General features: G+C 50.1%; 13 protein-coding genes and 2 long non-coding RNA genes across 27 annotated transcripts; 12 read left to right on the top strand and 3 right to left on the bottom strand.

Moving 5' to 3' along the window:
* The first annotated feature begins 5,437 nt into the window (after positions 1 to 5,437).
* On the top strand, positions 5,438 to 17,021 carry LOC307221387. The gene is made up of 7 exons (XR_013841353.1): positions 5,438 to 5,503; positions 7,806 to 7,886; positions 9,793 to 11,690; positions 13,934 to 13,987; positions 15,176 to 15,498; positions 15,645 to 16,217; positions 16,491 to 17,021. It is a non-coding gene; the product is annotated as an uncharacterized lncRNA (long non-coding RNA).
* A 3,519-nt stretch (positions 17,022 to 20,540) lies between these two features.
* LOC307221096 (uncharacterized protein) lies at positions 20,541 to 28,191 on the top strand. Its single transcript, XM_079985331.1, has 7 exons — positions 20,541 to 20,564; positions 21,639 to 22,120; positions 22,300 to 22,381; positions 22,637 to 22,719; positions 23,146 to 23,272; positions 24,302 to 26,373; positions 27,491 to 28,191. The coding sequence occupies exons 2-7, from the start codon at positions 21,707 to 21,709 to the stop codon at positions 27,584 to 27,586; spliced, it is 2,874 nt and encodes a 957-aa protein (XP_079841457.1). The 5' UTR covers positions 20,541 to 20,564; positions 21,639 to 21,706; the 3' UTR covers positions 27,587 to 28,191.
* Positions 28,192 to 35,824: 7,633 nt separating this feature from the next.
* Positions 35,825 to 42,198, top strand: LOC307221150 (uncharacterized protein). Its single transcript, XM_079985460.1, has 6 exons — positions 35,825 to 36,982; positions 37,754 to 38,396; positions 38,590 to 38,671; positions 38,923 to 39,005; positions 39,433 to 39,559; positions 40,482 to 42,198. The coding sequence occupies exons 2-6, from the start codon at positions 37,983 to 37,985 to the stop codon at positions 41,825 to 41,827; spliced, it is 2,052 nt and encodes a 683-aa protein (XP_079841586.1). The 5' UTR covers positions 35,825 to 36,982; positions 37,754 to 37,982; the 3' UTR covers positions 41,828 to 42,198.
* Positions 42,199 to 44,066: 1,868 nt separating this feature from the next.
* On the top strand, positions 44,067 to 50,609 carry LOC307221155 (uncharacterized protein). 2 transcript variants are annotated; one of them, XM_079985475.1, is made up of 6 exons: positions 44,067 to 44,186; positions 46,013 to 46,655; positions 46,849 to 46,930; positions 47,182 to 47,264; positions 47,692 to 47,818; positions 48,747 to 50,609. In XM_079985475.1, exons 2-6 carry the CDS (start codon positions 46,242 to 46,244, stop codon positions 50,063 to 50,065), a joined length of 2,025 nt encoding a protein of 674 aa, XP_079841601.1. In that variant the 5' UTR covers positions 44,067 to 44,186; positions 46,013 to 46,241; the 3' UTR covers positions 50,066 to 50,609. The 2 variants fall into 2 exon arrangements, with proteins under 2 accessions (XP_079841601.1, XP_079841600.1); XM_079985474.1 differs by having other exon boundaries at positions 44,068 to 44,186; positions 48,741 to 50,609.
* Positions 50,610 to 51,563: 954 nt separating this feature from the next.
* LOC307221098 (uncharacterized protein) lies at positions 51,564 to 58,924 on the top strand. Of its 5 annotated transcripts, none has more exons than XM_079985337.1 (6): positions 51,564 to 51,630; positions 53,671 to 54,175; positions 54,369 to 54,450; positions 54,702 to 54,784; positions 55,215 to 55,341; positions 56,269 to 58,924. In XM_079985337.1, the coding sequence occupies exons 2-6, from the start codon at positions 53,762 to 53,764 to the stop codon at positions 58,353 to 58,355; spliced, it is 2,793 nt and encodes a 930-aa protein (XP_079841463.1). In that variant the 5' UTR covers positions 51,564 to 51,630; positions 53,671 to 53,761; the 3' UTR covers positions 58,356 to 58,924. The 5 variants fall into 5 exon arrangements, with proteins under 5 accessions (XP_079841463.1, XP_079841459.1, XP_079841462.1 ...); XM_079985333.1 differs by having other exon boundaries at positions 51,584 to 51,630; positions 53,533 to 54,175; XM_079985336.1 differs by lacking the exon at positions 51,564 to 51,630 and adding an exon at positions 51,681 to 52,170.
* Positions 58,925 to 60,548: 1,624 nt separating this feature from the next.
* Positions 60,549 to 74,694, top strand: LOC307221194 (uncharacterized protein). Of its 6 annotated transcripts, none has more exons than XM_079985565.1 (6): positions 60,549 to 61,095; positions 62,695 to 63,125; positions 63,305 to 63,386; positions 69,614 to 69,696; positions 70,128 to 70,254; positions 70,548 to 74,694. In XM_079985565.1, exons 2-6 carry the CDS (start codon positions 62,712 to 62,714, stop codon positions 71,414 to 71,416), a joined length of 1,575 nt encoding a protein of 524 aa, XP_079841691.1. In that variant the 5' UTR covers positions 60,549 to 61,095; positions 62,695 to 62,711; the 3' UTR covers positions 71,417 to 74,694. The 6 variants fall into 6 exon arrangements, with proteins under 6 accessions (XP_079841691.1, XP_079841690.1, XP_079841692.1 ...); XM_079985564.1 differs by having other exon boundaries at positions 62,621 to 63,125; XM_079985566.1 differs by having other exon boundaries at positions 62,482 to 63,125; positions 69,617 to 69,696.
* Positions 74,695 to 77,470: 2,776 nt separating this feature from the next.
* On the bottom strand, positions 77,471 to 79,391 carry LOC307221402. Its single transcript, XR_013841371.1, has 2 exons — positions 78,484 to 79,391; positions 77,471 to 78,274 (listed from the first exon to the last, which is right to left on the bottom strand). It is a non-coding gene; the product is annotated as an uncharacterized lncRNA (long non-coding RNA).
* Positions 79,392 to 79,415: 24 nt separating this feature from the next.
* Positions 79,416 to 85,398, top strand: HIPK4 (homeodomain interacting protein kinase 4). The gene is made up of 2 exons (XM_079985522.1): positions 79,416 to 81,357; positions 84,824 to 85,398. Exons 1-2 carry the CDS (start codon positions 79,711 to 79,713, stop codon positions 85,004 to 85,006), a joined length of 1,830 nt encoding a protein of 609 aa, XP_079841648.1. The 5' UTR covers positions 79,416 to 79,710; the 3' UTR covers positions 85,007 to 85,398.
* A 3,655-nt stretch (positions 85,399 to 89,053) lies between these two features.
* Positions 89,054 to 121,545, top strand: PLD3 (phospholipase D family member 3). Its single transcript, XM_079985491.1, is given in 15 exon segments — positions 89,054 to 89,779; positions 89,782 to 89,809; positions 89,811 to 89,896; positions 89,899 to 90,139; positions 95,422 to 95,485; positions 97,682 to 97,747; positions 99,432 to 99,589; positions 101,805 to 101,988; positions 104,918 to 105,038; positions 106,661 to 106,788; positions 111,044 to 111,244; positions 113,287 to 113,426; positions 117,000 to 117,165; positions 118,097 to 118,196; positions 119,161 to 121,545. Coding segments are annotated over 15 exon segments (1,980 nt in total). The 5' UTR covers positions 89,054 to 89,682; the 3' UTR covers positions 119,361 to 121,545.
* A 2,444-nt stretch (positions 121,546 to 123,989) lies between these two features.
* On the top strand, positions 123,990 to 137,582 carry LOC307221245 (uncharacterized protein C19orf47). 2 transcript variants are annotated; one of them, XM_079985645.1, is made up of 10 exons: positions 123,990 to 124,079; positions 124,991 to 125,053; positions 125,535 to 125,622; positions 127,739 to 127,853; positions 129,341 to 129,422; positions 131,954 to 132,088; positions 132,331 to 132,480; positions 133,622 to 133,692; positions 135,136 to 135,555; positions 136,034 to 137,582. In XM_079985645.1, exons 2-10 carry the CDS (start codon positions 125,035 to 125,037, stop codon positions 136,049 to 136,051), a joined length of 1,098 nt encoding a protein of 365 aa, XP_079841771.1. In that variant the 5' UTR covers positions 123,990 to 124,079; positions 124,991 to 125,034; the 3' UTR covers positions 136,052 to 137,582. The 2 variants fall into 2 exon arrangements, with proteins under 2 accessions (XP_079841771.1, XP_079841770.1); XM_079985644.1 differs by having other exon boundaries at positions 135,136 to 137,582.
* Positions 137,583 to 147,927: 10,345 nt separating this feature from the next.
* AKT2 (AKT serine/threonine kinase 2) lies at positions 147,928 to 177,392 on the top strand. The gene is made up of 14 exons (XM_079985597.1): positions 147,928 to 148,080; positions 158,963 to 159,076; positions 163,517 to 163,645; positions 163,893 to 164,004; positions 164,258 to 164,411; positions 165,218 to 165,349; positions 166,174 to 166,239; positions 167,118 to 167,186; positions 167,836 to 167,958; positions 169,401 to 169,529; positions 170,991 to 171,205; positions 172,528 to 172,615; positions 172,810 to 172,912; positions 173,088 to 177,392. The coding sequence occupies exons 2-14, from the start codon at positions 159,031 to 159,033 to the stop codon at positions 173,165 to 173,167; spliced, it is 1,446 nt and encodes a 481-aa protein (XP_079841723.1). The 5' UTR covers positions 147,928 to 148,080; positions 158,963 to 159,030; the 3' UTR covers positions 173,168 to 177,392.
* Positions 177,393 to 182,210: 4,818 nt separating this feature from the next.
* Positions 182,211 to 191,029, top strand: CCNP (cyclin P; the record flags this gene model as incomplete). The annotated part of the gene is made up of 7 exons (XM_079989356.1): positions 182,211 to 182,361; positions 183,127 to 183,233; positions 185,227 to 185,325; positions 185,706 to 185,861; positions 187,394 to 187,552; positions 189,104 to 189,282; positions 190,849 to 191,029. 7 exons carry the CDS (start codon positions 182,211 to 182,213, stop codon positions 191,027 to 191,029), a joined length of 1,032 nt encoding a protein of 343 aa, XP_079845482.1.
* Positions 191,030 to 192,380: 1,351 nt separating this feature from the next.
* Positions 192,381 to 203,373, top strand: TTC9B (tetratricopeptide repeat domain 9B). Its single transcript, XM_079985758.1, has 3 exons — positions 192,381 to 193,003; positions 200,009 to 200,191; positions 202,997 to 203,373. The coding sequence occupies exons 1-3, from the start codon at positions 192,541 to 192,543 to the stop codon at positions 203,077 to 203,079; spliced, it is 729 nt and encodes a 242-aa protein (XP_079841884.1). The 5' UTR covers positions 192,381 to 192,540; the 3' UTR covers positions 203,080 to 203,373.
* A 10,498-nt stretch (positions 203,374 to 213,871) lies between these two features.
* MAP3K10 (mitogen-activated protein kinase kinase kinase 10) lies at positions 213,872 to 230,880 on the bottom strand. 2 transcript variants are annotated; one of them, XM_079985339.1, is made up of 11 exons: positions 230,794 to 230,880; positions 229,246 to 230,191; positions 227,280 to 227,460; positions 226,636 to 226,784; positions 224,747 to 224,922; positions 221,690 to 221,930; positions 219,921 to 220,043; positions 218,272 to 218,410; positions 216,652 to 216,764; positions 215,901 to 216,446; positions 213,872 to 214,612 (listed from the first exon to the last, which is right to left on the bottom strand). In XM_079985339.1, the coding sequence occupies exons 2-11, from the start codon at positions 230,000 to 230,002 to the stop codon at positions 214,251 to 214,253; spliced, it is 2,787 nt and encodes a 928-aa protein (XP_079841465.1). In that variant the 5' UTR covers positions 230,003 to 230,191; positions 230,794 to 230,880; the 3' UTR covers positions 213,872 to 214,250. The 2 variants fall into 2 exon arrangements, with proteins under 2 accessions (XP_079841465.1, XP_079841464.1); XM_079985338.1 differs by having other exon boundaries at positions 229,246 to 230,339; positions 230,794 to 230,851.
* A 12,426-nt stretch (positions 230,881 to 243,306) lies between these two features.
* WDR87 (WD repeat domain 87) lies at positions 243,307 to 272,357 on the bottom strand. Its single transcript, XM_079989338.1, has 8 exons — positions 271,877 to 272,357; positions 269,998 to 270,159; positions 268,681 to 268,848; positions 264,631 to 266,534; positions 261,353 to 262,175; positions 250,345 to 250,556; positions 248,976 to 249,325; positions 243,307 to 247,213 (listed from the first exon to the last, which is right to left on the bottom strand). Exons 2-8 carry the CDS (start codon positions 270,070 to 270,072, stop codon positions 243,507 to 243,509), a joined length of 7,239 nt encoding a protein of 2,412 aa, XP_079845464.1. The 5' UTR covers positions 270,073 to 270,159; positions 271,877 to 272,357; the 3' UTR covers positions 243,307 to 243,506.
* Positions 272,358 to 278,622: the final 6,265 nt, after the last annotated feature.

The following is a 278,622-nucleotide window of genomic DNA, read 5'->3' as shown; positions in this document are numbered from 1 at the left end:
GGAGTGCAGGGAGCTTTCACGTGACACACTGCAGCCAACACACTAATGTGTCTCAACACACAGTTTGGAAAGCTCTGGTCCGTGTGGCCTTTCGTAAGTTGTTGGCTAATGGACAACTCCCATCAGCATCAGCTGCAGTGTCAATTCTTGACCAAGGCCCAAGCCAGGATGATGGCTCTTCCAATGAAGGGCTCTCCTGTGCCACCTTTGAAAACCCACCTTTTCCCAAAACGTCTTGCTCATCGTTTCCCTCCATGGTTCCCTTGCATTGCTGGTTGTTCACTGTTCTCGCAGTCCGGTGCAGTAGGATCGCACGTCCTGCTCACTTGTTTCTTGGATGTAGAGTCATGTGGTTTAGTTTCATGCTGCCCACAGACCCTGTTATAGAATCATAGAATTGTAGAGTTGGAAGGGGCCCTGAGTGTCTGTCAGTTCAACTCCCTGCAATGCAGGAATCTCAGGTAAGCATCCATGGCAGATGGCCTTCCAACCTCACCTTTAAAACCCCCCAAGGATGGAGAGTTTGCAGCCTCCGGAGGGAGCCTGTCCCACTGTTGAACAGCTCTTACAGTGGTGCCTCGCAAGACGAAAAAAATCCGTTCCGCGAGTCTCTTCGTCTAGCGGTTTTTTCGTCTTGCGAAGCAAGCCCATTAGCAGCTTAGCGGCTTAGCGCTATTAGCGGCTGTCAGAGCTGCCCCTAGGTCCCAGCTCACAGAGGACCAACGCTAGGCTGTCGTTATGTACAAAAGTCTTTATTGAGGTTCAGTTTCCATTTCAAAGCTGCAGCGCGCAGCTCTACGTCTTAAAGCCTAGACCGGCGAAGTACCGTCTGAGTCTCCTCCCCTATGACACCAGTTTAAGATCCTAGCCCTGCTCCACCTTTTACGCTGCTCTCTCCTCCTCTGGGTCCTCCTACCCGCTGGGGCATCCCCCTTTCTGGACTCTTCTGACGCTGAGTCGCTTAGCTCCTCCCCCTCCCTCCGGCGGGCTTTAGGACCCGGTTCCCAATCCTCATTCTCTGCTGTCCCGCGCTCCTGTACATTTGAACTTGCCTCTCGCGCCAACCCAGTGACCTTCCTCCTGACCGTTACACTACTTCGGTCACTGCTTCCCTCTTCCGGGAGACTGGCCGGATCTGACCTCCCCTCCGTTGTCTGACTCTCCGATGGAGGTGTGGTCAGCCCTGCCTTATCTTCTCTCCCTGGTGGGGAATGCACTGGCCCCGATCCTTGGGACTCTTCCCCCCCACTCTGCTCTGGTGGGGAAGCTGGTCCTGATTTCCAACTACTGCTCTGGGAGTCCCTGCTGCCCCCTTGCTCCTGGGACGTTCCCCTTGGGAACCCCCTACCCCTGGCCACTGGCGCCCCCTTCTGTGAATCTTCCGATTCGCTGGAGAGGCTCATGGAATCCCTCGGTCCACTGTCCTCTTCTCCTACGCTCCCCTCGGATTCTTCCCCTTCGCTCTCCATCTCCTCTCTTCCCTGTGCCTCTGCTCCTGAACCCCTGACAGCGGCTTAGTGGCTTTTAGCGGCTTTTAGCGGCTTAGCGGATAAGCGGATAAGCGGCTTAGGAAAAGGGGGGGAAAGGGGGGAAAAGTCGGAAAAACTCGCAAGACATTTTCGTCTTGCGAAGCAAGCCCATAGGGAAATTTGTCTTGCGAAGCACCTCCAAAACGGAAAACCCTTTCGGTGAGGATTTGCTGAACAAACAATTTGAATTGGAATATAAGAAAGGGAGGTATGAGGAGGTCTGGAAAATAAGTCAAAAGAAAATAAGTAAGTGGAAACTCTATGTGTTTTTAAATTGCTTTTATTTTTGTATTTTTGTACTTTTGTATTTTTGTTTTTTCTTTTCTTTTTGTTTTACAATGTATTATTTTTGAAAACTTTAATAAATATTTTATAAAAAAACAAAAACAAAACAGAAAACCCTTTCGTCTAGTGGGTTTTTCGAATACATTTTTATTAAAGTTATACACAAAACAGACATATAAAATATATATATATATATATATATATATATATATACAGAAAAGATTACAAAAAAGGGGTCACTACAACAGAGATATACAAGCCAACTTTTTCCTTTTTCCAACTATACAAAGAAAATAATTTAGCTACATTGTGCAAAAAAAAAAAAGAAAGAAAGAAAAGAAAAGAAAAGAAAAGAAAAGAAAAGAAAAGAAAAGAAAAGAAAAACACCCTAGACTCCCTTCCACCCTTTTGGTAAGTATCGAATATCTACTTCCATTACGTATTTGATTTTTAATCTATAATCCTAAATTCACTCGCTGGTAGTATTGTTCTAACCCCGCCAGTTCACATTAGACATTTATTCCAATATAGTTCCAGTATTTACTCCAATTTTTCAGATATTTCTGTTCATCTTGATCTCTTATTTTACCTGTTAATTTATCAAGCTCAGCATAATTTACCATTTTAATCTGCCAGTCATTTATGCTGGGGATGGTTTCCACTTTCCAGTATTGTGCCAACATAATTCTCGCTGCTGTGGTGGCATAGAGGAATATCGTCTTGTCTTCCTTTTTGATTTCTTTGCCCGTCATTCCCAGCAAAAAGGCTTCAGGTCTTTTGGGAAAAGTGTACTTAAGTATTTTTTTAAGCTCATTATAAAGTGATTCCCAAAAGCCTTTCACCTTTTTACATGTCCACCATAAATGATATAGATCACCCTCCACCTCACCACACTTCCAGCATTTCTTATCCTTTAATCTATACATTTTGGCCAATTTCACAGGGGTGTGGTACCACCTATATAACATCTTCCAAACATTTTCTCTCAGTGCCATACATGCTGTAAACTTTATGTTACAATTCCACACTTCCGACCACCTTTCAAAATCGATGTTATAACCAAAGTCAATTCCCCATTTAATCATTGCCTCCTTCACCTCCTCGTCCTTTGTATACCACTCTAATAGTATATCATAAATTCTGGATAGGGTTTTGTTTTTGCCTTCTACTACTTCTATGTTAAATTTTGATTTTTTATCGTGAGGCAATTGATCCGAGTACAACTGAAGAACAGATGAGAAACGAACCTTTAATTATCATTGTCACCAGCATAGCCTTAATGAATACAAAGTAAAGCATTAATATGGACAGAGGGATAAGATGCCCCAAACTACTTGCTGGGTGTCCCCACCCTGAACTTTTTAGGCTGGCTACAGGGCAGCCAAGCAGGGCTTTTCTTACGTTGCAAGTCATAATCTGTGCAAGCCATGCACCAGTTCCAAGCATCTGCCCCAAACACACTTCGGTTTTCTGCTGTGATAGGAATTTTATGGACTTAGATATATGGCAATGTTCATAACCACACGTACATAGATCAGCACAGGAAGGCCAACCTGGAACCATTTTGATTCCTAAACTGAGCAAATGTTTTCTCTGCAAGGTCAAACTGGAAAAGCCTCCCCATTGTCGCTTTCCTCACAAATCCTGTCTTAAGGGTATGTCTGTGTTTGAATAGGGTGTGAGCCTGTGACATGGCCCAGGAACTAAGTATTTATCACTACAAAAGACTGGCCAGGCTACCCAGGAAACCCAATCCTGCCAGACAGGAGATAAACAACAAGAGAAAAACAACATTCAAATGTTCTGAGGGGTGGTCTTAGGTTACACCTGATACGGAAGGGGGGGGGCATGTCTTCTTCACCTTCTTCTTTGCTACAATATATCAATTTATTTCCAATTGTCAATGTCAAAAGGGACTAAAATCTATAAAATCCATAGACAATCAATGTGCCAATTTGCTCAATTTCTCTAGGACTCCATCACCCCTCCCCTGTCCTCCATAATCCCTCAAGTAAGGTGTCAAGACCCTAATCCTGTCAAATCACTCTGCCAAACCTTTCCTCCGGGCAATGCTAGGTGACAGACTATGCATACATGGACCATTGTCTTCCCATCACCGGCACTCAGGAAGCGCTTATCTGCGCATATCTCCAGCTCTGCATATTCCCCCCCCTCCTCCATATGTTAATCCGGTGTAACCCAACCTCTCCTTAATGTATTCATGATGTAATCTGTGTAACCCAACCTTTCCTTAATGTATTCATGATGTAACTGGGATGTATTTTGCACTGTATTCTGGGACATGGAGGGAGTTTCAAAAGTTCATGTCACCCCTTTCTCGCTGTTCAATCTCGCCTTGAACCTGTTGCGCAATAAACTTGGATCTTTTGCACCTTGCTCCTGCCCGGCTGAGCTCATTTTCCTCCGCAGGGACCCACGGACTTAGTCCGATGAGCTGGGTGGCAGGGCAGCCCCGCACCCAGATTTTGCCGTAACCCACCCCTTCTGTGATGTATGCATGATGTTGCTGGGGGTGGTCTTGATCTACAGGGTGGCAATTTCAAAAGTCTTTATAAGGCCTTGCATGCCATTGTTCTGGGTCATCCTCCTTTCCTGCGTGTGAGGGGAGCACCCTGTTGCAACAGATCAATAAAGATCAAGCTTACTAGCTGCTTTGCTTCTCAATATTCTCTGGTTGGCCTCTGTTATCTTCTCCTACCAATAGGGAACCTATGCAAGGACTCTATATGGGCTCTTGGATACCCCATAAGGGAAAAGGGCAGATTTTTTGTTTACAACACTGCCATGTTTATTATTACAAGCATGTGGTTTTGGTCAAATGTTTGTTTTTTAAGCTGATGTGAGAGGTGTTTTTTTTCAGTTGAATAGACTAAGTCATTTAAAATATGAAGGTGAAGCAAAAATACAAGTGAGACTTTCACAAGTCGTTGGGCACATACAAAATATATTTATTAAAATAAATAACCCGGGTTCCTCTTTCGGCCTCCGTTCCGCACGAGAGGCAATTCGCCATTTCACTCGGCAGAGGGCGCCCTTGTGGCCAGAACGGCGTTGGAGTCTCTTGTCTTAGAATCTCCTCCTCTTTCAACTCGGCGCCACCTTGAGTTCAACCAATCACTGCTCCTCTGTATCCTACCTCTCTCCCCATCGCTATTACGCATGCGCATAATATCCTAAAATACCCTAAAAGGTGCAGTCTTCATGAATCTGTAAAAAGTTCGGTTCCCATTGGCAATCGATGTTCTCCGCCATGTGCGGGGCAAAAGTGGTAGAAATAGCTATAGTGGAGTAAGGTTGAAGAGGTAGGGGAGAGAGAAATCAGGAGGCAGAAGTGCAGTGCTTTCAAATAATCACTATGCGCCGAGGACATTTTTTTTGCTGTTGTTCTTCGATTTAAAAATAAAATAAAATACTATTCCCCAGTCCCCCGCACGCTGAAAAAGCCGATTGAGAGCCGGAAGTGAGGGCCGCCCAAACAGAGGAAAGTCCACGACTTTCCTCTTCGACGGGAAACCTTTGCCGCATGCGCCGTACAGTCCGGCGGCTTGCTCTTTCCCGTCAGGCCCTGCGCGATATAAATGCCCACGTCCCGCTCGTCCAGAGTTCATTTCTAGGCGCGCAGGAGGAAGAGGAAGGTGGCGGGGTTGCTGCCTCCGCCTTAAAGAGCGGTAAGCGCGGGCGCTTAATCTCACCAGAAGCAGTAAGTTACGGAAGGTAATGATTATTAGTGATGATTTAAGCTGTTTTTATGATTGCACTGTTTTGATATCTCGATAAATGAAAGACGGATCGAGCCAAGTCAGAGGCTGGCTCTCCGATCCAGTGTTTTAAATATTTTCCCCGGCGCTCACCCTTGTGAAATGTTAAGAAAGCAAGGCGAGGCTGCGCTCCCTCTTGGGTTTTTATGAGATTTCTGACGGGCAGAAGAGCAACAGCGAAACATTCAGTGATGAGACTTTCCCTGTTGAATTTCCGCCTGTTTCTGGAATTTCAAAGTTGAAGGAGCACCGTTGTTGCAGCGAGGGCCCCAGAAAACTCTATAACGTAAGTTGCTGGGAGAGGGAGAGTCCCTGCGCCTAGAAAGTGTGTGGCGGCAGGCAGAAATTCAACAGGTGCAGCAAGTCAATGTGTTTTGGAGGACAGCAGCTGGCATGGGTGGCCATTTGTCTTTGAGGTCTGGGAAGAATTATGCCCTAAAGCAACCCTTCTCAGCTTGCAGTTCACTTCACTGGTTTCCATCTGGGATTCCTCTTCGCTTTTCTGCGCTTGGGAAGAAAGCTATGAGCAGCCTCATTCCTACCTGTTTGCATGGATGTCTTCTTTGTGAAGTTCTGTTAAACTTGCAAGGCAAATTGTAGCTTTTTTGTTTGTTTGTTTTGTTTATTCAAAGTTATAACAAAACATATCCAAAAACATATCCTTATCCCCCCCCCATTTCCCCCCCCACCCCACCCCGACTTCCCTCAGTTCCAGTCTTTGGTTTCTCCAATAATGCTATTTTCTGCATGTTACAAAGTTGTCCATGGAGTTTTACAAACATGAGTCTGACCAAACTGCGGGAGGCAGTGGAAGACAGGAGTGCCTGGCGTGCTCTGGTCCAGGGGGTCATGAAGAGTCAGACACGACTAAATGACTAAACAACAAAGTTGTATAGATCCGCAAACTGTTTAGGAGTCCAGTTCGTTTTGTTGCATCTTCAGATACTTTGTGAAAGGTTCCCATTCATCCTTAAAGTCACAGTTATCCTCGTCCCGTAGCTTATATGTCAATTTTGCCAGTTCTGCATAGTCCATCAATTTTTCTTGCCATGATTCTTTAAACAAATTGGAGCTTTCTTACCCCTCTAAAAAGTTCAGTGTTTAATTAGTTTCTCACCTTTCCTTAATGGAGCTCAAGGTTGTGAACGTGGTTCTCCCCTCTTCCCTTCCCATTTCATCCGCACTAGCATGATCCTAGGTTTGATTTTAAAAGCCTTTTTTCTGCTTGCTAGTGACCTCTTAACAGTGTACACATGAGCATATCGCTGTGCTGATGTGTGGGGAGAAAAATTTCAACTTTGATCATTTCAAGCAAGATTGTATTTAAAAGCTATATGAGGCTCTGAAGCATCAATATTCAATCTGCAAAAATACAGATTTTCCTAACAGTAGTTGCTCTAATCTAGCCGTCCCCAACCTGCGGCCCTCCAGATGTTTTGGCCTACAACTCCCATGATCCCTAGCTAACAGGACCAGTGGTTAGGGATCATGGGAATTGTAGTCCAAAACATCTGGAGGGCCGCAGGTTGGGGGTGCCTGCTCTAATCTTTTTGAGGCTTAATAATAATAATAATAATAATAATTTATTATTTATACCCCGCCCATCTGGCTGGGTCCCCCCAACCACTCTGGGCGGCTTGCAACAAAACACTAAAATACAATAACCTATTAAACATTAAAAGCTTCCCTAAACAGGGCTGCCTTTAGATGTCTTCTAAAAGTTTGGTAGTTATTTTTCCTCTATGACATCTGGTGGGAGGGCGTTCCACAGGGCGGGTGCCACTACTGAGAAGGCCCTCTGCCTGGTTCCCTGTGACTTGGCTTCTCGCAGCGAGGGAACCACCAGAAGGCCCCCAGCTCTGGACCTCAGTGTCTGGGCTGAAAGATGGGGGGGAGACGCTCCTTCAGGTCTATTGGGCCTTTGAGGCTGTTTAGGGCTTTCAAGGTCAGCACCAACACTTTGAATTGTGCTCGGAAACGTATTGGAAGCCAATGTAGGTCTTTCAAGACCGGCGTTATATGGTCTTGGCTTTCCTGAAACCAAACTTTCCTGAAACCAAGCATTTATAAACAAAGACAAGTTTGGTCATAAATGTTTATGCAGTGTATTCTTGGATGCTAGGCTGTACATGGCTTGGTGCCAATGGTACTGTATGAATCTGTGTTCCAGGCACTTGTAATACACTAATGCGCACTTTTGTTTTGTGGTCAGAAAGCCTTGAGAAACTCATTGGATGCTGCTGAAGAGTGCATTTGATCCACAGGTGGAACATGTCTGGTTTGGAAATGCAAGGTACTGGAGAATTTTTTTCTGTTTGATGTTAAGATTACTACCTAGACTAGCCTTCATCAACCTGGTACAATCCAGATGTTTTGAACTACAGCTCATATTGGTCCCAGTCAGCATGGCCAGTAGCTAAGAATGATTGGGAGTTGTAGTCCAGCAATAACTGAAAGGCACCTGGTTGGGAACACTTTCAAAGATAGGAATAATAATAATAAACAGTAATAAATTTTATTTATATCCCGCCCTCCCCAGCAGAAGCCGGGCTCAGGGCAGCTAACAACAATAAAATAGTACAACAGTATGATTTTATGCGAATGGAATATCTGCAGGTGTTACTCTTGGACTTTAGTTACCAGTGACCGCTAAGCTACAGTGCTACAGGAAAGCATTTGCTTCAAATGTACTTTAAAGTTATGTAAAGCAGATTTGAAGCACTTGCTTTCTTGTAGCAATGTAGTTTAGCGGTTACTGGTAGCTATGAGGGATAAACTACAGTGCCCATAATTCTTTGAGTGTGTGTCTGTGATTAGAATGTACTTGGAAGGTAAAGTGTTTACACCATGGGTAGGCAAACTAAGGCCCAGGGGCCAGATCCGGCCAATCGCCTTCTAAATCCGGCCTGTGGACGGTTCAGGAATCAGTGTGTTTTTACATGAGTACCGTATTTTTCGTCCCATAGGACGCACCTAGTTTTTTTGGGGGGAAATAAAGGATTATTTCCCCCCTTTATTTCTCCCCCAAAACCAGGTCGGGGAAACCGAACCAGGTCGAGGAACAGCAGGATGGCGGCGCTGTGCCTCCCTGCTGTCCCCCGAGCTTGTGGGGCTGGCCGATGTCTGCCCAGTGCGCCCTGCCCACCGGGCGGCAGGCTGCTATCCGCAGCGTGGGGAGCCCTGCGGGGAATTCCTGCAGGGCTCCCCACGCTGCGGATGTCTGCCCGGCGCGAGGGGCGCTCTGCTTCAGGGCGCCTTTCGCGCCGGGCGGCAGGCTGCTATCCGCAGCCTAGACAGCCCTGTGGGAACTCCTGCAGGGCTGCCTAGGCTGCGGATGTCTTCTTGAAGCCTGGAGAGCGAGAGGGGTCGGTACGCACCGACCCCTCTCGCTCTCCAAGCTTCAGTGAAAGCCTGCATTCGCCCCATAGGACGCACCCAGATTTCCCCTTCATTTTTGGAGGGGAAAAAGTGCATCCTATAGGGCGAAAAATACGGTAGAATGTGTCCTTTTATTTAAAATGCATCTCTGGGTTATTTGTGGGCAAAGGAATTCGTTCATCCCCCCCCCCAACCAAATATAGTCCGGCCCCCCACAAGGTCTGAGGGACAGTGGACCGCCCGCTGCTGAAAAAGTTTGCTGACCCCTGGTTTACACAGCCTCCCTCCCAGTTATGTCTAAGGGAGAAGGCTTTTCTTTAGTCTTTTGAAACCTTACTCTGTTATGGTAAGGTTACCAGATGTCCCTGTTTCCCAGGGACAGCCCGTAGATTTACAAATCAGTCACCTGACAAAATCCATCCCCAAAATGTCCATGGGTTTAATTTAATGTCCCTGAATTTATAGTTTAAGTGTTGTAGATTTATAAGATAACTGTAAATTACTCCTACATGGCATTCTCTTTGGAAGGAAACAACTCATTCTTGAGTTTCTCTTTGGAATTAGTAGGGAATGAATGTTGTGTGATTGGTTCAATGGCATAAGACACATCAATATGTATATCAAAGTGTGATTGGCTAGCTGCTATCGCATGGTTTTCTCTCAAAATGTGATTGGCTCCCTGCCAACTCGCACTTGTTTTCATATCTCACTTTTGTTTTCCTCTTCCTCTTTTATTCAGTTGCTTTTTCCAGTGTTGAGTGTTTGGTTTTGGCAGTATCAGCAGCCTTTTAACACATCCACGTGTACTTTTTGTATTGTAGTTATTGAAGCTAATAAGACGTCAAAGAAACGAAAATGTGTGGTTAATGATTTGATACTAAAAGATTTTCCATTTATCAGAAGAGGAGTGAAGGAACACTCTGCATTTTGTTCACTATGTGAAGTAACTTTTACCGTTGGAAGTGGCGGGCGAACCTCAGTCGTTGAACATGTTGCAACGAAAAGACATAAAAGCTCCTTGATTCGGGAAAGTAGCAACGCAAAGAACGTACCAGCATACTTTAAGACGATTGTGCCAGATCAAAGTGAAATAAACATTGCCCTTCAAGAAGGAACTTTCGCATTTCATACCGTGAGGCATTACCACAGTTTCAAGTCTATGGACTGTACTTCCAGCTTGATTAAGAAATTAACGTGTTCCAGAACAAAAGTCGAAGCCATTGTCAAACACGTGATTGCTCCCTGGGCGATTGCTGAAGCTGTAGAAGAAAGCAATAGAGCTTCTTTTGTAACTATACTTCTAGATGCTTCAAATAATTGTAATACAAAATTGCTACCAATTATTGTTCGCTACGTACATGTGAATGCCGAGAAAGCTGTATCCATCCGTAATAAGATTGTGGACTTTGTTCAAATTACAGGGGAAACAGCTGAAATAATATACATGGCTTCATTTCAAACAATCAAGCATCTTGGTTTGGAGCATAAAGTGGTAGCGGTTTCAGCAGACAATACGAACACTAACTTTGGTGGTCTGAAGAGGAAAGGTTCAAACAATGTCCTCGCCAAAATGAAGGAAGGTTTGGGAAAGAATATTCTCTGCTTGGGGTATAACGCTCAAATGATACATAACAGTGCACATTCTGCAATAAATTCAATCCCTGTTGATGTTGAAGGACTTGTGGTAAAGGTTTTTGGTTATTTCCACATATTTACAGTGAGAGTAGAACATCTAAAAGAGTTTTGCGAGTTTGTAGGACAGGAGCACAAGAATATTCTTAGCTATAGCAATGTCAGGTGGCTTTCGCTGCTGCCAGCCATCAGAAAGTTCTGTGAAAATTATGCTGCCTTGAAATCCTTCTTTCTGTCTGAGGAGAAATGCCCAGCCCTGCTGAAAAAGTGGTTCAGTGACCCTTGCACCTATTTGTGGATGAATTTTGTTGCCTCAACGCTGCCACTTTTCCAGGATTCCGTACTCCAAGCCGAAGGAGAGGAAGTAACAGCAGTGGAATCTTGCATGATTCTCAACGTTTTGATTCAGAAACTTCAGGCTAGGAGTGATGACAAGTTTATTCCCATCTCAGTGAGGAAACTTTTGCCATCTCTCGAAGAAGGTGGTTCCTGCACACAGGAAGAATTTCTCACTATATCAAAAGACTTCTACACTACTGCTGTTGAATACCTAACTGCTTTGAGCTCCCACTCTGAAGATATTAGGTGTATGGAGTGCATTTTGCTTCGGACTTCTCCGCAGAGAGAAAACTTTGAAGAGTGTCTCCAATATTTTTCATCAAGAGTAGGAGGAGTTGGTCTAAGTGAAGATCATTTATTTGATGAAATTTCTTCTTTGAAAGAATATGTATCAAAAGAAAAGATAACTAAATGGAATGAAGATGGCGCTGATGTGTGTTCAAGATGGAGTGACGTTTTCTCGTTCTTCTCTCAGAAGATGATCCCCTATCCACAGCTACAAAAGTTGGTTCAACTCTGCCTCTGTCTACCAGGAAGCAATGCTGCAGTGGAGAGAGTGTATTCTTCCATGAACGTGATGTGGACACCTCAGAGATCAAGGCTTGATATTGACACTATCAAAGCTATGTTAGCGGTCCAAAGTAATTTTTCTATGGATTGCCAGGAATTTGCAACAAAGCTGGAGTCAAGAAGAGGTCTTCTCTGCAAGGTGCGCTCCTCGGAACAATACAACTAGTTAGGAACACAGGTAACTCTTCAATTTCATTAATGTAGTTGTTTTAATGTACTATCTTAGTAATAAAAGCAGACTTCCTATCGAGCTGTCATTCCGACTGAAGTTGAAAAGTGTCCCCGGATTCATTGAAAAAAAATCTGGTAACCTTATGTTATGGAGCACATCAATTGTCTCCAGCCGCAAAAAAACACACATTCTGCTCCTTGAACTTTACCCTTGGAAGTTAGGGGCACCAGTATTTTGAGAGCACTTGTCCCTTGCTGCCCTAGAGACCAGAAATCTTCTAGAAATGGACGCACTTCATCATGCTGTCAACCCAACGGGGATCTCTGGAGAGGTTGCTCTTTCTCAGCTCTGTCCATGTGGCATATGGGAGCGTAGGCCTTTGGGCTCTGTGACGTATAGTCCCCTTCCACACTGTTGGAGAGCAGGCTCGGCCCTCTGAGGTCTGCAACCTGCATATTCCTACTTCTGCTCTGAGTCTTTGGACAGGGTAAAGGTAAAGGTACCCCTGCCCGTACGGGCCAGTCTTGACAGACTCTGGGGTTGTGCGCCCATCTCACTTAAGAGGCCAGGGGCCAGCGCTGTCCGGAGACACTTCCGGGTCACGTGGCCAGCGTGACATCGCTGCTCTGGCGAGCCAGAGCCGCACACGGAAACGCCGTTTACCTTCCCGCTGGTAAGCGGTCCCTATTTATCTACTTGCACCCGGAGGTGCTTTCGAACTGCTAGGTTGGCAGGCGCTGGGACCGAGCAGCGGGAGCGCACCCCGCTGCAGGGATTCAAACCGCCGACCTTTCGATCGGCAAGTCCTAGGCGCTGAGGCTTTAACCCACAGCGCCACCTGCGTCCCCTCTTTGGACAGTGACTGAGGAGATAAACCATGAAGGAGACATTGCTTCACTTGGGTAGTGTTTGCTTACTTTAACCGTTGCTTTGTGCTAGTGGCGTTGTTAAAAAGTTGTGTTCAATCCAGTGCTTCTTAAACCTTTGGGAGTGAGGTCCATAATTTACATAGGAACATAGGAAGCTACCTTATACTGAGTTAAGACCAGGAGTCGACAACTTAAGGCTTAACCGGCCCCTGAGCTGCCTCCTTGGTGAGTCCCTGCACGCTGTGCTAAAGCAGTTCGGTGCAGGGACTCTTCTGCAGCTCTGGAAATCACTTCTGCACATGCCCAGACGCCAGAAATCGCTTCTGCGCAAGCACAATTTTCGGCGACACAGACATGCGCAGGCACGATTTCTGGCAGCGCACTAGCCTGGCCCACGGAGGATCTCTGTGGGAGTGATCTGGCCCATGCCCAGTAACCCTTGCTGACCCCTGGTTAAGACTGTTGGTCCATCAACCTTAATGCTGTCTACACTGACTGGCAGTGGCTCCCCATGGATTCAGGCAGTGGTCATTACCAGCCCTACCTGGAGATGCCAAGGAGTGAACCTGGAACCTTCCTGCATGCAAAACAGTTAGTTTTGAGATACCATTGAGCTGAGCCCCTTCTATTATTATTGAACTCATAAGTATCCTGTTACAGGCTGCCTAGCAATATTTTTAAGAGCTTAAGTAAAAAAAAAGTTATTATATAAAGACATGCAATTCATAAAAATCAACATCTTTCCCCAATGTTGTTGTTCTTTAGTCGTTTAGTCGTGTCCGACTCTTCGTGACCCCCTGGACCAGAGCACGCCAGGCACTCCTGTCTTCCACTGCCTCCCACAGTTTGGTCAAACTCATGCTGGTAGCTTCGAGAACACTGTCCCACCATCTCGTCCTCTGTCGTCCCCTTCTCCTTGTGCCCTCCATCTTTCCCAACATCAGGGTCTTTTCCAGGGAGTCTTCTCTTTCCCCAATAACAGCAGCAAAAAGCTCTGGTGGCACAAGCAGCTAAGTTTTCTAGTCTATCTCCTCTCGCTGAAAAATAAAATAAAAGACTCTTGCGTTCAAATTTAACACTGGACAATTGCATATTATATATTCCACGTTTTAATTAGCGTGTTGGTATTACAGTATATATTGCTTATATAAATAGAATTTAATAGGCAGGGGGTCGGTAACCAAGTCGCTCCAAGAGGATCCACGGCAGAAGTGCTATGGGCTCATCATGAATTTTCTTTAAACTCCCTAGAAATTGGGGGCGGGGGGCGGGGATGACAGACACACACTCATTGTGTGACCAGCCCAGGAATACATTGGGAGTCCCAGTTTGAGAAGCAGCTGTCTTAACTCTTATACAATTTTGTTCTTCCCATTCTAGTACACTTGAAAGTTCATTGCATACTGTTGGAATGGCCACATAATCCTGAAGTGGGTATGTACAGCAGTTTTGACTCTCAAGGTATTCATGAGAATGATTAATTTTTCCTGTTTGCCTTTTGCAGGCCGGTTTATGTGTGTGTCATTAAGACCACTGTGGGCTGTTGTCTTTATAAACTCCACTGTGAAAATAATGCTGTACTCTTTTAGGTTTTGACTAAAAGTGCATTGAAATATAAAATGCTGTCTTGGGATAAGCAGTTCTGAAAGAACATCAGCCGTGTTGGACTACAGTGCCCATTATTCCAGGCCATTGGCCATGCTGGCCTAGAGATTAGACAGCTTTCTTCAAATGTGCTTGCTGTTCATCCTGCTGTCAACCCAATGGGGATACCTAGAGAGGTTGCGTAGGCCTTTGGGCTCTGTGATGTATAGTCCTCTTCCATGCCGTTGGAGAGCAAGCTGGGCTCTCGTGGTCTGCAACTGGCATGTTCCTGCTGCTTCTCTGAGTCTTCAGGTAGTGATTGAGGAGATAAACCATGAAGGAGACATGTGCCTGTTTACTGCTTCATTCATAAACCCTTATTAAATCTGGTAGGCTTCCTATTGGGGGATCTGATTGGCCACTTGGAGAACAGGATGCTGGATTGGACCGATCCAACAGGGCTCTTGTGTTCAGTTTTTACCTTGCTCTTTTTTGAGTTTTCGGTACTATGGCACAAGGGGTGTGAAAAATTGAGGCACTTAGTGGCCTTGTAAGAGGCATATGCACCAGAGTTTTATGTCATAATTGTGTTAATAAGCCTAAGCTTATGGTTCCCGGTTGGAAGAACCTATGGAAGCCGCAGATATTTTGAGTCTTACTGTTAATATTACGTTTTCATCCTTACCTATGCAAGTGTCATAAACAGCATACTTGGGCTTGTTCAAGTTGGTCCTTGCGTATTCTCATAAGTTCAATGTTTGTGCAGTGACTAGTTTGAAGTCTTTGCACAGGGGTCTGATTTTTTATTTATTTTTTACATTGGAATGATTGAGGTCCTGCTTTTTATTGGTGCATGCTTGATTGATTTACCTCCCTCAATTATTTTTTCATTGCTTTCTCCACAAAGTCTCAACTTACAAGGTCTGTACAATACAAAGAAGCCTTAAAATCTGTTAAAAATATTTATATGTTGATTTTATGTTCAGGAAGCAGAGAACCAAAAACAGCCTGTTGTATGTTTTTGTTTTTATTTATTAGGCCGTTGTAAATGGAAGAAGAATAACCTGGGAGGAAAGAGCTGGAGAAGATGCTGAGATTGTGGTCTTGTGAAAGCGTCAGCTATTTAAGTGTAGGTCAGAAGAGAACAGAACAGTCCTGGAGAAATGGCTACCTTTGGTCTCCAGTATGCCTTCGAGACTACAATTCCCATCACCCCTGGTTGCCGACCCTGCAGGCAGGATTTGGAAGGCCCCAACATCGACAGGGCTCTATGATGGCCTTCTCTGGCAGCAACATGGTGGAAGAAAAGCTGCAATGCTACGGATACTAATATGAGCAGGAATGATCTCCAAAGCTTTAATGTGAAGAATTATCATCTTGCTTTCGCCCCGATTAGCAGCTGCTGCTGCCGTAGTGGTAACAAACCAGCAAGATATGTGACCCACTGCTTGTGGGCTCTGAGCAAAGGTGGTTGAGAGAAATACTTGAATGGGGACAAAGATAACAGTCCAAAACCAAATTAACCGGTTGGGATCAAGCTGTTTTCTGCATTTGCAAAATTTGACAGCTGGCCATTGGTAGAACATTAAAGGTAAAGGGACCCCTGACCATTAGGTCCAGTCGTGGCCGACTGGGGTTGCGGCACTCATCTCGCTTTGTTGGCCGAGGGAGCCGGCGTACAGCTTCTGGGTCATGTGGCCAGCATGACTAACCCACTTCTGGCAAACCAGAGCAGCGCACGGAAACGCCGTTTACCTTCCCGCCAGAGTGGTACCTATTTATCTATTTGCACTTTGATGTGCTTTCGAACTGCTAGGTTGGCAGGAGCTGGGACCGAGCAACGGGAGCTCACCCCGTCGTGGGGATTCGAACCGCCGACCTTCTGATCGGCAAGTCCTAGGCTCTGGTTTAGCCCACAGCGCCAACCGCATCCCATTGGTAGAACATTGGGCGAGTTTTAATTCAGTTCTGTTTTAGATGCGAAACGTGTGTTTCGTCACACTTAACTCTGCTAGCATTGCAGTTACCATGTTTCCATTTCTGAAAAGTGTTGTTTAAAGATGTGTGTGTGTGTGTGTGTGTGTGTGTGTGTGTGTATATGGAAAAGTTACAGATAGGTAGCCGTGTTGGTCTGCCATAGTCAAAACAAAACAAAATCCTTCCAGTAGCACCTTAAAGACCAACTAAGTCAGTTCTTGGTATGAGCTTTCGTGTGCATTCAGATACTTCTTCAGATTCTTCGTATCTGAAGAAGTGTGCATGCACACGAAAGCTCATACCGAGAACTGACTTAGTTGGTCTTTAAGGTGCTACTGGAAGGAATTTTTTTTGTTTTTTTTATATATGTAAAAAGTAATTGTTTACATTGCTCTGTGTTTTGATGTTTCATTTGCCTTCAGAAGTATAGGTTACACCCGAGCAGAGCAGCTTGTAAAATTCTGAAGGCTTGGAAAGAATTGCCAAGGACCACATGAAAAAACTGCAAATTGAACAGGAAGGGGGGCTGGACTGGCAAACCATGATGTTGTTGGTACTTCCCCAACACTTTGAAGTGTTTCCGTTTAAATGAATTAGTAAACTAAACTAGAAATAAGCTTCTCAGCAGATGGAGCTCTATGACGTTTACAGGGAGGGGGGACCCTTTTGTTACTGAAATGACGAGGGGGGGGCACATAGTCCTGTCCTCAGGCTTGAAAACTAAATAAGTCAAGACACCCAGCAGAAGGGATGTCGAGGAAGAAAGTAGAGGAAGAATAACTTGTAACAATGCCCAAAGGCTTGAGATGTCGACAGGCAATCGTGTCTTGTATTTAGACAAAGCTGCAGCAACTGTCCCAACAGCCCTCCATCCCTCTGCTGATGGAAAGAGCAGACACAGCATGGTTGCCTTCAGCCCTGCAGTCCCAGAGCAAGTGGTGACTGGAACCTCTTTGTTTACTCTGGCACACATAATGAACTCGGTGGGAACAGCTGCTGTGGAGCAGAACTGCCCCCTCTCTCTGCTTTGTCATATTTGTGATGGGCTCGGGCTTGGAACCAGAGGAGACTCAGTCTGCACCGGATCCTTTGCCTCCGGCATCACCTGAACCAAGTCTGGGGCCTGATCCTGAAGAGTTCCAGTCGGCACAGGTTGCCCTGCAACAAACACCAGCTGGACCGAGTCGGGGGCCTGAGCCTGCCCTGGCTCCAGATGCAGGGATTCCCTCGTTGCCTTCAGCTGGGCCATCACTTACAGCTGCTCCACTACCGTTTGGTCAGGGGAGGCTGAGGCGGCCTCTGGGTCTAGTAACCCACTGATGTCTCCGGAGCTGCAGAAACTAAGGTCTGAGAGAAGGAGAGACCTGAGAGAGAAGGAGAGACCTGAGTACTCGCAGAAGGAGTGCTCGCCATTCTGAAAAATTGCTATTGCGCAAACACACTAATGATGGAGAGCCTGCAGTAACCCAGGCTTTGGGTTTATTATTAACTCCTTCCTTTGGCAATCTTCACAGAGCTCTAGCCAAATGGTTGCCATCAATTTGATTTGAATTAATTTTATAATGAAATTATTTTAGAATGTTGTATTATTTTGTTGTTAGCCTCCCTGAGCCCGGCTTCGGCTGGGGAGGGCAGGATATAAATAAAATTTATTATTTATTATTCCTTGCAACTGCCTGACCCCTACTCTGACAGGGGAGCATCAGGAAGTTGGCCATGTTGGCAAGGACTGCGTTGGCCAACTGCTCTTTGCGAGCTTCAACTAGGACATCTTCTAAGCGAGGGAGGAAGTTAGGGAAGAGCAGCTGGCTCCTCTGAGTAGCTGAGGACATGATGCTCCCTTGCGAGGAACAGGCAGTGCCTTCCGCCCCGGACCGAAAGGAGGGGAGAACTGGTCCGTCTCGATGGATCCCAGTCCTGCTCTGTTCCTTCAGAAGCACCTTGCTTGCACTCGAGTTGTAGTGATCGCAGGACACTATCTACCCCCCTCAACCAGTCCTCCCAGCAGAACCTGGCAGGGAGAGGGAGAGTTCGCTAGGTGTTCCAAGTCACAAGCCAAAAGCTGCCACACCTCCTTTTCTGGGTCACCCTCGAATGGGGTCTAATGAGGAGAACCCCCCTTCAATATTTACTGGGTTGCCCAGTCCTGTGTCACTGTACCGTGACGCAGACAGAAATTCAACAGGTAGGTGTCCAAATGGCCAGGCACCATTTATCTTCTCCGGGCAAACGGCACAGAAGACAAAAGGCAAAAAGTCCTTTTCTAACTTTATTGGAAAAGCCACTCAAAAAGTAAAGGCTTGTACATTTCTTGAAAGGTTACAAACAGAAAATAAAAACTGTTGTACAATATAACTAACTAAAAACCATACACAACGCAACAGTTCAAAGCACAGCGGGTAGTCAAAGTCCCTTTACTGGTTGAACGCCCTCGGGTGCAAACACCAGGGCAAGATGTTCTGCAATTTGCATCTGAATTCCCCAAACCTTTAGCCTTGAAGAAACCCACGTGGAGTACAGGTTTAGGGCCCAATCATTTCTTTAGGTTAATTACCAATTTACCAATTGCTGTATGATGAGACAATATCTCCTGATGGGCAGGAGAGCAGCACAGCTGAACTTTGTTTATACTCAGAGGCCTTGAGATCAAAAGACTCCCTCCTTGTTCCCAGACTTCTATGACACCAGAGGCTCTTGAGCTGTAAATTATTTGATAGCCTCCTGACCTTTTCACACCCAATCCGCATTCCAGCTGCCAGGATCTGTAAATCAGATAACATCTCATCCTGGCCAGAGCCAGGATGCAATTTGATTCACACTTCTAGAGACAGGGAGATTTATATTTTAAAAGACCAGACATCCATTCCCTAGAACGCCACAGTTTTAACTCTCCCACAATGCCTTACTCCTGCATGAACCAGCATTTAACATACCAAGGTTTCCCAACTTCACTACACCAGTTGTGGCTGGAGTTCAGTGCGCCTGCATGTCCACCCCAGCCCCTCTTCCCATCACCCTCCTCACGGCGCAGGCACCCTGCGATGGGTGAGGCTTTGGGCACAACAACGTTATGCTAGTGCCCCTTTACACCGCCCTTGAGCCAGTGTCACCAACTGGACTCATCCACTCAGCCCCGACTGGGCTAGGCGAGCTGGGTAGCACTTCCAGAGACCATCTTCTGCACAGGAACAGGTCAAAGTGTTGTGGACTCACAGCTTAGAGTTGTGAGCACCGGATTCACTTCCACAAGAAGACAGTCGTCGCACAGCAGAGTATAGCAGAGCATAAACGACTCGGAGAGCAGCTCTGTAGAATATCTTCTTTTATTCTAACCACAACTATAATACACAACTATATACAGAGCTAAATGAGGTCTAAACGAAAATGCTGAACTGCACTGAGTGTCTGCAGCTGCTCTTAGCAACAACCTTATCTAAACACACGATCTCTCTCTGATTCTTTGATGTGAGGCTGGAGCGGAATAAGTAGAGAGCAGAAACCGCCCCTCCTCTTTGGAGAATCAGCAGAGAACATCAGCAGATTCTTGGATATGGGAGGGGTGAAATCTCCTCAACAAGGCGTTGGCCGCTGCATGGAGGCAGCTGCAGCATGGTGGTGGACACTGAGGAGAGGGGAGAAAGGACCTGTTTAAAGAAACGGGTTTAGAGAACCAACAGCTTCTGGGTCTCTCTTGAGGACAGTGTGAAATGTCACCTAGTTTGTTCGCATCCAGAAGTGAACGCAATCCACGGGTTGCGATTTACCGCTTCCATGCATGTCCGTGACGTCATTTAATTAATTAAAAATTATTGGAAAACAAAACAAATGATACCAGAGAAATAAAGTTTCTACATAGGGTTAGAAAGAGTTATACACAAATTTATCTAGAGGTTCTACAAGTCACAATTAGCATTGTCTTTATTTTGGAAAGTAGCAAATACTAAAAGCAAAAGGCTCTATTAGGAAGAAAAAATAAGTAATGCTGAATGAAATGGGGCGGGGAAGAGCCTCACTCTGCTTTAAGACAGTGCTCGAGCTCAGAGTAAAGGCTGCATTGCCTTATTTCTTGCTTCAGGATCTTAGTCCTTTCAAGGTGCAGTTTACACCAAAGTAAAGCCAGGTTGGTGCCCGGAGAGCTTGTTGCACAGCCTCTCCCCCTCCGGGCCTTTCCTGCTCCTCCTGCTCCTGTTTCCGAGGGAGGGAGCAGCTCAGAGGCCAGTCCAGAGGGTCCCCCAAATAAGGCCCCCCTCCGGGTGCAGGCCATGCCCGGGGCTCCGGCTTCGCGGGGGGGGGGAGAGGGGGGGAGCTGGGGGCGCCTGGCTCGCCAAGGGTTAAAACGAGCTGAGCTGGATTCCTAGAGAGGACCGGAAATCAAGGGAGAAGGTTCTCCCCCATCCCTTCCTGCAAGGAGGAGGAGGAGGGCTGTTGTCTCAGCTCCTTCTGGGATCCGGTGAGTCTCCTTTCTCTTCTGCTTAGGTTGTCTTGGGGAGATGGGGGAGTCCCCAGGGGGCGGGGCAGCCAGGAGGGTCCCCCAAGAAGAGAGAGAAGGGGCCTGGGGGGGGCTCCGCTTTGCAAGGGTTCCAAGGAACAGCGCAGAAGGCCAGCCACGAGGGCCAGGGAGACATGCTTCCGAATGCCAGCTGCTGGGAAGTGCATGGGGGGAGAGTTATCTCTGGGCTCCAGCCCTGCTGGTGGGCTTCCCAGAAGAGGCCCCAGGTTGGCCTCAGTGAGAACAGGAGGCTGGACTGTCTTCACCCAAAAAGTTAGCACAGCCCAACCTGGTGATAACAGAATAAAGGATGCAAGGAGGGAGCTGCATGGACTGGGTGGGCAGAGAGGAATGGTGAGGGGAACCAGCTGGGGAACCCGCAAGGGAAGGCGGCTCTGGGCCAGGGGAGGGGTTTGGGGGCTATGAAGAGTGGTCAGAGGGAGGAGGAGGTGTCTGAAGAGGTAACGGGGCTTAGTGAGCGAGGGGAATCTGTGGCAGAGAGCAATCTAGATCCAGAGGCAGCAGATTAGGATGAGGGAGGCCAAGAGGTAGGGATGATTCCAGCCCTGCCCACAAGTTATTTGGCTCCACCCACTTGGGTTTCGGGGTTGACGAGGTGTAGCTCTGGTCCTCAGGTGGGTGGCCAGGTAAAGATCTGGCCCTCAGAATAAAGAAAGAGGGACCCACCCCAGGAGTCTTGAGAATGTGGGAGATTGCAAGTGCTGCAACATGAGGCAGAAGCAGGAAAGAAATGTGCCCTGACATTTGGGGGTGGGAGGGACCCCCACTATTGCCCTGGGTCCCAGTTACACTTAGTACAGAGGACTCACTCATCCATTCTTCATTCCTTCCTTCTTCTTCCTTCCTTTATTTTTTAAGGAAAGCTCAGTCTGAGTTGTGGTGCAGTCCAGCCCTGGTTCCCAGCAAGACTCATCCACGCTTGTCCAGGAAACATTTCTATTCACCTGAAAGTGTATCAGTTTTATATTGGAAAAATGTATTTGCTTTTTAGGATCTGCTAAAAGCTCTCATTAGGACAGGCAGAACGTGGCAGAAGACATAGGGACTTCTTTCGATTTCCTGGAAGTGTCCTGAGAACAGAGATGGATGAGCAAGACTCAGCTGGGCCTGAAGCAGGAGGAGGCCATTCCATCCAAACCCTTAGCCATAGAAGAATCTGGGGAAAGTCTGTCCAAAGGATCCTGGGTGAGGAGGGGACACTCCGCTCAGATGTGCAGAGCCAGCAGCTCGGGCGGCTTTGCTACCAGGAGGCCGAAGGACCCCGAGAGGTTTGCAACCGACTCTACCACCTTTGCCGTCAGTGGCTGAAACCAGAAACCCACACGAAAGCTGAGATGCTGGACCTGGTGATCTTGGAGCAGTTCCTGGCTGTCCTTCCAGCAGAGATGGAGAGCTGGGTGAGGGAATGTGGAGCGGAGTCCAGTTCCCAGGCGGTGGCCCTGGCCGAAGGTTTCCTCCTGAGTCAGGCAGAGGAGAGAAAGCAGGCAGAGCAGCAGGTGAGAGAGACTTTCCTCTGGATACTCCCAAGGGGCTCCAAACTTGAGAGTATCACCCAATTCTCTACTAATTTTTTTGGAAAGCATCCGAGGATTAATATCCGATACCCCTAAAATGTTTGTGTCCTTTGCCATTCCAGTTCTAATCTAATTCTTTTGAATGCTTGGTGCTCTTGCAGGGGAAGGATCAGTTTCCAGAAATGGGTCCGGATTCCTCTGAGGTAGAAAGAACTCCGTTGGACTCCAGAGTAAGGCCACTGGGTAAGGAGGAAAGACTTTTTTCTCCCCCATTTTATCACATTATGTTGTTTTTGAAACTAATCTGTGAATTATTCTCATCTTTTGGTGGAGGTCACAGGGGGCCAAGAGTCCAGCAAAAGGGAGATGTATTTGAGCACATCTAATATGTGAAATGGTTACTAATGTCCACATTTATGTGGCTACTCTTACTTTTTGGAAGGCCCACCTGTAGTTTTCCTTCTGAGTGAAGCATGCACTTACCTTTTTCTCCCGTAGGAGACCGAAGGATACCAGCAAGACCTGTTTGTCCATCTTTTCTTGGTGGCGAAGGGGAAGCTGCCCCTGTGGAAGCAGAGCAGGTAGGAGGAAGGAGCCATGTGGGGAAAGAGGATGTCATGGACGGGTTGGACACAGAGGAAAGGTGGGAGGAACGGCCAAGGAAAGAAGGGTTGAATGCTAAAATAGGCTTCTAGGCAGTTTACACACCACACCAAACAGTGGCCAGGATTCACCCCATCTCATCCCCCTGTCATTGCCCCCCCTGTGCACCTTGATGTTGTCTATAGGGCATCAGGAGGGTCCTCCCCACCCGGCAAGAACAGCACACAGGGAAAGAAGGAAGGGGATCCTTCCATGTGGCAAATGGGGATGTGTCTATAATGAAATGTGCAGAAGAAGAATCCCATTAAAACATAACATCAATTAAGAGACAAAAGACAACAGAGCAAAGTGTAACTGTTCACCTTGATGTTGTCTAAGAGGACAACCTTTTTCGTTTTTTTTAGGGTCCAGTTTGCTTTGAAGATGTAGCTGTCCATTTCACAGACGAGGAGTGGGCGTTACTGGATCCTGGACAGAGAGCTGTGCACAAGGAAGTCACAGAGGAGAATCGTGGGATCTTGGACTCTCTCGGTAAGGCTTCCTCTTGGATCATCCTATCTGCTTTGAAATTCAAGACATATCTCTATGGGAGGAACCTCTAGTTTTTCGATGGGGCTCAACAGCACCACCCACAGCCCCTGGGATTCTAACACCCCCACAGAAAACCTTGGATGGAAGACTATTATCATTATCATCATCATTATCATCATCCGTCAGATTTTTTGTTTCCGTTCTTGCTTCTTTCTGTCCTGGGTTGACTAAAGAGACACTCCCACAGAAAACCTTGGATGGAAGAGTATTGACTGTTTTCCCTGTGAATATTTTTCATCCAGTTCTGCCTTTTCAAAGCATGAAACACAGACGGATGGGCGGGTTATAAATAATAAAATTATTACAATTATCATCAACATCATCATCATGCCTAACCCCTCCAAGATGGCTCCCCTTTTGCTCTTGAAGGGCTGGCCTGTCTGCCGCCCCACAGTCTCCCATCAGGGCCCCTTCACCAGGGGCAGCAGCACAGGAAGGGCCTCAGGAAAACAGCCATGACTCCAGCCGGGCTGAGAACCATCTGGCCAGATGCAAAGGAGGAGGAGAACGAAGGCTGACTCCTCTCCTTCCCCTCATAGGGCCAGGGCCGCCAGAGGCGTAGGGTGCTGAGCAGGGGGAAAGGAGCTCAGCTGAAGAGCCTCTGGGGGAGATCAGATACCCCTCCGTATTTTTCCCAGGCTCCTCTAAACTTCTTAAATGTAGGCTTCTAAGGGATTCAGGAAGTTCAAGTAGCTTCTGTCAGATTTTTTGTTTCCATTCTTGCTTCTTTCTGTCCTTGGTTGACTAAAGAGATGAGTGACATTGGAGATGACAAAGATCCCATGATTGAGCCAAACAAAATCCATCCCAGAAAATAACCAGGCTTTTTGAATCTCAGGCAGTGAACCCTGCAGGAAGACCTCACATCTAAGTCCCTTCAGTTCTTCCTGGGTCACAAGCTTTAATTAGCACTGCTTCATAATTGGGGGTTCCATTGCTTCCTGAGGCTCCAATCTGTTTCTCTCTCAGTTGCAGGTGGTGATGAATTGGAGCTGAAGAACGAGGGAGACCACGAGAAAATCCACCCAGTAGGGATGTCCGATTCAGAGTGCAGCAAGAACTTCAGTCAGAGCTCCCATTCCACTTCAAATCAAATAAATCCCCTTCAGAAGAAACCCTATCAGTGCTTGGAATGTGGAAAGAGCTTTAGTCACAGAAACAAGTTCACTGTCCATCAGAGAATTCATACAGGGGAGAAACCCTTTCATTGCCAAGAGTGTGGAAAGAGCTTCAGTCAAAAGGGTAGTTTAACTACCCATCAGAGAATTCATACAGGGGAGAAACCTTATCACTGTTTGGAATGTGGAAAAAGCTTCAGTCAACAAGGTCAGCTTACTGTACATCAAAGAATTCATACAGGGGAGAAACCTTATCAGTGCTTGGAATGTGGAAAGAGCTTCACTTGGAAAATGAGTCTCGTTTCCCATCAAATAATTCATACTGGAGATAAACCCTATCACTGCTTGGAATGTGGAAAGAGATTCAGAATAAAAAGCCATCTCACTGTCCATCAGAGAAGTCATACAGGGGAGAAACCTTATCAGTGCTTGGAATGTGGAAAGAGATTCAGAATAAAAAGCCAGATCGCTGTCCATCAGAGAATTCATACAGGGGAGAAGCCTTATCAATGCCTGCAATGTGGCAAGAGCTTCAGTCAGAGGAGCCAGCTCACTTCCCATCACATAATTCATTCCGGGGGGAAACCATATCAGTGCTTGCACTGTGGCAAGAATTTCACTTGGAAAATAAGTTTCACTGCCCATCAAAGAAATCATACTGGAAATAAACCCAATGACTGTTTGGAATGTGGAAAAAGCTTCAGTCACAAAGGCCATCTTGCTGTACATCAAAGAATTCATACGGGGGAGAAACCTTATCACTGCTTGGAATGTGGAAAAAGCTTCAGTCAACAAGGCCAACTTACTTTACATCATAGAATCCATACAGGAGAGAAACCGTATCAGTGCTTGGAATGTGGAAAGAGCTTCAGTCAGAGCAGCCAACTCACTTCCCATCACAGAATTCATTCCGGGGTGAAACCATATCAGTGCTTAGATTGTGGAAAGAGCTTCACTTGGAAAATAAATTTCATTTCCCATCAAAGAATTCATACTGGAGATAAACCCTATCATTGCTTGGAATGTGGAAAAAGCTTCAGTCACCAAGGCCAGCTTATTGTACATCAAAGAATCCATACAGGGGAGAAACCCTATCAGTGCTTGGAATGTGGAAAAAGATTCAGAATAAAAAGCCAACTCACTGTCCATCAGAGAAGTCATACAGGGGAGAAACCCTATCAGTGCCAAGAGTGTGGCAAGAGATTCAGTAGCAGAAGCTACTTTACTGTCCATCAGAGAATTCATACAGGGGGGAAACCCTATCAGTGCTTGGAATGTGGAAAGAAATTCAGAATAAAAAGCCATCTCACTGTCCATCAGAGAAGTCATACTGGGGAGAAACCCTATCAGTGCTTGGAATGTGGCAAGAGCTTCGTTCGAAGTGGCCACCTCATGGACCATCAAACAATTCATACAGGAGAGACACCCCATCAGTGCAAAGAGTGTGGCAAGAGATTCAGTAGCAGAAGCCAGTTTACTGTCCATCAGAGAATTCATACAGGGGAAAAACCCCATCAATGCTTGGAATGCGGAAAGAGCTTTGTTCGAAAAGGCCACCTCATGGCCCATCAAACAATTCATACAGGAGAGACACCCCATCAGTGCTTGGAATGTGGCAAGGGCTTCAGAAGAAAGGGCAGCTTAACTTCCCATCAGAGAATTCACAAAGGGGAAAAACCTTATCAGTGCTGGGAATGTGGAAAGAGCTTCAGGGAGAGAAACAAGCTCACTGTCCATCAGAGAATTCATACAGGGGAGAAACCCTATCAGTGCCAAGAGTGTGGAAAGAGCTTCAGTCAAAAGGGCAGTTTAACTTCCCATCAGAGAATTCATACAGGGGAGAAACCTTATCACTGCTTGGAATGTGGAAAGAAATTCATTGTGAAGGCCAAACTCACGATCCATCAAAGAATTCACAGTGAGGTGAAACTATCAGAGAATTCATACAGGGGAGAAACCCTATCAGTGCCAAGAGTGTGGAAAGAGCTTCAGTCAAAAGGGCAGTTTAACTACCCATCAGAGAATTCATAAAGGGGAGAAACCTTATCACTGCTTGGAGTGTGGCAAGAGGTTCCTTCGAAGAAACCAGCTCACTGTCCATCAGAGAATTCATACCGGAGAGACACCCTATCAGTGCTTGGCATGTGGAAAGAGCTTCCGTCACCAAAGCCAGCTCACTGTCCATCAAAGAATTCATACAGGGGAGAAGCCATATCAGTGCTTAGAATGTGGAAAGAGCTTCAGAAAAAAGAACAATTTTACTTCCCATGAGAGAATTCATAAAGGGGAAAAACCCTACCAGTGCTTGGAATGTGGAAGGGGCTTCATTGACAGACGCCATTTCAATGTCCATCAGAGGAGTCATTTGGGGGAGAAACCCTATCAGTGCTTGGAATGTGGAAAGAGCTTCAGAAAAAAGAACAATTTTACTTCCCATGAGAGAATTCATAAAGGGGAAAAACCCTACCAGTGCTTGGAATGTGGAAGGGGCTTCATTGACAGACGCCATTTCAATGTCCATCAGAGGAGTCATTCGGGGGAGAAACCCTATCAGTGCTTGGAATGTGGAAAGAGCTTCAGAAAAAAGAACAATTTTACTTCCCATGAGAGAATTCATAAAGGGGAAAAACCCTACCAGTGCTTGGAATGTGGAAGGGGCTTCATTGACAGACGCCATTTCAATGTCCATCAGAGGAGTCATTCGGGGGAGAAACCCTATCAGTGCTTGGAATGTGGAAAGAGTTTTACTTGGAAAACAAGTTTCACTTCCCATCAGAGAAGTCTTACAGGGGAGAAGCCATATCAGTGTTTCGAATGTGGAAAGAGCTTCATTCTCAGAGCCCTTCTCCGTGTCCATCAAAGAATTCATACAGGGGAGAAGCCCTATCAGTGCTTGGAATGTGGAAAGCAATTCACCCAGAGTGCCCATCTCACAACCCATCACAAAATTCATACAGGGGAGAAACCCTATCAGTGCTTGGAATGTGGAAAGAGATTCATTGAGAAGGCCAAACTCACAAGCCATCAAAGAATTCACAAGAGAAAACCATTTCAGTGCCAAGAATGTGGGAAGAGCTTCAGTCACAGCGCCCGCCTCACTTCCCATCAAAGAACTCACATTGGGGGCAAATCATAGTAGTGGCTGTATACAGATTTAATTTCAGGAGACTTTAGTTCGTATGAGGTGAGGATTGCAGTTGGGTTCTTTGCCACATCTGGTGCCCCATAGCTATTTCTACTACCTATCCAGAACTGTGACTTGGCCAAGGTGTTTAATACCGTCTTCAGAGTTGAAGGTATTCCTTTCTCTTGGCAGATCAAGATGAGCAGGAGACAGCAAAGGTTGCAATTTGAATTGGGTTGCAACGCTGGGACAATTAGAATAAGATCCACTATTTGACTATTGACTCAAAACCCTACAGTGCATTTTATATAACAGACTTTTTATTTTATTTTTTTTAATAAAATTTTTATTAGTTTCCAAATTTTTAACAAACACAAAAACAACATAAAGACAAACATAAAAGGTCATACTTTCTTTACCTCATTTCCATAAGCCTCTTTTCCCGGACTTCCCCATACCTTCCCCTTTTTGCATCCTTTATTTTGAACAATTGTTCAGCAACCCTTCTTAGCCAATTAAAAATAAATTCATTCTCCTTTTCGATTTCACCCTTAGCTTAACACAATTTATCGCTGCAATTCTACGTCTTCCTCTCCCTCTGCATTTTAGCACTCCTCAATTTTATAGTAACTCTTAAGATATATTTTAAACTTCTTCCACAGACTTTTTATTTTTATTCTTTGTATATCGTATTGTTGCTCTATTGGTATGCCCGGGGGGTGACGCAAATAAAGATTTATTCATTCATTGAACATTTTCGTCGTGTCATGACTGGGGTGAGGGATAAGAGTGATTTGTAGATTTCTGCTGCTCCAGAGAAGCGGACACGGAGCAATGGTTCCAAACTACAAGAAAAAAGATTCCACCTAAACATTAGGAAGAACTTCCTGACAGTAAGAGCTGTTCGACAGTGGAATTTGCTGCCAAGGAGTGTAGTCTATCAGTTGCATCTGCCATTCTTCCAGTGTGGGTAGATCTTGTGTTTTCCAATGCTTGGCGACAAGTATCCTTGCTGCTGTTGTTGCGTACATAAAAAATGTTCGGTCCTTCTTTAGCACATTCTGGCCGACAATACCCAAAAGGAAGGCCTCTGGTTTCTTAGGGAAGGTATACTTAAATACCTTTTTCAACTCATTATATATCATTTCCCAGAAAGCCTTCACTCTAGGGCAAGTCCACCAGAGGTGAAAGAATGTTCCTTCATTTTCTTTACACTTCCAACATTTATTATCAGACAAGTGGTATATTTTTGCAAGTTTGACTGGGGTCATATACCATCTATATATCATTTTCATAACATTTTCTTTCAAAGCATTACATGCAGTAAACTTCAACCCAGTAGTCCACAACCTCTCCCAGTCCTCAAACATAATGTTGTATCCAATGTCCTGTGCCCACTTTATCATAGCCGATTTAACCATTTCATCTTGTGTATTCCACTTCAACAGCAAGTTATACATTTTTGAAAGTACCTTAGTCTTAGGCTCTAACAGTTCTGTTTCTAACTTCGATTTTTACACCTGGAATCCTAGCTTTTTATCAAGTTTAAAAACTTCTTTAATCTGAGCATAATGTAACCAATCTCGCACTTTGTCTTTCATTTTCTCCTGACTCTGCAATTTCCAATTATCTCCATCTTTTTCTAATATTTCCCAATACTTCGGCCATTTGGCCTCCATATTGAGTCTTTTCCGGGCCTTAGCTTCCAATGGTGAAAGCCACCTTGGAGTTTTATTTTCCAATAAGTCTTTGTATTTAATCCAGACATTAAACACTGCTTTTCTGACAATATGGTTCTTGAAAGTCTTATTGATCTTAACCTTGTCATACCATAAATATGCATGCCACCCAAAAGCATTATTAAAACCTTCCAAATCTAGTACGTCAGTGTCCTCGAGAAGTAGCCAATCTTTTAGCCAGCAGAAAGCTGCGGCCTCATAATACAACTTTAAGTCTGGCAGGGCAAAGCCCCCTCTTTCTTTCGCATCAGTTAATATCTTAAACTTAATTCTGGGCTTTTTGCCCTGCCAGACAAATTTAGAAATATCTCTCTGCCACTTCCGAAAGCACTCTGTTTTGTCCACAACTTGCAAAGTTTGAAACAAAAACAACATTTTTGGCAATACATTCATCTTAATAGCAGCAATTCGGCCTAACAAGGAAAGTTTCAATCTTGTCCAACTTTCTAGATCTCTCTTAATTTCTGACCAACATTTCTCATAATTGTCCTTAAATAAACTCAAATTTTTTGCTGTTATATTTACCCCTAGGTATTTTACTTTTTTAACCACATTTAACTCTGTCTCTTTCTGAAACCTTTCTGACTCTGTAACTGTCAATTTTTTTTCCAAAACCTTAGTTTTTTGCTTATTTAATTTAAATCCCGCCACCCGACCAAACTCTTGAATCAATTGTAATACTCTTTTCGTACTAGATTCTGGCTCCTGTAATGTCAAAACCAGGTCATCTGCAAAAGCTTTAAGTTTGTACTGTTTCGCTCCGACCCGTATTCCTTCAACCAACCGGTCTCCTCTAATCATGTTCAAGAGCACCTCCAGGACAGAAATAAATAACAAAGGGGAAATAGGGCAGCCTTGTCGTGTTCCTTTTTCAATTTTAAACTCTTCTGTCACCACATTGTTAACTATCAGTTTAGCCTTTTGTTCTGAATAGATTGCATCTATCCCATTTTCAAATCCCCGTCCCACTCCCATCCCTTCCAAATTTTTCTTCATGAATTTCCAAGAAATGTTGTCAAAGGCCTTCTCCGCATCTATAAAAATTAACACAGCTTTTGTATTAATATTTGTTTGCAGAAGTTCCAAGATGTCAATAATGTTCCTTGTATTAGCAAACAAATGTCTGCCTGGGAGAAAGCCTGCCTGGTCCTTATGAATTACTTCATTTAGGACTTTTTAAAATCTGCTTGCTAAAATGTCCGCAAAAATTTTGTAATCCACATTTAGAAGGGAGATGGGACGGTAGTTCTTAAGTTGTGTCTTCTCAGTTTCTGATTTAGGTATCAACGTGATGAAAGCCTCTTTCCACGTTTCCGGCACCCTTTTCCCTTCCAAAATTTCATTGCCTACCTCCATCAATGGTTGTATCAGATAGTCTTTCAATGTCTTATAATACTTGGAGGTAAGCCCATCAGGCCCTGGGGATTTGCCCAATTGCATATTCTGAATGGCTTGTTCAATCTCTTGTCTTGTTATTTTACAATTCAGGATTGATCTGTTGTCTTGTGATAATTTTGGTAGTCCATTCTTTATCAAAAATTGTTCTATCTCAACCTCATCTTGCGGCCCTTGAGTGTACAGTTGTTTGAAATATCTCTGGAAGCACTTTCTAATCTCCATAGGGTTCTGTATGTTTCTTCCTTCAATCTCTAAATTTGTAACTATATTCATTTTTTGTCTCTTCTTCAACTGCCATGCTAGCAGTTTCCCACATTTATTCGCCGATTCAAATGTTCTCTGTTTCATTAGTTTAACTTTCCACTCTATTTCCTGATTTATCAATTTAGAATATTGCGCTTGATAAAGTTTAATTTCTCTCAGGATCGGCTGTGACTTCGGTTTTGTCCTTAATTTCTTCTCACATTCTTTAATTTTCTCCAAAATTCTATCTTTTTTCTCATTTTGTATCCTTTTCTTAGCCGCATTCTGTTGTATCAAGAACCCCCTCATCACGGCCTTGCTTGCGTCCCAGATGATTCTTTTTTCCACCGTAGTGTTGAAATTTATCTCAAAGTAATCTTTCAAAGCTTTTTCGGCCTTCTTAACAATCTCCTGATCCCGAAACAAATTGTCATTCATCTTCCATCTGAAGGAGCCGGTTGGTAGTAGTCTCATGTCCATCTTTACTGCATTATGGTCGGAGCAGGTCTTTGGGCAGATTTCCACTTTTCTAATCTTAGGTGCCAGACCTCTAGATGTCCATATTTGGTCGATTCTTGTCCATGTCAGTTGGGCTTCAGAAAAGAATGTTCCTTCTCTTCCCAAGGGGTTCTTTGTCCTCCAAATATCAATCAAGTCCATATTGTCAGTTAGTTCAAAAAAAGTCTTTGGTAGTCTGCCATCCTTTGTTACATTTTGACTTTGTGACTTGTCCATGTTGGTTGATACGACCCCATTCATATCTCCCATCATAATGATGTTGTCATAGTCCAGATAATCCAGCATGCTCTCCTGCAACTTCTTATAAAATTCCGATTTCCCCTCATTTGGTGCGTAAATTCCTAATATTAAAAACTTCTCTCCTTGATGTTGTATCTCAATTGCCAAAATTCTTCCTTGTTCATCTTTAAATAAAAATTTTGGTGACAGACTCTCCTTTGCATATATGACCACTCCTCTTTTCTTGACTCGGTCCGAAGAGATAAATTCTTGGCCTAATCTTTTATTTATTAACACTTTTCTGTGGAGCCTAGTCACATGTGTTTCTTGCAAGCAAATAATGTCCAATTGTTCTTTTTTCAATATGTGAAATATTCTTCTCCTTTTTTCCGGGGAGTTGGCGCCATTAATATTCCAACTCAAAAGTTGCAGAGACATCCTGAATAAATCTGTTATTGTTCTGGTGGTGGTATCTTTTTCTCTGGATCTTCAGGTTCCGAAGGTGGAGTTACAACTAATGGTCCAGGCCTCGGAGGTATTTCAGTCCCTTTTTGAAGGTCTTCTCCGTAGGCAATCAAAAATTTGTCTCTATCATCCAATGATTTAATTTTGACCTTCTTCCCTCTGAAAGTAAAGGATAGCCCCTGAGGAAATTCCCACCTAAAAATAATTGAGTTGCTCCTCAACAGTTTAACCAGTTCAAGGTAGGTGGATCTAAGGTCCAACAGTTGTTTCGGGATATCTTTGTAAATTTCAGCTCTCTTATCCGAAATGTCCAGTGACTTTCCGTAGTGTAGGCCTAAAATTTTATCTCTTTCCTCCTTCGATCTCAGAGTTATCAAGCAATCTCTGGGCTTGCCTTTACTTGCAAACTTTCCAAGTCTGAAGGCCGACACAATTTTAAAGTCCTTTCCCTCTTCCAAGGGCCAAAATTTAGAGAATTCTTTAGTCAAAAACTCAATTAAGTTTCCTTGTTCAAGTTCTGGTATCGCCCTCAATCTCAAATTATTCTCCTGGTTCCGCAGTTCAATCATAGACAGGTACATCTGCTGCTCCCCAACTTGTTTAGACAGTGGCTTGACCTCTTGTTCTAAATCTTCAACTTTTTGGTTAGTTGCCTCAGCCAGTTTACGGTTTTCTGCAGTGGCGTCCGATAACTGCCCAATTGCTTGTACGTTCTGAGCCACTTGATCATTTATTTTGTTTAAACTGGCTGTGTTTTGGTTGATCTTAGCCGTTTGTTCATCAACTTTCTTATCCAAAGTTTCCAATTTTTCCAAAATTTTCTCTAAGGTTTGGCCTAATGCTCCTGCAGCCATATCTTCCTCTTGTAATTGCTCAGTTTCTTCTTCCCCTGCCACCGGCAGAGTAGGAACAGAAGATCTACGTGCCTGTGAGGCTAAAGCTAAAGTTGCTTGTCTGGTTCTACCTCTGGCCTCTTTTTTTCTTGCGCCACTCATGCCAATTTTATCTAACAATCAAGGTCAGACCAAGTTGTTCCCATGGGAAAACGGCAGCCCAGAGAGCAAACAGTCAAATAAAGGAAAGGAAAGAGAAAGTAAAATTAAGTCACATCTGTAAGTCCAAAATCCTCTAGAGGGAGCTCATAATATCTTAAGGGAAGAAGCAAATCAATAAGGTTCAATAAAATCCAATTTAGTTTCCAGAAGCCTTCAGTTAAATTGTATTTAGCAGAGCTGGTATAAAAAGTATTACTTTGTCTCTGACAAGTGCAACAGTGAAGTTTCAAAATAGCAAGTCCACAAGCACTCAAATTGTAGCAAGTCCCAATAACAAAATGTCAAAGTCTGCAGTCTGACAGTTCTATTTTTTAAAGGTAAAGGTAAAGGTAAAGGTACCCCTGCCCGTACGGGCCAGTCTTGACAGACTCTGGGGTTGTGCGCCCATCTCACTTAAGAGGCCAGGGTCCAGCGCTGTCCGGAGACACTTCCGGGTCACGTGGCCAGCGTGACATCGCTGCTCTGGCGAGCCAGAGCCGCACATGGAAACGCCGTTTACCTTCCCGCTGGTAAGCGGTCCCTATTTATCTACTTGCACCCGGAGGTGCTTTTGAACTGCTAGGTTGGCAGGCGCTGGGACCGAGCAGCGGGAGCGCACCCCGCCGCAGGGATTCGAACCGCCGACCTTTCGATCGGCAAGTCCTAGGCGCTGAGAGGCGGTCTCGTCACTCTGGGCTCTTAAACAAAAAACCCCCGAAAAACGGCCATCCGCATCCACACGGCTGGGGCTCTTTCCCTCAAGGGATTCCCCCCTTGAGCTTTCTGGGAGGGTGCAGTGCCTTTGCGACCCCCCCTGATTACTGCATTATTCGGAAAACTCCTCCCTTTCTGCTCGCGACGGAAACCGGAAGCCTGTATGCCTGCATTTTGTAATCCCCATGTAATCCCCATGCCACCCCCCTGCACTGTGTAAAGCTGTGATGTGTACATTGCCTACCGCTTCCAGACTTATCTAACCCTAGAAGGGCAGGTGATATTTGGAGAAAGAGGGAGGAGTTGAGCTAGCATCCGTGTGATAACTCACATATCTCCTCAAAGGTCTTTGACATCTTTTGGTACCAGGGAAGTCAGATATGGGATTGAAATGTCAACAGTCCCATGGAAGTCCTGGTTGCCATGGGCATGGTGTCAAAGTGAGACATAAGAGACCCAAATGACCTGGGCACTCAGGGACACAGCACAGATTGCTCTCATTCTCTTGGCTCTGAGTTTTTGTTTCAGGTATTCCCTCCATTGAGTCACGAACCGGTGATATAGAAGCAAATTCTGATCACACGGGCAATTCACATACTTTATATTTTCCTTTCTTCTGTGAGAAGCTTAAGTCAAGGATTCCCTTTCTGCTGTCCTCCGATCATTCACAATGGGCGTATGCCAAGAGGATAGAATTGTATCCAGGAGGAAGCAGAGTTCTTGGTTCATCTTACGCCAAAGGGAGTTGGGAGCAAGAGAAGGAGAAGTTTGTTTCCTTTATGGTCCTCCAGGGCATCCCTTCAAAGATGGAAGGAAGAAGATGAAGGGAAGAGCTAAGGGCAGAAATGAATCTCATTGCATTGTTCAATAAAATGTTGCATCCCAGGTACAAAGTTTCCATCCTCATTTCCGTAGCTGATTGTGAGGCGGGGGAAGAAAGGTAGTGACATCTAAAGGATACTAGACAAATAAAGCTTATTTAATATACAGCGGAACCTCAGTTTTTTAGCATCTTTGAACCTGAATGTTTCGGTTTTTGAATGCCGAAAACCTGGAAGTAATTGCTTCTGTTTTTGAACGCACCTTGGACGTTGAACAGCTTCCGCTGCGTGTTTTTCCATTTTTTCTTTTGCGCCTGAGTTTTCGAATGTCTAACGGATTTTAGTTCTACATAGTGATACAAATAGTTATACAGTGGTACCTCAGGTTACATACACTTCAGGTTACATACGCTTCAGGTTACAGACTCCGCTAACCCAGAAATAGTATCTCGGGTTAAGAACTTTGCTTCAGGAAGAGAACAGAAATCATGCTCCGGCGGCGTGGCATCAGCAGGAAGCCCCATTACATAAAGTGGTGCTTCAGGTTAAGAACGGACCTCCAGAACGAATTACGTACTTAACCCGAGGTACCACTGTACGTAAGTTTATCTAGAGCTTCCACATATCACAAGAAGGGTTTTCTTTATTTGGGAAAATAGGAAATATTAAAAGGAAAATGCTTTACAGTGGTGCCTTGGGTTACAAACACCTCAGGTTACAGACTCCGCTAACATGGAAGTAGTACCTCAGGTTAAGTAATTTACCTCAGGATGAGAAGAGAAATCGCAGGGCGGCAGCGGGAGGCCCCATTAGCTAAAGTGGCACCTCAGGTTAAGAAACCTCCAGAACGAATTAAGTTTTCGTGCTCCTCCTGCTCCTGTTTCCGAGGGAGGGAGCAGCTCAGGGTCCCCCAAATAAGGCCCCCCTCCGGGTGTAGGCCATGCCCGGGGCTCCGGCTTTGCAGAGGGAGAGAGGGGGGAGCTGGGTGCGCCCGGCTCGCCAAGGGTTAAAACGAGCAGAACTGGATTCCTAGAGAGGACCGGAAATAAAGGGAGAAGGTTCTCCCCCATCCCTTCCCGCAAGGAGGAGGAGGAGGGCTGTTGTCTCAGCTCCTTCTGGGATCCGGTGAGTCTCCTTTCTCTTCTGCTTAGGTTGTCTTGGGGAGATGGGGGAGTCCCCAGGGGGCGGGGCAGCCAGGAGGGTCCCCCAAGAAGAGAGAGAAGGGGGCCTGGGGGGGGGGCTCCGCTTTGCAAGGGTTCCAAGGAACAGCGCAGAAGGCCGCCAGCCACGGGGGCCAGGGAGTCATCCTGCTTAGGGACCCCCAGAGTCATCTAGCCGTACCCGCGGCAGCGCAGGAATCTCTTGCCCAACCAGGGGCTCGAACCCAAGACCCTGAGATCCAAGGGACTCATGTTCTACCAACTGAGCTCCCCTGCCTTATTCGGGTTTCTTTCTGCAATTCGCGTGGCTCCTCAGAGAGAGAAAATGTGAGCTTGGTTTGCTCCACCTTGCAAGGGTTGAAAGGAAATGAGCTGCATTCCTAGAGAGGGCAGGAAATAAAGGAGGGACGAGGTCCTCCCGAACAAAAGCCCCTCCCACTCCCTGCAAGAGGGAGAAGGTGGCTTTCGTCTCCTCTGCAGGAGCTGCCTCATGTTTCCTTCAGGGACCTGGTGAGTTTTCTCTCTTTTCTGCCTTAGGGTGCATTGGGGAGAAGTGGGGCGGGTCCATGGGGAGCCTGCTCAGCTCCTGCAGGGGGATCCCCAAGCCAGGGATAAGAGGTTCTGCCCCCCTTCCTCTCTGCAAAACCTGGGAGGCTGCAAGTAGCAGGAGGTCTGCAACTCTCGTCTCCCTTTGCATCAAGACCCCGCATGCTCCTTTGGGGAGGGGGAGTGACTGAGTCAGGAAGAAAAGGGCATGCAAAGGAACCCCGATGGGATTGAGGAAACAGTCGCGTTCATTAACGCAGGTGGCAGCTAGACGGACACATTTGGAGGTAGAAATAAATAAAGTCCTTCCATGTCGCAGTGTGCAGGTAGACCCAGGGAACTCCCATCCACAGGAGAAAGGGATGGTCACCAAGCCAGATGGCTTTAGAAGAGGATGAGGCCAATTCAGGCTCCTGGCCCCCACAGTTGGAGGCAGCCATGCAGGGGGAGAGAGTTATCCCTGGGCTCCAGCCCTGCTGGTGGGCTTCCCAGAAGAGGCCCCAGGTTGGCCTCAGTGAGAACAGGAGGCTGGACTGTCTTCACCCAAAAGGTTAGCACAGCCCAACCTGGAGATAACAGAATAAAGGATGCAAGGAGTCAGCTGCATGGACTGAATGGGCACAGAGGTATGGTGAGGGGAACCAGCTGGGGAACCCACAAGGGAAGGAGGCTCTAGGCCAGGGGAGGGGTTTAGGGGCTATGAAGAGTGGTCAGAGGGAGGAGGAGGTGTCTGAAGCTGAAGAGGTAACAGGGCTTAGTGAGCGAGGGGAATCTGTGGCAGAGAGCAATGTAGATCCAGAGGCAGGAGATTCAGATAATGGAGGCCAAGAGGTAGGGATGATTCTAGCTGGTCTCCGCTCCTCCTGTGACAAGTCCCCCCCCCCTCATCATCATAAACAATTACTTAATGTCCACCCAGAATTCCCAAGGCAGATTAAAAGAGTATATTACAATATTAAGAAGAGTATAAAGTTAATACCATCACATAAAAAAGGCAAATCCTGTATCTCTCTTTTTTAAACAATGTCCTTTGGCCCCCCACACAAGTTATATGGTCCCACCTACCTGCTCTTTGGCCAGGTGAAGCTCTGGTCCTCAGGTGGGTGGCCAGGTAAAGATCTGGCCCTCAGAATAAAGAAAGAGGGACCCACCCCAGGAGTCTTGAGAATGTGGGAGATTGCAAGTGCTGCAACATGAGGCAGAAGCAGGAAAGAAATGTGCCCTGACATTTGGGGGTCGGAGGGACCCCCACTATTGCCTTGGGTGCATATGACTCACTCATCCATTTTGACTTCTTCCTTCCTTCCTTTATTTTTTAAAGTAAGCTCAGTCTGAGTTGTGGTGCAGTCCAGCCCTGGTTCCCAGCAAGACTCATCCACGCTTGTCCAGGAAACATTTCTATTCACCTGAAAGTGTATCAGATTTACTGGTATATCAGAAAAATATATTTGCTTTGTAGGATTTGCTAAAACCTCTCATTAGGACAGACAGAACTTGGCAGAAGACATAGGGACTTTTTTCAATTTCTTGGAGGTGTCCTGAGAACAGTGATGGAAGAGCAAGACTCAGCTGGGCGTGGAGCACGAAGAGGCCATTCCATCCAAACTCTTAGCCATGGAGGAATCTGGGGAAAGTCTGTCCAAAGGATCCTGGGTGAGGAGGACACCCTCTGCTCAGATGTGCAGAGCCAGCAGCTCGGGCGGCTTTGCTACCAGGAGGCCGAAGGACCCCGAGAGGTTTGCAACCGACTTTACCACCTTTGCCGTCAGTGGCTGAAACCAGAAACCCACACGAAAGCTGAGATGCTGGACCTGGTGATCTTGGAGCAGTTCCTGGCTGTCCTTCCAGCAGAGATGGAGAGCTGGGTGAGGGAATGTGGAGCGGAGACCAGTTCCCAGGCAGTGGCCCTGGCCGAAGGTTTCCTCCTGAGTCAGGCAGAGGAGAGAAAGCAGGCAGAGCTGCAGGTGAGAGAGACTTTCCTCTGGATACTCCCAAGGGGCTCCAAACTTGAGGGAGAGTATCCCCCAATGCTCTACTAATTTGCCCATCGTTTTTTGGAAAGCATCCGAGGAATGATATTTGATACCCCTAAAGTGTTTGTGTCCTTTGCCATTCCAGTTGTAATCTAATTCTTTTGAATGCTTGTTGCTCTTGCAGGGGAAGGATCAGCTTCCAGAAATGGGTCTGGATTCCTCTGAGGTAGAGAGAACTTCATTGGACTCCAGAGTAAGGCCACTGGGTAAGGAGGAAGGAATTTTTCTCCCCCATTTTGTCACATAATGTTGTTTTTGAAACTAATCCGTGAATTATTCTCATCTTTTTTTGGGAAGACACGTGAAGCCAAGAGCCCAGAGAAAGGGTAATGTATTTCTGCACAATATGTGAAATGGTTACTAACGTCCACGTTTACATGGTTACTCTTACTTTTTGAAAGGCCCACCTGTAGTTTTCCTTCTGAGTGAAGCATGCACTTACCTTTTTCTCCCGTAGGAGACCGAACGATGCCAGCAAGACCTGTTTGTCCATCTTTTCTTGGTGGTGAAGGGGAAGCTGCCCCTGTGGAAGCAGAGCAGGTAGGAGGAAGGAGCCATGTGGGGAAAAAGGATGTCATGGACGGGTTTGACACAGAGGAAAGGTGGGAGGAACCGCCAAGGAAAGAATGCTAAAATAGGCTTCTAGGCAGTTTACACACCACACCAAACAGTGGCCAGGATTCACCCCATCATTCCAACAATGGGGCTTTCCCCCTGTCATTGCCCCCCTGTGCACCTTGATGTTGTCTATAGGGCATCAGGAGTGTCCTCCCCACCCGGCAAGAACAGCACACAGGAAAAGAAGGAAGGGGATCCTTCCATGTGGCAAATGGGGATGTGTCCATAATGATATGTGCAGAAGAAGAATCCCATTAAAACATAACATCTATTAAGAGGTAGAAGACAACAGAGGAAAGTGTAACAGTTCACCTTGATGTTGTCTAAGAGGACAACCTTTTTCTTTTAGGGTCCATTGTGCTTTGAAGATGTAGCTGTCCATTTCACATACGAGGAGTGGGCGTTGCTGGATCCTGACCTGAGAGCTCTGCACAAGGAAGTCATGGAGGAGAATCGTGGGATCTTGGACTCTCTCGGTAAGGCTTCCTCTTGGATCATTCTATCTGCTTTGAAATTCGAGATATATCTCTATGGGTGGAGCCTCTGAATTTTCGAGGGGCTCAACAGCACCACCCACAGCCCCTGGGATTATAACACTCCCACAGAAAACCTTGGATGGAAGACTATTGACTGCTTTCCCTGTGAATATTCTTCCTCCAGTTCTGCCTTTTCAAAGCATGAAACCCAGCCAGGTGGGCGGGTAATAAATAATAAAATTATTACTATCATCATCATCATGCCTACCCCCTCCAAGATGGCTCCCCTTTTGCTGTTGAAGGGCTGGCCTGTCTGCAGCCCCACAGCCTCCCATCAGGGCCCCTTCACCAGGGGCAGCAGCACAGGAAGGGCCTCAGCAAAGCAGCCATGACTCCAGCAGGGCTGGGAACCATCTGGCCAGATGTAGAGGAGGAGGAGGAGGAGGAGAAGGAAGGCTGACCCCTCTCCTTCCCCTCATAGGGCCAGGGCCACCAGAGGCGCAGGGTGCTGAGCAGGGGGAAAGGAGCTCAGCTGAAGAGCCTCTGGGGGAGATCAGATACCCCTCCATATTTGTTCCAGGCTCCTCTAAACGGCAAAAGGCCTTCTTAAATGTAGGGTTCTAAGGGATTCAGGAAGTTCAAGTAGCTTCTGTCAGATTTTTTGTTTCAGTTGTTGCTACTTTCTGTCCTTGGTTGACCAAAGAGACGAGGGACATTGGAGATGGCACGGATCCCATGATTAGGCCAAACAAAATCCATCCCAGAAAATAACCAGGCTTTTTGAATCTCAGGCAGTAAACCCTGTAGGAAGACCTCATATCTAAGTCCCTTCAGTTCTTCCTGGGCCACAAACATTAATTAGCACTACTCCATAATTGGTCGTTCCATTGCTTCCTGAGGCTCCAATGTATTTCTCTCTCAGTTGCAGGTGGTGATGAATTGGAGTGGAAGAACGAGGGAGACCACGAGAAAATCCACACAGTAGGAATGTCCAATTCAGAGTGCAGAGAGAGCTTCAGTCAGAGCTCCCATTCCACTTCAAATCAAAGAAATCCCCTTCAGAAGAAACCCTATCAGTGCTTGGAATGTGGAAAGAGCTTTAGTCACAGAAACAAGCTCACTGTCCACCAGAGAATTCATACAGGGGAGAAACCCTATCAGTGCCAAGAGTGTGGAAAGAGCTTCAGTCAAAAGGGCAGTTTAATTTCCCATCAGAGAATTCATACAGGGGAGAAACCTTATCACTGCTTGGAATGTGGAAGGGGCTTCATTGACAGACGCCAGCTCACTGTCCATCAGAGGATTCATTCGAGGGAGAAACCTTATCGATGCTTAGAATGTGGAAAGAGCTTCAGTCAGAGCTCCCATCTCGCAACCCATCACAGAATTCATACAGGGGAGAAACCCCATCAGTGCTTGGAATGTGGAAAGAGATTCATTGAGAAAGCCAAACTCACGATCCATCAAAGAATTCACAGCGAGGTGAAACTATTTCAGTGCCAAGAATGTGGAAAGAGCTTCAGACACAAAGGCCAGCTTAATGTACATCACAGAATTCATACAGGGGAGAAATGCTATCAGTGCCAAGAGTGTGGAAAGAGCTTCAGAAAAAAGAACAGTTTTACTTCCCATGAGAGAATTCATAAAGGGGAAAAACCTTATCAGTGCTTGGAATGTGGAAGGGGCTTCATTGACAGACGCCATTTCAATGTCCATCAGAGGAGTCATTCGGGGGAGAAGCCCTATCAGTGCTTGGAATGTGGAAAGGGCTTCGTTGACAGACGCCAGCTCACTGTCCATCAGAGGATTCATTCGGGGGAGAAACCCTATCAGTGCTTGGAATGTGGAAAGAGTTTTACTTGGAAAACAAGTTTCACTTCCCATCAAAGACGTCATACAGGGGAGAAGCCATATCAGTGTTTCGAATGTGGAAAGAGCTTCATTCTCAGAGCCCTTCTCCGTGTCCATCGGAGAATTCATACAGGGGAGAAGCCCTATCAGTGCTTGGAATGTGGAAAGAAATTCACCCAGAGTGCCCATCTCACAACCCATCACAAAATTCATACAGGGGAGAAACCCTATCAGTGCTTGGAATGTGGAAAGAGATTCATTGAGAAGGGCAAACTCACGAGCCATCAAAGAATTCACAAGAGAAAACCATTTCAGTGCCAAGAATGTGGGAAGAGGTTCCGTCACAGCGCCCGCCTCACTTCCCATCAAAGAACTCACATTGGGGGAAATTATAGTAGTGGCTGTATACAGATTTAATTTCAGGAGACATTAGTTCGTATGAAATGAGGATTGCAGTTGGGTTCTTTGCCACATCTGGTGCCCCATAGCTATTTCTACTACCTACCCAGAACTGTGATTTGACCAAGGTGTTTAATACCTTCTTCAGAGTTGAAGGTATTCCTTTCTCTTGGCAGATCAAAATGAGCAGGAGACAGCAAAGGTTGCAATTTGAATTGGTTTCCATCGCTGGGACAATTAGAATAAGATCCACTATTTGACTATTGACTCAAAACCCTAGAATGCATTTTATATAATGGACATTTAATTTTTATTCTTTGTATATCGTATTGTTGCTCTATTGGTATGCCCGGGGGGTGACGCAAATAAAGATTTATTCATTCATTGAACATTTTTGTCACGTAATACCTGGGGTGAGGGATAAGAGTGATTTGGTGACACTGATGTGATGGCTGTCCACACTGAACTTTCCTAGGAAGGACTTGGGGTAAAAATTGTGATAGTTGATTGAATATTAGATATTATAGATTTTGATTCCGTTTGAAGTGTCCTAGTACTTATTGCATTTAACCTTTTCGATAGAATGTATTAGGCATGATTTTTGTATGCCTGCATTTTGTAATCCCCATGCCACCTTCCTGCACTGTGTAAAGCTGTGATGTGTACATTGCCTACCTCTTCCAGCCTTATCTGACCCTAGAAGGGCAGGTGATGTTTAGAGAAAGAGGAAGGAGTTAAACTAGCATCTGTGTGATAACTCACATATCTCCTCAAAGGTCTTTGACATCTTTTGGTACCAGGGAAGTCAGATATGGGATTGAAATGTCAACAGTCCCATGGAAGTCCTGGTTGCCATGGGCATGGTGTCAAAGTGAGACATAAGAGACCCAAATGACCTGGGCACTCAGGGACACAGCACAGATTGCTCTCATTCTCTTGGCTCTGAGTTTTTGTTTCAGGTATTCCCTCCATTGAGTCACGAACCGGTGATATAGAAGCAAATTCTGATCACACGGGCAATTCACATACTTTATATTTTCCTTTCTTCTGTGAGAAGCTTAAGTCAAGGATTCCCTTTCTGCTGTCCTCCGATCATTCACAATGGGCGTATGCCAAGAGGATAGAATTGTATCCAGGAGGAAGCAGAGTTCTTGGTTCATCTTACGCCAAAGGGAGTTGGGAGCAAGAGAAGGAGAAGTTTGTTTCCTTTATGGTCCTCCAGGGCATCCCTTCAAAGATGGAAGGAAGAAGATGAAGGGAAGAGCTAAGGGCAGAAATGAATCTCATTGCATTGTTCAATAAAATGTTGCATCCCAGGTACAAAGTTTCCATCCTCATTTCCGTAGCTGATTGTTAGGCGGGAGAAGAAAGGTAGTGACATCTAAAGGATACTAGACAAATAAAGCTTATTTGATATACAGCGGAACCTCAGTTTTTTAGCTTCTTTGAACCTGAATGTTTCGGTTTTTGAATGCCGAAAACCTGGAAGTAATTGCTTCTGTTTTTGAACGCACCTTGGACGTTGAACAGCTTCCGCTGCGTGTTTTTCCATTTTTTCTTTTGCGCCTGAGTTTTCGAATGTCTAACGGATTTTAGTTCTACATAGTGATACAAATAGTTATACAGTGGTACCTCAGGTTACATACACTTCAGGTTACATACGCTTCAGGTTACAGACTCCGCTAACCCAGAAATAGTATCTCGGGTTAAGAACTTTGCTTCAGGATGAGAACAGAAATCATGCTCCGGCGGCGTGGCATCAGCAGGAAGCCCCATTACATAAAGTGGTGCTTCAGGTTAAGAACGGACCTCCAGAACGAATTACGTACTTAACCCGAGGTACCACTGTATGTAAGTTTATCTAGAGCTTCCACATATCAAAAGAAGGGTTTTCTTTATTTGGGAAAATAGGAAATATTAAAAGGAAAATGCTTTACAGTGGTGCCTTGGGTTACAAACACCTCAGGTTACAGACTCCGCTAACATGGAAGTAGTACCTCAGGTTAAGTAATTTACCTCAGGATGAGAAGAGAAATCGCAGGGCGGCAGCGGGAGGCCCCATTAGCTAAAGTTGCACCTCAGGTTAAGAAAGGTCCTCCAGAACGAATTGAGTTTTCGTGCTCCTCCTGCTCCTGTTTCCGAGGGAGGGAGCAGCTCAGGGTCCCCCAAATAAGGCCCCTCTCCGGGTTCAGGCCATGCCCAGGGCTCCGGCTTTGCAGAGGGAGAGAGGGGGGAGCTGGGTGCGCCCGGGTCGCCAAGGGTTAAAACGAGCAGAACTGGATTCCTAGAGAGGACCGGAAATAAAGGGATGAGGTTCTCCCCCATCCCTTCCCGCAAGGAGGAGGAGGGCTGTTGTCTCAGCTCCTTCTGGGATCCGGTGAGTCTCCTTCCTCTTCTGCTTAGGTTGTCTTGGGGAGATGGGGGAGTCCCCAGGGGGCGGGGCAGCCAGGAGGGTCCCCCAAGAAGAGAGAGAAGGGGCCTGGGGGGGGGGGCTCCGCTTTGCAAGGGTTCCAAGGAACAGCGCAGAAGGCCAGCCACGGGGGCCAGGGAGTCATCCTGCTTAGGGACCCCCAGAGTCATCTAGCCGAACCCGCGGCAGCGCAGGAATCTCTTGCCCAACCTGGGGCTCGAACCCAAGACCCTGAGATCCAAGGGACTCATGTTCTACCAACTGAGCTCCCCTGCCTTATTCGGGTTTCTTTCTGCAATTCGCGTGGCTCCTCAGAGAGAGAAAATGTGAGCTTGGTTTGCTCCACCTTGCAAGGGTTGAAAGGAAATGAGCTGCATTCCTAGAGAGGGCAGGAAATAAAGGAGGGACGAGGTCCTCCCGAACAAAAGCCCCTCCCGCTCCCTGCAAGAGGGAGAAGGTGGCTTTCGTCTCCTCTGCAGGAGCTGCCTCATGTTTCCTTCAGGGACCTGGTGAGTTTCCTCTCTTTTCTGCCTTAGGGTGCATTGGGGAGAAGTGGGGCGGGTCCATGGGGAGCCTGCTCAGCTCCCAGGGAACTCCCATCCACAGGAGAAAGGGATGGCCACCAAGCCAGATGGCTTTAGAAGAGGATGAGGCCAATTCAGGCTCCTGGCCCCCAAAGTTGGAGGCAGCCATGCAGGGGGAGAGAGTTATCCCTGGGCTCCAGCCCTGCTGGTGGGCTTCCCAGAAGAGGCCCCAGGTTGGCCTCAGTGAGAACAGGAGGCTGGACTTCTTCACCCAAAAGGTTAGCACAGCCCAACCTGGTGATAACAGAATAAAGGATGCAAGGAGGGAGCTGCATGGACTGGGTGGGCAGAGAGGAATGGTGAGGGGAACCAGCTGGGGAACCCACAAGGGAAGGAGGCTCTGGGCCAGGGGAGGGGTTTGGGGGCTATGAAGAGTGGTCAGAGGGAGGAGGAGGTGTCTGAAGAGGTAACGGGGCTTAGTGAGCGAGGGGAATCTGTGGCAGAGAGCAATCTAGATCCAGAGGCAGCAGATTAGGATGAGGGAGGCCAAGACGTAGGGATGATTCCAGCCCTGCCCACAAGTTAGGCAGGTGAGGGGAACCAGCTGGGGAACCCACAAGGGAAGGAGTCTCTGTGCCAGGGGAGGGGTTTGGGGGCTATGAAGAGTGGTCAGAGGGAGGAGGAGGTGTCTGAAGCTGAAGAGGTAACAGGGCTTAGTGAGCGAGGGGAATGTAGATCCAGAGGCAGGAGATTCAGATAACGGAGGCCAAGAGGTAGGGATGATTCTAGCTGGTCTCCCCTCCTCCTGTGACAAGTCCCCCCCCCCCCATCATCATAAACAATTACTTGATGTCCACCCATAATTCCCAAGGCAGATTAAAAGAGTATATTACAATATTAAGAAGAGTATAAAGTTAATACCATCGAGAAAAAAGGCAAATCCTGTATCTCCCTTTTTTAAACAATGTCCTTTGGCCCCCCACACAAGTTATATGGTCCCACCTACCTGCTCTTTGGCCAGGTGAAGCTCTGGTCCTCAGGTGGGTGGCCAGGTAAGGATCTGGCCCTCAGAATAAAGAAAGAGGGACCCACCCCAGGAGTCTTGAGAATGTGGGAGATTGCAAGTGCTGCAACATGAGGCAGAATCAAGAAATAAATGTGCCCTGACATTTGGGGGTGGGAGGGACCCCCACTATTACCTTGGGTCCAGATGACTCACTCATCCATTTTGACTTTTTCCTTCTTCCTTCTTTCCTTTATTTTTTAAAGTAAGCTCAGTCTGAGTTGTGGTGCAGTCCAGCCCTGGTTCCCAGCAAGACTCATCCACACTTGCCCGGGGAATATTTCTATTTACCTGACTGTGTATCAGATTTACCGGTATATCAGAAAAATATATTTGCTTTGTAGGATTTGCTAAAACCTCTCATTAGGACAGACAGAACTTGGCAGAAGACGTAGGGACTTCTTTCGATTTCTTGGAGGTGTCCTGAGAACAGAGATGGATGAGCAAGACTCAGCTGGGCCTGGAGCAGGAGGAGGCCATTCCATCCAAACTCTTAGCCATGGAGGAATCTGGAGAAAGTCTGTCCAAAGGATCCTGGGTGAGGAGGACACCCTCCGCTCAGATGTGCAGAGCCAGCAGCTCGGGCAGCTTTGCTACCAGGAGGCCGAAGGACCCCGAGAGGTTTGCAACCGACTCTACCACCTTTGCCGTCAGTGGCTGAAACCAGAAACCCACACGAAAGCTGAGATGCTGGACCTGGTGATCTTGGAGCAGTTCCTGGCTGTCCTTCCAGCAGAGATGGAGAGCTGGGTGAGGGAATGTGGAGCGGAGACCAGTTCCCAGGCAGTGGCCCTGGCCGAAGGTTTCCTCCTGAGTCAGGCAGAGGAGAGAAAGCAGGCAGAGCTGCAGGTGAGAGAGACTTTCCTCTGGATACTCCCAAGGGGCTCCAAACTTGAGGGAGAGTATCCCCCAATGCTCTACTAATTTGCCCATCGTTTTTTGGAAAGCATCCGAGGAATGATATTTGATACCCCTAAAGTGTTTGTGTCCTTTGCCATTCCAGTTGTAATCTAATTCTTTTGAATGCTTGTTGCTCTTGCAGGGGAAGGATCAGCTTCCAGAAATGGGTCTGGATTCCTCTGAAGTAGAGAGAACTTCATTGGACTCCAGAGTAAGGCCACTGGGTAAGGAGGAAGGAATTTTTCTCCCCCATTTTGTCACATAATGTTGTTTTTGAAACTAATCCGTGAATTATTCTCATCTTTTTTTGGGAAGACACGTGAAGCCAAGAGCCCAGAGAAAGGGTAATGTATTTTTGCACAATATGTGAAATGGTTACTAACGTCCACGTTTACATGGTTACTCTTACTTTTTGAAAGGCCCACCTGTAGTTTTCCTTCTGAGTGAAGCATGCACTTACCTTTTTCTCCTGTAGGAGACCGAACGATGCCCGCAAGACCTGTTTGTCCATCTTTTCTTGGTGGTGAAGGGGAAGCTGCCCCTGTGGAAGCAGAGCAGGTAGGAGGAAGGAGCCATGTGGGGAAAGAGGATGTCATGGACGGGTTGGACACAGAGGAAAGGTGGGAGGAACCGCCAAGGAAAGAATGCTAAAATAGGCTTCTAGGCAGTTTACACACCACACCAAACAGTGGCCAGGATTCACCCCATCATTCCAACAATGGGGCTTTCCCCCTGTCATTGCCCCCCTGTGCACCTTGATGTTGTCTGTAGGGCATCAGGAGTGTCCTCCCCACCCGGCAAGAACAGCACACAGGAAAAGAAGGAAGGGGATCCTTCCATGTGGCAAATGGGGATGTGTCCATAATGATATGTGCAGAAGAAGAATCCCATTAAAACATAACATCTATTAAGAGGTAGAAGACAACAGAGGAAAGTGTAACAGTTCACCTTGATGTTGTCTAAGAGGACAACCTTTTTCTTTTAGGGTCCATTGTGCTTTGAAGATGTAGCTGTCCATTTCACATACGAGGAGTGGGCGTTGCTGGATCCTGACCTGAGAGCTCTGCACAAGGAAGTCATGGAGGAGAATCGTGGGATCTTGGACTCTCTCGGTAAGGCTTCCTCTTGGATCATTCTATCTGCTTTGAAATTCGAGATATATCTCTATGGGTGGAGCCTCTGAATTTTCGAGGGGCTCAACAGCACCACCCACAGCCCCTGGGATTATAACACTCCCACAGAAAACCTTGGATGGAAGACTATTGACTGCTTTCCCTGTGAATATTCTTCCTCCAGTTCTGCCTTTTCAAAGCATGAAACCCAGCCAGGTGGGCGGGTAATAAATAATAAAATTATTACTATCATCATCATCATGCCTACCCCCTCCAAGATGGCTCCCCTTTTGCTGTTGAAGGGCTGGCCTGTCTGCAGCCCCACAGCCTCCCATCAGGGCCCCTTCACCAGGGGCAGCAGCACAGGAAGGGCCTCAGCAAAGCAGCCATGACTCCAGCAGGGCTGGGAACCATCTGGCCAGATGTAGAGGAGGAGGAGGAGGAGGAGAAGGAAGGCTGACCCCTCTCCTTCCCCTCATAGGGCCAGGGCCACCAGAGGCGCAGGGTGCTGAGCAGGGGGAAAGGAGCTCAGCTGAAGAGCCTCTGGGGGAGATCAGATACCCCTCCATATTTGTTCCAGGCTCCTCTAAACGGCAAAAGGCCTTCTTAAATGTAGGGTTCTAAGGGATTCAGGAAGTTCAAGTAGCTTCTGTCAGATTTTTTGTTTCAGTTCTTGCTACTTTCTGTCCTTGGTTGACCAAAGAGACGAGGGACATTGGAGATGGCACGGATCCCATGATTAGGCCAAACAAAATCCATACCAGAAAATAACCAGGCTTTTTGAATCTCAGGCAGTAAATCCTGTAGGAAGACCTCATATCTAAGTCCCTTCAGTTCTTCCTGGGCCACAAGCATTAATTAGCACTACTCCATAATTGGTCGTTCCATTGCTTCCTGAGGCTCCAATGTATTTCTCTCTCAGTTGCAGGTGGTGATGAATTGGAGTGGAAGAACGAGGGAGACCACGAGAAAATCCACACAGTAGGAATGTCCGATTCAGAGTGCAGAGAGAGCTTCAGTCAGAGCTCCCATTCCACTTCAAATCAAAGAAATCCCCTTCAGAAGAAACCCTATCAGTGCTTGGAATGTGGAAAGAGCTTTAGTCACAGAAACAAGCTCACTGTCCACCAGAGAATTCATACAGGGGAGAAACCCTATCAGTGCCAAGAGTGTGGAAAGAGCTTCAGTCAAAAGGGCAGTTTAATTTCCCATCAGAGAATTCATACAGGGGAGAAACCTTATCACTGCTTGGAATGTGGAAGGGGCTTCATTGACAGACGCCAGCTCACTGTCCATCAGAGGATTCATTCGAGGGAGAAACCTTATCAATGCTTAGAATGTGGAAAGAGCTTCAGTCAGAGCTCCCATCTCGCAACCCATCACAGAATTCATACAGGGGAGAAACCCCATCAGTGCTTGGAATGTGGAAAGAGATTCATTGAGAAAGCCAAACTCACGATCCATCAAAGAATTCACAGCGAGGTGAAACTATTTCAGTGCCAAGAATGTGGAAAGAGCTTCAGACACAAAGGCCAGCTTAATGTACATCACAGAATTCATACAGGGGAGAAATGCTATCAGTGCCAAGAGTGTGGAAAGAGCTTCAGAAAAAAGAACAGTTTTACTTCCCATGAGAGAATTCATAAAGGGGAAAAACCTTATCAGTGCTTGGAATGTGGAAGGGGCTTCATTGACAGACGCCATTTCAATGTCCATCAGAGGAGTCATTCGGGGGAGAAGCCCTATCAGTGCTTGGAATGTGGAAAGGGCTTCGTTGACAGACGCCAGCTCACTGTCCATCAGAGGATTCATTCGGGGGAGAAACCCTATCAGTGCTTGGAATGTGGAAAGAGTTTTACTTGGAAAACAAGTTTCACTTCCCATCAAAGACGTCATACAGGGGAGAAGCCATATCAGTGTTTCGAATGTGGAAAGAGCTTCATTCTCAGAGCCCTTCTCCGTGTCCATTGGAGAATTCATACAGGGGAGAAGCCCTATCAGTGCTTGGAATGTGGAAAGAAATTCACCCAGAGTGCCCATCTCACAACCCATCACAAAATTCATACAGGGGAGAAACCCTATCAGTGCTTGGAATGTGGAAAGAGATTCATTGAGAAGGGCAAACTCACGAGCCATCAAAGAATTCACAAGAGAAAACCATTTCAGTGCCAAGAATGTGGGAAGAGGTTCCGTCACAGCGCCCGCCTCACTTCCCATCAAAGAACTCACATTGGGGGCAAATTATAGTAGTGGCTGTATACAGATTTAATTTCAGGAGACTTTAGTTCGTATGAAATGAGGATTGCAGTTGGGTTCTTTGCCACATCTGGTGCCCCATAGCTATTTCTACTACCTACCCAGAACTGTGACTTGGCCAAGGTGTTTAATACCTTCTTCAGAGTTGAAGGTATTCCTTTCTCTTGGCAGATCAAAATGAGCAGGAGACAGCAAAGGTTGCAATTTGAATTGGTTTCCATCGCTGGGACAATTAGAATAAGATCCACTATTTGACTATTGACTCAAAACCCTAGAATGCATTTTATATAACGGACATTTAATTTTTATTCTTTGTATATCGTATTGTTGCTCTATTGGTATGCCCGGGGGGTGACGCAAATAAAGATTTATTCATTCATTGAACATTTTTGTCACGTAATACCTGGGGTGAGGGATAAGAGTGATTTGGTGACACTGATGTGATGGCTGTCCACACTGAACTTTCCTAGGAAGGACTTGGGGTAAAAATTGTGATAGTTGATTGAATATTAGATATTATAGATTTTGATTCCGTTTGAAGTGTCCTAGTACTTATTGCATTTAACCTTTTCGATAGAATGTATTAGGCATGATTTTTGTATGCCTGCATTTTGTAATCCCCATGCCACCCTCCTGCACTGTGTAAAGCTGTGATGTGTACATTGCCTACCTCTTCCAGCCTTATCTGACCCTAGAAGGGCAGGTGATGTTTAGAGAAAGAGGAAGGAGTTGAACTAGCATCTGTGTGAGAACTCACATATCTCCTCAAAGGTCTTTGACATCTTTTGGTACCAGGGAAGTCAGATATGGGATTGAAATGTCAACAGTCCCATGGAAGTCCTGGTTGCCAAGGGCATTGTGTCAAAGTGAGACATAAGAGACCCAAATGACCTGGGCACTCTGGGACACAGCAAGGTAATTTCAGAGGAGTTGATATCCGCATGAAGCCACACATCCCATGACCTGTAACCTTTCTTGATGCAAGTGGAAGAGTGTTGTGGCATTTCTACATGGTGATACAAATGTAAGTTTATCTAGAGCTTCCACATATCACAAGAAGGGTTTTCTTTATTTGGGAAAATAGGAAATATTAAAAGGAAAATTCTTTACAGTGGTGCCTTGGGTTACAAACACCTCAGGTTACAGACTCCGCTAACGTGGAAGTAGTACCTCAGGTTAAGTAATTTACCTCAGGATGAGAAGAGAAATCGCAGGGCGGCAGCGGGAGGCCCCATTAGCTAAAGTGGCACCTCAGGTTAAGAAAGGTCCTCCAGAACGAATTGAGTTTTCGTGCTCCTCCTGCCCCTGTTTCCGAGGGAGGGAGCAGCTCAGGGTCCCCCAAATAAGGCCCCCCTCCGGGTGCAGGCCATGCCCGGGGCTCCGGCTTTGCAGAGGGAGAGAGAGGGGAGCTGGGTGCGCCCAGTTCGCCAAGGGTTAAAAGGAGCTGAGCTGGATTCCTAGAGAGGACCGGAAATAAAGGGATGAGGTTCTCCCCCATCCCTTCCTGCAAGGAGGAGGAGGAGGAGGGCTGTTGTCTCAGCTCCTTCTGGGATCCGGTGAGTCTCCTTTCTCTTCTGCTTAGGTTGTCTTGGGGAGATGGGGGAGTCCCCAGGGGGCGGGGCAGCCAGGAGGGTCCCCCAAGAAGAGAGAGAAGGGGCCTGGGGGGGGGGGCTCCGCTTTGCAAGGGTTCCAAGGAACAGCGCAGAAGGCCAGCCACGGGGGCCAGGGAGTCATCCTGCTTAGGGACCCCCAGAGTCATCTAGCCGAACCCGCGGCAGCGCAGGAATCTTGCCCAACCTGGGGCTCGAACCCAAGACCCTGAGATCCAAGGGACTCATGTTCTACCAACTGAGCTCCCCTGCCTTATTCGGGTTTCTTTCTGCAATTCGCGTGGCTCCTCAGAGAGAGAAAATGTGAGCTTGGTTTGCTCCACCTTGCAAGGGTTGAAAGGAAATGAGCTGCATTCCTAGAGAGGGCAGGAAATAAAGGAGGGACGAGGTCCTCCCGAACAAAAGCCCCTCCCGCTCCCTGCAAGAGGGAGAAGGTGGCTTTCGTCTCCTCTGCAGGAGCTGCCTCATGTTTCCTTCAGGGACCTGGTGAGTTTCCTCTCTTTTCTTCCTTAGGGTGCATTGGGGAGAAGTGGGGCGGGTCCATGGGGAGCCTGCTCAGCTCCTGCAGGGGGATCCCCAAGCCAGGGATAAGAGGTTCTGCCCCCCTTCCTCTCTGCAAAACCTGGGAGGCTGCAAGTAGCAGGAGGTCTGCAACTCTCGTCTCCCTTTGCATCAAGACCCCGCATGCTCCTTTGGGGAGGGGGAGTGACTGAGTCAGGAAGAAAAGGGCATGCAAAGGAACCCCGATGGGATTGAGGAAACAGTCGCGTTCATTAACGCAGGTGGCAGCTAGACGGACACATTTGGAGGTAGAAATAAATAAAGTCCTTCCATGTCGCAGTGTGCAGGTAGACCCATGGAACTCCCATCCACAGGAGAAAGGGATGGTCACCAAGCCAGATGGCTTTAGAAGAGGATGAGGCCAATTCAGGCTCCTGGCCCCCACAGTTGGAGGCAGCCATGCAGGGGGAGAGAGTTATCCCTGGGCTCCAGCCCTGCTGGTGGGCTTCCCAGAAGAGGCCCCAGGTTGGCGTCAGTGAGAACAGGAGGCTGGACTGTCTTCACCCAAAAGGTTAGCACAGCCCAACCTGGAGATAACAGAATAAAGGATGCAAGGAGTCAGCTGCATGGACTGAATGGGCACAGAGGTATGGTGAAGGGAACCAGCTGGGGAACCCGCAAGGGAAGGCGGCTCTAGGCCAGGGGAGGGGTTTAGGGGCTATGAAGAGTGGTCAGAGGGAGGAGGAGGTGTCTGAAGCTGAAGAGGTAACAGGGCGTAGTGAGCGAGGGGAATCTGTGGCAGAGAGCAATGTAGATCCAGAGGCAGGAGATTCAGATAACGGAGGCCAAGAGGTAGGGATGATTCTAGCTGGTCTCCGCTCCTCCTGTGACAAGTCCCCCCCCCCATGATCATAAACAATTACTTGATGTCCACCCAGAATTCCCAAGGCAGATTAAAAGAGTATATTACAATATTAAGAAGAGTATAAAGTTAATACCATCACATAAAAAAGGCAAATCCTGTATCTCTCTTTTTTAAACAATGTCCTTCGGCCCCACACACAAGTTATATGGTCCCACCTACCTGCTCTTTGGCCAGGTGAAGCTCTGGTCCTCAGGTGGGTGGCCAGGTAAAGATCTGGCCCTCAGAATAAAGAAAGAGGGACCCACCCCAGGAGTCTTGAGAATGTGGGAGATTGCAAGTGCTGCAACATGAGGCAGAAGCAGGAAAGAAATGTGCCCTGACATTTGGGGGTCGGAGGGACCCCCACTATTGCCTTGGGTGCATATGACTCACTCATCCATTTTGACTTTTTCCTTCTTCCTTCTTTCCTTTATTTTTTAAAGTAAGCTCAGTCTGAGTTGTGGTGCAGTCCAGCCCTGGTTCCCAGCAAGACTCATCCACACTTGCCCGGGGAATATTTCTATTTACCTGACTGTGTATCAGATTTACCGGTATATCAGAAAAATATATTTGCTTTGTAGGATTTGCTAAAACCTCTCATTAGGACAGACAGAACTTGGCAGAAGACGTAGGGACTTCTTTCGATTTCTTGGAGGTGTCCTGAGAACAGAGATGGATGCGCAAGACTCAGCTGGGCCTGAAGCAGGAGGAGGCCATTCCATCCAAACTCTTAGCCATGGAGGAATCTGGAGAAAGTCTGTCCAAAGGATCCTGGGTGAGGAGGACACCCTCCGCTCAGATGTGCAGAGCCAGCAGCTCGGGCAGCTTTGCTACCAGGAGGCCGAAGGACCCCGAGAGGTTTGCAACCGACTCTACCACCTTTGCCGCCAGTGGCTGAAACCAGAAACCCACACGAAAGCTGAGATGCTGGACCTAGTGATCTTGGAGCAGTTCCTGGCTGTCCTTCCAGCAGAGATGGAGAGCTGGGTGAGGGAATGTGGAGCGGAGACCAGTTCCCAGGCAGTGGCCCTGGCCGAAGGTTTCCTCCTGAGTCAGGCAGAGGAGAGAAAGCAGGCAGAGCTGCAGGTGAGAGAGACTTTCCTCTGGATACTCCCAAGGGGCTCTAAACTTGAGGGAGAGTATCCCCCAATGCTCTACTAATTTGCCCATCCTTTTTTGGAAAGCATCCGAGGAATGATATTTGATACCCCTAAAGTGTTTGTGTCCTTTGCCATTCCAGTTGTAATCTAATTCTTTTGAATGCTTGTTGCTCTTGCAGGGGAAGGATCAGCTTCCAGAAATGGGTCTGGATTCCTCTGAAGTAGAGAGAACTTCATTGGACTCCAGAGTAAGGCCACTGGGTAAGGAGGAAGGAATTTTTCTCCCCCATTTTGTCACATAATGTTGTTTTTGAAACTAATCCGTGAACTATTCTCATCTTTTTTTGGGAAGACACGTGAAGCCAAGAGCCCAGAGAAAGGGTAATGTATTTTTGCACAATATGTGAAATGGTTACTAACGTCCACGTTTACATGGTTACTCTTACTTTTTGAAAGGCCCACCTGTAGTTTTCCTTCTGAGTGAAGCATGCACTTACCTTTTTCTCCTGTAGGAGACCGAACGATGCCCGCAAGACCTGTTTGTCCATCTTTTCTTGGTGGTGAAGGGGAAGCTGCCCCTGTGGAAGCAGAGCAGGTAGGAGGAAGGAGCCATGTGGGGAAAGAGGATGTCATGGACGGGTTGGACACAGAGGAAAGGTGGGAGGAACCGCCAAGGAAAGAATGCTAAAATAGGCTTCTAGGCAGTTTACACACCACACCAAACAGTGGCCAGGATTCACCTCATCATTCCAACAATGGGGCTTTCCCCCTGTCATTGCCCCCCTGTGCACCTTGATGTTGTCTATAGGGCATCAGGAGTGTCCTCCCCACCCAGCAAGAACAGCACACAGGAAAAGAAGGAAGGGGATCCTTCCATGTGGCAAATGGGGATGTGTCCATAATGAAATGTGAAGAAAAATCCCATTAAAACATAACATCAGTTAAGAGGCAGAAGACAACAGAGCAAAGTGTAACTGTTCACCTTGATGTTGTCTAAGAGGACAACCTTTTTCCTTTTCTTTTAGTGTCCAGTGTGCTTTGAAGATGTAGCTGTCCATTTCACAGACGAGGAGTGGGCGTTGCTGGATCCTGACCTGAGAGCTCTGCACAAGGAAGTCATGGAGGAGAATCGTGGGATCTTGGACTCTCTTGGTAAGGCTTCCTCTTGGATCATCCTATCTGCTTTGAAATTGGAGACATATCTCTATGGGTGGAGTCTCTGAATTTTCGATCGGGCTCAACAGCACCACCCACAGCCCCTGGGATTCTAACACTCCCACAGAAAAAATTGGATGGAAGACCATTGACTGCTTTCCCTGTAAATATTCTTCCTCCAGTTCTGCCTTTTCAAAGCATGAAACCCAGCCAGGTGGGTGGGATATAAACAATAAAATTATTACAATTATCACCAACATCATCATCATCATGCCTATCCCCCTCCAAGATGGCTCCCCTTTTGCTCTTGAAGGGCTGGCCTCTCTGCAGCCCCACAGCCTCCCATCAGGGCCCCTTCACCAGGGGCAGCAGCACAGGAAGGGCCTCAGGAAAGCAGCCATGACTCCAGCAGAGCTGAGAACCATCTGGCCAGATGCAGAGGAGAAGGAAGGCTGACCCTTCTCCTTCCCCTCATAGGGCCAGGGCCGCCAGAGGCGCAGGATGCTGAGCAGGGGGAAAGGAGCTCAGCTGAAGAGCCTCTGGGGGAGATAAGATAACCCTCCGTATTTTTCCCAGGCTCCTCTAAAATGCACACGGCCTTCTTAAATGTAGGCTTCTAAGGGATTCAGGATGTTCAAGTAGCTTCTGTCAGATTTTTTGTTTCTGTTCTTGCTTCTTTCTGTCATTAGTTGACTTAAGAGACGAGTGACGTTGGAGATGGCACAGATCCCATAATGGGGCCAAACAAAATCCATCCCAGAAAATAACCAGGCTTTTTGAATCTCAGGCAGTGAACCCTGCAGGAAGACCTCAAATCTAACTCCCCTCAGTTCTTCTTGGGTCACAAACATTAATTAGCACTGCTTCATAATTGGGGGCTCCATTGCTTCCTGAGGCTCTAATCTGTTTCTCTCTCGGTTGCAGGTGGTGATGAATTGGAGCTGAAGAACGAGGGAGACCACGAGAAAAGCCACAGAGTGGAGAAGTCGTATCCATATTCAGAGTGCAGAGAGAGCTTCAGTCAGAGCTCCCATTCCACTTCAAATCAAAGAAATCCCCTTGAGAAGAAAGCCTATCAGTGCTTGGAATGTGGAAAGAGATTCAGAATAAAAAGCCAGATTGCTGTCCATCAGAGAATTCATACAGGGGAGAAACCTTATCAGTGCCAAGAGTGTGGAAAGAGCTTCAGTCAAAAGGGCAGTTTAACTACCCATCAGAGAATTCATACAGGGGAGAAACCTTATCACTGCTTGGAATGTGGAAAGAGATTCATTGACAGACGCCAGCTCACTGTCCATCAGAGGATTCATTCGAGGGAGAAACCTTATCGATGCTTTGAATGTGGAAAGAGCTTCAGTCAGAGCACCCAGCTCACTTCCCATCACATACTTCATTCCGGGGGGAAACCATATATCTGCTTGCAATGTGGAAAGACTTTCACTTGGAAAATAAGTCTCACTTCCCATCAGAGAATTCATACAGGTGAGAAACCTTATCACTGCTTGGAATGTGGAAAGAGCTTCAGGGAGAGAAACAAGCTCACTGTCCATCAGATAATTCATACAGGGGAGAAACCCTATCAGTGCCAAGAGTGTGGAAAGAGCTTCACTCAAAAGGGCAGTTTAAATTCCCATCAGAGAATTCATACAGGGGAGAAACCCTATCAGTGCTTGGAGTGTGGAAAGAGCTTCTTTCGAAGAAGCCAGCTCACTGTCCATCAGAGAATACATATAGGGGGAGAACCCTATCAGTGTTTGGAATGTGGAAAGGGCTTCATGGAGAGAAACAATCTAACTGTCCATCAGAGAATTCATACAGGGGAGAAACCCTATCAGTGCCAAGAGTGTGGAAAGAGCTTCAGTCAAAAGGGCAGTTTAAATTCCCATCAGAGAATTCATAAAGGGGAGAAACCTTATCACTGCTTGGAGTGTGGGAAGAGGTTCTTTCGAAGAAGCCAGCTCACTGTCCATCAGAGAATTCATTCCGGAGAGACACCCTATCAGTGCTTGGCATGTGGAAAGAACTTCCGTTACCAAAGCCAGCTCACTGTCCATCAAAGAATTCATACAGGGGAGAAGCCATATCAGTGCTTGGAATGTGGAAAGAGCTTCTTTCGAAGAGGCCAACTCACTGTCCATCAGAGAATTCATTCCGGAGAGACACCCTATCAGTGCTTGGAATGTGGAAAGAGCTTCAGTCACCAAAGCCAGCTCAATGTCCATCAAAGAATTCATACAGGGGAGAAGCCATATCAGTGTTTGGAATGTGGAAAGAAATTCACCCAGAGCGCCCATCTCACAATCCATCACAGAATTCATACAGGGGAGAAACCCTATCAGTGCTTGGAATGTGGCAAAGGCTTCAGAAAAAAGCGCAGTTTAACTTCCCATCAGAGAAGTCATACAGGGGAGAAACCCTATCAGTGCCAAGAGTGTGGCAAGAGCTTCAGAAAAAAGAACAATTTTACTTCCCATGAGAGAATTCATAAAGGGGAAAAACCTTATCAGTGCCAAGATTGTGGCAGGGGCTTCATTGATAGACACTATTTCAGTGTCCATCAGAGGATTCATTCAGGGGAGAAACCCTACCAGTGCTTGGAATGTGGAAGGGGCTTCATTGACAGACGCCAGCTCACTGTCCATCAGAGGATTCATTCAGGAGAGAAACCCTACCAGTGCTTAGAATGTGGAAAGAGTTTCACTTGGAAAAGAAGTTTCACTTCCCATCAGAGAAGTCATACAGGGGAGAAGCCATATCAGTGTTTCGAATGTGGAAAGAGCTTCATTCAAAGAGGCCTTCTCAGTGTCCATCAAAGAATTCATACAGGGGAGAAGCCATATCAGTGCTTGGAATGTGGAAAGAAATTCACCCAGAGTGCCCATCTCACAACCCATCACAAAATTCATACAGGGGAGAAACCCTATCAGTGCTTGGAATGTGGAAAGAGATTCATTGAGAAGGCCAAACTCATGAGCCATCAAAGAATTCACAGCAAGAGAAAACTATTTTAGTGCCAAGAATGTGGGAAGAGCTTCAGTCACAGGGCCCGCCTCGCTTCCCATCAAAGAACTCACATTGGGGGCAAATTATAGTAGTGGCTGTATACAGATTTAATTTTAGGAGCCCTTAGTTTGTATGAGGTGAGAATTGCAGCTGGGTTCTTTGCCACATCTGGTGCCCCATAGCTATTTCTACAACTATTTATTGGCAGATCAAGATGAGCAGGAGACAGCAAAGCTTGCAATTTGAATTGGGTTGCAAACCTGGGACAATTAGAATAAGATCCACTATTTGACTATTGACTCAAAACCCTACAATGTATTTTATATAATGGACTTTTTATTTTTATTCTTTGTATATCGTATTGTTGCTCTATTGGTATGCCCGGGGGGTGACGCAAATAAAGATTTATTCATTCATTGAACATTTTTGTCACGTAATGCTTGGGGTGAGGGATAAGAGTGATTTGGTGACACTGATGAGATGGCTGTCCACGCTGAGCTTTCCTAGGAAGGACTTGGGGTAAAATTTGTGACAGTTGATTGAATATTAGATATTATAGATTTTGATTCTGTTCGAAGTGTCCTAGTACTTATTGTATTTAACCTTTTTGATAGAATGTATTAGGCATGATTTTTGTATGCCTCCATTTTGTAATCCCCATGCCACCCTCCTGCACTGTGTAAAGCTGTAATGTGTACATTGCCTACTGCTTCCAGACTTATCTGACCCTAGGCCTGGAAACGATGCCTTATGAAGAACGGCTAAGGGAGCTGGGCATGTTTAGCCTGGAGAAGAGGAGGTTAAGGGGTGATATGATAGCCATGTTCAAATATATAAAAGGATGTCACATAGAGGAGGGAGAAAGGTTGTTTTCTGCTGCTCCAGAGAAGCGGACACGGAGCAATGGCTCCAAACTACAAGAAAGAAGATTCCACCTAAACATTAGGAAGAATTTCCTGACAGTAAGAGCTGTTTGACAGTGGAATTTGCTGCCAAGGAGTGTGGTGGAGTCTCCTTCTTTGGAGGTCTTTAAGCAGAGGCTTGACAACCATATGTCAGGAGTGCTCTGATGGTGTTTCCTGCTTGGCAGGGGGTTGGACTCGATGGCCCTTGTGGTCTCTTCCAACTCTATGATTCTAGAAGGGCAGGTGATATTTAGAGAAAGAGGAAGGAGTTGAACTAGCATCCGTGTGAGAACTCGCATATCTCCTCAAAGGTCTTTGACGTCTTTAGTACCAGGGAAGTAAGATATGGGATTGAAATGTCAACAGTCCCATGGAAGTCCTGGTTGCCATCGGCATGGTGTCAAAGTGAGACATATGAGACCCAAATGACCTGGGCACTCTGGGACACAGCAAGGTAATTTCAGAGGAGTCGATATCCGCATGAAGCCACACATCCCATGACCTGTAACCTTTCTTGATGCAAGTGGAAGAGTGTTCTGGCATTTCTACATGGTGATACAAATGTAAGTTTATCTAGAGCTTCCACATATCACAAGAAGGGTTTTCATTATTTGGGAAAATAGGAAATATTAAAAGGAAAATGCTTTACAGTGGTGCCTTGGGTTACAAACACCTCAGGTTACAGACTCTGATAACGCGGAAGTAGTACCTCGGGTTAAGTACTTTACCTCAGGATGAGAACAGAAATCGCACGGTGGCAGTGGGAGGCCCCATTAGCTAAAGTGGCACCTCAGGTTAAGAAAGGTTTCAGGTTAAGAAAGGACCTTCAGAACAAATAAAGTTCTTAACCAGAGGTACCACTGTATTAGGAAGAGAAAATAAGAGAGTAACACCGAAGGAAATGGGGTTGGGAAGAGGCAGGTGCGGTTTTAAGGCCGTGTTTGGCCTCAGAGTTCAGGTCTCGGTCCTTTCAAGGTGCTGCTGGCATCAAAATGAGAGCCAGGCTGGGGGCGAGGAAAAGGCCCGCCAGGAGGATGTCCTTGCAGGACCTGCTCCTGTTTCCGAGGGAGGGAGCAGCTCAGGGTCCCCCAAATAAGGCCCCCCTCCGGGTGCAGGCCATGCCCGGGGCTCCGGCTTTGCAGAGGGAGAGAGGGGGGAGCTGGGTGCGCCCGGGTCGCCAAGGGTTAAAACGAGCAGAACTGGATTCCTAGAGAGGACCGGAAATCAAGGGAGAAGGTTCTCCCCCATCCCTTCCTGCAAGGAGGAGGAGCTCCTTCTGGGATCCGGTGAGTCTCCTTTCTCTTCTGCTTAGGTTGTCTTGGGGAGATGGGGGAGTCCCCAGGGGGCGGGGCAGCCAGGAGGGTCCCCCAAGAAGAGAGAGAAGGGGGCCTGGGGGGGGGCTCCGCTTTGCAAGGGTTCCAAGGAACAGCGCAGAAGGCCGCCAGCCACGGGGGCCAGGGAGTCATCCTGCTTAGGGACCCCCAGAGTCATCTAGCCGAACCCGCGGCAGCGCAGGAATCTTGCCCAACCTGGGGCTCGAACCCAAGACCCTGAGATCCAAGGGACTCATGTTCTACCAACTGAGCTCCCCTGCCTTATTCGGGTTTCTTTCTGCAATTCGCGTGGCTCCTCAGAGAGAGAAAATGTGAGCTTGGTTTGCTCCACCTTGCAAGGGTTGAAAGCAACTGAGAGTAATATTCCTAGAGAGGACAGGAAATAAAGGGGGGAGGAGGTCCTCCCGAACAAAAGCCCCTCCCACTTTCCCAGCTTCCTCCCTGCAAGAGGGGGAAGGTGGCTTTCGTCTCCTCTGCAGGAGCTGCCTCAGTTTCCCTTCTGGGACCTGGTGAGTTTTCTCCCTTTTCTGCCTTAGGGTGCATTGGGGAGAAGTGGGGCGGGTACATGGGGAGCCTGCTCAGCTCCTGCAGGGGGATCCCCAAGCCAGGGATAGGAGGTTCTGCCCCCCTTCCTCTCTGCAAAACCAGGGAGGCTGCAAGTAACAGGAGGTCTGCAACTCTCTTCTTCCTTTGCATCAAGATGCGGCTTGCTCCTTTTGGCGGGGGGGGGGGGCTTGAGTCAGGAAGAAAAGGGCATGCAAAGGAACCCCGATGGGATTGAGGAAACAGGCACGCGCATTAACCCAGGTGGCAGCCAGATGGACACATTTGGAGGTAGAAATAAATGAAGTCCTTCCATGTCACAGTGCGCAGTTAGACCCATGGAACTCCCATCCACAGGAGGAAGGGATGGCCACCAAGCCAGATGGCTTTAGAAGAGGATGAGGCCAATTCAGGCTCCTGGCCCCCACAGTTGGAAGCCGCCATGGTTCTGAATGCCAGCTGTGGGGAAGTGCAGGGGGAGAGAGTTGCCCTTGGGCTCCAGCCCTGCTGGTGGGCTTCCCAAAAGAGGCCCCAGGTTGGCCTCAGTGAGAACAGGAGGCTGAACTGTCTTCACCCAAAAGGTTAGCACAGCCCAACCTGGTGATAACAGAATAAAGGATGCGAGGAGGGAGCTGCATGGACTGAATGGGTACAGAGAAATGGTGAAGGGAACCAGCTGGGGAACCCGCAAGGGAAGACGGCTCTGGGCCAGGGGAGGGTTTTTGGGGCTATGAAGAGTGGTCAGAGGGAGAAGACTGGGGGGAGGAGGTGTCTGAAGCTGAAGAGGTAACAGGGCTTAGTGAGCGGGGGGAATCTGTGGCAGAGAGCAATGTAGATCCAGAGGCAGGAGATTCAGATGAGGGAGGCCAAGAGGTAGGGATGATTCTAGCTGGTCTCCCCTCCTCCTGTGACAAGTCCCACCCCCCATCATAATAATCAATTACTTGATGTTCACCCAAAATTCCCCTGGCCGATTAAAACAGTATATCACAATATTAAGAAGAGTATAAAATTGTTACTACCACAGAAATAAGGGAAATCCTATATCTCTCTCTATTTAAAACACCATCTTTTGGCCTCACCCACAAGTTATTTGGTCCCACCTACCTGTTCTTTGGCCAGGGGAAGCTCTGGTCCTCAGAATAAAGAAAGAGGGACCCACCCCAGGAGTCTTGAGAATGTGGGAGATTGCAAGTGCTGGAACATGAGGCAGAATCAGGAAAGAAATGTGCCCTGACATTTGGGGGTTGGAGGGACCCCCACTATTGCCTTGGGTCCTAGTTACACTTAGTACAGATGACTCACTCATCCATTCCTCCTTCCTTCCTTCCTTCTTTCCTTTATCTTTTAAGGAAAGCTCAGTCTGAGTTGTGGTGCAGTCCAGCCCTGGTTCCCAGCAAGATTCATCCACACTTGCCCAGGGAATATTTCTATTCACCTGACTGTGTATCAGATTTACTGGTATATCAGAAAAATATATTTGCTTTTTAGGATTTGCTAAAACCACTCATTAGGACAGACAGAACTTGGCAGAAGACGTAGGGACTTCTTTCGATTTCTTGGAGGTGTCCTGAGAACAGAGATGGATGAGCAAGACTCAGCTGGGCCTGAAGCAGGAACTGGCCATTCCATCCAAACTCTTAGCCATGGAGGAATCTGGAGAAAGTCTGTCCAAAGGATCCTGGGTGAGGAGGGGACACTCCGCTCAGATGTGCAGAGCCAGCAGCTCGGGCGGCTTTGCTACCAGGAGGCCAAAGGACCCCGAGAGGTTTGCAACCGACTCTACCACCTTTGCCGCCAGTGGCTGAAACCAGAAACCCACACGAAAGCTGAGATGCTGGACCTAGTGATCTTGGAGCAGTTCCTGGCTGTCCTTCCAGCAGAGATGGAGAGCTGGGTGAGGGAATGTGGAGCGGAGACCAGTTCCCAGGCAGTGGCCCTGGCCGAAGGTTTCCTCCTGAGTCAGGCAGAGGAGAGAAAGCAGGCAGAGCTGCAGGTGAGAGAGACTTTCCTCTGGATACTCCCAAGGGGCTCCGAACTTGAGAGTATCCCCCACTTCTCTACTAATTTTTTTGGAAAGCATCCGAGGAATGATATTTGATACCCCTAAAGTGTTTGTGTCCTTTGCCATTCCAGTTCTAATCTAATTCTTTTGAATGCTTGTTGCTCTTGCAGGGGAAGGATCAGCTTCCAGAAATGGGTCTGGATTCCTCTGAGGTAGAGAGAACTCCGTTGGACTCCAGAGTAAGGCCACTGGGTAAGGAGGAAGGAGTTTTTTCTCCCCCATTTTATCACATTATGTTGTTTTTGAAACTAATTTGTGAGTTCTCTACATCTTTTTTGGAGAAGACACGTGAAGCCAAGAGCCCAGAGAAAGGGTGATATATTTTTGCACAACTAATATGTGAAATGGTTACCAGCGCCCACGTTTACATGTTATTGTTGTTGTTTAGTCGTTTAGTTGTGTCCGACTCTTCGTGACCCCATGGACCAGAGCACGCCAGGCACTCCTGCCTTCCACTGCCTCCCGCAGTTTGGTCAGACTCATGTTTGTGGCTTCGAGAACACTGTCCAACCATCTCGTCCTCTGTCGTCCCCTTCTCCTTGTGCCCTACATCTTTCCCAACATCAGGGTCTTTTCCAGGGAGTCTTCTCTTCTCATGAGGTGGCCATAGTATTGGAGCCTCAGCTTCAGGATCTGTCCTTCCAGTGAGCACTCAGGGCTGATTTCCTTCGGAATGGAGAGGTTTGATCTTCTTGCAGTCCATGGGACTCTCAAGAGTCTCCTCCAGCACCATAATTCAAAAGCATCAATTCTTCGGCGATCAGCCTTCTTTATGGTCCAGCTCTCACTTCCCTACATCACTACAGAGAAAACCATGGCTTTAACCTTTGTTGGCAAGGTGATGTCTCTGCTTTTTAAGATGTTGCCTAGGTTTGCCATCGCTTTTCTCCCAAGGAGCAGGCATCTTTTAATTTTGTGACTGCTGTCACCATCTGCAGTGATCAAGAAAGTAAAATCTCTCACTGCCTCCATTTCTTCCCCTTCTATTTGCCAGGAGGTGATGGGCCCAGTGGCCATGATCTTCGTTTTTTTGATGTTGGGCTTCAGACCATATTTTGCGCTCTCCTCTTTCACCCTCATTAAAAGGTTCTTTAATTCCTCTTCACTTTCTGCCATCAAGGTTGTATCATCTGCATATCTGACGTTGTTGATATTTCTTCCGGCGATCTTAATTCCGGCTTGGGATTCATCCAGCCCAGCTTTTCGCATGATAAATTCTGCATATAAGTTAAATATGCAGGGAGACAATATACAGCCTTGTCGTACTCCTTTCCCAATTTTGAACCAATCAGTTGTTCCATATCCAGTTCTAACTGTAGCTTCTTGTCCCACATAAAGATTTCTCAAGAGACAGATGAGGTGATCAGGCACTCCCATTTCTTTAAGAACTTGCCATAGTTTGCTGTGGTCGACACAGTCAAAGTCTTTTGCATAGTCAATGAAGCAGAAGTAGATGTCTTTCTGGAACTCTCTAGCTTTCTCCATTATCCAGCACATGTTTGCAATTTGGTCTCTGTTTCCTCTGCCCCTTCGAAATCCAGCTTGCACTTCTGGGAGTTCTCGGTCCACATACTGCTTAAGCCTGCCTTGTAGAATTTTAAGCATAACCTTGCTAGCGTGTGAAATGAGTGCAATTGTGCGGTAGTTGGAACATTCTTTGGCACTGCCCTTCTTGGGGATTGGGATGTAGACTGATCTTCTCCAATCCTGTGGCCACTGCTGAGTTTTCCAAATTTGCTGGCATATTGAGTGTAGCACCTTAAAAACTCTATGATTCTATGGTCATCTTTTAAAATTTTAAGTCGTTCAGCTGGAATATCATCACTTCCACTGGCTTTGTTATTAGCAGTGCTTTCTAAGGCCCATTTGACTTCACTCTCCAGGATGTCTGGTTCAAGGTCAGCAACCACACTACCTGGGGTATACGAGACATCCATTTCTTTCTGGTATAGTTCCTCAGTGTATTCTTGCCACCTCTTCTTGATGTCTTCTGCTTAGAATCATAGAATCATAGAGTTGGAAGAGACCACAAGGAACACGCCATTGTGTCCACGATGAAAGCATTGCTTGACTGGGCCTGAGTCATTGACAATAATTTCCGCTAACATCCCACAATCCTCTGCATCTCTGCCCATCTTCTCTACTTCTCTACAAATCAATATGGCTAACCTAGAATAACAGAATCATACAGTTGGAAGAGACCGCAAGGGCCATTGAGTCCAACCCCCTGCCAAGCAGGAAACACCATCAGAGCACTCCTGACATATGGTTGTCAAGCCTCTGCTTAAAGACCTCCAAAGAAGGAGACTCCACCACACTCCTTGGCAGCAAATTCCACTGTCAAACAGCTCTTACTGTCAGGAAGTTCTTCCTGATGTTTAGGTGGAATCTTCTTTCTTGTAGTTTGGATCCATTGCTCCGTGTCCGCTTCTCTGGAGCAGCAGAAAACAACCTTTCTCCCTCCTCTATGTGACATCCTTTTATATATTTGAACATGGCTATCATATCACCCCTTAACCTCCTCTTCTCCAGGCTAAACATGCCCAGCTCCCTTAGCCGTTCCTCATAAGGCATCGTTTCCAGGCCTTTGACCATTTTGGTTGCCCTTCTCTGGACATGTTCCAGTTTGTCAGTGTCCAGAACTGGACACAGTACTCCAGGTGAGGTCTGACCAGAGCAGAATACAGTGGCACTATTACTTCCCTTGATCTAGATGCTATACTCCTATTGATGCAGCCCAGAATTGCATTGGCTTTTTTAGCTGCCACGTCACACTGTTGGCTCATGTCAAGTTTGTGGTCAACCAAGACTCCTAGATCCTTTTCACATATACTGCTCTCGAGCCAGGTGTCACTCATCTTGTATTTGTGCCTCTCTTTTTTTTTTTGCCCAAGTGCAATACTTTACATTTCTCCCTGTTAAAATTCATCTTGTTTGTTTTGGCCCAGTTCTCTAATCCGTCAAGGTCGTTTTGAAATGTGATCCTGTCCTCTGGGGTGTTAGCCACCCCTCCCAGTTTGGTGTCATCTGCAAATTTGATCAGGATGGCCTTGAGTCCATCATCCAAGTCGTTGATAATGATGTTGAATAAGACCGGGCCCAAGACAGAACCCTGTGGCACCCCACTAGTCACTCTTCTCCAGGATGAAGAGGAACCATTGATTAGCACCCTTTGGGTTCGGTCAGTCAGCCAGTTACAAATCCACTGAGTGGTAGCATAGTCAAGACCGCATTTTACCAGCTTCTTTACAAGAATATCATGGGGCACCTTGTCAAATGCCTTGCTGAAATCAAGGTAGGCTACATCCACTGCGTTCCCTTCATCTACCAGGCTTGTAATTCTGTCAAAAAACAAGATCAGGTTAGTCTGACATGACTTAATTTTTCAGAAATCCATGCTGACTATTGGTGATCACAGCATTCCTTTCTAGGTGCTCACAGACTGTTTGCTTAATGATCTGCTCCAGAATCTTCCCTGGTATTCATGTCAGACTGACTGGGCGGTAATTATTTGGGTCCTCTCTTTTCCCCTTTTTGAAAATAGGGACAACATTTGCCCTCCTCCAGTCTGCCGGGACTTTGCCTGTTCTCCAGGAATTCTCAAAGATGACTGCCAGTGGTTCTGAGATCACATCTGCCAGTTCTTTTAATACTATTGGATGCAGTTCATCTGGCCCTGGAGACTTGAATACATCTAAACTAGCCAAGTATTCTTGTACTATCTCCTTAGTTATTCTGGGCTGTGTTTCCTCTGCTGAATCATTTGCTCCAAATTCTTCAGGTCAGGCATTGTTTTCTTTAGACTGAGGCAAAGAAGGCATTGAGGAGTTCAGCCCTTTCTGTGTCCCCTGTTTGCATTTCACCTCTGAGTGACCCCACTGTTTCTTTGTTCTTCCTTTTGCTACGAACATACCCATAAAAGCCTTTTTTGTTGCTTTTAACCTCTCTAGCAAGCCTGAGTTCATTCTGTGCTTTAGCTTTTCTGACTTTGTGTCTACACGTGCTGGCTATTTGTTTGAATTCCTCTTTGGTGGTTTCCCCCCTTTTCCATTTTTTGTACACATCCTTTTTTAATCTTAACTCAGTTAAAAGTTCTTTAGATAGCCACCCTGGCTTCTTTAGGCACCTTTCATGTTTCCGTCTCATTGGTATTGCCTGAAGTTGTGCTTTTACTATCTCCCTCTTAACAAACTCCCAGCCATCATGAACTCCCTTTCCTTTTAGTATTACTGTCCATGGAATCTCACCCAGCACTTCCCTAAGTTTTATGAAGTGGGCTTTCTTAAAGTCAAGAAATTGAGTCCTCGTATGCTTGGCCGCTCCTTTCCGCTGTATAGTAAACTTCAGAAGAGCATGATCACTTGCGCCTAATGATCCTTCCACTTCTACCCCACTTCCACTTCTGCTTCTGTTAGGTCCTTTCCACTTTTGTCTTTTATTATGGTAATCTTTGTACGAAATGTTCCTTTCATATCTCCAATTTTCTTGAACAGATCTCTGGTTTTTCCCATTCTATTGTTTTCCTCTATTTCTTTGCATTGCTCGTTTAAGAAGGCCTTCTTGTCTCTCCTTGCTATTCTTTGGAAATCTGCATTCAATTTCCTGTATCTTTCACTATCTCCCTCGCATTTTGCTTGCCTTCTCTCCCCCGCTATTTGTAAGGCCTCGTTGGACAGCCACTTTGCTTTCTTGCATTTCCTTTTCGTTGGGATGGTTTTAGTTGCCGCCTCCTGTATAATGTTACGAGCCTCCATCCATAGTTCTTCAGGCACTCTGTCCACCAAATCTAAATCCTTAAACCTGTTCCTCACTTCCACTGTGTATTCATAAGGGATTTGATTTAGATTGTATCTTACCGGCCCAGTGGTTTTTCCTACTTTCTTCAGTTTAAGCTTGAATTTTGCTATAAGAAGCTGATGATCTGAGCCACAGTCAGCTCCAGGTCTTGTTTTTGCTGACTGTATAGAGCTTCTCCATCTTTGGCTGCAGAGAATATAATCAATCTGATTTCGATGCTGCCCATCTGGTGATGTCCATGTGTAGAGTCGTCTTTTGTGTTGTTGGAAAAGAGTGTTTGTGATGACCAGCTTGTTCTCTTGGCAGAACTCTATTAGCCTTTGCCCTGCTTCGTTTTGAATTCCAAGGCCAAACTTGCCAGTTGTTCCTTTTATCTCTTGACTCCCTACTTTAGCATTCCAATCCCCTATAATGAGAAGAACATCCTTCTTTGGTGTCATTTCTATAAGGTGTTGTAAGTCTAGGTAAAGGTAAAGGTACCCCTACCCGTACGGGCCAGTCTTGACAGACTCTGGGGTTGTGCGCCCATCTCACTCAAGAGGCCGGGGGCCAGCGCTGTCCGGAGACACTTCCGGGTCACGTGGCCAGCGTGACAAAGCTGCATCTGGCGAGCCAGCGCAGCACACGGAAACGCCGTTTACCTTCCCACCAGTAAGTGGTCCCTATTTATCTACTTGCACCCAGGGGTGCTTTCGAACTGCTAGGTTGGCAGGCGCTGGGACCGAGCAGCGGGAGCTCTAGGCACTGAGGCTTTTACCCACAGCGCCACCCGTGTCCCGAAGTCTTCATAGAATTGCTCAATTTCAGTTTCTTCAGCACCAGTGGTTGGTGCATAAACTTGAATTACTGTGATGTTAAAAGGTCTGCCTTGGATTCGTATTGAGATCATTCTATCATTTTTGAGATTGCATCCCAGTACAGCTTTCGCCACTCTTTTGTTGACTATGAGAGCCACTCCATTTCTTTTATGGGATTCTTGTCCACAGTAGTAGATATGATGGTCATCCGAACTGAATTCGCCCATTCCCGTCCATTTTAGTTCACTGATGCCCAGGTTGTCAACATTTATTCTTGCCATCTCATTTTTGACCACATCCAACTTACCCAGGTTCATGGTTCTTATATTCCAGGTTCATATGCAATATTTTTCTTTACAGCATTGGACTTTCCTTTCACTTCCAGGCATATCCGCAACTGAGCGTCCTTTTGGCTTTGGCCCAGCCGCTTCATCAGCTCTGAATCTACTTGTACTTGTCTTCCACTCTTCCTCAGTAGCATGTTGGACGCCTTCCAACCTGAGGGGCTCATCTTCCAGCATCATAACTTTCATATGCCTGTTGTCTTTGTCCATGGAGTTTTCTTGGCAGGGATACTGGAGTGGCTTGCCGGTTCCTGCTCCAGGTGGATCACGTTTGGTCAAAACTCTCCACTATGACCTGTCTATCTTGGGTGGCCCTGCACGGCATAGCTCATAGCTTCTCTGAGTTATTCAAGCCCCTTCGCCACGGCAAGGCAGCGATCCATGAAGGGGCCACGTCTACATGGCTAAACTTAATTTTTTGAAGGCCCGCCTATAGCTTTCTTTCTGAGTGAATCATGCACTTACCTTTTTTTTCTCATAGGAGACCGAACAATGCCAGCAAGACCTGTTTGTCCAACTTTTCTTGGTGGCGAAGGGGAAGCTGCCCCTGTGGAAGCAGAGCAGGTAGGAGGAAGGAGCCATGTGGGGAGAGAGGATGTCATGGACAGGTTGGACACAGAGGAAAGGTGGGAGGAACTGCCTAATAAAGAAGGGTTGAATGCTAAAATAGGCTTCTAATCAGTTTACACACCACACCAAACAGTGGCCAGGATTCACCCCATCAGTCACACAATGGGGCTTTCCCCCTCTCATCCCCCTGTCATTGCCCCCCTGTGCACCTTGATGTTGTCTGTAGGGCGTCAGGAGTGTCCTCCCCACCCGGCAAGAACAGCACACAGGGAAAGAAGGAAGGGGATCCTTCCATGTGGCAAATGGGGATGTGTCCATAATGAAATGTGCAGAAGAAGAATCCCATTAAAACATAACATCAGAGCAAAGTGTAACAGCTCACCTTGATGTTGTCTAAGAGGACAACCTTTTTCCTTTTCTTTTAGGGTCCATTGTGCTTTGAAGATGTAGCTGTCCATTTCACAGACGAGGAGTGGGCGTTGCTGGATCCTGACCTCAGAGCTCTGCACAAGGAAGTCACGGAGGAGAATCGTGGGATCTTGGACTCTCTCGGTAAGGCTTCCTCTTGGATCATCCTATTTGCTTTGAAATTCAAGACATATCTCTATGGGAGGAACCTCTGGTTTTTCAATGGGGCTCAACAGCACCACCCACAGCCCCTGGGATTCTAACACCCCCACAGAAAACCTTGGATGGAAGACTATTATCATTATCATCATCATTATCATCATCCGTCAGATTTTTTGTTTCCGTTCTTGCTTCTTTCTGTCCTGGGTTGACTAAAGAGACGAGTGACATTAGAGATGGCACAGATCCCATGAGGCTCCAATCTGTTTCTCTCTCAGCTGCAGGTCGTGATGAATTGGAGCTGACGAACAAGGGAGGCCACAACAAAATCCACAGAGTGGGGAAGTCATATCCATATTCAGAGTGCAGAGGGAGCTTCAGTCAGAGCTCCCATTCCACTTCAAATCAAAGAAATCCCCTTGAGAAGAAACCCTATAAGTGCTTGGAATGTGGAAAGAGCTTCAGTCACAGAAACAAGTTCACTATCCATCAGAGAATTCATACAGGGGAGAAACCCTATCAGTGCCAAGAGTGTGGAAAGAGCTTCAGTCAATCGGGCGCTTTAACTTCCCATTACAGAATTCATACAGGGGAGAAACCTTATCATTGCTTGGAATGTGGAAAAAGCTTCATTCAACAAGGCCAGCTTACTATACATCAAAGAATTCATACAGGGGAGAAACCTTATCAGTGCTTGGAATGTAGAAAGAGGTTCAGAATATCAAGCCAGCTCACTGTCCATCAGAGAAGTCATACAGGGGAGAAACCTTATCAGTGCTTGGAATGTGGAAAGAGCTTCAGTCAGAGCAGCCGGCTCATTGTCCATCACAGAATTCATTCTGGGGGGGAACCATATCAGTGCTTGCAATGTGGAAAGAGGTTTACTTGGAGAATAAGTTTCACTTCCCATCAAAGAATTCTTACTGGAAATAAAACCTATCACTGCTTGGAATGTGGAAAAAGCTTCAATCACCAAGGCCATCTTACTATACATCAAAGAATTCATAAAGGGGAGAAACCTTATCAGTGCTTGGAATGTGCAAAAAGCTTCAGTAAACAAGGCCAGCTACTGTACATCAAAGAATTCATACAGGGGAGAAACCAAACCAGGGCTTGGAATGTGGAGAGAGCTTCACTTGGTAAATAAATTTCATTTCCCATCAAAGAATTCATACTGGAGACAAACACTATCACTGCTTGGAATGTGGAAAAAGCTTCAGTCACCAAGGCCAGCTTGTTGTTGTTTAGTCGTGTCTGACTCTTCGTGACCCCATGGACCAGAGCATGCCAAGCACGCCTGTCTTCCACTGCCTCCCGCAATTTGGTCAAACTCATGCTGGTAGCTTCGAGAACACTGTCCAACCATCTCGTCCTCTGTCGTCCCCTTCTCCCTCCCCTTGTGCCCTCCATCTTTCCCAACATCAGGGTCTTTTCCAGGGAGTCTTCTCTTCTCATGAGTTGGCCAGATATTGGAGCCTCAGCTTCAGGATCTGTTCTTCCAGTGAGCGCTCAGGGCTGATTTCCTTCAGAATGGAGAGGTTTGATCTTCTTGCAGTCCATGGGACTCTCAAGAGTCTCCTCCAGCACTGCAATTCAAAAGCATCCATTCTTCAGCGATCAGCTTTCTTTACGGTCCATCTCTCACTTCCCTACATCACTACTGGGAAAACCATAGCTTTAACTATACAGACCTTTATTGGCAAGGTGATGTCTCTACTTTTTAAGATGCTGTCTAGGTTTGTCATTGCTTTTCTCCCAAGAAGCAGGCGTCTTTTAATTTCGTGACTGCTGTCACCATCTGCAGTGATCATGGAGCCCAAGAAAGTAAAGTCTCTCACTGCCTCCATTTCTTCCCCTTCTACAGTATTTGCCAGGAGGTGATTGGACCAGTGGCCATGATCTTTGCTTTTTTGATGTTGAGCCTCAGACCATATTTTGCGCTCTCCTCTTTCACCCTCATTAAAAGGTTCTTTAACTCCTCCTCACTTTCTGCCATCAAGGTTGTGTCATCTGCATATCTGAGGTTGTTGATATTTCTTCCGGTAATCTTAATTCTGGTTTGGGATTCATCCAGCCCAGCCTTTCGCATGATGAATTCTGCATATAAATTAAATATGCAGGGAGACAATATACAGCCTTGTCGTACTCCTTTCCCAATTTTGAACCAATCAGTTGTTCCATATCCAGTTCTAACTGTAGCTTCTTGTCCCACATAGAGATTTCTCAGGAGACAGATGAGGTGATCAGGCACTCCCATTTCTTTAAGAACTTGCTATAGTTTGCTGTGGTCGACACAGTCAAAGTCTTTTGCATAGTCAATGAAGCAGAAGTAGATGTCTTTCTGGAACTCTCTAGCTTTCTCCATTAATCCAGCACATGTTTGCAATTTGGTCTCTGGTTCCTCTGCCCCTTCGAAATCCAGCTTGCACTTCTGGGAGTTCTCAGTCCACATACTGCTTAAGCCTGCCTTGTAGAATTTTAAACATAACCTTGCTAGCATGTGAAATGAGTGCAATTATGCGGTAGTTCGAGCATTCTTTGACACTGCCCTTCTTGGGGATTGAGATGTAGACTGATTTTCTCCAATCCTGTGGCCACTGCTGAGTTTTCCAAATTTGCTGGCATATTGAGTGTAGCACCTTAACAACATCACCTTTTAAAATTTTAAATAGTTTAGCTGGAATACCATTACTTCCATTGGCCTTGTTATTTGCAGTGCTTTCTAAGGCCCATTTGACTTCACTCTCCAGGACGTCTGGCTCATTCTATCATTTTTGAGATTGCATCCCAGTACAGCTTTCACCACTCTTTTGTTGACTATGAGGGCCACTCCATTTCTTTTACGGGATTCTTGCCCACAGTAGTAGATATGATGGTCATCCGAACTGAATTCGCCCATTCCCGTCCATTTTAGTTCCCTGATGCCCAGGATGTCAATATTTATTCTTGCCATCTCATTTTTGACCACATCCAACTTACCCAGGTTCATGGTTCTTACATTCCAGGTTCCTATGCAATATTTTTCTTTACAGCATTGGACTTTCCTTTCGCTTCCAGGCATATCCGCAACTGAGCGACCTTTTGGCTTTGGCCCAGCCGCTTCATCAGCTCTGAATCTACTTGTACTTGTCCTCCGCTCTTCCTCAGTAGCATGTTGGATGCCTTCTGACTTGAGGGGCTCATCTTCCAGCATCATAACTTTCATATGCCTGTTGTCTTTGTCCATGGAGTTTTTTCTTGGCAGGGATACTGGAGTGGCTTGCCAGTTCCTGCTCCAGGTGGATCACGTTTTGTCAAAACTCTCCACTATGACCTGTCCATCTTGGGTGGCCTGCACGGCATAGCTCATAGCTTCTCTGAGTTATTCAAGCCCCTTCGCTACGGCAAGGCCGTGATCCATGAAGGGGAAGGCCAGCTTACTGTACATCAAAGAATTCATACGGGGGGGAAACCCTATCAGTAGTTGGAATGTGGAAAGAGATTCAGAATAAAAAGCCATCTTACTGTCTATCAGAGAAGTCATACAGAGGAGAAACCCTATCAGTACTTGGAATGTGCCAAGAGCTTTATTCGAAAAGGCCACCGCTTGCCCCATCAAACAATTCATACAGGAGAGACAACCCATCAGTGCTTGGAATGTGGCAAGGGCTTCAGAAGAAAGGCCAGTTTAACTTCCCATCAGAGAATTCCAAAAGGGGAAATACCTTATCAGTGCTCGGAATGTGGAAGGGGCTTCATTGACAGACGCCATTTCACTGTCCATCACAGAATTCATACAGGGGAGAAACCCTATCAGTGCTTGGAATGTGGAAAGAGATTCATTGAGAAGGCCAAACTCATGATCCATCAAAGAATTCACAGCGAGGTGAAACTATTTCAGTGCCAAGAATGTGGAAAGAGCTTCAGTCACAGGGCGCGTCTCGCTTCACATCAAAGAACTCACTTTGGGGGCAAATTATAGTAGTGGCTGTATACAGATTTATTTTTAGGATACTTTAGTTTGTATGAGGTGAGGATTGTAGCTGGGTTCTTTGCCACATCTGGTGCCCCATAGCTATTTTAACTACGTATCCAGAATTGTGACTTGCAAGTTCTTGGCCAAGGTGTTTAATACCTTCTTCACAGTTTCCTTTCTCTTGGCAGATCAGGATGAGCAGGTGAGAGCAAAGGTTGCACGGTTTTTAGCTGGGACAATCAGAATAAGCTCCACTATTTGACTATTGACTCAAAACCCTACGATGTATTCTATATAACGGACTTTTAATTTTTATTCTTTGTATATTGTATTGTTGTTTTATTGGTATGGAATCTTCACCCAGTCAGTATTATATTTAAACCACAATGGCAGCAAAATGCTCTTTCAGGCATGCTTGTGTATTTCAAACATTTGCCCTTGTCGTAACTAAAGTCTTTCTCCAAATCGAATCCTTCTCAGTGGCTGGTTAAATTAGCAACTTATTTTATCTCCTCTAGTTCAGAGCCTGCCTGTTAGTTAAGTCCAATTTTTTATCTTAAAAGACAGAGGAGTCCTCCACTCCTGGCGCTGGCTTTGGAGAGTTGCTGTGATGTGCGATGCATTGCACCCAGCATCCCCCTGCCCCCCGCATTCCTTCAGGACAGGCAGCAGGTATCAGACAATCTGCGGGTGGGCTGCTCCCCCCCCCAGCCCTGGGGGGGCGCGGTTGGGAGGATAATTACTCCCATATTATCCTCGTTATCCGCACGAAAGGGCTCCGCTGTTATGCTATTCGCCATGGCAGCCAAACAGGAGGTCCATCGTGTCTCCTCTCAGTCTCCTCTTCAGGCTAAACATACTCAGCTTGTTTTCCAGACCTTTTTGTGGCTGAACTGTATTCATAGAATACTGTCTCTTGCATTGCTTCATTTTTGAACGGCTAAAGATTGGATTTAAGCTCTGCTAGAGTGGCTCTGTGTGTGCTTGCCTTATCAACGACTTGGATGATGGACTCAAGGGCATCCTGATCAAATTTGCAGATGACACCAAACTGGGAGGGGTGGCTAACACCCCAGAGGACAGGATCACACTTCAAAACGACCTTGACAGATTAGAGAACTGGGCCAAAACAAACAAGATGAATTTTAACAGGGAGAAATGTAAAGTATTACACTTGGGCAAAAAAAATGAGAGGCACAAATACAAGATGGGTGACACCTGGCTTGAGAGTAGTACATGTGAAAAGGATCTAGAGTCTTGGTTGACCACAAACTTGACATGAGCCAACAGTGTGACGTGGCAGCTAAAAAAGCCAATGCAATTCTGGGCTGCATCAATAGGAGTATAGCATCTAGATCAAGGGAAGTAATAGTGCCACTGTATTCTGCTCTGGTCAGACCTCACCTGGAGTACTGTGTCCAGTTCTGGGCACCACAGTTCAAGAAGGACACTGACAAACTGGAACGTGTCCAGAGGAGGGCAACCAAAATGGTCAAAGGCCTGGAAACGATGCCTTATGAGGAACGGCTAAGGGAGCTGGGCATGTTTAGCCTGGAGAAGAGGAGGTTAAGGGGTGATATGATAGCCATGTTCAAATATATAAAAGGATGTCACATAGAGGAGGGAGAAAGGTTGTTTTCTGCTGCTCCAGAGAAGCGGACACGGAGCAACGGCTCCAAACTACAAGAAAGAAGATTCCAGCTAAACATTAGGAAGAACTTCCTGACAGTAAGAGCTGTTTGACAGTGGGATTTGCTGCCAAGGAGTGTGGTGGAGTCTCCTTCTTTGGAGGTCTTTAAGCAGATGTTTGACAACCATATGTCAGGAGTGCTCTGATGGTGTTTCCTGCTTGGCAGGGGGTTGGACTCGATGGCCCTTGTGGTCTCTTCCAACTCTAGGATTCTATGATCCTTTAAAACAGGAAATGGCTATCCAACACACGTGCTTCTGTAGAGGATTACATATACCTAATATGACTCTCTCTTCTAATAATTAAATGGCCATCAAAATAAACCTGGGAGGTCCAGCCCACAATAAAAGACCACATGACATACCTGACTTCCCCTTTTACTTCCCACAACCACTTTCCCACAGGTTGGCTTCTAGGGTTCCCTTGCAGCCAGATGGTTCCCTCATTCCACAACACTAAACAGGTTCCCACAGAAAGTAGGAAAATTGGCCCTTAAAAAGCTCAACAACTTTAGGGGTGTCCTGGTTTTTACATGGGAAATACAGGATAAACTAGGGGACTCCTGGGCCCCTGAGTTCATGGGGCCAGAAAGGGAGTCTCCAGCCTTGTCTTTCCCCTATTTCTGCAGGTAGACCCCTTCTGCTTGCGTTGACTCTTGGGGTGACGAAGCAAGATGGTCCAGGGGTCAAACTCCCCTGAGGGAACCCTCCACCTCTGAGGAGAAAAAAGCCCTTCTTATTATCCTCCTTCTTAGGCCTCAGACACAGAGAGGGGCTTTCCCTCCTTGCCTCCTTTGCCTGTTCTGGCCGCTTGCCTGGGATCTCCCAATGGAGAGGCCTCCATTGGGCCAACACGACAAGGAGAGAGGCTGCCCTGCAGAGGCAAAGCCATCATGGCAGGAAGGCAGCTAAGGACGCCCCATGAGCGCTGGCACCCAAAGGTGCCGCCCTCCTTCAGCTGGGAGGAGAGAGCATGAGAGCCACAAGGCCCACAAGGGAGCCATGGCATCTCAGGGAGTGGCTGGGGCCTCCGGAAGAAACAAAATGGCGTTCCTGCCTTTTTCGGAAAAAGGCGGGAAACACCATTTGGCCCTCCCACCTCCATGGGCTCCTCCTGGGCCTGCCTGGCCATGTGGGGGGTGGAATCCAGCTGCCCCCAAACTCTTCCCTGCCCCAGGCAATGGGGGGTGAATGAGAAGCTGGGAGGGGGAGCAGCCAAGAGGGAAACTTGGGGGGCAAACTCCCTCAGGAAACAGGACGAAGGAGAGGATGAGGCCAAGGGAAAATCCTCACAAAACCAGCAACCGTTTCTCTCAGAGACTTGAAGACCCTGCCTGTCTCCAGAAGGGGAGTCATCCCCATCTAGTAAAAGACTCTATGGAGGCGCTATATGTATTTTTCTTTTGGGGTGAGCTAGCCTGACCAAAAACCCCTCACAGCTATGGGCAAAGGCTGGCTGGGGGGCCTCCCAGCCTGACCCACTGGAGCGGCAGAAGGGGTTGGGTAGAAACCGAGGGCAGGCTCCCTCAGAAAATGGTGGCCTCTCCTTCCTCAGAGGTCTGTTTGTTTGTTTGTTTGTATTTTAAGAAATATTTTTATTTGTCCAAAGATATACAAAAGTTCACACCGAATACGAAGTTATCTTTTAATGATACAGCAGAATAAAAGTGCTTTTACAATCTAATCTTTTTAAAAAAGGAACAGTAGCAAAAAGAAGAAAGGGGGAAAGAAACAGAAGAGAGAGAGAAAAGAAAGAAAATGGAAGGGAAAAAAAGATTTAAAGACTTCTGGTTCTCTGTCCTGCAGCTAAATACAGTATCCACTCATTAACCTCCAACTATTTTATTATCTACAAGCCAGTGATTTTTTCAGTCTTCAAATCCAGATGTCACAAGTTCATTTTCTCTTTCATGCAAAAAATCCACAAGGAGATTCCAAACCTTCGTAAATGTCAATAATGATTTTTCTCTAATTAAACACATTAGCTTTGCCATTTCAGCTAAGTCCAATCATTTTCTCAACCATTCCTCTACAGTAGGTAGAGCTCCATCTTGCCATGTTTGTGCATATAACAGCCTCGCTGCTGTAATCATATGTTGGAATAATCTTCTACAGTCCTTTTCCAGTTGTGCTTCCTTGGAGGTTTTTAAGTAGATTTTGGATGGCCATCTGTCAGGGGTGCGATTCTTGCATTGCAGGGGGTTGGACTAGATGATCTTTGAAGTGCCTTCCAACTCTGCTGTTCTAGGAGACTATGAAAGCACAGAGCAGGGCTTAGCACTGCTGCAGGAAAAAGGCTTGGGCCACGAAAAGTTCACCTGTTACTGGAATTTTAAGGCATCATAAATAATACAAATGTTCCTAAGTGCATAAGGTAAACATACATGTGCACAAACCACATGTCTGAAAAGGTACATGAGAGCAAGACCAGGGTCATCTTTAGGCCCCAGTTATAAGACTCCCTCTAACGCAGGTAGAAGGAAGCTCTTGACAAAAACCTTTCCCAATAGGCGGAGTTCTGTTCACTTGCTAATCCCTCAAATCCACTAACAGACAAACTTCTCACCAACCTCAAAATTTAGTTCCAATTAGTTCCTGCCTCCACTCATACTTCTCTGGCAAATAATGAACCTAGGGGGATACTGGGTCCCTTGATGGGGAATTGGGCTGTACAAGCCAAGCCCAAAATTTTGTCTAATATCAGACTCGAGGAAGAAGCCACCCTCTTTAGCAGAGGCCTACCTTGCACCTGGGGAAAGGAGTTGGGATACTCAGGGGTAGAAGCGGGGGAGGCTTTGGCCTGCAATACTCACTCTTCTCCCCTGCAACAAAAGTGGAAGGTCGAAGTTACCTTGGGGCTTAGCCACACTTCCTCTTGGCACTGTTTCCCCTGGGGGAAACCGCTCTCTGTCAGCGCAAATGACAATTTGGGTTCCCCCCAGATAGCCATTTGTGCCGAATTATCACTAAAGAGCAGTTTTTCCCTAGGAAAGGGGAGGCACAAGCGGAAGTTTGGAGGAGCCTTAGGCCCCGCAGCCTACTATGAGATGTGCATCGATAGATAGGAAGCTGTCTCATAATGAGATCATTCATCCACCTAGCTCAATATTGTCTAAACGGACTGGCAGCCATAGTTCTACAGGGTTTCTGGCAGGAACCTCTCCCAGTCCCACCTGGTGACACCATTGGGGAACCTGAGACCACTGCATGCCAAGAAGACGCTCTACCTATGACCGTTTCCCTTTAATAGCAGGTGCCAGTTTGGAAAGACCCCACATATAAACTGTAGGGATGGCTAAGTCGGGGCTAGAGATCCTTTGCTTTTCAGTCACACAACACATGCTCTGAAGGCGGTGTGGGTGTGGAAATAAAGGAAGAACTCCCACCTCCTTACAGATGTTCACCTGAAGAACCAAAGTCTTGGCAAGATGTCGTCTTCATCCCCATCCATGGACACTGGAGCCTCCTAAAGTGAAGGCTGCCTGCAGTACAGAATGGTCATATCTCAGGGGTCCTTTGCTAGTGCCTCCCGCTCCCCGATTTCACATTGGCAGGAAAGCATTTGCTAGCACAGGAAAAAAAGTGCTGTTGGGGACCCCCTCCATGGAGTCGCCTCCCTCCTCCCACTTCCATAACAGAACCTTCTCAACTTGGCAACTTTGGAACCGAGTGACTGTTGCATCATCTCTCGTTCCGGAGTCAGGCCGGGGTTCTCTTGGCTCCAGGGCGCGGCTGAACCTCTCTTTGCAAGAAGCCACGTTGCACCCGTGTTCCTGAGCTTGGGCGAGCCCAGAACGATGGTCACAATCGAGTCGGAATCGGACTTCTACGACGTGTTTGAGATCCTGGGGAAGGGCACCTTCGGGGAAGTGGTGAAGAGCTGGAAGCGTAGCACAGGCGAGATGGTGGCCATCAAGATCCTGAAGAACGACTCCTACCGGAGCAGGATCATCAAGAACGAGCTGAAGCTTCTGCAAACCATGTCTGAGGTGGACTCGGAGGAGTCCCACATTGTCCAGTTCCACGAGTTCTTCCACGACGAGCTCAAGTTCTACCTGGTCTTCGAGCTGCTGGAGCAAAATCTCTTTGACTTCCAGAAGGAGCACAACTTTTCCCCGCTGCCCGTCCGGCACATCCGGACAGTGACCATACAGGTGTTGAGGGCCCTGGCCAAGCTGAAGGAGCTCTCCATCATCCACGCGGACCTGAAGCCCGAAAACATCATGCTGGTGGACCAAGTCAGGTACCCTTTCCGAGTCAAGGTGATCGACTTTGGCTCAGCCAGCATCTTCAACGAGGTGCGCTACGTCAAAGAGCCCTACATCCAGTCCCGCTTTTACCGGGCGCCCGAGATCCTGCTGGGCCTGCCCTTCTGCGAGAAGGTGGATGTCTGGTCCTTGGGCTGTGTGATGGCCGAGCTGCACCTGGGCTGGCCCCTCTACCCTGGCAACAACGAGTACGACCAGATCCGGTACATCTGCGAGACGCAGGGGATGCCTAGGCCCGCCTTGCTCAATGCAGCCAGGAAGGCTCACCTTTTCTTCAAGAGAAGCCAGCACCCTGAGGTGGTCAACTCCTGGCAGCTGAAGACCCCGGCGGAGTACCTGGCCGACACCAAGGTGAAGTCAGTGGAGAGGAGGAAGTATGTGCTCAAGTCCCTGGACCAGATGGAGACGGTCAACATCCACAGGATGATCTACCCGGACACGGAGGCCCTGGCCGAGTACTTTGACCTGCGCAGCATGGTGGAGCTCATCAAGCGCATGCTGACCTGGGACTCACACGAGCGCATCACGCCTAGCGCTGCCCTGAAGCACCCGTACGTCTCCACCCAGCCGCTGAAGCAGAACTATGACCTTACCCAGTACTACCAGTTCTGCCTGCGCAGCCTCCACGAGTCTCTGCCCAGCCACAGCAAGACAGAGGAGGAGGCGCAGCTCTACAGCGCCATGGAAGAAGAGCGTTTCTACTCGGTGCGCGACAGTTTCCAGGAGGAGAACAGTGCCCATGGCATCCAGAGGACCACCAGCCAGATGGATGACCTCAGCATCGCCGAGGCCGGCCAGGAAGCACCCCTGAAGGTGTGGGGAGAAGGGCCCAGCGGGGGGCTGTATGAGCCGACCCACCCCGGGCCCCCGGAGGCAGCATCCGGCCGGCGCAAGCCTGTCCTGCAGAGCCTACGCTTGCGCCAGGAGCAACCGCAGCAAGAGCCCATCCCGGCCTACTATCGGAACCGCCGCGGCAGCCCCCGGCACCGCAAGGCGTCCCACCATGCCAAGCCAGACCCCACCTTCGAGAACCTGATCCTGCTGGGGCAGTACTCCCCCGAGGAGCCCCCCACGTGGGAGAAGGAAAGCAACGCCAGCACAGCCTCCCTGCCAGAGTCCAACGCCAGGGAAGACCCCGGCTACCCCAGGGGCTTGATGCTTTCGCCCACCGCTCAGGTAACGAGGGCTGGGGAGAAGGGGCCACAGCAGGGCGGGGGGACTGACTTGCAGGGGGTCTCGGAGGAGGCTTGAGCCCAACAGTTGAGGCAATGGATGGGTCTCAGCTGATGATGGGTCTTGGGGAAGAGTCATGGCTCAGGGCAGTGCATCTGCATTGCAAGTTCAATCGCCGAAAGCATCTCTGGGTAGGGCTGGGAGAATCAAAGAACTGCAGAGTTGGAAGGGACCCTGAGGGTCATCTAGTCCAGCCTGCTGCAATGCAGGGATCTCATCCATGACAGATGGCCACCCAACCTCTGGTTAAAAGCCCTCAAGGAAGGAGAGTCCACCACCTCTCATGGGAGTCCGTTCCACTGTTGAGAGCCAACACTAGAGGGCTATTGCTGCTGGTCCGTGTGGACAATACTGATTAAGATGGGCCAAGATGGTCTGACTCGGTATACAGCTGTGTTCCTCTTCCTGTGTACCAAAGTAAGAGTCCAAGGTGTGTCCTCAAGTGTTGGAACAGGGCCACCACCAAGCCTCTGGAGCAACTTCTGCAGTGGGCTGAGTCAGGAGAGTGTGCACCTGTGAAGGAGGAATGAAGGGTCTCCAAGGATCCAGAAGGTGCTGGAAGGTCCCTTGGAAACTCTGGCAATACTTTAGTTGCCAGGGTTAGGCTCCCTTTCCCTCCACCCAGATAGAAAAATCAGGCTGCCCACCTGCTCTCAGACCAATGGTGACCCCTTTTGCCCCCTGTATTGCTTTGTTGCTTTCCACACGTGCCCCCTTGGTTCCACGAACTTGCCCCTAGTGCTCCCTACCCCACCTGATTAGAAGCATTATTCAGACTAGCGCTTGGTATGACCCCCATACAAATTATAAACATTCACAATTTATTCAAAAGCCACTTACAACTATTTAGCTGAATTAATTTAGCAAAACTGATTATCTTTTTTTTTTATAAATATTTATTAAGATTTTTTTAAAATACAAAATGCAAAAATAATAAACAATATAACATGAGTCATAACACATTTTTCAGAACTTCTTTGGACTCCCTCGCGTCTCCCACTCCCACTTACATCGTCATAAATTTTTCCCAGCAATTTATCATCTTTATTTATATTCTTAAATTTTGTTCAGTTAATTTGATCTATTCTCCACAAATTTTATGTTTCCCTCAATCTCACTTATCGTCAATTTCAAATCTAATTCAATGGTAGGCAATTATTTATGATCTAGCATCCTTCTTAATCTTCAACCAAATTACAATACTTTTGTAGATAAGTCTTGAATTTCTTCCAGTCTTCTTCAACCCTCTCTTCTCCCAGGTCTCGAATTCTGCCAGTCATCTCGGCCAGTTGCATATAGTCCATCAGCTGCATCTGCCAAAATTTATTCAAAAGCCACTTACAACTATTTAGCTGAATTAATTTAGCAAAACTGATTATCTTGGTCCAGAGATGCCTGGTTTTCAAAATCTGACAGTCCTTTGGCAAGAGTCTTGGGTACCACATTCAGCAAATTCAGTAAATTCCTAACACGATGGATGGATGATATCAGTGTCTGGTTTAAAGATCCTTAGCAGGAGCCGTAAATCACCACCTCCAGCACCTCTCTGCCACCCACTTGCCTTTTAGCACCCCCACTAGGAAATTCTACTGTCTCCCCAGAGGGTGGGACCACTCCCTTCCTCTGGGAACTGTTGGTCTAGATCAAGTGTTTCTCAACCTTGGGTCCCAAGATGTTTGTTGCACTACAACTCCCATCATCCCTGAGCTCTGGCCTTGCTAGCTAGGGATGATGGGAGTTGTAGTTCAACAACATCTGGGGACCCACAGGTTGAGAAAGGCTGGTCTAGATCTTTCCTGCCTTCCAGACAAGCTTGAGCCAGGAGGAACCTAACATTAAAAGGCCAGGGTGAAGGAAGAGCACCATCAAAGTCAGGGTGGTTTGAAGGTGCAGTGGTCCCCCTCCCTCAGGGTCTACTGCCTTACAGGGAATCCTTTCACGGCATGTGAAGAGCAAGGTAAGGGGGCAGGAGCTTTTCAGAGCTTGGTTGTCAAGAGTTGCTCCCCATAGAAACAACTTGCCAGCCGCCTGCAGGCCTCTGACCTCCCCCTCCCACCCCAAACGCAATGGGGCAAGGGGTATTCCCAGCCTGCCTCCCCTTTCTGCCTGGCACATGGTGATTGCAGCACAGGTATGCTCCTTGCCAACCTGCCAGGACCACGGCTTCACTCATCTTGCTGCAGTTTTGGCTTGGGGGCCAGTGCTACCTGACAGCAGCTGCTCGGAAGCCTGGAAGTGAGGGTTAGGTGGTGTTGTGGTTAGAGTGTTGGGCTAGGACTTGGGAGAAACCAGGGCTCAAATCCGGCCCCCCCACAACTCGGCCATGATGCTGATCTGGGGCCAGGCACTGTCCCTCTCAGCCTTGCAGAGTTGTTGAGGAGATTAAATGGAGGGGAGAACGATGAACATCACATTGAGCTGCCTGGAGGAAAGATGGGCTATTAAAATGAGTGAACGAGGCTTGGAGGTAAACGGCTGAGAAAATTATGTGAAGATGGAAATAAATGGGGGTGCGGTGGGGAGTGAAGCCTGACACCAGGCAGGGAAAAAGCAGAATTTCTCCATCCCTCAATGATGGTGAAAAGGATACAGATGTCCTATTATCACAAAATCCAGGTGAGATTCAGGTCACAGCGTCAGGTGTGGGGTGAAACCATCCCACCTACTCCAGTGAACCAGTGGGTCTTCTGGGGAGAGAATTATGTGCCAGCTTTGTGCTGCAGCAGCGAAAGAGGCAAAGCCCATCCTCTGGGAAGAGATGCAGAGCGAAACAAGTATCTCGCTGCTGTGAGCTGCGCATGGGCACATCAGGAAATGGGTTGTAGTTCCGACGGCCCCACTTCCCAGTGGGTATAGCAGAGCTGGTGAAAAGGGCCAACTGCCTTACTCCCCACCTCCAAAAACGGGACAGATAAACCAACAGGTGTGATAAGGTGGGGGAGTGTGTAATAGGGGATAATACGAGAAAAGGTTAGGGAGGAGGGAGGGCATATTATTATTATAGAAAGGTCGCAGTGCTTGGGACTTAAATTTAGAGAAAACGTAAGTGAAAGAAGCTTTTAAAACTATTCATGCTATGGGGAAAATTCATAATGCTCGATAGAGCTCCTGGGCCACTGGTCAGGGATTCTGTAGCTGTGATTCCAGCACTGCAGCGGGTTGGACTAGATGACCCCTGGAGGACCCCTTCTATATAGCTATTATCTCCAATCACCTAGAGCTACTGCTTCACAAGTGCCCTGAAACATATCCCTCTCCCTGCTGACCACCAGGGCTGCTTGCACCATGAGTGCAAAACAAAACACAGAACCACAGAGCTGGAAGGGACCCCCATAGCCACCTAGCCTGCAGGGAACCGGGGGCTGGCGTTGGGACGTGGGTAACGCAGTGCCGTCTTTCTCTTTGGCAGAGAGCGCAGCCAGAGGTGTACGAGCCAGCCGCCCAGCTGCCTGGGCCCACCAGCTGGCTGCCGAAGGAGAACTGGCTGGCAGAGCACGGCATGGAGCGGGGGGCCCTCAAGGCAGTGCTGCACACTTCCCGGAACCGCCACCAGCTGCAGCCGTACCTGCAACACATCACCAGCCACCACTGACCCCGCGGGCCCTCCCCACCCCCCCACCCCGGAAGAGGGCAGGCGCAGCAGAGAGATGGCCCCAGCCGGGAGCCTTCGAAACAGATTCCTTTGTAGCCACTAAATATATAGACTGTTCCTCGCTGCCCAAAGCTACTTGCTTTAATAAAAGCCACCTTACTCTTACCGAACTATGCGGAGCCCTGATGGCAGTGCGACAAGGTGCACCAGGCTGGATGGGGCGGAGGGGGGGGGGAAGTCCCCTCTATTCCAGAGCAAAAAAGGCCTGCCAGTCTGTCTTGGCAAACGGCAGCCTGCCCCCCCCCCCCACCGCCTCTATCCTCCCAGCAGCACCAGATGCACACAAACACACTTGACCACAGCAATAATAAACTCTTTATCCAATTGCAGAAGGCGTTGGCGGCACATTTGTCTAGCAACTGGTCCACGCCCCACCCAGACCAATGCATGGCTCCCCACCCAGGGCGATGGAAGGGTCTCAGTCCCACGGGGCAGCTTCTGCTTTTTAGGCCAGCCACTTCCTTGTGGGCCCCATCAGCCCATCTGCTAGCTGGGTGCTCACTCCCCCACCCTCACCCCATGGTGGTTCAGACCGGCACAGCTCCTTGTGGGGCTGCCTATGGGGTTTGTGACCAGAGGCTTTTCGCACCTGCTGCATTGTCCCACTTGCAACACAACAGCCTTGTGTTGTACACAAAAATCTGCCCTTTTTTCCCTTATGGGATATCCAAGAGCCCATATAGAGTCCTTACAAAGGTTCCCTATTGGTAGGAGAAAATAACAGAGGCCAACCAGAGAATATTGAGAAGCAAAGCCTGATCTTTATTGATCTGTTGCAACAGGGTCCTCACTCACCACACGCAGGAGGGAGGAGGAACCTTGAACCATGGCACGCAAGGCCTTATATAGACATTTGAAATTCCCTGCCCTGGAGCTCAAGACCACCCCTCCATACATCATGCACACATCACTGAAGGGGTGTAGTTCAAGACCCCCCAGATACATCATACCTACATCACAGAAAGGGCGGTCTACAGCAGAAATCTGAGTGCTATGTTTACCTCCTGTCTGCCAGGTTACCTGTTTAATGGTCACTTGATTGGATTGCCTGGGGAGCCTGGCCAGTCTTTTGTAATGATAGATATACTTAGTTCCTGAGCCAGGTCACAGGCTCACACCCTATTCATATCTTAAATGTGCCCTTAAGACAGGATTTGTGAAGGGAAAGACAATGGGGAGGCTTTTCCATTTTCCTTTGACCTTGCAGAGGAAACATTTGGGAATCAAAAAGGGTTTCAGGTACGTGCTTGGTTGGTACACTTATGACCTCAAAATTCCTATCACACCTGCAGGGCTACCAGGGGGCACCCAGTACTCCTCCGTTCAACCAACATCCCTGCGGTTTACTTAGGAGTGTAGAAGCAGCCCACACTCTCTCCCAGACCTCAGGAGGGTGTGATGGTCACTTACAACTGCAGTCCTGAATTCCCAGTAGCCTGAATGCCAGGTAATCCTAAAGCCCTGAGGGTGACCACTGCACACACGTTTCAGCCTCAAATTCAGGCACTTGCTCGGGAATAAAAGGAAATGGAAGGGGGAAGCAGGCAGAAGGGAAAGGCAGAATATGAAATAACCTGAGCACTGCCTCTGCAATGGAACAAATCCAAGCCGATCCACTACACTCCTTGTTCAAGTATCAGCAAGGTGGGTTGACCTCACAGTTTTTATTGTTTGACATTTTATTATGTTTTTATATTTTGCTGGAAGCCGCCCAGAGTAGCTGGGGAAACCCAGCCAGTTGGATGGGGTATAGATAATAAAATTATTATTAATAATATTATTATAGAAGACCCTGCCTTGGATCCCTGATGTTGGAAAAGGAAAAGGATCCCTTGATGTTGGGAGGGGCAGGAGCTGAAAGAAGCAGCCCAGCTTCGGAAAGACTCCTTGCTCCCTTTCTCTTGGGAGGAGGTGACTTTTGGCTCCCTGTGGTTAGGTTTCTCAATCCCTCAGGTACTCACTTTAAGTGCCCTCTTTGCATATGAAGAGGCTTGGCAGGAGATCCCTGACACACAGGAATTGTGGGCAGCTGCCCTTTCTTTGCAAGTGCGTTGGCAGGCAGCCACAGAATTATTAGAAGCATCGGTTGGAGGGGACCCCAAGGGTGATCTAATCCAACCCCCCGAAGTGCAGGAACCTCAATTAAAGGATCTATGGCAGAGGGCCATCGAAGAGTCCTGGCAGGGAGAGGGTGTGGCAGGCCTTGGAAATGGCCTCTCTGGGGCACACAGAGAGAAGGAAGTTGCCCTGAGAGGAAAGAGTCTCAAAGATGCGCATTCCCAGCATGTTTGCACTTCCATTGCAGTGATGTCTACGCTGGCTTGGTCCAGGCTGCAGAATGGAAGATAGCAGGATTCCCAAGGTGGGCTCTGTGGCAGCGGCGTAGCGTGGGTTGTCAGCACCCGGGGCAAGGCAAGTAATTTGCGCCCCCTAACCCGGGGCAAAGGGACGCAGGTGGCGCTGTGGGTTAAAGCCTCAGCGCCTAGGACTTGCCGATCGAAAGGTCGGCGGTTCGAATCCCTGCGGCGGGGTGCGCTCCCGCTGCTCGGTCCCAGCGCCTGCCAACCTAGCAGTTCGAAAGCACCTCCGGGTGCAAATAGATAAATAGGGACCGCTTACCAGCGGGAAGGTAAACGGCGTTTCCGTGTGCGGCTCTGGCTCGCCAGATGCAGCTTTGTCATGCTGGCCACGTGACCCAGAAGTGTCTCCGGACAGCGCTGGCCCCTGGCCTCTTGAGTGAGATGGGCGCGCAACCCCAGAGTCTGTCAAGACTGGCCCGTACGGGCAGGGGTACCTTTACCTTTACCTTTAACCCGGGGCAAGGCAAGTAATTCGCGCCCCCTAACCTCTAACCTGCCGCCGCTGCCAGCTTCTTCTTGCTGCTGCCTGGGCTGGGGTATTTACGGTAAGGTAGCCACGGCGGCGGGTCTGTGTCAGGTGATCTGAGGCGAGTTGCCGCTGGCACTGCCGCCCAAACGTCGCCGCTTGCCCGGAGGAGGAGGAGGGCAGAGAGGCGAGGAAAATGCAACATGGCCCCGCAGCTGCAGCAGCAGTGGCGGGGCTGTGAGGAGGGGCTGCCTGGTGCGCCTTCTGCGGCCCTGACGCGCGGGGACCGCGGCGAGTGCTGAGAGCCGCTGCCTGCCGGACACCTTCAGCCTGGACGCGCGCACAGCTCGTCGGTTCCGCGAGACATGGGGCTCTGCTACAGCCTGCGCCCGAGGCTCTTCGGCGACTCCGGAGGCGGCAAGCGCGCCCCCCCCCCCCGATGTTGCGCCCGGTGCGGCCGGCCCCCCCTCCACCCCCCACGCTACGCCACTGCTCTGTGGGGAGATGGCGTCAGGCACCAGGCTCACTGGCAGACCAAGTCTGCAATACAAAGATGTCTGAAAACATGACATGAAGGCTGCTGACATCCATCATGTGGGAATCCCTTGCAGAGAACCACAGGGCCTGGAGACAGGCAGGTTGTGTGGCCATAGCCATGACCAGAGGAGGAAAGGCCACTGGGAGGAGCACAGAGAGAAGAAACGCCCTGGTGCATCTGCAGCAGCACAACCGGACACTTTCCTCTGCCCCGGCTGCAAGAAAACATGTCTCTCCCGTATCGGTTTCTGCAGCCACAGCAGGTGCTGTGATTCTCCAACGGTTTGACTTCACCCCCGAAGGTGCACCCTCTCAAGACAGACGGATGCCAACCATATCTCATACTTTCCAGTTAATTTCCCCATCACATTTTTTGTGGGGGTGGAATTGGTTGCTCAAGAGCCCTAAACCTTAGTTGCAGAACCTGAATTTGCCAGTATGGGATTGAATCCCACCACGAAACAGCGACAATCTGGAAGCACCCCTACATGCTGGACAGGTTAAATTTTGGTATCTATTATTATTATTGGATTAGAGGGCAACTCTCGCTTCCTGCGGCTTCCAGCAACTGGTTTTCAGATATACTGTACTGCTACCTTCGACTGCGGAGGCAGATCAGTTTCCAAAATTGCACGGCCATTGCCATTTGCAAGTGACACAAAGAGAGCACTGCAGACGAGGGGGAGCCCAGTTTCGATCTGGGGTACAGGAAGGACCCAGAAGAGCCAGGCAAAAATCTCTGCAGGCAGAATCAAAGAAGAAACTAACGCAGCAGTTCTCCTCCCGTCCTCGTCGCGGCCACCTAAGAGTTAATAGAGCATGGGGAGGTACCATCAGACACCTTGGGGGGCGAACGGATGCAGAGCAGGGGATTCTGACCTCTTTTCCCAGGGCACAACAACAAAAACCTCCACTCGCTTTTTATCCCATTTTATTCCTTACTATTCAGGGCTACGGGGCCCAGTTCCTTCCCTTGCCGCTTCAGAGTGCCCCCCTTCACTGGCTATAATGGTTCGTCCTGAGCGGTCGCGCCTCCCTTTGTCTCGGCCGTCCTGGGAAGGAACCATTCTCACAGAGGGGGGGAAAAAGGAATAGAAGAATTCGTTTTCCAAGGGCGGCGGTCAAAATCAAGCTGCCCACCCCCCGTCCGCCACAGAATAATTTTAAGTCAGGGGCATAAACTGGGAGCAGCGCTGCTCGGCTTTTCCGCGCTGTGAAGAACACGCTTTCGCCGTCTCCTCTCCCGAGGACAGATGGTACGGTCCCAGGTGGTGCTTAGGAGTTCCATTCAGGGGGCGGAGCCGCTGCCTCTGCTTTTAACTCGTTCTTTGCCGGCGAAGAGCTCGCAACCCGGGGGAAAGGGGTCGGATGCTGTGAACCGCTGTGATTTTCAGGGCGAAGGGCGGCATATGTTGGTAAATAACCACAACAACAACAATAACCTGCTGGGCAGGGTCCGTCCCCCAACTCCGTCCTCCTACTCACAGTCTGGCTGCTGGGATCGCGTGGGCAGCAGGGAGGCGCTCTGCACGTGCTCAGAGGCGCAGCCACCACCCAGCAGGTTCCGGGGCGGAGAGGGCGGATCGTGAGCGGGAGCCCCGCCTGGGGGCCGGCTGGCCGGCTGCCGCGTCTCCGCCCCGCCCGGGGCTGCCGCTTGTCCCCGTCCGGAGGAAAGCGCCGCCACGACAGCTGTTGCTCCGCCGGCCCGAGGTAAACGGGGGTGCGTGGCGGTGGGGCCGGGCCGGGAGTCCCTGGTGGGGCGGAGCCGCTTTAGTGGGGCGCACAGATTTCCACCCCGACGAGACGCATTGAATTCCGATCGGGGCGCGTCTGGGGCTTTCCCTTGACCTGGCCTGGAAACCGGGTCCCCCCCTATTTCTTTCTCCCCACCCCAGCTTCCTATTCGGAAGCAATCGGGCCCCGCCTGCCTTGCACCTGCGGGCTCCCGCGTCACGTCGGAATGGCGCCCTGGACGCGCGGGGGGCACCCTGGGGTGCCCAAGGGCGTAGCACCCAGTCACCGAGCGGGCGCGCTTCTCTTCCCCCCAGCCGGAGTCCAGCAGAGGCCGCCTCCCTGGAGCAGGTGGAAAGGTCCGGGGTTGCCCGACTCTCGTCAGCCCCACACACGGCCAAAGGTCAGGCAGTTCGGCAGCATTGGAGGGCGCCACGTTGGCTACCGCTGCGAGGCTCTCCAAGCATCTCCCAGGTCTGAGAAGCCCCGAGCTGGAAGTGGGTTTGGGTCCCGCGACCCTCTGGGGGTCTCCTCCCAAACCGGATTACAGAAAGTGTCCTACGGCTGAGTTCAGATTCATAAAGCAAAGGCCACTGGCCAATCTAGGTTAGTATTGTCTGCACTGACTGGCAGGTGGGAGGACCATCCCAGTTGCCCCTGGAGATGCGTTTGAGGCTTCAACCAGAGAAGGGCCATAACTCAGCTGGAGGACACTTGCCTTGCATGCAGAAGGTCCCAAATTCAGGCTCCAGGCAGAGCTGGGAGAGTTCTGCTGCTGCCAATCAGTGTAGGCGATACTGGCCTAGATGGCCTCACTCTGTATATGGCCGCTTCCCAGGTTCCTGCATGCAGAGTGGATGCTGATAATGCTGAACTGCTTGGGGCTTCTTCCCCCAAAACCATGTGATTTGTTCCTGATAATTTTCGCTGTGTGTTGGCCTTCAAGAGAGCAGTGTCAGCATTTCAGGAGAGAAGTGTTAGCTCAGCCGCAGAGCCTGGCTTCGCGTGAAGAAAGTCCCAGGTTTGGATTCCAGCACTTCCAGTTTAAGGAAAAGGGCGGGGTTGGGAAGGCTCCCTTTCTCCTCTCTTAAGATAATTCTAGAGAGCTCAGCTGCTGCCAGCCAGAGCATGCAGTGCAAGGCTCAGTGGGGAAATATGCTTCATGAGTGAAGAAGATTTTTCAGCCTGAGAGCTGCATTCCCTTCAGGAATTAAATTTCTATACCGGCCTTCACTCCAAGACCACAGGGCTGTTTACAATATAAAAATACAAACCATAATACAACAACAAGAAGAAGAGTTTGGATTTGATATCCTGCTTTATCACTACCTGAAGGAGTCTCAAAGCGGCTAACATTCTCCTTTCCCTTCCTCCCCCACAACAAACACTCTGTGAGGTGAGTGGGGCTGAGAGACTTCAGAGAAGTGTGACTGGCCCAAGGTCACCCAGCAGCTGCATGTGGAGGAGCGGGGAAGCGAACCCGGTTCACCAGATCACGAGTCCACCGCTCTTAACCACTACACCACACTGGCTCACAAGAAAGAGACTCAAGAGATTGCCTTGCTAGCACCCTCAGGTACCTTGCAGCAACAAAGGTAAGAAGAAGAAGAAGAAGAAGAAGAAGAAGAAGAAGAAGAGGAGTAGGAGGAGGAGTAGTTTGGATTTGATATCACCTGTGTGCCATTGTTCTGGGTCTCCTCCTCTTTCCTGCTTGTGGTGAATGAGGACCCTGTTGCAACAGATCAATAAAAATCAGGCTTACCAGCTGCTTTGCTTCTCAATATTCTCTGGTTGGCCTCTGTTATTTTCTCCTACCGATAGGGAACCTACGTAAGGACTCTATATGGGCTCTTGGATACCCCATAAGGGAAAAAAGGGCAGATTTTTGTTTACAACAGTTTGCATCTTTTAAAAAAGAAGGAGAAGGAAAAGAAGGGAAAACAAAAAAAAAAATTGCAAATTATGGGCATGGTGAAATACGAGAAAAGAAATTGCATCAATATAGATTTTATGATACGGAGCGTATTTGTTTTCTGTGGTCTGCCTTGCCAACTGCCACTTCAACACAATTGGTCCTAAGAGGTTGCTTCTGGTCAGTACAGCATGAATTTTTAAAAATGTAATAATTATAGTTATTTATATATATTGGCCCTTTACTAACAATCCCAGCGTGGTTTGACATCCAACCCTACCCTGCTTTTTCAAGTGAAATATGGGTCTGTCTGAAATGCCAACATTGTGGCATGAAACCCCCGAGAACATGGGCAGGAAGGCTACTCTCTGGAGAAGACAGTGCACTCTGCACAAACTCAGAGACCCTCTCTTCCATGGCTATACTTAATGGGTCCCAGGGCTGAGCCCAGAGGTTGCAAACTGGGAGTAAGTCCTAATTTTGAGAGCCACTGGCACAGCTGACCCTTCCCTCCTTCATTCCTTATTTTTTAAATTGGGTCTCTCTGTGGGCAGCTGCTGAGTTGAAGTAGGTATGAACTGGGCAGCACCTTGGTCACCTCTTGTAATAAAGTGGTGCTTTCATTTTAAAAGATATATTAAGTTCCTCACACAACCTTGATGTCAGAAAGTGAGGAGGAATTAAAGAACCTTTTAAGGAGGGTGAAAGAGGAGAGCGCAAAATATGGTCTGAAGCTCAACATAAAAAAACCCCGAAGATCATGGCCACTGGGCCCATCACCTCCTGGCAAATAGAAGGGGAAGAAATGGAGGCAGTGAGAGATTTTACTTTCTTGGGCTCCAAGACGCCTGCTTCTTGGAAGAAAAGCAATGACAAACCTAGACAGCATCTTAAAAAGCAGAGACATCACCTTGCCGACAAAGGTCCGTATAGGTAAAGCTATGGTTTTCCCAGTAGCGATGTATGGAAGTGAGAGCTGGACCATAAAGAAGGCTGATCGCCGAAGAATGGATGCTTTTGAATTCTGGTGCTGGAGGAGACTCCTGAGAGTCCCATGGAGTGCAAGAAGATCAAACCTCTCCATTCTGAAGGAAATCAGCCCTGAGTGCTCACTGGAAGGACAGATCCTGAAGCTGAGGCTCCAAGACTTTGGCCACCTCATGAGAAGAGAAGACTCCCTGGAAAAGACCCTGATGTTGGGAAAGATGGAGGACACAAGGAGAAGGGGACGACAGAGGATGAGATGGTGGGACAGTGTTCTTGAAGCTACAAACATGAGTTTGACCAAACTGCGGGAGGCAGTGGAAGACAGGAGTGCCTGGCGTGCTCTGGTCCAGGGGGTCACGAAGAGCCAGACATGACTAAATGACTAAACAACAACAAGCTGACCTTGGTGACTGAAGCTTTTTCCACATTCCAAGCAGTGTTGCTCCCAGCCTTAACCCAGCACTTGTGACCCAGATTAGAGGAGGAAGTTACACTCCTTTAATCCAGCTGCTTATTTTGCATTTTGGAGGAGTTGTTGCTCTCCTCCATAATTGCCTGGGCTGACTCACAGTGCCTGCCTGCCTGCCTGCCTGCCTGCCCTACAAGCCCTTCCCACCCCCACTGTCATTGGGACCTGGCCAAGTTTTTGTCCGAACCATGTGGAGGGCTCCAAGTTGGAAAAGCCTGCTTTAAGGGCATGCAAAAAAAAAAAAAAGGGGGGGGATGTTTCTGTGCAGAATTTGAAGTAGCTCTCTTGGTCTACTTCACATTCTCCTCCTCCTCCTCTTGCTCCTTAGGCATCTGTTCGAAACCTCACCTGTGCTTTTGCTGCCTTCATGCTGCTGTTCTTGGCCAGGGGGCAGGGAATGAGAATGCTGGAAGTTTCAGTACAGATAAAATGAAGTATTTATTTGCGCAGCACATAGTTGTTGTTGTTTTTATTAGTTATATTTTTGTCTGTGTTTCGCTGGGTATTACATTAATTTCATTTTCATAATATGCTCTTTTTTATTTTTTTATGAAAGATTCTTGATTTACAAAAGTGTGTGCAATGTCTCTCTGTCTCGTATATTCCCCCCCCCCCGTAACATTTTTACAAATCAGTTTCATTTGTTGAGACATTGGGAGGAAAAGGGGAAAAGGAGGAAAAGGGGGGGGAGATGGGGGGTGGGGTCGGGTGGCAATGTTTCTATTTTGCTTAATGTATGTAGGGTTTGGTGTCAGCGTTGCTTGGGCAGGTTCTTTGCTGTTCACTTGTGTTCCTTTGGTGGTAAGGGAGGTTGGGTTTGGCCTAGGGTGTGGTTATTCATTTGTGGTTGGCTGTGTTGGTCTTTGTTTTCATGTGTGAGTGGGGTGGCTGGGTGTTTTGGATCAAGGGAAGTAATAGTGCCACTGTATTCTGCTCTGGTCAGACCTCACCTGGAGTACTGTGTCCAGTTCTGGGCACCACAGTTCAAGAAGGACACTGACAAACTGGAACGTGTCCAGAGGAGGGCAACCAAAATGGTCCAAGGCCTGGAAACGATGCCTTATGAGGAACGGCTAAGGGAGCTGGGCATGTTTAGCCTGGAGAAGAGGAGGTTAAGGGGGGATATGATAGCCATGTTCAAATATATAAAAGGATGTCACATAGAAGAGGGAGAAAGGTTGTTTTCTGCTGCTCCAGAGAAGCGGACACGGAGCAATGGCTCCAAACTACAAGAAAGAAGATTCCACCTAAACATTAGGAAGAACTTCCTGACAGTAAGAGCTGTTTGACAGTGGAATTTGCTGCCAAGGAGTGTGGTGGAGTCTCCTTCTTTGGAGGTCTTTAAGCAGAGGCTTGACAACCATATGTCAGGAGTGCTCTGATGGTGTTTCCTGCTTGGCAGGGGGTTGGACTCGATGGCCCTTGTGGTCTCTTCCAACTCTAGGATTCTATGATTCTATTATTCTAGGTTAGCCATATTGATTTGTAGAGAAGTAGAGAAGATGGGCAGAGATGCAGAGGATTGTGGGATGTTAGCGGAAATTATTGTCAATGACTCAAGCCCAGTCAAGCAATGCTTTCATCGTGGACACAATGGCGTGTTCCATTTTTCAAAATTCCTCATAGCAATCCCGCCTGACTGGAGGGTGCCTCCTTGGTTCTGGCCCTCCCCAATTCCCCCCACAGTCAAAATCCAGCACAGCTGCTGAGTCCCTTGCTGACCTTGCAGAGGATGCCAGGGCTCTGGGCTGCCCAGGTGTGATCCTGCGCTTGAGGCCGCATGAGGCAACTTGGCCAGATGTCGGTTTGCCTTTGGCTACCAGGGAGATCCGGCCGCAGAGTTCCTCTCTGACGCTGTAGATGCCTTCACTCTCCTCCTTGTCTCCTTCCCAGGCCTCTGGAGGTTTTTCCTGCCCGTTCCGCCTCGGCCATGAAGCCCCATGTCACCTACCACCAGGTAAATCCTTGCTTGCCTAAATCGGGTGTGTCCAAAGGGATGGATCAAACTAAACCGTTGCACCAGCAGGAGCCAGTGCAAAGCATTCCTCTGCTCCCCCAGAACAGTGCACAGGGGGCAGGAGGGAACCTCGTTCTGTTTGATACCCTCAAGAGCTGGCATAACTCAGCTGGGAGAATGTGAGCCAGTGTGGTGTAGTAGTTAAGAGCGGTAGTCTCGTAATCTGGGGAACCGGGTTCGCTTCCCTGCTCCTCCACATGCAGCTGCTGGGTGACCTTGGGCCAGTCACACTTCTCTGAAGTCTCTCTGCCCCACTCACCTCACAGAGTGTTTGTTGTGGGGGAGGAAGGGAAAGGAGATTGTTAGCTGCTTTGAGACTCCTGAAGGGGAGTGAAAGGCGGGATATCAAATCCAAACTCTTCTTCTTCTTCTTCTTAATCTCAAGAGTCGTGGGTTCGAGCCCCAAACTGGGTAAGAGATTCCTGCGTTTGAAGCGGGCTGGACTAGATGACCCCAGGGTCCCTTCCAACGCTACAATGCTATGATTCTAAGTGCTTGCATTGACAATCATAAAAGTGCGACACTGAACTCCTCCCAAACGCTGGACGTACGGCAAGTGTGTCCCCGCCCCCCAGCCTAATGAATGAATGAATTTTGTTATTTCGGTCGCAGACCAGTTCCAGCCCACATACAATATCAAGGAAGTCATAAAACAGGATAGGGATACATTTGAATTTGAAATTAGGTATAACAGGGACAAAACAGATATAGGAACAGTTAAAAAATATATACATTAAAACTTAGTCATTTACATATTACCTAAAATTATCATTTCAAACCTTAATCATGATGATAGCACAGCTTGTTCCCTAAGTTTTATGGCAATCGCACAGAATTTAGCTACCCTTAATCTCAGGCTCCTTGTCCCCTACCAGGGATTTTAGACAGGGATCCATTTGGAGATTTTTGCATAGCAGGGGTAATAAATACCGAGCGTATATCCCCATAGAAATGACAGCATAACAAGGCATGAGAGACAGCAGCCTAATGATTTGTTTATATATTTTGTAAAATATATGCACTGCTTTTTTGCAAAAGGGAAAAAGCCCTCGAAATTTGCAAAAAAAGTTAAAACCATAACATTATCATCATTCATCATTTTTAATTTGTATACCGCCTTTCTATCTTACAATACTCAAGGCGGTTTACGCGCTGAAGAAACAAAAAATATACATCTTATAACAGTCTAATGCAATACAAAAATGTGATAATAAAACAACTTTAAAATAGGCAACCTACATTAAAAAAGTAACATTCAATAATAATTAGAATATTATAAAATATAGAATATAGAATATTATAAAATAATATCAGCATATAAGAGTTAAACAGAAATCCACTCAACAGTGGAAACTATAATCAATAAAACAACGGCAAGCCACAGTACATAAAACAATACAATACACATTGAGAAGCAGAGGGTGGAGCAAGGCAGGTGGAAGGAGGCCTTGCCTGGTGGAGTCTCTCTCCTCACCGTAAGGGAAATTAACAGCAGTGATTTAAGGCTTTCAAAAAGGTAAAAGGACCAAGTAGGGTAAAAACGGACTAGAGCTCACATCTCAGGGTTGTGTGTTCAATCCCCATGTTGGGCAAGAGATTCGGGGTCCCTTCTAATTCTGCAATTCTATGATCACCCTTCTAAGCATTTGGACAGGCTTGTCTAAAGGAAGATGCTTTTAGCAGGTGCCGAAAAGAGCACAGAGAAGGCGCCCGCCTGATTTCAAGAGGCAGGGAGTTCCGAAGGTTGCAGTCTGCCACACTAAAAGGTCAAAGTTCTTACAAAGGCAGGACAGGGATCGTGTTGCATCTGTGACAGGGACAGTTCTGCCAGTCTCTCTCTCTCTCCCCCCCCCCACTTTTCCTCTGGCATCAGCTCCACTGTGATGAATGGGAGCTGGGGGAGCTATTTGCACGAGCCCTGTTCCCCTTGAGGAGGCAGACATCCCCCTCGTAAATGTGTGGGGAAAGGAGAAGCCAGCTGGGCTTCCTGCCTCCAGCTCCGACGTGGGGCTGGATGTCCCCAAAGGGGTCGCAGGTGAGTGCAGTTCACCTGCCTGTCTGCACACACAGTGGATCCTGAGATCCTGCTGCCTGGAGTTCCCAGGGTGTTTCATCTCTCCGCTTCCTTCCTTTCAGCTGAAGGTGCTGCACAACCCTGAGGAGCCCCCACTGACCCAGCAGCCCAGCTTGGCTCCAAAGAAGGTTAGTCTCCTCTTCCTCCTCCCCTTCCAGGTTCTGGTGAAGAGCCTGAGCTGGGATAAAGTCCCATCTCTCTCTCCCCCCCCCCCCAATAAAACACACCTCTCAAGCCATGGAAAGAGAGGCACAGTCCTATAAATGGATTAATAACTGGTTAAGGGACAGTTTGGCCCACGGAAGAATGCAGAAACTGGAGTCCCCCAAAGATTAACATTGTGACCTGTGCAGTGGGGACTCCCTCTTGAGACCTGGGTCTGGGTGCAATTATTATTATTATTATTATTATTATTATTATTATTATTATTATTATTTTATTTACCCTGCCGATCTGGGCAGCTTCCAATAGAATATTAATAATAAAATGGTAAAACGTCAAACCTTGAAAAATTCCCTAAACAGGAATTACAGTGGTACCTCGGCTTAAGTACTTAATTTGTTCCGGAAGTCCGTTCTTAACCTGAAACTGTTCTTAACCTGAAGTACCACTTTAGCTAATGGGGCCTCCCGTTGCTGCTGCGCCGCCGAGCACAATTTCTGTTCTCATGCTGAAGCAAAGTTCTTAACCTGAATTACTAATTCTGAGTTAGCGGAGTCTGTAACCTGAAGTGTATGTAACCCGAGGTACCACTGTATTATTATTACTATTGTTATTATTATTATTTACCCTGCCCATCTGGGCAGCTCCCAACAGAATATTGATAATAATATAGTGATAAAACATCAACATTAAAAACTTCCATGGAAAGGGAGGCGTCGAAGGTTACACCCAAGCTTTAATGATTTAATGTTGTAATGCCTGCATAGGAGGCGTTTGCTTTTCTGGGGCTTCCTCCTCACTCAGCTGAGGGGCTGGACCACATGGCAGGGAGCTGCCCCCCCCCCCCTTAGTCAACACAGCTCCACAATCCTGGGCTGCTGAGGTCCAGCTGCTGAATTGCCCTAGAAGTGCCGGACGCCCGGATTCCAGGACAAGACCTGCCAAGGAAAATAAAGAACTTATGGAAGAACGAGGAAATCCCAACGAAAGAACAGTGGCGAGAAAAATTGATGAGCTACACAGTGTTGGCTAAATTGACATACAAATTGCGGGACAAGGACAACTGTGACTTTAAGGAAGAATGGGAGCTTTTCACGAATTATCTAAAAAGACAACAAAAAGGAACTGGACTCCTTGGCAGGTTTTGAAAAAACATACAGTCATACCTTGGGATAAATACACTTCAAGATAAGTATTTTTGGGTTGCGCTCCACAGTGACCCGGAAGTAATGGAGCGTGTTACTTCTGGGTTTCGCCGCTCATACATGCGCAGATGCTCAAAATGACGTCACACGCATGCGCGGAAGCGGCGAAACGCCAGACGCGCAGTCGCGTCTTACCTTCTGTTCAGGATGTGAACGGGGCTCCGGAAGGGATCCCGTTCACATCCCGAGGTACCACTGTACACAAACTTATTGGTTGATAACATGGTAGACAGATAATGTAAGGGTATGTATAATTTTATAACATGCAGAGAATAATGTGCTGAGAAATCAGAGAGGAGCTGAGGGAAGTCTTAGGGGGTGGGGAAAAATGGGGAAAAAATAATATGATATGTTCTGATATTTTGTTTTGTTGAAATTGTTAATATAAACCGTTTTTTAAAAAAAGTGCTGAACACCCACTTCCGTCCCTCTTTCTCCTTCGCAGGACTTCCGCTGTATCCTCGTGGTGGCCATCCTCTCGACAATGCTGGCGACCGCCCTCCTTTTCCACATGTTCATTCTCCCCTTTCGTGGTCTGACATCGGCAGGGAAGGAGGCGGCTGCCGGGCCTTACCTGGGCAACAGGTGCAACGATCCCTGCAGGTGAGGGCTCTGCCTGCGGCGAGGTTGTTCTGGGCCTCTTCTTGGCACAGTTACTGCCCTTGGAGGGGGTAAAGGTAAAGGGACCCCTGACCATTAGGTCCAGTCGTGGCCAACTCTGGGGTTGCGGCGCTCATCTCGCTTTATTGGCTGAGGGAGCCAGCGTACAGCTTCCGGGTCATGTGGCCAGCATGACAACGCTGCTTCTGGCGAACCAGAGCAGCGCACGGAAACGCCGTTTACCTTCCCGCCGGAGTGGTAACTATTTATCTACTTGCACTTTGACGTGCTTTCGAACTGCTAGGTTGGCAGGAGCAGGGACCGAGCAACGGGAGCTCACCCTGTCGTGGGGATTCGAACCGCCAACCTTCCAATCGGCAAGTCCTAGGCTCTGTGGTTTAACCCACAGCGCCACCTGCATCCCTGGAGGGGGTTACGATGAATTAATTCAATTTGTATAATGCCCTATGCCCATTGATCTCAGGGCGGTTCACAACATAAAATGACAACATGAAAAACAGAAAATGCATAATAAAAAATTTAAACAAAGCATGAGCTGCTTCTCTGCTGAGGCTGTGATTTATGGAGTAAATGCTGTTCTTTTTTCTTTTCTTTTTTTCATAATATGTTTATTAAATTTTCAACAAAAATAACAAAAACAAAAAACACACACTAACAAATGCAATAATAGCAACAAAGAAGAATATACATATAAACAATATCAAATCCATTAAATGGTGTTTTCCAAATCTCATTACTTCCCTCCCCCACCCCACCCCTGGTTCCTCAAATTTTCTTTTCAGCTGCATATAATTCCTACTCCAAATTATTATTTTTTACCTCAGATTCCTAAAACTGCAAGTGTTTTAAAAATCCTGCCAATGTATTAACCTGTTTACAATACTTTTGCAAATACATAATAAACATTTCCCATTCTTTTTTAAATTCCTTGTCATCTTGATTTCTGAGCTTTCCGGTTAGTTTTGCCATTTCAGCGTAGTCCATTAACTTGGTTTGCCAGTGTTCTTTGGTCGGGACTGCTTCCACATTCCAGAGTAAACGCTGTTCAACTCTCTGAGATTTATAGCTTAGGGACAGGGCAGCGCATGGGGGCCACGTAGAAATCTCTGGACCCTGGGATGGCGATAAGCACAATTCATTTTCAGCTTGGCAACCTTGCAAAAAGAAAAAGGTGCCTAGACTAGGGTTACCAGACATCGCCTGTTCCTGGGGACAGTCCCCGGATTTGCCAATCTGTCCCCAAACTCCGTCCCCAGAATGTCCCCAGATTTGCAAATCTGTCCCTGGGAAATGTGGCAGTCTCAGCAGCCTGGAGCCAGCCTGGTAGCGCAGTTGGCTCTGGCTGGCTTCAGGCGCTGCTCGCTGCACTGGCGCCCGCCATTTTTCCTCGCCAGAAGTCCTGATATGATGTGTTACACACAAGACACATCATATGGAGATTTCCGGGGAGGAAAAATGGCGGGAGCCACGGCAGTGAGTAGCTCCTGAAGCCAGCTAGAGCCAAGTGCGCTACCAGGCTGGCTCCGGGCTGCTGACTGCTGCTGCTGCCGCCACTGCTAAGGGGGAACCAGGGACGTCTGGCAGTATAGATCTCCTGCCCCTTCCCCCTTTGTTTGGGGGAGGCTCGGGAGTTGTGGGCGGGCAGCCGTTGCCCAGTTTTTCAAAAACTCTGCGCATTTATGTTTCACAGGGTGCGAAAGAAGGGCTTTGCACCTTTATACAATGTGCATGTGTGCTTGGGCCCAGGGTCTTTTGTCTCACCATCCCCACTACTGACTCCTTGTTGCTACACAGCTTCAACAACAACAACAACAAAAGTGTCCCCGGATTCATTGAAAAAAATCTGGTAACCATCGCCTAGACATTGCATTGTGGCAACTGTAATCTGGGTTTTAAGGTGCCGTTTGGCGAATAGCTTACGTATCTGAGTTTCTAACCCTGCCTACAATAATAAAACATTGAGAAAGTTCAGATTGACACACACAGCGTTGTGAATCATAGCTGTCAACTTTTCCCTTTTCTTGCGAGGAATTCTATTCGGAATAAGGGGATTTCCCTTTAAAAAAGGGAAACGTTGACAGCTACGTTGTGAATCTTCCAAACCAACCAGCCTGCAGCCCAAGGAGACTTGCAAGGGGAGAGGATGTCTCCCCCCCCCCGCAAAAGCTGCCCTTCCTCTCCTCTTCTTCCTCCTCAGGAGCGTCCTGGTGGAGAGCATCCCCGAGGGGCTGACGTACGACGACAACAGCACCCTCAACCCTTCCATCTTCGACGCCTGGAAGACCCTTCTGGGAGACGCCACCAGCAGTGTGGACATCGCCTCTTTTTACTGGACCCTGAGCAACAAGGACACCGGCACCCAGGACCCCTCGGCCAGCCAGGTGGAGAGCTCTCTCCGGAAATGGCCTCGGTCAAGGGCCATCACGGCTCAGGGGTGGGAGGCATCTCCCCGGGGGCATCTCCAGGTGGGGCTGGGAGGGGCAGCCCATCTGACACCCTAGAGAGGCGCTGCTGCTGCTGCCAGCTGGTGCAGGCAGTCCTGAGCGAGGTGGAGCGCTCTGTGCCAGCTGCTTCCTTTGCTGCAGAATGGCTTTCCCAAGGGTTGCTCTGCCTTCGTCCAGCAAGCCTTCCCAGGGGTTGCAAATAGGAATATGGAGTCTTTTCAACACTGGCCTGGTGGAACGCTCTGTGTCATGAGACCAGGGCCCTGCTGGATCTGATTTCTTTCTGCAGGGCCTGTAAGACAGAGTTGTTCCGCCTGGCCTTTGGCTTGGAACCAACCTGATCCCCTCTTTCCTTTTCTTTCTGTGATGGAACCCCTATTTGGAGACTTCCCTGGCTTTTGTCTGGCCCACGTAGGACCAGTCTGGATAGTTGGCCTTGGTGAAGATTTGACGTTTTCTCCCCCCAAACAGTTTTTGATCTGGGCTTCCACCGAAATGAGGCTGCATTTGAAGTAGTATTTTAATTTTGTTTTTAAGTTGTATCTTAGGGATGTGGGTGGCGCTGTGGGTTAAACCACAGAGCCTAGGACTTGCCAATCAGAAGGTCGGCGGTTCAAATCCCCGCGACGGGGTGAGCTCCCGTTGCTTGGTCCCTGCTCCTGCCAACCTAGCAGTTCGAAAGCACGTCAAAGTGCAAGTAGATAAATAGGTACTGCTCCGGTGGGAAGGTAAACGGCGTTTCTGTGCGCTGCTTTGTTTAGCCAGAAGCGGCTTAGTCATGCTGGCCACATGACCCGGAAGCTGTACGCCAGCTCCCTTGGCCAATAAAGCGAGATGAACGCTGCAACCCCAGAGTCGTTCGCTGCGGTCAGGGGTCCCTTTACCTTTACTAAGTTGTATTTTAATCAATTGTTTTTATACCTGATATTAGCCGCCCTGAGCCCGGTCTTGGCCGGGGAGGGCGGGGTATAAATAAATTAAATAAATAAATAAATAAATAAATAAATAAATACCCAGCACATTCCCTATTTCAACACGAAAAGTACCCCTTGGTTGATCAATCTGGACAGCCCCCCCGGCTGCTGCAGCTGTTTTTTTGGTGGTGAAGTTAAACCATTCATTCTCATGTGTAAAACGAAGCCGAAATGGGATCTGTAGTATTTTACGTACTATATTTTTTGCTCTATAAGATGCACCAGACTACAAGACGCACCTAGTTTTTGGAGGAGGAAAACAAGAAAAAAAATACTCTGAATCTCAGAAGCCAGAGCAGCAAGAGGGATCGCTGCGCAGTGAAAGCAGCGATCCCTCTTGCTGTTCTGGCTTCTGGGATAGCTGCGCAGCCTGCATTCGCTCCATAAGACGCACACACATTTCCCCTTACTTTTCAGGAGGGAAAAAGTGAGTCTTCTAGAGCAAAAAATACAGTACTTATCGCATTTCTAGCCCACCTTTTTTCTCCAAGGAGCTGTCATGGTCCTCGTCCTCCTCTTCCTCATTTAATCTTCCCAGCGACCCTGTGAGGTAGACCAGGCTGAGGGTCAGCAACCGGCCCAAGGTCACCCAGTAAGATTCATGGCCGTGGGGGGCGGGATTTGAACCCTGGTCTCCCAGGTCCTTCTCCAACACTCTGATCCTCACAACAGCCTTGTGAGGTAGGCCAGGCTGAGAGGCAGGGACTGGCCCCCAAGGTCACGCAGGGAGTGGGGGGTTTGGACATGGTCTCTCCCAGGGCCTAGTCTGGCTCTCTAACCACTACACCACACTGCCTGCTGGTGTGTCTGAAAAGGTGGCTGCCTGCCTGTGCCAAAATATGCAGCAGCGAAGGCGCTCAGCACCCGGCAGACCCTGTCAAACCCGCTTGCAAACAGGCGTCTAATTGCCTGGGGTGGTGGCGCCTCCTTCAGCCTCTGTGCCCATCAAAGGGCCCTTTGAGGAAAGCAAAACATCCGTTTTTCGCATGTCGGTCACGGCCTGTGCCTGCGGGCGTGTTGGAGAGGCAGCCGCTTTTGTTAAGAGCAGAATACACGCCTGTCCTGGGCTGTCTGAGAAGCTCTAAATCCCAGAGCCTCCCAAGTTGCAGATGATCTGAAAAAGGCAGCTCCAAACAGAGACGCAGCGTTGCAAATTATTACATGGGGGGACAGCGGCAGTTCAGTGGTTAGAGCAACCTGCTTTGCGGGGCAGCCGGCGTAGTGCCGTGTTTAATAATAATAATAATAAATTTTATTTATACCCTGCCCTCCCCAGCCAAGACCAGGCTCAGGGCAGCTAACAACCAATAATAAAAACAAGTTGATTAAAATACAATTTAAAAAACAAGATTAAAATATAACATTAAAACATTAGGATGCAGCTTCTTCACAGGAGGAGAAAGGAAAAAGAAAGAGGGGGAGGGAATCAAACTTAGAGGGCTGGACTTGGACCCGAGAGAGACCAGGGTTCGAATTCTCGCCCCTGCCCGTGCAGCTCACTGGATGCTACCTTGGGGGCCAGTCACACCTCCCACCCTACCTTACAGGGTCGTTGTGAGGCGTCAATAAGAGGAGGGGAGCCATGGATGTTGCCTAGAGGTCTTAGGAGAAGAAGATGGAATGTAGAAGTAATAAACGTGGTGGATGACAGGTTCAGCTCCCTGGGGGCGACTGGGAAAGGCTCCCCAACCCTAAACCCTGGGGAGCTGCTGCCAGCCAGTGTGGAGCTAGATGGGCCAACGACATGTCGAAGGACTCATCCCAAACCATTTGAAAGGGTTAATCGGCCGGACGGATCCTGCACCTGGGAACGGGGATGGCCTGTCCAGGAAGGGCCCTGTTCACCTGGCCCGGATCGTGGCCACTGACGGACCCCCTCCCTTTTCCCACAGGGGGAGGAAATCCTGGCAGCGCTGAGGGAGGTGCCCAGCAGAGGCGTCACCCTGCGGATAGCCGTCAATCCTCCTTCCTCCCGGATGCCCTGCTCTGACCTGCAGCTGCTGGAGGAGAGCGGTGAGAGAGAGAGAGCACGCCTGGATTTCAGCATGGGGAGGGACAGGGCGGGGGGGGGGGTCTCGTCTCTGCACCCCCCCCAAAGAGACAGCCATAATAATAATAATAATAATAATAATAATAATAATAATAATATAGTCTTTACACCCTGCCCCTGGCTGGGTTTCCCCAGCCACTCTGGGCGGCTACCAACAAAATATTAAAAACACAATAAAACATCAGACATTAAAAACTTCCCTAAACAGGGCTGCCTTCAGATGTCTTCTAAAAGTCAGATACAGTGGACGCTTAGGTTGCGAACGTGATCCATGTGGGAGGCACGTTTACAACCCGCAGTGCTGTGTCTGCGCAGGCGCGGGTTGCGATTCGGCGCTTCTGCGCATGCACAAAGCGCGATTTAGTGTTTCTGCACATGCGCGAGTGCCGAAACCCAGAAGTAACCTGTTCCGGTACTTCCAGGTTCGGCGCAGCGCGCAACCCAAAAAAACGCAACCTGAAGTTTCTGTAACCTGAGGTATGACTGTAGTTATTTATTTCCTTGGTATTAATTTTAATGATAGTTTTTATGCAACTACAAAGCGGGCGGGGAGAATTCAGAAAGGAGGGACAGGAATTCAATAAGAAAAGGTGTAACAAAACAAAACAAAACAAGATATATGTTTGGAGTTATGAAATAATTAGAATCATAGAATCATAGAGTTGGAAGAGACTACAAGGGCCATTGAGTCCAACCCCCTGCCAAGCAGGAAACACCATCAGAGCACTCCTGACATATGGTTGTCAAGCCTCTGCTTAAAGACCTCCAAAGAAGGAGACTCCACCACACTCCTTGGCAGCAAATTCCACTGTCAAACAGCTCTTACTGTCAGGAAGTTCTTCCTAATGTTTAGGTGGAATCTTCTTTCTTGTAGTTTGGAGCCACTGCTCCGTGTCCGCTTCTCTGGAGCAGCAGAAAACAACCTTTCTCCCTCCTCTATGTGACATCCTTTTATATATTTGAACATGGCTATCATATCACCCCTTAACCTCCTCTTCTCCAGGCTAAACATGCCCAGCTCCCTTAGCCGTTCCTCATAAGGCATCGTTTCCAGGCCTTTGACCATTTTGGTTGCCCTCCTCTGGACACGTTCCAGTTTGTCAGTGTCCTTCTTGAACTGTGGTGCCCAGAACTGGACACAGTACTCCAGGTGAGGTCTGACCAGAGCAGAATACAGTGGCACTATTACTTCCCTTGATCTAGATGCAATACTCCTATTGATGCAGCCCAATTGGGAAGATTTAATAAAACCCAGAAGCAAAAGGCTTTGAATTCAGGGGCTGCTTAGCTTAGAAGATGACAGAGATGGGTAAAATTATGTAAGAGACTTCCCCCCCCTCCCTCGTAATACTAGAACGAGGAGCCCCCCCCCATAGAAGGTGCTTTCTCTTGCCAGAGATTCAGGCCAGACCTACTGAAAGGGCTCAATTACTGTTGGTCGCTTGCAGGATCAGAGAGGCAGGTCCTCGCCCCGAGGAGCCTACACTCTTAAAACCAAGTGTATGGGCAGGATTTGCGGGCGAGGCTGTAAAAGGTGCTGAGAACTAGCAGTGCCCTTCCTTGTCTTGTTCCCAAACTCCTCCAGGTGCTCAGATCCGCAAAGTCAACTTCCCGGAACTGACCGGGGGGGTCTTGCACACCAAATTCTGGATCGTGGACCAGCAACACATCTTCCTTGGCAGCGCGAACATGGACTGGCGCGCCCTCACCCAGGTGATGCCCGCGACCCTCCGGGAGGACCTTTGTGGGATGGGGGCCCCCCCGTCCTGGCCTGTGGGGCTGGGGCCAGGGTTATTCTCTTAACAGGAGGGTTGGGCCTGATAGTTTCTGTAGTCACCTGCTAGAGAAAGTCCACCTCTCACATCAGAAGTGGGGGCTCAGGAGTTCCCCTCGGCTGCAGCAGCACCCCACTTCCGGAATGGCTTCCCCAAGGAGGGAGGCAGGGAGGCCCACCTGAAGGCCAACATGTTGTTGTTGTTGTTTAGTCGTTTAGTCGTGTCCGACTCTTCATGACCCCATGGACCAGAGCATGCCAGGCACTCCTGTCTTCCACTGACTCCCACAGCTTGGTCAAACTCATGCTGGTAGCTTCGAGAACACTGTCCCACCATCTCGTCCTCTGTCGCCCCCTTCTCCCTCCCCTTGTGCCCTCCATCTTTCCCAACATCAGGGTCTTTTACAGGGAGTCTTCTCTTCTCATGAGGTGGTCAAAGTCTTGGAGCCTCAGCTTCAGGATCTGTCCTTCCAGTGAGCACTCAGGGCTGATTTCCTTCAGAATGGAGAGGTTTGATCTCCTTGCAGTCTATGGGACTCTCAAGAGTCTCCTCCAGCACCAGAATTCAAAAGCATCCATTCTTTGGCGATCAGCCTTCTTTATGGTCCAGCTCTCACTTCCATACATCACTACTGGGAAAACCATGGCTTTAACTATACGGACCTTTGTTGGCAAGGTGATGTCTCTGTTTTTTAAGATGCTCTCTAGGTTTGCCATTGCATTTCTCCCAAGAAGCAGGAGTCTTTTAATTTCATGACTGCTGTCACCATCTGCAGTGATCATGGAGCCCAAGAAAGTAAAACCTCTCACTGCCTCCACTTCTTCCCCTTCTATTTGCCAGGAGGTTATGGGCCCAGTGGGAGGCCAACATAATATATAATAATAATAATTTATTATTTATACCCCACCCATCTGGCTGGGTTTCCCCAGCCACTCTGGGCAGCTTCTAACCGAATATTAAAAACAATGCAGCATCAGACATTAAAAACTTCCCTAAACAGGGCCGCCTTCAGTTGTCTTTTAAAAGTAAAATAGTTGTTTATTGCCTTGACATCTGGTGGGAGGGCGTTCCACAGGGCGGGCGCCACCACCGAGAAGGCCCTCTGCCTGGTTCCCTGTAACCTCACTTCTCGCAATAAGGGAACCACCAGAAGGCCCTCGGCGCTGGACCTCAGTGTCTGGGCTGAACGATGGGGGTGGAGACGCTCCTTGAGCTATACAGGACTGAGGCCATTTAGGGCTTTAAAGGTGAGCACCAACACTTGGTTCGCCTCCAGGTGTGCAGGGGAAATTCTTTTTACTCACCCGGGCATTAGGCAATCATATGAGCAGCTGCTTTTAGTAAATAAAAATAAAACCAGCGTCTTATCTCCCGCTTTTAATCTGGGTGTCTTTTTCGACGTATTTGTGTTCATGCTGTTGTGAACCCGCCTCCTATCATATCCAGCAAGGTGAACGGTGGCATCTTGGCATTTTTAAGTCAGCCTTTGCCAACCGGGCACCCTCCATGTGTTGTTCGGCTGCAGCTGTCCTCCTCCCCAGCCAGGATCACTGTGCTCCTTCCAGACCATGGTGTCCTATGGCTTTGCTGCAGATAATAGCCCAAAAAGCAGCTCGGAATTAAACTGTGGAACTCCCCGCCACAGGAGGCAGCCATGGCCACCAACTTCTTGTTGTTTAGTCATTTAGTCGTGTCCGACTCTTCGTGACCCCCTGGACCAGAGCACGCCAGGCACTCCTGTCTTCCACTGCCTTCCGCAGTTTGGTCAAACTCATGCTGGTAGCTTTGAGAACACTGTCCAACCATTTCATCCTCTGTCGTCCCCTTCTCCTTGTGCCCTCCATCTTTCCCAACATCAGGGTCTTTTCCAGGGAGTCTTCTCTTCTCATGAGGTGGCCAAAGTCTTGGAGCCTCAGCTTCAGGATCTGTCCTTCCAGTGAGCACTCAGGGCTGATTTCCTTCAGAATGGAGAGATCTGATCTTCCTGCAGTCCATGGGACTCTCAAGAGTCTCCTCCAGCATCAGAATTCAAAAGCATCCATTCTTCGATGATCAGCCTTCTTTATGGTCCAGCTCTCACTTCCCTACATCACTACTAGGAAAACCACAGCTTTACCTATACGGACCTTTGTTGGCAAGGTGATGTCTCTGCTTTTTAAGATGCCACCAACTTAGATGGCTTTAAAAGAGGAATAGACCAATTCATGGAGGAGGAGCGGGCTCTCGAAGGCTCGTAGCCAGGATGGCTCTGCAGTTGCTTCTGATTGCCAGGTGCTGGAAACCACAGGAAGGGAGAGTTTCTCTTCTATTTTAATCCTGCTTGTGTGTTTCCCATTGGGGCATCTGGTTGGCCCTTGAGAGAACAGGGTGCTGGACTACATAACCCATTGGCCTGGTCCAGTAGGCCGTTCCTATGTTCTTATGGAACCTCCAGGCCCAGAGCATAGCTGTCAACTTACAGATTTGAAAATAAGGGACCAGCAGCCAAAATAAGGGATTTTCCAAGCACAGGTATGTTCAGCTTCTGAGCCCCTCCGAGCCAAAGGAAGAAAGCCCAGCCAGCAGCCAAACGAAGCCTCAAGCGGTGGTTCCCACAGCACAGCAACCCGGCAAAGGGGATGCAGCAAGGAAAACCACCGTCCCCTCTCCGCTGGGAAGCGCTGAGCAAAGGCGAGTCCCCAGGCAATGTGGCCGATTTGATCGGGACAAAGCATGCAAGCTCCACCCCCCAGTCGTTCTTAGACTCCTTATTGGGTGAGCAACACAGCCAAGCAACACAGTTGGAGCCTTCCTCCTCCCTGGCCGGCAGAGAGGGAGGGAGAGGAGCTGCTTCCTTGGAAACCCAGGAAATTTAAGGGACATCATCAATAAGGGACAGCAGCGGGACACGGCGCTGGGATAAGGGAGTTTCCCGCCAAATAAGGGACGGTTGACAGCTATGGCCCAGAGGCAGTCTATCTCAATTTCTTGGTTATTAGGGGCGTTTGGCCACTGGAAGGCCAGACTAGATGGGGGCTCTTTGGCCTGATGCAGCAGCTGGGCTCCTCTTATCTTCTTAGCAGGGCACCAGGTTGCCAAAGGCTGCTTGGGTCAAGATGGGACTACTACCCTCTGGGGCTGATTTCTTTTTTTATATATATGCATTATTATTATTTTTTTAACATATCGTTTCCAACAATCATATAACATTACTTCTTATCTTACACAATATTTTAGACTTCCGTCAACACCTCTGATGATTTCCCGTTCTTTACCACTTATTCTGCATTTCTTAATTTCTCTATTACTCTTAATTATCCTTAACTAATAATTCTCCTCGTAGTCTTTCTTGCAATATTTCTTTTTTTTTAATTCTTTTTTATTGATTTTAGTTAGACAAACCATAAACAAAAACAAACATAAATAAACAAAGTAAAATAATATAAATTTCCATTACAATTCTTCTTTAGTCACATCATCTTGTTGATATCACCTCTATATACACATATAGACCACCCTCCCTCCCGGTTGCGGGCTTCTTAATATATCTTCCTTTTTGCAGTTTCATTGTTAATAGTCTACACATCGTAAGATTTATTTTAATCCTACTGTGGTTCTTAAACTTCTAAATTTTCCTTCAATATATGTTATAAATTTACTCCAATCACTAATAAACTTTGTACCTTTTTGGTATCTAATTTTTTGTGTCATTTTTGCTAGTTCCACGTATTCAAATAATTTTATTTGCCAATCTTTAAGAGTTGGAATGTCTGGAGTCTTCCATTTTTGTGCTGTCAATACTCTGGCAGCCACTGTCACATATTGAAATAATGTCTGATATGTCTAATGTCTAATATGTCTAATATGTTTCTTGCAATATTTCAAATAGTCTTCCTTACAGAACTTCTTGCAGTCCTACTAGCGTAATCTGTTCATTACAATTGCTTTTCAAATAGTTCATGTATTTAGTCTTCTAAGAATCTCTGGTCCCGCAGCTTTCGAATCCTTCATGTTAATTTGTCCAATTCTGCGTAGTACATCAACTTCATCCACCATTCTTCTTTTGTCGGTAGTTCTCCTTGCTTCCATTTTTCCTCTGGGGCTGATTTCAGGTGTCCCTGGTGCTTCTCCCCTTAAATCCTGCAGCCTGCATCAACTGCACCTGGGCTCTATCCTGCGGCCTCCCGCTAACCTCTCCCTTTCTTGGCCTGCAGGTGAAGGAGCTGGGAATGGCTGTCTACAACTGCAGCTGCCTGGCCCAGGACTTGGGGAAGATGTTTGAGGCCTACTGGGCTCTGGGCCTGCCCAACGCCACCATCCCGTCGCCCTGGCCGGCCAATTACTCCACCTCCTATAACAAGGAGACGCCGCTGGAGCTGGAGCTGAATGGCACGGAGGCCGGGGTCTACTTCTCGGTGAGATGGGAGGGCAGGGGCCCTCTCTGCTCAAGATCCCCTGCTCCAGTCTCTGCTGGCATCCTTGGTGCTCAGATGCTGGGGGCCGACTCGGGGGGGGGGGGTTTCCTATACGATACCTTTATTGTCATTGTCCCATACAGAACAATGAAATTGAAAAATCTACATAAGACATTCAAAAACCCCTAAAAACTCTGAAACCCCATTTTTAAATACAATATACCACATTTTTTGCTCTATAGGACGCACTTTTCCCCCTCCAAAAATTAAGGAGAAATGTGTGTGTGTCCTATGGAGCGAATGCAGGCTCCTTGGCTTCAGCGATAGCAACGCGAAGCCTCCAAAGCGCGGAGGGATCTCGCGCTGCGCTCCGAAGGCTTCGGGTTCCTTTTGCTGAAGCTGGGAGAGCAAGAATCTCCTGGCTTCAGTGAAAGGAACCTGAAGCCTTTGGAGCGGAGCGCGAGGTCCTGCTGCACGACAAAGGCTTCAGGCGGCTATCCCTAAAGCCTTTGGAGTGCAGCGGGAACTTGTGCTGCGCTCCAAAGGCTTCGCAACCTTGCCTCCACTCCCGGACCTTTTCTGGGGGCTGGGGTCGGGGGAAGCTCGGGCTCCCCCTGCCCCAGCCCCGCGGCTAAGAACGAAGCTAAGACAGCGAGCGGGATCCATCCATAAGATTTTTTTTCTTGATTTCCCCCCAAAAAACTAGGTGCGCCTTATGGTCTGGTGCGCCTTATGGAGCGAAAAATACGGTACTCCTATAGAGACACCTTATACTGCGTTTAAAACCAGAATTGCATTTGGATAGAAACTGTTTCTCAGGCGGCTAGTCCTAGTCTTTATAACCCTGGACCTTCTTCCAGAAGGCAGAAGCTGAAAGAGATCATTTCCAGGGTGTGCACTTTCCTGCGCTATCTCTGCCGCTTTCTTATGGCACCTGGCAGCATAGATTTGATCCAAGGTGGGAAGAGTGCACCCAATTATTCTCTCCGCAGTCTTTACAACCCTGGACAGCATTGTTTTTCCCCTGGCCGTGCAGCTCCCAAACCACACACACAGACCATAAGTTAATACACTCTCAAATGTACAATGGTAAAATGCCATCAACAGGTCCTTTGAGAGATTGTTTTTCCAGAGGATTCTCAGAAAATATAACCTCTGCTGTGCTCTCTTCATCAGGTCTTTGCTGTTTTCTCCTTTAACTCTTTGGTTCCATAAAACAATTTCTTATTATTTCTGAGAAACTGACATATATCGGGTTGCAGCTAAACCTATGGATTCTGCCTCCATTTGCCGGCCATTTGTTCCTTACCCAACAGGAAAGTCACAGGGGTGGCAAGTCCCAATGAAATGTGGCTTTATTTGGCGTTCATAACATTTGGCTTGCGCTCTTTCTGTATCAGGTCGGTTTTTGCCATAGCAAATAATTCAGTCATTGGTCTCTAAAGAATGCACTTTATTTCACAAGGTAACGGCATTGACCCCTGGTTAGGTTTCTCCGTGCCTTCCTCCCGTTATTTCATATTTCCTCCGGGATTGTTACTTTAGCTCATGGGTAGGCAAACTAAGGCCCGGGGGCTGGATCCGGCCCAATCGCCTTCTAAATCCGGCCCGTGGACGGTCCGGGAATCAGCGTGTTTTTACACGAGTAGAATATGTGCTTGTATTTAAAATGCATCTCTAGGTTATTTGTGGGGCCTACCTGGTGTTTTTACATGAGTAGAATGTGTGCTTTTATTTAAAATGCATCTCTGGGTTATTTGTGGGGCATAGGAATTCGTTCATTTCCCCCCCCCCCCAAATATAGTCCAGCCCCCCACAAGGTCTAAGGGACAGTGGACGGCCCCCTGCTGCAAAAGTTTGCTGACCCCTGCATTTAACTCCATAGCAAAGTCCTGAAGATTCAATAAAATTTTTAAAAACCTCATTCTGAAAAAAACCCTGCCCAGGCAGCCCAGGATGTCAACCGTGTGCCTGACTTTTGGGTGCCCGTCCTCCTCCTCCTCCTCCTTTCCTGAGTCTTTTTTCCCTCTGCCTGCCTCCAGAGTGCCCCCCCTGCGCTGTGCGCCCCAGGGCGGACAGAAGACCTCCAGTCCCTGGTGAGCATCATTGATGACGCCGATGAGTTTGTTCACATTGAGGTGATGAGCTACCTGCCCACCATGGAGTTCTCGCACCCCAAGAGGTAAGTGTGCAGCTGATGGGGGGGGCAGCTCTTCTCCCTCCCCTCCCTTGGCTGTGGGAAGGATAAGCTTTACAAACCAAGCAGCACCGGCCAGGAAGCCATTGCAGAGCCTCCTGCTGATGCAACAGGGCTTCTCCTTCCGCCTGCCTCCCCCAAATCCACTCTGGGGAAGAGCCAGAATATGGGGAGGTCATTCCGCCTGGCAAGCAGAAATGAATCGTACAGTTGGGTGGCCAGAACTGGCCCCAAAGCCACCCAGATCCATCTGCCACCCCATGGATATTTCTCATATATATATATATATATATATATATATATATATATATATATATATTATTTTGAAGGTTACAGAAAAAAAAATAGGAATATATATATATGGGGACGCAGGTGGCGCTGTGGGTTAAAGCCTCAGCGCCTAGGACTTGCCGATCGAAAGGTCGGCGGTTCGAATCCCTGCGGCGGGGTGCGCTCCCGCTGCTCGGTCCCAGCGCCTGCCAACCTAGCAGTTCGAAAGCACCTCCGGGTGCAAGTAGATAAATAGGGACCGCTTACCAGCGGGAAGGTAAACGGTGTTTCCGTGTGCGGCTCTGGCTCGCCAGAGCAGCGATGTCACGCTGGCCACGTGACCCGGAAGTGTCTCCGGACAGCGCTGGCCCCTGGCCTCTTAAGTGAGATGGGCGCACAACCCCAGAGTCTGTCAAGACTGGCCCGTATGGGCAGGGGTACCTTTACCTTTACCTATATATATATATATATATATATATATATATATATACACACACACACACACACACACACACACACATATACATACAGTGGTGCCCCGCAAGACGAACGCCACGCAAGACGGAAAACCCGCTAGACGAAAGGGTTTTCCGTTTTGGAGGCGCTTCGCTAAACGCATTTCTCTATGGGGTTGCTTCGCAAGACGAAAAGATCTTGCGAGTTCCCGCGGTTTTTTTCCGCTTCCCCCCCTTTCCTAAGCCGCTAAGCCGCTTATCAGCTGTTCCGCTGATAAGCCGCCTCTCAGCTGATCGCTAAAAGCCGCCAGACCGCTAATAGCGCTAATCTGCTAAGCCGTCAATGGGCTTGCTTCGCAAGACGAAAAAACCGCTAGACGAAGAGAATCGCGGAACGGATTAATTTCGTCTTGCGAGGCACCACTGTATACATAACAATCAAAGAAGAAGAAAAAACCATACATATAGAAAAGCATCATCAAAAAACAGAAAAAAGAAAAAAGAAATAAAAAACAAGTCAAACCTTTAAATCATTTACTTACATTCACTTATTTCCCTGACCTCCTCACGCCTCCCATTTTTGTATTCTAATTCAATTAGATATTCCAGCAAATCCTTCCAACTTTGTTTTTATCCTAATAGTTTATCTTAATATACTATAATTTTACATTCTCTTTCACCAATTCATTTTTACTCAATCCTTTATATCTTTTCTGCTAAAACCACATAATTTCCCCCCCCAACATCTTTCTAACATTCCTTAATTTTGCAATATTTCTGAAGATAAACTTTAAATTTCTTCCACTCTTCTTCTGCCGACTCTTCTCCTTGGTCTCGGATTCTGCCAGTCATCTCAGCCAATTTCATATAGTCCATCACCTTCATCTGCCATTCTTCCCGAGTGGGTAGATCTTGTGTTTTCCAATACTTTGCGATGAGTATTCTTGCTCCTGTTGTAGCGTACATAAAAAAAGTTCTATCCTCCTTTCGCACCAAATGGCCAACCATCCCCAAGAGAAAGGCCTCTGGTTTCTTCTGGAAGGTATATTTAAGTACCTTTTTCATTTCATTATAGATCACATCCCAAAAGGTCTTAATCTTTGAGCATGTCCACCAAAGGTGAAAGAATGTACCTTCAATCTCTTTACATTTCCAACATTTATTATTGGGCAAATGATAAATTTTTGCAAGCTTGACTGGTGTCAAGTACCACCTGTAAATCATTTTCATTATATTCTCTCTTAAGGCATTACATGCCGTAAACTTCATACCTGTGGTCCATAACTTTTCCCAGTCAGCCATCATAATATTATGTCCAACATCTTGTGCCCATTTAATCATGACAGATTTAACCATTTCATCCTGTGTATTCTATTTCAACAGCAAGTTATACATTCTTGACAAATTCTTCTTTTTAGGATCTAACAATTCTGTTTTCAATTTTGATTTTTCCACCTGAAAGCCCATTTTCTTATCCAGATTATAAGCCTCCCTTATTTGATAATAATGAAGCCAATCTCGTACTTTGTTTTTTAGTTTGTCAAAACTCTGCAGTTTTAATCTATCTCCTCCTTGTTCCAAAATTTCCCAATATTTCGGCCAATTTGCCTCCATACTGGGGTTTTTCTGAAAACACCCCATGGATATTTCTGTCGCCATAGCATCTCTCTCTCTCTGTGTGTGTCTCTAAGTTTTTATTTATACTTTTCAAGTTTATACATTTCATTAGTTTTACAATCAATTTGATATTTCAAAGTTTGACTTCCTCCTCTTTTTGCGGTTCCTTAAATTTATTTTTTAATATCTCCTGCATATCCAAATTCATTTAATTTGCTCATTTAATTATCTACTTTAAATATATACTCTTATCAAACTGCAGGTTATTACAGTAATCCTGCTAATGTTTTTATGTGTTTGCAATTTATCTGTAAAGATTCCATTCTTTTATAAAACGTTTGTTACCTTGATTTCTTATTCTTCTGGTAAATTTCGCCATTTCTGCATATTCCATAAGTTTTTGCATCCATTCATATTTTGCGCTCTCTTCCTTCACCCTCATTAAGAGGTTCTTTAATTCCTCCTCACTTTCTGCCATCAAAGTTGTGTCATCTGCTTATCTGAGGTTGTTGATATTTCTTCCGGCAATCTTAATTCCATCTTGGGATTCATCCATGACGGAGTCTCAGACTATAACACGCTGTAAATTTTATATCCATATTCCACAATCGTTCCCGTGCTTCCGTATCTACATTATAACCAATATCTATTGCCCAGTGTATCACTGAATATTTTACTTGCTCAAGTTAAAAAACCCATGGAAATTTCTGGCACCATAAAGGGTAAAGGTAAAGGGACCCCTGACCATTAGGTCCAGTTGTGGCCGACTCTGGGGTTGCGGCGCTCATCTCGCTTTACTGGCCGAGGGAGCCGGCGTACAGCTTCCGGGTCATGTGGCCAGCATGACTAAGCCGCTTCTGGTGAACCAGAGAAGCGCATGGAAATGCCGTTTACCTTCCCGCTGGAGAGGTACCTATTTATCTACTTGCACTTTGACGTGCTTTCGAACTGCTAGGTTGGCAGGAGCAGGGACCGAGCAACGGGAGCTCACCCCGTCGTGGGGATTCAAACCGCTGACCTTCTGATCGGCAAGCCCTAGGTTCTGTGGTTTAACCCACAGCGCCACCCGCGTCCCTTCTGGCACCACAGCACCTTTCAATGTCCATCTTATGCTGTCCCCGTTTGAGGGGCACTAGAGCGGGTGGCGGGCTGCCCCATGTCAGAGGTTGCAATGCAGGATGTGGGCCCGACGCAATTGCTTCCTTCTTCTGCTCAGGTTCTGGCCAGTGATTGACGATCACTTGCGGAAGGTGGCTTACGAGAGGAGAGTCCGTGTGCGACTCCTGGTCGGATGCTGGAGGCATTCCAAGGCCAATATGTTCCCCTTCCTGCGCTCCCTGGCTGCCATGCACGACATCCGCACCCACTACAACATGGAAGTGGTAAGGACACCCCCGATGCCTGGGACGGGGCTCCCCAGCCCTGGAAGACTGGACTCCAGGGCCGTCTTAAGCATATCTGGTGCTGTGGTGCAAAAATCCCTCCAGCGCCCCCCCCCCCCGTTTCCCAGAGTTGTTGACCTTTTCCCAAGCCTCTGTGGGGATCGCTCTATTGGTAAAACCTATTGGTGTTTCACAACTTTCTGACCTTAGCCAGACTTAGCAGAGTAAACGCAGAATCCACGGAAGCAATTGGCGACTTGGCTGCGGACAGGATAGACGAAGCAGGAACCAGGAACTTGTAGTTAGGTGTTTATTATATACAGTGGACTATTTACAGGAACAGAACACGGATCTTTTGCTAGCTCTCTTTGACACGACTCACAACTCCTACACTAAACCACTGAACTCACGACTGCAATAGGTCTTACAGGAAAAAGCAAGGGGTAAGACCTATTGCAGTTGTTAAGAGTCGTCAACAGGCTCATCACAGCTATCTGCCCATCACCCAATCCCACCACCCTTCTGAGTAATACCCCTCCGCACCTTCTCACTATATAGAAGGGTCTGGTGACTTCTGTTTCAGTGTATCTGAAGAAGTGTGCATGCACACGAAAGCTCATACCAAGTACTAACCTAGTTGGTCTTTAAGGTGCTACTGGAAGGAATTTTTTTATTTTTTTATTTTGTTTTGACTATGGCAGACCAACACGGCTACCTATCTGTAACTGGATCTATATTTGTCATAATTCCTCATAGCAATCCCACCTGATCACTACATGCACCAGTAAGCCCAATGGGGAAGACGGCTCTGCCGGGCTCCCTGGAGAGCCATTTCCACTTGCCTCCCAGCTGCCTCCTCTGCATGCCAAGCACCCCCAGCTCTTCCACTCGCACCCCAGTTTTGTCTTTCTTCCCTTCTCCCCTCTGCCAGAGGCTCTTTGTGGTCCCAGCCAATGAGTCGCAGGCCAAGATCCCCTACGCCAGAGTCAACCACAGCAAGTTCATGGTGACGGACAAGGTGGCTTATATTGGTGAGTAGTTTGAGGGACGGGGCCAGTCATAAAGGGGAGGCCAGCTGAGGTAGAAAGCTGGCCGGGGACTAGCAGGGGTGCAAACTGGCCAGCAGTGGGAGAGGGAGAGAAGCAGCCGTAAGGGGGAGAACAGAAGAGACTAAGGGGAGTTTGTTGGAGGCCCATCCCGTCCAGATGCCTTTTGGGGAAACTCGGAAACAGGATCCGAGCCCAATAGCTCTCTCCCCTCTCATAGTTTCCAGTGACTGTTGTTCAGGAGCTCTGCTGCCTCCGACTGGCTAGAAGCCATTGATAACCCTCTCCACCTCCATGAATTTGTCCCCTCCTCTTTTAAAGCCATCCAAGTTGGTGGCCATCTCTGCCTCCTGTGGCAGGGAGTTCCACAGTTTCACTCCGTGCTGCTTGAAGGAGGACTTTTCTGTTATCAATGCTGAATCTCCCAACCTTCAGCTTCAGGGATTGTCCACAAGTTCTATTGTGAGGAAGAAAAAACGTCTCTCTCACCACTTCCTCCCTGCCACGCATATATTTTTTAATAAGCCTTTATCACGTCGCCACTTTCTCGCCTTTTCAGCAAAACTGAAAAGCTCCAAGCGCAGCACCCTTTCCTGCTTCAACCCTTCGATCATTCGGGCAACCCTTTCCTGAACCTTTCCCAACTCTGTAATATCCATTTTGAGACCAGGCGACCAGAACCGTAGATGAGTAGCAGTCGATAGGCTCCTTCTCCAGCACGAATTTGTCTAGCCCGCCTGGTGCAGCACCCTCTTCTCACAGTGGCGGAGCAATTGCTTGTGGGAAACCAGCACGCAGGATTCGAACACAGAGCTCTCCCCCCTTCCTGTGGCTTCCAGCAACTGGGATTCAGAAGCACGGCTGCCTCCCGCCGCGAATGCCATTGTCATCAAGCTTTGTTGCAGAGCGCAGGACTCTTAAGCGTTTATTTTCCCTTCCTTTCTGGCAGGAACATCCAACTGGTCCGGGGACTACTTCCTCCACACGGCGGGGTCCGCCCTGGTGGTGAACCAGAGCCACGTGGGGGCCGGAGAACAGCCCACAGTGCGCGATCAGCTGCAGGCGGTGTTTGAGCGGGACTGGAACTCCAGATACAGCCAGGAACTGAGCTTGCCGGGCCAGTGGGAGCAGCTCTGCGGCACCTACTAGCCAAAGGGACACCCCCCTGCCCGTCCCCAGTTGGAGAGGGGCTGCGAGCGCCAGCCCCCTGTTGGAGGCCGGTGGAGGGGCTTCCCCAGAGGCAGGGGGTCTCCCTGGGGAACCTTGCGGGACCCCTGCTCTCCAGCCGAGTGAGCCAGGAGGTACCCAAGGCCTCCTTGGGGGCAAATGTTTGGGGTAAGAGAAACTCCTGCAAGGGAACAATTCAGCCTGACCGAAGGATGGGGGTGGGTGGGGGGTTTGCCATGCGCAAACGACCAAGTGACGTGCAAAGGGAGCATTTGGCGCATGCAAATTGTGGGTATAAAGTCACTGTTCCGAACTGGGAAGCAAAAGGGTTTTGCGTGGGTGGGAGGATAGATGTAGAGAAGAGGGCGTTTAGCAGTTAGGGGGAAAGGGGACGTGGGTTTAAGGAGGAGAAAACGGAAAAGGCTTCCTGGCCAAAAAGATCCCTCGTGGCGGAATTTCCTCCTCGTATTAAGCAGTAGTGTGGAGAATCGCGAGAGAGGAGATGCCGCAGGCAATGTGCCGCTCAGAAGCTCCCAAGTCGGGTGGGACCTGTCTGAACCTGTGGAGAGCCTCTGCCAGTCAGTGTAGGCTGTGTTGAGCTAGATGGGCCAAGCAGTCCGACTTGGCACTTCCTGTTCTGCCTTGTTTCTCTGCCGTGAATGCCTTTCAGGGAGGCCCACACATACCCAAGCAACTAAACCAGCTTCTGTCGCTGCCGAAATTGCCACTGTCCTTCCTTGACCAGTGGCTCTTAGGCACTAAGCACTCAAAGAGCGCTGGCGATGAGAACCGTAGACTCATAGCGGTGGAAGGGATACCCAAAGGTCCTCTAGACCAACCCCCTGCTGCAGTACAGGGATCCCAACTAAAGGAACCCTGGCAGGTGACGATCCAGTCTCTGCTTAGAAACCTCCGAGGAAGAAGATTCTACCCCCTTCCGGGGGAGACCGCTCCACTGCCCACAACTCTTGCCGTCAGAAAGTTCCTCCTGGTGTTTAGTCATAATAATAATAATAATAACAACTTTTTATTTATATCCTGCCCTCCCCAGCCAAAGCCGGGCTCAGAGCGGCTAACAACAGTAAAAATAGCACAATTTACATAAAATCACAGTCAATTAATTGAAATACAGTCTAAAATCAGTTCAGAATCAAATTAATGGCAACCATTGGACTAGAGTTCTATGAAGATTACAGAAGGAGAGAGGGGGCCAGACTGTGCCTTGGCCAAATGCCTGGTGGAACAGCTCCGTCTTGCAGGCCCTGTGGAAAGATGTCACGTCCCGCAGGGCCCTAGTCTCTTGTGACAGAGCGTTCCACCAGATCGGGGCCACAGCCGAAAAAGCCCTGGCTCTGGTTGAGGCCAGCCTAACCTCCCTGTGGCCCGGGACCTCCAAGATGTTTTTATTTGAAGATCGTAAGGTCCTCCATGGGACATACCAGGAGAGGAGGTCCCATAGGTACGAGGGTCCTAGGCCGTATAGGGCTTTAAAGGTGAAAACCAGCACCTTGAACCTGATCCTGTACTCCACTGGGAGCCAGTGCAGCTGGTATAGCACCGGGTGCATGTGATCCCGCGGTGAGGAGCCTGTAAGGAGTCTCGCAGCGGCATTCTGCACCCGCTGGAGTTTCTGGGTCAATCTCCCTTCTTGTAACCTGAAGCCATGGGTTCGAGTTCTACCCTCCGGAGCAGGAAAAAACCAGCCTGCTTCATCTCCTGTGGCAGCCCACTTTAATCCATCGGGGTCAGCAAAGAGCAGTAAGAAGAGCAGCTACCTCTGTCCTCTTGAACAATGGATCAAGTGCCAAATGCTGAGGTAGGTCATAATCCAGGCTAGAAGCACTGGCAGTTTATAAAGAGAACCTTCCAGGCCCATAGATTCTGGTAGGGATGGACTGATACCATTTTCTCCCAGGTCAAACATTTATTGCCATCAATAAGAAGTGGGGAGTCCTAGAACTGTAGAATTAGAAGGGACCCCTCTAGTCCAACCCCAGACTCCCTGCGCATGATTTCAAGGGCATTATTCTCCCACTGACTCCATAGAGGGATCCATCCTGCACGGGGTCTTGCCATGCGGCTTAGGGACTGTCAACTGGGCAATGGGGCGGTAGCCTGGATTTTTGCTGTCTTCAGACCTTTGGTCAATTAAAGGATAATTTTCCAATTTGCTGTGGTCTCGTGATTGCTGTGTGACCGGCTGGAAGGCAGAGGGCACACACAACTCTGCTGCCGTTGTGCTCATGAAGAAGAAGATCTTTTGCGTGACTTGCTGCAAATGCTTCCTGCGGTAGTAATTTCCCCTACACGGTGGTGCCTCGGGTTAAGTACTTAATTCGTTCCGGAGGTCCGTTCTTAACCTGAAACGGTTCTTAACCTGAAGCACCACTTTAGCTAATGGGGCCTCCTGCTGCTGCCGCGCCGCCAGAGCATGATTTCTGTTCTCATCCTGAAGCAAAGTTCTTAACCCAAGGTACTATTTCTGGGTTAGCAGAGTCTGTAACCTGAAGCGTATGTAACCTGAAGCGTCTGTAACCCGAGGTACTACTGTACTGTATCGCATGGCCAGGGGGAGTTGAGAGAGGTGCTTTCTCCACCTCAACGCCATGCCCTCCTGCCCCTGTTGCAGATAATAATAATAATAGTAATAGTAGTAGTAGTAGTAGTAGTAATAATAATAATAATAATAATAATATATTATTTATACCCTGCCCATCTGGCTGGGCCTCCCCAGCCACTCTTGGCGGCTTCCAACAAAACATTAAAATACAGTGGTCTGTTAAACATTAAAAGCTTCCCTCAACAGGGCTGCCTTCAGATGTCTTCTAAAAGTCTGGTAGTAGTTGTTCTCTTTGACATTTGGTGGGAGGGCATTCCACAGGGCGGGTGCCACTACCAAGAAGGCCCTCTGCCTGGTTCCCTGTAACTTGTCTTCTGGCAGCGAGGGAACCGCCAGAAGGCCCTTGGCGCTGGACCTCAGCATCTGGGCTGAACAATGGGGGTGGAGATGCTCCTTCAGGTATACTGGGCCGAGGCCGTTTAGGGCTTTAAAGGTCAGCACCGACACTTTGAATTGTGCTTGGAAACATATTAGGATGGGAAACGTATTAGATTAGGATGGGGGGGGGGGCTTTAGCTGGTGGTGTACAGTAGTGGTTTGGGGGTCGGATCCTCCTCCTGCAGCCTCCAGTGCCCTAAATTGGAGCCACCGGGTGCTGCAAAGCAAAACTTTGAGGAGGCTCGCTGAAAAGGCAAAGGAACAGGGTGCAAGTCCTGTTCTCTGCAAAATGGAACTTCACGCTCAATGCATGCCTTAAGTCGCTCATCGAATCGCAGAGTCAGAAGGGGTTCCCGGGGGTCATCTAGTCCAACCCCCTGGCGGTGCTGACATTGGAGTGCTTCAAAATCAGCAGATCTAATGGGAAAGCAACACCTGGAGACCTGCACCCGTCGTTGCAGCGCGTGCCTCGTGATCTCTATTGTGCCATCGTAGGATTATTGCCCAACCTTAGAAGGGGCGAGAGGGGGGTTTCTGGAGGGCTGGACCAGGACCTGGCAGACCATGGTTCGAATCCCGGGTTCGAATCCCGGCCAATGACTGCCTTCTCTTGGCCTGAGCTACCCTGCAGGGTTGTTGTTGTGGAAGGGAGGAGGAGGAGGAAGAACCACGGAAGCCCAACTGGCTCTCCTTGGAGGAGGAGGATGCAGATATGCGAAGTCGCCCAGAAGCGGCACCCAAAATAATAATAATAATTAATAATAATGATAATAATAATAATAATACCACTGCTCTGGTGAAGAAGGCTCAGCAGAGAATTTATTTCCTCAGACTTTTAAAGAAGAACAATCTGAGTGAGAAACTGCTGGTGTCCTTCTACCGAGGCTCCATAGAGAGCATTCTCACATACTGTATTTGTGCTTGGTTCTCCAGTTGTACAGCTAGGGAGAAGAAGGTGCTCCAGAAGGTCATAACCACAGCCCAAAGGATTATTGGTCATCCTCTCCCATCTTTGGAAGAACTGTACGGTTCCCGTTGTCTTAGGAAAGCAAACAACATCCTGCAGGATGCATCTCACCCGGGATACAGTCTGTTTGCACTACTGCCTTCTGGCAGGAGATATAGAAACATCAAGTCAAGGACAAATAGACTGAAAAATAGTTTCTATCCAAGAGCTGTGGCCTTTTTGAATGCTGTAACTCGATAGTGTGACCTGGGAGTTTGATGGGTGTGAGTGTGGGTGTGGCTGGAATGTGGTTTGTTTGGTTGTTGTTGCTGTTTTGCTTTTGTTGTTTTTTTTTAAGGGATGACATCCAATTTCGTTGCACTGTGCAATGTTGCACTTGTGTAATGACAATAAAGAATCTATCTATCTATCTATCTATCTAATAATTTATTATTTATACCCCGCCCACCTGTCTGGGTTTCCCCAGCCACTCTGGGCGGCTACCAGCAAAACACTAAAACACAATAACCTATTAAACATTAAAACATTAAAAGCTTCCCTAAAGAAAAGCGAGCAGTGCTTCCCTCCGGCCGCCAGGGGCCGCTGGCGAGCCGCCTCGAGCCCCTCTAGGAGAGGCGGCCGGGCGAGGCTTCCGGTCTCTGTGGCCTCCCGGGCCGGAAGCGAGCGCGAGGAGGGCGGGAGGGAGAGAGACTTCCTCCGCCGGTCGCCCAGGAGCCGAGAGGAGCCTCCGAGGCCGGTGAGGGAGGGGAAGGAGGGAGGGGAGGGACCCCCCCACTCACGACCCCCCCCCACGGAGGGGCGCGAGGTGCGGAGACTTCTCCCCCCCCCCACTCCCCGAGAGTGAAGCTGCGCCCCTTGGAGTTCTCCCCGTCACGTGAGTGGGGGGGGGGGCCGAGTGGGGGAGGCCTCCCCCCCCCGGACCCTCCAGAAGCGCAGTCCGGCCGAGGAGCCAGAAATGGGGCGTCTTCCATGGGGGGCGGGGAGAAGAAGAAGAATCCTCTCGGTCCCCCCCCCCCACCGCGCTGTCTTGAAAGGGCCCTCGAGGAGAGCCCCGTGGGGCGGGGGGCTCCCCTGTCAAGCTGCCTCTTTCCCCGGCCCCTGACTCTCCTGCGCCCCCGTCTCCCCCTGCGACTCCCTGGGGCTGAGGTCCTTTCTCCCCCCCTCCCCCCATAAGATATTTGTTTAGGGGACTTTTTTAATGTTTGACTTTTTATTGTGCTTTTAATTATTTTCTGTTGGGAGCTGCCCAGAGTGGCTGGGGAAACCCAGACAGATGGGCGGGGCACAAATAAATGAATTAATATAAATACAGGCGTGCCTGCCTGGCATGCTCTGGTCCAGGGGGTCACAAAGAGTCGGACACGACTAAATGACTAAACAACTAAACAACAACAACTGTTATTATTTGAGGAGGGTGCCCTGCCCCAGTTGATGGGCATCCCATCAGTTGTGCAGGGAGGGGCTGACCTGTCCCTCCCCCAATATTTTCTTCACGTTGGCACCCCTGGCAGCAGGGCACCGGTGTGGGTTCAAGGCGGCTGTCCTGGTTGTGTGTTGCTGCTGCCTATTCTGGCTCCCTGAGTTGTGCCCTTGGAATGCCGCTGGGCGGCCTCAGTGGCTTAACTTGGGGTGTTGCCTTCCCTGCAGGTCTCCTCCGGCTGACCGGACGTCACTGCCCTTGGCTTGGCACCATGGTGTCTGTCATGATGGGTAAGTTGGCCTCACCCCCCCCTCCCCTTTAACCCCCGGTATGTCTTTGGAAGGGAGCCAGAGCAAAGCCAAACGAAAGAAGGGCTTGAGGGAGGGAGGGAGGGAGGGAAGGGGTAGCGGCAGAAACAGGGAAGCCAGATCCAAGGGCCTCTCCCTTTGTTCTGTGCAAGGCGCCTGGCTGAACCCCAGATGAGTGGCAGCAGCTGCAAATGTGGAGAATGCGAGTCTGAGGCCAGCTGGGAAGAGGCGCTGGAGTGAGGGCTTGGGGGCTGAGACAGAGACCAGGGAGATAAGGGCACAAGAATAGCCTGGTGTATCAGGACAGTGGCTCTTTGGTCCAGCGCTCTGTTTTCATAGCAGCCGACCAGATGCCCATTCTGGGAATCCTACAGGCAGGATCCACACACAAGAGCACTTTCTCCCCTCCTCTCGCTTTGCTCAGGTGCTGGTTGCTTCTGACATAATCTTCTCTGTCTTTCAGCAACGTCAGAGTGGATTCAGTTCTTCAAAGAAGCTGGGATCCCCCCGGGGCCTGCTGTCAACTACGCCGTCATGTTTGTGGATAATAGGTGAGGCTGTTGAGAGATGGAGCCCCTGTGGAACATCTCGCTGTTGTGTTTCCTGTGCTGCTGCTGCAGTCGGGGAGAGTGGGACTTCAGGAGCTCACGTGCAAGGGAATCTGTGATCCCTAGAAAGTGTCTCATCGATCCCACTCTAGGGGAGACCTGCCAGACCTGCCTTCTATATAATGTGGGGTGGGAGGTGGGGATCTGTGTTCAGTGGCAGATGCTAAAGCCACCAGCTGCTTTTTTAAACCTCCCAGCAGACGTGGTCCAAACAAAGGAGTTACATGGCTGAAAGGATCCGTTTGTGGGAGTGTCGTTTAGGTCAGGAACATTGCATCGGCCTGACATATTGGCTTGTTTAAATCTTAAAATACCAAATGGCATGCATTGTGTGGCCCAAGATTATTTTACTTTCTTTTCTTTTTTTTTAAGAATAATTTTTTATTAACCGACCAATCACATCAAATCAAACCAAATTACATAAATTCCAAATTACACAGCCAAATTTTAAATTTTTGTTGGGGGTACCCACATTTCAAGTTCCGAAGGGGATCCAATCAACTTCTTGCTTCTTGCTGCTGTTTTAATGTCCACAAATCTAACCTTATGATGTGCACAGTACTATCCAGTCCTTTCTTATTGTTTTTCCACATCTCTTGTTGTTATTTTCATATATTTTTCCTTTCTCTTTGTGACCTCTGATAGTCTCCAAAAGCTGGTTAGAACAGTTTGTAATCCTGCGTGGATATTATTATTTTTATCCAGTAGCCATATCCAGACGTTTTCCATATAACATCACTTCCATACATCAAAACAGTCTTAGCGTCATTAATCTTCACCAATCTGCCTCCTTTCTCAAAACCTCTGAGGAGATTCACTAGGAATGCAGTCTGAAAACCAAGTCCATTCTTCCTCCCGGCTATAAATCCTTTGGCAAGATGGCGACTCCGAATTAATTGCTGTGCCATTCCAAAAGCTCTTATTGCTTCTCGATCTCCATAAGCATACTTTTGGTTAAAGTTTATCTCCACACAGACCTTAATCATCCTGCTTGGGTCAGTTAAACCAACGATTCTAATGAGGAGGGGTTCTTGTAAATCACATAGAAGGAAAGTAAAAAAGGTCCCCCCCCCATTCAGTCCCGTTGTCAACATACCCAGCCTTTGGTGTATCTTCATCGTAAAATATTCCTGTTTCTCCATCCAGTCGTCTTCTTTCGCAGAGGTCACTTAAATTAGCAGACTTCACTCCCCTTCTTCACTTGAAATATGTGCATTTGCTTCTTTTGTAATTATTTATTCCAAACTGCTGCAGCTAGTGCGCGATCAGAGACAGCGTCCAGGAGAGCTGACGGGGGCATTCTGCCTAGGGCCCTCACCCCCTTCTTTCGAATTAGGGAGTGATTTATGGGCACAGCAGGCAAGGGCAGTGTTCCCCATTTCCTTGGGGCAACAAGGGAGGCTGCCTACTCCCATAACAGCCTCTTAATTACCCCGTGTGGGTCGGAGAGATGGTATTGTTGGCCATCTTCCAATGCGCCCCTAGTGGACCCCCCCAAGATTATTTTTCAAATGTTTCCCTCTCTGAGAAAAACAAAACAATATATCCTTTGTTTCTTGGAACAAAGGCCAAGTATTTTTTAATTCCACTTGTGGTACCACACCCTACAGAATACCACAGGGCATTGACCCTCATACAGGCTTTTCCTCCTATTGCCCTCAAGTTACGGAATGCCTTTCTGTCTCCCATATGTGAAGCAGCAACATCAGTTCCTTCAGGCTTCTTGTGAACATTTATCTTTTCCCCTCGGAATTCCCTTAAGATTGGGCCCTGCTTTCATTTCTTTAAATTCCCCGAATTTTATAAATCTATGTATGGGTGAATGGCGTTGGAGCAAATGGATATCTGAAATGTCATTATTTCTGAAGCCTTGTGAAAAAAAAAAGGCAGATGGCCAGCTCCCCATTGCAGTGGGGAGTTTTTCTGCCCATTCCTTCCAGTGGTGGCTGGAGGAGTTTTCTTGTGCCAGGCTGTTGCACACCCTGTTCGCAGAGTGCTTGTAGATTGCACAGGTGGGGTATGGCACGTGACTCACCACCACAGACCTTGTCCTCTGCAGGATCCAGAAGAACATGCTGATGGACCTCAACAAGGAGATCATGAACGAGCTGGGCATCACGGTCGTTGGAGATATCATTGCCATCCTGAAACATGCCAAAGTCGTGTACAGGCAGGTGGGTTCTCCCAGGAAGCGGCTAACAATTTCTCCCACATGCTTTGCATTAAGTGGCTGTGATATTGGCTTCTAACTGGCTGGTAACCCTCTGGCATTCTGGGTGGGATCTTTGGATATACAACAGTGTTTGGAATTCGCCAGGTGCCAGGCGCATTTTGCACCTAGCTATTGCCCACTTGCACCCAAGTGAAGATGCCCGGGCGCCAGGATGGTGCCTGGTGTCTCCACCACCTGGAGGTGCATGCCTGGGGATCCTTGGGTCTGGACTGTTTTCACACACTAGCACAGGGGTCGGCAAAGTTTTTGTGGCTTGGGCCGGTTCACGGTCCTGCAGACACTGCGGTGAGCCGTAGTGTATGTGCATGCATGCATGCGCAAACGCTGTTTCCGGTGCGGAGGAGGCATGCGCAGCTTCCCATTGGCTGCAGGAGCTTCCTACAGCCAATGGGAAACCGGCCAGTGTTGCGGAAGGCGGTCCCCACGCTGCTTTAGCGCAGTGCACGGGAGCAGACTGAGCGTGCGGTGAGGGTCCATGGGCCAGTTAAAAGACCCCCATAGGCCTCTTGTGGCCCATGGGCCTTAGGTTGCTGGCCCCTGCTCTAGCAGCACATCCTGTAGAATTCTATCCATTATATTTTATTTGCACAATCTAAACGAATTTTGGAAACCAAAAAGTCGTATGGAAAAATACGACTTTTGAGCCGCCTGGCCCCAAAATGGCAACTAGGCAGTCTGCTTTAGCAACTGTAGCCCTGGTTTAAGGAGCCATTTGGCACCTGGCTTGTGTATCTGAGTTTCTAACGTTGGTCTACAAGGTTTTTTTGGTGGAGTGGGATCCAGTAGTAAAACTTCAACCTAGAAGCTTTGGTTGCATGCTAGGGCATTGTCATGAGCAACCAGCGATTGTGTGGGCTACACGATAGCCTTTGCCCAGTGCAGGGGAGAATCCTAGAATTGTAGAGTTGGAAGGGACCCCTAACCCTAACCCTAACCCAGTCCAACCCCTTGCAGGGCAGGGATCACAACTCTAGTATCCCTGACAGGTGGACATCGTTCCACTGTCAAACGGCTCTTGCCATCAGGGGATGTGCAAGGATTTCAGTGCTCTTTGCTGATATCTCTCAGAAAGTGAAGCAAATGACCTGAGCTGCCCAGTGGAGCGTTCAGAGAATGGTAAAAGTCCTGCTTAAGGGTCTGGAAGCCCCATAACACCCTGCATGACTCCCAGGCCAGATCTGTAGGTGAAGACCTGCAATGCTCCACTCCTCTCCTGGCTCCAGCATCCAGGAGTTTAATCTTCTAGTGTGGTGCATATCTCAGACCAGGATAGCTTTCCTCTTCCTTCTACCTTCCTGCAAAGGGGTTCTTTTTTTTGCGGGGGGCATGCCTGAACCTGGTGCATTTGTGGGGAGACCACGCCTTTGCTAGGGGAACCATCTCCATCTGCCCCTCACTATTGCATTGTGGTGTTCCCTCTGTCTCTAGGAAATGTGCAAGGCTGCTACAGAATCGGTGGCTTCCAGCCAGCCCACCCTGCAGTCTGAACTCCGTCGGAATGCCAACAGCGGTGAGTAACACAAGTGGCTGGCTGCAGATGGAGGAGGCGGCCAGGCTCTCCATCTCTCCGCTCTCGGTCTCTGTCTGTCTCTCCCTCCTCCCTCTCCCTGCCAAGGCCCCTGCTCTTCTCACTGTGTGAAGTCGGCTGCTCCTTTCTGACCGCCCCAGGATGCTAATAATGTCTCTTCATATCAAGCAACATCAGCCCCACTGGTCCGGGCAGTGTAGTTCTCCTGGACCTTTCAGTTTGTTCATTGGGTCTTTTGGGTGATGTTGCTCAGACAGGGTAGGTCCTTCCTTGGGTGCCCCTTCCTCCATTCTGTGCGGCTGTGTATTTTGATCATGGCTGTAGCTGGAAGAAGCTCACTGGCTACCCAGGATCAGACCTTTTCGAGTCAGTGTGGTGTAGTGGTTAAGAGTGGTGGACTCGTAATCTGGGGAACCGGGTTCACTTCCCCTCTCCTCCACATGCAGCTGCTGGGTGACCTTGGGCCAGTCACACTTCTTTGAAGTCTCTCAGCCCCACTCACCTCACAGAGTGTTTGTTGTGGGGGAGGAAGGGAAAGGAGAATGTTAGCCGCTTTGAGACTCCTATGGGTAGTGATAAAGCGGGATATCAAATCCAAACTCCTCTTCTTCTTCATCATCTTCTTCTTCTTCTTTTGAGCTACGAAGTTTCCCCTCCCCTTACAGCCAAGCTGCTGTCCTTTCATGTCGAATAAAAACATTTTTGTTCTTTCGCATATTTTCAACAGTTAGCTCTTGCAAGTCCTGTTTTCAATTACATGTTGCTGTTTGCTTTAAATATACGTGCATTATGGAAAGGCATGATAATTTTAAAATAAATAAAAATAACAAATTAAATTAAAATTAAAAAAAATTAGATACCCCCTGCCTTTCCCACCCTCATGTGCCGCTTGCTTCTGCTTCACTGCCTCCTTTTCTTCAATATAATTTTTATTGATTTTCAACACAAATTATAAACAAGACAACATACACACATACACCAACAAAAACACGAGAAAAGGAAAAACAAAGAAAACAACAAAAACAAAAAAGAAAAAAGAAAACACAAACAAATGCATACACATGTTAAATTACCACATTACATTAAAGACTTCCCTCCATCACGGTTTGAGCTCTATCTTAACCTTATCTCCCTGCGGTTTCTTTTTACCATCTTTATCAATACCTCTCAGGCTTTATATTGTACCTACTGTAATTTTAATATTTCCTATATTTTTTTCTATATATGTAAAGAATTTATTCCAATCATTAATAAATTTAGCATTTTTCTGATGCCTGATCTTCTGTGTCATCCTTGCTATGTACTCAAATAGCTTGGATTGCCATTCTCTAATAGTTGGAATATTGGGGGTTTTCCAGTTTTGCGCTAAAAGTAACCTGGCCACAACCGTTGCGTATTGGAACATGGTTTGGTCTTCTCGTCTTATCTCCTCCCCGACCATTCCTAAGAGAAAAGCTTCACTGCCTCCTGATTGCAGCTGAACTGCTCCAGCTGATGGCCTGGCTGCCCTGCAGTGACGTCCCATAATATGTCTGGCTGTGGGCATGGGTCTCACTTTGCAGGAAAAGCTCAGGCAGTGGGAGAGGATTCCATGGCCACCCCTTCCAGGCTAAGCAGTTCCATGGAGGAGAAAGCCTTATCTGAGAGCTCCCCAAATCCTGTTGCAGGGTGTATCTTTTAAACCACCCCTCTGGCATTCCTGCTATTATTGGGCTCTCATTTGCCCCGTCTACATGGGCACTGGGCAAAAAACCTTTCATATGGTGTTGGCGAGGCAGAAACAGCGGCCAGTTTTAAACCCCTCCTAAAGACACGTCTATTTAAGCAGCCGTTCCATATAGCTAAAGCTATGGTTTTCCTAGTAGTGATGTATGGAAGTGAGAGCTGGACCATACAGAAGGCTGATCGCCGAAGAATGGATGCTTTTGAATTCTGGTGCTGGAGGAGACTCTTGAGAGTCCCATGGACTGCAAGAAGATCAAACCTCTCCATTCTTAAGGAAATCAGCCCTGAGTGCTCACTAGAAGGACAGATCCTGAAGCTGAGGCTCCAAGACTTTGGCCACCTCATGAGAAGAGAAGACTCCCTGGAAAAGACCCTGATGTTGGAAAAGATGGAGGGCAGAAGGAGAAGGGGGCGACAGAGGACGAGATAGTTGGACAGTGTTCTCAAAGCTACCAGCATGAGTTTGACCAAACTATGGGAGGCAGTGGAAGACAGGAGTGTCTGGCATGCTCTGGTTCATGGGGTCACGAAGAGTCGGACATAACTAAACGACTAAACAACAACAACCCGAGCTTATAAGATCCATCACACAGCTTCATTATTTCATTATTTATTGATATTTATCTGAATGTTTTGTTGAAGGCTTCTCTGCTTTTACTGATGTGTTTCTTTGTGTTTTTGGTTTTAAATGTTGTATATCCCCCCCCCCCCAACTATCTTTCTGTGTTATATGTAAAACCGCTGAAGGATTTTGGCACATAAAGTGGTGTGTAACTTTGTTCCTGCAGCTGCCACCCGGATGATTGCGAACAGCTTGAGCCGAGACTCCCCACCTTCCACCCCGGTCCGAAGACCTGACACCAGCACCTCCAAAATCTCCATCACGGTCTCCAATAAAATGGCAGCAAAGAATGCCAAAGCAGGTAGGTTTTTTGGAATCTGCAAAATTGAAGCCTTTGGGGAAAGGTAGAGAAAAATCTGTTTCAAAATTTTTCCAGCCCTAGTTCTGCCAGGCATGGCTCTCTGCTCCCCACTAGCGACCAGATTTCCCCCATTGGTATTGCTGTTGGCTCTGAATGCCCATCCTTGAGTTGCCAGCCAGAGGCCTCTGGACTCAAGGCAGGCGTGAGCTGGCCTTTCTCCCATCCTCTTCCTGCTGCCACAGCTCTCTGCAGTCCAGAGGCCGAGAACTCCACGCTCCCAGTGAAGCGCCGCCGCGTCACGGCAGAGATGGAAGGGAAGTACATTGTCCACATGCCCAAGGGAACCACCCCCAGGACCAAGAAGATCCTGGAGCAGCAGCAGGCAGCCAAAGGTACCTGAGCCACTTCCCCTGGGGAGCGGGGCTGAAGGCCGGCCAGCTTCCTTTAAAGCTGGCAAATGGGGGCAGGTCCGTGGCCACCTTAACTCATCCGGAGGAGTACTGTTAATTTTCCACTACGGTGCAAAGGCCCAGCTGGCCTCCACTGCGAGACTGGTGTTGAGTGTCACTGGTCCCATGCTGCGGAACACGCTTCTGGCAGAGATGCGGCAGGCACCCCCGCCTTGAACTTTCTGGAATCTCTTGTAGGCTTCTTTTTATAATGGCCAGCCGGCCTTTGCAGTTGCTTAACATTTCCTTGAATGGCCAGCCATTCACTTTAAGGTATGGCTCTGTGCGGCTTTCAAAGGGTTCTTGTTGTTACTGTACCTTGTGGCCCTGACATTTTGCAAGAGGACAATATTATCGGTACTTAGGCGAATGAAATCAAACCCTGCACTTAAAGAGCAAATTCAGAACCAAGGTGAAACGAATGTGCTGAGTTAAAGCACAGCCCATATAAAAGAGGCAAACTTAAGCAGGTTCAGCCAGCAGCCAAAATTCGTTTTGCTCTCCCAGCCGCCAGCCTGCTGCTGCTGCTACTGCTGCCCAGCCGGCGCTTGTTTTTCTTCTGGTGCTTATGCCTGGCTCTTCCTAATTTTGTTTTTAATTGTGACACTTTGCAAAGTCCAGCTTCCTTGTTCCACATGACTGACGTGCTCTGGCCAGAACTAACACCCCATCACACACACACAGGTGCAGCCGCTTGCGAGATTGCCACTTGGCAAAGGTTTTGCAGTCTTGGGGTGGGGGGTGGGGAAACGCAGGCCTCTGGGGTGCAAAATTGTTTCTTATGCACTGTGGGCAGTGTTTCCTAACCTGCAGGGGCAAGGACTTCTGGTATGGTGTGGCTTCCAGAGACTTGATGCCATCACGCTGGGGAAAGGAGTAGTTGGAAATAGTTTGGGTGCTGCACAGCAGCATTAAAAATATATTATTTAATCTTGTTCACTGCTTCAAAAGCTTTTTTTGGGCGAAACACATACTTATATGCACGCTATGAAATAATCATTTGGCCTCAGTTGCTCCTTTGAAAAGCCCTTCTCTTGTTTTAACTCTGTGTGGCTTCTTTCCACTTCTACCTTGCTATTGACAGGGTTACAGAGAACCTCCGTGTTTGACCGGCTGGGCGCAGAGACCAGCGTGGACACAACCACAGGAGGCAAGGTGAGAGCAAAAGGGTGGGACCTGCTTGCTCCGGGAACTCTTCTTTTGAACCTTCCCCCGCTCCCCTTGCCTCCGGACCCACAAAGGGGGGCCGGTTGGCAAGGCAGAGATTAAACATGTATGGTTGGGGGAGTAGAGGTGGACTTCCACTTCCTGGCCCAGCCAAGGCGTTCAGGGTGGCGCTAGAGCTCTTCTGATGTGGGAGGTGGCACTTTGGTCAGGCGGGGCTGTTGCCACAACCCACTAAGGGAGATAGGTAAAGGTAAAGGGACCCCTGACCATTAGGTCCAGTCGTGGCTGACTCTGGGGTTGTGGCACTCATCTCGCTTTATTGGCTGAGGGAGCCAGTGTACAGCTTCCGGGTCATGTGGCCAGCAGGACTAAGCCGCTTCTGGTGAACCAGAGTAGCGCACGGAAATGCCGTTTAACTTCCCGCCGGAGAGGTACCTATTTATCTACTTGCATGTTGACGTTCTTTCAAACTGCTAGGTTGGCAGGAGCAGGGACTGAGCGACGGGAGCTCACTCCGTTGTGGGGATTTGAACCACCAACCTTCTGATCGGCAAGTCCTAGGCTCTGTGGTTTAACCCACAGCAGCACCCGCATCCCACTAAGGGACTAAGGGAGATAATCACAATGAAATTGGAAAAGCAACAATTGCACATCTATTCGAATTCCATCTGAAACTATATAGTTGAATTAATTCAAAACAAAATGGATGAACTGGATGAGGATACCAGCTTTTCAAACTTTGGTAGTCATTTAGCACATTTAGTAACTGCTTCAACTGTTGAGTAATTTCCTCTTGTGATGGACGGCCTTGACAAAGTGATGCCAGTTTCTCAGGGTCTGGTTTAAAGCCACTTAGCAGGAGTCTTGGACGTGGGTGGCGCTGTGGGTTAAACTACAGAGCCTAGGACTTGTCGATCAGAAGGTCGGCGGTTCGAATCCCTGCAACGGGGTGAGCTCCCATTGCTCAGTCCCTGCTCCTGCCAACCTAGCAGTTCGAAAGCACGTAAAAGTGCAAGTAGATAAATAGGTACCACTCCGGTGGGAAGGTAAACGGCATTTCCGTGCGCTGCTCTGGTTCGCCAGAAGCAGCTTAGTCCTGCTAGCCACATGTCCCGGAAGCTGTACGCCGGCTCCCTCGGCCTATAGAGCGAGATGAGTGCCGCAACCCCAGAGTCGGTCACGACTGGACCTAAAGAGGGGTCCCTTTACCTTTAGCAGGAGTCTTAAATCACTGCCTCCAGAGCTCCTCTGCCCCCCCATGCCTCTTAGTGCCCCCCTGGACAATTCCCCCCTGGACCAGGGGGTGCACTGCCCATCTTGGGAGCCATTTGCAGCTCTTTTGCAGAGCCTAGCAAAGGCCCTGAGGGTGGGGCCCCCAGCCGCTCTGCCGTGCTTTCCACCCCTCATTGAGCCGCTCTGGTGTCTTTGCAGCCCACGGGAGTCTTCAGCCGCCTGGGGGACATGCAGGAGGCCGAGGAGGACAAAGCAGCGGAGAGCGACGATGACAGCTCCGTCTTGCAGTACGCCGGGGTGCTGAAGAAATTCTTCAAGCCCTCCAGGCCCAAGGAGAGCGCCAAGGCCGCCGGGGCGACGGTCAAAGCCAAAGCCACCAGCTCCGAGCCCCAGCTGAAGGCCACAGCCGCCCCTGCCCTCCAGCGGCTCGGGAGCAAGAGCCTGGCGGAAAAGAAGGAGAAGAAGGCCGAGCCGCCCCCGCTGCAAGGCGGCATGGCCAAGAGACTGGGCAAGCGCCCTCTGCCTGCCGAGGCCCAGGACAGCCAGGTCACCAGCTCCAGGAGCAAGCCGGAGTCCGAGTTCCGAGTCACCATCAAGAGAACTTTGGGCAGCGGGAAGGTAAGCAGCACCACAGAGGGCCCCAGCGCCCAGATGGACAACACGGGCACCGTCAGCGTCTTTAAGCGGTTGGGCAGGAAGGCGGTGTGAGCTGGGCCCCCCACCCACCCCGGCGTGCCCTTCACCTGCATGCGTGTGGGTGACCCTCTTTGGACAGCTTGAAGTCGGCCCCCCCTCTCCCCCGTCTGCAACACAAACGGGCTCTTGCGCGGCCTCCGGGCGGAGGACGGCTTCTGTGAAGCTTGGCGTCGGTTCTCCCAGCTGTTTCCACAGGTCTGTGGGGCAGGAGCGGAACTGGGAGGGGGTCTTGCGTGGCTGCATGGCCCACCTCAAGGCAGCGGCTTGCCAGTGCTGGAGGCGGCACCCACCCAACGGAGTATTGCTGGGGTCGGGGTGAGGGCTCCCAGTGGGCGCGAGAGGTCATGTTGCACTGAACCCTCCTTTCTCTGTCTCTGTCTCTGTTATTTCCCCTCTGCAGGTCCTTGCTCTCTCCTAGGAAGTAGGTGCCTTGAGGGCCCCGTAAAAGAGCTTGCAAGAGGCAGTAGATCCCTTTCCCCACCCCCACCCCACCCTTTCTTTTCCGTCTTTTCCAAGCGTTTACCTGCCACTTTCCTGCATCTTAGGAACGGCAACTGAACAGCTGGCCAGAAATTTCCTCTTGCTGGACACTGGGATTGCGCAGTCAGCCAGCGGGGTCCCAGTGCTGAGTTTTGCCTCCTGCCGGGAGGAGGAGGAAAATTCTGGCCGGCTCCTCTTTGGGTTCCATCTCTCCTCTGAGCAGGAGAGGAATTTCTCCTGGCCTGGCCTGGCTGTGGCATGTGTGACGAGGTTCTTGTGGGGGCAGGAGATGGTTTCATGTGTCAAGAGTCCCAAACTGGGCTGGCTCTCCTGCCCAAGCCTCCTGAAGCAGCACTGCTCAGCTGGGAAAGGGGAAGAGAGGGCTAGGTCTCCTTTCCAGAGTCAGGCCTCGTTGAGCCAAATCAGATGCACGATCTGGACCCTAGCTAAATCTGAAGTCAGACTCCGGTGAGAATTGCAGTGGACTTGGTTTTTCCATGCTCTGCTTCTCCATCAACCCCGATGGGCACCCGCATTGCTGTGTTGGATGGAGGGCAGCATCCAGGGCAGCCATATGCTGCCTCACCTGCCCTGCAGCTTCCTTGTGAGCCTGGTTCCCCCTTTCAGAGGCACCTGCCCTACAGCAGCAGGAGGGGCACTGATGCCAGGCCTGTTTCGCACAGAGAGATGGTGGTATGCAAGCCACCTGCCATCTCTCTCTCTCCTCTGGGTTCCTGCTGCTCTTGGTCTCTGCTAGAGCCCCACGCCTGAGTTTCATAGGATGCTGCCCACGCCAGCTGGCCTCCCCACTATATTTGGAAAATGAAAACAGGCCATTGGGATTTGGTACGCCCGAGAGTCTTGGGCAATGGCAGTAGAGATGGAAATGCTTGAGGGCCCTCCTGGGCGGAGGGTGACCTGCGAGGTAGCCCAGGCCACTCTTGCACTTGACCGAAAACTCTGTATCCCAGCATGCACTGCCAGTTGGAGTATCCCTTGTGTTGGCTTCTGATTGGCACGGAACCCAGAGACGCTTCCTGTGCTCTGAGGTGCCTTCTGTGTCCCCAGCTGCCCTAGAGAGAATTATGTGACCTGCACGATTTAGGGGATGTGGTGCTCCCCCATGCACCTGTTATCAGTTAAGGCAGCAGCTGTGTGGGATTTCTAATGGTTTAAATGAATTTTTATTGATTAAATTAGGGAGGGGGGAGCTAGAAGAGCTGTGGTGTAATGGTTGATAGTTTTGGTTTTTTAAAAAGAGACTTTTTTTTGTAAACACGAGTTAATGTGCAATTTGGATGTATCCTTGCATTTGGCTGTCAGTTGCCCAAAAGTGCAGGGGGGAGGGTGGCAAGGTTCTCAGTGCTGTTGTCAGAGCCTGCCAGGTGTGTTCCTGCACTCCCCACACCCCGCCGCCCAGGTAGGGGAATAAAGGAATGTTCTCTTGCAATAAAAAGAGTCTTTTCTTAGCTTGCTTCAGCTGCAGCATCTCTTTGGGAAGCCCCCTCTCAAAGGGGACACGTAGAGACACATAAGAAGAGCTTGCTGGATCAGCCCACAGGGCCAAACCTCATCCAGCATCCAATGGTTTTCCTGCTGGAAGTCTTGCCACTGGGGTGTTTGTGTGTGTACACACAGGTCTTGCAGGAGAGGCCTTTGGCCTGTAATTCCAGCTATCCACAGGGAATGCGGAGGAGGGGAAAGCCCTAATCAGTGGAGAGATATTGCTTGTTCTGATATTATCTTCATTTTTTTATTCATTTAATACAAATTAAATATTGCCTGATTGTTAAAAGAAAATAAAGAATTGTTAAAAGAAAGGAACCCTCAAAGCAGCTTACAAAAAGAATAAAACAATAAAATGGTAAGTAAAACTTCAGTAGGAGAGTAAGCAAGCACAAAGCATTGGGGTTGGGGGGGAATGACCCTGTCGGATACAACCTCCTTTCTTTTTTTAGGAGGACCTATCTTTCTTGCAGGGACGCGGGTGGCACTGTGGGTTAAACCACAGAGCCTAGGACTTGCCAATCAGAAGGTCAGCGGTTTGAATCCCCGCGATGGGGTGAGCTCCCGTTGCTCGGTCCCTGCTCCTGCCAACCTAGCAGTTCGAAAGCACGTCAAAGTGCAAGTAGATAAATAGGTCCCGCTCCGGAGGGAAGGTAAACGGCGTTTCCGTGCGCTGCTCTGGTTCGCCAGAAGCGACTTAGTCATGCTGGCTACATGACCCGGAAGCTGTACGCCGGCTCCCTCGGCCAATAAAGCGAGGTGAGCGCCGCAACCCCAGAGTTGGCCACGACTGGACCTAACGGTCGGGGTCCCTTTATCTTCATCTTTCTTGCAGAATCATTCCTCACCTGCTTCCTCCTCAGGCCCCAAGCACAAAAATGCCATGTAGAAAAGAAGGGAAGGTAATAAGACACACACACCCAGTGCCATTTAGAAGCAGCTGTGAGTCCATGGTTGTAGGGACACAGCAGCATTATGAAGAACAGGGGACGCCTGTCCTGTTTCGCCCCCTGAGATGACCAGGGAATGTGCAGCCTCCTGCCTGCCCCCTATCCAACATCCAGAACACCCCCATCTCCCTGAAATGGGTATTGTGGTGGAAGCAGTGAGGAGAGAAGCCCACTGCTGGTTACGTTGCCGTCTAAGGTGGCTGCTTCACCCCGCCAGCTGTGCTGGAGGGGCAGCCCCCTTGCTGAAGGGTCAGCCAGGCTTGGCATGGTCACCTACACAATGGGAATATAAGAGCTTAGGAAGAGCCTGCTGGATCAGGCCAAAGGACTCCCGTCTAGTCCAGCATCCTGTTCTCACAGTGGCCAACCAGATGCCTGTCATGGGAAGCTCACAGACAGGACCTGAGCACAAGAGCCCTCTCTTCTGTTGTGGCTTCCAGCAATTTGAACTCAGAATCAATTGAGGCCCTTCTCTAGGCGGCCCTGAGCTCCTGGGAAAGCAGCCGGGATAGGTACACAACACACCCCTTTTTCCTTTTTCCTTTTTTTTTTTTTTAATTAGAAAAGATCTTTATTGAACAGATTTTAAAAACCACATACAAAAATATAACAGGGCTAATAACAAGCATATAACAAGCATATAAAAAGAAACAAACACCAGTAAAAAAGGAAGAAAAAAGAAAAAAAAAAGAAAAAAGAAAAAAAAAAAGAGTAAGAAAAATACAAAAGACTTACAAACTTACAGACCTACAAACAATAAACCTCCGTCCATCTCGGTTTTGGGTTACCTTATCTTATACACTTTCTGCAGTTATTAATACCATCATACTAAAACATAGTAGGTATTAGATACCGTCTGCTGTTAAATTATTAATTCCAAAATTAACCTCCATATAACTTGTAAATTTGTTCCATTCATTTTTTAATTTTATACTATTATGATGCCTGATTCTTTGTGTCAATCTCGCTAGTTCTATATACTGATGCAGTCTCACTTGCCAATCTCTGATCGTAGGCATATTGGGGGATTTCCAATTTTGCGCTATTAAAATTCTAGCCGCCGCCATGGCATACTGAATAAAGGTTTGATCCACTTTCTTTATCTCCTCACCAATCATACCTAAGAGAAACGCCTCGGGAGTTTTAGGGAAATTATACTTCAATATTTTTTTCAATTCCTCATATATTTGTCCCCAGAATTTTTTCACCTCGTCGCAAGTCCACCAAATATGAAAAAAAGTCCCTACCTTTGCTTTGCACCTCCAGCATGCGATGTCTCCAGTTTTATACATCTTCCCCAGTTTTGCCGGGGTTAGGTACCAACGGTACATCATTTTTTCTAAATTTTCTCGGAGAGCAGCACATGCCGTGAACTTCATACCCCTCTTCCAAAGTGTCTGCCATTTATTATATTCCACACTGTGACCAAGGTCTCTATCCCATTTAACCATTACTCCTTTCACCTGTACGTCTTTGGTATCCCAGTCCAGTAATTGCTTGTACATTTTAGAAAGAATTTTATTATTACTTTCTAGTATTTCTACCTGATATTTTGACTTTTTTTTGCTCATACCTGATTTTTTATGTTCGCTCCAAAGGGCGTTAATTTGGTGAAGTTGTATCCATTCCTTAATCTTTTCCTTCATTTCATCATATGGCCTAAGTTTCCATCCCTCTTCTGTTTTGACTAGGAGGTCTTCATACGTCCACCTTTCACCAGTCATATTTACTTTTTTTATTTTAATAATATCAATCGGGGAGAGCCACCAGGGGGTGCCTGTTTCAATCAAATTTTTATTCCTATTCCACACTTCAAGTAGTGAGCCTCTAATGACATGATTAGAAAAGCCTCTGTGGACCTTACCTTTCCCCTGCCACATATAGGCGTGCCAGCCAAACCTGATGTTAAAACCCTCTAGGTCTAATAAATCTGTGTTCTTTAGGGTGGCCCAGTCCTTTATCCAGCACAGACACACTGCCTCATAGTAGAGCCTTATATTAGGGACTGCAAAGCCCCCTCTCTCTCTTGAGTCTGTAAGGAGTTTAAATTTGACTCTAGCCCTTTTTCCTTGCCATATGAAATTGGCGAGGGTTTTTTGCCAGTTCTTAAAACAAGTGGTACCTTTAATTACAGGAATATTCTGGAATAAGAATAACAGTCTCGGAAGGATACACATCTTTATCGCTGCCATCCTTCCTGTCCAAGTTAATTTCAACCTATTCCAGGTTTCCAGGTCTTTCTTAATTTCTTGCCACACCTTATTGTAATTATCTTCTACTAAATTTATATTTTTCGGGGTTATCCAAATTCCCAAGTATTTTACCTTATTCACAACCTTAATGCCTATTTTTTGCTCCAGCTGAGTTTTCTCGTGGTCATCCACATTTTTTATTAAAATTTTAGTTTTTTTTCTATTTAATTTAAATCCGGACAGGTTCCCAAATTCCTCTAAAAGAGCTATTACACTGCTGGTGCTATCCACTGGATTTTCTAAAGATAAGACCAGATCATCGGCATAAGCCTTTAATTTATACTCTTTTTCTCCGATTCTTATCCCCTTTACCTTAGATGTTTCCCTGATTTTATTTGCGATTACTTCCAACACCATGATAAATAACAAAGGTGACAAAGGACATCCCTGTCTTGTGCCTTTCATAATCATAAAGGATTTGGAAAGGCTGCTATTAATAATCAACCTGGCCCGTTGCCCTGAGTATATAGCCTTTATTCCTTCCATATAAGGGCCTTCTATTCCTGCCGTTTTCATACATTGTAATAAAAATTCCCACGAAACATTGTCGAAGGCTTTTTCAGCGTCAATGAAAATCAGGGCCGCCGGAATGTCTATCCTCATGTCTAAATATTCGATGACATTTAAAATGTGCCGGACGTTATCTTTCTGTTGCCTACCAGGGAGGAATCCCGCTTGGTCTTTATGGATATATTTCTTTAAATACTTCTTAAGTCTATTTGCCAGAATATCAGCGAAGATCTTATAATCGCAATTAAGCAAAGAGATTGGTCTATAATTTCTTATATCTGTTTTTTCAATTTCCGTTTTTGGTATTAAAGTAATGTATGCCTCTTTCCACGATTCAGGGATCTTCCCTCCTTGTAAAATATTATTTATAACGTCCGCAAGCACTGGGGCTAAGTATTCCCCTAATGTTTTGTAATATTTAGAGGGCAGACCGTCCGGTCCTGGCGCTTTCCCGGGCTTCATTCTCTTAATAGCCTCATTAATCTCCTCTACTGTAATCTTTTTATTTAATTGGGCACTATCCTCTTCTGTCAGGTATTTCCTTCCAGATTGATCCAGGTACTTCCCTATTTCCACACTATCCTCCTCTCCTTTTTCATACAGCTTCTCAAAAAATTGGACAAACCTTTTTTCTATTTCCTCTGGTTCTTCTATAATCTTATCCTCCAGTATCAATTTATTAATAACCTTTTGTTTATTCCTTTTTCTTAACTGCCACGCAAGTAGCTTCCCCGTTTTATTAGCCGACTCAAAATATTTTTGCTTCATAAACTTAATCCTCCATTCTACCTCTTGATTTAATATGGCTGAGTATTCTGACTGCAACACTTTGGAAGTTTGGTTGGTCCTTTCATCCCCCGGGTTTATGGTCAGTTTCTTCTCACAGTCTTTTAACTGGGTAAGGATGTCCTCTTTCTTTTGTTCCCTTAATTTCCTTCTATAACTATTTTGTTGTATCAAAAGACCCCTAAGGACTGCCTTACCGGCGTCCCATACTATATCGATGGGGGTGTCCCTATTCAAGTTTAAATCAAAGTAATTTTTCAGGGTACTTCTAGCCTTTTCCGTCACCTCTTCGGACTCAAATAAATATTCATTCATCCTCCACCTGTATTGTCCCTTTACTTCATTTTTTATTTCCAAAATTATAGGACAGTGGTCAGAAAGGGTCCTGGGTTGAATTTCACATCTCGCTACCCTAGGCACTAGTCTCCTTGACACCCAAATCTGATCAATTCTGCCCCAACTCTGGTGGGGTTCCGAGAAATGAGTGAACTGTTTTGTAAGAGGATTTTTATGCCTCCAAATATCAATTAAATCTAGATTTTCCTCGAGGTTATTAAATGATTTCGGTAATTTCCCCTGGTTAGATTTCCCCTTCTTTGTACTTCTATCCAAATCAGGTACTGGGACCCCATTCATGTCTCCAAGCAAAATTAGTTTATGATCTTCCAACTCTAGTAGGATTTGTTCTAATTTTTCAAAGAATTCAGCTCTATTTGCATTCGGGGCATATACCGTCACTACATTAATTTTTTCCCCCCGATAATTTAATTGAATTCCCAATATTCTTCCTTCTTTATCCTTACAAATTAACACAGGGTCCCATTTATCCTTAACATAAACCACTACTCCTTTTTTCTTATTTACCTCCGAATTAATAAATTCTACCCCCAATTTTTTATTTACTAAAATATGCTTATGTTTCTTCGCTATATGGGTTTCTTGAAAGCAAATCACATCATAGCTCTTACTTTTCAAGGCCTTCTCAATTTTATTCCTTTTAACTTTTTCATTCAGCCCATTCACATTCCAGGACAAAAATTTTAATGTGGAGGTTATTATTTAACTTTAACCGTTACTGTCTCTCTGTCCGCAATCACAGGCTATAAACCGGAGCCCTTGCTTCCTGGGAGTTCCTCCTCCTCTGCCGCCTCTTCTCCCACTACGGCTTCTTCTTCTTCGTCTCCTATGTCCTCCACCCTTTCATCCTTCCCTTGCCCACTCTCCCTCCCAATCCCTCTCTCCCCCTCCTCATTTTCCTCTCTGACTCTTATTCTACTTTCGGCCTTTCCAAGTTCTTTTTCATATCTTCTCATAAACTTTTCTGCCTCCTGTGTATCCATCAATTTAAATTTTTTGTCTTTATAGAAGAAGGTGATCCCTTCCGGGAACTCCCATCTAAATCGTATCCCGTTTCTCTTCAAAGCGGCTACCACTTGTCTGTATCCATCTCTTTTGCGTAACAATCTTACTGGTATTTCTTTGTATATAATAATAGGCCTACCATCAATTCTTAATTTGTTATGGTAGCTCGTTTTTAAGATTAGGTTTTTCATTTCCATTGAATTAAAAATCACTAAGCAGTCCCCCAGAAATTTATTAGCTTTTAAATGTTGTGGTCTCGTCATTCTAAATACATTTTCTATAGCCAGAGCCATTTCTTCTTCTTTTAGACCCAACCACTTAGAGAGTTCCTTGACCATTTTCCTTTTTATATCCTCATTCCTTTCTTCCCCTACTCCTCTAAATTTCAGGTGTAGCTGTTTTTGCCGCATTTCCGACATAGCTAAATTATCCCAGATCTTATCTTGTGATTTATTTAACTCCCTTAATTCCTCTTTCATCTTTACTGACTCTTTTTTCTGTTCTCTCATCTCTCTCTGCAATTTTTTGTTGGATTCCTCAATTATTTTAGATTTAGCAGATAAGTCCTGAATCTTAATGGAGAGTTCTCCAACTGCTCCCTCAATCTTTTTATCAATCATCTCCTGCACTTCTCCCAATTTACCCTCCATATATGATTCATTCTGCCTAAATTCTTCCTTTATTTTCGCCCATAAGTTATCTAAATCTTTAATTTCCTCTTGGAGGGATTGCTTCCTCTCCCCTGGGGTCCCACCTCCTCTTCTCCTCTCCTTCCCCAACATTATCAAATCTCTCCCTTAACGGGCTCACAATCTTCTTCCTCTTTTCCCCCTGTGGTCCCCAGTTATAAATAAAATATTTTCCAACTCAGTCCCTTCACGGCAGAACACAAACACGTTCTCAATATATCAGGGAGAACACAAACACGTTCTCAATATATCAGGGGGCAGTAATCCAAAATAGTCCCACGGAAGAGTGCCAGAAGGTTCCCCCCCCACTTCAGGCTCACTGCTTCTCTTTTTTAAGCCAGTCCTTAATGTGCAGAAGTAATGGAGATTGTTAAACCGCTGCAGAGTCTTAACGCTGCAGAGTCTGCAACACTTTGGAGTCTCAACGACGTGTAATCCAATTCGTCCCACGCCAGAGTCCTCCGTACAACCAAACAAAATCAAAGGCAGGGAAGAGTAAACTTGTCAGTCTATGCCGAATGGTAGTGGTTAATAAACTCCCCCCAGGGTCCGGCTCCAAACACAAATGCTAAAATGGAGGCACCTTTATTGACCTCCTTGTTAGAAAGTCCTGCAGGTAAGTCTTGGGTTTTTACAGCTTCTCTCCTAAAATCTTCTATATATTCAATCAGTTCCTCAACCCCTATTGCCCACGCTCACAGATGCGAAGAAAAAACCGAAAGACCAGGTGTTCAACACGTATTCGGTAGAGCTGTATTCAGCAGCGTGAGATAAAGTAATTAAAAAACTAAAGACTTATCATTTGGCATCCTTATTATTATTAATAAAGTCTTATAAGTCCGTGAAATTTCCCTCAGCAATATTGCCGTGAGTTCTCAGTTCGTACTCACTCAGACAGACTTGCTGAAACTTCCTCATTCCTACGACTTCATATCTGCCCCATTTTAACTCCGCCACCGGGAGGACTCCAAACCAAAATCCATAAACATCCAGGATCCTTCCAGCTTTAAATCCAAACTCTCACTTTGAAGAACACTAAAAAAACGCTGGGGGATCCTTTCTTATCCTTAAGGAAGCCCGTCGCACTTCTCAGCTGAAGCTAGAGGCATCACACTGTGGAGTCGGTGTCTCCCCGTTCGCGCTCCCAGCCCCGTCGTCCTCGCGTCTTTGTAACCCGAGGAAACGACGCGGCCGCTCCGACGCTGCTGGGGCCCTATCCCCCAAGGGTTCCCCCCTTGGGGTTTTTGGGGTGCGCAGAGCCTTTGCGTCTCCCCCAAGCCTCCACAATGTGCAGAAAGCCCGAGCGAGGCTCTCCGCGCTTCCTCTCTGTCCGCGACCGGAACCGGAAGTCCAACACACCCCTTTTTCCATGTGCCCCCAAATATTTATAGTGCTTATTGGGCTAGCTAGGCAGAGCCGTAGATGCCTGCTTCTTGGGAGGAAAGCAATGACAAACCTAGACAGCATCTTAAAAAGCAGAGACATCACCTTGCCAACAAAGGTCCGTATAGTTAAAGCTATGGCTTTCCCAGTAGTGATGTATGGAAGTGAGAGCTGAACCATAAAGAAGGCTGAATTGATGCTTTTGAATTATAGTGCTGGAGGAGACTCTTGAGAGTCCCATGGACTGCAAGAAGATCAAACCTCTCCATTCTGAAGGAAATCAGCCCTGAGTGCTCACTAGAAGGACAGATCCTGAAGCTGAGGCTCCAATACTTTGGCCACCTCATGAGAAGAGAAGACTCCCTGGAAAAGACCCTGATGTTGGGAAAGATGGAGGGCACAAGGAGAAGAGGACGACAGAGGACGAGATGGCTGGACAGTGTTCTTGAAGCTACCAGCATGAGTTTGACCAAACTGCGGGAGGCAGTGGAAGACAGAAGTGCCTGGCGTGCTCTGGTCCAGGGGGTCACGAAGAGTCGGACATGACTAAACGACTTAACAACAACAACAACAAAAAGGCAGAGGCGTAGCCCCGTTCTGCATGCAGAAACATCCCAGTTTCAGTTGCGGCACCTCTGGTTAAAACTAAGAGCAACGGAGAAAGGCCCTCAGTCCTTGGAAACCTAATTCCTGTCAGAGTGGATGGCACGGGTTAGGTGGGCGGGTGGTCTGACTGTCAAAGGCAGCTTCTTAAGTGGGTCTGCAGATTCCTCCCTTTCCATCTATTGCAACAAGCATGTGGAGTTGAACAGGTGGGCAAAAACGACTTCCCTGCAGTTTTGCTATGTCTTACCAAAACCCCTACGTAAAATGGGGCGAATGACCTGGCTGCCTTCTGAGCTTGGGACAGGTGATTGCTCTATATTTCCCTTGAGTCCCTCTGAAGCTGGGGGTTGGGGTGAAGGGGAGAGTGTGTGGTGGTGGGCACAGACTTTGGCCTGCCAAACCAGCTTGGCCCCCTGAGTTCTAAATTCCGTTAGGAAGTTATACTCCAGGCCCTCAAACCACCAGCCCTAATTCCTAGAGGTCCGTAGCTTGCATGGCATAATGGTCAGTGTTGGGCGAGACCAGGGTTCAAATCCCCACTCATTGGCCATGAAGCTCCAAGGGTGGCCTTGGGGGCCAGTCACTGCCTCTCCCAGCCTAACCTACCTCACAGGGTTGTTGTGAGGATAAAAGGGGCTGCTGAACATGAGTCACCTGGAACTCCTGGCAGGAAAAGGTGGTATATAAATGTAATAAATATGGATTCCAACTGGACGCGGGTGGCACTGTGGTCTAAACCACAGAGCCTAGGGCTTGCCGATCAGAAGGTCGGCGGTTCGAATCCCTGCAACGGGGTGAGCTCCCATTGCTCAGTCCCTGCTCCTGCCAACCTAGCAGTTCGAAAGCACGTAAAAGTGCAAGTAGATAAATAGGTACTGCTCCAGCAGGAAGGTAAACGGCGTTTCCGTGGCTGCTCTGGTTTGCCAGAAGCGGCTTAGTCATGCTGGCCACATGACCCGGAAGCTGTACGCCGGCTCTCTCTCTCGGCCAATAGAGCAAGATGAGTGTCGCAACCCCAGAGTCGGTCACGACTGGACCTAACGGTCAGGAGTCCCTTTACCTATAGATTCCAACGGAAACGTGCACATCCCTCCTTCTAAACTATCTAGCCAATACATGTATATTTTGTGTGTGTGTGTACCCCCCCGCATCGTAATTCCTCCACCACGTGGCTTTTGACCTTTGTCGTCCTTATTTACATCTACAAGCCACATTCATTTGCTGTTTATTAAATTTGCGAGTTGCTTTACCTTGTCCAGGGCAGCCCAAAGCAACTTACAGACAATAAACCCCACGCAAATACATTAAAAGCAAGAGGAATGAGAAAGGCATTGTCATTATCACTGCGAGAGCCGGTCATTTATTCCTTCTTACGGCTTAACGGCCCTCCCGCCGAAGAGACCTGCTATGCTCGGAAGCTTCCATCCGGCACTCTGCGCATGCTCCTGCTCGATCCTGCGGGGAGGTGGTGGCCGTGGCTCCTCCCCCTCCGCCTTCCTATTGGCCGCGCCAGCTGCGGACGTGGAGAAGCCGCCTCTCGCCCCGGCCCGGGCAACCGCGCATGCGCACCGAGCCCAGCCGGGCCTCCTCCTGCCGCGCAGGCGCCTTGACGGCTTCGCCGCGGCTCGGGAGCCGCCCGGGGCGCGCATGCGCACACGGCCGAAGGCGGCAACGGCGGCGCTGCTGCTCGTCCTCGGTCTCGCGGCCCTGCAGCCTCGTCTCGCCGGGCTCCGCCTCGCTCCGCGCTTGCGCGCACCGCCCCGGCCGCCTCCGCCCCTCCCCCTCCTTCCTGCATGCGTGGGCCCGGCGGGGGGCGGGGTTTCCGGGAGCGCGGGCGCCGTCGGGCCTGACGCGGCGGCGAGGATGAGGATGGCGGCCCTGAGGGGGCGCCGGTAGCGGCGGCGGCGGCGGCGGAGGAGCCAGGTAGGCCGCGCCCCCCCCCCCGCCCTCAGTGGTATCGCCCGGAGAGACGCAGGCGCGAACGCGGGGCACTGTGGGAGGCGAGGGAGGGGGGGAGCGCGGGGCAGAACCATCGGGCGCGGGGGGGGGGACGTGGGAGCGAACCATGGGCGCGGGGGGAGCGGAGGCGGCCGCGGGCGGGGCCTGCGCGGAAGGCCGACCGAGCGGGGCGGGGGGGCGCCTGCCTGGGGGGAGGAGGGGGAGGCAGGGCGCCCCTCCCCCAGCTCGCGGCCTCTCTGCCCGCGCTGCCCGCCCTCCGGCCCTGGGAGGCAGGCTGGCACGCGGAACCGCAGGGTGCGGCGGGACCCCCAGGGGTCATCTAGCTCAACCGCGCTCCTCGGCAGCCGTGCGTTCGTCACGACCGAAGCATCCCCGGCAGGCGGCCACTACGCCTAGAATCGCAGAATCGGAAGAGTAGAGCTGGGAGGGGTTGCCCAGGGGTCATCTAGTCGTACCCCTATGCTAGGCGGCCATCACAACCGAAGCATCCCATGCAGATGGCCCCTGCTCCCCTCTGGAATCGCAGAATCGGAAGAGTAGAGCTGGGAGGGCTCCCCAGGGGTCATCTAGTCGTACCCCCTATGCTAGGCGGCCATCACAACCGAAGCATCCCATGCAGATGGCCCCTGCGAGAAGGGTAGAGCTGGGAGGGGTTGCCCAGGGGTAGTCTAGCCCAACCCCCTGCAGTGCAGGAGTGACAGCTAAAGAATACCCAAGGGAGGCTTCCCGCTCCGCCCACCATGCTCAATTGGGTGCCCCCTCCAGAGAGAGTCTGTTCCACTGCCTCGCTGCCTCTCGGCTGAGTCTCCAGATGCCAGCTGAGGAGGCCCCTTTGCTGCCACCCCTCACCACCACCACCCCGGCTCACACAGCTGCTTATGGGATGGTATTGCAGCAGTTCTGGCCGGCTGGCACTGCCCTGCTTCAGGTGAGCCGCTCAAGACACAAATTGCACCGCAAGGGGGTTGGGCTGGATGACCCTTGGAGGTCCCCTCAACTCTAGGGCTCTGTGGAATTGCCTTCCTAAGGGTGCTGCTAGGAGCTGCTGCCACCTGAATGGCAACCTAGGGCCTGTTTGGTCTCAACTCCACGCACCAGACTGATTTTTTGGGTGGGGGGGGCAGTGCTGGGTAGGCTATCTTGACACCTTTGCTTGCTCCTTATGGGCAGTGCTACTGGCTTCCTACTATTCTTCCAAGTTGCTCATGCATATGTGGAGAAGGTATCCCATTTCTTCCTTCAGATGCTCCCTCATGGCCAGCTGATGATAAAAAGGGAGCCATAGGCTAGGCAGATGCTCCTGGTCACACCCAGCAAGGTATCAGCTCCAGTCAGTATTGCCTAGGGGTTAGAGCTGGGCTAGGAACTGTGTGTCCAGGGTTCAAGTCCCCATTTGGCCATAAAACTCACTGGGCGTGACCTTGGGCCAGTCTGTTAGCCTAACCTACCTCACAGGGTGGTTGTGGGGATAGAACAGGGAGGGAGAGCTGTTTGGCAGATGCAGCCCAGCCAAGCAGTTGGTGGAGGAGAAAGGGGATGAGGAAGGGTGTGGGTTTACGTACTGGTGGCGATCCCACCCAATGCTCTCTTAAGCACACCTGTATGATGCCCGGAGATGCCAAGAGCTGGTCCTCCTTGCCAGAAGCTGCATTTGGGTTGCCTTTGTGGCAAGGCCGCACCTCAGAGCTGCAATCTAGCACCAAGGTGCGAGGAGCTTGGGGTTTTGTTTTGAAGGGGCCTTGCTTTGGAAACCACCCCCTGTGTTTGGGGGAATCCACAGGGGCTGCTGTGGCTGGATGTCAGCTGACGTGCTAACCGCTGGGTCGCTGCTCTGCTCTGCGCCTTGTTTTGGGCTCTTCTCTTGACACATCACCCACATTCGCTGCCCTTTTCAGTCTGGTTTCTTTGGTCTGTTGGCCTTTGGATGTTGTTGATCTTGGGCCACAGCGCGCACGGTTATGACTCATGTTGGTTCCCTTCTGTTTCTTTGGTTGCATTTGAATGCACATGCAGAGGGAAAGTTGCCTTTCCCAGCATCTCGACACTAAGCTGCCCTTACCGGTGTGTTTGTAGGATAGTCCTGAGAATCTGGCACTCTTTGGCACTAGAGCAGCAGACCTCGGGGGTGGTTTTGGGGGGACTGAGGCATGCTAATCCTGCCAGTCCCAGGCTTTGGGTGCCTGCCAGCCTTCCCGGAGAGGTCTTGTCCCCTTAGCTGAAGACCACATTCCAGACTAGAGCACGCGGCGCACAGCACGCGGGAATGGTGCTAGGCTTTTGCCCGTTGGATAGGGGAGAGGGTTTGCCTGCCTCGTGGAGGTCGGGAGCAGATGAATCTACAGCTGGGGCCTTGGCTCTTTCAGACCACATTTTCTGCACTTGGGCAGGCAGCAGGCTTCCAGCACGGTTACCAGGCCCCCCTCGTCCTCTGCTACATGTTTCAGTCCACCTTGCAGTGACACCTGAGTGCTGGGCGTTTCAGGACGTATAACTCGTGTGTTCTGGCTACTGTGCATAGAAGCCCCCCCCGCCTTCTGCTCCTTGGGCCTCAATCCCTTCACCTGGATCTCTCAGTTGTGTGGGGTTTGCATGAAGGAGCAGGGTGTTCTTATGAGGGCCCCAGCAGGCCACTAAAAATAACTCAAGAGTCGCTGCTCGACATTTAGGAAATGTGCCGGCTGGCGGGCAGGCTTGTTGCTCCCGGACGGTGCGCTCACTTCCTCCTGCACGGCCTGCCCTTGGAATGTCTGCGCTGGGATGTAGCAATGGCCGGACTTGAAATTCCACTCTCGGGAAGAGAGATCTTGAAGAGGGGAGCATCTGCTTTAGATGCCTTCCTGGAAAAACGAATGGTGGGAGGACAGGGTCCTGGTGGAATGTGCGGTGGTTTTCCTTTCTGTAATAAAATATATATATTGTGAAGAAGCTGAATAAGTTTGATGGAGAGTAAATAAATTGCGTATTACACAGCCACAGGATTTAGGAAAAGGAGGAAGATTCCACAAGAGTGAAATGGGTCATTGGTGTGTAGGCTTTGCAGAGGAACAGCGTGTGTGGGGAGAGGGAGGGGTCAGCTGTTTCTGTCTCCCCCCCAGAGACAGCTTTGCCCCTTGGTGGTGTCGAGGTTCGGGGTATTGGGCCATGACTCTCTTGTTCCTCCAGCTCTTGCCCCCAGACCTCCTTTGGAGGCACTTGAACCCATTTTGTAAATTTGGGTAAGAAGGAAAGTTCTCGTGGCCTGAAAGTAGTAAATCTGCTCTGCTTTAAGCCTTGAGCCGGTCAGTGCACCAAAATTACAAAAGCTTTGAAAGAATGAAAAGCATTCAAATGCAAAAAGCTCAGATGCAAACTGTTGCCTTCACAGGTTTTGGGGCTCCTCCTAACTGTTCCCTGGGCCTGTTTGTCAAATGCTTTCCCCACCTGTTTGTTGTTAATCTTAGCAGCTCACAAGTTAATGTTGACTGTGAAAAGCGCAGTTTCCTTTCCTAAACATCTTCATGTCCCCTCAGCAGGTTAAGCAGTGTTTAACTTCTTAGAATAGAGGGGTGTCTGTCTGAAGGCTGGGTACTCTGCTTGCACCCAGAGAAGCTGCCCTGGCTTGGCTCTTAGCGCCTCCCCTCTGGATTTCTGTTATGGTCTTTGCATCCTTGTGAAAAGAACAAATTACTTGCATTGCGCAAAACCAAAAGGAGCCCTTCCTCTTCCTTCCATCACCTACCTTCCTGGTGGTTGCTCTAAAGGCCAGAGATCCTGAGGCAGTCCACACTCTGGAGAAGTCCCTCCACAGAACTTGCCTTCTCCCTTTCTCTCTCACCCTCTGGCTTTTCCCCACCCCTGAGGATCATCTCGTCCAACCCCCTACATGTAGGAATATGCAGCTGTACCATACGGAGATTGAACCTGCGTTAGTAATTTACTACCTACCTGCTTTCAAATCATATTTTTTGATGGTGACAGCAAGGAATTGACCATTATAATTGTTTGTTTGTTTTTTAATGTAGGACGATGGGCTGCATGAAATGCTATTCCTCCTCAGAGTAGACCCACTGTGATTAATGAACATGGTTAATGGAGGTTCATTAATTTCAAAGGGCCTACTCAGAGTAGGACAAGCATTGGCTGCCACCCTGCATGTTATAGATCGGGCATGTCCAACAGGTTGATTGATTTACCTGCCGATCGCGGGTGTGTCCCTGGTGAAAGTGATTGCCTGGGTGTTCCTTATCCATCCCCCAAAAAAGCTCAACAACTTTGGTCAACCATCTTCCTTAAAAAAAGGTAGATCACAGCCAATTTTTCTATACATACTGGGAGTAGATCGCAGTCTCTTGGGAGTTGGACGTACCTGTTGTAGATTGCACGACCCCTTATACAGCCTTAATCCCAGCTGTTACAAAGGTTTTACAACAGGGCTGGGGGGTGGGATGAGGGAGGCAAATGTTGGCTTTCCAGATATGGACTCCATCTCCCATTGGCTTAAGCCACCATGGCCAGTGGTCAGGAATGATGGGAGTTGTAGTCAACCAACACCTGTGTCCCTCTCAGACAGCTGCGTCCCCTCTTCCCTTAACTCCAATCAGTACCTCTCCCTTCCCTCTCTATCGCACTCAGTGTGTTTTTCCTCTTCCTGGGGACCAGCCCCCCTCTTCCTCCCCCCTCCTGTTCCACAGGGTCACATCCTGGAGTGCGTAAACAACTCTGGTGCTCGCAGTATCTGAGTCACACATGCTCTGCAAGTCAACAAGTCTCTCTCTCCCCCCCCCCCACTGCCTGCCCTCCCTCCCTCCCTGTGGGGTGAGCGTTGCTGCTCTTCTGTGTTCAACCAGGGAGAGGAATTGGGATTAGGTGCCCTTCCTCTCTCTGCAGCAGCAGCAACAACAGCAGCAGCAGCTGTGGCTTGGCGGCCTGGGATGGGGAAGCAGCCCAACAGCCTATGTGGTAGGGAACAGGTGTACAAAATGGGGGGGGGAGGAAAGAGACCAGACACCCTCTCTGAGGGGTGCGCTCATGTGTGTGCGCCTCTCCAGGGAATCGTAGAATCTTAGAGTTGGAAGGGACCCTGAGGGTCATCTAGTCCAACCCCCCGCAATGCAGGAATCTCTGCTAAAGCATCCCTGACAGGTGGCCACCCAACTTCTGCTTTAAAACCTCCAAGGAAGGAGAGTTCACCGCCTCTCATGGGAATATGTTCCACTGCTGAACAGCTCTTAGTGTCAGAAAGTTTCCCCCCGAATGTTTAGTCGGAATCTCCTTCCTTGCGACCTGAAGCCACGGGTTCGAGTCCTACCCTCCAGAGCAGGAGAAAACAAGCTTGCTCCATCTTCCATGTGACAGCCCTTAAGGTATTTGAAGGTGGCTCTCGTATCTCCTCTCAGTCTTCTCTTTTCCAGGCTAAACATACCCAGCTCCTTCAACCGTTCCTCATCAGGCTTGGCTTCCTGACCCTTGATCATCTTGGTTGCCCTCCTCTGCACACCTTCCAGCTTGCCAACATAAATTGAGTTACTCTTAATTGGACACAATATCCCAGGTGTGGTCTGACCAAGGCAGAAGAGAGTGGGACTATTACTTCCCTTGAGTTGGACACTAGACTTCTATTGATGCAGCCAAGAATAGCATTAGCATTTTTTGCTGCTGCATCTTAATGTTGACTCATGTTCAGCTTGTGGTCCACCAAGACCCCTAGATCCTTCCCACATGTACTGCTAGTAAGCCAGGTGTCCCCCATCCTTTATTTGTCCATCTGGTTCTTCCTGCTTAAGTGCAGAACCTTACATTTCTCCCTATTGAGAATCATTTTCTTAGCTTGTGTCCAGTTCACCAATCTGTTAAGGTCGTTTTGAATTCTGATTCTGTCTTCTGCAGAATTAGCTACCCCTCCCAATTTGGTGTCATCTGCAAATTTGATGAGCATCCCCTCAATTCCTTCATCCAAGTCATTTATAAAGATGTCAAACAACAGCGGGCCCAGGGCAGAACCCTGTGACACCCCACTTGTCACTTTTCCCCAGGTTGACAAGAAACCATTAATGCGAACTCTTTGGCTTCAATCATTCAACCAGCTACAAATCCACTTAACATTTACCTCGTTCAACCCACATTTTACCGGCTTCCTCACAAAAATATCATAGGGGACTTTGTCAAAAGCCTTACTGAAATCAAGATACACTATGTCCACAGCATTTCCCTTATCCACCAAGTTTGTAATTCCATCAGAAACGGAAATCAGATTGGTCTGATGTGACTTATTTTTGAGAAACCCATGCTGGGTCTTAGTGATCGCAGCATCCTTTTCTAAATGCTCACAGACCAACTGATGAACTATCTGTTCTAGGACCTCCCCTGGTATCGATGTCAAGCTGACCGGTCGGTAGTTACCTGGGTTTTCCTTCCCCCACTTTTTGAAGGTGGGGACAGCATTCGCCCACCTCCAGTCTGTAGGGACCTCACCTGTTCTCCAAGAATTCTCAAAAGATAACAGACAAAGGCTCTGAAATTACAGGTGTGGGGGTGGTTTTTAACCCCCCCACACCAACACTCATTGATCATTTTCTTGCAACCTTCGCTTGGGCAGGCAACCCTCTGGGAAACAGGAGGAGTTACAAGGTTGTTTTTGCTTTTTTATAGAACCCCTCTGACTGGGGGGATTCCAGAAGCAGCATTGGGTCCTGGGGTAGGCCTGGCAGTCCCTGGGTCCCTGACCTAGATCACTGCACTGCCCTCCTCCCTGCCATGGCCTCCTAGTGACATCAGGAGCTTCATGTCATGAGATCTTCCAGGCCACAGAGTCCCTCCTGCTTCCAGTTCTCCAGGCTGGAGCCTTGCAGGACCCCAAGTTCTCTGCCTTGTCCCTTCTGCTGGAGGAGCCGGGCGAAACAGGCCAGCAAGGACTCGTTCCTGGAGAGCTGGACTCGAGTTCTCTTACTCAGCTCTACCTCTCTTTTAAATCAGAACCAGTGAAGGCGGTGAAGGTCCTGTGTGAGTGTCTGGAGGCGGTTGGAGGATGGATGGCGGCTAAGAGATTGAGGTTGAATCCTGACAAGACAGAAGTACTGTTTTGGGGGGACAGGAGGCGGGCAGGTGTGGAGGATTCCCTGGTCCTGAATGGGGTAACTGTGCCCCTGAAGGACCAGGTGCGCAGCCTGGGAGTCATTTTGGACTCACAGCTGTCCATGGAGGCTCAGGTCAATTCTGTGTCCAGGGCAGCTGTCTGCCTGCGGACTGTCTCACCAGAGTGGTGCATGCTCTGGTTATCTCCCGCTTGGACTACTGCAATGCACTCTATGTGGGGCTACCTTTGAAGGTGACTCGGAAACTACAACTAATTCAGAATGCGGCAGCTAGACTGGTGACTGGGGGCGGCCGCCGAGACCATATAACACCGGTCTTGAAAGACCTACATTGGCTCCCAGTATGTTTCCGAGCAAATTCAAAGTGTTGGTGTTGAATTGAAAGCCCTCAATGGCTTCAAAGGCCCAGTAGACCTGAAGGAGCGTCTCCATCCCCATTGTTCAGCCTAGACACTGAGGTCCAGCTCTGAGGGCCTTCTGGCGGTTCCCTCATTGTGAGAAGCAAAGCTACAGGGAACCAGGCAGACGGCCTTCTCGGTAGTGGCGCCTGCCCTGTGGAACGCCCTTCCAGCAGATGTCAAAGCGATAAACAACTACCTGACATTCAGAAGACATCTTAAGGCAGCCCTGTTCAGGGAAGTTTTTAACGTGTGATATTTTACTGTATTTTTGGTTTCTATGGAGGCTGCCCAGAGTGGCTGGGGAGGCGCAGCCAGATGGGCGGGGTATAAATAATAAATTATTATTATTATTATTACTACTCAGAGAGAGGCAGAAGCAGGTGCAGCTCAGAACACCCACTTGGCTTTTACCCCTTCCACCCATTCCCAGAGGGGAGATTGTGTTTAAAAGTAGCAGCAACAAGCCCAGACCACTCTTTCTATTGTTTAAAACTTGCATTTCTTACTTTCACCAGCTGCCCTTTCCGCACAGAGGAGGGGTGTCTTCGCCACCCATTGCCCAGGTGGGTTTGGGGTTTACAGACCAGACTCTGCATCTTGCTGCCCGTCTCCCTTCTCAGCTAAAGGTCCCGGCCACTGGGCTCCGACAGCTGTGACTGTGACAGGTGCAGTCTCACCTTTGTTGCCTAAGCTGTAGCAACCTGCAGGCTGGACTACTGCAATGCTTTATATGTGGGGCTGCCTTTGAAGAAGGTTCAGGAAACTGCAGCTGATGCAGAATTTGGCAGCCGGACAGTCTGCACATACGATACCAACTCTGGCTTGACTGCTCCGCCTGCCAGTTAGTTTCCAGGCTCAATTTGAAGTGCTGGTTGTGACCTATAAAGTCCCTCAAGGACCGACCCAGACCCTGCAGTCATCACCTGAGGCATTTAGTTTCCTCACTTACTGGCGTGGGATCCCACCTTTTCCCTGCCAAGTTGTGTTCTGGCTTAATTGATCTTGCTTTGATTGCAAGGAGCTGTGGGCCACTTTCCGAGAAAAGTGTCTAGTCAGTGTGACAAACGCCATTGTCTTTTTCCTGTTAAAAGGTGTTTTGTGGGGCCAGGGAGTAGCCATGCAAAATAAAGGGCTTTTATTCAGGTGCTTTTGAGTGGCGTTCCTCAGTCAAAGACACAGGAGGTCTGCATGTCGCACCCCCCCCATCCCCATTTGCAGGCCTCTGCAATTTTCAAGAGTCTTCTGGGCTCTTTTCCTTCTCTCCCTTTTCCTCCTCCCTGGGCAATCCCTTTGCCACACAGTTCCACGCTGGGACCAGCAAAGGTGGTTTTCTGGCTCCTGTTGTGGCCCTTCGGAGGCCACCTTTGCTCCCCACCTGTCTCCTCCAGCTGCTTGGGGAGCAAAGCCAGCTGGGTGAAGGGGGGTGCAGCAAGAGGTCTGGCTCTCCCCGTTGAGCTCTTCAGGGCTCTGCCCTTTTGCCCAAATCTCTGTGCCTGCCTCCAGGAGTGGAGCCGCCGTGTCTGGATCTGGCTCCCTGCTGGGAGGGGGGGCATTTTCACTGTTACATAAATGACTCCCAAGGCCTGTCGCAATCCCACCGCCATTGCTGTCAGCCTCGGCCTCTGGAGCAACATAGAAGGCCGCCAGAGCTTTGCACAAGCCCCTTCCTGGCTGGGCAGGGGGCCCCTCACTCACTCGGTGTCAACACGCAAAAGCCAGGCTGGCGTCCTTTCGCCCAGTGGGCGACCTCCATGCTCTCGCCTGGCCTCAGCCGAGCTGCGTTTGGGCCGTGGGGCTAAGAGTGGGCCTGCTTCTGCCGAGTCTCATGAGCCCCACCCTGGGAATGAGGCTGGCCTCCCTCCAGGAGGTCCGGCAAGGCCAGAGCTACAGGGTCCTCCTCGCTGGTGGTCTCTGGCGGTTCCAGGAGGCTCACCCCTTTGCCAGGAGCGCAGGAAGCTCCCTGCTGGGTCAGGCTAAAGTCCAGTGCTGTGTCCTTTGCACGGCTGTGGGGAGGCAAGTGCCCCTGGCAGGACAGAGGGAGCTGACCTTGGGTGATCCCCAGCAGGTCTGGTGGGGGCCAAGGGGGTCCGTCCTGTCACACAACCCTGGAACCGGGACTCTGGGGGTGCTTGATTGCTCCCTGCCCATTGAAAACCCTGCCTGCACTGAGCTGGCTGGTGAATTGGGGGTGAGGGGGAGGCACAAAGCTAGCCTTCCCGGCGTACCAGGATTCTCAGTGTGGGGATTTTTGTGGCACCGAGTGAGGCTTTAAACAGGTGTTTCCACCTGTCCGTCCACACCCCCCCCCCGATTCTGAAACAGTAGAGGCCCAGGAGGACTGTGCTGGCTGGGGCAGTTCAACCCTCACCTGTTATCTGTGACCCGCCAAGGAGGGAGGGGATTCCTTGCCTCCTGCGTCGACAGTTGGGGTGGGTGGGTGGGTGGCAGGTGGACCGGGGGGGGGTTGTTATACAGCAAACCAGTCTGTTCACTTGGGCTCCCACCTTCAGAATGTCACCCAAGCATCAATGAACTGGCCCTTGGGAAAGAGGAGGGTAATGAAAGGCCCCCCCTCCACAATCCTAGCACCCCCCTGCACATTTGTTCAGTGCCCCACTCCCAAGTTGCATGGGGGGCAGCCCTTTCCCTGCTTCTCTGGCGGCATCTTTGGGCTAGTCTTTGAACCCCTCTCCCTCTTTAATCCCATCAGGTGCCTGGGATTAATCTTTCTCTAGCTGTTTGTTTTCCTGGCTGGCCAGGGCTGCTCTGGGGTCTGAGCATGTGCAGTCGTGGCAGCTCCCAAGGGCCTCTTATCTGCTGCTGGCAGTGCCTGTTATCAGGGGGCAGATAAGGCCAAGGGGAAGTTGCCAGCAGGTGTAAGCATCATGGCTGGGATGGGGAGACCCCCATTGCCCTTGGCTTCTAATACCTCCCTAACAGGGCTGGGGGGTCCCTCAGTCACCCCAGCCTTCCCCTTCCTCTGTGTCCCATGTTGAGAGCAGCTGCATAGGCTTTCCTGGGCCCTGGAAGTGACAGCGTCTGGCTTTGCAGAGCAGCTCAGTTTCCTCTACAAGACCCCCTCCATTGGGGAGACCCGCCTCGCCCTGGGCTGGGCCAGTGGCCTATCCCTGGAGATCTGGGCCTTCCCGAGGCTGGTGAGGCCCTCTGCTTCCACAGGGAGGCAGAATTAGCACCTGCTGTGACTCTTGAGGGATCCACCTTGTTTGGGGAAGAAGGTTTTTGTCTGTGGTGCTGGGGACACTAGCAGTGGGTGGGAGGGAGGCCCTATAACTCTGTGGGAGAGGGATTCTTCACCATCCCCAGAGGTTGATGAGCCTGGGACCCACACTGCCATTGTTCTCTTCTCTCCTGCAGGTCACCAGTCCACCCACGGCTCAGTGGGCAGCATCTAGTCCCTGTGAGCTCAACACGGCTACGTCAACATGAATGAGGTGTCGGTCGTCAAGGAGGGCTGGTTGCACAAGAGAGGTGAGCAATGTACACACACACACACACACACACACACACACACACAAGATTTAACAGAAAGAGGGGCCTGAGAGGTTCTTGCTTTCCTGGAAGTGGGGGCCGTGCCCTGGAGGTTGCTGCACCAGCCTCTGGGTGGGACAGAGCCCTGTTATGTCTGCAGGCTTCAGTAGGGAGCCCGTCTCATAAGGCACCTAAGTTGTTGGGTGTCTTTTGCACCTCTGAATGAAGTCTGTGTTGGCTTCCTTTTGCTGTTTGCTTCTAGACAGAGCTTAGCCTCCCTCTGTGTCCCTGAGGGGCCTGTTGCTGCTGCCGCTGCCCCTCCTCTATGTTATCTCTGCATTCTTTTTTTTTTATAATAATTTTTATTAATTTTCCAAACAAATAATAAAAACAGTATAGAACAGTATGACTTCAAGCTCATCAGTTCATACCCTTTTTTCTTTGACTCCCCCATACCTCCCCATCCCTGCATCCTTGTTTAATAATTCTTTAGCAACCCTTAGGTCCATTATCTTAATTCCCTTTCATAAAAATTTCTTAAGTTTTTTTGTTTACTGCTGCAATTCTTTACTTCTTACCCCCTGACATCTTAACATTCCTCAATTTTGCAATTGTTTTTAAGATATATTTTGAATTTCTTCCAGTCCTCTTCCACTGTCTCTTTCCCCTGGTCCCGGATTCTGCCCGTCATCTCGGCCAGTCCCATAAAGTCAATCACCTTTGCTTGCCATTCTTCCAGAGTAGGTAGTTCTTGCGTCTTCCAATACTTTGCCAGTAGAATTCTTGCTGCTGTAGTGGCATACATAAAGAAAATCCTATCCTTCCTTGGCACCACTTGGCCCACAATGCCCAAGAGGAAAGCCTCTGGTTTCTTAGGAAAAGTCCACTTAAGGACCTTCTTAATTTCATTATAGATCATTTCCCAGAAAGCTTTAACCTTTGGGCAGGTCCACCAAAGGTAGTAGAAAGTGCCTTCAGTCTCATTACATTTCCAACACTTATTATTAGGCAAATGATAAATTTTTGCAAGCTTGACTGGGGTCATGTACCACCGGTAGATCATTTTCATAATATTTTCTTTTAAAGCATTACATGCAGTAAATTTAATACCGGTGGTCCATAACTGTTCCCAGTCAGCAAACATAATATCATGACCGATATCTTGTGCCCATTTAATCATAGCTGATTTCACCGTTTCATCCTGTGTATTCCATTTTAACAGCAAGTTATACATTTTTGATAAGTTCTTAGTATTGGGTTCCAACAATTCTGTTTCTAGTTTTGACTTCTCTTTCTGAAATCCTATTTTCCTGTCCTGTTTAAACGTCTCATTTATCTGATGGTAATGCAACCAATCTCTGCATTCTTAGGTCTAAGTGCAGGTGTCCCCCTGACTGGCTCATGGAGAGAAGAGCGCTCCCCATGGCTGCCTCGCGGCTTGAGCTTCTGGGTTGGAGGAGCATCGGAGCCCAAGCTGCGCAGTGTGGGCCCCCTTGGAATCCTGTGCACAGTTGTAGTGCAAAAGAGGGGAAGCAGAATGGTCCTGGGGCTGGAGCAGCTTGCTTTGGGAGCTTTTTAGTTTAGGGGAAAGGGCGAGTGTTGGGGGGCGTGAGAGAGGTCTACAGAATTGCGTGTGGAGAAAGTGGGCAGAGAGGTTTTTCTCTCCTCATAATAATAATAATAATAATAATAATAATTTATTTATTTATACCCCGCCCATCTGGCTGGGTTTCCCCAGCCACTCTGGGCGGCTTCCTACCAAATATTAAAAACAATACAGCATTAGACATTAAAAACTTCCTAAAGAGGGCTGCCTTCAGTTGTCTTTTAAAAGTAAAATAGTTGTTAGTTACTTGACATCTGCTGGAAGGGCGTTCCACAGGGCAGGCGCCACTGCGGAGAAGGCCCTCTGCCTGGTTCCCTGTAACCTCACTTCTCACAGTGAGGGAACCGCCAGAAGGCCCTCGGCACTGAACCTCAGTGTCTGGGCTGAACAATGGGAGTGGAGACGCTCCTTCAGGTATACTGGGCCGAGGCCGTTTAGGGCTTTAAAGGTCAGCCCCAACACTTTGAATTGTGCTCGGAAACGTACTGGGAGCCAATGAAGATCTTTCAGGACCGGTGTTATATGGTCTTGGCGGCCACTCCCAGTCACCAGTCTAGCTGCCGCATTCTGGATTAATTGCTAGTTCAGGGCCCATCCAGTCAAGCAAATAGTTAAACTGTGGAGCTCCCTCCCAGAGGAGGCAGTGATGCCCACCAATGCAAATGGCTTTAAAAGAGGAAGAGACAGATTTGTGGAGGAGGATAAGGCTGTAGCAGCATCTGCTTGCCAAGGTGGCTGTGTGCCGCCTCCACACTTTGCAGGGCGCTTGCTCCAGTGGATGGGAATCTAGAGTGGGGAGAGTTCTGCTCACGGCTCCCCATTGGGGCAGCTGGCTGGCCACTGGAAGAAAAGAACACTGAACTAGATGGGCCATTGGCCTCATCCAGCCCGCTTGTCTTACGTTCTTTGGGGTGCAGGAGTGCCGACTCCTTTGCACACGGTTAGACATTGCCTGCCTGACCATTTCTGGCTGCAATTCTCTGGCTCTTTGGAGGGCAGCATGGAGGGGGCCAGCATGGGCTTGGCGAGGAGGCATCCGTGGGGCACACAAGAGCAGAAGCTCCCTCCTTGTCCCTAGATGCCCCGCTCCCCGCAGTCTGTGCACGAATGAATGAATTGATTTGTTTTGGTCACTGACCAGAATCCCGGTCTGTGCAGTTTTCTTCTGCTCTCCACACTTGGTGTTGTGCTTGGTGCCCTGGACTCCTTGGCTTTTGCTAGTGCTTGTGGAAGACAGACTGTGAAATCTGGGCTGAGCAATGGGGATGTTTATTGCCAGAGCCATGACTTTCGGCACAAGCCTCTTGCTCCTGAAACCCCTCTTTGTCCCCCCACTGCAAGTCCCCTCCTTCTCCCTGCTCCCTCCATGGCAGTCTCAGCTGTCCCCAGAGCTGCTTCCCACCCCGTAGGGCTGTGGCTCCAGCAAATTCCTCCTCCTGCTCCTGCAGACAAATATAGATAGCAGCTGGTGGCAGCAGCAGCCAGGTCTGCCCAGAGGCTATTTTGGTCCCTGGAGCCAGAGGAGCGGGTGGAGGGGGCTGCCTGGCCCTGCTGAGGGAAGCCCCCCTCTGCTGCCACTGGGCCCTGCTGAGGAGTGAAGCTGCCCTCGCAGCCTTGGCTTCTGCAGGCCAAAGGGGGAGCCTGGCCCTGGGAGAGGGCAAGGCTGAGCCACCTCTCAGAATGGCTCTTGCCAGAAGCCAAAAAGAGGTCTGGCTCTGGAGATGTGCTGGGAGGGGCAGCCCACCTCAACCCTGAGCACTGGAAATCCTCCCTGAACCCTCCAAAGCGGCCTCCAGGTGTTTTTCCAGGTGTGTCTTTAAGGAGTACAGAGTTGCCGTATTTTTCGCTCCATAAGACGCACCTGACCATACGTTGCACCTAGTTTTTAGAGGGGGAAAGCAAGAAAAAAAATATTCTGTGCAGAGCATGTAAATGGCTCTCGCTTTTCTTGTTTTAAACCCTTCCGTCCCTCCTCCCGCTTCGCTGAGAAGCCAGCAGAGCAAGAGTGATAGCTGCGCAGCGCCTCTTCTTCTGCTGGCTTCCCAGCAAAGCGGGATGAGAGACGAAAGGGAGCCCTTACAAGGGAGCGCTGAGCAGAGCCTGGCAGCGGCTCTTGCTGGCCTTTTCAGGAGGTGTGGGAAGGGATAGAGGGCAGCCCGTCAGTCCCTTCTCCCACCTTGTGGAAAAGCCCCCAAGAGCTGCACACACGCTCTGTGCGGCTCTTTAAAGGGGGTGCTGAGCAGAGCCTGTGTGCGGCTCTTGGGGGCTTTTCCCCGAGGAGGGAGAAGGGACTGACGGGCTGCCCTTCTCCCTCCACAGGGAAAAGCCAGCAAGAGCACGCTCTATGCGGCTCTTTAAAGGGAGCGCTGAACAGAGCCTCCCGCCTGCATTCACCCCATAAGACGCACACACATTTTCCCTTACTTTTTAGGAGGGAAAAGGTGCGAAAAATACGGTAATCTATGGAACTCGTTCCTGCAGGAGCTGGTAATGGCCGCCAACCTGGATTGGACAGATCCATGGAGAAAGAGAAGGCTTGAGAACAGGATGCTGGGCTTCATGGGGCTCCTTTGGCCTCATCCAGCAGGCTGCTCATGTCCTTATGACAGGGGTGCAGAGCCCGGCTCCAGGTGCCCTGAGGAAGCGGACGAGGGCTGGGCTTGGTCTTCTCAGCTTCCCTTGGCAGAGCAAGAGTCCCTTGCCAGCCTTGTAGGGGAATCTGCTGCCAGGGGCGTCAGCGCTGTTGGGCTGCAGGGCCTTTTCAAAGGCAGCCTCCTGGCAGGCACTCTGCACGTGCCTCTCGCCCCTTCATGCCTCACCCTTCTGCTTCCCAGGGGAATACATCAAAACGTGGAGGCCCAGGTACTTTCTCCTGAAAAGCGATGGGTCTTTCATTGGGTACAAGGAGAAGCCGGAGACGTCAGACCACAGCCTGCCCCCTTTGAATGACTTCTCTGTGGCAGGTACGTCCTCCCCACCCTCCTACTACCCCTGCCCTCCGTATTGGCAGGGACTGCGAGGCTCCCCTGGAGCTCCAGGCGGACTGCAGTTAGAACGCAGCAAAACGCCAACCCTCTCCCTTTCCTCCCACGATGCTGTGCTGGGGGCTGTACACGTGTTTTTGAGAGAGGGGGGCAAGTAGGTGAGACTGCCGCTCCTCTTCCTTGTCCTTGGAGAAAGCCCAGCAGCCCCCTCTTCCTCCTCTTCCAGAATGCCAGCTGATGAAAGTCGAGCGGCCCCGTCCCAACACCTTCATCATCCGCTGCTTGCAGTGGACAACCGTCATCGAAAGGACGTTCCACGTCGACTCCCCCGACGAGCGGTGCGTCTGGCTTTGGAGTGGGGCACCTGATCCCACCCCACCCTGCTCTCTGGGCCCCTGGGGCAGCTCCACTCGGCCACCCCGGTTCCACCAGGGGTGGGGGCCCTCGCTTGCACCCAGCCTCTGGCTGCTGGAAGGGCTTCGTCCCCGATCCCCGGGCACTGGGACTCTCCCAGCCAGGGACTGGCGCCCGCTGGCCGGCCTTCGTGCCTGGGTGTCTCGAGTGCCCTGACTTCCCCTGTGTTGCCCGCAGGGAGGAGTGGATCCGGGCCATACAGATGGTGGCCAACAGCTTGAAGAACCAGGAGCCGGAAGAGGACAGGATGGACTACAAGTGCGGCTCTCCCAGCGACAGCACAGGCGCCGAGGAGATGGAGGTGGCCGTGACCAAGACCCGGGCCAAGGCGGTAAGGAGGGGGCGGGGAGGGGGCTTCCTTCCACTTTGGCTCAGCGGAGTAGGAGGACAAAGAGGCGGTTTCCCCGCCAGCTTCGCCAGTCTTTGCCAAGCGGCGTTTAACCAGGGACATGGACTCAAAATGTTCAAGCTTTTCAAATGGTGAAGGTGTCTAGTTCCCCCCAGGCGGATGATAATGGCCAACAGCAGCCCTGTGTTTTTTCCTTTAAAAATAAATAATATTAAAAAATAAATAAATTCTAAACAATAAAGAACAAGAAGCATCCTCGTTCTGAAACGGAAGGTGTAAAACACAAAAACTGGAATTCATGTAGGAGCAGCACACGCGATAACCGATTTGGTGTAAAGCCAATATAACATATGGAACTATGAAAGAATGGGACAAAATAATCAAACTACGTATAATATATAGTATACCAAATCACGATACATGTAAAAACAAAATGAAACAAAATAGAAATACAGAGCGCTGTTTTAAACAGGATGCTTTGAGATGGACTGAAATAATAAAAGGAATTAAGGTTTAATTCTGAATATTGATATAACAATGGCACTATTGCTAGAAGAGATGCTGTTGTTTTTCCACAGGTGAGCCTAGTTCACCAAAGAGGTGGGTGTGGGGGTGATTATGTCAGCCATGCAATAAGAATTCTGTACTCATGAAATCTATGAAGTCAACTCAAGTGTAATGAAACTTACTCTCTTGATTAGTCCTCATGCAAGTCTCAAAATGTTCAGACCTTCTAAACTGTGAAGGTCCTATTTTCAACCCAGCCTTGTGTTTTTCCTTTTTAAAAGACCATGAATGACTTTGACTACCTGAAGCTCCTTGGGAAGGGCACTTTTGGGAAGGTCATCCTCGTGCGGGAAAAAGCCACGGGGCGCTACTACGCCATGAAGATCCTGCGCAAGGAAGTCATCATTGCCAAGGTACAGGGCCAAGCGGGGGAGGCAGGCTGCGGAGTGACTTTGACGTGGGGGGCAGAGACACGTCCCGGGTTGCGGGGAGGCGGGATTTGCATCCGGGCAAATAGCAGGCCACGAGTCCATCATCAGAAGTCCACATGGCATGAAATGCCGGTCAGATTCCCACCGGGGCTGCACAGAGCCGTAGTAGCCTGTGGGTGACTGAGCAAGGGGCAGAAGAAATGAGAGAGACAGAGAGAGAGGGAGGCAGAAATGAATAAATGGTCATGCTGGGAATCATTAGAGATACACCAACCCCCCCCCCAACACACTTCCAAAGAGGGAGGTCTCTGTGAAGCCCCACAAAGGGGAGCAGTGCTGGGTGAGTGTGTCGCTTTGGTTCCCGCTGGGAATAAAATAATAATAATAACAACTAATTAATTCATTTATTTATGCCCCGCCCATTTGGCTGAGTTTCCCCAGCTCCCAACAGAACACTAAAAACAGAATAAAACTTCAAACATTAAAAGCTTCCCTAAGCAGGGCTGCCTTCAGATGTCTTCTAAAAGTCAGATAGTTGTTTATTTCCTTGACATCTGATGGGATGGCGTTCCACAGGGCGGGTGCCCCCACCGAGAAGGCCCTCTGCCTGGTTCCCTGTAACTTGGCTTCTCACAGTGAGGGAACCACCAGAAGGCCCTCAGAGCTGGACCTCAGTGTCCGGGCAGAACAATGGGGGTGGAGACGCTCCTTCAGGTATACTGGGCTGAGCTGGTTAGGGCTATCACTTGTTCATGTCATAATGAGGCCGTTTCGGGTGACGATGCTTTCTTCCCTGTCTTTTGCAGGACGAGGTGGCCCACACTGTCACAGAGAGCAGAGTCCTGCAGAACACGAGGCATCCCTTTCTCACAGTACGTACACATTCGGGAACGTGTGGGACGGAATGGGCGCCAGGCATCCTCCGATGCCCTGCGAGATTCTCTGTCTCTGCGGGTGGCTGCTTGTGGGACCAGAGGGGAGAAAGAACAGAGACTTGGTTCCTCGTATGATAGACCGGCGAAGGGGCTGTGAACTGGAAGTGTCAGGCCAGGAGCCAGACTTTGGGGTTGTACCCCAGAGCTCAAGAGGCCGACCCAGTGCATGGTGGCTGTGAAAACGACAAATTCCATGCTAGGGATCTTTAGGAAAGGAATTGAAAATAATAGTGCCAGTGTCACAATGACATTGCTATACAGATCTATGGAAGCAGTGAGGGCACTAACCTAGATGGCTTGAAAAGAGTGGGAGACGGGCTTCCAGTTTGCTTGCAAAGGGAAAATGGCGACGTGGTGCGTGTCATCCGCTTAAGAGATGACCGTTACCGGGATTTCTGGGCGATTGGGGGTGAGTGCTAAGGTTAGACACCCCCCCAAAAAAACCTCACGGATAGTGAGATGTTGAGGGGACCAGCTGGGCTTGAAGAGCCTCGCTGCGATTGCCAGAGCCTCGCCGCTGCATCAGCAGTGAATTTAAAAGCTCTCTACCTTGCATGCATTTATCTTGAAGGATTTCAACAAGGTGGTTGTCACCTGCGTACAGTTAAAACTGCACAATATAGAAGTGCATAGGCTGTGATGGTCCCATATTCCTTTCCTTTGTCTTGGGAAGCACACAAACAAGACCTGTCAGCAGCAGCTGCCTGGGAAGGCTCAGTGAGAGGGGCTGGGTGCTTGCTGATGCTTCTTCTGCACCTAAAGTTTAATAATAATAATAATAGGAGGCTGCTAACTCTGTGAACTGCCTTTTCCAGGCGCTGAAGTACGCCTTCCAGACCAACGACCGCCTCTGCTTCGTCATGGAGTATGCCAACGGAGGGGAGGTTAGTGTCTGCTTTGGCGGGGGGGGGAGAGGGACACAGTCGCGCTCTGACAGGGGCTGCGTGGCTGAGCACAGTTGCACCCGTGGCCCTGGGGTCCCCAGAGAATTGCCGTTGTCGGCTGCCGTCCTTCGTTCTTCCTGCTGCTCACCTTCCAGATGTCCCTCTTCCCTCCCCGACAACAAGCTATGCTATCATAATGATTCAAAGGATAATTTTAGGTTATATGTTAGTGACTAAATTTTAATTTATATATTTTTTAACTGTTGCTATATCTGTCTTGTCCCTGTTATACCTAATTGCAAATTCAAATGTACAGTGGTGCCCCGCAAGATGAATGCCTCGCAAGACGAAAAATTCGCTAGACGAAAGGGTTTTCCGTTTTTCGAGGTGCTTCGCAAGACGTATTTCCCTTTTTCCCCTTTTTCGTCTTGTGAGTTTGCTTCCTTTTTCTTAAAGCCGTTAATACCCGGGGAATCCGCACTCCGCAAGACGAAAAAATCGCTAGACGAAAAAACTCGCGGAACGAATTAATTTCGTCTTGCGAGGCGCCACTGTATTCCTATTGTGCTTTATGACTTCCTTGATATTGTATGTGGGCTGGAACTGGTCTGTGGCCGAAATAATAAAATTCAATTCCCTCCCCATCCAGCTGTTTTTCCACCTTTCGAGGGAGCGAGTCTTCACTGAGGACCGTGCTCGTTTCTACGGGGCTGAAATTGTTTCCGCCTTGGAGTACCTGCACTCCCGGGACGTCGTCTATCGTGACATCAAGGTAATCCCACGCGGAACACCTGGTCTGGCCTCAGCAGAAGGCGCCCAAGTGAGAAGCAGGTCCTGCCTTCTTATGGAGAGAGGGGGGAGCTGCATAGGGCTCCTTTTTCCATAAGAGGTTTTGCCTTTGCCCACAGCATTGAGCTGGGTAGGGAGGGAAGGGTCTGTAGGAGAGCCAGTGTGGTGTAGTGGTTAGGAGCGGTAGTCTCGTAATCTGGGGAACCGGGTTCGCGTCTCCGCTCCTCCACCTGCAGCTGCTGGGTGACCTTGGGCCAGTCACACTTCTCTGACGTCTCTCAGCCCCACTCACCTCACAGAGTGTTTGTTGTGGGGGAGGAAGGGAAAGGAGAATGTTAGCCGCTTTGAGACTCCTGAAGGGGAGTGAAAGGGGAGATATCAAATCCAAACTCTTCTTCTTCTCTTCTAGGAGGAGGAGGTGGCACATGGTACTTTTAAAACTAAAATTCTCCTTCAAAGTTACCAGTTGCTGCTTTTTTGTCCCACCCAAGGGACTCGCAGTGAGCTTCATGGCCAGGCAGAAATTTGAACCCTGCTCTCCCCAATCCGAGTCCAGCATTCTTAACCACCAACGGAGTCTCAAATGCCCTCAAAGCAGAATGCAATGAAATAGTTAGAATGCCAGAAGAATGAATTTGAGCTAGAGCACCAGCAGGCTTGAAAGCAAAACCCTTCTCCTGGTGTGGGGATTGTAGAACTGTAGAGTTGGAAGGGATCCCGAAGGTCCTCTAGTCCAACCCCCTTCAATGCAGGAATCTCAACTAAAGCATCCATGGCAGATGGCCAACCAAGCTCTGCTTAAAAACCTCCAGGGAAGGACTGAGGTCTTTCCACCTTTCCACAGGGAAGAAGCCAGCAGGTGGGCTTTCTGAGCAAGGCAATCCCAGACTCAAGGCCACTGTAGCCCCTGGCCCCTCCACCAATGGGCAAGCAGGATCATGCCCACCTTGCAGACATCCTGGGCACTTCACCAAGTGGTGTACAGTGATAGAGCAGCCCTTTGAAGGCCTGGAGTCACGCTGGCAGCCAGGGCAGCACAAAGGCTCTGTCCACACAGCCTGGAGTCACGCCAGGAGTCCAAGTAGGATGTGACCAGTTGTGAGCTTGGCCACATCTGCTTTAGAATCATAGAGTGGGGCCACCCAGTCCAACCCAGTGCAGTTCAGGAATCTTCTGGCGTACGATTGCAGCAGCTCCAGACCCAGGTGGAGACGTTGGCTCCCCGGTTTCTGGGTCAGCCTACAGGGGTAAGGAATGAAATGCATGGTTTCTCCTGCTGGCTGCCCTTGAGGTCCAGCGTGTCTGCTGCTGCTGCTTCTGGCTGTTCCCAGCGCGTCATTCCCGCCGCCCACCTCTTCGGGTCTCATCTGAGCAGGATCTTTCCCACCCCGCCTCGCCCCTGACTCGCCTCTGCGCCTCTTGCAGCTGGAGAACCTCATGCTGGACAAGGATGGGCACATAAAGATCACGGACTTCGGGCTGTGCAAGGAGGGCATCAGCGACGGCGCCACCATGAAGACCTTCTGCGGGACGCCGGAGTACTTGGCCCCTGAGGTATCGGGGGGGGGGGGCTCTTGCCTGGGCAAGGCCAGCGGCCCAAACGGCCGGGGAAACCGAGGGCTGAGATGATTAGGGGGGGTGGCTGGCTGGCCTCTCTCCTGATTGCAGTAGTTGTTTCTGCCCCCTTCATGGCTGCCAGGGAAGGGCCACCTAGATGCAAGTCACAATTTATACCCACAAAGGAGGAATGGATCTGTAAACTAAATGAATATTTAATTGTGGCAAAATTAACTGCTATAATGGGACACAGGTGGCGCTGTGGGTTATACCACAGAGCCTAGGACTTGCCGATCAAAAGGTTGGCGTTTCGAATCCCCACAACAGGGTGAGCTCCCGTTGCTCGGTCTCTGCTCCTGCCAACCTAGCAGTTCGAAAGCACGTCAAAGTGCAAGTAGATAAATAGGTACTGCTCTGGCGGGAAGGTAAACGGCATTTCCGTGTGCTGCTCTGGTTCGCCAGAAGCGGCTTAGTCATGCTGGCCACATGACCCGGAAGCTGTACGCCGGCTCCCTCAGCCAGTAAAGCGAGATGAGCGCCGCAACCCCAGAGTCAGCCACGACTGGACCTAATGGTCAGGGGTCCCTTTACTTTTTAACTGCTATAATAAGAAATCAGTCGAATCAAAAAATTTAAAAAGGAGTGGAAATGTTTTGATGAATAAATGGCAAAATATTGCTCAAAAAAAAGATACAGTAACATTCCTAGATTAAAATGTGAAGCACTGGATGGAAGAAAAATTAGTAAGGAAAGATAATAAGAATATATAGATAATTTGAAACAAAATAAAAAAATTCCTTCCAGTAGCACCTTAAAGACCAACTAAGTTAGTTCTTGGTATGAGCTTTCGTGTGCATGCACACTTCTTCAGATACACTGAAACAGAAGTCACCAGACCCTTCTATATAGTGAGAAGGTGGGGAGGGGTATTACTCAGAAGGGTGGTGGGATTGGGTGATTGGCAGATAGCTGTGATGAGCCTGTTGACGACTCTTAACGACTGCAATAGGTCTTACAGGAAAAAGCAAGGGGTGAGAAGGTGAAAAATTGCTTTGTCGTGTATAATGAGATAATAATCCAATGTCTTTGTTCAGACCAGGTCTCTCCATGGTTTTAAGTTTGGTAATAAGTTGCAATTCAGCAGCTTCTCTTTCCAGTCTATTTCTGAAATTTGAGAAGATTGTAGAATGCAAAGATTAGTGTAAATTGTAAAATGTGGAGGAAATCGAGTGGGGGCGAAGTGGGAGGAGGGAGAAAAGAATAATATGATGGTTTGAGGAAATATAAATGTATGGGGGGATGGGAAAGAAATGGTGTTGGCTTTCCTACATCTGTATTGTAATGTAATATGAGAAAACCAATTGGAAGGAAGGAAGGGCCACCTAGATTGACCCGGCTGGCTCCCCTCCGCATCCTGGCTGAGCCGCCCCTGCTTTTCTCTCCTCCCTGCCCCCCCAGGTGCTGGAGGACAATGACTACGGGCGTGCCGTGGACTGGTGGGGGCTGGGCGTGGTCATGTACGAGATGATGTGTGGGCGCCTGCCCTTCTACAACCAAGACCATGAGCGCCTCTTTGAGCTCATCCTCATGGAGGAGATCCGCTTCCCTCGCACGCTCAGCCCTGAGGCCAAGGCCCTGCTGGCCGGGCTGCTCAAGAAGGACCCCAAGCAGAGGTGGGCTTTTCGTTGCCTCTGTGTGTGGAAGAGGCCGCCTGGCCGGGGGCGGGGGCAGCTGTCGTGCTGCCATGGAGTCAAAGTGGCAGAGCAGAATTTAGCACAGGGATAACTCAAATAGAGTTGGTTAGTTTCGTAGTTGGGATTACCGAAATGACCTCAGCATCTCCACCCCCATCGTTCAGCCCGGACACTGAGGTCCAGCTTCGAGGGTCTTCTGGCAGTTCCCTCAATGCAAGAAGCGAAGTTACGGGGCCTGGTTCGGTGGTGGCACCCGCCCTATGCAACACCCTGTCATATGTCAAGGAAATAAGCAACTGTTTGACTTTTAGACGACATCTGAAGGCAGCATTGTACACGGAAACTTTTTAAGGTTTAATGGTTTATTATGTTTATAGGGACGCAGGTGGCGCTGTGGGTTAAACCACTGAGCCTAGGGATTGCTGATCAGAAGGTCGGCAGTTCGAATCCCCGCAATGGGGTGAGCTCCCGTTGCTCGGTCCCTGCTCCTGCCAACCTAGCAGTTCGAAAGCACCTCAAAGTGCAAGTAGATAAATAGGTACCCCTCCTGTGGGAAGGTAAACGGCGTTTCCGTGCGCTACTCTGGTTCACCACATGCTGGCCACATGACCTGGAAGCTGTACGCCGGCTCCCTCGGCCAATAAAGCGAGATGAGTGCCGCAACCCCAGAGTCGGTCACGACTGGACCTAATGGTCAGGGGTCCCTTTACTTTTACGTTTACTATGTTTTTATATAAATACTTTGGAAGCCGCCCGGAGTGGCTTGGCTATTGTTATTGTTATCATCATGAAATTTTATTGTGGCCTCTTTGTAAGCTGCCCTGGAAGCCTTCCCCAGAAGGGATATGGAGAAGTGCAGTGAACCCCAAATTCCACTTCCCAGGCTTGTGGGGCACTGCGCATCAAGGGAAATAAACTCTGGTTTTGGCTGCATAGTTCTTTTGTGACAAGCGAGCAGGGTCTGACTGGGGTGGTGTTTGGGGGGGGGAGGCGCTATACTCCGGGAGAAAGGAGGCTTGGAAAGAGGGCAGGCCAACCTGCTTCTTAGCCGGTGCTTTGGACGACAAAGCCCACAAGTATCCTGTGGTCGTCTATCCAGGGGGCTGATGGGAGTTGCTGTCCAAAATATCCAGTGGGCGCTTGGCTGGCGCAGAATAATGCCAAGGCTGTGGGGCAGCGAGAGAAAGTTGTCCCCCCACTGCCCCTCATGCTGCCACCCAGGTACAGGGAGTCCCGCTGGAAATCTTGCGTGCCCCCCTCGCTGTTACTGTGGTTACAGGACCCCTTTGTTGTGCCCACAGGTTGGGGGGCGGCCCCAACGATGCCCGGGAGGTGATGGAGCACCGCTTCTTTGCCGCCATCAACTGGCAGGACGTGGTTCAGAAAATGGTAAGGAGAGAGGGGGGGTGGCACAGGGGGCGTCTGACGTGAAGACACAGTACTTATTCGCCTGACCCCCAGCCACTCAGGTTGTGTGGGGAGGGGAGCCTCCTCAGCTGCCCCTCAAGCTGCCTGGGGGAGTGAGGGGGGGTCAGGGTGGCACCAGGACCACAAAGCGAGCTTGGCCCCCTTTTTCTCCCCAGCTCATCCCACCCTTCAAGCCGCAGGTGACATCTGAGATCGACACCCGGTACTTTGACGACGAGTTCACAGCACAGTCCATCACCATCACCCCTCCTGACCGATGTGAGTGACAGAATCCTGGGCACCCCAGGGCTCATCTAGTCCAATGGGCTGAGGGTTCGATCCCCCCTTTTGCAGTGCTGGGAGTGGGTTGTTGCTTTGAATCCGCTTGCGCCCCAGGCAAAGAGCAGCTTTCCACCTCCTTTGACCTGACTCTCCCCTCCTTCTTCCCCCACAGACGACACCTTGGACTCGCTAGAGGCTGACCAGCGGACCCACTTCCCCCAGTTCTCCTACTCGGCCAGCATCCGGGAATAGGGGGGCAGCGGCACTCCCCCTACAGTGCCCCCGCCAAAGCGACGGCGGGGCTTGCAGGACGCCAGGACACTCTGCAGGGGGAGGGTGCCCCCCCATCTCACTGGCCCTGCAGCGCCCCAACTTGGGGGGCTGGGCAAACAGCATCCCCCACCAGGACAGCAACAGCACGGGGGGGGGGCCTGCTTCCCCACCAGGAATCCGCTTGGACCACAGGAGCCACCGCTGCCTCTCCCCCACCTGTTGTCAAGTTTTTAGCGCAGATGGACTTGGGGGAGGCTTTCCTCGACTTTCAAGGATCTGCACCCTGCCCTGACTGGGGGGGGGGCGCTGTTTTCGGATGTTTGCTTGGAAAGCTCCCTGGGCAGGAGAAAGTGCGTCTCCCCCCACCCCACCCTGCCAGGACGTTGGTGAAGCCAGGTGGGGGGGCGGGGAGTTACTGGAGGAAGAGAGACAGGAGAGCCTGGGGGAATCCCAGAGGGCAAACTGACACGGAGCGTGTGCTGCAGAGACAAGTTTTCTGGGGGGGGGGGAGCTGGACCCCCCCCCTTTGCCGGATGGCCAGGGACGCTGTGGGGGGAGGCGTGAATACTGGGCCTGTCAAGCCAGGCTTTGCGCAGTGGAGACAGACTGGGTCACCAATGGTTCCAACTAGTAGTGCGGGTTTTTTTTTGGGGGGGGAGATGGGGGGCACACCTTTCTGAGCGTTGGAAAGCAACTGTGCAGTTCCTGGGTGCTCTTCCGGGGCTTCTCGGGATGTTTGGAGGGGGTGCCACTGCTGCTTGGGCGGCCTTTAGAGGAGGGCAAGGTGGGCTCACACCGCTGGTGCCACTGTCCTCCCCTTCCACCCCAGCCTGGTCATCCTCTTGTGGGGCAGGGAGGGCTGCATGGTGCCCTCCATCACTGGAACGTGGCTGGGTGGGGGGCGGCCAAAGGAAGCCCAGGCTCCTCGGAGGGTCATGGAGTCTCCCGGGGTTTCCCTCCCTGCTTGGGGGAGCCTCCCTTGCTGCACCTCAACGCTGGCGGTGTGGCTTGAGCAGTTGCTGCTACCTCTTTGACTGCGGGCAAAGCGTTGGCCTGCCTGGAGCCCTGGAGAGTGAAGGAGGGATCGGGCCCTGGGCGATTCCTAGCTCCTCCAGCCCCCAGCAAGCCTCTCCCCCGTCCTTTTCATGGCTGGTCCAGGGGCAGCTTGGCCTTCTGCGCTTGTCCTGGCACAACTGTTAGTGCCCTCCCTCCCTCCCAACAGGCATGTGGGCTAAAGCAACCGAGGGCTGGCACTGCCGTTTGGGCATGAGAGCCTGCGCCCCTGGGTGTCTGCTTGTGCAGACGGATCTCTCACCCCCCTCCCCAGTGGCTTCGTTTGGGGTTACCTGGGCAAGATCTCTCAATCTCCCTCTCTTAAGTCTGCTGCCTTGTTCTCGGCAGGGCAGAGGTCCGGTGGCAGAGACATTTGCCTGCTGCGGCGGCAGTGCCCGTCTGGAGAGCAGAAGCAAGGCCCAGGCTCCTTTGCCAAGACCACCACCGCCTTGGCCAATGTGGGGATGCATGGAGTGACAGGGATGTTGCAAGCAGAACTCCTTTTCTTCCGGGCGAGGGTGGCTCCTGGGCAAAGGGCCTGTGGACTGGCCAGTGCCTGAGTCTCTGTGCATCGGGTTCTGCTTCTTCAAGTCTGCTTCTCCCTCGGCTGGGGAAAGGCTTTTCCGCATGCCCCCCACCCCAAAAGTACCGCAGAATATCCAGGGAGGGGAAGGTGGTCAGGGTGAAAGACTGGGTGTTCCCACCTCCCTCACTGACGCTAAGCCCACTGCACCCCTTTCTATAATGAGCTTTTTAGTGGGGATTCAAACCCCACCACCACCAAATGTGTTTTCGTTTTTGCAGGAGATGGGTGAGGCAGTTGCCCCTTAGGTGCTTTTGGTTCGCTTGGCTACCGTAAGGCGGGAATGTTGGGAACCCTTTGCTTACCCCTTTCTGGAAATGCAAGGAACAGAGCGGGGGCATCGCAGTGCCCGGGGGGGGGGTCGAGAAAGCAGCCCTCGTTCTCCACCAGCTCCTTTGAACCATATGGCATTGTGGGGGGAGAATCTGCAGAGAAGGGGGCTCAAAAAGAGGGCAGTGTTTCCAGGAGCCTGGCTGGGGCAGGGGCGGCTTGTGAGGGGGGCGGCATTGGGGGGCAGGAGCTGAGACCTCCCTCCAGAATGGTCCCTTGCCCCCCTCCCATGGCCTGACTTGACCTCCTTTGGTGCAGCATCTCTCAAAAGGGCTGGGTTTGGGGGGAGAATGAGGGCTCCCGTTGTGCTTTTGGGGCCATTGTAGACCAAGGCCAGTAGAGCAAGACTGGGGTTGGGGGGCTTGGCTGAGGGAGCCCGCCCAGACCGCCATTGCAAAGCCCCCTCATGACCTTGTGGCGACCTAGGCTCCATAGAGGTCAAGCTCTCCAGTGGCTGCACTTAGGCTTCCCCTGGCTGCCCCACGCCAGCTCAGCACCCTCCTGCCCAGGTGGGCAGCTGCGGAGTCCCAGCCCGGGCAGGGGGAGGTCTCCCGACCCAGGTGGGCTGAGCTGCTTTTGCTGTGCCAGGACAGGGGTCCGCAAGGAGCGTGCGGCCTGCCGGTTCATTGCCCACGGTGGTGGGGTGTGGGGCCGGCCCTCCGCCTTCCTCCACCACAGCAGAGGTGCCTTTCTGGGGTCAAGCCCCAGTTCTCCAAGCCTTAACCTCCTCTCCCCTCCTGTCCCCTGCTTCAACGGGAAACATTCCTGGGGGGCTTTTGGCCCAAGGTCCTGGCGATCTTGGCCGGGACCCCCGCCATTACCTCATGCCTGCCGTGGGGGCAATGCGCAGAGGGGAGAGGGCTGCCTTTCCATCGCTGGCGGGGGGGGTCCCAGCCTGCTCTCCCCCTCCTATTGCATACGGTTGAATGTAAACTCACCTGGCGCAAAAGGTGGGTGGCTCTGGGGGAGGGACACCCCCCATGGCACTTCTCATCCTTTCTCCCTGGGCTCAGGCCAGCCACGCCCTCCCCCAAAATGTGACTTTTGCTGCCTTTAGTTTCTGTGGGCCTGGAGCAGAGGGGAAGGCAGAACCTCAGCCCACAATGGGCTCAGTGGCCATCAGCCTCTCTGAAGAGCCTTGGGGGCCTGGCCCCTTCCCGCCGTGGCCCCCCCTTTCCATTCCTCACCTGCAGCGGGTGCGAATCTTCACCACCCAGCACCGGGAAGGGAACTGGGTCCCCCTGCTGGGTTGACAGGCAGCAGGCTGCCTGAGCTCACAACTGGGGGTGGGGGTAGGACGGCTGTGGGCCCCCGCAGTGACTCTCCAGGGTACCCCTGCCTCGCTGCTGTGCCACCCCTGCCTTGGCAAGCCCAGCTTGCTGACACCGCGTGGACACAGGCTAGAAGAGGCTCGGCCGCTCTGAATCGTTGGGCGGCGGGGGGGGGGGGAATGGCAATGGTGCTGCCTCCCCACAAGCATGGAGGGGGGGTTGGTGGGGGGCTGCTGAGCCCTTCTGCCCCCTTTGGCCTCCTCTGACCCCCCTCCACTCGGCCTTTCATTTCAATGCAGGCCTTTGACACTCGTCTGACTCCAAAGCGCCGGCAGCCTTAGAAACCTCCATTTAGGTGCTTAAAGGTTTTATAATATGACTTAAGAAGCTTTTCTCCCCTCAAGGAAACCATATTTGGATCACGACTATAACCTTACAGGACCTTTCCAATCCTGTGCGATGTATGTTCTACAGAATTCAGGGGGTGGTCCTGGATATAGAGGGAGGGGTGTTACACACAGACACACACACAATCTTTGACGAGGGGGGTTAATAAAGGGTTTTTTTCCACTTAGTTTCCGTAGTTTGTGATAGTTGAGGTTTATTAACTTAATACTGACCCTCTTCAGCGGCTTTAGTTGGGACCGCCTGCCTTCCGCTGCTGTGCTGTGTTTTTATCTGCGATTTCTCTCTCCAGCGCTGGAAGGCGACTGCGATGGCACTTCTCTTCGCCCGGAGGGGACGGGGGGGGGCAGGCTCTGGCTCCCCACCCACCCCGAGCTCACCCACTCAGTTTGTAAAATAAGTTCCGCTTGAGAGGCAAGTCCTCTGGAGCATCTTTTGTGGGGAGGCGTGCCAGGCGAGAGGGGCCTTCCTTGGGCGTCTCCACGGTGCCTCCCTCTTCTCCTTCCCTCTGCTGCCCTTGGATTTGTACGGTACGAGCAATAAAAGGTTTTGTTTTTCTTTCTAGGGTGTGTCCTGCTCTTCGTTTTGTGTCACACGCGCTGCTTTTCCTTAGAAATGCAAGTGCCAAGCCACACTTTCCAAAAAACCCACCCCCATTAAAAACCCTTATTAATTTTTGCATATATAAAATGAGTTGCGTCCCACAACAACTCCTGTTTCCACAGGAGAAGACAGGATTCAACATTTTGCGAAATGATGCCTAACCAAAAGGGTATTTCTGCTCTGCTTATACACCCAGCCCTCACTTTCCCCATTCCTTGGTTCTCCAGATGCCAGATCATAGGTAGGCAAACTAAGGCCCAGGGGCCGGATCCAACCCAATCACCTCAATCCGGCCTGTGGACGGTCTGGGAATCAGTGTGTTTTTACATGAGTAGAATGTGTCCTTTTATTTAAAATGCATCTCTGGGTTATTTGTGGGGCATAGGAATTTGTTCTCCCCCCCCCCAAAAAAAATAGTCCGGCCCCCCACAAGGTCTGAGGGACAGTGGACCGGCCCCCTGCTGAAAAAGTTTGCTGACCCCTGGTTTAGATGCTCCTGGGCCAAACCAGTAGTGATGTATGGAAGTGAGAGCTGGACCATCAAGAAGGCTGATCGCCAAAGAATGGATGCTTTTGAATCGTGGTGCTGGAGGAGACTCTTGAGAGTCCCATGGACTGCAAGAAGATCCAACCTCTCCATTCTGAAGGAAATCAGCCCTGAGTGCTCACTGGAAGGACAGATCCTGAAGCTGAGGCTCCAATACTTTGGCCACCTCAGGAGAAGAGAAGACTCCCTGGAAAAGACCCTGATGTTGGGAAAGATGGAGGGCACAAGGAGAAGGGGACGACAGAGGACGAGATGGTGGGACAGTGTTCTCGAAGCTACCAGCATGAGTTTGACCAAACTGCGGGAGGCAGTGGAAGACAGGAGTGCCTGGCGTGCTCTGGTCCAGGGGGTCACGAAGAGTCGGACACGACTAAACAACAGGGCCAACCTTACATCTGGTCCTTTGGGGGAAGTCTGAAGATATCCTCTTGCCCCCGGCCATGCAGGTAGCCAAAGTTGGCTGCTGGGTGAGGTGTTTGAGGAGAGATGTTACCTCTCTTGCAATTCCTGATCCTGCCTGCCTGTCATTTTCATTAAGCTGAGCTCCTCATCGTTTTAGGCCAGAGCAGTAAGAGAACCCAGAATGCCCCCATGTGCAGTGTTACACAAATTGTAGTTGAAAATTAATGGACTAAAATGGCATTCCTGTATGTCTGAGGCTAAACATTTTTTTTTTTAAGTTGATTAATTTCAGTATACATGCTTATAGTACCAGTAATCAGCAGGTGCTGGGCAACTCTTTAAGAGCCATTCCTTCAACCTTTGCTCCTGAAGAAGATGATGCCTCTTCTAATTGTGATATAGACATTAAGCAGCTTAAAAAAAAAAAAAAAATGCTTGCTGCCTTCAGAACTCTTATTTCCAAAATGCACAATACATGCAGACTGAACTGACCAGTCGGTTTAAAAGAATGCTTGAATCTGCTGCCCAATCCCAGAGCGGCTGGGGTACAAATAATAAAATGGGTATTATAAACATGCTGACTACAGGTAAGCTTCAGCCCAGTGGGACTTCTCTCCTAGTAAACATACTTAAGCATGCACCCCTTTCCTTTTTGTAAACAACATTATTATTTGATCCAGCTCCATGGTTCTAGGCTTCCATGAACAGCCTCCTCCATGGATAATTAATAATAATAATTTTTATTTATACCTCGCCCTCCCCAGCCAAGACCAGCCTCAGGGCAGCTGACACCAGGTATAAAAACGGTTGAAATACAACTTAAAAACAAGATTACAACATTTAAACATTAAAGTGTGTCTGTTTATGGCAGCAAAGGCACCTCTGGCCCTGCTGACCTCCCGTGACTGGGGAGGGCCGGCCCCTTTCAGGATGGGAGCCCGTGCTGCCTAAGACCTGCCCACTGGGTCTGTCTTTGCTAGTTTTTGCTAATTAAGCACAGCTGGAGTTGCAGCTCACTTGGGCCTGACACACCCCAGCAGAGCTGACCTTCCTTCCTAGCCCTTCCTCCTCCGGGGACCATGTGGGGTGTGCAGGCCAAGCCCACCGCCTTTCAAGACAGGAGATCCTGGCAGACTGCAAGTTTGTTGGTTTGCTCTTGTGGTGGGGGCTCCTGGGGGGGGCAGGAGGGTTTGGGGTGGGGTCCTTGGTCTCCCTGCATTTTCTCCCTTTCTACCCTCCCCAAAGAGATGTAGCTTTTGGAAAGGCCCCTGAGTGGATGTGGGGGTTGGTTTGTTTTTCGGGGGGAGCGCTGTTCTGTTTGGACCGGTGTCTGCAGAACCTGCCTCCCACAGCAGGCTAGCCCCTTGGGGGGTACTTAACAGAGACCCTCACTGGAAACTGCGTTCCCTGAGCTGAGAGGCCCTGCCACCCATTCCCAGATGTGGCGGGAGAAAGGCCTGCACTCTTCACATGTCCAGGAGCGCTCTCTATCAGAAGAGCATCCTCCTAGCATTGCAAAGGAGGCTTTCTCCACCATCCTGGCCTCTCTCTTTGCTCCCCTCGGTGGAGAAGTTGCTGCAGTGACCTGTCGGCTTCAAGCTGGGGTTTGAGAGGCCGAAGGTGGGGGTACATTTGCCACCCAAAAATCCCACCTCTGAAGCGGCTGAGTTTTAACTTCCCACATTTTGCTCGTGGTCACACCTGTGACCTTCACTTTGTCCGAGATGCTCCTTGGCAAAAGCCCATGTGGGGGCTGATGGGGGGGGCAGAAACCAAAGTGGGGGAGTTCTGCCCCTTTAACTCCTCCCTTAAATACGTTCCATTTTAGGCAGACGAGAAAAGGGAGCCTTTGAAAAGCAAGAACAACAAAGGACTGAGCAGTGAAAAAGGATCCAGGAAGGTGGGTCTTCCAGGGGGTGCTGGGGTGCATTGTTAGAAGACAGGAAACATTTGCAGAGTGGGGGGCAGAGGTGCAGCCTTGAAGCTGCCCCCCCCCCACTGGCTCACCTGGAAGCAATGATGTCATTACTTAGCTTTGAGCACCCATTTCCGGCTCCCTTTAATAGTGAACTTGGGTGCTGAGTGCCAGCAGGATTGAAGCCCCCAAGGTTCAAGGTTTTAGTAGGGGGCGCAGAGAAGCACAGCAGACCTTCAGACAAAAAAGCCTACGGGACAACAACACGCGCCTTGCAAGCAAAGAACTGGAGGAGGACTGAGGACGCCCAGTACCTTGGGGTGTGGGGTGTCAGTTGGGAAAGAAAACTGAGGTGGGACAGGTTGGAAGGGGGGGGGGGGAAGGATATCCCAGAGGGGAGAATATTTCTGACCGGCTGAAGCCCCAAATAGGATCAGCCCTCTTAGACTACGCTGCAAGATTTTGTTGCAGATTCTGCACTGACCTTCACTTGGAAGTCATTGCCGTGGGAGGGAGGGAGGTAAAGGCGCTTTGCATATGCTTTGCATATGCTCAAAAACAAACAGCCTCTACTTTCAGCTGGGTGTTGGCACTGCAGAGGTAAGTTCTGAGAAATGCAAAGTCCCAAAGATGGGAGGTGAGCAACGCAGACCTCTTGTCTCTTTCCCCTGCAACACCCTCGGAAGATAGGAGATCAGGGGCTGAACATTTGCCACGTGTATTGGGGCATCAAGTGACCACGTGAGCCAGCTAGAACACCTATTGTCCACTGCGTTTCTATCCCAGCCTTTTCTCCAAAGGGTTCCAGGTGGTTCCCTCCTCATCTAACCTAGGGTTACCAGATGTTCCTGGGGACAGTCCCCGGATTTGCAAATCTGTCCCCGGGAAACGTTGCAGCCTCAGCAGCCCAGAGCCAGCCTGGTAGCGCAGTTGGCTCTGGCTGGCTCCAGGCTGCTGACTGCCACTGCCACTGCCAAAAGGGAACCGGGGACATCCAGCGGTACAGATCTCCTGCCCCCTTCCCCCTTTGTTTTGACTGATGGGGGGGGCTCAGGAGTTCTGGGCAGGCGGCTGTTTTCCAGGAGGGGCACAAGGCACGCGGTTTCTCTGCCGGGCAGGGTGCACAGCCCTTCTTTCACATCCTATGAAACATAAATGTGCAGAGTTTTTTAAAAACTGGGCAACGGCGCACTGCCCACCCGTGACTCCCAAGCCTCCCCCAATCTCCTGTCCCCTTTGTTTTGACAGATCGGGGGAGCAGCCATTGCCCAGTTTTTTAAAAAACTCTGTGCATTTATGTTTCACAGGCGCAAAAGAAGGGCTTTGCACCTTTATGCAATATGCATGTGTGCTTGGGCCAAGGGTCTTTTGCCTCACCATCCCCACTACTGACTCCCTGTTGCTACTCAGCTTCGGGGGGAAAAGTGTCCCCGGATTCATTGAAAAAAATCTGGTAACCATAATCTAACCCCCACAACAACCCTGTGAGGTAGGTCAGGCTGAGAGAGGCAGCGACTGGAACCCAAGGTGAACGTCGTGGCTGAGCTGGAGATTTGAACCCTGGTCTCTCCCAGGTCCTGGTCCAGTGCTCTAACCACTACACCACACTGGCACATTGGTGGTGGCCCCAGTTGTGCCTCTGCTCACAATCCCAGGCTGCAAGGCTCTGAGGAGGCGTTTTAAAATGGAGGAGCTGGTTCACGGAGCCCTGCTCTGCTTCTGCGGGGGTCACAGGTCCAATCTAGTGCTCTTGCGGCCAAACTCTGGTGCTGTGGTTGAGAGTCTTGGCCCGGGACCTGGGAGAGACCAGGATTCGAATCCCCACTTGGCCTGGGTGACAGCCAGTGCCTCTCAGCCTAACCTGAAACATTACTCCGCCTTGAGCTCCTTGGAGGGAAAAAAGCGGGATAAAAATGCAATCATTCCATCAATTGGCCCCCACCCCACCGCACCCCAAATCTCTCTTACAGCGGAAGGTCCCCGGGAGTCATGAGAGGGATGTTGCTTCTGAGAAGCCAGGCGCTGTCTGCCCCAGGACCTCAGCAGAGCCGGCTTTGCAAAGAGGTAAGGGAGCTCCAGGCAAAATAGTTTGCAGGATGGGGTAAAAGTTGGGAGGCCTGATGGGGAGGGAACAAGAGTGGGCCTGGGGACACTTCCCATATTGCCTACTGCCTACTGCTTCCCCCTCTCCACAGGCTGTGAATTTTAAGTAGTCCTAATCCAAAAAGCCCATTAATTCTTACCAAAGTGTCTGGAAATGGTGAAGCCCTGAAGATAAGAGAAGAGAAAACTTTATTCTCTTTAGCCAATGGCCATAGCAACAGTAAAACATTACAGTATATGCAAAAAAGGGAATTTGATGCAAGAGCACAATTTAAAGTCCTGAATCAGCCATCAGTTAGTGGCCCTTATTCTGATTGCCCTTGCCAAAGTCTTCCAAGCTAAACCCCTAGCACAGCTACTATACGGGGCTCAGATTTGGACTGGTAACCACCTTAGCACTTTGGAAGCTCTTCAATCAAAGTTTCTAAGACAGATTTTTTCCGTACCGCCATGCGTCCCAAACACATCATTGAGACTGGAGGCAAGTCTCCCTTCAGTAGAAATATGGACTTGATGCCCCAATATGGCACTGCCCATCTCCCTGCTCCCCTTGTCCCACGACAGGGTCCTTCAGGCATGGGGGGGGGCGGGCCTTGCACCCAGTCTCATCTCAACCCATTGCATCTGGCACAGCAACATGTAGAAGCAGCCGGGTGCTTTGCAGAGAGCTCAGGTGAGCGAGCCAAACCGCAGCACAGCGGCTGTCTCTTTCCTCCCCCACCCCAGTTGCTCCCGCCTCTGAGGTCCTTGTGGAGGAGCTCTCGCAAGCCATGTTGCGGCTGGGCATGGGTCTGGAGAAGGAGTATGCCTATGACATCTTCAGCAACCTGATGGTAAGTTGGAGGGGGGGGGTGACTGTTGGAATACTGCCAGGGAGACGGGGGCATCAGGCGGGCCCCCAGCTGGCTCCGAACAATCACCGGTCTCCCGTGGAACAGCATCAGTAAATTAGCGACATGAGCTTCAGATACGTTCCAAGACCCGTGCACACCCTTTCAGCAGGGTGTATAAATCTTCCACAATGGAAGAAGCAGACAGAGAGAGCATATTTACAGCTTTATTCAGCTTAGTTCAGGAACAAAGGAAAACATGACCGCTTGCCTTCATATCCAGCAAAACAGCCGCATATCAAAAGCTACATGCAATGGAAGTTCCCAGCAAGAGCTGGAAGTAAACAGGCATGTGATACACAAACGTCATGCCTGTAGCCTTTTAAGGTGGAACGGAACCATATCCTAACAGTGACTTCCATCCTGAGGACCAGTGTTGGAATCCCCTCCTCCCAAGAGAGGCCCCTGTGGGATGACCTCTCTCAGAGGAATTTGGGTGGGGCTGTTGTCCTCTCTCCCTGCCATGGGGGCTTCCCAAAGGCCCCTTGCTTGGCCGGTAGGGACTCAGAATTTTAGAGTTGGATGAGACCTCCAAGGGTCCTATAGTCTGACCCCCTGCAGTGCAGGAATGTCACCCAAAGCACCCATGACAGATGGCCATCCAGCCTCCATTTACAAATGAAGGGGAGTCACCAGGGAAAAGAGTCGGCGGAAGAAGACTGGAAGAAATTTAAAGACTATTTGCAGAGGCATTGCAAAATTAATGGACATTAGAGGGATGTTGGACAGAAATTAAGTGGTTACCAGCTGTAATGTAAAGGTTGAGCAATAAGTTATAATAAGTTATAATAAGGATTTGCTGAGTTAAGAATTTGAACTGGAATACAAAAGGGGGAGGTGAGAGGAGGTCTGGGAAACAAGTTAATGGAAATAAGTAATGGAAATTATATTTGTTTTAACTGTTTTTTAATTTTGTATCTTTGTATTTTTGTTACTTTTTGTGTATTTTTTTTTCTTCTTCTTTTTTCTTTTTTTTCTTATTTGTATTAATTTGGAAACTCTAATAAATATTTATTAAAAAAAAAAATACAAATGAAGGGGAGTCCACCACCACCGCTCAGCTGTCAAACAGGTCTTACCACCAGGAAGGTGGGATTAACAGATCCACATTAATTGTCAAGTAGGATGGGACCTCCAAGGGTCCTCTAGACTGACCCTCTGCAGTGCAGGAATCTTGCTCAAACCTACGACCCTCAGATTAATAATAAATAATAATATTTTTTTATTTATACCCCACCCTTCCCGGTGCAGAAAACCGGGCTCAGGGTGGCTAACAAGCAATTTAAAACACTTAATTGTAAAAGCAGCGTAAAATACAGTATAAAAACATGAATAACAATAAAATTCAAAATTCAGAAATCAATTTGGGGAAAATCCATCCAATAAACATTGGATAGTCACCAGGGCTAGCTGGCTGAATTAGTCCTACTTGGGCCAGCGAGGAGACCAGGGGAGAATTAGCTGTGGGGTCTCAGAGCAGGTAATCTTCATAAAAAGGGGATGGAAGAGAAGGAAAATAAAAGATCAGGCTGAATTCAAATTAAAGGCCAGGCGGAATAGCTCTGTCTTAACAGGCCCGGCAGAAGGAGGTTAAATCCTGCAGGGCCCTGGTCTCATGGGACAGAGCATTCCACCAGGTCGGACGCATCACTGAAAAGGCCCTGGCCCTGGCAGAGGATAATCTGACTTCCTTAGGGCCCAGGACCTCTAAACTATGGTTATTCATGGACCTTAAAGTCCTCTGCAGGGCAGACCAGGAGAGGCGGTCCCGTAAATACGAGGGCCCTAAGAGCCCTAAGAGCCTCCTGTTCTACTGAGTGACAGCTGTCACAGCTCCCTTGCTTTGTCCTCTCCCAAAGGACGGGGGTTTATGAGAAGAAGGGAAGGGGGGCTGCAGCAACCTCAGGGCTCCTTTCTCCCCCTTTCCTCCCCACAGCAGAAGCAGCCTCATTATGCCTTCCGGGGGCTTGACATGCCCAGGTCTGTGACGGGGGAGATGCGCGGTCTCATCATCGACTGGCTGGTGCAAGTGCATGTAGGTACTAGCAGGAACCCTCCCCCCCAATGTCTTCTCCCCTGCAGCAGACTCAGGTGGGCAGGGAGGCATCCACGGCCGGCTCTGCAATGAGACAAGGTGAGGCAGGCACCTCAGGTGGCAGAATGGGAGGGGCGGCAGGTTTGGCTCCCTCCCCTTGCTGGAGAGGCAAACCTCTGCACCAAAGGGGGTTGCCAGGGGGTCCTCGGAGCAAGCAAGCGTTGGTGGCTTCGTGGAGCCTTTGTTGTGGGGCAGGATATCGGGGAATGGTGGCCCCAAAGTCATAGAATCACAGAGCTGAAGAGTTGGAAGGGACGAGGGGAAGGAGGAGCTCTGTGGCAGAAAGTTGTGTCTAATCCTGCTTCTGCCCACCCCCCCAGGAATACCTGGCCCTGGCGGACGAGACTCTCTTCCTGGCCGTCTACCTCTTGAACGCCTACTTGAAAGCGGGCCGAGTGCGAATCTCCACCCTGCAGCTCCTGGCTGCCACCTGCCTCTTCCTGGCCTGCAAGGTAGAGGAGAGCAGTTGCCCTCAGGTGAGCAGGAGGCCGCAGGTGGGAGGGGGAGGCTCTGGTGCCCGGTCCGGGGAGGGGGGCTGCCCTAGACTCCCACCTCTAGGAGAGGCAGTTGAAACTCTGTGCCTGGTCAAGGGGGCTGTTCACACTGAATATCTGTGGCTGGCCTGTGGCCTTGGTTGGGGGGCTTCCTTTAGTGGGCTGATCCTGCACAGCTCAGGGGGTCCAGGCTGTGGGGTCAGCCCCTCTCCTGCACAGCCCAGCGTTCTTGCAAATGAGCACCTTGTGGGGGGTGGGCAGGGAGGCCCAGGGCAGGAGGAGGAGGAGACTGAGACAGGCACCTCTCCCATTGCTTCCCAGCTTATTTTTTTTTTAGTTGCTATGTTGTTAATATTGCTTTGTCAAATATAAATGTCTTATTATCATATTGTCAACACACTGCTCTCATCACCATGAGGGCTGCAAGATCCCAGGGGTTGGGGGTGGGTGGGCCATACTTTCCATGGTCCACGTTCCCTTCTGGGACAAAAGGCACAGCAGAGACTGCGGTGTCTTTGTGAAATATGGTTTTATTCGCACATATATGTGACCTGCAAGGGACGTGGGTGGCGCTGTGGGTTAAACTGCAGAGCCTAGGACTTGCCGATCAGAAGGTTGGCGGATCAAATCCCCGCGACAGGGTGAGCTCCCGTTGCTCGGTCCCTGCTCCTGCCAACCTAGCAGTTCGAAAGCACGTCAAAGCGCAAGTAGATAAATAGGTACCACTCTGGCGGGAAGGTAAACGGCGTTTCCGTGCGCTGCTCTGGTTCGCCAGAAGCGGCTTAGTCCTGCTGGCCACATGACCCGGAAGCTGTCTGCGGACAAACACCAGCTCCCTCAGCCAGTAAAGCGAGATGAGCGCCGCAACCCCAGAGTCGGCCACGACTGGACCTAATGGTCAGGGGTCCCTTTACCTTTACCTATATCATTTTTAATAAGTCTCCCACTGTATTTCAAAGCATTTATCATCATAAACATTTTCTTTTGACATACAAAGTTACTTTTTGATTTCCCACCCCTCCTTTCGTAATGTTTGTTTTTTAGCTGTTTTATCACACACATATTTTGACTATCCAAACCCCGCTACCGTTAAATCTTTCATGAAACCGCTGCTTATATTTCACAGTTTGGCTTATTCTTTTTTAGTTGGTAGTTTGTTAAATATTGTTTCTTGGGTTTTACTTGTTTCGCCGACGATCATGGGATCTATGCTGTACTTGTGATGTCCTGTCACGTTGCTGTCACTTATTGTTTGTGAGCCCCTTTGGGATTCACTTGAATGGAAAGTAGCCAGGGAAATGCAATCACAGAGGCAAAGAATCGTAGAGTTGGTAGGGACCCCCAGAGGTCATTCAGTCCAGCCCCTTGCAATGCAGGAACCGCCGCTGAAGCACCCATTGGCAGGTGGCCACCCAACCGCTGCTTAAAAACAGCCTTGCGAGGGAGACTGCCCACCCACCCACCCACCCACCCCTTGCTGCCGTTGTCTCTCCTTCTCCTCTCCCTCCCTCCAGCCATCCCAGCTCTGCTTCATGATGGAGGACTCATTCAACCAGAAGGAGCTTCTGCGCATGGAGCGCAAGATCTTGGCCCGCCTGAAGTTCGAGCTGCACTATGCCAACCCTGTCCACCTGCTGCACCTGCTGGCAGAAGTGGGCCATTGTGCCAGGAAGGTGAGTGTCGGGCGGGCAGGCAGGGGTCTCCCAGGCCACAGCTGACCCCTCGCTCTCCCTCTTAAAGAGATTCTGGGGCTCAGGATGTAGCGTTCCCAAAGCAAGAAAGGATTGGACCCTGATTAATAAAATACACATGAGGCTTGACCAGCAAGACTCTGGGAGGAGTGCGTATAATAATAATTCCTGTCCACCCCTCGGCCCAGGTCGTTTTATTCACAAAAGAACTTTTTACACTGTGTTCGTAAGAACCAATCAGATTTCCTTTGAGCATTTCAAAAAAACCCACGTGGGACAAAGTTAAAGTTAAAACTACAAAGAAACTATTTCCTACTTGAGCATGTATAATAAAGGTAAAGGGACCCCTGACCATTAGGTCCAGTCGTGACCAACTCTAGGGTTGCGGCACTCATTTCGCTTTATTGGCCGAGGGAGCCGGCGTACAGCTTCTGGGTCATGTGGCCAGCATGACTAAGCCGCTTCTGGCAAACCAGAGCAGCACACGGCAACACCGTTTACCTTCCTGCTGGAGGTATTTATCTACTTGCACTTTGAGGTGCTTTTGAACTGCTGGGTTGGCAGGAGCAGGGACCGAGCAACGTCCTAGGCTCTGTGGTTTAACCCGCAGCGCCACCTGCGTCCCTTAGCATGCATAGTAAAGGTAAAGGTACCCCTACCCGTACGGGCCAGTCTTGACAGACTCTGGGGTTGTGCGCCCATCTCACTTAAGAGGCCAGGGGCCAGCGCTGTCCGGAGACACTTCCGGGTCACGTGGCCAGCGTGACATCGCTGCTCTGGCCAGAGCCAGAGCCGCACACGGAAACGCCGTTTACCTTCCCGCTGGTAAGCGGTCCCTATTTATCTACTTGCACCCGGAGGTGCTTTCGAACTGCTAGGTTGGCAGGCGCTGGGACCGAGCAGCGGGAGCGCACCCCGCCGCAGGGATTCGAACCGCCGACCTTTCGATCGGCAAGAGGAAGCAAGGAGGAATGCTTTTAGGAAACCCCGGAGGTCATAAATAGGAATAAACAGGAGAGGCAGGATGGCAGTGTTTACCATCTCCTTGTGAACTCTCTTCCTGGCCCTTAAGATCTATCTAAAGATTAAACTACGTCAAAGCAACCTACTATCTTTATGTACTGAGGATGCCTGATGAAGCAACTGGCCTGTGTTTCAGAATGTTTATACGTGCCTGTCAGGTGTAGAGAAATGGGCAGTAAAGGAAAAATGCCAGAGGTGCAGAGGCTTGTGGGATTTGATCAGAAATTATTGTCAATGAATGAAACCCAGTCAACGCGATGCATTCATTGCGGACACAATGGCTTGCTCCATGTTTCATAATTCCTCACAGTAATCCCATCTGATCGCTACATCAGAAGCCAGACCCTTTCCTCCCCGAGTGCAGCTTCTGCACATGCTCAGAGTCAAGGATGTTGCTGCTCCTCCGCTTGCCTCCTGCTCCTGGCCTGACCTGAGGGCAGGGGCTGCTGAGGGCAGGACTCCTGGGTCCCCCTTCCCCCTACTTGCTCTTCCTCCTGCCCCTCCCCCCAGGTGCTCCTCTTGGCCATGTACTTCCTGGAGCTTTCTCTGGCGGACTGCGACTGCCTGCGCTTTGAGCCCGCACAGCTCTCTCTGGCTGCCCTGGGCCTGGCACAGAGGGTGCTGCCAGAAGAGGGCGCCAGGCTCTGGGATGCTCTCCAGGAAGGTGCCCTGAACCTCCACTCGTACAGGTAGGAGCAGACCCCTGGACCCCCCGGGAGGGGGGAGGAGGCAGCACAGGAGGAGCCCACCTGCCGGCGTGTTTTCTGGGAGGCTGGCGATTCTCTGTGCCGGAATTCATGCCAACAGGACAAAGACTTTTCGGTTATGAATAGGTTTTGTAATTCTAGGATTCAGAAGCTGCTTCTCAGGCCTCCAAGCTTCCACTCTAGAGGCTTATGCCAAGTCACCAATATATTTCAGTCTTGGAAAGTGGCCTGATATGCCCTTTTTAGTTTATTGTTCTCGATTTAGCTGAAATTCCTGCATTTCAGGGGTTTGGACCAGATGACCCAACTCTACAGTGCTAAGATTCTAAGAACCTATGAAGAGCCTGGCTGCCCCATCCTTTCCCAGAGCCTAGTCTCTCAGCGGTCAGCCAGCCAGCGGTCATTTGGGGAACCCCACAAGCACCCCAGCACCTGCTACTCAGAAGCATCACTGACTCCTGTGGGAGGGGGTTCCGTAGGTGGTGCATGAAGGGTGACGATATTTTCTCTCTCAGGGTGGGCCGGGAAGCCCCCTGCTCAAATCTTGCCTCACTGCTGAGTGGGAGAGTGTGCTCTTGTGAGAATGTTCAGGGATGCAGGAGAGATTGTTTGATTATAGCCTTTCCAACTTGTATTAACAAGTTCACAATTTAGCAGAGTAACAGTCCCCTTTTTAAACTTGCAGCGGATGTGTTTGCTCAGGCTCGCTAAAGCCTCTATAATAACTGTTCTGGTATTTTCCCCTTATTTCCTCATAAAAGATAAGACACAACACAGTCCTCTATAAAAGTATAAAAAGAGTTTACTCACATTCTGTTCACAATCGGATCCCAGAAGGCAGACTTAGCTTAGAAAAGTAACATACACCTGGAAACTATCTCATAAGGAGACAGTCCCTTTGTCCTCTCTTGGCTGGAAGCATCTTTGGCTAAGCAGATGTTGCTTCTTTGATGCATGTAATCATAGAGAGAGAGATGGCTGCCCTGCCCTGTGCTTTTGTCATTACCTGCACAGGTGAGGCCACGCCCACCTCTAGTCACATGCAGAAGAAGCCTGTCCCAGCCCAGAAAGAAACAGGAAGTTTACCTGTTGGCTGGACAAACATTCCTCCCCATGTGTAAACATGTTTCACATCCCACAGCTCTGGCAAGCTGCCCCCTCTGCCTTAGCCCCTTATGGGGGTGATACTCTCTTGTGTCAGGGTTGCTGCAGGGACTTATGGGGTGATGATGCTTGGCTTTTACAGGGAGTTCTGCGCCTGGCCTGTGATTCTTGGCTCCTTTTTTGCTGCAGTGATGCTCTCTGGCTGGCTAGCCAGCTGTTCAGAGGTCATCGATTCATATAATTGTAGAGGACCCTGTGGGTCATCTAGTCCAACCCCCTGGTGGATGAGGCCAAGGGCCTATCTAGTCCACCATCCTGTTCTCACAGCAGCAGGAGAGTTGCCTGTGGGAAACGGGCAAGCAGGATTTGAATGCCAGAACAGCACTCTTCCCTCCTTCATTCAGAAGCATGGCTGCCTCCCTTTCTGCCTCTCTCTCATTGCAGTGAGTCTGAGCTGTCAGCAGTGCACCCTCCCATGGCCAAGGCTGCCCTGCGGGGGCCCAGCTCCACCCTCCGCGCCACTTTCCTGAAATACTCGCGGCCTCAAAAGCTCTGCACCAGCACCAGCCCCGCCATCACAGCCTCGGAGTACCTGAGCTGCTTCCTGGGAAGCCCCACTCCATGAAGAGGGGTCTGCTGTGGGTCTGCCTGTAGGGCCCATTGCACCCATTGCAGGGCGAGAGGACCTTTCCCAGGCCTGGTCCATGGAAGAAGCATGGGGTGGGGTGGACCAGAGCCTTCAGGTGGGGAGGGGAGGGGATGGAGCCAGGAGCCCAAGCAGAATCCTTGGGAGACAATTCAGGTGGGAGTGGTATTCTCTCTCTCTCTCTCTATCTATCTCTCTCTCTCTCTCTTTCTTCCTTCATCTCTTCACAGTGACCCCACCCTCCCTGGCACTTTCTGCCTCCCCCCAATCTTAACAGATTGGTTTTAAAAAAGAGTAGATAACTGTAAGAAAACAGGACTCTGGAAGTGTTTAATAAAGTGTGTTTTGTTCTCTCTTGCTCCTCCTATTATCTCTTCATGGCAAGGTCTGTCAGTTCCCTTGGAAGTGGAGCCGGAATCTCAGGCCCCTCTTGGCAGGGGTGGTGGGTGTGGGGGGAATCTCTCCCCACCCTTCTATTGTAGCCCAGTGGTGAAGCGTTTAAGCTATGTCCCAGGAAGGCCCCACTTCAAATCTTACCTCTATGATTTAAAATTGTTTTCATGGTAAAACGTTGCAAAATAAACAGAACATTGCAAATTTAAACGAAGGCATTAAATAGTCTGAAGGCTTGATGAGCCTTCTCTTCTGCCCCCCACCCCCCATTCACTGCTTCCTCCACTGTCAATACAGAGACCGTAACACTGATGGTCCACTAAGGGTGACTGCAAGCTGCCTGTCACAAGTGATGTTCTGCCATCTTTCTGGTCAAAATTCCTGCATTGCTCTTCAGACATCACTAGCAGGGGAGCTGGATAAATATTCTTCCCACTCAGAAGGAGCCAATTCCCTTGCAGATGTGGGCTGGTATTATAGAATCATAGAATGATAGAGCTGGGAGGAACCACGAGGGTCATCTAGCCCAACCCCCTGCAACGAAGGAATATTTTGCCCAGCGTGAGACTTGAACCCATGGCCCTGAGATTGAGTCTCCCAACTGAGCTACCCCACCTGTCTGCCTGCAGGTGGCTCCAGTTCCTGGCAGCCTCTCCAGGAACGGCTGGCACTCGCCCCCTGCCTTGGACCTCTAGGCAGCCATGGTCTGGCATGGTTACAGCAGGGGTTGGAATAGATGACTTCTGGGTGTCCCGTTACGAGACTGCAACTCTGGCTCTTCGCAGAAGGCAGCTTCCAGCGCTTCTCCATCAGAAACCCTCCGCCAGGAAACGGCGCTCCCGGCACAACCCCACCCGCACCCATACTCCGGAGGAGGCGGGGCTTGCCTGTGACCCCTCCCTTCCTTTGCGTCCCCCCCCCTCCCGCCCCCAGTCCCTGCAAGCGGAAGGGCGCCTGCCTGCCGCCGCCGCCTCCTCGCTGGGCGCCGAGACATCCGAGGTCAGCCCGGCCGGCGGTGCTGATGCGGAGGGAGTTTCCCACAATGCACCGCTAGCGCGCTGTCCCTGGTGCTGAAGCTCCGCTCCGGGGCGCCGTCGATGCACAGCGCGCTCTTCCAGCTGGTGCAGCGGAGACAGGCGCCCGAGCATGGGCCTGTGAGGGGGGCTATGGACGAGCGCAGCCCCTATAAGAGGAGCTGCCCGCAGGCCGGCGGCGGAGGGGGCAGCAGCGGCGGAGGGGCGGCCGTCGGGGGCGGCCGGGCCCACCTGCGCGGGGCCGCTGCCGCCGCCGCGGGCGCCGCCGAGCCCCAGCCGGACCTGGAGGCCAAGATCCGGCAGGCGGTGGAGTTCAAGGCCGAGGGCGGGCGCTGCTACAAGCAGAAGAAGTTCCGCGAGGCCATCGGGAAGTACCACCGGGCGCTGCTGCAGCTCAAGGGGCTGGAAGTCGAGGCCGAGGAGGGCAGCAGCCCGCTGCGGAGGGCCGGGTGGCAGCAGCGCCTCTCCGAGGAGCAGCGGGCGCTGGTCGAGGGCACCGAGATCGAGTGCTACAACAGCCTGACGGGTAAGGCTGGGGCGGATGCTCTTTTTTTGGGGGGGGGGTGAGGGGAGCTGTGTGCCAGGCCCAGAGGAAGAAGGTGGGGGGCCCTCGCCTGGCAACGGGACCCCCCCTCCCAGTTTGGAAGGTACTCCAAGCGTGCAGGAGAACCCCGGTGTCGTGACGAAGCTGTCCCGCCTTCAGACGTGTCTCTGACTCCCTCTCATGCGCCTCCCGTGTCCAGCCGGCAGGGGGAGCCCTTTCCAATCCTGCTTTCCTACTCCTAGGGGCCAGAATATTTGAGGGGGCTGCCCCTTCTAAGTTGACGGGCATTGCCATTCGAATAGCGTGTGATTATGCAGGGTAGGGCTTACCTGGGCCCCCACAATACAGTCATACCTTGGATTACAGATGCTTCAGGTTGTGTGATTTCGGGTGGCGCACTGCACCGAACCCGGAAGCACCGGAACAGATTAATCCCAGGTTTCAGCGCTTGCGCATGCACAGAAGCACTAAATCGTGCTTTGCGCATGCACAGAAGCGCCGAATCGCAACCCACACGTGCACATGTTGCAAATGCTATGGGTTGCGAATGTGCTTCCATCATGGATCATGTTCGCAACCCGAGCGTCCACTGTATTTTATTCAAGTTGGCACCCCTAATTGGGGCCAAGACCCAGCCTCTGATCCCTTCCTAGTCAAAAGCGCCCCCTCTGGGAAACGGGCAAGGACGTCCCTCGTTTAGGGGGGTCCCCTTTGCACCAGAGAATTTGCAGCTCTTTAGTGGGGGGTCTGTGGAGATCTGAACCCTGCAACCTGCAACGCCAGGGAAAGGCCTGGTGTTGCAGGTACGGGGTCCCCAGGGGACTGTTCAGGTTGCCAGGATAATACCAAGCAGAGAAGCCTCCAGCCCAAAGGGCCAAAGTCAGAGGCTCAGCCCCTGGGAAGTGGTGCCAGGAGGAATCAAGTTGGGGGGGGGGGCAGGGGGTGAGGCAGAAAATGCTGCCTTATGGTTAAGGTGTCCACCTGCCGTCTGAGAAAATGAATAGAAAATGAATAGAAGACCCAAGAGCCAGGGATGGTGAGGTGGCCAGTGATGTTGCTGGCCAGATGGCCACCCCTCCCTTAACAAAATATTCAAAATCTCACAAAGTCCAAGGGATGTTCTCCCCACCCACCCACTGGTCCATCTCCCAAGGTCCTCCTCTTCCAAGTGGAGAGGAGGAACATCGCAGCCAAGGCCAAGGGTTGAAGATTCCCTTGGGAATCCATCAGGTGTATGTGTTTAAGACTTTTGTATATTGGCGGTGGCCTCCCCTCCGGCAGTGACCCCCTCCTTGACCTTTGACCCTCCTTGCCCCTCCCTCACCTTCTCCTTTCTCTTTTTTTTGGGTACTTCCTGCTGGGGATGAAACAGAACCATGCGAATCTCATTCACCAACATTTACAATTTTGACATAACATTTTTGAATGCTAGCCCGCAGGACTGAAATCCATTTATTCCCCTCGAAATTCAGAAGTATTACATTTGATGTTTTATTGTATTTTTAATATTTGGTTAGAAGCCGCCCAGAGTGGCTAGGGAAACCCAGCCAGATGGGCGGGGTATTAATAATAATAATAATAATAATAATAATAATAATAATAATAATAATAATTTCCACCATTCCTCCAAGGAGCTCAAGTCAGTGGACAAGGCTCTGCCACTCCCAACTCCCCTTTTTAAGTCATACAAATCTGGACAATACCATTTATTCTGTAAACCGCCCTGAAATCTTTTGATGAAGGGTGGTATATAAATTTAATTTGACGACAACAACAACAACAACAACAACAACAACAACAACAACAACAACAACATGAAGAAAGGGAAGGGGTGTAAGTGCTTCTCAATTATAATCTCAAATATTCACATCTCTTGGAATTTGCTACAATCCTATGAAGTTTTAATACTATACAAATCCTTATTTATATGTGTATCTCCCAAAGGATAAGAAGGGGTAATAATACTGCCTATGGCAGCCAGCAGCCGACCCCTAAGTCAGGGAAACCCAATACTTAATATATTGGATTGTATGGTTCAGTTCCCTCTTTTCTTCTCTTCCTGTTTTAGAGACCGGGTGTAACATACTCATTAGTCCTCTAATTAGCTAATTCCTAATTAGTTCTTCTTGGTATCTAGCTTGGCTTCTATGTCTTAGCAAAGGGAATTTCTCGCATGTATCACAAGACGCAGCCTTTGTGTTTGATACGCTTTAATATTTACATTGCCTCTTGTGCAATATAATTGAGCCATTTCCTCAATAGTTGCTATGACCAACAGCTTCACCACATATTGAGGGGGGGGCATTTCTTCAAAAAATAAAATAAAATCAGGGAAGACCCAACATTTCCCACCCCCGTTCTGCCCTTACAGCAACACTGTGAGATGAATTTTGCATAAATTTAGTGACTGGCCTGGAGAGCTTAATGGCTGAGTGAAGAGATTTGAACCCAGGGCTCCCTGGCCAAGAGCCAGCACTCTATCCGTTGCACCACAGCGACGCTAGCTCTTGTTGGTGACACCTGACTGCTTTTTTTGGTTTGGCGACTTTTATGATTCACACAAAATGTCAACCCCTGACCATTAGGTCCCATCTTGGCCGACTCTGGGGTTGCGGCGCTCATCTCACTTTGCTGGCTGAGGGAGCCGGCGTACAGCTTCTGGGTCATGTGGCCAGCATGACGAAGCCGCTTCTGGCGAACCACAACCCCAGAGTCATCTGCAAGTGGACCTAATGGACAGGGGTCCCTTTACCTTTACTAGGCAAACTAAGGCCTGGGGGCTGGATGCGGCCCAATCGCCTTCTCAATCCGGCCTGCGGACAGCCCAGGAATCAGCGTGTTTTTACATTAGCAGAATGTGTCCTTTTATTTAAAATGCATCTCTGGGTTATTTGTGGGGCATAGGAATTCAATCCTACTTTTTTTCAAAATATAGTCTGGCCCCCCACATGGTCTGAGGGACAGTGGACTGGCCCATGGCTGAAAAAGGTTGCTGACCCTTGCTTTTGAGGAAGAATATTGAGATTCTCAGGAGGGAGGTTGAATCTGGCCCCTCATGCTGCGTTATGTGGGCTTCCTGCCCCCCTGCAGGGTGGCAGAGGGGGCAAAGCAGAGCAGCCACGGCCGGAGTCAAGCAGAAGGGAGGGGGGCAACCTTAAATGAACCTGCCTGTGTTTTGCCTCGTGAAAAACAGCCAGGAAGAGAATGATTTGGATGGCAGATGAGGAAAGGAGGAGGGAGGAGGGGCACATCAAGCCCAACCGGACAGATCTGCCAGGAACATTGTAAGCATCAAAGCTCTGCCATTGCAATGGCACCCCTAAAACAGGACTTTTAAATTTTATTTTATTTTATTTTATTTTATTTTATTTTATTTTATTTTATTTTATTTTATTTTATTATTAATGTTGCAATACATATATGAAATCTTTACATAATGATACATATACATTATACTGTGGTACCTCCAGTTTAGAACTTAATTCGTTCTGGAGGTCTGTTCTTAACCTGAAGCACCACTTTAGCTAATGGGGCCTCCTGCTGCCGCCACACTGCCAGAGGACAATTTCTGTTCTCATCCTGAGGCAAAGTTCTTAACCTGTGGTACTATTTCTGGGTTAGCAGAGTCTGTAACCTGAAGCGTATGTAACCCGAGGTACCGCTGTATTCGTAAATTCACATTTTCACGTTTCATTATGTACCAACATTTATCCATTTCTTATTTCTTGCCCTGTGTCTTCCCTCCACCTGTGCGTGACTTCCTTGTTATTATTTTATAACTTTATTATTGAGATTGTATTTTTTTGTATCTTAATTATTATACATTCAGTCTTATATATCAGCTTAGCTTAGCTTAACTTTGTGGAATCAGTCTATGCATAATCAATAAATTCCTGTTGGAGCATGTTTTGGCCATGTATTCTTCTACACATTTCCATTCCTGTTTGAGATTTTGATTAGATTGCATTCTAACTGTTGCCGTAATTTTTGCTAATTCAAGTATTCCAAAAAAATTATATTGCCGATCTTTCAATGTTGGTACTCCTTCTGATTTCCAGGACTTTTTTTTTCAGCACAGTTGAGGGGTGGGGGGACGAGTATCCCTTTGCGGGGGTCCTGGCCCAATCTCCTTCAGCACCTGCCTTGTGGCACAGCTGCCTTTCAACTCAAGAGACCCAACCAAGCTGGGCGGGAGGATGTCACCCCCTGCGCACGCCCCTCCCTGGTGACAATGCTGCAGCTTTTTTTTGTTTTTGTTTTTAAAGAGACCCCTGACCATTAGGTCCAGTCGTGGCCGACTCTGGGGTTGCGGCGCTCATCTCGCTTTACTGGCCGAGGGAGCTGGTGTACAGCTTCCGGGTCATGTGGCCAACCAGAGCAGCACACGGAAATGCCATTTACCTTCCTGCCAGAGCGGTACCTATTTATCTACTTGCACTTTGATGTGCTTTCGAACTGCTAGGTTGGCAGGAACAGGGACCGAGCAACGGAAGCTCACCCCGTCGCGGGGAATCTGATCGGCAAGTCCTAGGCTCTGTGGTTTAACCCACAGCGCCACCTGTGTCCCAATGATGCAGCTTGTTGAAAGGCCAGCCGGGTGGGGGCTGCATCCTGGCCTTCTGTCCTGTCCTGTGCTAGGCCTTGTTCTTTTCCCATGAAAGTGCAGTTTATAAATATTTAAAATATATTTTTTAATTTAAAAAAATCAATATCATTGATAGTGGTTGCATTCTTGGGCACATAGGGCTATTGCGCCAAGGCCAGGTGGAGCAGCATGCAGGTTTGCAGGATCAGGGTGGGCAAGGATTCAGAAGGAGCCACCTGGGAAAAGGCTGGAGGGGGTGTATGGTCTCCCTGGCTCCCTCATTAACTAACTCTCCTGTGGGATATTTAAAGTGTAGTCAAGCCAAGAATTCATGTTTGCTAGACAGGCACAGGATAGCAGCTGAAGCTCATAGAGATTTCCTGTAAACTTGCAAGAGAGAACTCTGCGAAAGACACCCCCACTGTGCATAGATAGAGGGGCAGGGGGAATAGCTGTTTATGCTCCTACCTGCTTTGGTGTGCTCTCTTTCTATCTTTTCCCCTACTCTGCCAGCAATGTGAGAACATCTGCTAAGTCTCAACTAGGGGCAGGGCCTTTTCAATACTGGCCCCGACTTGGTGGAACGCTCTGTCACAAGAGACCAGGGCCCTGCGGGACTTGACATCTTTCTGCAGGGCCTGCAAGAAAGAGCTGTTCTGCCTGGCCTTTGGTTTGGACTCAGTCTGACCCTTATGTTTCCCTCCCCTTATGGTTTTGATTTATGGGCTACTTTTAAAATGAGGCTGCATTTTATATTGCATTTTAACCTGTATTTTAAATTCGTGTTTTTTTTCTCTATTATGTTTTTATTGTAATTTTACTGGTGTTAACCGCCCTGAGCCCGGCTCTGGCCAGGGCGGGCGGGGTATAAATAAAATTTATTATTATTATTTTATGTCTCAAATCCTGCTCAGACTGCATTCTAAGCTAGACTTATGTACAGTGGTACCTCGGTTTAAGAACAGTCAGGTTTAAGAACAATTCGATTTACAAACTCTGCAAAACCGGAAATAGTGTCTTGGTTTGAGAACTTTACCTCGGTCTAAGAACAGAATCTGACCGGTGGAAGGGCACCAGCGGCGGGAGGCTTCATTAGGGAAAGTGCGCCTCGGTTTAAGAACGGTTTTGGTTTAAGAACGGACTTCTGGAACAGATTAAATTCGTAAACCACTGTATGTCTTTGTAATTGAATTACTGTGTTCAGTCTGCCTGAACAAAGCTGCTGCGTCTGTTACACTTCAGCAAGTATTATGAGAGAGCAAATGCTATTTTTTACCTTTTCTGCAAGGCTGTTTGTGTGATTGTTATTTTAAAGGGGAGGAAATACCAGGAGAATCCAGTCTGCCTTACTTAAAGCATCCTGGATTCCTTAAACTAATAGGCTAAAATTGGCCTATCTAAGCTTCCCTTTTAAGATGCAAATGGATGACACTCTGATGAACTCACAAACGTGAGGAAGGAAGGATAATAATTTATTTATTTATTTATTTATACATACATACATACATACATACATACATACATACATACCCTGCCTATCTGGCTGGGTTCCCCCAGCCACTCTAGTCGGCTCCCAACAGAATTAAAAGCACAATAAATCACCAAATGTTAAAAACTTTCCTAAACAGGGCTGCCTTCAGATGTCTTCTGAAGTCAGATAGTTGTTTATTTCCTTGACATCTGCTGGGAGGGCATTCCACAGTGCGGGCGCCACCACCGAGAAGGCCCTCTGCCTGGTTCCCTGTACCCCACTTCTCGCAGTGAGGGAACCACCAGAGGGCCCTCTCCTAGCATCTATTCCAGGGGTCAGCAACCTTTTTCAGCAGGGGGCCGGTCCACCGTCCCTCAGACCATGTGATGGGCCAGACTATATTTTTTTGGGGGAAATGAACTAATTCCTATGCCCCACAAATAACCCAGAGATGCATTTTAAATAAAAGGACACATTCAACTCATGTAAAAACACGCTGTTTCCTAGACCGTCCGCTGGCCGGATTGAGAAGGCGATTGGGCTGCATCCGGTCCCCAGGGCTTAGTTTGCCTAGGTAAAGGTAAAGGGACCCCTTACCATTAGGTCCAGTCGTGGCCGACTCTGGGGTTGCAGCGCTCATCTCGCTTTACTGGCCGAGGGAGCCGGCGTACAGCTTCCGGGTCATGTGGCCAACAGGACTAAGAAGCTTCTGGCGAACCAAAGCAGCGCACGGAAACGCCGTTTACCTTCCCGCCGGAGCAGTACCTATTTATCTACTTGCACAGGTGTGCTTTCAAACTGCTAGGTTGGCAGGAGCAGGGACCGAGCAACGGGAGCTCACCCCGTCGCGGGGATTCGAACCACCGACCTTCTAGTTTGCCTACCCCTGATCTATTCACACCCCAACCTCTCTCTCTCTCTCTCTCTCCAGCCTGCCTGTTGCAATCGGAGCTGGTGAACTATGAGAGGGTGCGGGACTACTGCCTCAAGGTTCTTGCCAAGGAGAAGAGGAACTTCAAAGCCATGTACCGGGCGGGCATCGCCTTCTACCACCTGGGCGACTACGACAACGCCCTGCTCTATTTGAAAGAGGCCAAGAGCCTCGAGCCTGCAGGTGGGTGGTTTGCTTGGCCCGTGGCAGGAGGGAGAGGTGGGGCAAGGGGGTGGGAGTGGAAGAGGCAGCTGCCAAGGCCTGAAACGGAGCGCAACTCAGAGGCAGAGCCCCTCCTTGGGGCTCAGGAGTCTGGGGCTCAACCCCTGGCAGCTCCTCCACTTTAAGAACATAAGAAAAGGCTGCTGGATCAGGCCATTTGAGGCCAGCATCCTGCTCTCACAGTAGCCGGTCAGATGCCCAAAAGGGAAACCCGCAAACAGGATTTGAACACTCTCCCCTCCTGTGCTTTCCAGCATTACTGTGTGATAGGAATTTTGAGGTCTTAGACATATGGTAATGTTCATAACCGCATGTACATAGATCAGCACAGGAAGACCGACCTGAAGCCATTTTGATTCCTAAACTGAGCAAATGTTTTCTCTGCAAGGTCAAAGTGGGAAACCTCCCCATTGTCTCCTTCCTCACAAATCCTGTCTTAAGGGCACATTTAAGATATGAATAGGGTGTGAGCCTGTGACCTGGCCCAGGAAATAAGTATTTATCATTACAAAAGACTGGCCAGGCTACCCAGGAAATCCAATCAAGTAACCTGCCAGACAGGAGATAAACAACGACAGGAGAAAAACAACATTCAAATTTCTGTTGTAGACCACCTTTTCTGTGATGTAGGTATGATGTATCTGGGGGGTGGTCTTACGTTACACCCCTTCTGTGATGTATGTGTGATGTTTCTGGGGGTGGTCTTGATCTACAGAGTGGCAATTTCAAAAGTCTTTATAAGGCCTTGCACACCATTGTTCTGGGTTTCTCCTCCCTCCTGAGTGTGGTGAAGGGAGCACCCTGTTGCAACAGATCAATAAAGATCAAGCTTCCTAGCTGCTTTGCTTCTCAATATTCTCTGGTTGGCCTCTATTATTCTCTCCTACCAATAAGGAACCTACGTAAGGACTCTATATGGGCTCTTGGATACCCCATAAGGGAAAAGGGCAATTTTTCGTTTACAACAGCTGCCTCTGACAGTGGAGGCAGAGAACAATAATCCTGGCTAGTAGCCATCCAAAGCCCTCTCCTCCTCCATGAATTACTCTAATCTTATTTTATAGCCACCTCTGTCTCCTGTGGAAGGGAGTTCCATAGGTAAAAGGAGGGTTTTCTTTTACCTACCCAGACTCTTCCAATATTCAGCTTCCCCACGACTTTGAGTATTTCTCTGTTGGCTTTCTCAAGGCCATGCCTAATTTTATAAACTCCTTATCAACGTCGTCTCTCACCTGCCTTTCCTCTGAGCTAAAAAGCCCCAAACACTGCAAGCTTTCTTCATAAGAAGGTGGGTGCCTTGTGTAATAAACAAAAATCTGCCCTTATTCCCTTATGGGGGACACAAGAGCCCTTATAGAGTCCTTTGTAGGTTCTCCATCGGTCGGAGAAAATAGCAGAGGCCAACCAGAGAATATTGAGAAGCAAAGCAGCTCGTAAGCTTGATCTTTATTGACTGTTGCAATAGGGTGCTCCCCTCACATGCAGGAGAAGGAGGAGGACCCAGAACCCATGTGTGCCCGCCCTTATATCGACATTTTAAATTGCCTGCCCTTGATTCCAAGAAACATCATACCTACATCACAGAAGAGGCGGTCTACAACAGAAATCTGAGTGCGTTGTTTTACCTCCTGTTAATGCTTACTTGATTGGATACCCTGGGGAGCCTGGCCAGTCTTTTGTAATGATAAATATCTGAGCCAGGTCACACACTCACCCTATTCATACACAGACATACCCTTAAGGCAGGATTTGTGAAGGAAAAGACAATGGGGAGGCTTTTCCATTTTCCTTCGACCTTGCAGAGAAATATTTGAGGTCAATTTGGGAGGGACAAAATGGTTTCAGGACTTTTTCTGTGGGGTTTCAGGTGTGCGGTTTATATATGCAGTTATGAATATTTATTATATATATATAAGACCTTAACTTTTTTTATTTCACTTGCTTGTGCCTTGCTGGGAGGGAGAAGCAGGGGACCTGCTTGGCTATGGAAAGGGAAGGTGGCAAGACCTGAAATCACAGCTCGGTGGCACAGCGCACCTTTGGGGTGCAAAGGATTTGGGTTCAACCCCTGGCGGCACCTATAGCTTAAAAGGACTGTGACTAGGAGGGCTGGCTGGGAAGGACCCCTCCCTGAATGGGACCTGGCTGAACCAGCAGGGGACATAGCTGTCAAGCGTCCCTTTTTTGGTGGGACAGTCCCTTATCCCAATGCCGGGTCCTGCTACTGTCCCTTCTTGATGATGTCCCTTAAATTTCCCGGGTTTCAAAGGAAGCAGCTCCTCTCCCTACCTCCCTCTCTGCCAGCCAGGGAGGAGGGAGGCTCCAACTGTGTTGCTTGGCTGCGTTGCTCACCCAATAAGGAGTCTAAGAACGACTGGGGGGGTGGAGCTTGCATGCCTTGTGCCGATCAAATTGGCTGTGTTGCCTGGGGACTCGCCTTTGCTCAGTGCTTCCCAGCGGAGAGGTGACGGTGGTTTTCCTTGCTGCATCCCCTTTGCCGGGTTGCTGCGCTGTGGGAACCCCCGCTTGAGGCTTCGTTTGGCTGGTGGTTGACTAAAATCCCTTATTTTGGCTGCTGGTCCCTTATTTTCCAGGCTGCTGGTCCCTTATTTTCAAATCTGTAAGTTGACAGCTATGGCTGGGGAGGGTTAACCCTGGGCAGGAGGACTTGTCTTGGGTTTGCAGGATGCGGCCAGGGAAGGGAGAGCTGCCGTGGCTCCTCTTCCTCCTCCTCCTCACAGGCTCTGCCTCTCCCTTTCCTTGCAGACACCAATGTCTTACGCTACATCCAGCTGACAGAGATTAAGATCAGCCGCTGCAGCCAGCGAGAGAAGGAGATGATTGCGTAGCTGCCCCATCGGAGACAGACAGAGGCTTCTGCACGTGGTGCCAGCCGTGCCCTGAACCCACCACCCGCTGCACTCCAGGACCCAGGAAGATGCCGCCAGGTGCCCAGCGAGCCCCTGGTGGGTGCCACGGTGGCCAGAGAAGCCCCAGCTCAGAGCTATGCCACCCACGAAGGACAGATTGGGACTTGACCATGTAGCATTTTGCCAAAACACTGTTGGGGGCTGCTTCTTTGTGCTTTGCCTTTTTCTATATAAAAACAAAAACCTAAACCAAACCAAAAAAACAAAACAAAACCCCGAGAGAATTTGCAAGATGTGCCTCTGTCCGATTGGCTATGGGGCACTGGGAGCAGAGAGGGGCACCCCAGAAGGAGCAGATCAGGGTGCCATTGGGGAGAGTTGAAGTCAGCCCTTAGAGCACATGCCCCTCCCCAAACTTAGCAGAAGGTGGTGGGGGCTGAGAACAAGTGCCCTGTTATGAATCTGGGGTCAGGGTGTCCTTTCCTCACCTGGAAAACATTCCCTCCCCCTCTTCTTACATCTCTTCTCCCTTCCTGAGCACCCTCATGGCACCCTGTTCACCTCCAGAAAGGATGGCTTCCCCTCTGAGCTCCCAGACACCCCCCAGGTGTGAAGAGGCAGCCCCTAGCACTCTGCTTCAGTAGCTCAGTTGGTTAGAGCATGGTGCTGATAAAGCCAAGGTTGCAGGTTCGATACCCATACGGGTCAGCTGCGTTTTCCTGCGTTGGAAGGGGTTTGGCTGGATGGTGCTTAGGGACCCTTCCGACTCTGCAATTCTATGATTCTACGAAATGTTGTGGGGCTAAGGGCCAAAGGGGAGCCCTGCTGGATCTGGCCATTGTCCCTCCCCAGCAGGGAGCAGGGGGAGAGGACAGCAGTCTCCCCCACCCCGCTTTCCTGAAACAAGAAATCCACGAGGTTCTTGGACCTGGTATGCAGAGCAAGCATCCGGCTTGTGAATCTGGTTAGGAGAGAGGGATTGCCTTTGTAAAATAGCAAAGGCCTTTATTTTAGGAAAGATAATTTTGGGTAGGAGAGGGTTTCCTGGTTCTAAGCTAAGCAGCTCAACCAGAGTCCCAAGGAGCCATGATTGCTCCCTTGTTCTCAGAGGATGCGATCCAAGATGTCGAAAGGAGGGAGGGAAGGGCCATAGCTCAGTGAGAGGTCACCTGCCTTGCATGCAGAAGGCCCCAGGGTCAATCCCTGCTGGCAGCATCTCCAGGAAAGACTGGGAGACATTCCCAGACCCAAACACTGGGGAGCCTCATTCAGGCCATGTTGAAAATACTGAGCCAGTTGGACCAGGGCTCAGAATGTTCCCAAGAAGGGAGCTGCAACCCAGGGGTACGATTGCACTTCAGAGGGTTGGCTCAGATCAAAGGAGAGAGACAGTCTAGATTCATGATGGTCTCCTGGTCTGTCTGTCTTCTCCCGGAAGATGTGTGTCGAGTTAACGCACAGCTTGGAGGTTGACCTGAGCCTTGCCATCCCTGCTTTTCAGAGGACCGCACTTTACCACTGGTTAGAACCACACTGAGTTTAAGAAAATAAGAAAGCTAAGTTTATTAAAGGAAAGAAAATGCTTGACTGGGAAGATCCGAATTCTGTCTCACTAAGGGGGGGGGGATACAAAAAACCACCTGCCTGCCCTTTGTCCTCATCAGAAGAGACGCACAGAGATGTCTCCTCTTCCACAGGGAGGTAAAGGTAAAGGGACCCCTGACCTTTAGGTCCAGTTGCGGATGACTCTGGGGTTGCGGCGCTCATCTCGCTCTATAGGCTGAGGGAGCCGGCGTTTGTCCACAGACAGCTTCTGGGTCATGGGGCCAGCATGACTAAGCCGCTTCTGGCGAACCAGAGCAGCGCATGGAAACGCTGTTTATCTTCCCGCCTGAGCAGTACCTATTTATCTACTTGCACTTTGACGTGCTTTTGAACTGCTAGGTTGGCAGGAGCTGGGACCGACCAAAAATTGGAGCTCACCCCGTCATGGGGATTTGAACCGCCGACCTTCTCATCGGCAAGTCCTAGGCCCTGTGGTTTAGACCACAGTGCCACCCGTGTCCCTTCCACAGGGAGGAGGGAGGAGCAAAGGCAGGAAGCGACCCCAGAGTCTCCCTTGTACCTCTGGGAAAGTCAGCACAGGCTGAAGAACAGTCTGGCTGGTCCTCCATTCCTCCCTCTCTCTTTCTCCTCTGCAGACCACCTTCAATACAATCTGAGTTGCATTCCAAGGCTTCCAACAGAAATCACCCCCCCCTGCTTAATATTGGTGGCATTGGGGGGCGGGGCGGGGGGGAGGCTCCAATTTGGCAGGGTCACATCCAGACACCCAATGAAGATGTTCAGAGGCCTGAGCCGTAGGAACAGAGCACTGCCGTCCTCCCAGTGACCCACCTCCCTTCATCTGAGTGACATATTTGACAAGCTGGGTTTGGGGGCAGAGGTCTCCTGCAAAGTGGGGCTTGTGGGGCTATTCCTGAGCCCATGACCCCGGCCCATGGCAGCCTCTGAGCACTGTTCCTGGATGGAGCTAACTTGGCAGAGCAGAACTTTTAGCACCCTTGAAGTCCTCTTTTCCTGAGTGAGGGGTTTTTGCAGGGAGGGCAGAGCATGACCCCCAGCACTGCGCTGGTATCTGGAGTGCTACTCACACCAGCCTTGGGAGGTTGTGGGGGGGGGCATATCTGTCAATGTTTCCCCTTTTTAAAGGGAAATTCCCTTATTCCGAATAGGATTCCTCACAAGAAAAGGGAAAAGTTGACAGCTATGGGGGGGGGGGGGGGGGAGAAAGATGAGAGGGAGGGTCACTGTTGTTCAGCGGTGGAGCATCAGCTGAGGTCTTCAATCCCTGCTGGCGTCTTCAGGTGGGGCTAGGTAGAGAGACTCCCTGCCTCAAGCCCTGGAGAGGAGCCACTGCCAGCCAGTGTAGGCAACAATGGTCCAGGTGGACCCCATGGCCTGACTCTGGTACTCAGCTTTCCGATGTCCCTATAGGACAGATTGCAGAATGGCTGGGACACAGGGTGGGGCCGCCCAAAAGCTCCCCTGGGCCAGATGAGATGCACCAGCCTCTTGTACCACCCCCACCCAGCTGTCAGGAGTTCAGCCTACACTTGAGTAGGACCCTGGCAGAGACACATGCCCGACTGACATGTTCCCTCTCTCCTGGTTGATCTGGAGCTTCATAAGCTTTCTTCTGCCCGAACATCACAGCGACCATTGCCAACTGACACTGGCACACTTAGGGATCCGCAGAGTTTGCGCATCATGCGCGTGACAGACCTCAGAAACTCAGCATCCAGACGACTGCTGCTGTTTCAGCGCGCGCGCTGTTGGGTTTCAGAACTTACTGGGTTAATTTTTGTTCTGAGTGTGCCTCCCATTCTGACGTGGAAAAGGAGGGAGGAGCTTGTTGTTCTCTCTGTGTCTCTGAGAGAGACGGACGGAAGCCATGAATGCTAGCAGTCCAGGAGATTTTGGGAAATGCTGAGCTGTAAATATTTGCTACAATAAAGAACTGTTGAATTTGGACATACACAGTGCTTGGTGTATTTGGATCTGAAGCAGACTGCGACAGTTTTGATCCGCTGTGTTTTTACTCTGCTAGACGAAACCGGAGAAGCAAAGGTCTGCGCAGCTTGGCTGGGAGCGTGCCGGACCACTGGGGCTAATTGAGGCCATAAAGCAATTAGATGGCCAGTGCAATTAAGATCTTATCAAGATCGTTTCACAGGTTATGGGAGGACCTAATTACCGCTAATAAAACTGTTGCTAAGAGTCTGCCGGTGAGCTTTGAAGTCTTGAAGTCAGCTTTGAATAGCTGGGAGATGCTACTGAAGCGGCAGAGGTCTACGTTCTGTGTTTTGCCTGCTGCAGAGAGGCAAGAGTTGCTGAGGCAGAGAGCTGAGAAAGCAGCTGAGGAATCGGGTGCCGGAGGGCTGACTGGTGAAACGTGAGTACAGCTGGGCCCCGGGAAAGAGGAGAGAATGGCAGACAGCCTGGTCTTTGAAGACGTTCCGCTTGAAAAGCTCACTTTAAGAAGTTGGGCAACCTGGTCCAGAAGAGTAAGGGGTTGGTTTCTGGTTACTGGGCTTTGGAATGTAAGCCAGAGAGAACCACTTCCCTTGGGTCCTGAAGGGACAGACATTACAGGCTTTGAGGCTGCGTTGCCTGAAGAAAGCCAGCAGAGAATGCAAAGAGAGCTTGCTATGCTAAAAGCATGCGTACATGCATCACTTTTGCCCAGTTTGGAGGGCGTAAAGTCAGCAAGGGCTGCCTGGGAGGTGCTGAGAAGTTTGTGTGAAACTTCAGCAGGATGCCAGAGCCCTGGAGGAGTCACGAAGAGCCTAGAAATGGCTGTAGCCCCAGTCCCTGAAGTGCAAGTCGGGGGGGCTGAGAATTCCAAAGGCAAGTTTCAAAAGTTTTCCACTGTGAGTGCTGAAGTGAAACGCAGTTTCAGCGAGGGCAGGGCTGGCACAGAGTGCTCTTCCGGAAGAAGGGGGGCCAGGCCAGCTGAAAGGAGCCCTGGGCAGTATTTTTCCACTGGGGATCGTCGTCATGCAAAGTCTGGGAAGCTGAGGAGAGCTAGACGCTTCAAGGTCGGCCACCTGGACAAAGTGAAGATAAGGCCTAAAGAGTCGCGTGAGAACGCAGAGGCCAGGCCGGTCTCCAAGGCAACGGAGGAGGCTACTTCTACGGAAGCTGCCAAGGTCCTGAGCAAGGGGGAGTTGGTTGCCAAGACAACCAGACAGAACTGCTGCAGAAGCCCAAAGACAGGGGGCAGCGGGACGTTTGTTGCCAGTATGGTTTTGTTTGAGGACAGCTCTGAGAGACACACTAATTTTCGCTTTTTAATCGACTCAGCAGCTAACTGCCACCTGATCCCAGAGACCCCTGCAGTCGAGATGTGGAATTGCAAGGCAATTCCGGCTGGAAAAACTGTTCAGTTTGCAAATGGGACAAAGAAAAATGTGACTAATGTTGCAAATGTATTGTTTTCTGTTTTGCAGGAGCAGATGGAAGTTTGCATTGTGCCAGGAGTGCAACACTGTATTTTATCTGTGCCTTATTTGTTGAAAAAGGGGTTTAAGGTTTGCTTTGAACACGATGTTTGTACAATCTCCAAAGGAGGGAAGCAACTGGTCAGAGTTGCAAAGGGGCAGAATGATCTCTTCATTCTTAAAACGTCTCTGGAGGGTGAGGGGAAGGTTGAGAAAGCACAAGCCCTGCGTGCTACAGTTCCCACTCATGTTTCATGTTCGTGTGTGTGGCATAGGAAGACAGCTCATGCTTGTCTTGAAGAACTACAGGTGCTACCTGAGGTTTCCAAAGGCTGTAGAATTGCAGAATGTGCAAGAGTCCTAGATTGTCAGGCTTGCAGACAGGCAAAGGTAAGAGGGTGCAGTTACCCCAGGGTGGAGAGGGTAACCACAAAACCTTTTGATCTTGTACACATAGATCTGTTGGGTCCCATGAAGGAACCAAGTTTGGGAGGGGCCAGGTTTCTGCTGACACTGCAGGATGATTTTTCGCAGAACACCTGGACACATGGTCTCAAATCCAAGGAAGATGCAGCACAGCTGATTAGGTGTTGGATTGAGGAGGTGGAACTAAGGTTCTCCACCAGAGTCAGGGAAATTGCTAGTGACAGAGGTTCACAGTTTACTGGGTCTGCTTTGCAGGAGTTCTTTCACAAGAAAGGGATAAGTCACACAGTGACTTCTCCTCAACAGAGGGGGGTGGCAGAGCTCAGAAGTGAGGCTCTGGTTAAGGCTGCACAGGTGATGCTGTCAGATTCTGGGTTATCTCCGAAGTTTTGGATGGAGGCAGTTAAATATGTGAGCTTCACCTGGAATCGGTCCTACAATTCAGTGGTAGGAGACACACCGTTTTTCATGCTTCACGGGAGGAAACCGCAGGTTCACTTCCTCCGTGAGTTCGGATCAACGGCCTTGCTGCCGGTGCCTGAAGCTTTGCGAGGGCCGGATGAACCCAAGTTCCAGAAAATGATCTTCTGTGGGTATGAGCCAACGGCTCGTGCATGGAGGTTTGCGTATCCGTCAGGTGATCAGAGTAAGCTACTGATCAGTAAACACGCTGAGTTCTGTAAGCAGGAGGAAAGGTCAAAGACCCCTGCCAGACGCGATATTCTTTCAGAATGTCTTTCCGATTCAGAGCAGGAAGGTTCTGATGAGGAGGAAGGAGAGCCAGGGGCTGAGTCTGCTGATGACGATCAGCTCACTGACCAAAGTCAGGAGCAGGATGGGGCATCTCCGCAAGTTGTAAAAAGGGAGCCCAAGAGTGAGCCTAGTTCTCCTGTGAGGGTAATTCCAAGGGTTCGAAGACGCGTTAAGTCAGAGGGGGAATCCCAGGATGCAAAGGACACACCTGCTGACCACAGTGAGTCAGAGGAAGTGCCTGAGTTTGTGCCCAGGAGGTCCAGTCGCACAACGAAGGGAATTCCACCTGAGAGGTATCAGGCCACAGGTGCGTGGGTAAGTTTCGCACAGTGCGAATCTGAGAGTTGTGAGGATGTTCCACAGATGCCTGACAGGAACGCCAGGAGAGGGCGCAAGGCATTGGGGAAGGGATTGATCTCACAGAGGTCTGCAAAGGTACATCCACAGGTCTTGTCAGGAATGGAGGCAAGAGGGGGTGTTGGGTTTCAGAACTTACTGGGTTAATTTTTGTTCTGAGTGTGCCTCCCATTCTGACGTGGAAAAGGAGGGAGGAGCTTGTTGTTCTCTCTGTGTCTCTGAGAGAGACGGACGGAAGCCATGAATGCTAGCAGTCCAGGAGATTTTGGGAAATGCTGAGCTGTAAATATTTGCTACAATAAAGAACTGTTGAATTTGGACATACACAGTGCTTGGTGTATTTGGATCTGAAGCAGACTGCGACAGTTTTGATCCGCTGTGTTTTTACTCTGCTAGACGAAACCGGAGAAGCAAAGGTCTGCGCAGCTTGGCTGGGAGCGTGCCGGACCACTGGGGCTAATTGAGGCCATAAAGCAATTAGATGGCCAGTGCAATTAAGATCTTATCAAGATCGTTTCACACGCGCACCCCCCCAACTGTGGTGCTGTCCCAGGTAGGAACAGAAGTGACAGCAGGTGCATTTGGGGTTTTCTTCCAAGCAAAGCACTTCCTGTGGAGCCTGGCGAGGGAGGCTGCGCAGTTCTTTCCCTGGGGGTGGAGGGGGCTTCCTAGGGCCGCCTGGTGGCTGCCTGGCTGCTGAGTGAGGAGCGAACCAGTTTCCTTGCCCACAGCAGAGGGTCTTAGCCACCGCAGTTCCTCAGGAACGGATACCGTATTTTTCGCCCTATAGGACGCACCGTCCCATAAGGCACACCTAGTTTTTTTTGGGGGGGGGGAATAAAGGGGAAAAAATTATTTCCCCCCCAGGTGCGGGGCTGAGCTCAGCGCGCGCAGGCTTCAGCGTGCAAGCAACTCTCTGCAAGCAGCGGGAGCCAGCGCTGGGCTCCCACTGCTTGCTGAGAGGTGCGCGAAGCCTGTAGAGCGAGAGGGGTCGGTGCGCACCGACCCCTCTCGCTCTCCAGGCTTCAGCGAAAGCCTGCATTCGCCCCATAGGACGCACACACATTTCCCCTTCATTTTGGAGGGGGAAAAGTGTGTCCTATAGGGCGAAAAATACGGTACTTGTGAAATTCAATCAGCGCTCGAGTCAGAAATCGCCACATCCACCCCAATGGAATGGGTGGGTGCAACCCATCCTGCCACCCACTCCCAAAAAGCAAGCGAAAGGCAGAGAGGGCAGAGGGGGGAGGGAGCCGCTTCCAGCCCAGGAAAGATCCTGCACTGCAGGGGGTTGGACTAGATGACCCTCGAGGTCCCTGCCGATGCTACAATTCTAGGATTCTAGGACTGGCAGAGACTGAGGGGCAGCTTTGCAAGAACTGGGCTCTCTCTGTGTGTGTGTGTGTTTCAGCATCGTAGAGTTTTGCCCATCTCCTTGTGGGATTTTCAGGAGATGGGGAGTTAGGGTGGGTGGGCAGGAGAGACCCTTAAGTGGGTCAGAACAGATTAAACAGCTCCCAGCCACCCAGGGAGCTCCAGCCGGACCTCCGACACTGGCAGAGAGATTGCTAAAGAGAGACAGAAACACCCATTTTCAATGCTGCCTCGGTATGGATGGATTCTCAAGACTGCATAACCCAGATATTTTACCCTGAGACACATTTATCCCTCACCTGCTGCCCTAACCAGAAGTAGCTGCAGTGCTTTTGGGGATCCCTTTTAAGTCCACTGTCCTAGGCCTTGTTTGTGGTGCTTATGGGGCCAGGCTGGAGCGGTCGACCCCAGATTAAACCCAAGACGGAGGTGATGTGTGTGTGTGTGTGTGTGTGTGATGCATGAGAGAGAACTGGAGGAGGCCCTGCACTACGGGAGAGTTTAACGCCGCCGTCCATGTCTGTGAGGATATTCCTGCAGCCACGGTGCCTGCTCACCTCTGCCTCCATCCCCAGAATTGCTGCTACAGCTGCCTGCCTTTGGTACCCGCTGTTGCTATGGTGACTGGGATCGCTAAGGAAGAAGGGCGAGAGAGATGCTCAGTCCACGCACAGGTTCGGCTGCCGAGACTGCTGTTTGGGATGAAGCGATGGGGTGGGGTGGGGGGGGTGGAGCCCTGGGAACAGAACCCAGGAGTCCTGGTCTCCTTGATGTTAGCACCTGTTAGCCAATCGAAGGTGGGGGGGCAGCAGAGACATCGGTCTCACCCCGAAGCAACAAGCTTAATTTCCAAAAGGAGATGTCTTAAGTTGTACAGCTTCTCTGGTTGAAAGAATGGTCGTAAATACAGTGGTACCTCAGGTTACATATGCTTCAGGTTACAGACTCTTCTAACCCAGAAATAGTGCTTCAGGTTAAGTACTTTGCTTCAGGATGAGAACAGAAATCATGCGGCAGCAGCGGGAGGCCCCATTAGCTAACGTGGTGCTTCAGGTTAAGTACAGTTTCAGGTTAAGTACGGACCTCCGGGACGAATTAAGTACTTAACCTGAGGTACCACTGTAACAGCAAATAAAGATTTTAGGAAAAGAGCCCTGTTGCTGGATCAGGCCCAATGGCCCCTCGAGTCCAGCATCCTCTTCTCACAGTGGGAAGTCCGGAAGCAGGAGCTGAGTGCGAGAACTGCTCCACAGGGAGTTCCACAGTTTAACTAGGCACTGCATAAAAAAGTGCTTCTTTTTATCCGTCCCCAATCTTCCAAAATTCATTGGATGACCACAAGTTCCACATGAGAGGAAAACCTTTCTCCATCCGCTGTCTCCCTGCCATTTTACAGCGTTCTACCCTTTCTCTTCTCATTCACCTTTTTCTCTTAACGAAAAACCAAAGTTTCATCTTATGGCATTCTTTGTGCTGCCTCTCGAAAACAGGCCCTGCATTAGATGAAGCCCTTTCTTGCCCTCGAACCCAGGCCCAAGGGCAATTAGAAGAGGGGGGTGGGGGAGCCATGGAGGTATCTGAGGAAGTGACTTTGGGTGGGGGGGGGACTTGCTGTTTTTTCACAACAGCAAAGAAATCCTTCCCTCATTGCGAGAAGCAAAGCTACAGGGAACCAGGCAGAGGGCCTTCTCAGTAGTGGCCCCTGCCCTGTGGAACGCCCTCCCACCAGATGTCAAAGAGAAAAACAATTAGCTGACATTCAGAAGACATCTTAAGGCAGCGCTGCTCAGGGAAGTTTTTAATGTGTGATTTTAGTGTATTTTTTGTTTCTATGGAAGCCACCCAGAGTGGCTGGGGAAACCCAGCCAGATGGGCGGGGTACAAATAATAAATTTATTATTATTATTATTATTATTATTATTATTATTATTATTATTAAAAACAGCGTCCTACGCTGTGTCAAGGGAATGGAGTGGAGGAGATGTTCAGCATCGCTATTGTCCCTGGTGTGTGTGTTTGTATAACCCCTACAGCTCTAACAAAGTACGGAGCAGTGTGGTTGAGTGGTTGGAGGCCTAGGAAAACTCAAATTCCCATCTCTGTGCAGATCGCTGGATGGCTAACCTATTTAACAGGGTTGCCAGGAGGTTAAAATGTTTGTGTGCATGTGTGTGTAGGGGAGAAAGCCATGTATGTTTGCCGCCCTGAGCTCCTGTTTCAATGACCAAGATGACCAAAGGTCTGGAGACCCGGCCTTATCAGGAGCAGCTGAAGGAGTTGGGTCCATTTAGCCTGGAGAAGAGGAGATATTATTGCCATCTTCAAATATCTCAAGGGCTGTCCCGTGGGAGATGGAGCAAGCTTCTCTTCCCCTGCTCTGGAGGGCAGGACTCGAACCCATGGCATACAAGAGAGGAGATTTCCGACTGAACATCAGAACAGCGGAAAGGACTCCCTTGGAAGAAGGCAGCAGACTCTCCTTCATTGGAGGTTTCTAAGCAGAAGTTGGGTGGCTGCCCTCCAAGGATTCTTTCAACGTGATTCCTTCATGGCAGGGGGTTGGACTAGATGGCCTTTGGGGGACCCCTTCAAACTCCAGAATTCTAGGATACTCTAAGGAAAGGCAGGATGGAGATGTAAGGAACACAAACCAACCAACCAGGACCACAGCTGTCAACTTTTCCCTTTTCTTGCGAGGAATCCTATTTGGAATAAGGGAATTTCCCTTAAAAAAAGGGAAACGTTGACAGCTATGACCGGGACACTGGGAATGGGCTTGAACCCTTAAGGCCCCTCCTAAAGGATGCAGGATCCTGGCGGAATTCTGCCGAGCGGCAAAGAAAAGGCAGGCAGACATCTTCTCTGACACACACCCTTTTTTATATAAAAAAGCAATGTAATGAGTGGAATCACAAGAGGTGCGTGAATCGGATGCGACTCCGGAGAGGCTGAAGATCAACCTGGCTCTCTCACGCTCTCTCTCTCTCACGCACACAGACACACACCCGTGGGGCAGAACGTCAGCCCAGCACCCCCCCAACTGGCTGGGCTGTTGCATTGTTTGGAAAAGAGCTGTCCTTTTGGCTCATCACTTAAGTGCCTGGGAATCCCCAGAATCAATAAATACAGCGCCCCGCATGGTCCACCTGTCTCCACGACCCAGAGAGACGCAGTCCCCCCCCCCCCCGGAGCTCCCAGCCAGTGTGGGGTGGGCCCAGTCCATAGAGGGATGCTGCATCAGTGGGAGATGTCTCCTTCCAGCCCGCCGCAGCAGGGGGCCTGACCCCCACATAGGGGGACGGTGCTGTCCCGGGTCTGCCCCTCCATGTCCATGTCGAGAAGGGTCTGCCGGGCCCCCTTGGCGGGCTCACCCGGCGAGGAAGAGGAGGGCCCCCCCTGCGTCCGGACAAAGGAGACCAGCTTCCAGGGGTCGATGCGGTGGCGCCCTGGTGCCGGGCGAGGCCGGGGGGCAAAGGCCAGGGTCCGGGGACGCTCCGCAGGCGACAGGGAGGCGTTGGGGTGCTCTGTGGCCTTGCGGTGGGCTGGGACGAGCGAGGGGGGGTCCGGCAGGCGAGGGAAGGGCGGCGCTTCTTGCGAGCCTGGGGAGGGGAAAGGAGAATCAGCATGGCGGGCAGGTGAGGGAGTTGCGTGTGTCCTGGGATCCTGCCACCCGTCCCCCCAAGAAATATACAAAATGTTGGGGAAACTTTTGCTGCAGGTATTTATCTTTTCCCACCCTAAGTGGCTAACCTTTTTTATATATATAAATATTTTTTATTAATTTTCCAACATACATTTATAATATCCAATCTAACTTTATCACATATTTTCTCTTTTGGACTCCCTTCAGCCTCTCTAACAATTATCCATTATTCAATTTTTTAATTACACATTTCCTAATTTTTATATTGCAATTTATATACCTTCACCCCCTTCTACACAATATTCCTCAAACGTTCACAGAGCTTCTTGAAATCCCACTAGCGTTGTTTGCTCGTCACATATACATTTCAAATTATCTGAAAATTTTCCCCAATCTTCGATGAACTTTTGATCTTTTGATCTCGTAGATATCTGATCTAAGTGGCTAACCTTTGACCATACTGCACCTTCCCTGATATTTTTAAACACGAGGTCAGGTGTTTTTGAATTCCCTCCCAAGTCTGTATTTCTATGATTCTATGATAGCTTAATAATAATAATAATATTTTTTATTATATATCCCACCCTCCCCAGCTAAAGCTGGGCTCAGAGCGGCTAAGAACAATAAAAGTAACACAGCATTCTAAAATCAATTCATTTTAAAATCAATTCAAAATCAAATTAATGGCAACCATTGGGCTAGAGTTCTCTGAGGATTACCAAAGGAGGGGGTCAGGCTGTGCCTTGGCCAAAGGCCTGGTGGAACAGCTCCGTCTTGCAGGCCCTGCGGAAAGATGTCAAGTCCTGCAGGGCCCTAGTCTCCTGTGACAGAGCGTTCCACCAGATTGGGGCCACAGCCGAAAAAGCCCTGGCTCTGATTGAGGCCAGCCTAACCTCCCTGTGGCCCGGGACCTACAAGATGTTTTTATTTGAAGACCGTAAGGTCCTCCATGGGACATACCAGGAGAGGCAGTCCCGGTCCTGGGCCGTACAGGTCTCCCCCAAAAAACAAAATACTAATTTTGCAGAAGGAGGCGAAACAGGCTCTCCCCACCCGCAGCCTAGCCATGTCTGGCGCTCAGGACCATTTCCAGAGCCCCTTCCACCTCGGGTCTTCTCCTGGCCTGCACCCATTCACTCCCCCAGGAAGATTGACTGGTGCTCAGCACATCCCTTGGCGTTTCCAGGGCCCAGGAGAGAAGCCCCCCTCCCCATTCCAATCAAGCCGTCCGCCCCAGCACTCACCCCGGCAGTCGGGCCCCGGTGGCCCCTGACGGATGGCCCCGTCCGAGGGCGTCCGGCGGTGCCCGCGGCTGACGGCCCTGGTGGCGCTGACGTGGGTGGGGGTAAGTGACTGGCGGGGGTCCTTCTTGAAGCTCTCCACCGTGACGTCCACTAGAGGGTTGTGGCGGGGGGCCCTGGGCGGTGGGCTCTCGGGGGCCCCGCAGGCAGGGGCCTCGTCGCTGTCCGAGGGCAGCAGGGACTTGGTGGAGTTGCAGTCGGAGAGCGAGGAGAGGGACAGGAGCGTGGTGGAGCTAGGGTGTCCCGACAGGCCACCCCCGGACACCCCGTCCCCCGCCAGCTCAGCCAGGTCACCCCCCAGAGCGATGGAGGCCAAGATGGAGGCGCAGCCCAGTAGGACCAGTTCACTGCGGCGGTGGCAGGGGGGCGCCCGCCTCTTGGGACCCTCCGGCGGCAGGCTGGTGGTGCCTTCGGCCCCGGGGGGCGGTGAGAGGGGCAGGTAGGGGGAGCAGGGACTGCTGCTGCCCCCTTCCTGCTCTGCGTATTCCTCTGTAGGGGGAGAAAGGCAGGTCAGGTTAGAGGAGGGGGAAGACATCAAGGCCCCTTCCCCAATTTTGCCCTCCTGCTGCTTCCCACCCGACTGGCCCCCGCAAAGGAAGATGCTCAAGGGCTTGTCCCCTCCAGCGAAAGGTGGCCGACCCCAGGGCAGCCCCCAACCCCTCTGCTTCTTCCCTGAAGTGGAGAACCTACTTACCCATCTCTGTGAGGCTGGCGAAACCCACCACCAGAGGGGCGTGCTTGGGGGACTTGCCCAGGTTGGGGGCACTGGACGACCACTGCTTGCTCCCCTCCGCCAGGGACTTCAACCTGTGAATCAGCAGATGGTGATGATGATGATGGAGAGGCAGGGTCAACTCCCTGCCTTCTGCCCCACCCTCCAGCCGCTTCAGGTGGGCAGCTGCCTGGTTGGCCCCCCACCCCACTTCAAATATCAGAAGTCTCCTCTTTCGCAGGAAACAAATGAAATGCCGTGAAAATCCCTGAAATGAGAAGTACCGTATTTTTCGCTCCATAAGACACACTTTTTTCCTCCTAAAAAGTAAGGGGAAATGTCTGTACGTCTTATGGAGCGAATGCGTTGTCCCTGGAGCCGAATTGCCAAGGGGCAAAAAGCAAATCATGCTTTATTTTTTAGAAAGAGGGAAGGGGGTGTTGAAACAAATCAGCTGAGCAGCTGATCAGCAAGGGATCGGGAGGGAGATAAGGGACTCTAGAGATAAAGGAGGCTGCCTGGGAGGGAGGAGGTAAAAGCACATGGATTCTCAGGATTTTTGCATTGGGTCACCCCAAATTCAGCATCAGATCACATAGCATGTCCATGGCTATAGCCTGCACCAAAAAATCACGCATCCATTGTTTAATGGGGCTGCAATGGCACAAAAACATGGTTACAAAGCACAGATCCACATGGATTCTCAGGATTTTTGCATTGGACTACCCCAAACTCACCGTCAAATCACATGTCTGTGGCCACAGCATGAACCACAAAAATCATACATCCACTGTTTCGTTCATAATATATTTTTTTTTCTTGTTTTCCTCCTCTAAAAACTAGGTGTGTCTTATGGTCAGGTGTGTCTTATGGAGCGAAAAATACGGCAATCAGATATAGAGTGAAACCAAATAACAAAAATCAAAAAGTCAAGGGGGAAAATTAACCTTTAAACAAAGACTTAACGAGATGCCGGCTACAAAACTCGTTTCACTGAACTAATCCGTTTCCTCAGAAGGGAATAAAGAAATTATAAACCCTAAATGATTTTAAACAAACTCAAGAGCAGGTCTGAAACGCTTCACTGAGTTTAACAAAAAAGGTATGAAAACCTCAATGACAAGTTTTTAAGGTTTATAATTTCTTTATTTCCTTCTGAGGAAACGGATTAGTTCAGTGAAACGAGTTTTGTAGCCGGCATCTCGTTAAGTCTTTGTTTCATTCTAGGTTAATTTTCCCCCTTGACTTTTTGATTTTTGTTATTTAGCTTAACTCTATATCCGATTACTTCTCGTTCCAGGGATTTTCACGGCATTTCATTTGTTCTGTATAATTTCTGGGTTCCGTCCTGTCTTTTTCCCACTACCTCCTTCGCGAACCTGCGGGACTCAACAATTCTGCGATTCTTTAGCTGCAATTCCTGCCTTGCTGGGGGGTTGGGCTAGATGACCACAGGGGGTCCCTTCCAACACTACCACCCTGCGCTTTCCTCCTCCCTCGCAAGGCCCTCTTTCACTCATCCTATGAGGGAGCTAGAACCCCCTCCCCCCTTAACCCTTCCCTTCCCACAGCCATGCCCCCCCCCCCCCCCGCTTTCCTTACCTCTCCTCCCCTCCCAGCCTCTCCTTATGGAGTGTGGAGCTGGGTCCCCACGTTCTGCCTTTCTTCTTGCTCCCCACCAGCTCCTCCTTCTTCACCAAGCTGCTGCGCCCCCACGTCCGGGTCCCGTCCAGGGGGGTCACTGCAACACCAGAGAGGAGGGGGGAGAGAGCAGGAAGGGGAGATCAGGCGCTCCTTCCTCTGGTTTCAACAGGCCCCCCCCCCACTGTCCTTGTCCCAGGTTAGAGGCGGCCAATTTTACAGACTGGCCCTTTGTACCTCACCATTGCTCTTACGAGGGAAACCCTATCAGATTGGGCCTGTCTGGGCAGCCTGGAGGAAACAGGGGGGAAACTACCCTGTGGATCTCAAACGCTTGAATTTGGGCTTTTTGCTGGGGCCAAAACCACAGTGAGTCCTGTGGTTGTTATGATGGTGCTAGTTATCTCTCACTTGGACTACTGCCATGCGCTCTACGTGGGGCTACCTTTGAAGGTGACCCGGAAACTACAACTAATCCAGAATGCAGCAGCTAGACTGGTGACTGGGAGCGGCCACTGAGACCACATAACACCGGTCCTGAAAGACCTACATTGGCTCCCACTACGTTTCCAAGCACAATTCAAAGTGTTGGTGCTGACCTTGAAAGCCCTAAACGGCCTCAAAGGCCCAGTATACCTGAAGGAGCGTCTCCACCCCCATTGTTCTGCCTGGACACAGAGGTCCAGCGCCGGGGGCCTTCTGGCGGTTCCCTCACTGCGAGAAGCCAAGTTGCAGGGAACCAGGCAGAGGGCCTTCTCAGTGGTGGCACCCGCCCTGTGGAACGCCCTCCCACCAGATGTCAAAGAGAACAACAACTACCAGACTTTTAGAAGACATCTGAAGGCAGCCCTGTTTAGGGATGCTTTTAATGTTTAATAGGTAATTGTATTTTGGTGTTTGGTGGAAGCCGCCCAGAGTGGCTGGGGAAACCCAGCCAGATGGGCGGGGTATAAATAATAAATGATTATTATTAAACGTTAGGGTGACGTTTTCCACGATTTTATGGTGTGAGTTGCCCTTGGCAGGGTGGAGTGCAGTTCATAAAAATAGATATCTGCAGCCACAAGGCCACAAAACATATTTTAAAAATCTTGGGTGCTCAGAATATCCAGGAAGGGGGAGCAGAAGAAGCCTCAGCCTGTGAGCCAAGAGATGCATGCCTTGCAAGACTGGCGGGGGGGGGGGCGCACATGCGTCTCTGGGCCTCCGAAAAACATCAGCCTCCAACCAACCAACCTTGGGGGGAGCTCAAGACGCTTGGCCAGGAAAAGAGGGGACCAGGAGGAGATACGGTGGCCACCTTCAAATATCTCAAGGGCTGTCCCACAGAAGGTGGGGCAAGTTTGCTCTGGAGGGTAGGACTCGAACTCATGGCTTCAGAAGATTCCGACTAAAGACAGGAATAACTTTCTGACAGTAAGAGCTGTTCAGCCGTGGGATGGAAGGTGGGGGACTGTCTTTCTTAGCAGTTTCTAAGCAGAGGCTGGGGGGGGGGCACCTGTCATGGATGATCTAATTGGGATTCCTGCATTGCAAGGGGGTTGGACTAGATGGCCCTTGGGGACCCCTTCTGACTCTACAGTTTTGTACTTCTGCGCGCAGACACTCACGGCGGATTGCCCGCAGCCGTGGAATGCTGATGGGGCTTGCGGGGGGACTGGCACCGTTGGCCCCCAGGCCTTTCCGACGGTCAAGGGTGGGAGAGGCCTGCACTGTGATCTTGTGCTCGAAGCCTAGATGGGGAGGAAGGAGACAGAGGAGGAGTCAGTCCCTGGCCTGTCCCTCCACCCGCCCTCAAGGCCGGATCATGGCCCTCTTGCTTCTCACCATGTGTTCTAAATTCTACAAACCTCCGAATCTAGGAGACCAAGGGATAGGATGGGCAAAGATGAAGAGAGCTTTGGAGACTCCCCAGAGCTGTTTTTGGGACTGAATTTATGAATTGCCATTTACAGTAGTCCCAAGGCGATTTTACAAACATGCTGTTAAAAACAGCTAAGGCAACTGGATGGAAAAGACAGGTTTAAAAATAATACGAAAGGAACATCTAAGGCAGAGGCTCTTTCACCCAGTTAGAAAAGCTTGTCAAAAGAAAAACAACTTTAATTGTTTCCTGGAAGTGCAGGTAGTACATTATAAACGTAAAGGGACCCCTGACCATTAGGTCCAGTCGTGGCCGACTCTGAGGTTGCGGCGCTCATCTTGCTTTACTGGCCGAGGGAGCCAGCGTACAGCTTGCGGGTCATGTGACCAGCATGACTAAGCCGTTTCTGGCGAACCAGAGCAGCGCACGGAAACGCCGTTTACCTTCCCACCGGAGCGGTACCTATTTATCTACTTGCACTTTGACGTGCTTTCAAACTGCTAGGTTGGCAGGAGCTGGGACCGAGCAACGGAAGCTCACCCCATTGCGGGTACTCGAACTGCCAAACTTCTGTTCAGCAAGTCCTAGGCTCTGTGGTTTAACCCACAGCGGCACCCATGTACCTAAGGCGATTTTACAAACGCGCTATTAAAAGGTAAAGGTAAAGGTACCCCTGCCCGTACGGGCCAGTCTTGACAGACTCTGGGGTTGTGCGCCCATCTCACTTAAGAGGCCAGGGGCCAGCGCTGTCAGGAGACACTTCCGGGTCACGTGGCCAGCGTGACATCGCTGCTCTGGCGAGCCAGAGCCGCACACGGAAACGCCGTTTACCTTCCCGCTGGTAAGCGGTCCCTATTTATCTACTTGCACCCGGAGGTGCTTTCGAACTGCTAGGTTGGCAGGCGCTGGGACCGAGCGGCGGGAGCACACCCCGCTGCAGGGATTCGAACCGCCGACCTTTCGATCGGCAAGTCCTAGGCGCTGAGGCTTTAACCCACAGCGCCACCTGCGTCCCAAAAACGCGCTATTAAAAACAGCTAAAAACGGCTTTGGCAACTGGACGGAAAAGACAGGTTTAAAAATAATACAAAAGGAACATCTAAGGCAGAGGCTCTTTCACCTAGTTGGAAAAGCTTGTCAAAAGAAAAACGACTTTAATTGTTTCCTGTAAATACATTATAAGATGAAATAAATAAGCACTTTACCAAAACAAAACAAAAAAACAAAACAAACCACCACCCACTTTCACTTGGAAAGTGAAAATAGCAATAGACACAATGCAAATTAGAACTCGATTCAGCTTCTTAAAACACCTGACCTGGCTTGTCTGAACAAAAATGATTTCAGCAGCCGAAATGAGTCCAGAGAAGGAGCCTGCCTAAATATCAATCGGCAGGGAGTTCCACAGTTGTGATGCTGCAAGCGACCCTTTTGGACTGGCGGCCCGCCCTCCACCCTCCAGGCTCTTTGGCCGGCCAAGCCAGCGCTCTGCTCCCGGCTGCTGCCGGCCCGTACCTGAAGGGAGGCTGATGCGGTTCCCGTCTCGCAGCTTGAGGCGGGAGCATCGGAAATGGCCCTTCCTCTTCTTGACGCGGGGCTTCTCCTGGCCCATCTGCATCATGATGAGGTTCAGCTCCCGCTCCACGATGTCGATCTCCCGCTCGGCCAGCTCCTGCTCCCGCCGGCGCAGCTCGGCTTCCTGAGTCTTCTGCTCCTCAGCCGCCCGAAGCAGCTCCTCCTCTCGGCTACACAGCTCCTGGGGCAAAGGAGACGGAGGACGATGGGATCCCAACGCCCCCCGAGGGATCACCTGCCCACCCGCCACGGCTCAGCCCCAGGACCTGCTCACGAGGGCAAGGCGGGCTGAACCAAGAGGAGTCCCTCTGAGCATGTGCAAAGTAAGCATACGTCTGCCAGCGTTGAATGGCAGCCTAAGACTTCCCTGGCTTTTTTCTGGCCCATGTAGGACCAGTCTGGAAAGTTAGCCTTGGTGAAGACTTGATGTTTTTATCCCCCCAAAAGTTTTTGATTTGAGTTTCCATTGAAATGAGGCTGTGTTTTAATTTTAATGTTTTAATGTTGTATTTTAATCTTGTTTTTTAGTTGTGTTTCAATCAATTTGTTTTTATATCGGGTGTTAGCCGCCCTCAGCCCGGTCTTGGCTGGGGAGGGTGGGGTATAAATAAAATTTATTATTATTATTATTATTATTATTATTATTAAGAACATAAGCAGAGCAGGCTGGGTCAGCTGCCAAAGAGTCCAGCCATCTGGTCCAGCCATCTGTTCTCACAATGGTCAAATGCCCCAAAGAACCCAAGAATCTAGATAGACTGTCTCAGGACCTGGAGGCTCCATACGAACAGCCTGAGTGCTGGATTAGCCCAATGGCCCAATAACAATAACAATAATCATTTATTTATACCCTGTCCATCTGGCTGGGTTTCCCCAGTCACTCTGGGTGGCTCCCAGCAAAATATAAAAATACAATAATTCATCAAATATTAAAAGCTTCCCTAAACAGGGCTGCCCTCAGATGTCTGAAGTCAGATAGTTGTTTATTTCCTTGACATCTGGTGGGAGGGCGTTCCACGGGGCAGGTGCCACTACTGAGAAGGCCCTCTGCCTGGTTCCCTGTAGCTTCGCTTTTTGCAGTGAGGGAACCGTCAGAAGGCCCTCAGCGCTGGACCTCAGTGTCCGGGCTGAACGATGGGGGTGGAGATGCTCCTTCAGGTATACTGTGTCTTTGAGGCCATTTAGGGCTTTCAAGGTCAGCACCAACACTTTGAATTGTGCCCAGAAACATACTGGGAACCAATGGAGGTCCCGGCGGCCACATTCTGGATTAGTTGTAGTTTCCGGGTCCCCTTCAAAGGTAGCCCCACGTAGAGCCCATTGCAGTAGTCCAAGCAGGAGATAACCAGAGTATGAACCACTCTGGCAAGACAGTCCGCGGGCAGGTAGGGTCTCAGCCGGCATACTAGATGGAGCTGGCGGACAGCTGCCCTGGACACAGAATGGACCTGCGCCTCCATGGACAGCTGTGAGTCCAGAATGACTCCCAGGCTGCGCACCTGGTCCTTCAGGGGCACAGTTACCCCATTCAGGACCAGGGAGTCCTCCATACCCAACCACCCCATGACCCCATGTCTCCTCAAAATTTGGCCACTGTTTCCCCAGTGGCCAAATGCCTCTAAGAAGCTAGGAATTAGGATAGACTGCCTCTGGATCTGGAGGTTCCATGGAAAACAAGAAGAGGCTGTTGGATCAGGCCAGCATCCTCTTCTCACAGTGGCCAGCCAGCTGCCCCAAAGCAAAACCCACAAGCAGGGTCTAAGCACAAGAGTCCTCTCCCTTCTTGCGGTTTTCAGAAGCATGAATCTGTCGTCTTCTAAGCCCATCTAGGTAGGTGCCCATCGCTGCCAGCAGGACTGTGCTTTTCTTGGCCAGGGGGCAAGGCTGCTGTCACACACCCTTTGCATTTGTTAATTCATATGCACAGATGCAAATTTCATCCAACACACCACAGCTCTTGCTCTCGGTGCAAACTCTGAGGGCTTGTCCCCACTTAACTGCTGCCTCGCTCTTCCCAGGCATTTTAAAGCTCCATGTCAAAGCAGCCTTTCCTTCGCTCTTTAAAACAGAAGCACTTCAAACAGCAACTGGGGTTTCCTGCCTACTGACGTTGGCTCCGATTCAGCAGTAAAGAGCGGGGCTGGATCTACACCGACCTGTTTAACGCTATAAGAATGGTATTAGATCTGCCGTTCCAAGGCGTCACAGGGCATTCTTGGGTAGGAAAGCTTTTTTTACCTTGGTTCTTTTTATCAAAACTCCGTCTTCCTACTGCCGGTTGCTCAGAAGCACCACATTTTAATAGCGCCTTAAAGTAGGACGACAGGTGTCCATTTACGTTATCAAAACCCTTCCTTAGCGTTAAAAACCACAAGTGTAGATCTGCCCTGGATTTCCATAGAGAAAGCTCTGGGGCAGAAAAGGAATAAATAAAAGGAACAAAGCAACAAAGGTTCCGTATAGTTAAAGCTCTGGTTTTCCCAGTAGTGATGTATGGAAGTGAGAGCTGGACCACAAAGAAGGCTGATCGCAAAAGAATTGATACTTTTGAATTATGGTGCTAGAGGAGACTCTTGAGAGTCCCATGGACTGCAAGGAGATCAAACCTCTCCATTCTGAAGGAAATCAGCCCTGAGTGCTCACTGGAAGGACAGATCCTGAAGCTGAGGCTCCAATACTTTGGCCACCTCAGGAGAAGAGAAGACTCCCTGGAAAAGACCCTGATGTTGGGAAAGATGGAGGGCACAAGGAGAAGGGGACGACAGAGGACGAGATGGTGGGACAGTGTTCTCGAAGCTGCCAGCATGAGTTTGACCAAACTGCGGGAGGCAGTGGAAGACAGGAGTGCCTGGCGTGCTCTGGTCCAGGGGGGTCACGAAGAGCTGGACACGACTAAACAACAACAAAAGGAACTTGGACCTGGAGCTCTAAAGCAGAGAGGAAAGGCAAGTTGGGGCTGAGCCCCGAGAGAAGCAAAGCCAGGAGAAGCCGACTCACTTTCTCCTTGGCGCGCAGGTCGTAGAACATGTCAGCAATCTCCACCTTCCAGTCCTGTTGCAGGGAGTGGAAGGAATCCAGGGGCATCTGGAACATGGCTGACTGCTCGATGGCCACCAGCTGCTGCAGGATGGAGCCGAAGTCCGGCCGGGCATGGGGGTCCGGGCTCCAGCACTCTGTGGGGTGGAGAATGAAGGCCAGAGGAGAAGGCCAAACAAACCCAGCATTAAGAAGAGCCTGGCGGAACAGGCCAAGGGCCCAACCAGCCCAGGTTCCTGTTCTGATGGTGGAGACAGGGCATAGTCTTCTCCTCCATGAATCTCTTCTATTGGGGTTTTAATATTTTGTTGGGAGATGCCCAGAGTGACTGGGACAACCCAGTCAGATGATAATGATAATGATAATGATAATGAAATGATAATGATAATGATAATAATTTATTTATACCCCACCCATCTAGCTGAGTCTCCCCAGCCACTCTGGGCTGCTTCCAATCAAGTGTTAAAAACAATACAGCATCAAATATTAAAAACTTCCCTGAACAGGGCTGCCTTCAGATGTCTTTTAAAGAGAAGATAGCTGCTTATTTCCTTTACATCTGAAGGGAGGGCGTTTCACAGGGCAAGCGCCACCACTGAGAAGGCCCTCTGTCTGGTTCCCTGTAACCTCACTTCTCGCAGTGAGGGAACCACCAGAAGGCCCTCAGAGCTGGATCTCAGTGTCCGGGCAGAACGATGGAGGTGGAGACGCTCCTTCAGGTATACGGGACCGAGGCCGTTTAGGGCTTTAAAGGTCAACACCAACACTTTGAATTGTGCTCGGAAACGTACTGGGAGCCAATGCAGATCTCTCAGGACCGGTGTTATGTGGTCTCGGCAGCCACTCCCAGTCACCAGTCTAGCTGCCGCATTCTGGATTAATTGCAGTTTCCGGGTCACCTTCAAAGGTAGCCCCACGTAGAGCGCATTGCAGTAGTCCAAGCGGGTGATAACCAGAGCATGCACCACTCTGGCAAGACGGTCTGCAGGCAGGGAGGGTCTCAGCCTGCGTACCAGATAGAGCTGGTAGACAGCTGCCCTGGACACAGAATTAACCTGCATCTCCATGGACAGCTGTGAGTCCAAGATGGGTGGCATATACTGTAATAAATAATCATCATCATCATAGTCTATTAAAGCTAACTGAGCTGGTGGCCCTCACGGCCTCCTGGGGTCTTCCATCGTTCATTTTCATTGGATGCCCTCCACCCCTAATTTTATGCCAACTAAGCCCCTCAATCTCTTGCCACAGTGCAGGGCAAGCCATGGCAGGCTCAGGCTCAGCACTGAGACCTGGGCTGCATGCCCTGAAATCAGGAAGAGAGTGCTTCTGAGCATGTGCAGCTTGCTTCTGCCTTTGGACCGGGTTCTCCCAGGCGGCCTCCCCAAAGCACCTCTCTCCCAACCCTGCGGGGAGACTGAGGAAACCCTTGGCTGGGCTCCAAGGCGAGGGAGAGCCCCCCAGGGGACACAAGTGGAATGGGGCTGGGGGTGCCATCTTGTCCTTTGCCCACTGCCAGCAAAACGTTCAGATATTTGGGGAATCTTTGGGGTGAGGAAGCAAGGGGAGAAGAGTGTCCTACAAGGGGGTGGGGGAGAGGCGCTTTTATTTGATAATAAAATAAGGGGTCTTGACCTCTTTCTGAGCCTTGGGTTGCAACTGGTGGGGGCCATAAGGCTGAAGGTGCCCCTCCTCAATCCCCACTTGTGCCCCTCTGCTCTTCCCCAGGCCTATAGCTGTGGGAGAGACCACACACCTGTGCCAGAAGACCCCTGCCACTCTGGCTTGCCCCCCGCACCCTCGAAGCACTGAGCACTCTCAGACCCTCAGCAACAGCAGCCCCCACTCACCCTCCAGCAGGCGGGCAAAGGGCTCAGGGCAGGTGGAGGGGATGGGCAGGGTCAGCTTGTTCATGGCCACCCCGTAGGCCACCGCCAGGGCATCGATCTCCCGGTACGGGACCTCGCCAGTCAGCAGCTCCCACAGCAGCACCCCAAAGCTGGGAAGGGGAGACGGGAAGAGAGAGGCAAGGAGTGAGTCCGTGGGGGGAGGCCCCAGACCCACAAGCAGTTGCAGAGGGAAGGCGCTCCATCTCCCTGCCCCAGAACCGTTATAAAAACAAGCATGGTGTCTGCGATTCTGGGGGCTTCGATTCCAGGGGTTGGACTACATGGCCTTTGGGTGTCCCTTCCAACTCCACAATTCTGGGTCAAAAAGGGCCCACCCTCCCAAGCGGCTGATCTCTCTGTCTGCACCCTCTAAGCGGTGGTGGGTGGGGGTTCTGTTTCCCCCAGGGGGTGCTCCTGTGTCCTTTATCAGCTGTGCAGCAGGCTGAAGTTCAACAGGTGAAGCTTCCTGCATGACAAGGAGAGCCATTTGCATTTCTGTTTGGCTCTTGGTGACTGGAGAGAAGAAGGGTAAGGGAACTTCCTTCCTTCCTTCCTTCCTTCCTTCCTTCCTTCCTCCCACCCCCTCCACTGCAACCCTCAATTACCTCCACACATCGCTGCTCTTGGAGAAGAGAGAGAGCTTGATGACTTCGGGGGCCATCCAGGCGTAAGTCCCTGCAGCGCTCATCTTGGTGGTCTTGTGCCACTCGCGTGCCAGGCCAAAGTCCGTGATCTTGAGGGTCCGGCCACCCAAGTCATCGTTCTCGATGTGCTCCAGGATTAGGACTGAGGAAGGAACCGGGAAGAAGGAAATGGGCAGGTATCATCGAGCAGAGGGCACCGCTTGCTGGCTCCATTGGTTGGTTTGGCGGGTATTGTTTTGAGCATGCGGTTTTGAGCTTCGTGGCTCCATCTGGATGGCTGTTGGCGTCCCCACCCCCTTCCTGAGCAGGCCTCACTTTCCCTGCTACCAATACCGCCCAGGAGGACGGTGGCCAAGGATGGAGATGTCCTCACTGCAGCTGCCCACCTTTGAACAAGCCCCTTCCGCTGCTCTCCTTGGCCAATATCTGGCCAGGGAGCCAGTGGAGCAGTTGTGGGGGCGGTGGGAGGTCCAAGGTGGGCACCCACAAGAGAAAGGTCTGCCATCACACCCTCCCTATGCATCTCCAGTTCTGCTGGGACTCAGTGGCGTAGCGTGGGTTGTCAGCACCCAGGGCAAGGCAAGTAATTTGCGCGCCCTAACCTGTGGATTTGCACCCCCTAACCCGTGGATTTGCACCCCCTAACCCGTGGATTTGCGCCCCCTAACCCTAACCCCCAGATGTTGCGCCCGGCCCCTCCTGCACGCCACTGCTGGGACTGGGGACTCACAGAGGGTGGGGTGGCAATTGGCAGAGCCTCTTCCAATCAGGAAAAGACCAGGACCCACATCCTGCAAGGGACATGACAGTATTTGGGGCCGGCACTGCAAGGTTCACCCCCAGCTCTTGTCCTCTTCCCCTTCCAGATCGCTGACCACTGGTGTTAGGGTCACCTCTGCTCAGACCTGGAAGTTAGGGGTCTCCTTGGAAGAGCAGAACAGGCCTCCTCACCACCAGTGACCCAGAGGAACCGTCCAGCCCAGACACCCCCAACCCCAGTCACCAAACCAGCTATCCAGGTTACCCTGGCCAGCCAGTCTCGGGCCCCTTCTCGTTACCCCCAGGAGCAGAGGATATTGTGACTTTAGCTGCGATTTCTGCAATGCAGGGGGTTGGATTAGATTACCCTCGGGACCCTTCCCCAAATCTACACCGACTCAGGGAGCAGCTTCTCCTGCTCCAGAGAGTAGGACTCGAACCAATGGATTCAAGATACAGAAAAGGAGATTCCAACTAAACATTAGGGAGAGCTACGAACAACCTCGAAAGTGGTGGGCTCTCCTTCCTTGTAGGTTTTTTAGCAGAGCTTGGATGGGATTCCATAGCTGTGATTCCTGCATTGCAGGGAGCTAAATTAGGTGCTCCCGAGGTAAAAAGGTAAAGGTAAAGGGACCCCTGACCATTAGGTCCAGTCGTGGCCAACTCTGGGGTTGCGGCGCTCATCTCGCTTTATTGGCTGAGGGAGCCGGCGTACAGCTTCCGGGTCATGTGGCCAGCATGACTAAGCTGCTTCTGGCGAACCAGAGCAGCGCACGGAAACGCCGTTTACCTTCCCGCCAGAGTGGTACCTATTTATCTACTTGCACTTTGACGTGCTTTCGAACTGCTAGGTTGGCAGGAGCAGGGACCGAGCAACGGGAGCTCACCCCATCGCAGGGATTCGAACCGCCGACCTTCTGATCGGCAAGTCCAAGGCTCTGTGGTTTAACCCACGGCGCCACCCGCGTCCCAGGTGATCCCAAGGAGACCCTCTCATCTCTACCAGTCCATAACTCTATCCTTCAGGGTTAGTGGTAAGCAAGTGAGGTTACACAAGAGGAGGAGGGAAGCCCCCTGCCAGAATCAGGGCGTGGCTGAGCACGCAGGACTAGGCAGAGCCTCCGCCTCTGAGCCCCTTCACTGCTGAAGCAACATCTCCCAGGCTTACCATTGATGGACTTTAGGTCCCGGTGGATGATGGGGACCACGGCCTCATTGTGCAGATAGTTCATGCCCCTGGCGATCTGGACAGCCCAGTTGACCAGCACGTGGGGGGGCACCTTCCTGCCCACCAGGGCGCGGTTGAGCGCCCCTCCCCGGGCATACTCCATCACCAGGCACAGGTTGGGGGGGCTGAGGCAGACAGCCCTCAGGGCGATGATGTTGGGGTGCCTCAGCATGGCGAAGAGGCGGGCCTCCTGCCGCACGTTCTCCGCCGTCACCGCCATGTCCTCCTCGGGGTCCTGGCGGATGGCCTTCACGGCCACCTCCTCCCCCCGCCACAGCCCCTTGTAGACCTTCCCGAAGCCCCCCACGCCCACAATCTCCTCCAGCTCCAGCTCCTCAAAGGAGATCTCCAGCGGAGGCGGGCAGACCAGCGAGTCCTGCAGGCGGCTGTACTTGGCGTCACTGGCCACGTAGTTGCTGGGGAAGACCCCCACCTTCTCCTGGACTTTCCCGGCCCACCAGCCCTCGTCCCCGGAGACGGTGGAATCTTTGGAGAGGACCTCCACCAGGTCCCCCCTGCGCAGGGTCAGCTCCTCCTCCGCCGAGGCCTCGTAGTCAAAGATGGCGGTCCAGAAGGGGCTGGGGGCAGGCGGGCAGGCGGCCCAGAGACCCCCGCTGCCCGCCCCCTCCTTGCAGGCCTGCTCCATGTGGCTGGTGTCCACCGTGGGGGCCCTGCTCCCCTGGTCTGGGCCTTGCATGGCTCAGGGGCCAGCTGCAGCTGAGGTCCGCGTGCCAAGTCCTCCAGCGTCCAGAGCTCTGGACTCAGGGGCATCCATCCTCACCGCCATCACCAGTCGTCCTGGCTGCTGGGCCTCCACCAGCGGTCGTCCCAGGAAGCCTCCTCAACTCTCAAGGAGTCAAATGTGCGCCGAGGGAGGGGAGACGCGCTGCAGGAGGAAGAAAGGGCTCTTCTTTAGCATGGTGGAGAGGGGAGGCTGTGTCTTTAAGGCAAAACAATCATGCCAGGCTGGGTGCCCCCCTTCCCAGCGGCTCAGCTGAAGAGCCTCCTCCTCCTGGAGTGACAGCCGCCGTCCCCTGGCAGAGAAGAAAGAGGCTATTATCCTCCCCCCCCCCACCCTCCGAAACACCACCCTGTGATGACAGAGAAATGGAGGGAGAAATCGGGGCCATTTGCCCGCAAGGCCCCCATGCCATGCTCAGAGGGCTGGCGCGCATCCTGCGCTGGAATCCTCACCTGGAGGAGGTGGCAGACGCGCCCCCCCCAGCCCCCTTTGCTGCCGCAGGTGTGCCAGCTCGGCCCGCCCACTCCTTCCCAACCCACAAAGACCAGGGCCACCAGCTGGCACGCCAGAGATGAGCTTTGCGAAACCTTATGTAAGCTGCCTGCGGGGCGGGTGTGGCGGGTTGGGGCTGGGGGGGCTGCCTTGCCTTGCTCCAGCCCCCCTGCAGGGTCGGCCGGCAGGGGGGGTCAGGATCGGGCTTGCGCTCTGCCCTTGATCGCGGGTGGGTGCGTGGGGGACGGACTCACCTGGATGGCTCTCCTGCACCTGGCGCCCCCCCGGCGGCCGGGCTGCTTCCTGGGCGCCCCTGCTCCATGCACCTGCCCGGGCGGCGGGCGGGGGCGCAGTCGGCAGCCCTGCGGATCCCTCCGGGCGTCGCTCAGCGCAGGGGCCAGCGGCCCCCTCCCCGCCTCGGCGGCGCCCCCATCGCCTGCGCGCCGCTGCAGATGGCCTGGCGGAGAAAGGGGGGGGGGTCCCTGCTTGGCTGCGCGCCCCGCCCCCGGCACAACCTTGCGATCACCTCGCCCCCTGCAGGCGCATCCTGCACCACCGAGCGGAGGGTGCGGGGTTCCCTGCCGATCTCTTTCCAGCAGCAGCCCCCCCCCCTTGTCAACGCTGCTGCCCCTCCCCCTCCTCCTCTGGTCCCCCCTCCCCCTTTCCCGCGGACCGGGCTCTCTGGCTTATTCTAATAGTGCCCCTCCATCCCCTGTGCAGCCGCCGGAGCTGTCAGCTGGTGCCAGGCTGGTTTCCCCCCCCGGGCCCAGTGCATCATGGGACTCGTAGTCCTCCTCCTCCTCCCCGTCGTCGTCCTGGAAACGCCGCTGCAGCCAATTCGGCCGGCTGCGGGAGAGAGTGCCTCCGAGCACGTGCAGAGCGCTGCGCTCCGTTCCCCGCCCCGGCCAAGGCATTGGTTGTCGGGGGCCGCTTGGGAGGGTCCTGATGCGCCAGGGAATGGCGGAGGCTGGCGGTGGCTCCGCCCGCCTTGGGAACTGGGCTTGGAGCCTTTGCTGGGGGGCGCAAGGTAAGGCTGCAGTTTTAGACGACGCCTCCCTCGCGCTTTCAGCTTCCACTGAACCAATTTGTTCCACCAAACGAATTGATTTACGCTATTTCTTTCGAATGTTTGTCTACCTGTTGCATGATTTGCATCCCACCTTATTCTCCCAGGAGTTCCAGGGGGCCAGTGATGTTCCCTCCACCCCACTCCTCATTTAAACATCGCAACCCTGTAAGGTAGGCTAGGCTGAGAGGCAGGGACTGTCTCCAGATCACCCTGGTGAACTTCAGGGAGGAGTGGGGATTCGAACCCACTCTAGATCAAGGGAAGTAATAGTGCCACTGTATTCTGCTCTGGTCAGACCTCACCTGGAGTACTGTGTCCAGTTCTGGGCACCACAGTTCAAGAAGGACACTGACAAACTGGAACGTGTCCAGAGGAGGGCAACCAAAATGGTCAAAGGCCTGGAAACGATGCCTTATGAGGAAGGGCTAAGGGAGCTGGGCATGTTTAGCCTGGAGAAGAGGAGGTTAAGGGGGGATATGATAGCCATGTTCAAATATATAAAAGGATGTCACATAGAGGAGGGAGAAAGGTTGTTTTCTGCTGCTTCAGAGAAGCGGACATGGAGCAATGGTTCCAAACTACAAGAAAGAAGATTCCACCTAAACATTAGGAAGAACTTCCTGACAGTAAGAGCTGTTTGACAGTGGAATTTGCTGCCAAGGAGTGTGGTGGAGTCTCCTTCTTTGGAGGTCTTTAAGCAGAGGCTTGACAACCATATGTCAGGAGTGCTCTGATGGTGTTTCCTGCTTGGCAGGGGGTTGGACTCGATGGCCCTTGTGGTCTCTTCCAACTCTAGGATTCTATGAACCCACATCTCTCCCAGGTCCTAGTCCTGCACTTTCACCACACCACACCACACTGGCTCCCAGATATGTGGATATTGGTCTTCCCTTCAAATATCCAAAACAGTTTACAATTCAAAATGTATCACAAAACAGTTTTTTATGTTAAAAAAATTCCCGTAAAAGATTTAAGCAGCAGGAAGAAAGTGAAGGGGCCTGGCTGGAAGGAGCAGCCTCCCTGCCTGTCCACCCACCAGACATTTTGCCCCACTGCCTCCTATTGGGGACACCAGCAGAAAGCTTTCAGAGTGGACAACACCTGCTTGCAGGGTCTTGCTTTGCCCTGGTGTAATAGTTGCCAGCGACCCCTGAGCTCCTTAAACCTCCACAGGTACACTGGGAGCCCATCACCACCATCAAAGATGCAGTGAGGATCATCTAAAAGGCCTTGGAAGCCACAGCTGACTGAGTGAAAAGCAGGATATAAATCTGCCATATGTTTTGGAAAACTGTTAGTCCATTTGTCTGTTCTCCATGAGTCTGGGCACCTCTTGAGATACCATAATCAGTTTTTGCGTGGTGGTTCCTGAGATCCAAGAGCAGATTTTCATCTGTATTGGCACACAGTTAGACACCACCCTAAATCAAGATGGCGGACTGAAAACTGCAAAACCGTGTCAGCTGTTTTTGAATGCTGGAGCAACACAGCGCATGGCTCTGCTCAGGTAAACAACAAACTCTCACAGAGTTTTCTCTGCTGGTGGATGAGTGTGACCACATTCAGTTTGGGATTAAGCCCCGCTGGGATCCAGGTCTTCAATTCGGATCTGGCCGTGTGCTGGGTGTGGAGAGTTTGTCCAGGGGAGCTTCTGTTCTGCTTCCGTCAGAGCGGTTTATCCAGAGGCAGCCTGTAGATTAAATGGCTTTTTATTCAAAGTCTACAGTAGCTCTGGTGGCAAAGGCTGTCTGGATCTGGTTTTACTTGGTAACCTATCCCTGTCCGTAATGGCAAGGCTCGTTTTCTTAACGTCTCCCCTTTCAAACAAATGACTTCCAGCCACAGTTTGCAGTCAAGAAAAACTAGGACTAGGTTACAGCACAAAGCAGAGGAGTCAAGAACTGGTAGTTCTGCGGGAACACTGCTCACCTGCATGCTGCCCATGGATCCTGCAGAGTGAACTCATCTACAGGAGCCAGTGTGGTGTAGTGGTTAAGAGCGGTAGATTCGTAATCTGGTGAACTGGGTTCGATTCCCCACTCCTCCACATGCAGCTGCTGGGTGACCTTGGGCCAGTCACACTTCTCTGAAGTCTCTCAGCCCCACTCACCTCACAGAGTGCTTGTTGTGTGGGAAGAAGGGAAAGGAGAATGTTAGCCGCTTTGAGATTCCTTCTGGTAGTGATAAAGCGGGATATCAAATCCAAACTCTTCTTCTTCTGGAATACAGTGGTACCTCAGATGTCAAACAGAATCCATTCCGGAAGTCCGTTCCACTTCCCAAACATCCGGAAACCAAGGCGCGACTTCCAGTCGGAAGCTGTGGAAGCCCCGTCAGACATTCAGCTTCTGGAGAACTTTTGCAAACTGGAACACTCACGTTTGCGACTTTCGGGAACCAAAATGGACAAGTACCAAAGTGTTCGAGAACCAGGGTACGGCTGCCTGTGGAAGATACCTTCTGTTGCACCTCAAAGTTGTGTCACGTGGTCAGGAGAGCAGGAGAAACCTCTTCAGTGGCATATGCTGTCTCTCCCTGGCATGTGCCATCTGTGAACAGAAGAACCTAAGATCATACCAAAGTCCATTTAGTCCAGCTTCCTGTTCTCACAGTAGCCTGCCAGATGTTTTGGTGGGAAGCCCAGGAGCAGACCTCAAGCACAGCAGCATCCTCCGTAAGTTGTACTCTGGCATCTAGAGGCTTGGCACATCTGGGTGCAGGCACACTTTGCCATTAGGGTTTAGCAGTTGCAATAGTTGTGACACTGTCATAGGATAGGTAAAGGGTAAAGGGATCCCTGACCATTAGGTCCAGTCGCAGATGACTCTGGGGTTGTGGCGCTCATCTCGCTTATTGGCCGAGGGAGCCGGCGTACAGCTTCCGGGTCATGTGGCCAGCAGGACTAAGCCGCTTCTGGCGAACCAGAGCAGCACACGGAAACACCATTTACCTTCCCGCCGGAGTGGTACCTATTTATCTACTTGCACTTTGATGTGCTTTCGAACTGCTAGGTTGGCAGGAGCAGGGACCGAGCAACGGGAGCTCACCCTGTCGTGGGGATTCGAACCGCCAACCTTCTGATCGGCAAGTCCTAGGCTCTGTGGTTTAACCCACAGCGCCAGCTGTGCTGCCATAGGATGGATGCTGCTTATTTTGCATCAGAATCAATTCCCTCCAAGCCATCTCTATGAAGCCTGGAAGTCAAGTTCTCTGAGGAAGGATGACTTTCCATTCACCAAAGGAAACACTCTGAACTTCTGTGTGGCATGACAGAGATTTGTCCCTGGATCCAAGGTTTTCTCTATCAGCCTTTGGACCCATTCTGGCCCCATTTTATAACACCGCCTTCGATTTCAGATGGATGTGACGTGGCCCTGGTTTTATTTCCCCCTTGAGTTTGTGTCTTGCAGACGTGAACACACACGGTATGCCATGCCTTGGAAGGATGAGAGTTTGAGCATATGGCAGTGCTTTGCAACGGCAGCCCCTCTCCTGCTTCTCATGTGATCCCAGCTGGAGTCCTGTGCCCAGTTCCGGGCACCCCAATTTAAGAAGGGTGTTAGCAAGCTGGGACATGTGCAGACGAGGGTGACCAGGATGACTGAAGGTCTGGGAAGCAAGCCTCACGAGGAACAGATGAGGGAGTTGGGCATGTTTAGCCAGGAGAAGAGGAAACTGAGAGGAGATAAGAGAGCCACTTTCAAATATCGCAAGGGCTATCCCAAGTAGGACGGAGCAAGCTTATTTCCTGCTGCTCTCTGGGGGACGGAACCTGAACCAATGGATTCAAGTTACAAGAAAGGAGATTCTGTCTAAACATCAGGAAGAACTTTGCGGTGATAAGAGCTGTTTGGCTGTGGAACGGACTCCCTCAGAAGGTGGCAGACTCTCCTTCATTGGATGTTTTTAAGTAGAGGCTGGATAGTGTGATAGGAATTTTGAGGTCTTAGATGTATGTTAAATGTTCATAAGTGTACCAACCAAGCACGTACATAGATCAGCACAGGAAGACCGACCTGAAACCATTTTGATTCCCAAACTGACCAAATGTTTTCTCTGCAAGGTCAAAGGAAAATGGAAAAGCCTCCCCATTGTCTTTTCCTTCACAAATCCTGTCTTAAGGGCACATTTGGCTCAGGAACTAAGTATTTATCATTACAAAAGACTGGGCAGGCTCCCCAGGCAATCCAATCAAGTGACCATTCAACAGGTAACCTGGCAGACAGGAGGTAAACAAAGCACTCAGATTTCTGCTGTAGACCGCCCTTTCTGTGATGTAGGTATGATGTATCTGGGGTGGTGGTGGTCTTCAGCTACACCGTGTGATGGCCTGGGATTCTGATTCAGAGGCTGAACCAGAGGAATCCCAGCCTGCACAGGAGTCCCCGCCTCCAGGGCCGGCTGAATTGGGGCAGGGCCTGGATTCTGAAGCGCCTGCACCTGTGTTGGATCCTCAGGAGCAGGCACCAGGTGATCCCACTCTGGCTCCAGAGGTGGTTGAGGACTCAGTGCCTGCAGGTGAGTCTCCCCCTGGGCCCAGTAACCCTTCAGCCTCTCCTGAACTGCAGAGGTGAAGGGCAGAGAGGCGAAGGGAACTGGTTGCTCCCAGGAGGAGTGCTCGCCTTAAGGCCAAGAGAGGCGGGTCTCCTGGGGGCCGGGACCGCCCCTAGCCTCAGAACAGATAAAGGCCAGTCGGCCCGGTCCCAGGTTGTGGGAGCAACGTCGTTGTTGAGTTCCTGTTCCTGCCCGGACCCAGACCTGACTCTTCAGTACTCCTGTCCCCGCCCGGCTTCCTGTTTCGAACCTCGCCCCGCTCCTTGTGGACTGATTCCAGGCTAGTGACCCAGGACCGGACTTTGACTACGCCTACGGTAACCTTCCCCCCGGGACCAGCACACACCGCTTCTGTGATGTATGTATGATGTTTCTGGGGGTGGTCTTGGACTCCAGGGAGGGAATTTAAAATTTCTATAAAAGTGCTTGCACAACATTGTTCTGGGTTCCTCCTCCCTCCTGCATGTGGTGAATGAGGACCCTGTTGCAACAGATCAATAAAGATCAGGCTTACTAGCTGCTTTGCTTCTCAATATTCTCTGGTTGGCCTCTGTTATTTTCTCCTACCAATAGGGAACCTACGTAAGGACTGTATATGGGCTCTTGGATATCCCATAAGAGAAAAAGGGCAGATTTATTTTTGTTTACAACAATAGCCACCCGCCAGGGAGTCTTTAGCTTTGACTCCAGGATTGCAGGGGCTGGACTACATGAGCCTCGCCATACCTCCCAACACTACAATTCTGTGATTCTATGGCTGTTGCTGGCCAGGCATACAAAGAAAGACTGGTGGAGCCATATCCTCCTGGTGGATGCAGCAGATGTGGGGGGCCTCAGTGCCAGAGTACAGACCCCCTTCCTTCTGCTCCCAAAGCTATCTCCCTTACAATATTAACGGGGAACTCTCTGTGCATGTTCTGATGCATACTTTGATTGCAATGTATGTTCTAGATCTGAGCCCTGGAGTGGATGCCTGTAGCACTCACTCATGGTTCTTGCCTCCCACTGGCTGCTACTAATTACAAGATTGATTGATTATTTAATTTCTACACTGCTTAATATATTGAAAATATCTCTAAACTGTGAACAAAAAATAAGCAACAGCCAAACAAAATATCGCACGTTATATTAATGCAAAGTTATTAATAGGTATAAATCAATAAATCTAGTGATACCTCAGGTTACATACGCTTCTGGTTACATATGCTTCAGGTTACAGACTCCACTAACCCAGAAATAGTACCTCTGGTTAAGAACTTTGCTTCAGGATGAGAACAGAAATCGTGCTCCAGTGGCACGGTGCCATTGGGAGGCCCCATTAGCTTCAGGTTAAGAACAGTTCCAGGTTAAGAACGGACCTCCGGAACGAATTAAGTACTTAACCCGAGGTACCACTGTATCCGTTTTCCTTCTGACACCCCCCCCAGCCTCACCCAGGGTCCACACAGATGCTAGAGCATCTGGCCTGGGAGGGAGACTGGGGGGGGGGGGGCCGGGCACCCCCAGGGCCTGCAAGCCGGGATCATCTGGCAAAGCCCCGGTCAGGTGCAAAGGGAATGGAGTTAGGCAAGGCCTTGACACAGAAATGGCCGCGGATTACAGGCTTCTCTCTCTCTGCAGACAGCAGGGATTAGGAAGCACGTGGCGGCGGCAGGGGGCTTTGCAGCCATGGGGACGGGGGTGCTGGCGTCTGGGAGGCCCTGGTGGCTCAAGGCTGCCACACCCAACGCCAGTCATCACTGTCGTGACAGCAAGCCCAAGGGCAAGGAGATGGTTGTATTCTGCTTCGGTTGTGCTGCTGTTAGTGGCTACTTCTATGATAAAGGCGTCATAAATAAAATGCACTCCACGAGTACATAAACCACAGGTCTGAAATGGTACATGGAGCAGGGTGGTCTTACACATGTGGCCCTCAAAGCCTTTTGGGTGGCCCTCAGCAAGTTGATGCCCCTCCATAGCCCTTGCGCTGCCTTCCCAAAGCTGGGTAAAGGTAAAAGTAAAGGTAAAGGTAAAGGGACCCCTGACCATTAGGTCCAGTTGTGGCCGACTCTGTGGTTGCGGTGCTCATCTCACTTTACTGGCCGAGGGAGCCAGTGTACAGCTTCTGGGTCATGTGGCCAGCAGGACTAAGCCGCTTCTGGCGAACCAGAGCAGTGCATGGAAACTCCGTTTACCTTCCTGCCAGAGCGGTACCTATTTATCTACTTGCACTTTGAGGTGCTTTCGAACTGCTAGGTTGGCAGGAGCAGGGACCAAGCAATGGGAGCTCACCCCGTCGTGGGGATTTGAACTGCCAACCTTCTGACTGGCAAGTCCTAGGCTCTGTGGTTTAACCCACAGCGCCACCTGTGTCCCTGGGTACGTGTGTCCAATTTTAGCCTTGTTCCACTGCCCCCTCCAGCCCAAGTGCACCAAGGCAGTGTGTGCCCCACAGGTTCTGTGTTGAAGTCCAGGCGGTGACCATTTGGTGCGGCAGTTCTGTTCCTGGCCCCTGCATGCAACTATGGAACATGCATCAGCCAACTGCAAGCCCCCTGTCCTGCCCTCTAGCAGGTCCAAAAAGAGCTGCACATTGGCAGTCATGCATCAATTGGACATGAGCGAAATGGTCTCTGCCTGTGCTCTGGTGACCCACTTGGTATGAAAAGTTGGGCCGCTCTGACCTAGAACAATAGAGACCCCTTGAACAACATAAAGATGAAGGGACCCCTGACTAGTTGAGGACAACTCTAGGATTGCAGCACTCATCTCGCTTTACTGGTCAAGGGAGCCGGCGTACAGCTTCCAGGTCATGTGGCCAGCATGACTAAGCCGCTCCTGGCAAACCAGAGCAGCACATGGAAACGCCGTTTACCTTCCCGCCGGAGCGGTACCTATTTATCTACTTGCACTTTGAGGTGCTTTCGAATTGCTAGGTTGGCAGCAGCAGGGACTGAGCAACGGGAGCTCACCCCATCGCGGGGATTCAAACCGTCGACCTTCTGATCGCAAGCCCTAGGCTCTGTGGTTTAGACAACAGTGCCACCCACGTCCCTTCTTGAACCACATAGCTGGAAGTTATTGCTAAATCTCCCCCACCCCATGAACCTGTTTGACAAGTATCTGTTAAAATTGCCAAGCTGTGAGTGGAAGCAGGTCCCAGTCAACAGACTCTGGTGCCAGGGTTCTTACCATTTCAAAAGGATGCCTCAGACTAGGCTGGAAAGGCCATCAGCAGGTATTGTCAGGTATCTTGATTGACAGGTGACAAGTCATGTCCCAAATTTCTTTTGTAGGCCCTCCTATTTTGTGAGTCTCTGTTACAATTTTGGGGTGGCACTTGGCAAAGGAGCTGGGCAATTTCTAAAGTCTTTAAAAGTTGTCTCCCAATCCTGCCCTGGGCCCTTCACCTGCGGGTGGGATGGGGAGAGAGAGATTCTGCTTGCCTTGGTTTTTGTTTTTTTTTGCTATCTCTGACCTGTGATGACAGACACAAGGGGTCTCTTTTTCCTTGATGGGGGTGGGTGAACACAAAAAGCCAGCCCCCTATTTTCCCATAACCCTGCCAGGCTTGTCCTGTTCCTAAAGCAGACAGGCACCTGGGTGGGTACCTCTGCCGGGGCACCTTCCACCACCAGAGAAGCCAGGAGGGCAGCTGCCATGGCTTCAGGGTTCTGGAAGGAGCTTGCAAGGGCCTTGTGAAATCACGTGGAGGCCCCTGGATCTGGAGGAAGAACTGGGCGGCTGGGTTGGGCCAAAGCCCACCATGTCCAGCCGCCTCTTTTCACAGAGGACAACCAGGTGCCCCAAAGGTAAACCCTCAAACAGAACACAAGTGCAAATGTATTCTCCAGTTTTCCCCCATGATATAAGAAAAAAACCTGCTCCTTTTCCCTTATGGGGTACCCAAGAGCCCATATATAGTCCTTCTGTAGGTTCTCTATCAGTAACAGAGACCAACCAGAGAATATTGAGAAGCAAAGCAGCTAGTAAGCCTGATTTTTATTAACTGTTGCAACAGGGTGCTGCCCCACACGCAGGAATGAGGAGGAGGACCCAGAGCCATGTGTGCCTGCCCTTATATAGACATTTTAAATTGCCCACCCTGGAGTCCAAGACCACCCCCAGAAACATCATACATACAACACAGAAGGAATGTAGTCCAAGACCACCACCCCCCAGATACATCATACCTACATCAGAGAAAAGGCGGTCTACAACAGAAATCTGAGTGCGTTGTTTATCTCCTGTCTGGCAAGTTACCTGATTGCATTATCTGGGTTTTGGCCACTCTTTTGTTGTTATAACTACAGTGGTACCTCGGGTTAAGTACTTAATTCGTTCCGGAGGTCCGTTCTTAACCTGAAACTGTTCTTAGCCTGAAGCACCACTTTAGCTAATGGGGCCTCCCGCTGCTGCCGCACCACCGGAGCATGATTTCTGGTCTCATCCTGAAGCAAAGTTCTTAACCTGAGGTAATATTTCTGGGTTAGCGGAGTCTGTAACCTGAAGCGTCTGTTACCCGAGATACCACTGTACTTAATTCCTGAATCTAGGTCACATGTCACAGGCTCACACCCTGTTCATATCTTGTATCTGAAGAAGTGTGCATGCACACGAAAGCTCATACCAATAACAAACTTAGTTGGTCTCTAAGGTGCTACTGGAAGGAATTTTTTTATTTTATATCTTGAATGTGCCCTTAAGACAGGATTTGTGAGGAAAGAGACAATGGGGAGGTTTCCCACTTTGACCTTGCAGATAAATATTTGAGGTCAGTTTGTTCAGGACCTAATCTGTAGGGTTTCGGACATGTGGTTTATATATACAGTTATGAACATTTTATATATATATATGACCTTAAAATTCTTATAACACCCATTATCTGGTATTCAGAGGTAGACTGTTCCTGGGCATGTAGGTTCTGCTATCACGATAAGCCTCCGTAAGAAGAGCCTGGCAGCTGGATCAGGCCAAAGGGAGCCCATCTGGTCCAGCATCCTGTGCTCTCAAGGCGAAATCTGTAAGCGGGATCCAAGCTTACTCTCCTGTGGTATTCCGAAGCATTGCTCTCTCTGACTGTGAAGGGCAGAGCAGAGCCATCCTGGTTAGTAGCCACCAGGCATTCCTCTTCGCTCTCTGGCTAATTGTTGTTGTTAAGTTGTTTAGTCGTGTCCGACTCTTCGTGACCCCCTGGACCAGAGCACGCCAGGCACTCCTGTCTTCCACTGCCTCCCGCAATTTGGTCAAACTCATGCTGGTAGCGTCGAGAACACTGTCCAGCCATCTTGTCCTCTGTCTTCCCCTTCTCCTTGTGCCCTCCATCTTTCCCAACTTCAGGGTCTTTTCCAGGGAGTCTTCTCTTCTCATGAGGTGGCCAAAATCTTGGAGCCTCAGCTTCAGGATCTGTCCTTCCAGTGAGCACTCAGGGCTGATTTCCTTCAGAATGGATCGGTTTGATCTTCTTGCAGTCCATGGGACTCTCAAGAGTCTCCTTCAGCACCAGAATTCAAAAGCATCCATTTTTGTTGATCAGCCTTCTTTATGGTTCAGCTCTCACTTCCATACATCACTACTGGGAAAACCATAGCTTTAACTATACGGGCCTTTGTTGGCAAGGTGATGTCTCTGCTTTTTAAGATGCTGTCTAGGTTTGTCATTGCTTTTCTCCCAAGAAGCAGGCGTCTTTTAATTAAAGCATCTTTTAAACTGTGGGCGGGAGGGGGGAGTGTTACTGTGGTATGCATTTTTGTGTTGTTATAAACTGCCCTGTGATCATCGGATGAAGGGCGGTATAATGATGATGGTGATGATGATGATGATGATGATGTGGCAAGTGATGATTCTATTTTTTAGCTAGTTCAACTTTTTAAAGATCCCCCGAACATGTCATTTCCAATGCAAATAGAGTCCATTGTCCCAAAGATTTTTTTTTTTTGGGGGGGTGTTGCTCAAAGAGAGTGGATTTCCAGGGGGAGGGGCATCCTGCACGTTTGTCTGTCTATCATCTATCTATCTATCTATCTATCTATCTATCTATCTATCTATCTATCTATCTATCTATCCATCTATCCCCTCTCAGGTTGCAGCAAAAGCCAAGTCTCCTCCAGTTGCTCCTTCAGACACCCTCCGAGCCCAAGACTCAGTGGGATGCAGAAGCTTCTGTTCCAGTGACTTCCTGCAGACAGCTGGCACTTTTAAATGCCAAGGACTAAAAAAAAAATTGCGTTCCTCCACACGCACACAGAAAGATACGTCATAAGACATGAGTTAGCAAGAGCAGGAATGCAGGGCTTTGCTGCTGCCTGTTGCCCTCTCTGAGCTAACCTAGAGTGCTTGATTTTTCCTTGTCTTCTGTGGGCATCTCTTGCTTCTGTCCTGGCTGGCAGGGTAGGGGCTGCCTAGAGATTTTTATTCTTGCTGTGGGTTTGTGGGGTCAACCTGGATGATGCCCAGAGCCCCTTCCAGTTCTTGGGATCCTGTACTCTGTGCGGATTGGACTCTAACAGAAGATTCTATTGTTGCACAGATCAGGGAAGGCTCTATGTAAGGCAGTGACTTTAGCTGGCAACTTGAGTGTCCTCATCTGCATCCCAAAAGAAGGAACCAGGTTGCAAGGGCAACAGCTAACTGAGGGGGCCCAAGAATAATAGAATCACAGAGCTGGAAAGAAGGGTCATCTAGTCCAACCCCCCCACAATGCAGGAACCTCAACTAAAGCCATCCAGGTAAGGGACCCCTGACCATTAGGTCTAGTCGTGGCCAACTCTGGGGTTGCGGTGCTCATCTCGCTTTATTGGCCGAGGGAGCCGGCGTACAGCTTCCGGGTCATGTGGCCAGCATGACTAAGCCACTTCTGGCAAACCAGAGCAGCGCACGGAAACGCCATTTACCTTCCCGCCAGAGTGGTACCTATTTATCTACTTGCACTTCTGGTTCGCTAGAAGCGGCTTAGTCATGCTGGCCACATGACCCGGAAGCTGTACACTGGCTCCCTTGGCTAATAAAGCGAGATGAGCGCCGCAACCCCAGAGTCGTCTGCGACTGGACCTAATGGTCAGGGGTCCCTTTACCTTTACTTAGGTTGGTGACCATCACTGCTTCCTGCTCCACAGTTTAACTAGGCGCCTTCTCTAAAGTAAAAACTCAAAATAGCAACTGCAGATGGCATCTATGTCATGTTTATTCCGCTGGGCACTTCAAGGATCATTCCCTGCCCTGGAAACACCTTGCAACTCCCTTTCAATGCAGCTCGCTGAGGGATGTCTGATGCGACTCTCGAAAAGATTCAGTAGAAAAGAATATCACATACATACAAATCTATATATTTCTCTCTGGGTTAAAAAACAAAACAAGAAAGGGGGGCTATTTGCTCTGGGAGCCTGAGTGGACGTATAAGCGTAGCTTGGAGGCTTTTCCCCTGGCAACGGTGGTCTTCCACTTGAGGGACAGGGTGCCATAGCGTGTGATGCCCCGGGCCTTGAAGGTGTGCACGTTGTTCTGATAGCTGAGCGGGATGATGCCATGCCAGGCGGGAAGCCTGGGGGGGAGCCGAACCGAGTGATGGATCATCTCGTAGAGTATCCTCACCCCCAAACCAGCTTGCGCCTTCTGCATCTTCAGGGCGCTGCCCTTGACGTATGTGCGCTCTCTGCGGTCGCCCAGCAGCAGCTGCTGCGTCATGGCATGGATGAGTGGGTTGGTCAAGCCGTAGAGGTCTAGCAGCTTGGTGGTCTGCTCCTGCCACGCCGACGACTCGATGCCCCCCTTCTGCTCCTTCAGGACCATGAGGGACTGGTAGAGCTTCATGAAGCTCTCCCAGTCAACCCCTTTGTCTTCATACAGGCGGAAGGCATGCTTAAGGGGACCCCTGGTGAGGCTCCGCCGACGGAATCGCGCTTTTGGCTGGCCACGTCTGTACAGAGAGTCCTTTGGAAGCCGGTACTTCTTTGGCCTGATAATGGCGGTGGCCATGGGCAGCCCCTCCGTCTGCATGATGGCCTTCCAGGCCTTCTCCTCCCCCGCCAGGGACCATGTTATCTTGCTGGAGCTCCTTCCAAGCTCTCCTCTCTTCTGCTTCTGCTTCTCCTCCTCATCCGCCTCCTTCCGCTCCCCCTCTGGCCTCTCCACGTCTTTCTCCTTCTCCACCTCACCTAGCACAATGGGCCGGGATCTGAATTTGAGGCGCCTTTCCATTCGCAGCTGCTCTATTCTTCCTTGCTCAGCCTTTTCTTCCTCAGCCTTCAGTTTCTTTATGGCTTCCTTCAGCCTCTTGTTCAGGAAGCTCTTCTTAATAAATTTGCCTTTCTCCTCCGTCCACTCCTTCTTCACGCTCTCCCACAAGGACCTCTTCCTGGCCTCTTTCTGCAGCTTTACCTTCAGGTTCCTCGCCTTTAACACTGTCAGGGCAGTCTTCTGGAGGGTCTCCATCTTGGCTGTAAGCTCCTGAGAATCAGTGCTCCAGATCTGGTAGGCCTCCACTGCTTCTTTGAGCTGTTGCAGCAGAGTAGAGTGCCCTTTGCTCAAGAGCCCCTTCATCTCCTCCCCTTTCTGTAAGATCTGCTGCGCTTTCTGCAGCAAAGCCCCTGCCAGGGCCTCGGCCTCCACCCCCGATGAAACCTCGAGCATTGACACCACTTGGAAGAGGCGCTTGTAGGTGGCGGCGTCACTGGACTCCAGCTTCTCTGGCTGAGTCAGGATGTCCAAGAACAGTTGAGCATGTTCTGAAAGCTCAAGTTGGTCGTCTTCTAGCTTTGGAGTCGCTTCTTCCTCCCATAGGGCTATCAGAGCCTCTCTCTCCTCATCATTGAGGAACTCAAAGGTCTTCTCTACTAGGTCTTCCCACATTTCATCTCCTTCCTCTTTTTTCTCCAGCTCCTCCCACTCCCAGTCCCACTCTTCCCCTTCCTCCCCCCGGTGGATAACTCTTCTTTTAACCACCATTTTCTTTCTTCTTTCAGCCATTTCTCCAATTCCTTCCTCCTCTTCCCCCTCTCCCTCCAGGGCCCTCACTCTTGCCTGGGCCATCTCCATGGCTTTGGCATCAATGAGCTCCTTGAGTTTCGACTCAGACAGGCCCAACATTTTTTCCTTAGCCAGCCTCTGAGCAACGGCCTCCACCAGTTCTTCGCGCCTTAACTCTGCCAGCTCCTGGACTCTCGCCTCGTCCACCTCCAAGGCAATTTCCTTGAGCAGTTCCTGTATCCTCTCCTCATCCACTACCAAGCCCATTTCCTTGGCCAGCTCCAGGACCCTGGCCTCGTCCACTTCCAGCACAACTGAGCTGAGCAGTTCCCGGATCCTTTCCTTGGCCTCCTCCCCCTCTTTATTCTCGGCCTGGGCTATCTTCATCGCCTCGGCCATCACCCTCTCCTCCAGCTCTGCCTGCGCCTTCCTGCGTGCCTCGGCCATCACCTTTTCCCATTCTTCCGTCATGGCCATCTTCCGTGCCTTGAGCATCGCCTGCTCCTTGGCTTCGACCAGGGCTAGGTCCCTGGCTTCGCCCAGCGCCTTCGCCTTCACATCTTCCTTGGCCAGGTGCTTGGCTTCAGCCAATGCTTTCTCCTTGAGCTCCTTCATCATCCTCTCTTTGGCCTTGCCCCTCACTTCAGCCAGGGCGCTCTCGGTCATCTCGACCAGCTTCCTTTCCGACTCCTTGAGGATGGGCTTCAGGGCTTCTCTCCTGGCCAGCTCTGGCCCCTCCAGGCCCTCTCTGTCTTTGTCAACCAGCTTCCCCAGTCTCTTCCGTTTCCTTGCAGCTGCCTCCCGCTCACGCTCCCTCCGCCGGGCCAGCTCCCGCTCTCTCGCCCTGGCCACCTCTCGCTCCCTTGCCATGGCTTCTGCCTCCAGCTCCCTTGCCTTGGCCTCCTCGTGCTCCCTTGTCTTGGCTGCCTCCAGTTCCCTTTCCCTGGCCGCCTCTCGGTCTCGTTCCTTGATCGCCTCTCGCACTCTAGTCCTGGCCGCCTCCCGCTCCTTTCCCCGGAGTGACTCATACGATTTCCCTTTAACCGCCTTTGCCGCCACTTTCCCTGCCACTTCTTTGTCGGAGGCTGACTTCCCCTCCTGTTCTCCAGCCGTCCGGCCTCTCTTCTTCCGCTTGACCACTCTCCCCTCTCCATGCTCTCTCACTCCCTTCCCCCTAACAAATTCCTCCTCACTCTCACTCTCAAACTCTGTCTCCGAACTGCTGAACTCCTCTTGCTTCTTCGTGACTCCCACCACCTTTTCCAGGCTCTCTGTGGAAGGCTGGGACAACGACTGTCTTCCTCTGGGCTTTTGCAGACGCTCCATATATGCCGTCCATGCCTTTTCATCAACGGCTGCCTTCTCCTGGGAAGTGAGGAGGGACTGGCTGATGTTGACAATGTCCTCCCAGGACATGGTGCGGCCAGCCAGGGCATACCGGGCCGAGGCCAGGAGGTCCTCAGCCGCAGTGCGGCCCTCTATGTAGGGGCCAATGCGGAGCATCAACAGCTTGTGGAGGTCGGCACGCCACTTGGTCTTGTCAGAGCTGTACTCCTGGTTAGGGTCAATGAGGCTGCCTTTGGTGGGCACTGGCGGCAGGGTGGGGATGCCCACCTGGCTGGGTTTAGGCGGCAGAACAGCAGTATCTGGCTTGAGTTCCGATGTTGGGAGGGCGGCTGCCTGCAAGTCCTTCCTGTCCCTCTGGTGCTTCAGCATCTCAGTGTAGAGCTGGGTGCGAGTGTCACGCCGCTGCAAGAGGATGGGCTGAGCCTTCTTGCGCACCTTGAGCACTTTCGGGGCCTCGTGGGGAACGGTGGGAAGGACCTTGGGCCTGAGCCGTTTCTCCTTCTCCTTCTCCTTCTCCTTTGCCCTGAGCTCCCGCCTTTCAAGCCGCACCTCCCGCCATGTGGAGCCACTGCTGGTGCTGCTGAAGCTGGAGCTGCTGGAGCTGGAGCTGGCGGTGGCCATGCTGGGGGTGGGGCTGAGGCTGGGGCTGAGCTCCTCCAGACCTGTTCCACTCGCTACTGGCACAGTGAGCCCCTTGCCTCGTGCTTGAGGGATCCTGGGGAGCTTATCGCCACCAGCTGTGAAGGGACAAGGAAAGGAGTGAGATTAACCAGAGACATGGGCAGAATAATGTCAGGAATCTGAGGGAAGATACCTATGTAGCAGAAGTTGTCCCCCATCCCACTCACCACACAGAGGTGGCTTCAGGTCCAAAACGGTTTACTGTTGCAGAAGATAAGGCTTCAGTAATACAGTTCTGGACATTGATATGTACCATAATTTTCGCTCCATAGGGCGCACCGGACCATAGGGCACACGTAGTTTTTTTTTGGGGGGGGGGGGAAATAAAGGGGGGAAATTATTTTTTTTCCCCCAGCCCCAAAGAGCAAAGAAGCCAAGACAGCGAGCCGGATCCATTCTGCTGGCTGTCTTGGTTTCCTCTTTAGCCACACACAACCTCTCCAGCCGGGATAGATCCTACTCGCTGTCTTGGCTTCGTTTTTAGCCACGGGGCTGGGGCGGGGGAAGCCCGAGCTTCCCCTGACCCCAGCCTCCAGCCTCCAGAACAGGTCCGGGAGCAGCGGCAAGGTTGCGCACAGCCTTGCCGCCGCTCCCGGAGCTTGCGGGGCTGGGAGCGTGCTCCGAAGGTTTGCGGATAGCTGCCTGAAGCCCAGGGAGTGCAGCGGGAGTTGGCACTGGGCTCCCCAGGCTTCAGGCTTCAGGCTGCTATCCGCAAGCCTTCAGAGGCCGGTGGGAACTCCCGCCACGCTCCGAAGGCTTGCGGATAGCTGTCTGAAGCCCAGGGAGCGAGAGGGGTCAGTGCGCACCGACCCCTCTCCCTCTCCCGGCTTCAGTGAAATCCTGCATTCGCTCCATAGGACGCACACACATTTCCCCTTCATTTTTGGAGGGGGAAAAGTGCATCCTATAGAGCGAAAAATACGGTACATACAGCTTGTAGGCTTTGAAGACACAGATGTAAAAAAAAAGTAAAGGACCCCTGGACCGTTAAGCCCAGTCAAAGGCAACGGTCAAAGGCCCTGTCAAAGGGTTGCAGCGCTCATCTTGCTTTCAGGCTGAGAGAGCTGGTTTGTCCACAGACAGCTTTCCGGGTCATGTGGCCAGCATGACTAAACCGCTTCTGGCGCAACGGAACACCATGACAGAAGCCAGAGCGCATGGAAACGCCATACATATATACTGTACAAGCACAAAGTATCTCCCATTGCCCCAGCTTCAAGATGTAGCGCAGAATTTGATTCACCAACAGACTCACTGTCTGACTAATGAGCTGACATGCCTGAATCACTTACATAGATGACACTGGGCCATTGCCATAGCAACTGGCTTGGCTGACCTTGCACCTGTTGACTTATCACGTACATGGGGAGATTTTTGCTCTTGGGGGGAAATGAACCCCATCTTCCATGTCCAGTTCCTCCAACACACACTTCCTCTTTTGCCTCTGCTTTCCCTGCAGGAAATCTGCTTCTTAATGCAAACGGTTTTGATTTTTTCCTGGAGTGACATTGGTTCTGATCTCTCACTAAAGAGCAGGTTTCCCTGGAAAGGAATGAGGCAAGGGGGATTCGTGCTTCCTAAGTGCAGCGCAAGTGGAAGGGTCAGTCATTCTGCAACTTTCTACCATGGGATTCAAGGCTGCTTGTGCAAGTGAGAAGGGAGACAAACCCACTCACTTCCTTGGACACTGATCACAGGTTGCCAGTCCAAGTCAGGACAGCCTGACCTACTAGGGAGCCTAAGCAGGGGATAGCCCCAGAGGATGGTGGCCAGCCTGGGAATGGTGCTCCTCTCAGCAATAATGCTTCAAGATGCCCTCTCTGGGAAGGGAGTTGTACTTGCCTCTTTCAGGAGCAAAAGGGGCAGCAGTAGGAGCTTTCCTCTCAGGCTTGCCAAAGATTCCCAGCCACCGCGCCTGTCCTACGGGAAGGGTTTCGGGGGTGGTAAAGTCTACAGATGTTCCCCGAGATGGTGACCTAAGACGGGAAACGGTTGAGCGGCGGTCGCGGACTACTTTGGGTGGGATCTCGTTCATCAAGAACAGATTGGCTGTTAGCTGGTTCTCAACCCGAGTCATCAGCTTCTGTGCTCCTTCTGTCAGAGCGACCTTAGCTTCATCCGCTGTCTCTGCCATGATGCCAGCAGCCCGCACTCTGCGAGGGAAGGCGCTTCGATCGCGACCAAATGAAGACCTGGAAGGAGCAAAGAAGTAAAAGTAAAAGACCCCTGGATGGTTAAGTCCAGTCAAAGGCGACTACGGGGTGCGGCGCTCATCTTACTTTCAGGCTGGGGGAGCCAGCATTTGACAACAGACAGCTTGTGACGAGTGCCAGAGTGCACAGAAACGCCATTTACCTTCCCACCGCAGAGGTACCTATTTATCTACTTGCACTGGTGTGCTTTCGAACTGCTAGGTTGGCAGGAGCTGGGACAGAGCAATGGGAGCTCACCACCGTAGAGCAGATTCGAACCGCAGACCTTCTGATGGACAAGTGGCAAGCCCAAGAGGCTCAGTGGTTTAGACCACAGCGCCACCCACATCCCTTGGAGCAAAGAGTAAACAGCTGAAGGAAGGGTAAAATTGAGAGGGGACCTAGAGGAGGGGGGGGGGCGATCCAGGCCTTTGGCTTATGGCAGATAATTCCCTACCCTCTAGTAAATCTCCACACTGCAAAGCAAAATATCTTATTGCCTTTCAAAACATCTCAATCCTGCTGTTCATCTCACTGAGGGGATGTTTTAGCTACTTCGGGGCTTCTGCTATTGGCTAATTGGACACACACAGCTCTGTGCAAATGCAGTGGCGTAGCGTGGGGGGTGCAGGGGGGGGCGGCCGTACCGGGCGCAACATCTGGGGGTTAGGGTTAGGGTTAGGGGGCGCAAATCCACGGGTTAGGGGGCGCAAATCCATGGGTTAGGGGGCACAAATTACTTGCCTTGCCCCGGGTGCTGACAACCCACGCTACGCCACTGTGCAAATGTGCTGGGTGTGTGTCATGTGAAGCCCACCTTTAAGCTCCTCATCCTCAGTCATAGCCTACACCTGGGTACAGCACAGAGCAGCATCATAACCCAATCGGGTAGGGAACAGCTGGGTCTAACTTTGCCAGAAGCTGCAAAAGAGACCTTTCCAGGAAGCTCCTCCGAGCCACAGGGGGTGTTGCTTTGGGGGTCAGGGATACCCCACTCACGCCTCAAAGGAGACACTTACAAGTCTACCAGGCTGGAATCCGCCATCCGCTGCATCTCCTTCTTCAGGACAAATTTGTCCGTGATGCCAGCCACAGAGTCCAGCAGCGAGCGGGCCAGGTCACGCACTTTCTTGTTCTCATCCAGCAGGGCTCGGGCCAGGGGGACCACTTCCTGTTCACTCAGCAGGTCCATCTTCCCTAAGGCCTCCCAGGCTGCCAGCCTCATCCTCACCTGCGGAGCAAAAACAGGGGTCCATATCCTCGTACACATGAGCTCAGGGGCCAGCCTTTGGCCAGCCTCAGCCTTTGGCATGGCCAGGGGGAAAGCCAACCATGGCTCCCCCTCCTGAAGATGCTAATACCAGTGACCAACCTCCTACCGGTGTTGCATAATAAGGTTTGCATAATAAAGACTTGGTAGTGTACCCGCTTATAGCGGCTGGAAGGACCATTGCAGTTTTGGGAAAATTTAGATGGGGCCAATCTTACTGCTTGCTTGGCTAAAGTGTGGAGAAAGGAACGGATCAACTGAGAGTCCTCAGGATCCAAAGGAAAAGGGACAGTTTTCTACCGCTTTGGTCTGACCTTATTCATTTCTAAGCCAGGAGGAACATGTCCTGGGACCCCCTTGGCCCATGAATGAATATGGCCAATACAGTGACTCTGGGCATTTGAATATGTTCATTACCTTCCCTTGGGATCCCAGGGTCCCTGTTTTGTAAGCCTGCCTTATTTAACCATGATGTGTCTGCTATAAATATTTCCAGTCACTGCCTTCCTCATATTCACACACCTGTGGCTCACTTACTTTGGCAAGTAGGAAATCTGATTGGTTCTTATGAGCACTGTGTAAAGGATTCTTTTGCTAATAAAATGGCCTGGTGAGGGGTGTGGGGACGGACTTTCTCCGAGAGCCTTGCTGGTCAAAGCCTCGTGTCTTATTTTAATCAGGGTCCGATCCTTTCCTTTGGCCTCAGAACGCAACAGCGGACCCACCAATACGCCTCTGGCATTAGCAGATGTGGAAATTTTGGGGTTCACCGTTAATAAAGCTGATAAAAGCCGAGAGTTTAGACCGGTGGGTTGGAGTTTGGCTGGCATGACGTCCCTCTGAGGGCAAGGCTATGGCTACGGAAGAAGCAGGGACCATTTGGGGTGCCAGTGCCGAGAGCCCCTTCCTCTAAGTTCAGGTTGAATGCCTGTGTCAATAAACCATATATCCTAAAAGCACCACAGTCTCCGTGGAGCCTCATTTGTCCCAACACAGACCCTGGGGCATATAAATAATATAAATAATAACATTATTATTGCTGTTCTTATTGTTATTGTTCTTATTGTTATTAAGATCCGCCTACAACCCCTGGAATCTCGCACCTCTCATGGTGATTGGAGCAGCGTGTTACAATTGTTGTTGTTTAGTCGTTTAGTCGTGTCCGACTCTTCGTGACCCCCTGGACCAGAGCACGCCAGGCCCTCCTGTCTTCCACTGCCTCCCGCAGTTTGGTCAAACTCATGTTTGTAGCTTCGAAGACACTATCCAACCATCTCGTCCTCTGTCGTCCCCTTCTCCTTGTGCCCTCCATCTTTCCCAACATCAGGGTCTTTTCCAGGGAGTCTTCTCTTCTCATGAGGTGGCCAAAGTCTTGGAGCCTCAGCTTCAGGATCTGTCCTTCCAGTGAGCACTCAGGGCTGATTTCCTTAAGAATGGATCGGTTTGTTCTTCTTGCAGTCCATGGGACTCTCAAGAGTCTCCTCCAGCACCATAATTCAAAGGAATCAATTCTTCGGCGATGTGCCTTCTTTATGGTCCAGCTCTCGCTTCCATACATCACTACTGGGAAAACCATAGCTTTTACTATACGGACCTTTGTTGGCAAGGTGATGTCTCTGCTTTTTAAGATGCTGTCTAGGTTTGTCATTGCTTTCCTCCCAAGAAGCAATCGTCTCTTAATTTCGTGGCTGCTGTCACCATCTGCAGTGATCATGGAGCCCAAGAAAGTAAAATCTCTCACTGCCTCCATTTCTTCTCCTTCTATTTGCCAGGAGGTGATGGGACCAGTGGCCATGATCTTCGTTTTTTTGATGTTGAGCTTCAGACCATATTTTGCGCTCTCCTCTTTCACCCTCAATAAAAGCTTCTTTAATTCCTCCTCACTTTCTGCCATCAAGGTTGTGTCATCTGCATATCTGAGGTTGTTGATATTTCTTCCGGCAATCTTAATTCCGGCTTCGGATTCATCCAGCCCAGCCTTTCGCATGATGAATTCTGCATATAAGTTAAATAAGCAGAGAGACAATATACAGCCTTGTCGTACTCCTTTCCCAATTTTGAACCAATCAGTTGTTCCATATCCAGTTCTAACTGTAGCTTCTTGTCCCACATAGAGATTTCTCAGGAGACAGATGAGGTGATCAGGCACTCCCATTTCTTTAAGAGCTTGCCATAGTTTGCTGTGGTCGACACAGTCAAAGGCTTTTGCATAGTCAATGAAGCAGAAGTAGATGTCTTTCTGGAACTCTCTAGCTTTCTCCATAATCCAGCGCATGTTTGCAATTTGGTCTCTGGTTCCTCTGCCTCTTCTAAATCCAGCTTGCACTTCTGGGAGTTCTCGGTCCACATACTGCTTGAGCCTTCCTTGTAGAATTTTAAGCATAACCTTGCTAGCGTGTGAAATGAGTGAAATAGTGCGGTAGTTGGAGCATTCTTTGGCACTGCCCTTCTTTGGGATTGGGATGTAGACTGATCTTCTCCAATCCTCTGGCCACTGCTGAGTTTTCCAAACTTGCTGGCATATTGAGTGTAGCACCTTAACAGCATCATCTTTTAAAATTTTAAATAGTTCAGCTGGAATACCATCACTTCCACTGGCCTTGTTATTTGCAGTGCTTTCTAAGGCCCATTTAACTTCACTCTCCAGGATGTCTGGCTCAAGGTCAGCAACCCCACTACCTGGGGTGTACGAGACATCCATATCTTTCTGGTATAATTCCTCTGTGTATTCTTGCCACCTCTTCTTGATGTCTTCTGCTTCTGTTAGGTCCTTACCACTTTTGTCCTTTATTATGGTAATCTTTGAACGAAATGTTCCTTTCATATCTCCAATTTTCTTGAACAGATCTCTGGTTCTTCCCATTCTGTTGTTTTCCTCTATTTCTTTGCATTGCTCATTTAAGAAGGCCTTCTTATCTCTCCTTGCTATTTTTTGGAAATCTGCATTCAATTTCCTGTATCTTTCTCTATCTCCCTCGCATTTTGCTTGCTTTCTCTCCCCCGCTATTTGTAAGGCCTCGTTGGACAGCCACTTTGCTTTCTTGCATTTCCTTTTCATTGGGATGGTTTTCGTTGCTGCCTCCTGTATAATGTTGCGAGCCTCCATCCATAGTTCTTCAGGCACTCTGTCCAGCAGATCTAAATCCTTAAACCTGTTCCTCACTTCCACTGTGTATTCATAAGGGATTTGATTTAGATTGTATCTTACCGGCCCAGTGGTTTTTCCTACTTTCTTCAGTTTAAGCTTGAATTTTGCTATAAGAAGCTGATGATCTGAGCCACAGTCAGCTCCAGGTCTTGTTTTTGCTGACTGTATCGAGCTTCTCCATCTTTGGCTGCAGAGAATATAATCAATCTGATTTCGATGCTGCCCATCTGGTGATGTCCATGTGTAGAGTCGTCTCTTGTGTTGTTGGAAAAGCGTGTTTGTGATGACCAGCTTGTTCTCTTGACAGAACTCTATTAGCCTTTGCCCTGCTTCGTTTTGATCTCCAAGGCCAAACTTGCCAGTTGTTCCTTTTATCTCTTGACTCCCTACTTTAGCATTCCAATCCCCTATAATGAGAAGAACATCTTTCTTTGGTGTCACTTCTATAAGGTGTTGTAAGTCTTCATAGAATTGGTCAATTTCAGTTTCTTCCGCACCAGTAGTTGGTGCATAAACTTGGATTACTGTTATGTTAAAAGGTCTGCCTTGGATTCGTATCGAGATCATTCTATCATTTTTGAGATTGCAACCCAGTACTGCTTTCGCAACTCTTTTGTTGACTATGAGGGCCACTCCATTTCTTTTGCGGGTTTCTTGCCCACAGTAGTAGATATGATGGTCATCCGAACTAAATTCGCCCATTCCCGTCCATTTTAGCTCACTGATGCCCAGGATGTCAATATTTATTCTTGCCATCTCATTTTTGACCACATCCAACTTACCCAGGTTCATGGTTCTTACATTCCAGGTTCCTATGCAATATTTTTCTTTACAGCATTGGACTTTCCTTTCGCTTCCTTTCGCTTCCAGGCATATCCGCAACTGAGCGTCCTTTCGGCTTTGGCCCAGCCGCTTCATCAGCTCTGGATCTACTTGTACTTTGTCCTCCGCTCTTCCCCAGTAGCATGTTGGACGCCTTCCAACCTGAGGGGCTCATCTTCCAGCGTCATAACTTTTATATGCCTGTCCATGGAGTTTTCTTGGCAGGGATACTGGAGTGGCTTGCCGGTTCCTCCTCCAGGTGGATCACGTTTGGTCAAAACTCTCCACTGTTACAATACCAAAGAATAAAACCAAAACCCTGAGTGCCAGGCAACTATGATTTTCCAGCCTGGCCAGCAAAGCTGTGACCTGAAAGGGAGCAGAGGCTGAGGAAAAAGAACCTTAATTCTGTCAGGAAAAAAGGTGAGAGATGAATCAACACAGTTACCACATTCAGTCTCTCAGGGGGGAGCCTTTCCCTCAGAAGACAAGGCTCTCCATTTTGTTTTTACCTCGGAGGCAGGGGCCCTTGGGAGGAAGGGCAGCCTGAAAATGTTATAAATAAAACAAAATGGCTGTTCCTCAGCCTGAAAATGTTATAAATAAAAGAAAATGGCTGTTCCTCCATGCCAAGGGGGCATGGAGAGGGACTGAGAGGGGCCTCTGTGAGGCGTCGGGATGAGGGGCAAGAGGAGCCGTGGGGCTGCTGGCGATGATGCCCGACTGGCCATCTCTGCCTCGCTTGGGGAAGGGTGAGGCAGGAAGTGGCAGAGCCGCCATGGGGCTGAGGCGAAGCGGACAAGAACAACGGCGGAAACAAAAAAGGCGGGAAAAGCCAGTGGCTCCCTGCTGCACTGGCTCCCATATCCTACAAGTGCCCCGATTTTCCAGGGACAGTCCCGGAATTGCAGAAGGCAGTCCATTTATTATTATTATTATTTATTTACTGAATATATATATATCGTCCTCTACCTAGAGGCCTCAGGACGGTTCATTTGATCCCAGGATGTCCTGCTTTGCCCTTTTCCCTCCCCTCCATGTCTTGGAGAACAATTAAAAGTAGTCTCTCTGTATATGTTGGAGCTGCCAAAAAACGGAGTCCTGTTTCTGCTGGAATTAAGATCCCTGCACCCGATGAAGGAAATGGTGAAGGTGGCCGACGAAGCGCTGCCTATGCTTTTGAAGGAAAAGGTCGCCAGTCTACTCTTGTTGTGTCTTTCATTGCGACGCTTCCTCAGCCAGCCATTTTTGAGGAAATGCGTGGATTGTTCCCCCCCCCTTTATTGTGAGTGGAGGCTTATACCGCCTTACTCAGAAGTAAGTCACACTGTAGTCAATGGAGCTTACTCTCAGGTATAAGGGTCCAGACGCGTCAGCCTTACACTGAAATCCTAAGAATTTTTACTCAATTCCCACTGAGTTCAATAGGATTTATGCTCTTATATGTTCCTGGTCATTCTCACAGCTTCTTCTTCTTCTTCTTCTATTATTATTATTATTATTATTATTATTATTATTATTATTATCCCCGCCTTACCCACTCAAAGGGACTCAAGGCAGTTCACAGCTAAAACGTCCATTAATCTGTGGAAGGGGCTATACAGGATCCCTTCCCCCTCACACATTTTTTTCTTCACAACATCCCTGTGAGCAGCTCCGGTAGATGCGCACATAGACGCCTGTGTGTACGGGAGATCAAATGTGGAAGAAGCTTCTTGAAGTGGAACAACCTGCCTCCATTTTCCTCGGAGAAATGTTGGAGGGGATGGGATCCCTCAGCCTGTGCCCCTCCTCATGAGGAGAATTCAGAGAGGGAACCTCTAGCTCTTTTTTGATTCAGCCAGAAAACTTGACAGACCTCGGTTCTTTGGTTTCAGTCCCTCCACCATTAAAACACCTCACACTTCCGGGCGGCTCTTTCCTCCTCCCTCAGCCCCCTGCTTTCCTCTTGCCCCAACCAGGTCTCCAGCCGCAACCCTTCATCCGCCCCTCACAGCTGCCATTCTGCATGGAGAGTACCTGGCCTGAGTAAGGGGAGAAATCCCACGGAAATCCCCTTCCAATCTTTATCTGTGATTCCTGCATTGCACGGGGCCAGACTAGATGACTGTGGGGTCCCCCCCAACTCTATAATTTGATGATTCTGTGACAACGGAAGATGGCGGACTCCTTCCTTGGAGGTTTGTAAGCAGAGGTTGGGTGGTCCTCTGCCAGGGGTTCTGCAGCTATGATTCCCGCATTGCAGGGGGTCAGACTAGATGGCCCGTGGGATACCTTCCAACACATCACCTTGCCAACAAAGGCCCGTATAGTTAAAGCTCTGGTTTTCCCAGTAGTGATGTATGAAAGTGAATAATAATAATAATAATAATAATTTTTATTTATATCCCGCCCTCCCCAGCCGAAGCCGGGCTCAGGGCGGCTAACAACATTAAAACAGTGTGACATTATAAAACATTATAAAAATGAATTAAAATCAAAATTGATGGCAACCATAAACTAAAACTTTGTAAAGATTGCCAGAGGAGGGGGTCAGGCTGCGCCCTGACCAAATGCCAGGTGGAACAGCTCTGTCTTGCAGGCCCTGCGGAAAGATGTCAAGTCCTGCAGGGCCCTTGTCTCTTGCGACAGAGCGTTCCACCAGGTTGGAGCCGCAGCCGAAAAAGCCCTGGCTCTAGTTGAGGCCAGCCTAACCTCTCTGAGGCCTGGGACCCTCAAGGTGTTTTTATTTGAAGATCGTAAGTTCCTCTGTGGGGCATACCAGGAGAGGCGGTCCCGTAGGTACGAGGGCCCTAGGCCGTATAGGGCTTTGAAGGTTAAAACCAGCACCTTAAACCTGATCCTGTACTCCACCGGGAGCCAGTGCAGCTGGTATAGCACCGGATGAATGTGATCTCTAAGCGAGGACCCCGTAAGGAGTCTCGCTGCGGCATTCTGCACCCGCTGGAGTTTCTGGGTCAGTCTCAAGGGCAGCCCCACGTAGAGCGAGTTACAATAATCCAGTCTGGAGGTGACCGTCGCGTGGATCACAGTGGCTAGGTCAGGGCGAGAGAGGTAAGGAGCCAACTGCTTAGCTTGGCGGAGATGAAAAAATGCCGCCTTTGTTGTAGCTGCAATCTGCGCCTCCATGGAGAGGGAGGTATCGAAGATTACACCCAAACTCTTAACGGACGGTGCTGGCACTAATTGCACCCCCGCAAGAGATGGGAGTTGCCCCCTCAGTCCCATGTCGTCCCGTCCCAGCCAGAGGACCTCTGTCTTCGAAGGATTTAACTTCAGCCGGCTCCCACGTAACCATCCAGCCACAGCCTCCAAGCATCTGATCAGTGTGTCTGGGGCCGAGTCCGGGTGGCCGTCCATCAACAAATAGAGTTGGGTGTCATCAGCATACTGATGGCAGCCCAGCCCAAAACTCCGGACAAGCTGGGCGAGGGGGCGCATAAAGATGTTAAAAAGCATCGGGGAGAGTATTGCACCCTGAGGCACACCACACACCAAGGAGTGGCGGGATGACAATTCCCCCCCAAGCGCCACCCTCTGTCCCCGACCAGAGAGAAACGAGCGCAGCCATTGAAGGACTGTGCCCTGGATCCCCACGTCGGCAAGGCGGTGGTCCAGGAGTTCGTGATCGACCATGTCAAAGGCTGCTGACAGGTCTAGAAGAATCAGCAGCCCCGACCCGCCTCGATCCAGCTGCCTGCGGAGATCATCTGTTAGGGCGACCAGAGCCGTCTCGGTCCCATGACCAGCGCGGAAGCCGGACTGGAATGGATCCAGAGCTGATGTTTCATCCAGAAACCTACCAAGCTGTTCAGCAACCGCTCTCTCAATCACCTTACCCAGGAATGGAAGATTCGAAACCGGGCGGTAATTGGATAGGTCTGAGGGATCTAATGATGTTTTCTTTAAGAGCGGGCGCACCACTGCCTCCTTCAGTTCCCCTGGGAATGTCCCGGTGCCAAGGGACAGATTGATGATATCCCCCAGGGGGGCCCGCACCTCTTCTGGACACGCTCTAATCAGCCAGGACGGGCACGGGTCGAGAGGACAGGTGGTGGGCTTTCCAGCTCGGAGGAATCTGTCTACATCAGCTGGGGATATCCAGTCAAAGTGGTCCAATACTGAACCCGAGGACAGTCGAGGGGCCTCCAGTTCCTTTATTGTATCCAAATTGGCAGGGAGGTCATGGCGGAGCAACAAGACCTTCTCCGCAAAAAAGCTCGCAAATGCCTCACAGCTGTGTGTCAAATTGTTATTTAAATTTGGCTGTCCTTCGAGGGACGTTAAAGACCGAATTATACTAAATAATTGTGCCGGGCGAGAGCTAGCGGATGCAATGGAGGCCGAGAAGTAGGACTTTTTAGCGGCCTTCACTGCCATCTCATAGGTTTTCATAAAAGCCCTATAAGATGTTCTTGAGGCTCCGTCACGGGCACCCCGCCATACTCGCTCTAGCCGTCTGAGGTCCCGCTTCATTTTCCGGAGCTCCTCGGTAAACCAGGGAGCCCGGTTTCTGCGGGGTCGCAGAGGGCGCTTAGGTGCGATCTCATTGATGGCTGCCAGGAGCTGGGTATTCCAGGCCTCAACAAGCTCAGTCAATGAGTCGCCAGGGGGAGAAAGGTCCCGCAAGGCTTGACGGAATCTATCAGGGTCCATCAGCCTCTGCGGGCGAGCCCAAATTGGCTCGCCACCCAAGCAGGGTGGGGGTGGAACGTCAATCCTGGCTTTCAGAGCATAGTGATCAGACCATGGCACCTTCATCGAAGGAAACATGATCACATCTATACCGACGCCAAAGATCAAATCCAGCGTGTGGCCTGCTTGATGTGTGGGGCCCGAAACAAACTGGGAGAGCCCTAGTGTCGCCATGGAAGACACCAGGTCCAGAGCCTGTGAGGAGGGAGTGGCATCAGCATGGATGTTGAAGTCCCCCAATACCAATAGGTTAGGGAACTCCAAGGCCCAGCCGGCCACCGCCTCCAGCAGGCCTGACAGGGTGGCTGCTGGTGCGCTAGGTGGCCGGTACACCAGCCAGACAGCCAAGCTCACCTCGGAGCCCCACACTAGGCCAACACATTCAATGCCGGGGATCGATGGCGATGGTAGAGCCCTGAAAGAACAATCTTCCCGGATTAATAACGCCACCCCTCCCCCCCGGCCCACAGTCCGCGACTGGTGAAGGACGGAGAAACCCGGGGGCGCCATCTCTCGTAGGGTAACAGTATCCCCTTCGCGCACCCAGGTCTCAGTCACACATGCCAGGTCAACCCCCTGCGAGGTGAAGAAATCTCGCAGGGTGGCGGTTTTGTTGACTATAGACCTGGCATTGCACAACACTAGTGACGGAGGTGAGTAATCCTTGCTCACCCTACCCTCGTCTCTCGGGATGGGGCGCAGATTGGAAGGGGTACGAGCATATCCGTATCTCGATCCCCTTCGCCTATGACATCTGCCCCCACCGCCATACCTCCCTCGCCCCTCCACAGTAGGAATCCCAGGCCTCATACTTGCCTCCATTTACAGAATATAAAAACAAACAAACAAAAACAATTACAAAAAACAAAACCAATCCCCACCCCACTCCCCAACCACCCCACCCCAACCCACAATAAATCAAAACAAAATAAAAGTACATGGATAAAAACCACCGCTTATGGTGGTACAACAAAGCAAAAAAAATAAAAACAGTTTAAAACATATAAAAACACTTCCAACAACTGCTGCAGCAGCACCAGTGTCCCCGAGGCTGCGGCGGTGGTGAGCGTGGGCCCCGCCCCCTGGCCTGGTGGAGAGTGGGCCTGCAGGGGGAAGAGCCCTCCCCACAACGCACGGCAAAGCGGCAGCAGCAGTGTCCCGGGCCTCCTTGGAGTCCTTCACGCTGAGGTGGAGTATGGGCCCGTCCCCAAGCCCAAGATGGAGAATGGGCTAGCAGGGGGAAGAGCCCTCCCCACAACGCACGGCAAAGCGGCAGCAGCAGTGTCCCAGGCCTCCTTGGAGTCCTTCACGCTGAGGTGGGGTATGGGCCCGTCCCCAAGCCCAAGATGGAGAATGGGCTTGCAGGGGGAAGAGCCCTCCCCACAAACACACAGCAGAGTGGCAGCAGCGATGTTCCGAGGCCTCCGTGGAGCCTTATATGCTGAGGTGGAGTCTGGGGCCCGCCCCCAGGCCCAAGGTGGAGAATGGGCTTGCAGGGGGAGCGGTCCTCCCCAAGACTCACCGGCAAAGCGGCAGCAGCAGTGTCCCGGGCCTCCTTGGAGTCCTTCACGCTGAGGTGGGGTATGGGCCCGTCCCCAAGCCCAAGAGCTGGACCATCAAGAAGGCTGATCGCCGAAGAATGGATGCTTTTGAATTCTGGTGCTGGAAGAGACTCTTGAGCGTCCCATGGACTGCAAGAAGATCAAACCTCTCCATTCTGAAGGAAATCAGCCCTGAGTGCTCAGTGGAAGGACAGATCCTGAAGCTGAGGCTCCAATACTTTGGCCACCTCATGAGAAGAGAAGACTCCCTGGGAAAGACCCTGATGCTGGAAAAGATGGAGGGCACAAGGAGAAGGGGACGACTGAGGACGAGATGGTGGGACAGTGTTCTCGAAGCTACCAGCATGAGTTTGACCAAACTGCGGGAGGCAGTGGAAGACAGGAGTGCCTGGCGTGCTCTGGTCCATGGGGTCACGAAGAGTCGGACATGACTAAACGACTAAACAACAACAAATGAAGCTAGTAAAAGACGGCTTGCCAATGTCCCTGTGCTGCCCCCTCCCCCAAGCCTTTTGAAAGACTGCACTGACCTCCTTGTGGGTGGTGTCCTGGATGAGTCGCTCGAAGGCGTCTTCTTGGACCTTTTCTGGCAGCGGGTAGGACTCGGCCAGCTGGACGAGGGCAGCCGTGCACATCAAGTACGTGGAGTAGGGCACATCATCCATGAGGTCCAGGATGGCCTTCGTGACGGAGGGCAAGCTGTTGTCGATGGGCTTGTGCCGCAGCCAGGGCTTCGACACGATCTCGGACAGCAGGTCCCGGGAGCGCATAAACCCTGAGAAGGCCACGGAGGTCCGCCGCCTCTGTGGCTTTTTCCTCCGGATTTTGTCTACGGCTTCGGGCTCATCCGTCTCCGGCAGCAGGATCTTGACCATCTTGCGCCTGGGTAAGGGCTGCCTGCTCAGGTCCAAGCTGCACTGCAGGGCCTTGGGTGTCCCCTTTGGAAACAGCTGGGCTCGGATAACTGAATTGGGGACGTATCCGTCGGGGGCAATAGGCCACGTGCGCCCGGCTTGGAAGGGTATCCTGCTGAGGACGGGGATGGGCTCGACCAGTGGTGGAAGCACACGGGACGGTGGTGGCGCTGGCGGAAGCTCGGCAGGAAGCGTCTTCTTCTCCGGGGTTGCCTTGGCACCCTGCTGCGGGAGGAGCTGGTACTTCACGAAGAACTCCGGCTGCAGCTCCTTGATGTACGGCGCTGCCCCGTAGAAATCTGGCCCGGGGAGGGCACTCGCCTCCTTGCCGATGAAATGCGAGACGGTGGCCACGTTGTTCTCCATCACCACCTCTTTGGGGTTGGAGATGGGCTCCAGCCGCTCATACTTCTTGGCCAGCCTCCCTACCTGGCGATACCTGGGGAGGGAAAGCACCCAAAGTCTAGTTTGTTAAGGGGGCTGGGAACTGTAGTTCTGTGCAGGGATTCCCCAGCCACTCTGGGCGGCTTCCACAAAGACCAAAATACACTAAGATGTCACACATTAAAAACTTCCCTAAACAGAGCTGTCTTCAGATGTTTTCTCAATGTCAGGTAGTTGTTTATCTCTTTGACATCTCATGGGAGGGCGTTCCACAGGGTGGGCACCACTACTAAGAAGGCCCTCTGCCTGGTTCCCTGTAGCTTTGCTTCTTGCAGTGATGGAACTGCCAGAAGGCCCTCGGCACTGGACCTCAGCGTCCGGGCAGAACGATGGGGGTCAAGACGCTCCTTCAGGTATACTGGGCCAAGGCCATTTAGGGCTTTAAAGGTCAGCACCAACACTTTGAATTGTGCTCGGAAACGTACTGGGAGCCAATGTAGATCTTTCAAGACCAGTGTTATGTGGTCTCGGCAGCCGCTCCCAGTCACCAGTCTAGCTGCTGCATTCTGGATTAGTTGTAGTTTCTGGGTCACCTTCAAAGGTAGCCCCATGTAGAGTGCATTGCAGTAGTCCAAGCAGGAGATAACCAGAGCATGCACCACTCTGGCGAGACAGTTCACGGGCAGGTAGGGAGACGCTTGGTTAAAATAAAGATGGCAGGCAGGAAGGCTCTCAAGGGGGTCAGTGGGTGGCGGGTGCGCTGTTGGGGTGGGTCTGCAGAGTGTGGTCTGCAGGGTCAGCCCATAATGTGGCAGCAGTTGATGTGGGATGGGGGGAATGGCCTGAGATGTGAGTGCCCTTCATCCTGTCCTGTGCCCCTTACCCTAGCCTGCTGCCTTCATTGTCCTTTGCCCAGTATTGGAGTAAGATTCCACTGCCGGTCCTACTGGCTTCTGTATGTGCCTTGGGGAAGGGCGCCTTCTTATCTTTTGCCTCAGGCAGCAGAATGTAATGAACTGGTGGTCTGCATTAGAGCTGGGCGGTATCTGGTTTTCAACTTTGTGATATATAACCAGCTAAACATTGTGATATACTGATTTATCACCAGGGTTTTTCCCCTAACTGGAACCCACTGGAACTCAGTTCCGGCACCTCTTAGGTGGGCTGCCATTGCCATTCTGAGAGAATGAGCGAGGCGTTCATGGTGAGTTCTAACACCCCTTTTTCTAGAGAAAAATAGCACTGTATATTACAATGTCTGAAAAAAGGATGGAGGCATTGGCTGGCTTCACGGTTTTCCCCACATTTTTGAACATGACACACACACCCATGATTCACAATACAGTGGACCCTCCGGATACAATCTGAACTCATTCCAGGGGTCCATATGTACCCCAAAAAGTCCACATCTAGAGGCACCGCTTCTGCGCACACGCGTGGCGCGATAGAGCACTTCTGTGCACACATGCGGTGCGCAGAGCAGTTTTGCGCATGCGCGCACTGCTAAACCCGGAAATATACACTTCTGGGTTTGCCGCATTTGCAACCCAAAAGTTACGTTACCCGAGGGTCCTTTGTATATTGCCAGGTCAAAAATTATGAAACCAATATCATGATACGGACTTGAAATTGGTTTGGGACAATATATCACCTGTCCCTAACACACATCATGATTTTCAATATATTGCCAGGTCAAAAACTATGAAACTGATATTACAATACTGACTTCAAACTGACTTTGGACAATATATTGATATGTTGGCCAGCCCGTGTGTGTGTGTGTGTGTGTGCGCACACACACACACACACACACACACATATGCCATGCAGACCTCATGCAGAGGATTGGGTACCCTTGCATGCAGTTCTTGGGCCCAAAATTTTAACCGTTCTTGCTCCGCAGCCTTGGCTTCATAGTCCATGGACCTGGAGACTGGCTACTGGCTCTGAGTGCTAGAACCATTTGGACAAGGTATGTTCCCCCTTTTCCCCCATGACAATTGCAAAGGTCAGTGGCCATTGGTGGGAAACAAGTTTCCTGTATCACCTGAATTGGAAACTGGGGGGTGGGGTTCACCCTTTTGCAGCTGTGTCTTCTCTGCCCACCTCTCCAACATTCAGATCCCGCCCTGCCTGCCTGCCTCCCTTCCCCTCCCCATACCTAAAGGTAAAGGGACCCCTGACCATTAGGTCCAGTCGTGACCAACTCTGGGGTTGCAGCGCTCATCTCGCTTTATTGGCCGAGGGAGCCGGCGTACAGCTTCCGGGTCATGTGGCCAGCATGACTAAGCCGCTTCTGGCGAACCAGAGCAGCGTACGGAAACGCCGTTTACCTTCCCGCCGGAGCAGTACCTATTTATCTACTTGCACTTTGACGTGCTTTCAAACTGCTAGGTTGGCAGGAGCAGGGACAGAGCAACAGGATTCGAACCGCCGACCTTCTGATCAGCAAGTCCTAGGCTCTGTGGTTTAACCCACAGCACCACCCACGTCCCTCTCCCCATACTTACTTAGGCACAAAGACTATGTCGAAGGTGAGGAGGAAGTGAGGCAGAAAGGCCAAGGGGCGCTCAATCATGTCGTCCTTCACACACCGGGACATCAGCATGTAGAGGTGGTCTCTGGGCAAGTACAAGACGCATGGGATGAAGTAGATATTCATGTTGCAGCCCACCACCAGGTCTCCCCGCTGGTTGGCAAAGCAGACTCGGCTGAATTTGAGGCTCGTGTCAAACTCCACCAGCATCTGCCCCAGGATGTCCCAGACGCGCACGGTGCCATCAGAGCCGCTGGTCACCAGCATGCTGAGGGTGTGGCAGTAGTCAAAGGAAGTGATGGTGGTGGAGTGCAGGGCGCCAGTCTCCTTCCAGAAGCGGTTCTTCTGGCCAGGGACCAGGGACGCCTGGCGCCACAGCCGGACCCGGTTGTGCTCTGTCAGGGCACAGATGTAGCCGGGGATGAGCAGGAGGTTGTTGATGCGGCAGTTGAAGCTTGGGATGACCACCAAAGGTAACACCTCTAGGAAGTTGTCCTTCTTCAAGAGAACATCGGAGAGGATGATGTACTGGTCCTGGCCATAGGAGCACAGGTAGGAAGATTCCCGTGAGTGGTAGGACAGGTTCCCTGAGGCTGAGATGCTGCTGAGGGCCACCACTTTGCCGTCGTGCAATTTGCGGTTCCCCATCCGATACAAGTTCTGGGTGATGGTGCGCACCTTCCCGCTCTTGTACCCGCTGAAGATGAAGCTGCAGGTGCGGCCTTCCAGGTCCAGCCGGCTGTAGGCCAGGCACAGCACCCTGTCATCCAGGCCCTCCGTGACACGCAAGATGTGCTTGACTGGACAAGGGTTCTTGGTGGTGTCCAGCACGTAGATGTCGTTTGTGCCCATCGTCACCAGAAGCTCCTCTCTGTCCGGGTCATAAACATAGTCCAGGGCCTTTTCCAGTACCTGGAAGGGCCAGGTGACAAACAGCATTTCCCCCGTGACAGGGGATAGGAATCGGATGACCCCGTCTTCCGTGGCTGCCAAGATGCGAGCCTTGTTTGGTCCACACTGCACCCGCAGCAGCTTTGTGAGCATGGACTTGGTTCTGTTGAAGAGCTGGCAGAAGTTGTTGACGGTGCGGATGGAGAAGGTGTAGAGGGTGCAGAGGAAGAAGGTCTGCTCGTTGAGGAACTGCATCTGGAAGAGCTGCTCCCCAATGTCCAGGCGCCGAAGGAGCTCACAGGTGGTCAGGTTCCATTCCTTTAGCAACCCGTCCAGCGCTGTGGTCATGATGGTGTGGAACGAGTGCCGGGTGGTGATGGTGGTGATGGCGCTCTGGTGGGCCTTGAACTGGGTGGTCTGGGTCCCTTTGTCAAAGTTCCACACTTTGATGTCCCCAGCGAGGTCCCCAGTGAAGAGGAAGCTCTGAGGCCAATAGGAGGAGCAGCAAGTGAGCGACACACCTTGGCTCACCTGGAAGGTCCGGGTCTGGGTCTTGGTATGGTAGTCGTACACACGGATGATGTTCTCGCACAAGGCCACCAGCACTTTCCGCTCCTGCTCCAAGCTGAGGTAGTGCACAAATTCGCCACTTGAGATCTGCACCTCCCGCATGACAGCAAGGTAGGGAACCTTCCCTGGGGTAAAGCCCCAAAAGGCCACAATGCCAATGGCACCTGTCACCACTTCACCTGTCTCAGGATTGTAGCACATGCTGGTGACCGAATAGGGCGACTTCACCTCGGAGAGCATCTTGCATTCCTGAGTGTGGTCACCAAAAAGCCGCAGGTGGATGTCATCGCAGTAGGCCACAAAGAGGTGCAGGTGGGAAGCATAGGAGATGTACAGGACCTTTGGGTCTTCCTCTATGGCGTACTCTCTCTCTGTTATGGGGGCCTCGTCCTCTGGGTTGTACACCCAGACTCGAACCTGCAGGAGAAGTCTGAGAGTCAGAGGAAATGGACTCTGTCCCGTGCCCTGCGGGTAGGGTTAGTATATTGGTTCACCGATTTAAAGACATAGACACTCCAAACAATCTCCAAATTAGCTTATGGTCGGCCAACTGGTGCCAAAGAAGGATAGAACTTTCTTTTTGTATGCCACAGCAGCAGCGAGAATTCTTGTTGCAAAGCATTGGAAGACACAAGATCTACCCACCTTGGAAGAATGGCAGATGCAAGTAATGGACTATATGGAAATGGCAGAAATGATTGGCAGAATACGAGATCAAGGAGAAGAGCAGGTGGAAGAAGATTGGAAGAAGTTTAAAGACTACTTACAAAAACATTGTAAAATCTTTGAATGTTGAGGACATTGAAATGAAACGAAGAAGTTCAAGTGAATAAGACCAATAAGAATATGAAAGAAGGGATAGATATTGAAGGAAAATTTGAATAATATAATATTTGAAGGAACTTTTAAAGGATAAAACTAATATAAATGAATTTGCTAAATTAAATTTGAAGTGGAATACAAGAAAGGAGGGCGGGTGGAAGTCAAGAAAATAAAGCTATGAAGGACATGAATTTGAAAAGTGTCTTCTCTGTTTTCTTTTTCTTTTTTTATGTTAAGTGTCTGTATTTTTGTATTTTTGAGGTTTTGTTTTTTTTCTTGTGTTTTTTCCCATTTCTTGTTTTATAATCTTTTTATTGTGGAAATCTAATAAAATATCAATAAAAAAAACAAAAAAACAAATTAGCTTATGATAGATCATACAATCCAATACAAAGCTGTGGTTCTAGACGAGGGACATGGTGTTCACAGTTCTCCCCATCTGCCTGGTGTTTCTGCTCCTGCCCTCTCTGGGCCATAGGGCAATAACCCCCTTTCAGGAGTTGAGATGCCAGTCAGGGGGGAGGCCTGGGAATCGGGACTCCTCCTTTTTAGAGGAGGGGACGGTGAGCTCTCTGGCTTGAAGCAAGGGTGGTGGGAGCTCAAGGGGCCTGAGACATTGCCCCAGCTGTGGAAGAAGAGACCGGGATCTAGATCAAACATGGCAGTAAGGAAATATCATTTCCTAAGGCTGCTTCTTGTCTCCTGCACGGCAGGGGAGGAAAGTCATGAAGAAGTCATGGCGGCCATCCAGGTTCCCTCCAGGATTAGGGGTGGCCTGACTCTGAACACCAGTTGCTGGGAAACAACAGCACGGAAGGGGACTACTGTACACAAATGGGAAACAGGACTAAGGAGAGCTTTGGTCCGATCCTGTAGGACTCCCCTTATGGAATGGACTTCCTCAGAAGGTGGTGGACTCTCCTTCATCAGAGGTATTTAAGCAGAGGTTGGCTGGCCACCTGTCAGGGTTCTTTAGTTGAGATTCCTGCACACCGCAGGGGGTTGAACTAGATTACCCTCGAGGTCCCTTCCAACTCTGCGATTCTATGATATAAGGGAGAGCACGGACAAACCTAGACAGCATCTTAAAAAGCAGAAACATCACCTTGCCAACAAAGGTCCGTATAGTTAAAGCTATGGTTTTCCCAGTAGTGATGTATGGAAGTGAGAGCTGGACCATAAAGAAGGCTGATCGCCGAAGAATTGATACTTTTGAATTACGGTGCTGAAGGAGACTCTTGAGAGTCCCATGGACTGCAAGAAGATCAAACCTCCCCATTCTGAAGGAAATCAGCCCTGAGTGCTCTCTGGAAGGACAGATCCTGAAGCTGAGGCTCCAATACTTTGGCCACCTCAGGAGAAGAGAAGACTCCCTGGAAAAGACCCTGATGTTGGGAAAGATGAAGGGCACAAGGAGAAGGGGACGACAGAGGACGAGATGGCTGGACGGTGTTCTCAAAGCTACCAGCATGAGTTTGACCAAACTGCAGGAGGCAGTGGAAGACAGGAGTGCCTGGCGTGCTCCGGTCCAGGGGGTCACAAAGAGTCGGACACGACTAAACGACTAAACAACAACAACACGAAGCTTCTGCATTCTTTTGAGCTGCTAGATTTGAGGGTGGGGGTTCCTTGAAGATAATGGATAAAATCCTGACCATGTTTGGGGGTTGGAGGCTGAGGGCAGCCACACCTCTCAGCCATTTCTCTCCCCATCTCCCTGGCCAATCAGGGCCCAGCTCACCTTGCCCTTCTTGGAGGACTTCCGGCTGAAGGATGCAAAGTAGTGTCCTGCTTCACCCGAATAGTAGCAGATGACCGGCATGAAGTTGGGGGAGCTGCTCTTCCGGAATATGATGGTGGGCCTATCACTCAGCATGATGTTGGATCCTTCTGTCACCTCTTGCGCGCCCTGCCCAGAGGAGGGAAAAGACAGCGGGGTTGGCAGGGGGAGAGCAGAACCGGAATGTGCCTGCGCCACTCACAGCACACGGTCCGCATTCATGCCACCTCGGCGTTGGGGTGCCAGGCACAGCCAAGGCTGCTGCTCAGTGACAGTGGACTGAAGGCCAGAAGGAAGGAACTGGCTGCTGCTGCTGCTGCTGTTTTCTTATCTATATCCCCCACAGTATTATTACGATAAAAGCCTTTCTATTAAAAAGTAGTCGGTTCCCAAAGGACAGCTGGAATAAAACAGCCTTCATCTGGCTGGCGTAATAATAATAATAATAATAATTTATTTATACCCCGCCCATCTGGCTGGGTCCCCCCAGACACTCTGGGCAGCTTCCAACAAAACACTAAAATACAATAACCTATTAAACATTAAAAGCTTCCTTAAACAGGGCTGCCTTCAGATGTCTTATAAAAGTCTGGTAGTTGTTTTTCTCTTTGACATCTGGTGGGAGGGCGTTCTACAGGGCAGGTGCCACTACCAAGAAGGCCATCTGCCTGGTTCCCTGTAACTTGGCTTCTCGCAGTGAGGGAACCGCCAGAAGGCCCTTGGAGCTGGAACTCAGCATCCGGGCAGAACGATGGGGGTGGAGACTCTCCTTCAGGTATACTGGACCGAGGCTTTAGGGCTTTAAAGGTCAGCACCAACACTTTGAATTGTGCTCGGAAACATACTGGGAGCCAGTGTAGGTCTTTCAAGACTGGTGATATGTGGTCTCGACGGCCGCTCCCAGTCACCACTCTAGCTGCTGCATTCTGGATTAATTGTAGTTTCCGGGTCACCTTCAAAGGTAGCCCCACATAGAGCGCATTGCAGTAGTCCAAGCGGGAGATAACCAGAGCATGCACCACTCTGGCGAGACAGTCCGCAGGCAGGAAGGGTCTCAGCCTGCGTACCAGATGGAGCTGGTAAACAGCTGCCCTGGACACAGAATTGACACAGCAAGGATTGAGCCAGTTGACACAGAAGGACAGCAAGGATTGAGCCAGTTACTCTCTGGGACCATCTCTGTGCCTGTCTTTCATGCATGCACACACCCTCCCTTCCAGCCCCCAAATCACTGGGAGAAAATCCTGTTCTCATCAGAGGACAGTGGTTCTGCATTACCATCTGAAGCTTGTGATAAAGCTGGCCTTGGAGTTCCCTCCACAAGGGTACGATGCGGACCGGTTCTTTCACCATGATGGTGCTGCGGGAGCACAGCTGCTGCAGAAAATATCCCTGGAAATAGGGAGGAATCAATCCCCACAGTCCTGGGCAACCGTTGATCTGGAGAGGAAGGGAATGGTTTAGGGTTTCTTGGCGGGGGCAGCCCCACAAGGTCCAGCCCCCATTAGCCTTGGGAACAGTGGCGTAGCGTGGGTTGTCAGCACCCGGGGCAAGGCAAGTAATTTGCGCCCCCTAACCCGGGGCAAGGCAAGTAATTTGCGCCCCCTAACCCAGGGCAAGGCAAGTAATTTGCGCCCCTAACCCCTAACCTGCCGCCGCTGCCAGCTTCTTCTTGCTGCTGCCTGGGCTGGGGTATTTACGGTAAGGTAGCCACGGCGGTGGTGGTGGCGGGTCCGTGTCAGGTGTTCTGAGGCGAGTTGCCACTGGCGCTGCCGCCCAAACGACACCGCTTGCCCGGAGGAGGAGGAGGGCAGAGAGGCGAGTAAATGCAACATGGCCCAGCAGCTGCAGCAGCAGCGGCGGCGGCGGGGCTGTGAGGAGGGGCTGCCTGGCGCGCCCTCTGCGGCCCTGACGCGCGGGGACCGCTGAGAGCCGCTGCCTGCCGGACGCCTTCAGCCCGGATGCGCGCACAGCTCGTCGGTTCCGCGAGACATGGGGCTCTGCTACAGCCTGCGCCCGAGGCTCTTCGGCGACTCCGGAGGCGGCGAGCGCGCCCCCCCCAGATGTTGCGCCCGGTGCGGCTGGCCCCCCCTGCACCCCCCACACTACGCCACTGCTTGGGAAGGCAAGAGGGAACCAGCTCCTGCCGCTCAGCCATTCAGACTCCGAGTATGCTCCATCCTAAGGTGTCAGGGATGATGGAGAGACCACCACATTTTTAAAGTGATGAAAGCAACATAAAGGGGAGGTTCCAAGGATGGCAACATGAGAATGGGGCTTTTCTGTAGTAGCTTCTCATTTGTGGGATGTTCTCCCCAGGGAGACTCACCTGTAGTCACCATGCTGTTAAACAATCAATGGCCTTTTAAACTGGAGGGGTATTGCTTAATTTGCCTCATGTTATATTTTTGTGGTTTCTATACTGTAAACCACCCTGTGATCCTTCAATGAAAGTCAGTATTTAAATTTAATGAATGATGATGATGATGATTGAGATGCATTTTAAATGCACCGAATATATAGTGCTGAATCAACTTTCTGTTTTTATGATTAATTTTAATGGCTCTTATCCATTGTACTGTATGTTCTTCTTAAAAATTAATCTATATATTTACTGCTTAGAAACTTTGGCAGTTAAGCGGTATAGATAGAAATAGCTTAACTAAATAAATAAAATCAAAACGGCGTCGTAGAAGCTTAACCCTGACTAGACACAAATAACTGCTGCCAAAGAAGTTATAGGACAGGGGTCAGCAACCTTTTTCAGCCGTGGGCCAGTCCACCGTCCCTCAGACCATGTGGTGGGCAGGATTATATTTTGAAGAGAGAGAAAAAATGAACGAATTCCTATGCCCCACAAATAACCCAGAGATGCTTTTTAAATAAAAAGACACATTCTACTCATGTAAAAACACGCTGATTCCCGGACCGTCTGTGGGCCGGACTGAGAAGGAGATTGGGCCGGATCTGGCCCCCGGGCCTTAGGTTGCCTACCCCTGTTATAGGATATGTAAGCCCTTGCTCAGGTCAGGCCAGTCTGTCATCTAGCCCAGAAAGGTATTCTCTCACTGGCAGGCAGCTCTCCGAAAACTTAAGGGATGGAGAGTTATTTGGCAGCCCTGCTACCCCTAGAACTTAAAAAATGAAGAACACACACCAGGGGTTCAACTCAGGACCTGCATTCCCTGCCAGTGAGCAGCTGACCACTTAAAGTGCATCCAGAGAAGGCTGAGGGTCCCACGGGAGGCTGGTCCAGACCATTCTGGACTATTCTAATTCCCATATGTTTGTGGGGCTGCAAGCCCTATTAGTATCCGTGCTTCCTCCTTGGACTTCCATGGGACAGAGCCATGTTTCCTTTCCACCTCTGCCTTTCTTCTGGGGTTCCTAGCTTGGATCCAGCCTAGCCAACCAAACTTGTGTGGCTTCATTTTCCAGGCCCCACAGCATTGTGGGTGCAGCTGGGGTCAGCCACTTTTGCCGCAGGCGGCCACAGGCAGTGACTAGTAGCCCTAGACAGGCCCTAGGGGCAGGGTGGGGCCACAGGGCCACAAGGAAGCTCAGAAGGTGCGCGGCCCAGATAAGCCACCATTCTTGACCAGAGCCGCTTAAGACGAGGATGGCGACCAACCCACAAAGCAGGAAAAGGGATTACCTGTTTAGATCCTTGGAATCCCAAAGGGAAGACAGGAGTGTGACATCATGACATTCTAACCAGTGGGCAAAAGACATAAGAATCTAAGAAGAGCCTTGTGGATCAGGCCTATGGCAGATCATCCAAGTGTCCCTATTTTCTAGGGACAGTCCTGGGTTTACAGAAGCTGTGCTGGTTTCTGATTTGATCCTGGAATGTCCCGCTTTTCCTTAGGTAAAGGTAAGGACAGATCCTGAAGCTGAGGCTCCAAGACTTTGGCCACCTCATGAGAAGAGAAGACTCCCTGGAAAAGACCCTGAAGGGGACGACAGAGGACGAGATGGTGGGACAGTGTTCTTGAAGCTACAAACATGAGTTTGACCAAACTGCAGGAGGCAGTGGAAGACAGAAGTGCCTGGCGTGCTCTGGTCCATGGGGTCATGAAGAGTCGGACACGACTAAACGACTAAACAACAACAAAGGTAGAGGGACCCCTGACCATTAGGTCCAGTCGTGGGCAACTCTGGGGTTGCGGCGCTCATCTCGCTTTATTGGCCGAGGGAGCCAGCATACAGCTTCTGGGTCATGTGGTCAGCATGTCTAAGCCGCTTCTGGCTAACCAGAGCAGCGCACGGAAACGCCGTTTACCTTCCCACCAGAAAAGTACCTATTTATCTACTTGCACTTTGACGTGCTTTCGAACTGCTAGGTTGGCAGGAGCAGGGACCGAGCAACGGGAGCTCACCCTGTCGCGGGGATTCGAACCGCCGACCTTCTGATCGGCAAGTCCTAGGCTCTGTGGTTTGGATGTCCCTATTTTCATTGGAGGGTCTGCAGTTATGCAACGCCTGAGCCAAGGAGATATGTAACTTTGCATCCTTTAGAAGACATCTGAAGGCAGCCCTGGGTCTGGAAGATTTTGTTTTATTTTGTTTTTTTAATGATATCCTGCAAGGCAGCGGAGGTTTAGGATCAGAGTTTTCCTTCTCCTAGATGGGCTCCCTTCCCAGGTGGACGAGCCCCACCTACCCCTTATATTTATTTATACTCCCCATTTCCCCTGACTTCCGCCTTTCTCTACAAACAGGCCCGAGTGTCTATAGGGTTGTGGCATATAATCAGGTATTAATGATGTAAGAGGTTTACATTATTAATGCATCGTTATGTAACCAACGTCGGGAGTTGATTATTAATCCCTATTCGTCTCATTAAGCTGTTGCCCTCTGTGCCTCTTCAGTATTAAAACCCAGTATAATCCTTGCCATCCCCGGAAGCTGACCTGCAGGGTCAAGTCTGCGTTGTGCAAACTTCAGTCATGGAGGGCAGGGAGCCCAATATTGCTTTCTCCTCTGAGGGTTTCATACAGCAACTGTGCCTGGAAGGCTGTGTACAGCTCTGGCCACCTTGCCTCAAAAAGGATATTGCAGAGTTGGAACAGGGCAACCAAAACAGCCAATGGTAGGAGCAGCTCTCCTAGGAAGAAAAGTTGCAGCACTTGGAGATTTTGAGCTCATCCACACTTTGCTTATCTCATGCCTAGAAAGCAGGAGTAGGAGTGGATTTCCTGCCGCTTTCCCTCGGGAAACCTGTTCTTTACTGCTGAATCAGAGCAAACATCAATCCACAGAAAACTGAAGTATCTGAAGAAGTGTGCATGCGCACGAAAGCTCATACCAATAACTAACTTGTTGTTTAGTCATTTAGTCGTGTCCGACTCTTCGGGACCCCATGGACCAGAGCACGCCAGGCACTCCTGTCTTCCACTGCCTCCCGCAGTTTGGTCAAACTCATGCTGGTAGCTTCGTGAACACTGTCCAACCATCTCGTCCTCTGTCGTCCCCTTCTCCTTGTGCCCTCCATCTTTCCCAACATCAGGGTCCTTTCCAGGGAGTCTTCTCTTCTCATGAGGTGGCCAAAGTCTTGGAGCCTCAGCTTCAGGATCTGTCCTTTTAGCAGCACCAAAACATGTCTCTTCTGTGCTGGTCTCTACAGCTGCAGCAGATGTGCTGTGAGGGGGTTCCAGGCCTAAGGGGCAGTGAGGCAGGAAGGACAAGGTGTCTATCAACAGGCAAGGGTGGCAGAGCTGGAGATGTGAAGGTCCCCAGCAGGGAAGTCGTATGGGAATCTAAAGTGAGGAGAGAGAGGGGAAGCAACGTCATGAAGGGTTCTGAAGGTAAGGATGACGTGTGTTTATTTATTAACATATGTGCATCCTTGGAGCAGGTAACAACGATAAAACACACACCAAGAATAATTGAATAAAATACATATAAATACAGTGGTACCTCAGGTTAAGTACTTAATTCGTTCCGGAGGTCCATTCTTAACCTGAAACTGTTCTTAACCTGAAGCACCACTTTAGCTAATGGGGACTCCTGCAGCTGCCACGCTGCCGGAGCCCGATTTCTGTTCTTATCCTGAAGCGAAGTTCTTAACCTGAAGCACTATTTCTGGGTTAGCGGAGTGTGTAACCTGAAGCGTATGTAACTCGAAGTGTATGTAACCCGAGGTACCACTGTAAGACCATTTCTTATTTCAAAACTCACAGCTGTTGAATCTGAGGGTGGACAGGCAGCCAGGGCAGGGGTTTAAGGGGGCAGGGCTGTTCATGATTATTGCTGTTGTTGGCACCTGTCTGTTTTGAGAAACAATGGAGTTCACCTACAGGGGTGAAGCCAAACTGCTGTGTTAGCAGCACCGAAGTGACCTCCCCAGGGCGCAAGACTGGGCAGTGTGTCCGGGGGTCTTGGGCTGCCCAGACCATGAGACTCCTCCCCTCAGTCTCGCTGACATGGTCCAAAGAAAAGCAGAGCAATGCATTTGGCACCAGCTTGGCTGCAGGAATTGCTGGAAGGAGGCGTACAAGACACCATCCAACCCCCTTAGGGACTCCATTCTGGATTTGTGTAGGGTTTACTCCTGAGCCTTTTCTTCTCCTGAAGATATCCCACGAGGCAGCGGATGTTTAGGATCCGAGTTTTCCTTCTTCTAGATGGGATTCCATGATTAGAGCAATGCAATTTTAAGAGGGAAACAAGCCTGGGAGCCCAGAGTCCACATGAGGAGCTACCCTGTGGAGCTGTGAGATGGCGCAGCCATTTACCTGGAGCCAACCCTAATGAGTCCATGATTGTTGTTGTTTAGTCATTTAGTCGTGTCCGCCTCTTCATGACCCCCTGGACCAGAGCACGCCAGGCACTCCTGTCTTCCACTGCCTCACGCAGTTTGGTCAAACTCATGCTGGTAGCTTTGAGAACACTGTCCCACCATCTCGTCATCTGTCGTCCCCTTCTCCTTGTGCTCTCCATCTTTCCCAACATCAGGGTCTTTTCCAGGGCGTCTTCTCTTCTCCTGAGGTAGCCAAAGTCTTGGAGCCTCAGCTTCAGGATTTGTCCTTCCAGTGAGCACTCAGGGCTGATTTCCTTAAGAATGGAGAGGTTTGATCTTCTTGCAGTCCATGGGACTCTCAGGAGTCTCCTCCAGCACCAGAATTCAAAAGCATCCATACAGATCGGCCTTCTGTATGGTCCAGCTCTCACTTCCACACATCACTACTGGGAAAACCAGAGCTTTAACTATACGGATCTTTGTTGGCAAGGTCCAATGAGTCCATGATAGTAGGACATTATTGTTGTTGTTGTTGTTGTTGTTGTTGTTGTTATTATTATATCCCAGAATGGAAATGAAATCCCAGTAAGCTGTTCCTTGAACTCTTTCCCGGGCTCCTGTGAGGGATCACAGAGGAGGCCCTTCCGACCCACAGGCCAAGCTGGCTGAGCTGCTCCCTGGGGTTGCCATGGCAATCTCAAAGGAAGGGATCACTCCTTCTGCATCCATGGATGCAAAGGGAGCAGGATGCGTGGCAGCGATCGAACACAAGGGGGCAGTAGGGACTCTCCTCTCATGGCTGACACTCTGGCAGGGGAGGGAGATCTCAGATTTCCTTGGGAATTTTTACTCAATGAAAAAAGAAAAGAGGTCAAAATCACAGCTGCTTCTCACAGCTTCAGCGTTACTAAGTAGGTATCCACATGGAAACGCACCAGGAGATGGTTGCCGCATTGCAAGGGGGCTTTGCAATGTGTGTGTGTGTTTGTGTGTTTAGTGGGAAGTTGTAATTAATCATGTAGCATATTTCGGGCAGGAATTCTGTAAGGGAGCAGGTCTTTTCCTAAGGAAGGGGAAAGGATGGTTGCAGGACTTTTGTCATCCTTTCCCAAATTGGGAGGTGGGACGGGGACAGAGGTACGTTTTGGGTCTGGGAAGTGTCTGTGGGGGTGGCGAGATGTAATGAATTAACACCAGAGCCTTCTGATTTAACTTTTCACTAAATGGTGTATACTGAGTTTGTATCTTAGAATTGGCAAATTTCATCGATTTGGCTGCTGGGTACAATTCCTGCACCACCGGGACACATTTGGGAAATGGCAGTTCTTGAATACACCTCTCTAGCTACGCACTACAGAAATGGCGCCTACCCCAAATCCATGTAACAGTAGCTGAATCTGACTCCATCACTGGCAAATAGACAGGGCAGCAGACTAGCTCAGGGAGCGCACAGTTGTGTTCCCTCCCTGGCTATCAGAATCTGCTGCCTGAGGCGGCTGCCTCCTCTTGTCTAATGGCAGGGCCGGTTCTGCCTGAGCTCCTTCCTGTGGGAGACAGAGAAGGCAGGGAAGGTCGCTAGCTCTTGTTCCTGGCAAGCCCGTTTGCTGCTCCTGGACTCATTTCCAGAATTTGCCCTTAATTAGGGATCTTTGGTTTTAATGGGTGGATTACTTGTGGGTGCAGGTTGAGGTCCAGATGGTTTCTTCGTTAGTCTAATTAATGGTCAAAGCTTAGATTAAATTCCCGAGAGGAGGAGGAGGACATGGTCTGGCTGAGGAGAGGGAGCAGAGAGATGGTGTGGTTGTTTTTTAATTTTATTAACACATAAAACACATACATATACATTTACACAATACATGTAAACAACACACTACCTTATTTTCATAACATAAAACATACCTACATTACTCTATATAATACCTACCTGTACTGTACATATCAACATACCTACCCCACACGGACATGCACCGAGTGACTTGACTTCCAGCCGTTCTTGTTACGCTACTTTATTTTTCCAGCAAGCTTAAACACATTTCATTATTTCTTTAATCTCTTCTTCTGTCTTGACTTTACTCTCCTTTCACTCTAATCATTTTCTGGATTCACTCAATATCTGTCAGAAATTCTACTTTTTCCACATACATTTTGATGTATTCCTTAAAGATAGCCCGCTCCTTATTCACTTTTTGTTTTTTTTATTTTTATAAATAATATTTATTAAAATTTTAAAGGTTACAAAAAGAAAGAGTAAAAACACCATATCAAACAAGAACAAAACAACGCATCACAATAAGAAAGAAGACGAAGAAGAAGAAAAAACCACAGCTAATCTTCCCATAACTTGTCTTTCATTTGCTTGTTTCCTTGACCTCCTCACACCTCCCTTTTTTGTATTCTAGTTCAGTTAACTATTTCAGCAAATCCTTTCCATCTTTTCCACTTTTTGTTCTGTAATTTATCTTAATATAATGTAACTTTACTTTCCCTCCTTTCTCCTTTCACCAATTAACAGTCTATTTTTTCCTAAACCCTTATAACATTTCTGCTAAAACCACATAACTTCATTCCAACATCCTTCTAACATTCATTAATTTTACAACGTTTCTGTAGATTTCTTCCAATCTTCCAATCTTCTGTAGATTTCTTCCAATCTTCCTCCACCGACTCTTCTCCCTGGTCTCCCTTATTCACTTATTCACAATATGGAAGTATGCCATCATTTTAGATAACCTGTCTCTTTTAGTTGGGACGCTGCTGCTTTTCCAATTTTTGGCAATCAATAACCTAGCTGCCATAGTTAAATACATAAATATTGGTCTGACCGTTCTTTTTATTTTCTCTGACATGATACCTAGATGAAAATCTAAAGATCTTTTTCAGTTCGTTATAGATATTTTCCCAGAATCCCACTATAGAGAGATGGTGTTGACACATCTGAGGAAATGGATCCTTTCCCTTCTGCCACCAGCCTGTAGCCCGCTGGGAGGTTCCTCGGCCATGCTGGGCTCCTGCCAACTGCCCCAGATAGACCAGCTCACTTCAGATTAACAGGATCCCTACTCCACCCCTGCTTTCCAATCCCTGGGTGTTCATCAGTATGCGGATGATACCCAGCTCTACCTCTCTTTCAAATCAGAACCAGTGAAGGTGGTGAAGGTCCT

The sequence above is a fragment of the Podarcis cretensis genome (genome assembly GCF_951804945.1).
Source record: "Podarcis cretensis genome assembly, chromosome: 8".
Lineage (NCBI taxonomy): Eukaryota > Metazoa > Chordata > Lepidosauria > Squamata > Lacertidae > Podarcis > Podarcis cretensis.
Note: the sequence above shows the minus strand (reverse complement) of the source record. Positions and strands in the feature narration are given on the sequence as shown.

Coding starts and splice junctions, on each gene's coding strand:
- MAP3K10 (XM_079985339.1), bottom strand. CDS start 230,002: ATGCAAGGCCCAGACCAGGGGAGCAGGGCCCCCACGGTGGACACCAGC. Junction 227,461..229,245: donor GGACCTAAAGTCCATCAATG/GTAAGCCTGGGA, acceptor TTCCTTCCTCAG/TCCTAATCCTGGAGCACATC. Junction 216,765..218,271: donor AGGCTGGGAGGGGAGGAGAG/GTAAGGAAAGCG, acceptor GCTGATTCACAG/GTTGAAGTCCCTGGCGGAGG.
- LOC307221150 (XM_079985460.1), top strand. CDS start 37,983: ATGGAAGAGCAAGACTCAGCTGGGCGTGGAGCACGAAGAGGCCATTCC. Junction 38,672..38,922: donor CTCCAGAGTAAGGCCACTGG/GTAAGGAGGAAG, acceptor TTTCTCCCGTAG/GAGACCGAACGATGCCAGCA. Junction 39,006..39,432: donor CCCCTGTGGAAGCAGAGCAG/GTAGGAGGAAGG, acceptor TTTTTCTTTTAG/GGTCCATTGTGCTTTGAAGA.
- HIPK4 (XM_079985522.1), top strand. CDS start 79,711: ATGGTCACAATCGAGTCGGAATCGGACTTCTACGACGTGTTTGAGATC. Junction 81,358..84,823: donor TGCTTTCGCCCACCGCTCAG/GTAACGAGGGCT, acceptor TCTCTTTGGCAG/AGAGCGCAGCCAGAGGTGTA.
- LOC307221098 (XM_079985337.1), top strand. CDS start 53,762: ATGGATGCGCAAGACTCAGCTGGGCCTGAAGCAGGAGGAGGCCATTCC. Junction 54,785..55,214: donor CCCCTGTGGAAGCAGAGCAG/GTAGGAGGAAGG, acceptor CTTTTCTTTTAG/TGTCCAGTGTGCTTTGAAGA. Junction 55,342..56,268: donor TGGGATCTTGGACTCTCTTG/GTAAGGCTTCCT, acceptor TCTCGGTTGCAG/GTGGTGATGAATTGGAGCTG.
- TTC9B (XM_079985758.1), top strand. CDS start 192,541: ATGCACAGCGCGCTCTTCCAGCTGGTGCAGCGGAGACAGGCGCCCGAG. Junction 193,004..200,008: donor GTGCTACAACAGCCTGACGG/GTAAGGCTGGGG, acceptor CTCTCTCTCCAG/CCTGCCTGTTGCAATCGGAG. Junction 200,192..202,996: donor CAAGAGCCTCGAGCCTGCAG/GTGGGTGGTTTG, acceptor CTTTCCTTGCAG/ACACCAATGTCTTACGCTAC.
- LOC307221155 (XM_079985474.1), top strand. CDS start 46,242: ATGGATGAGCAAGACTCAGCTGGGCCTGGAGCAGGAGGAGGCCATTCC. Junction 46,656..46,848: donor GAAAGCAGGCAGAGCTGCAG/GTGAGAGAGACT, acceptor TTGCTCTTGCAG/GGGAAGGATCAGCTTCCAGA. Junction 46,931..47,181: donor CTCCAGAGTAAGGCCACTGG/GTAAGGAGGAAG, acceptor TTTCTCCTGTAG/GAGACCGAACGATGCCCGCA.
- LOC307221245 (XM_079985644.1), top strand. Junction 125,623..127,738: donor GTCATGTTTGTGGATAATAG/GTGAGGCTGTTG, acceptor TGTCCTCTGCAG/GATCCAGAAGAACATGCTGA. Junction 133,693..135,135: donor ACACAACCACAGGAGGCAAG/GTGAGAGCAAAA, acceptor GTGTCTTTGCAG/CCCACGGGAGTCTTCAGCCG.
- LOC307221096 (XM_079985331.1), top strand. CDS start 21,707: ATGGATGAGCAAGACTCAGCTGGGCCTGAAGCAGGAGGAGGCCATTCC. Junction 22,121..22,299: donor GAAAGCAGGCAGAGCAGCAG/GTGAGAGAGACT, acceptor GTGCTCTTGCAG/GGGAAGGATCAGTTTCCAGA. Junction 22,720..23,145: donor CCCCTGTGGAAGCAGAGCAG/GTAGGAGGAAGG, acceptor CGTTTTTTTTAG/GGTCCAGTTTGCTTTGAAGA.
- AKT2 (XM_079985597.1), top strand. CDS start 159,031: ATGAATGAGGTGTCGGTCGTCAAGGAGGGCTGGTTGCACAAGAGAG. Junction 159,077..163,516: donor GGGCTGGTTGCACAAGAGAG/GTGAGCAATGTA, acceptor TCTGCTTCCCAG/GGGAATACATCAAAACGTGG. Junction 171,206..172,527: donor AAGAAGGACCCCAAGCAGAG/GTGGGCTTTTCG, acceptor TTGTGCCCACAG/GTTGGGGGGCGGCCCCAACG.
- LOC307221194 (XM_079985565.1), top strand. CDS start 62,712: ATGGATGAGCAAGACTCAGCTGGGCCTGAAGCAGGAACTGGCCATTCC. Junction 63,387..69,613: donor CTCCAGAGTAAGGCCACTGG/GTAAGGAGGAAG, acceptor TTTTTCTCATAG/GAGACCGAACAATGCCAGCA. Junction 70,255..70,547: donor TGGGATCTTGGACTCTCTCG/GTAAGGCTTCCT, acceptor TTTCTCTCTCAG/CTGCAGGTCGTGATGAATTG.
- WDR87 (XM_079989338.1), bottom strand. CDS start 270,072: ATGGTGAAAGAACCGGTCCGCATCGTACCCTTGTGGAGGGAACTCCAA. Junction 266,535..268,680: donor AGTCCTCCAAGAAGGGCAAG/GTGAGCTGGGCC, acceptor CTTCTCCTGCAG/GTTCGAGTCTGGGTGTACAA. Junction 249,326..250,344: donor GATTCCAGCCTGGTAGACTT/GTAAGTGTCTCC, acceptor TGCTCCTTCCAG/GTCTTCATTTGGTCGCGATC.